The sequence below is a fragment of the Salvelinus alpinus genome, chromosome 21, assembly GCF_045679555.1.
Source record: "Salvelinus alpinus chromosome 21, SLU_Salpinus.1, whole genome shotgun sequence".
Classification (NCBI taxonomy): Eukaryota; Metazoa; Chordata; class Actinopteri; order Salmoniformes; family Salmonidae; genus Salvelinus; species Salvelinus alpinus.
The window spans coordinates 6,998,786-7,287,143 of NC_092106.1; the positions used below are offsets into that span (position 1 = coordinate 6,998,786).

Consider the following 288,358-nt stretch of genomic DNA (forward strand, 5'->3'; position numbering starts at 1 on the left):
TCTCAATTGGGTTGAGGTCGGGAGATTGTGGAGGGCAGGTCATCTGATGCAGCACTCCATCACTCTCCGTCTTGGTCAAATAGCCCTTACACAGCCTGGAGATGTGTGTTGGGTCATTGTCCTGTTGAAAAACAAATGATTGTCCCACTAAGCGCAAACCAGATGGGATGGCGTATCGCTGCAGAATGCTGTGGTAGCCATGGCTGGTTAAGTGTGCCTTGAATTCTAAATAAATCACAGACGTTGTCACCAGTAAAGCACCCCCACACCATTAGTAATGGTTTCTTTGCAGCAAATCGACCATGCAAAGGCCTGATTCACACGGTCTCCTCTGAACAGTTAATGTTGACATGTGTCTGTTACTTGAACCTTGTGAAGCATTTATTTGGGCTGCAATTTCTGAGGCTGGTAACGCTAATGAACTTCTCCTCTGCAGCAGAGGTACCTCTGGGTCTTCCTTTCCTGTGGCGGTCCTCATGAGAGCCAGTTTCATCATAGCGCTTGATGGTTTTTGCGACTGCACTTAAAGAAACTTTCAAAGTTCTTGAAATTTTCCGTATTGACTGACCTTCATGTCTTAATGTATTGATGGACTGTTGTTTCTCTTTGCTTATTTGAGCTGTTCTTGCCATAATATGGACTTGTTTTTTTACCAAATAGGGCCATCTTCTGTATACCACCCCTTCCTTGTCACAACACAACTGATATTTGTTTAACACTTTGTTAGTAAACTATTCCATATGTGTTATTTCATAGCTTTGATGTCTTCACTATTATTCTACAATGTAGAAAATAGTAAAAATATAGAAAAACCCTGGAATGAGCAGGTGTCTCCAAACTTTTGACTGGTACTGTAAATATGTAGCGAGAGAGAGAGACAAAGACAGAGAGAGACACAGAGATAGAGACAGCGAGAGAGAGGGGGGGTTAGATGTGCTGAGCAGCACTCCTCAGTGAAATGCAGGTTGGGGGACTCCAGTGCAGCTGTATAGGGAGCAGTGACCTTGGAGATTGTTACAATGTTTTTCTGCTCTGGGAAATAAGTGTTAAAGATAAGTGTCGGTCGATATGTAATCTACACTTGGGGCGGCACCTAGTGGTTAGAGCGTTGGACTAGTAACCGAAAGGTTGCAAGATCGAATCCTCGCGCTGACAAGGTAAAAATCTGTCGTTCTGCCCCTGAACAAAGGCAGTTAACCCACTGTTCCTAGGCCGTCATTGAAATTAAGAATTTGTTCTTAACTGACTTGCCAAGTTAAACAAAGGTCAAATAAAATAAACACTGTACAATCAATATCTCATCTGTTACTTTGTTTCCATAGATGTACGCAAAACCATTTGCTTTCAGTTATCAGATAGAAGTTAAAGGTTTAGATAGGATATTACAATGTAACTACATTTTATTGTTGGTGTTTTTCTCCTCACAAACAGATACTGTAAGTCGTGTTCCAGTTGGAACGCTACAGGGAACAGGAAGCTGTGGGAAGAATTATTTATGGGCACAGGTGTGTGTTCCATCCTTTGTTTTCTCATTTAATTCTGACAGGTTTCTTTTGCTCTTCCTCTACTCTATTTAATAGTTTATTTTGGGATGTTTTGAAAGATAAGAATATTCTGTTAATCGGTTCAACGTCTGTGTGTGTGTGTGTGTGTGTGTTTGGGTGTGTGTGTGTGTGTGTGTGTGTGTGTGTGTGTGTGTGTGTGTGTGTGTGTGTGTGTGTGTGTGTGTGTGTGTGTGTGTGTGTGTGTGTGTGTGTGTGTGTGTGTGTGTGTGTGTGTGTGTGTGTGTGTGTGTGTGTCAATACGTACGGTGCATTCGGGAAAGTATTCAGACCTCACATTCTTGTTACGTTACAGCCTTATTCTAAAATGTATTGAACTTATTCTAAAACCAAGAATGAGCTCTTTGGTCTGAATGCCAAGCGTCACGTCTGGAGGAAACCTAGCACTGTCCCTACGGTGAAGCATGGTGGTGGCAGCATCATGCTGTGGTAATGTTTTTCAGCGGCAGGGACTGGGAGACTTGTCAGGATCGAGGGAAAGCTGAACGGAGCAAAGTACAGAGAGATCCTTGATGAAAACCTGCTCCAGAGTGATCAGGACCTCAGACTGGGTCGAAGGTCATTGTCCTGAGCACACAGCCAAGACAATGCAGGAGTGGCTTTGGGACAAGTCTCTGAATGTTCTTGAGTGGCCCAGCCAGAGCCCGGACTTGAACCTGATCGAAGATCTCTGGAGAGACCTGAAAATAGCAGTGCAGCGACGCTCCCCTTCCAACCTGACATAGCTTGAGAGGATCTGCAGAGAAGAATGGGAGAAACTCCCCAAATACAGGTGTGCCAAGCTTGTAGTGTCATACAGAAGAAGACTCAAGGCTGTAATCGCTGTGAAAGGTGCTTCAACAAAGTACTGAGTATAGGGTCTGAATACTTATGTAAATGTGATATTTCTGTAATTAAAAAAAAAAACATTTGCAAAAATATCTAAAAACCTGTTTTTGCTTTGTCATTATGGGGTGTTGTGTGTAGATTGATGAGGGAAAAAAACAATTTGATCAATTTTAGAATAAGGCTGTAACGTCACAAAATGTGGAAAAAGTCAAGAGGTCTGAAATACTTTCCGAATTCACTGTAAGTAGGACGCGTAGAGCTACATGTGATGGAAAGAGATTCTATAATAATATGTAGCCTAATAAATGATATCCTGTTGCTCTTACACGGTCAGATGAGAGGCCAGGATGGAAGCTTTACCATACCGTTCAGTGTCCTCAATATGACTTGCAGCCAGAAGTTTAGTAATGTTGTGGAAACATTGTCCAAGCAAAACCCCACATTGTTGCCTGTTGTCAGGCTGCGATTCCTTCCTGCTTTAACGACTTTGTTTTGGCTGTGGATCAGATGTCAAAGATCAGCATCAGCATGCTCTCTGCTGTCAGCTCGCTGCTGTTGTCTAGTTCTATACATTTAACATGAATTACAATGGAAATTGAATCGAACCTACATCATACACTTGGTGTGAGAACATCGTTGTGCGTGTGTGTATGTGCCTTTTGTCTGTTTCCATGGGTGTGTTTGTGAGTTTAATCATTTCCTGATAGCTTGTGTTTATAATGGTGTATTTCACTGCTGGTGGCTGTATAGTGGGAACAGAGTTTTTAATACTCCAGTAGACAGGGAAATGTTATCAATAGCAGGAAGAGAGCTTCCACGAGCTGCCGTCCCACCTCCCACTTCACACACACAAGACACACACAACACGTATGCAGCCTTGTTCTCACTTAAGTACACTACCGGTCAAAAGTTCACTCTCCTACCAAGAAGGAGAGTGATGGGGTGCTGCATCAGATGACCTGTCCTCCACAATCCCCCGACCTCAACCAAACTGAGATGGTTTGGGATGAGTCGGACCGCAGAGGGAAGGAAAAGCAGCCAACAAGTGCTCAGCACATGTGGGAACTACTTCAAGACTGATGGAAAAGCATTCCAGGTGAAGCTGGTTGAGAGATTGTCAAGAGTGTGCAAAGCTGTCATTAAGGCAAAGGGTGGCTATTTGAAGAATCTCAAATATAAAATATATTTGAATTTGTTTAATATTTTTTGGATTACTACATGATTCCATATGTGTTATTTCATAGTTTTGATGTCTTCACTATTATTCTACAATGTTGAAAATAGTACAAATAAAGAAAAACCCTTGAATGAGTAGGTGTTCTAAAACTTTTGACAGGTAGTGTATGTGACATCACTATATCAGGCAAGACTCCACCATTAAATACAATTTGTCCTGCAAAGGATCTTGGGAACCTTGCTTGCCTGGACCACACCTACAGTACAGGAAATGGAGCTATAAGCGTGTGTGTGTGTGTGTGTGTACATGTACGTGTGCATGTGCACGCACATTCGGGTGTAACCATATTTTGTAGTTTAGTATTTTTAACATGGGCCTTCTCCCTTATTCAGCACACCTCTTCACTTACCTGGGCCATGCTCAGTACACTAACATTGTGGAATTTTGCATAGAAACGTCATCAATAGAGATGTAGAACATGGCCCACTTACTTGGGCCATGTTCTACATAATACATTTCTATCTGAATGTTGCTGATAGACATGTCATCAATAGAGATGATGTTATTCTACATGCCAGAGAGGCATGTTTGTTCTACATAATACATTTCTATCTGAATGTTGGCTAACATTGTGTCCTGCTGTCACAGAGATGCTCTATAGTGTATTACTACTTCCACATGGAAAAGGAAATACAGGTAGCTCAGAAGCAAGCCTTGGTCAGGAACACTGTGTTGTACTGCTGTCTTATGCCACGTTCTGGTGAGTACTCATCCCGCAGCAGTTTGAAGAACAGATGAGTTTAATTGTAAACCAGATACTAATTAGAGGAAGTACATAAGAAAATAATAGTTTTGGTTAATTCCTTGTGTTTTATTTTCATTTCATTTTGATTTAATCAGCACGGATAATCATAATAGGTCCACATATTAAATAGAAATGTTAGGTTTTGTAGTTACGTTTGGGCAGTCTGCGTTGCCTTTTCAGGTAGCAGGATTGTGACAAAATCACATGACAAAAACAGAGAATTTCTATGGAAAACAGGACATTCTTATTTCCTATTTCTCAAGTGAAGCCAATTGAATCCTGCTATAGTTACATAACATGTCCACTAGAGGACAGGGCGAGACGACAAAAGTTTGGATGTCGAGCCTCTTGTCACAGAAACTAAACTACCGGAATAGCTAGTATACCCCATGCAGCCTCGTGTTCTGATGATGTCTGTTTGATTGTGTGATGTAACTCAAACTGTCAGCTGACTACATAACCTAATGACGCATTTTATCAGGGGCGCAGCTTTCACTGGTGACATTCTGAAATTGCATTTTTGCCCCCCCCCCCCCAGTTTTATCTTTGGAATGTGATACAAAACGAGGCAACAGTGTGCTTTAGGACCATGCAGATGCCTCCGAGCGATCGGGTAGGCTGTTTGTAGTGTTCATCGAACTGGGCTTTTTTTTATTTTTATGCCCCCCCCCACTTCTAAACCAAATTTGCTTCCATGCATTTTATTAACCAATTTCATGTTATATTTACGTGTGATTGTGGGTGGGGGGGAGGTAAGGACAGCACATGGGTGTGTGTTTGGTAAGTATGTGTGTGAGTGAGTGAGTTTTACGTGTTGTTGTGTACAGAAGGCTTTTAGTGTCGGTGTACTCCCCTAGAGGGGAATCTGCAGCTGTTCATACATTCAGAATCGTTCTCCCGCTCGCTCACTCAATACATTCACATATATTAGATACACAAAACACCATGCAATTACCGGTAGTCCACACATGACCAGGTTCTCAAACGTGCCAACGTGACAGTGGAGGCTGGTGGGAGGAGCTATAGGAGGACGGTCTCGTTGTAATGGCTGGAATGGAAGAATTGGAACGGAATCAAACACATGGAAACCACGTTTGACTCCGTTCCAATGATTCCATTCTAGCCATTACGATGAGCCTGTCCTCCTAGAGCTCCTCCCACCAGCCTCCACTGCTACATGCACACTCACATTTACGCTCACACACTCTCACACACACATGCACACGCCTACATAGGTCACTATTCATTGGTCTAATTTGGGTCTCCTCTTCATCCATTTACAGGCAAACACTGATGCAATTCCTGGAAGATCAATGTTTGCATGGTTACTCAGGGAGTTTTGCAATGTAATGTTTCTGGAAGGCCTTTCTTTTTCTTGGCCATCAAGCGGCTTTTATTTACCCTTATCCTATTGTGATTCATTTTCTTTCTCTCTTTAATGTACAGCTGTGAATTGCAACCTGAGTTCATAGCAGGAGTTTCCTTTCTAGTCAGTGCGGGGGAGAGTTGTTAAGGGATGTTTTACTCTCACCCTCTGACCGAGCGCCCTGTAACACACCTTACACGTTGCCTGACAACTCAAATTGAATTGTTCCGCTGCTCTGTGTTCGCTACATACTTCAGTCTGAGACTGCCGTCGTTTAAGTCGTTTGTGGTGACGTCAAAACGAGGGGTGTTGTACAAAACAAAGTCATCAGCGATTGGATCGTCTCGAACCCCCAGTATCAAAGCCAATGACACATTTTCCAAACGCCACTTTACCCATATATGTTCTGGCCCAACCCATCGGTTTCTGGGACCAATCAGAACTGTTAGAATGTGTTTGTGTTCTAGACATCGCAGAGGAGGGACTCGAATCCATAGTCATTTTGGAGAAGAAGAATTCGTGGGCATGGCGTTTGGCCGAGTTTGGGTAGCCAGGCAACCTTACATGCACACCATATTTTACCTTAGGAACAATGGGCCTAGGAACAATGGGTTAACTGCCTTGTTCAGGGGCAGAACGACATATTTGTACCTTGTCAGCTCGGTAATTCGATCTTGCAACCTTTCAGTTACTAGTCCAACGCTCTAACCACTGGGCTACGCTGCCGCCCCATATACACCATCTCCTTCCAGTTACCCTCCCCTCCCTTCTCTGGCACCATGCAAAGACATTTGTATGCAGGCTTTGGTTCCAATCATTATCACATATGTTATCACATATCACAGACAGGTATGGATGTAACATTACTGTATCATGTCTTGTTACCAGCTTCAGGTCCTTGTTGAATAGCTGTTATGAAGATGACAGTGATGAACTTCAATCCAGGTAGAGAATTTCAATCAGATTGGACGTGTTTTCAAAACACCCCAGAAGGGATTGTTTTGTGTTCTTCTTATTTGGCTGCACCATCTGCACCCTGACACCCTAAATCGAGAGTTTCACTTCAGCAGCACACTCATAAAGGACATTCACTTGTACTGTCACTGTCCTCAGCATCTAACTCTGTGTCCAGTCCCGTCCGTTTATTCATCTGTGGTCAACACACGCACCCTGGATCTATCCGTCTGTCTGTCCGACCGTCCGTCCGTCTGTCTGTCTGCCTGTCCGTCTGTGTGTGCGACACTAATTATTTGCAGATCATCATAGGTGATCTGACACCTGTGCTGTGATGTAACAAATCACATAGCCCAGCTCCATTGCCCATGCAGCAGCCAGGGTTGGGGAGTAACGGATTACATGTAATCCGTTACATGTAAGGGATTACAAAAAACGGTAACTGTAATCCATTACGTTACCAGCAAAAATATTGTAATCAGATTACAGATACTTTTGAGAAACTAGAGGATTTCTTTGAGGATTACTTTCAAATGTCTTTGACACTTCTCGGTTTTCTCAATGACATTCAAATCAGCATTGGGAAAAAAGGCGTTTAAGTTTGTTCCAACTGAGCGAGTCTGACCACAAGTCAGATACCACTATGATGACACACCAAATGTGTTTCATGGATTGCTGGAAAAGAGCAGGAATAGGCTTTTTTAGGCTACAGTCCAAGCTATGTCTTCCAATGGTGTGACTGCTGTCGGCATCCAAAGATTATCCAACTTGAATAAACGTTTGAAGGTAAGGATGACAGCAGTGGTGTAGTCTACGGCCATACGGATGTCACTTATTATTGATATCTACATAGTGCATTGATGTGAACCACACTGCTGCTCTCTCATTTAGCTGTTTGATTGTGGTTGTTGTGGACGGCTGTTCACAAATCTAAATGTGTATTTGAACCCAAAAATGGTTGAATTCAAGAAGTTTAAGCTGCCTATCAATCATTGTTTTTGAAACCAGTGGACAGCCAGTGAAAAATGCGCTCGTGCAACAGCTGCATAATGCGGATCCCAGCCTATGAAATAAAAGTGGGGCTTTTATTGTGCAATCTAATTCATGCACATACAAAAAAAAATGGACACGTTCAAACTCGCAAATATTTGATAGACTTAAAGGGGTAATCTGTAATTGCTACATCCATTTTTGGATTTATACATTATATATATTAATGTAAAGATATAATTTAATTGTATTATTACATGTAGTAGAAAGCGATGGGTTAGAAGAAGCCTACATAACCAACCCATAAAGTAAAATGTAACATCCATATATATCCAGCAATGTAAACTTTAACATTGATTTATCCTGCAATAGATGTCGTTCAATTGGTAACATACATTTTTATCTTCTTCTAATGCCTCTTAAGGGGAAAGTAATCTAAAAGTAACTGAATGAATCAGATTACGTTACTGAGATTGGACAATCCAAAAGTTACATTACTGATTACAATTTTGGACAGGTAACTAGTAACTGTAACGGATTACATTTCGAAAGTAACCTCCCCAACCCTGGCAGCAGCCATAGATGCAGTGTGTCTGTGTCTGATTGATGCAGTGTAAGACTCAAGTCCCGTGCTACAGTAAATCTTCCCTGGAAACGGAACATCTCTCCCCTGAGACTTGATGGGACTTGATGAGTTATGACAGAGACACAGCAAGGCCATGGCCGCAGAGGGAGATTGGAACAGGGGAAAGAGATGTCCAAGCTGTTGTGTTTCAGAGTGTATGATGGGAAAATCAGAGTGTATGATAGGAAATCAGAGTGTATGATAGGAAAATCAGAGTGTATGATGGGAAAATGTCCCCATCGAATGTGTGGAATTTCATTGTGAATTGCCAACTTTTTCAACTCTTTCTTTACAGAGGGAGAGAGGAAGAGGACATATTGTTGTACTTGTATTCTTCTTCTGTTTTGGCTCAGTGAGTTGTGGGTTGACATAATTTCTCTGTTGTTGTGTCTTTCTGTTGATTAGGACCTATGGTCCTGCTCTCGCTCTCTCTCAATTCAATTCAATTGACTTTATTGACATGGCAAGTTCATTATTACTTACATTGTCAAAGTATACATATCGAAAAATATAATATATATATACAAAATATATATATTTATATATAAATAAATGGTGGGACCAACAGCAATAATAATAGTTGTAGTGGACATGGGATTACCATTAACAACTACATTTTTACATTACATTTTAGTCATTTAGCAGACGCTCTTATCCAGAGCGACTTACAGTAGAGTGCATACATTTTATTACATTTTTTACATACTGAGACAAGGATATCCCTACCGGCCAAGAGCAGACGCTCTTATCCAGAGCGACTTACAGTAGAGTGCATACATTTTTATTATTATTATTATTTTTTTTACATACTGAGACAAGGATATCCCTACCGGCCAAACCCTCCCTACCAGCCAAACCCTCCCTAACCCGGACGACGCTATGCCAATTGTGCGTCGCCCCACGGATCTCCCGGTTGCGGCCGGCTGCGACAGAGCCTGGGCGCGAACCCAGAGACTCTGGTGGCGCAGCTAGCACTGCGATGCAGTGCCCTAGACCACTGCGCCATCCGGGAGATCTACAACAACAATATTAATCAGAACAACAATACATTACAGTTTTTCTCAATTGCTAAAACACCATTTCTGAAACCTTGCTCCATTTCCTGAAAACATTAAACACAAAACCTCATCTTCAATCACTATTTACATAACCTCTGACTCCTCTCGCAAAATGAAACATTCGCCTCAAAACAGTTTTACCTGTGTTCAAAATCAAACACGGCTCTCAAATCATAAACAAAGTGATCAAAATGATATACACTCTCAAGCAGTCAGTAAACAATACACCGAAAAATAGAAAACACATTGTTCAAAACATACAATTCTCAGGGAGAAGAAAAAATTGTATCTAAAAAAATATTCATATTTTTCCATCATTGTCTTTTGATGAACGAAAACATGTTCTATCATAGTAGCTCAAAATTGATCAGAAATTACTACTCTGCTTTGCTCTTTGCAATTTTGTTTTTTGTTCTTCCTCCTCCTTGTACCCCTATTTTTACAGTACTGTACCCTGCATCTCACAAACTTGTCCTTTGTCTCTGTGATACTGTAATTCTTGTTCTTTGTTGATATGAACCTGCAACCAGTCAAAATCTATTGAGCAGTCAGTACTGTTAATAAATGGAAAGCACAATGTTCAGGGCCATACAATTTGTCCATTGTACAGTGTACAGCCTACAATGCACTGTACTACAGTATACAATACTAAAAGGGACAAAAATCAAAGGAGTAAACATGTGATCTTCTTGTCTTTGGGCTGGGTCAGGCCAGAGCACTTCGTCGACATCACAAGCAATATTGTCCCTCCTGAGGCAACGAGGGAAGAAGCCTCTTGTGTGCCGTATCCAGCCCTGACATGATTCCTCACCTATATCACCACAGGCTAAATCCATGGCTTGCAGCAGATTTACTCTGGTGTAGGGTTGTCTATCATACACTTTCCATCTCCAAGAGGAGAAAAACTCCTCAATCGGATTCAGGAAAGGCGAGTATGGAGGGAGGTACAAGTTCATAAACTGCCCATTGATGTTAAACCATTCCCTTACCTGAGCAGCTCGGTGGAAACTGACATTGTCCCACACTATCACATAGGTGGGAATGGGATTCTCATTTAGCTCTTGACCCTGCTGCTCTTAAACCTGCTGCTCAAATAAAATATCTCTTAGATTGGCAATAAATCTTAGAAGGTGCTGGGTGTTATATGGTCCGAGTGTAACATGGTGATGTAGAACACCATGGTTGCTGATAGCAGCACAGATTGTGACATTGCCACCTCCGTTGACCAGGGACTTCAACAATGGCCCGCTGTCCAATCATGTTTCGGCCTCTCCTTCTCCTCTTTGTTAGATTGAAGCCTTCTTCATCGACAAAGATGAACTCATGGGGTCTGTCCAAGGATTCCAAGTCAAATATTGTCTGTGTAGAAATACAATATATTGTATGTAGGATTTTGTAAGTCGTACAGAGACAGTGCTATACTGTAGAGTACAATTAGGCTTCTGATTCACATACATTGTATGTACTGAAGAGTAATGTCATTCACATTGTCTACAGTACTAACACATACTATCTTGATTACAGTAAATGTTTCTGAATGTACACTTACTTGCACATACTGAGTTCGCAGTTCTTTCACCCTTGGTGAGTTGCGCTCAAAAGGTACTCTGTATACTTGTTTCATTCGCATCCTGTTACGATGGAGGACACGGTCAATTGTGGAAATGCTCACACTGTCGATTCCCTGGAAGTGTGTGTTGACTTGTATCACTCGTTCCTTGATTTCTCTGAGTCGTTTTGCATTATCTTGAAGGACCATGCCAACTATAACGGCCTCTTGCTCCCGAGTGAATATAGCTGTCCTTCCACCTGCATGTGGCAGCCTTGCAATTCTACAAAAATTTGTTGTGCAGTTACAAAACATATTCATGCAGTACAATACATACAGTGATTAACTTTACAAATGTCTATTGAAACAGCTGCATATAGTGTAGTACAGTAAATTTGCAATTACAAAAATACAGTAGTATACTGTACCTGTTCTCTGAATGTCCTTACTATGGTGGACACAGAAAATCGGCTCAAATTGGGTTGCACTCTAAGTCCTGCTTCCCTCATTGTCAGTCCATGGACAAGAACATGGTCTATAACTGTTGCTCGAATTTCATCAGATATTTCCACTCTCGTCCTCCTCTTCCTCTTCCTCGCCCTCCTCCTCCTCTTCCTCCTCGTCGCCCACCTCGCATACGTCCTCGTCCTCTCACATTGTTTCTTCTATCCATTCTCAGACTTTCTCCTTCCCACCTTCAACAACCTGTTTGCTCTCTGAACTGGCTTATATTGGTTGTGTCGCATCATTTGAAACAGGTTAAATCAATTTTAAGTGGTTGTGTTCAATCAATGACATGTGTTCTCTATTTGTATTTGATTGTTGCCACTTGTGTTTACCAGTATGGATGACATGTGCATTAGAGTGCAGAATGTGTTTTGAGAATGAGAATGTGTTTAGAGATTTGCTGAAAAGTCTAAGTGAGATCTGCAAATTGTGTTTTACCATGTGAAATGGTTTAAGGTATTGACAACAGACTGCATAATTAGCTAAATGAGTCCAGGCAACTGAGAACTTTGTTCAGCCAATGGGTTTTAGTGTTTTAGCAATTGAGAAAAACTGTAAAGCAATGGTAGTAGACCAGTGTCAACATGACTGAGAAGACACATGACCTGGTATGAAAGACAAAACAAAGCAAGATGGGAAATATTATCAACATTACTTTTCACTTTTCACTGGCTGTCCCTCAGGTTGTGGCAGGAGGACACATATTTGGCTGCCAAAACTGCACATTTTGGCTTTTCACCCAATAAATAAATTCATCTTTTATAGTTTCAAATTCTTTGTATTGAATTATAATTTTGGGAAAGAAATATTCTCTTAGGTCTGAGTATTTGTCACAGTGTAATAGGAAATGCAGCTCTGTCTACCTCTCCCCTGGAGCAGAGTGAGCACAGCCTGTCCTCTCTGGGCAGCCAGGTTTGTCTGTGACGACTGGTCTCTATAGCCAGACTGTGCTCACTGAGTCTGTACCTAGTCAATGTTTTCCTCAGTTTTCTATCAGTCACAGTGGTCAGATAGTCTGCCACCATGTACTGTCTGTTTAGAGCCAAATAGCATTGAAGTTTACTTTTATTTTTTGTGGTGTCTTTCCAATAGGTGATATATTTTTATTTTTGTTTTGTGATGATTTGGTTGGGCCAGATTTTCTGAGGGCTGTCCTGAGGCTCTATGGGGTTGGTTTGGGTTGGTGAACTGAGCCTCAGAACCAGCTGGCTGAGGGGACTAATCTCTTGTTTCATCTCTTGACATTGTAGAGCTGTGTGATGGAATGTTTTGGGGTCACTTGTTTTTAGATGGTTGTATAATTTGATGGGTCTTTTTTCTATTCGAATGAGGAGGGCCTATTGGCCCAATTCTGCTCTACATGCGTTATTTGGAGTTTTTCTTTGTACTTGCAATACAGTCTTGCAAAACTCTGCATGCAGTATTTCGATTGGATGTTTGTCCCATTTGGTAAATTCATTATTTGAGAATGGACCCCATACTTCACTGCCATATAGAGCAATTGGTTCTACAACTGATTGAAAATTTTTGAGCCAGATTCTAATTGGAATTTCGATTTTGATGTTCCTTTTAATGGCATAGAATGCTCTTCTTGCTTTGTCTCTCAGCTCATTCACAGCATGTGAAAGCTACCTGTGTTGCTGATATTTAGTCCTAGATATGTGTAGTTTTTGGTGTGTTCTAATAGAACTGTGTCCAAATAGAATTTATATTTGCCATCCTTATTTCCGGACCTTTTTTGGAATATCATTTTATATATATATATTCTTTAGGTTAACGGTCAGAGCCCAGGTCTGTGAAGACGATCTAGGTGCTGCTGTAACCCCTCTTTAGTGGGAGACAGCAGCACCAGGTCATCTGCGTACAGCAGACACTTGATGTCAGTGTTGTGTAGGGTGATACCAGGTGCTGCCGATTCTTCTAATGTTTTTGCCAATTCATTAATGTAAATGTTAAATAGTGTTGGACTTATTGGGCAGCCCTGTTTCACTCCACGCCCCTGAGAGAAGAAGTATGTTTGCTTGTTGCCAATTTTAACCGCACATTTGTTTTTAGTGTACATTGATTTAATAAAATCATATGTTTTCCCTCCAATACCACCTTCTATTAGTTTATAAAAAAGACCTTCGTGCCAAATTGAATCAAATGCTTTCTTGAAATCTACAAAACACGAGTAGATTTTGCCTTTGTTTTGGTTAACTTGTTTATCAATTAGAGTGTGGTGGTTTAAATGTGGTCTGTTGTACGATAATTTTTTAGAAATCCAATCTGGCTTCTGCTCAGGACGTTGTGTTCGTCAAGGAAATGATGTAGTCTGCTATTTATGATACTGCAGAGAATTTTCCCCAAGTTGCTGTTAATGCAAATTCCTGTGTAATTTTTTGTGTCAAATTTGTCTCCATTTTTATAGATTGGTGTGATCAATCCCTGGTTCCAAATATCGGGGAAAATACCTGCAGTAAGGATAATGTTGAAGAGTTTGAGTATAGCCAATTTGAATTTGTGGTATGTATATTTGATCATTTCATTTAAAATACCATCAGCACCACAGGCCTTTTTGGGTTGGAGAGTGCATAGTTTTTCCAATAATTATTCTTCTGTAATTGGGGTATCCACAGGATTCTGATAGTCTTTGACTGCTAATTCAAGGATTTGTCATTTTTCTTGTATATCTTTTTGTTCTGGGCTCTTTGTTATATTGCTGTAGAGGTTTGCAAAGTGATTTCTCCACATATCCCCATTTTGGATAGCCAATTCCTCATGATGAGGTTTGTTTAATTTATTCCAATTCTCCCAGAAGTGGTTTGATTCTATGGATTCCTCAATTCCATCCAGCTGATTTCTAATGTGCTGTTCCTTTTTTGTTCTTAGGGTGTGTTTGTATTGCTTCAGTGTTTCCCCATATTGAAGGCGTATATTTTTGTTGTCTGTGTAAGGGCTGTCTCCCTCCTCATCCTCGGACGAGGAGAGGAGAGAAGGATCATCAGACCAAAATGCAGCATTTGGGAAATAGGCCATATCTTTATTTGAAACGACGATGATGGCAACACGGAAAAACAAAACACTTTCAAAAATACAAAACAAGAAAACGAAGTAGACGAAACCTGAACATGAACTTACATAATTAAACGTAACACTTACGGACAGGAACAGACTACATCGAAACGACACGAACAACCGAACAGTCCCGTATGGTGCAAGACATAACACAGATACGGAAGACAATCACCCACAAACAAACAGTGAGAACACCCTACCTAAATATGACTCTTAATTAGAGGAGAACGCAAAACACCTGCCTCTAATTAAGAGCCATACCAGGCAACCACAACCAACATAGAAACAGATAACATAGACTGCCCACCCAAAACACATGCCCTGACCTAAACACATACAAAAACAACATAAAACAGGTCAGGACCGTTACAGTCTGGTTGTCACGTTCCTGACCTTGTTTTCCTTTTGTATAGTTGTGTTTAGTTGGTCAGGACGTGAGCTGGGTGGGCAGTCTGTGTTGTTTGTTCTATGTTAAGTGTCATTGTTAATTGACTTTGTATGGTTCTCAATCAGAGGCAGGTGTTTGACGTTTCCTCTGATTGAGAACCATATATAGGTAGGTTGTTTCACATTGTTTGTTGTGGGTGGTTGTATTCCGTGTCTGTGTATGTCGCACCACACGGGACTGTTTCGTTTTCGTTTGTGTATATAGTCTGTTCCTGTTCGTGCGTTCTTCGTATATTGTAAGTTCGTTTGTTCAGGTCTGTTGACTTCGTTTATTATTTTGTATTTCTCAAGTGTTCTTCGTGTTTCGTCTTTGTTTAAATAAATCATTATGTATTCATCACCCGCTGCGCCTTGGTCCAATCTCTCACCTAAAGACGACCGTTACAGAACCACCCACCTCAAAAGGACCAAGCAGCGTGTGAAACAGCAACAGGACCCACCTACACAGGATTTCTGGACATGGGAGGACGAATTGGATGGTAAGGGACTTTGGGCTCAACCTGGAGAATATCGCCGCCCTCGTGAAGAGCTGGAGGCAGCGAAAGCCGAGAGGCGGTGGTATGAGGAGGCAGCACGGAGGCGAGGCTGGAAGCCTGTTACTCAAGCCCAAAAATTTCTTGGGGGGGGGGGCTAAAAGGGAGTGTGGCGAAGTCAGGTAGGAGACCTGCGCCTACTCCCTGTACTTACCGTGGAGAGCGAGAGTACGGGCAGACACCGTGTTACGCAGTAGAGCGCATGGTGTCTCCTGTACGTGTGCATAGCCCGGTGCGGTACATACCAGCTCCTCGTATCGGCCGGGCTAGATTGGGCATTGAGCCAGGTGCCATGAAGCCGGCTCAACGCGTCTGGTCTCCAGTGCGTCTCCTCGGGCCGGCGTACATGGCACCAGCCTTACGCATGGTGTCCCCGGTTCGCCTACATGGCCCAGTGCGGGTTATTCCACCTCCCCGCACTGGTCGGGCGACGGGGAGCATTCAACAAGGTAAGGTTGGGCAGGCTCAATGCTCAAGGGAGCCAGTACGCTTGCACGGTCCGGTATTTCCGGCGCTACCTCCCCGCCTCAGCCCAGTACCACCAGTGCTTACACCACGCACCAAGCCTCCTGTGCGTCTCCAGAGCCCTGTTCCTCCTCCATGCACTAGCCCTGTGGTGCGTGTCTCCAGCCCATTCCACCAGTGCCTACACCACGCACCAAGCCTCCTGTGCATCCTGTTGCTGTTTCCCGCACTAGCCTGATGGTGCGTGTCCTTAGCCCGGTACCTCCAGTTCCGGTACCACGCACCAGGCCTACAGTGCGCCTCAGCCGGCCAGAGTCTGCCGTCTGCCCAGTGGCGCCTGAACTGCCCGTCTGCCCAACGCCATCTGAGCTGTCCGTCTGCCAAGCGCCGCCTGCGCTGCCCGTCTACCAAGCACCGTCAGAGCTGACCGTCTGTCCCGAGCCTTCAAAGCTGCCCGTCTGTCCCGAGCCTTCAAAGCCGCCCGTTTGTCCCGAGCCTTCAAAGCCGCCGTCTGTCCCGAGCCTTCAAAGCCGCCCGTCTGTCCCGAGCCGCTAGAGCCGTCCGCCAGACAGGAGCCGCTAGAGCTGTCCGCCAGACAGGAGCCGCCAGAGCCTTCCGCCAGACAGGAGCCGCCAGAGCCTTCCGCCAGACAGGATCAGCCAGAGCCTTCCGCCAGACAGGATCAGCCAGAGCCTTCCGCCAGACAGGATCAGCCAGAGCCTTCCGCCAGACAGGATCAGCGAGAGCCTTCCGCCAGACAGGATCAGCGAGAGCCTTCCGCCAGACAGGATCTGCCAGAGCCTTCCGCCAGTCAGGATCAGCCAGAGCCTTCCACCAGACAGGATCAGCCAGAGCCTTCCGCCAGACAGGATCCGCCAGAGCCGTCCAGCCAGGACCAGCCAGAGCCGTCCAGCCAGGACCAGCCAGAGCCGTCCAGCCAGTACCAGCCAGAGCCGTCAGCGAGCCATGAGCAGCCAGAGCAGTCAGCGAGCCATGAGCAGCCAGAGCCGTCAGCGAGCCATGAGCAGCCAGAGCCGTCAGCGAGCCATGAGCAGCCAGAGCCGTCAGCGAGCCATGAGCAGCCAGAGCCGTCAGCGAGCCATGAGCAGCCAGAGCCGTCAGCGAGCCATGAGCAGCCAGAGCCGTCAGCGAGCCATGAGCAGCCAGAGCCGTCAGCGAGCCATGACCAGCCCGAGCCGTCAGCGAGCCGTGAGCTGCCCGTGCCTTCAGTGAGCCGTGAGCTGCCAGTGCCGTCAGTCCGGAGCTCCCGTCAGCCAGTCCGGAGCTCCCGTCAGCCAGTCCGGAGCTCCCGTCAGCCAGTCCGGAGCTCCCGTCAGCCAGTCCGGAGCTCCCGTCCTTCAGTCCGGAGCTGCCGTCCTTCAGTCCGGAGCTGCCATCCTTCAGTCCGGAGCTGCCGTCCTTCAGTCCGGTGCTGCCCCTTATCCCGGTGTTGCCCCTTATCCCGGTGTTGCCCCTTAATTTAGGTGGGTTTATTTGGAGGGTGGTCATTGGGAGGGGGATACGGAAGCGGGGAGTGACTATGGTGGTGTGGGGACAGCGTCCGGAGCCGGAGCCGCCACCGTGGACAGATGCCCACCCAAACCCTCCCCTTGAGGTTTAGGTTTGCGGCCGGAGTCCGCATCTTGGGGGGGGGGGGGAGGGGGGTAATGTCACGTTCCTGACCTTGTTTTCCTTTTGTATAGTTGTGTTTAGTGGGTCAGGACGTGAGCTGGGTGGGCAGTCTGTGTTGTTTGTTCTATGTTAAGTGTCATTGTTAATTGACCTTGTATGGTTCTCAATCAGAGGCAGGTGTTTGACGTTTCCTCTGATTGAGAACCATATATAGGTAGGTTGTTTCACATTGTTTGTTGTCGGTGGTTGTCTTCTGTGTCTGTGTATGTCGCACCACACGGGACTGTTTCGTTTTCGTTCATGTATGTAGTCTGTTCCTGTTCGTGCGTTCTTCGTATATTGTAAGTTCGTTTGTTCAGGTCTGTTGACTTCGTTTATTATTTTGTATTTCTCAAGTGTTCTTCGTGTTTCGTCTTTGTTTAAATAAATCATTATGTATTCATCACCCGCTCTCTCACCTAAAGACGACCGTTACACTGGTTCTCTGTGTTTTTGATTAGATATATTTCTCAATGACTTTCTTAGATTTTTGCAATCATTATCAAACCATTTTTCATTATCTGTTATTTTTCGTTTGCTCTTATGCTTCTTTAAATTAGCCAAGGAGGCTAATTTGTCAAATATAAAGTTTATGTTCCAAACGGCCAAATTTACACCTTAATTGCTGTAGGAGAATGTTAAGGCTAAAAAGTTGTCCAGGAGAGATTGTATTTTTTGGCTACTAATGGCTTTTTGGTAGATGTCTGTACTGTTTGCACTCCATCTATAGGCCTGTTTAGTACCATGTAATTTATTGGGCCGTGATGCTTCATGGTTGGGTTCTGCTCTTCTCAGATACACTGTGATTTTACTATGGTCTGAGAGAGGTGTTAGTGGGCTGACTGTGAAGGCTCTGAGAGACTCTTGGTTTAGGTCGGTGAGGAAGTAGTCTACAGTGCTGCTGCCAAGGGATAAGCTGTAGGTGTACCTACCAAAAGAGGCCCCTCAGCCTGCTATTGATTATGTACATACCCAGTGTTCGACAGAGCTTCAGGAGCTGTACTCCGTTTATGTTTTTCACTTTGTCATAGTTGTTTCTGTGGGGGTATGTGGGGAGGGAAAGGTTGTTGCTTCCTGGTAGGTGTAGTCTACAGTCCCCATGACTGTTAATAGTGTCTTGTTCTTCTGCTGTTCTAGCATTCAGGTCTCCACAGACCAGTACGTTGCCTTGGGCCTGAAAGTGACTAATCTCCCCCTCTAGAATGGAGAAACTCTCTTCGTTGAAGTAGGGTGAATCTGAGGGGGGAATGTATGTGGCACAGAGGAAGACGTTTTTATCTGTCAAGATAGCCTCCTTGTTGATTTTTAACCAGATAAAGAATTCTCCTGTTTTGATCAATTCGATTGAATTAATTAGTTCAGATTTATACCATATTAGCATTCCCCCTGAGTCTCTGCCCTGTTTGATTCCTTTTAATTTAGTGGATGGTATGATTATCTCCCTATAACCTAGTGGACAGCCAGTGGAAACATCACCTCTGCACCATCAATTTCTTTCAGGAAGTCTGGGTTTCTGCTCTTTAGCCCAAAAGCAGAGGAATCCAATCCTTGTAAATTCCAACATGCTACGTAAAAAGATTTCATAACTTTTTTTTCTTCTTCTTTACCTTCAAAATGAGACAAACACTCACAATCCAACAAGAACTATTAAAATAGGATTTTTCAATTAAAGTCAACTCTTACTTTGCAAATGTGATTTGTTTATCATTTAAGATAGAATTTGTGTCATTCCACTTGGGTGGATGTAGTGTGAGGATGGTGGAGTTCTTGTTCTTGTGCTCATCTTATCTCTCTCTCTCTCGCTCTCGCTCTCGCTCTCGCTCTCGCTCTCTCTCAACCCTTGGTGCTCTGTGGAAGAAAACACTCATTATTTTAGGGTTTGCTCATTCAGAGGTGTATGTTTGCATGCATGTTAGTGTGCTTGTGTCTCGGCGCTTTCAATCTGGATTCAAAGACCGGGATTTAGAGTGATGACTTTGCATTTCTGTCTTTATTGAGGAAATACAGCCCATATGTAAAAAAACTGAGCTTCAAACACAGTCTATGTGGATGCTGCATTCCTGCCATATTGGTACACAATGGATGAAGTGACATTCAGGAACAATATCAGTGGTATAGGTTGTCAATATGCTGAGTATTTTTTTTCATTTTGGGAAAACAGAGAAATGTGTTTTTAAGGTTTTCCAACTATGTAAACAAATGAATTGGCCTTCATTGGATAATAAAATAATACTTGAGTGTACTTGACATCGAAGCATTTACAGTGACTGTTATTAGTACTCTGTTAGTATAAGTGGAGTGTTTCTGTAATCATGCAACACTCTACTTTTGATGCAGGTGGCTAAAGGTGGATTATCACCATCAGTTTAATGGAATAGGATTAGAATGCATGAAGTAGTTGGTGTGTGTGCATCGCGCGTGTGCACGGGTCCGTATAAACACATGCAACCATAAAGATCCTATTAAATCCTCAAAGTTCCAGAACGGGGTGAAAATGGCAGCCATATTGGTGAGGGAGAAATCCAAACCAGTCTATTTGGAGTGAATGGCAGTAGAGACATAATCATAAAAGTAGGCCTAAGACATCTGATACATCAGAAATTGTGTAAAAGCAGTGATGGGAAAAGGAAGTAATTGTCATACTTGAGTAGTATGTAGACATAGTCCCATTTTGCATTTTGCAACATATGATTCAAAACGCCCCATCATAGGATGCAAACAAAATGCATCATACGGGATGATTTCTGTATTTTGAAAGTTACATATCTTGAAAACTGGACTGCTGACGAGCAAAACATTGGAAGACTATGTCAACAATGGACTAATGAAACAAATAACAAAATATATATTTTGGGGTGGAATTTTCCTTAAAAGTATCAAAAGTAAAAGTATAAATCACTTTCTTGTTATTTTAATTGACAGATAGCCAGAGGCACAGTCCAACACTCAGACATAATTTACGCCAGATCAAATGCAGTAAAGATGACCAGAGATGTTCTCTTGATAAGGGTGACAAGTTTCTTGTCCTGCTAAGCATTCAAAATGTAACAAGTACATTTGGGTGTTAGGGAAAATGTATAAAGTAGTATAAAGTACCTTTTTTTTTTTTTAGGAATGTAGTGAAGTAAAGGTTAAGTACAAATACCCCCAAAAAACTACTTGAGTAGTACTTTACAGTTTATACAAGTTTTATAACAGTTTTCTGTTTAAGTAGCCTCTAAAATATATATAAACAGATCATGTCAGTGTTTTTGTTTTCTTGGGAAGCTGTGAGTGCTTCCTAATTCTATGCATGCACCACTGTTTAGTAAGCACTAGTGGGATATGAGTAAGAGCCAGAGTAAGTGCTAGAAGTCACGCATTGGAATTCTGTTCACAGGTAGGCATGGAGAGGAGGCACACAATACACTGGGATTAGTATGAGCTATGGCCTTGAGACGTGCAAATCAGGAAATGTGACGTTTGGCTCTGAATCCTACTTTGATGAACATCCTGCATACGTCAAATAGCTGGAGTGCCTTCTGTTTTCTGTCAAGCAGCAGCAGAGACAATGGCCTTAGACGGGCTTCCCGAGAGGACTATGAAACACTTGGACATCTGGCCCTACCTGGTATTCTAGCCCCTCTCCAACCCCTGACCGAGCGGCATAGGCAAGACGCAATAGATGGTATAAAATACAGTATATACAGTTGAAGTCGGAAGTTTACATACACTTAGGTTGGAGTCATTAAAACTTGTTTTTCAACGACTCCACAAATTTCTTGTAACAAACTATAGTTATGGCAAGTTGGTTAGGACATCTACTTTGTACATGACACAAGTAATTTTTCCAACAATTGTTTACAGACAGATTATTTCACTTATAATTCACTGTATCACAATACCAGTGGGTCAGAAGTTTACATACACTAAGTTGACTGTGCCTTTAAATAGCTTGGAAAATTCCAGAAAATGATGTCATGGCTTTAGAAGCTTCTGATAGGCTAATTGACATCCTTTGAGTCAATTGGAGGTGTAACTGTGCATGTACAGTGGGGAGAACAAGTATTTGATACACTGCCGATGTTGCAGGTTTTCCTACTTACAAAGCATGTAGAGGTCTGTACTTTTTATCATAGGTACACTTCCACTGTGAGAGACGGAATCTAAAACAAAACTCCAGAAAATCACATTGTATGATTTTTAAGTAATTAATTTGCATTTTATTGCATGACATAAGTATTTGATACATCAGAAAAGCAGAACTTAATATTTGGTACAGAAACCTTTGTTTGCAATTACAGAGATCATACGTTTCCTGTAGTTCTTGACCAGGTTTGCACACACTGCAGATGGTCCGATGAAACAAAAATAGAACTGTTTGGCCATAATGACCATCGTTATGTTTGGAGGAAAAAGGGGGAGGCTTGCAAGCCGAAGAACACCCTCCCAACCGTGAAGCACGGGGGTGGCAGCATCATGCTGTGGGGGTGCTTTGCTGCAGGAGGGACTGGTACACCTCACAAAATAGATGGCATCATGAGGAAGGAAAATGATGTGGATATATTGAAGCAACATCTCAAGACATCAGTCAGAAAGTTCAAGGCTCTCTTCTATTATTCTGACATTTCACATTCTTAAAATAAAGTGGTGATCCTACCTAAAACAGGGATTTTTTTACTGGGATTAAATATCAGTAATTGTGAAAAACTGAGTTTAAATGTATTTGGCTAAGGTGTATGTAAACTTTCGACTTCAACTTGAGGTATTAAGGAGGATTCTCTTCTATCCTGTCCTCATTTGAATGTTTGCGTTTTTCTTCTTGAACATGGGCTGCTCCTCTTTCTATTTTTTACCTGTTCATCCACACATAGTCAGTTTTGTCATGTTGTCTGTTGTGTGTGGGGAAAGGGAACATCCATTGGCACTTGAAGTTGTTTTTCTAGATTCCACACATTCCAGAGCACTGGCCAATGCTCATGAATTCAAAGGAACATTGTGCTCACTTTTTAAAGGACTATAAAAACTCATGTGTAATTAAATGTGTCCTTGTATCCACAACAATATCTTCTTGGAGAGAGAGAAGGGCATGGCATGTGTGTGCTGCACGTTCACAACCTTTTCTTCTCTTCCATACTGCTCATGAACCTTATTCTGTAAGATTTAAGTCAGAATGAACCCTCAGCAAACGCATCCATCAATACTGTATATCACCCTGATATAGATGAATATCTTGGGCCTGTAGAAAACATCATGTCAACCATGTCCTTTAAGGTCATGGCTGTAGTTTCCATGGTGACAGGTTTCTATGTCCAGATAATCAGGTGAAAAGTGATTTCTATTCTGAGGCATCGTTTACATTACTTTCTCCCATGGGGTCTATCTGTCTATCTGTTTGATTATAATCAATAGTATGCTTCCTTACTTGTGTGTGTGTGTGTGTGTGTGTGTGTGTGTGTGTGTGTGTGTGTGTGTGTGTGTGTGTGTGTGTGTGTGTGTGTGTGTGTGTGTGTGTGTGTGTGTGTGTGTGTGTGTGTGTGTGTGTGTGTGTGTGTGTGTGTGTGTGTGTGTGTGTATGGATTTGTGTGTGTGTAAATATGTCGGTATGTATGTGTAACGATGCGAAATGGCTAGCTACTTAGCGGTGGTGCGCGCTAATAGTGTTTCAATCGGTGACGTCACTCGCTCTGAGACCTGAAGTAGTTGTTGCAAGGGCCGTGGCTTTTGTGGCGCGATGGGTAACGATGCTTCGTGGGTGACTGTTGTCTGGTTCGAGCCCGGGTCGGGGCGAGGGGACAGACGAAAGCTAAACTGTTAGATATGCGTGTATCACGGCAGAACAGGTTATGTAGCTGTTCTCGCAGGCCAGCGTGTGGCCGACTCCCACACAGGGCCGCTTAGACAGGCTGACCCCTCGTCTGACCCCACGCTGGGCCACTGGTGAGCCCCTCACTCCCAGACCCATCCCTCTCTCCATCCCAGCCCCATCCCTTTCCCTACCTAGATAACCCCATCGCTGAGCTAACACTCCACCCTACACCCCTCTAACTTTCCACCAAAAGAGTTGGAGAGACTGGTACATCTGCATATGGTCTTTCAACCGATTTAACACAAGCAACGACGTCTCCTTCCTCTACCAAAAACCCTACAAGCACTCCACAGACAACTATGCGTCGGCACACACCTTGCATGTATTGACACCTCTCCTCTTTACAGCATCAGCCTTCACACCAGGCCCTGTACAGGTCTGCGTGGACGTGGAGGCGGCGAAAGTTTACAGAGTGAATGTTTACAGAGTTGCTCTGCTCTTGTGCATTAGTACTTCCTGACAACAGTACACATCGAGAAATCAATGCTGTCTTGTACTGTGACATCTTATTAATGTCCAGTCAATGTCCTTTCTGTAAAAATATGCTTTGACTGACCAGTCGGTTCCCAGAGCAGGCTCGCTTTAGGCTCATTTAGAGCTAGTTCCCCGTTCTTGTTCTAGGATTTGGAGGATCATTTTCCAGTCATTTAGTCAGTTGAGTCTGTCTTCTTTTCATTTTGAGCAGAATCCCTTCCTAACCGTGCCTAGTGACAGGATATGAAACAAACTCAGTGGGTTACATGAAGAAATGAGTTCCTCAGCCCTTTATCCCCAGTATTATGGAATGGAGGGAAATGTGACTAAAATGTTAGTCCCAGACCCCCTGCCCACGCTCACACACGCACATGCCCACGCACACTTACTTTGTGATTTGTAGGACCAGACCATCGGAGATGGTGTTCTAAGGTAAAGATGAGATACTGGCTGTGTCCAAATCGACAAGGCAGGACGTCAAAATTGGCATGTTCCAATCTAAAGGTACCTTCAAATGCTACTTTCTTAGGTGCCTTCATTCCGGCAATTTTGAAGACAACATCCCATTTATCCTTCGCCAGAGAGGCTATCCCATAACACAGGAAGGGAAGGAGAGGGGGAGAGAGACACAAGTCCCCGCTTGGGAGAACATTTTCCAGAAGAATAAGGAATAACTTTGTGAAATGGACTGTTCTGGGAACCGACTGGTCAGTCAATGCATATTTTTACAGAACGGGCATAGACTGGACATTAATAACATGTCACAGTACAAGACAGCATTGATTTCTCGATGTGTACTGTTGTACTGTTATGTGTACTGTGTGTACTGTTATAGCAGCCTGGCTCAGCTCCCTCAACATCACCGTGGAGGCATGTGGACCAGAGGGATTGGTGCAGAGAGGTGCTGCCCACCATTATGTTACATAGACATTCATTCATTCACGCAAATGTAGTTTAGGAAAGTTCAATCAGGAAGGCTGGTCTGAACGCTTGTTTAACTTCATCAAGCATCGTAACAATTCAGTCTATTTTTCTTATTATACGGGCATAGAGGGAATTAATACAAACGTGTCATCAGCACAGCGTCTCGTTCTTCTCCTCTTCCTATTAGCCATGTGCGGAATGTCATCCACCTACATATTGACCTTTAGCCTTTAAGCACGGCACGATAATGCTGATTCCGCACGCTGCTTTTTAACCTATGGGCTCACTCTTGCAATTATCCCTTTCCTCTCTCTCAACCAACGGGCGGAAACCTTGGGATGTATTCACACGTCAACGTACTCATGTTCTCTCACTTGCTGTTTTTCAGCAACAGTTTTCGATAACCTTCCACCTCCCCACCACCACCAGCTAGCTATACTACCCTTAGGGCCCGTCATTGGAACTTGTTTTCTAGGCCATACCGTTCAGAAGCTGAGACCTCTAACTTAAACAGATGGATCTTGATGGGGAGTTTTGTATTATGGTAATTAGAGACATCGACTCTTATGGGGCGTAAGGCCCCGTCATTGGAACTCCTTTCCCCCAGCAAAGGGCTTACCAGTCATCAGCATGATTTTTTTGAGTTCCAAAACTTTCTAGAACTATGCAGCATTACTAGTTATTGTTTATCGCCATCTCATGAAAAAAACATTACTTTTGGGATGTCTTTTTAGGCGGAATTCCTACATTTTGCCGTAACGCACAATCACTCAAACAATCTGCATCATGATAACCCAGATATATATATGTGTGTGTTAGATATAAATGATTAGGTCAGCAGAAGATATCTCCTCCCAGTCTTCCATGTGCTCAAATTCTTTCCACCTCGGTGTGTTGCACCTGCTATTAATCAGAATGTGCTGGCTGCTGCCCAAATATTGTACTGTTAGGTGAATATACAAACCTTTTGAACAAAGTTTTTGATTTGTGAGTACTTCATATCCGCACTAGAAAAACGCCTTTTAATAGCAAATATATGTGTTATGAATGGTTTTAAAACTATTTCTGGTGTTTTCACTGTGTTTATAGATTTAACGTTGTCCTACTGATGTAATGGGACAATAAAGACGTTCTGAGTCTCTGTCCCAAAGAGCTCCTTTAATAAACGTAGAACTCCCCTAGAAACCTATATAGCCCACAGGCCTGGGTGCACTCAGTGACACCAACATGTTCTCCATACCAGAGAGGACCTGGTCCCCCCCCTCTACTCTACTTCTATCCTGTTGGTTTAACTGAACTTTTAGTGAATGGAGGGTCTTAGCTAAACCTGTGGATATTTGTACAGCATTTCCTGTTTTGAAGTCAAATAAGTCAGACTATACCCCCAACCAAGTACATGCACAGTAGTAACAGCTCACTGTGTTAAAAGTCGTCGACACATGTATAACAGTAGCACGGCACCAATGTAACAGTTTAACTTTAGTCCGTCTCCTCGCCCCGACCCGGGCGCGAACCAGGGACCCTCTGCACACATCAACAACAGTCACCCACGAAGCATCGTTACCCATCGCTCCACAAAAGCCGCGGCCCTTGCAGAGCAAGGGGAACCACTACTTCAAGGTCTCAGAGCAAGTGACGTCACCGATTGAAAGGCTATTAGCGCGCACCACCGCTAACTAGATAGCCATTTCCCATCCGTTACATATGGCCACAATGCAAAAACAGGGCTGACAACTTTTTAAGAAAGCTTGAAGTGAGATTTGCTATGTGAATTTCATTGCTCCCTGGCACCACCACTAGAGGGGGGACTGGGGGTCCTCCATCAGGAAAATGTTACTGTTTTATAGCTCATTTACTGCAATACTACGTATTTTTTACATGGCTTAGGCCTCTGACCAGGGTGGGATTATTATTGTTTTTAAACCACAAGTCAGGTGTATTCAGGATGCTTGGAACATTACATGAACACTCAGAATTCCACGACTTTGTTAATTTGAGATGTTTTGGGGATTACATTTTATTAAACATATTTTGTAGGTGGTTTGACACTATGTTCAGACAGTAATTGAATGAGATAGGGAGACAGGCAAATGCTAGAAACAGTGGGAAGGTTGGAAGCAGGGATTGATCAAATCAAATCAAATCAAGTTTATTTTATATAGCCCTTCGTACATCAGCTAATATCTCGAAGTGCTGTACAGAAACCCAGCCTAAAACCCCAAACAGCAAGCAATGCAGGTGTAGAAGCACGGCGGCTAGGAAAAACTCCCTAGAAAGGCCAAAACCTAGGAAGAAACCTAGAGAGGAACCAGGCTATGAGGGGTGGCCAGTCCTCTTCTGGATGGAAAGTTGGATGCGACACGTGTCGGGGAGTGTCACCACCACACCAAGGCTCTGCACAGGACATTTTTATATTAATGGTTGATGGCAGTGGGGAACCAAATCATAGATTGCTGTGTCCTTGTCCATAGACTACTTTCAAGGTAAGGACACAAACATTTTTGTATTTTGTGATTTGGGGGAACTACTGTATCTTTTTATAGTAGAACTAATTACTTAAAATCACCTAACCTTCAAGAAAAATCCAATGAATATCAATATTCAGGTGGTGTATGCCTACAAGTTCGTTTGATTTATTAGGATACCCATTAGCCGACGCCAATGGTGACAGCTAGTCCTACTGGGATCCGACATTACAGACAAAAGACTTTACAGTTTACATACATTTAAAGAATGTGTGTGTGTGTGCCTCCATCAGTTAAACATACATGTCAGTACATACACACAACAAGTAGGTCACATGGGGGAGAGGCGTTCTGCCGTGAGGTGTTGTTTTATTTGTTTTTTTAAACAAGGTTTGCTGTTCACTTTTACTATATAAGATGGAAGGGAGTTCCATGCACTCATGGCTCTGTAAAGTACTAGACAATTACTTGAATTTGTTCTGGACCTGGGGACTGTGAAAAGACTCCTGGTGGCATGTCTGGTGGGGTAAGTGTGTGTGTGTGTGTCAGTGCTGTGTGTAAATTGAGTATGGAAACAATTAGTAATTTCCAACACATTAACGTTTTTTTATAAAAACGAGAAGTGACACAGTCAGTCTTTCCTCAACTCTTAGCCAAGAGAGTGTCACGGCATTCATCGGAAGAAGGTGAGGACCAAGGTGCAGCGTGATACGTGTTCATATTATTTATTCGAAACTGAACACTAAATACAAAATAACAAAAGGAATAACCGAAACAGTTCTGACAGGTGATACAAACACTAAACAGAAAATAACCACCCACGACTAAAAGTGGGAAAACAGGCTACCTAAGTATGGTTCTCAATCAGAGACAACGATAGACAGCTGCCTCTGATTGGGAACCATACCAGGCCTTAACATAGAAATACAAAACCTAGACATACAAACATAGAATGCACACCCACATCACACCCTGACCAAACAAAAAATAGAAACATACAAAGCAATCTACGGTCAGGGCGTGACAGAGAGACTGGCCTGCATAGTATTAATATTAGCCCTCTGATTACATGAAGAGCAAGACGTGTGGCTCTGTTCTGGGCCAGCTGCAGCTTAACTAGGTCTTTCTTTGCAGCAATTGACCATGTGACTGGAGAATAATCAAGATAAGATAAAACTAGAGCCTGCAGGACTTGCTTTGTGTTCTGTGGTGTCAAAAAAGCAGAGCATCTCTTTATTATGGACAGACTTCCCCCCCATCTTTACAACCATTGAATCTATATGTTTTGACCATGACAGATTACAATCTAAGGTAACGCCAAGTAATTTAGTCTCAACTTGTGCTACAGCCACACCACTTATTACCAGATTCAGCTGAGGTCTAAAACTCAGGGAATGATTTGTACCAAATACGATGTTTTTAGTTTTATAGATGTTCAGGACCAGTTTATAACTGGCCACCCATTCCAAAACAGACTACACGTCTTTAAGGGTTTCAGTGACTTCATTAGCTGTGGTTGCTGATGTGTATATGGTTGAATCATCAGCATACATGGACACACATGATTTGTTTAATGCCAGGGGCAGGTAAAAATAGAAAAGAAAGATGCCTTGCGGTACACCACATTTGAATATTTTCCATTGGAGAAGCTTCCATTAAAGAAAACCCTCTGAATTATATTAGATAGATAGCTCTGAATTCATGATATGGCAGAGGTTGAAAAGCCATAACACATACAGTACCAGTCAAAAGTTTGGACACACCTAACCATTCAAGGGTTTTTCATTATTTTTACTATTTTCTACATTGTAAAATAATAGTGAAGACATCAAAACTATGAAATAACACATATGGAATCATGTAGTAACCACCATTTTAGATTCTTCAAAGTAGCCACCCTTTGCCTTGATGACAGCTTTGCACACTCTTGGCATTCTCTCAACAAGCTTCACCTGGAATGCTTTTCCAACAGTCTTGAAGGAGTTCCCACATATGCTGAGCACTTGTTGGCTACTTTTCCTTCACTCTGTGGTCCAACTCATCACAAACCGTCTCAATTGGGTTGAGGTCGGGTGATTGTGGATTGTGGAGGCCATGAGTAGGTGGGTCCAAACTTTTTGACTGGTACTGTACGTTTTCTCATCAACAGGTTATGGTCAATAATATCAAAGGCTGCACTGAATCCTAACAGTACAGCTCCCACAATCTGCTTATGATCAATTTCTTTCAAACAATCATCAGTCATTTGTGTCAGTGCAGTACATGTTGAGTGCCCTTCTCTATAAGCATTCTGAAAGTCTGTTAATTTGTTTACAGAGAAATAGCATTGTATTTCATCAAACACCGTTTTTCCCCAACAGGTTGCAAAGAGCTGGCAGCAAAATGATACATCTGTTGTTAGAACCAGTAAAGGCTGGTAGCGGAATGACTTTGGGTTCCCTCCAGGCCTGAGGACAAAGACTTTCTTCTAGACTCAGATTAATGATATGGCAGATACTGTAGGAGTGGCTATAGAGTCAGCTACCATCTTCAGTAACTTTCCATCTTAGTTGTCAATGCCAGGTGTGTCATAATTGATAGATAAAACTCATTTTTCCACCTCTCCCACACTAACTTTACAAAATTCTAACTTACAATGCTTTTCTTTCATTATTTGTTTTTTGATGCACGAGTACAATGGCTGATTGTTCGTCGTTGGCATTTCCTGCCTAAGTTTGCACACTTTGCCAATGAAGTAATCATTAAAATCATTGGCAATATCAAATGGTTTTGTGATTAATAAATCATCTGATTTGATGAAAGATGAATTTGTCTTTCTACCCATAATTTCATTAAATATACTCTCCCCCCCCCAAATTCTCCATTATTCTTTATATCAATGATTTTGGTTTCATAATACAGTTCCTTCTTCTTTTTGCTGAGTTTCGTCACATAATTTCTCAATTTTCAGTAACTCAGCCAGTCAGATGTACAGCCAGACTTATCAGCCTCTCCTATTGCCCCATCTCTTTCAACCATACAGTTTTTCAACTCCTCATCAATTCCATGGAGCCTTAACAGTTCTAACAGTCAGTTTCTTAACAGATGCATGTTTATCAATAATTGGAAGAAGCAATTTCATAAATTAATCAAGTGCAGCATCTGGATGCTCCTTATTGATCACATCTGACCAACAAATATTTTTAACATTATCCACATAAGAGTCACAGCAAAATCTTCTGTGTGATCTCTTATATACTATTTTAGGCCCAGCTTTTGGAACTTTGTCTCTCCTGGAAATAGCCACTATTGTCATCACTGCATCCAATGGGTACGGATACAGCTTTAGATAAAAAGTTCTACAGTATTCATTAAAATGTGATCAATACATGTGGGTGATCTTGTTCCTGTAGCGTTTGTAAACACCCTGGTAGGTCGATTAACCTTTTCACATGTTAGTTCCAAATATCTCTAATGGTCGCCCCCGGATGAGTTTTTCTATGCGGTTGATGTCAGAATGCACTCACTGTTCCAACATGTGATTTTTATTTCCCAGGACAGTTAAACCACGCTGCCCTCAAGCCTGCTAATGATATATTATCTATGTTTCAACTTGTCAATTTCCAATTATTTTCAAACAAGTTTTATTTTCAAACAGTTTGAAATGAGGTGTGTTCCGCCTCCTCGTTAATTCACATCGAAGTAACCCATTTCACTGTTGTGGACAATTTATGTTTGAGGCTTAAATGAGCCAGACAAACTTCTCTCTTCTATAAGAAGCGAGACCAAGCACTTCACCAGTATGTCCCCCAGATCAAGTATGTAGACATTTGCACATCTCCAGTCAGTAAAGAACTTGCACAAACTTTTTCCGCCCTGGCACATTTTCCGGCTGGCACCCGCATTGCCTTCATTGTTGTTTAACTTACTAATAATAACTTTGAATGTGTGCGTTCCTATCAAAATACAGTAAGTGCCTTATTTGCAAAGATAACTTTTCTTTCATTTTGATTTTGGGACAAATAGAAAAGGTGGCACTGACTCGCACATGGGTTGATATTTCAGGATTGTCTTAATGAAGAGTTTGGTATTCAACTAGCCACGTGCGACATGAACTTGCAGTTACAAGCCTGCTAAAGTTAGCGGCAGGCGGACTAGCAATATCTGCCTTAGTACGGGTGAAGAATGTGAAGCTGGCTAGCTTTATAAAAGCTTGAGTTAGATCTAGCTTGCTTCTTAGTATACCACTCGGGTCACCAAACAAGGGCTGTGAAAAACAGGTATGAAGTATCTGACTTTGCCACAGTGCCAATACAAATACCAAATCACAACACGTCCGGTCATGTGGCCTCACCCTGAAAGAGAGGGGAGACAGACACTGGAACTCTGTGCTTTCCAGGGCCAGGTATCACAGCTACACATACACCCCAGAATGTACAAACAAAGTCAGAGGAAAGTGGCTTTACAACAAATAAAGACTTAATTACAGACTTGCTGACTGACTTCGTGGCGGCTGTTTGGGCAGCACAGTGTCTTCATGATGTCAATAAAAGCCAAAGTTAGACAGAGCACATGCATGTCATGAGCACATGACATCTCCAGCTGGGGGAAGAGTGCTGTTATGTATTCAATCTCTAGTTCTCTTCCTTCAATTGTTCAATCTCCTTCACTCTCTCTCTCTCTCTCTCTCTCATTCCTCCTGCTTTTTTTCTTTTTTGGATAATGAGCAAATAGAGGGAGAGAGACATGGAAGAAGAGAAAGGGGGAAACAAGTTGGATGGAGAAAGTAACAGACTGTCATTCTTATTTTTTCCATTTCCATTAGACTATCACATTTCTAACACACACATTTCTGTCTGCTCATTTCTCATGTGAATAATAGAAATGGAAAGAGATTAGTAGGCGTGGGAGTGACAAAAACTGCAGAGGTCCTCTAGGCCATATCATATGACTGTGGAAAGGGAGGTGTGGTGAAGCGGGCGTGTTTTGTCTCAGCCAATCACAAGCCTCCTCCTGTCTCTGGTTAGCTGTGAGCCTAGGGCTGTGCAGGTAGGCAGGCCGATGTTTTCATTGACCCTTCCTCTGGGAAGACAGTGTTCCTGTTTCTACATGCATCGAAGCCTTGGCCTCCTATTCATCTAGCTGTCCTTACGCTTTATGTAATGATTCTGTGGCCCTCCTGAACTCCTGGTTTATGTTTACAGTGACTCTGGCTGCTGAGTGTGCTGTTGTGGAGTGGTGGTGAACTAAATGACCTATTCGCTATCATAGGGAGAGATCTCATTGCAGATGATGTGTGGGGGTCATGAGGTCTTTTTTTACATTTATTTAATTTTTTATTTCTCCTTTATTTAACAAGTTCTCATTTGCAACTGCAACCTGGCCAAGATAAAGCAAAGCAGTTCGACACATACAACAACACAGAGTTACACATGGAATAAACAAACATACAATCAATAATACAGCAGAAAACTCTATAAACAGCATGTGCAAATGAGGTAGGATACGGGAGGTAAGGCAGTAAATAGGCCATGGTGGCGAAGTAATTACAATATAGCAATTAAACACTGGAATGGTAGGGTGTGCAGAAGATGAATGTGCAAGTAGAGATACTGGGGTGCAAAGGAGCAAGATAAATAAATAAATACAGTATGGGTGTGAGGTAGATTGGATGGGCTATTTACAGATGAGCTATGTACAGGTGCAGTTAGTGAGGGAGGTAAGAGTCTCCAGCTTCAGAGATTTTTGCAGTTCGTTCCAGTCATTTGCAGCAGAGAACTGGAAGGAAAGGCGGCCAAAGGAAGAATTTTCTTTGGGGGCGACCAGTGAGATATACCTGCTGGAGCGTGTGCTACGAGTGGGTGCTGCTATGGTGACCAGTGAGCTGAGATAAGGTGGGGCTTTACCTAGCAGAGACTTGTAGATGACCTGGAGCCAGTGGGTTTGGCGACGAGTATGAAGCGAAGGCCAGCCAACGAGAGCATACAGGTCGCAGTGGTGGGTAGTATATGGGGCTTTCATGACAAAACGGATGGCACTGTGATAGACTGCATCCAATTTGTTGAGTAGAGTGTTGGAGGGTATTTTGTAAATGATATCGCCGAAATTGAGGATCGGTAGGATGGTCAGTTTTACGAGGGTATGTTTGGCAGCATCAGTGAAGGATGCTTTGTTGCGAAATAGGAAGCCGATTTCTAGATTTAATTTTCGATTGGAGATGTTCAATGTGAGTCTGGAAGGAGAGTTTACAGTCTAACCAGACACCTAGGTATTTGTAGTTGTCCACATATTCTAAGTCAGAACCGTCCAGAGTAGTGATGCTGGACTGCCGGGCAGGTGCGGGCAGCGGACGGTTCAAGAGCATGCATTTAGTTTTACTTGCATTTAAGAGCAGTTGGAGGCCACGGAAGGAGAGTTGTATGGCATTGAAGCTCATCTGGAGGTTAGTTAACACAGTGTCCAGAGGTATACAGAATGGTGTCGTCTGCTTAGAGGTGGATCAAAGAATCACCAGCAGCGAGAGTGACATCATTGATGCATACAGAGAAGAGAGTCGGCCCGAGAATTGAACCCTGTGGCACCCCATAGAGACTGCCAGAGGTCCAAACAACAGGCCCTCCGATTTGACATACTGAACTCTATCGAAGAAGTAGTTGGTGAACCAAGCGAGGCAATCATTTGAGAAACCAAGGCTGTTGAGTCTGCCAATAAGAATGTTGTGATTGACAGAGTCGAAAGCCTTAGCCAGGTCGATAAATGCGGCTGCACAGTAATGTCTCTTATCGATGGCGGTTATGATATCGTTTAGGACCTTGAGCGTGGCTGAGGTGCACCCATGACCAGCTCTGAAACCAGATTGCATAGCGGAGAAGGTACGGTGAGATTCGAAATGGTCGGTAATCTGTTTGTTAACTTGGCTTTCAAAGACCTGAGAAAGGCAGGGTAGAATAGATATAGGTCTGTAGCAGTTTGGGTCTAGATTGTCTCCCCCTTTGAAGAGGGGGATGACCGCGGCAGCTTTCCAATCTATGGGAATCTCAGACGATACGAAAGAGAGGTTGAACAGGCTAGTAATAGGGGTTGCAACAATTTCGGCAGATCATTTTAGAAAGAGAGGGTCCAGATTGTCTAGACCGGCTGATTTGTAGGGGTCCAGATTTTGCAGCTCTTTCAGAACATCAGCTATCTGGATTTGAGTGAAGGAGAAGTGCGGGAGGTTTGGGCGAGTTGCTGTGGGGAGCGCAGGGCTGTTGGCCGGGGTAGGGGTACCAAGGTGGAAAGCATGGCCAGCCGTAGAAAAATGCTTTTTGAAATTCTCAATTATTGTGGATTTATCGGTAGTGACAGTGTTTCCTAGCCTCAGTGCAGTGGGCAGCTGGGAGAAGGTGCCCTTATTCTCCATGGACTTTACAGTGTCCCAGAACTTTTTTGAGTTAGTACTACAGGATGCAAATTTCTGTTTGAAAAAACTAGCCTTAGCTTTCCTAACTGCCTGTGTATATTGGTTCCTAACTTCCCTTAAAAGTTGCATATCACGGGGGCTATTCGATGCTAATGCAGAACGCCACAGGATGTTTTTGTGCTGGTCAAGGGCAGACAGGTCTGGAGTGAACCACGGGCTATATCTATTCCTGATTCTAAATTTTTTGAATGGAGCATGCTTATTTAAGATGGTGAGGTAGGCACTTTTAAAGAATAACCAGGCATCCTCTACTGACGGGATGAGGTCAATGTCATTCCAGGATACCCCGGCCAGGTCGATTAGAAAGGCCTGTTTGCTGAAGTGTTTTAGGGAGCGTTTGACAGTGATGAGGGGTGGTCGTTTGACCGCAGACCCATTACGGATGCAGGCAATGAGGCAGTGATCGCTGAGATCTTGGTCGAAAACAGCAGAGGTGTATTTGGAGGGCGAGTTAGTTAGGATGATATCTATGAGGGTGCCCGTGTTTACGGATTTGGGGTTGTACCTGGTAGGTTCATTGATAATTTGTGTGAGATTGAGGGCATCAAACTTAGATTGTAGGATGGCCGGGGTGTTAAGCATGTCCCAGTTAAGGTCACCTAGCAGCACGAGCTCAGAAGATAGATGGGGGGCAATCAATTCACATATGGTGTCCAGGGCACAGCTGGGGGCATAGGGTAGTCTATAGCAAGTGGTAACGGTGAGAGACTTGTTTCTGGAAAGGTGAATTTTTAGAAGTAGAAGCTCGAATTGTTTTGGTACATACCTGGATAGTAGGACAGAACTCTGCAGGCTATCTCTGCAGTAGATACAACGCCGCCCCCTTTGGCAGTTCTATCTTGGCGGAAAATATTATAGTTAGGGATGGAAATTTCAGGGGTTTTGGTGGTTTTCCTAAGCAAGGATTCAGACACGGCTAAGACATCCGGGTTGACAGAATGTGCTAAAGCAGTGAATAAAGCTAACTTAGGGAGTAGGCTTCTAATGTTAACATGCATGAAACCAAGGCTTTTACAGTTACAGAAGTCAACAAATGAGAGCACCCGGGGAGTAGGAGTGGAGCTAGGCACTGCAGGGCCTGGATTAACCTCTACATCACCAGAGGAACAGAGCAGGAGTAGGATAAGGGTACGGCTAAAGGCTATAAGAACTGGCCGTCTAGCACGTTCGGAACAGAGAGTAAAAGGAGCAGGTTTCTGGGCACGATAGCATAGAGTCAAGGCATTATGTACAGACAAAGGTACTCTAGCCTTCAGCTAGAGTATGTTAAACTCATAACTGGCACATGTATTGGATATGAAAAAGGAGGGTTTTTCAACTTATCTCAATAACATCTTGCAAGTATAAAACAAATGTGTTTGTTACTTGCACTGCAGTGCTAATCTATCCCTCGGTGCCCCCCATTTGTTGATTCATTTAACCTGTATTCTGCCAGGTAAGCTGTTGGGGACAAACTCTCCTCTACCGTAACAACCTGGAAGTCATCTTCAGTGATTACTTATGCCACTGATGTCATGCAGGGTGAGGGTGATGTAATGCATTACACAGGCAGTTGCAGTTGTTGGGGACATAAATCTCTCTGGGAGTGGAGGCTCCCCCTCAGGCCTCTCCAGTGAACAAGGCCCAGCTGAGAGCCTGCAGGCTGGAATTAATGTTCGGCTTGTATCCCTGACCACAATGCATGCTATGTATGCTGGGAATGTCTGCAGATCAGACACAGCCTAAGGGGGATACCTAGTCAGTTGTACAACTGACTGCCCTCAACTTAAATGTGTCTTCCGCATTTAACCCGACCCGAGGGACAGAAAAGAGGGAAGAAGAGGGTGAGAGAAAGTGCAATATTAGATTTCCTCATCAGATTCTGGGTTTATTGCCAGTGTAAACAGTTTAACTTGGCGTGAAATTTTGAGAGGGGGAAAAGTTTGAGGGGGAAGGGTTGAGAGAGAGAGAGAGATTTAACAGATTCATTGCCAGTGTACAGAGTGCATCTCAGTGTGGCGTATCATTATGTGCATCACAATGCAGAGAAGGGAAAGGCTCAGAGGGTTTGCTGGAGGTTTTGTCTCATGTAGACTGACAGGGGGAAGATCATTGGATCCGATTTGGTTGATTTCGTCACTGTCTTATTGATTGACGTCAGTCGCATTAGGGTCACGTTAATCATCAACACAACATGCAAGCAGATTCACACACATACAAAGAGACGCGCGCGCACACACACACACACACCGGCGTAATGACACGCATGCACATGAGAGAGCATCTATTGACCTGTGTTTTCTGTCTCCTGCCGATGCCACGGTGTGAGAGAGCTGAGGGCCATCTCATAACAGTCACAATGTCAGGGTGTGTTTGAACTGGCCAGGGCCCGGTTTCCCAAAAGCATCTTAAGGTTAAGGTCATCGTTAGAACCATAGGACGCTATGGTTCTGAGATTTAACTTAGCCTTGAGATGCTTTTGGGAAACCGGGCCCTGGCCTGAGTGGCAGAGCATGACCTTTGCTACCTTCCCTACAAACAGACGAGAGAGAGAGACCAAAAGAGAGACAGAGAGACATGACTGTGTGTATCAGCAAGCCTATATAGAGGACATACACAGATGGTGGTAATATACACTGCTTGTGATTGATTGACTGGTTAATTAATTATTATTCTTGGTCCACCATAGCGGGAAAAGGTTTTCCAGCGTTCGAAGCATTGCTGGCAGGGACTGTGGGAAATGCAGCTGAAACAGTAGTTCCAAGTCAACTCCGTGTTTCTCTAGAGAAGATTGTGTCAGAATGTATTTCTTGCATTTCCAGCCGTCTGCCCTAAGCTCTCTAATGCAACAAATTGACGAGCCACTGTCTGATCCATGACCTTGTTTTAACATCTCCACCGAGGACTCTGCAACCTTTGTGGAATAATGGGAAACTCAAAGACGTTAATGCTCTTTGAAATGAACAACCTTGTTTTGTACGTTTTTATTTTCACAAAATTGATGTTTAAGGGTTTTTCAGGGGAAGGCTGCATATGCCGACCCTCAAAAATACATAACCTATGTTTGGCAGCTACTCCAAGAATACTTTACTAAACATTCTCTGTCAGCACTTTCCACCTCACCAAGCTCAAGTTGGTAAAACAAAATGGGCGGTGGGAGGACACAGTGTGTGACACATTAACTCTATGGAGAAGTTGGGATTGCTGAACAATCCATTTGTTTTGTACAATGCTGTTACTCGCTGTTTATGATCTATGCATAGTCACTTCACCCCTACCTACATGTACAAATTACCTCGACTAACCTGTACCCCGCACATTGACTTGGTACCGGTACCCCCTGTATATAGCCTCATTATTGTTATTTTACTTTGTTACTTTTTATTATTTGGTAAATATTTTCTTAACTCTTCTTGAACTGCACTGTTGGCACTGTTGGTTAAGGGCTTGTAAGTAAGCATTTCACAGTAAGGTCTACACTTGTTGTATTTGGCGCATGTGACAAAGTTTGATTTGTTTTGATCCAGTGTTAAAGGTGGAAAAGCTGGATATATAACATGCTCCATAAGGGCTAAAGAGGACATGTAGGCTTATTTTAATCATGCATTTCATTTTCATTCACCACTTGGTTCTCCTGTGTTAAGGTTGTCCCTAGATGATAATCACTACTGTATCTATCCTGAGGGGGAACCAACAACTTTCGACATGCGTATCATCTAGTTCAGACAAGTCTCCCCTGAGACCATGCCTAGGGAAGTCTCCAACTGCGGCTAATGGAAGTAGATGACGATGGCTCGTGCGTTTTTTGTTGTCTCACAGGGGGCAACATTTTCGTAACGCAAAAGCACCATAAACCTCATTCGAAACTGGCATGGTATTTAATTGGTCATGTTCTTCAACAATGTGCGTTGAGAACACGCAACTATCTACGGTCACAACCAAAATGATTGGCACCTTTGATAAAGATGAACAAAAAATATCTATATTTTCCATGTCATCTGACCAAAGCACCGGTTCCAATCCAAGTGCCAATGCCTTTTAGCAAACTCCAGAAGTTTACATTTGTTGGATGACATGAAAATAGAGCTCTTTGGTCTCTACTGATATTTTGCCTCTACTGGTCCTGGGGCCTTTGTTAAGGTCAACGGCATCATGAACTTTACCCAGTACCAGGACACTTTAGACAAATACCTGGTTGCCTCTGCCAGGAGGCTGAAACTTGGCCTCAAGTGGATCTTCCAGCAAGACAATATCCGCAAGCATACATCAAAATCCACAAAGGAATGGTTCATTGACCACAAAATCTAAATTTTGCAATGGCCATCTCAGTCTCTGTGGTTTGAATTGAAGAGGGCAGTCCTTAAGCTCAGGATTTCAAGGGTCTGGAAAAATTCTGTATGGAGGAATGGTCTAAGATCCCTCCCAATGTGTTCTTCAATCTCATAAATCATTTAAGAAAAATACTCAGTGCCATTATAATAGCTTGGGGAGGGTTCCAAGGTATTGAAAACAGGGGTGCCAATCATTTTGAACCCTATTTTCAAACTGGTTTAAGAGAATTTCATATTATTCCGTACATAAATCCAAGGCTCTCCATTTAGTACATGTTACGTTAGGTATGGTTACATGAGACATCTGGTTACTTAAGGCAAAAACAAAAGGAGGGTGGTTGGCCATACAACGCGAACGTCTAGCAACTCAAAGGTTAAAAGTTCATGGCCAACTTTAGCATTTTAGCTAATTAGCAACTTTTCAACTGCTTAATACTTTTTAGCTACTTTCCAACGACTCAGCATTTTAGCCAACCTATCCCCTAACCTTAACACTTTAACCAAACTCCTAAACTTAACCCTAACCTTAACCCTTAACCCTAACCCCTAGCCTAGCTAATGTTAGCGAATCAGCTAACGTTAGCCACCTAGCCGACTGCATGTATTGCTCAGTTTACTAAACTCCACTAACTCTACACCTCATAATGCAAATTGTTGGAGAGAAGTTTCAAATTAAAATCACACTGTGAGATTGTAATGAGGTTTACGTTATGTTTTGCACTTTGCACAATGCTTTTGCATTACATTTCACCCTCTTTGATTACCATCACTACATTCCTCCATAACTCTGACTTAGAATTTGCAGTTTAAATTACTAATAGGCCTCTTCTTCTGTGTTATTGATTTGAATATGTTTGTAAAGGTGATCTTGTATGGATGCCCTCCTAGTCAGTGGTCAGTAGGCTGGGCAGAAAGATGGGAGAGGGCGGGCGGGGTGAGGGAGTCGGGTTACTGAGTGTAAATGTATCAATTGGGGAGGACCCTGGTTGTATTCACATAGGGTTAAATCAAATCAAATCAAATCAAATCAAATTTTATTAGTCACATACACATGGTTAGCAGATGTTAATGCGAGTGTAGCGAAATGCTTGTGCTTCTAGTTCCGACAATGCAGTAATAACCAACAGTAATCTAACCTAACAATTCCACACTACTACCTTACACACACACACAAGTGTAAAGGGATAAAGAATATGTACATAAAGATATATGAATGAGTGGTGGTACAGAACGGCATGGCAGATGCAGTAGATGGTATAGAGTACGGTATATACATATGAGATGAGTACTGTAGGGTATGTAAACATAAGTGGCATAGTTTAAAGTGGCTAGTGGTACATGTATTGCATAAAGATGGCAAGATGCAGTAGATGATATAGAGTACAGTATATATACATATGAGATGGGTAATGTAGGGTATGTAAACATTGTATTAAGTGGCATTGCTTAAAGTGGCTAGTGGTACATTTTTACATAATTTCCATCAATTCCCATTTTTAAAGTGGCTGGAGTTGGGTCAGTATGTTGGCAGCGGCCGCTAAATGTTAGTGGTGGCTGTTTAACAGTCTGATGGCCTTGAGATAGAAGCTGTTTTTCAGTCTCTCGGTCCCTGCTTTGATGCACCTGTACTGACCTCGCCTTCTGGATGATAGCGGGGTGAACAGGCAGTGGCTTGGGTGGTTGTTGTCCTTGATGATCTTTATGGCCTTCCTGTGACATCGGGTGGTGTAGGTGTCCTGGAGGGCAGGTAGTTTGCCCCTGGTGATGCGTTCTGCAGACCTCACTACCCTCTGGAGAGCCTTACGGTTGTGGGCGGAGCAGTTGCCGTACCAGGCGGTGATACAGCCCGACAGGATGCTCTCGATTGTGCATCTGTAGAAGTTTGTGAGTGCTTTTGGTGACAAGCCGAATTTCTTCAGCCTCCTGAGGTTGAAGAGGCGCTGCTGCGCCTTCTTCACAACGCTGTCTGTGTGGGTGGACCAGTTCAGTTTGTCCGTGATGTGTACACCGAGGAACTTAAAACTTTCCACCTTCTCCACTACTGACCCGTCGATGTGGATAGGGGGGTGCTCCCTCTGCTGTTTCCTGAAGTCCACAATCATCTCCTTTGTTTTGTTGACGTTGAGTATGAGGTTATTTTCCTGACACCACACTCCGAGGGCCCTCACCTCCTCCCTGTAGGCCGTCTCGTCGTTGTTGGTGATCAAGCCTACCACTGTAGTGTCATCCGCAAACTTGATGATTGAGTTGGAGGCGTGCATGGCCACGCAGTCGTGGGTGAACAGGGAGTACAGGAGAGGGCTCAGAACGCACCCTTGTGGGGCCCCAGTGTTGAGGATCAGCGGGGTGGAGATGTTGTTACCTACCCTCACCACCTGGGGGCGGCCCGTCAGGAAGTCCAGGACCCAGTTGCACAGGGCGGGGTCGAGACCCAGGGTCTCGAGCTTGATGACGAGTTTGGAGGGTACTATGGTGTTAAATGCTGAGCTGTAATCGATGAACAGCATTCTCACATGGGTATTCCTCTTGTCCAGATGGGTTAGGGCAGTGTGCAGTGTGGTTGCGATTGCGTCGTCTGTGGACCTATTGGGTCGGTAAGCAAATTGGAGTGGGTCTAGGGTGTCCGGTAGGGTGGAGGTGATATGGTCCTTGACTAGTCTCTCAAAGCACTTCATGATGACGGAAGTGAGTGCTACGGGGCGGTAGTCGTTTAGCTCAGTTACCTTAGCTTTCTTGGGAACAGGAACAATGGTGGCCCTCTTGAAGCATGTGGGAACAGCAGACTGGGATAAGGATTGATTGAATATGTCCGTAAACACACCAGCCAGCTGGTCTGCGCATGCTCTGAGGACGCGGCTGGGAATGCCGTCTGGGCCTGCAGCCTTGCGAGGGTTAACACGTTTAAATGTTTTACTCACCTCGGCTGCAGTGAAGGAGAGCCCGCAGGTTTTGGTAGGGGGCCGTGTCAGTGGCACTGTATTGTCCTCAAAGCGGGCAACAAAGTTGTTTAGCCTGTCTGGGAGCAAGACATCCTGGTCCTCGACGGGGCTGGTTTTCTTTTTGTAATCCGTGATTGACTGTAGACCCTGCCACATACCTCTTGTGTCTGAGCTGTTGAATTTCGACTCGATTTTGTCTCTGTACTGAGACTTAGCCTGTTTGATTGCCTTGCGGAGAGAATAGCTACACTGTTTGTATTCGGTCATGCTTCCGGTCACCTTGCCCTGGTTAAAAGCAGTGGTTCGCGCTTTCAGTTTCACGCGAATGCTGCCGTCAATCCACGGTTTCTGGTTTGGGAATGTTTTTATCGTTGCTGTGGGTACGACATCGTCAATGCACTTCCTAATGAACTCGCTCACCGAATCAGCATATTCGTCAATATTGTTGTTGGACGCGATGCGGAACATATTCCAATCCGCGTGATCGAAGCAGTCTTGAAGCGTGGATTCAGATTGGTCGGACCAGCGTTGAACAGACCTGAGCGCGGGAGCTTGTTGTTTGAGTTTTTGTTTGTAGGCTGGAATCAACAAAATGGAGTCGTGGTCAGCTTTTCCGAAAGGGGGGCGGGGGAGGGCCTTATAAGCGTCGCGGAAATTAGTATAACAATGGTCTAGTGTTTTTCCAGCCCTGGTAGCACAATCGATATGCTGATAGAATTTAGGGAGTTTTGTTTTTAGATTAGCCTTGTTAAAATCCCCAGCTACGATGAATGCAGCCTCAGGGTGTGTGGTTTCCAGTTTACAAAGAGTCAGATAAAGTTCGTTCAGGGCCATCGATGTGTCTGCTTGGGGGGGAATGTATACGGCTGTGATTATGATTGACGAGAATTCCCTTGGTAGATAATGCGGTCGACATTTGATTGTGAGGAGTTCTAGATCAGGTGAACAGAACGACTTGAGTTCTTGTGTGTTGTTATGATGATCACACCACTTCTCGTTAATCATAAGGCATACCCCCCCGCCCCTCTTCTTACCGGAAAGATGTTTGTTTCTGTCGGCGCGATGCATGAAGAAACCAGCTGGCTGCACCGACTCCGTTAGCGTCCCTTGAGTTAGCCATGTTTCCGTGAAGCAGAGCACGTTGCAATCCCTGATGTCTCTCTGGAATGCTACCCGTGCTCGGATTTCATCAACCTTATTGTCAAGAGACTGGACATTGGCGAGTAGTATGCTAGGGAGTGGAGCGCGATGTGCCCGTCTCCGAAGCCTGACCACGAGACCGCCACGTTTTCCCCTTTTTCGGCGTCGCACAGGGTCGCCGGCTGGGATCAGATCCATTGTATTGTGTGGAAGGCAAAACACTGGATCCGTTTCGGGAAAGTCATATTCCTGGTAGGAACGATGATGAGTTGACGTTAATCGTATGTTCAGTAGTTCCTCCCGACTGTATGTAATGAAACCTAAGATTACCCGGGGTACCGATGTAAGAAATAACACGTAAAAAAACAAAATACTGCATATTTTCCAAGGAACACGAAGCGAGGCAGCCATCTCTTTTCGGCGCCGGAAGTTCAAGAGATCAGACAGGGTTTAGGGACGTACCTTACACCTATGTGCTGGGAGAATACCAGGGTAATGTGGGAATGGACTACGGGACAGCCCCCGCCCAGTCAGATAGAAATGACTAGCCCTGGCTTCCACCCGCAACCAACCTTGTTGTTTTTTTACTAATATAAATTAGTTTGCATAGGATGTATGGTATTCATAATTTAAATTACCTAAATTATATCAATATCGAGTTCAATGAAACATCATCAAATGCATAATTTTTATGTAATAATATCAAGTTCAACAACGACATAAAGTAACAAAGTTCCTTGAAGTTTATGGGCCAGCAGCATACCACTGCTGTCTTGCCTTTGACGCTAAGCAGGGTTGGTCCTGGTCAATTCCTGGATGGGAGACCAGATGGTGTTTGTATGGTCCCCAAGAAATATCCCAATGCCCCAGGGCAGTGATTGGGGACATTGCTCTGTGAAGGGTGTTTCAGATGGGACGTTAAACAGGTTCCAGACTCTTTGTGGTCACTAAAGATCCCATGGTACTTATTGTAAGAGTAGAGGTGTTAACCCTGGTGTCCTGGCTAAATTCCCAATCTGGCTCTCATACCATCATCCCCAGTTTTCAATTGGCTCATGCCTCTCTCCTGTAAGTATTCCCCAGGTTGTTGCTGTAAAAGAGAATGTGTTCTCAGTCAACTTACCAGGTGAAATATAAAGTTCTTATTTGTCAATAAAAAAAGTTATGTTTGAGGAATTTGCTTCAGGGTGTCCCTGGCAGAACACTCACTATTATATGGGAAGATGTTTTAACATATACTGAACAAAAACATAAACACAACATGTAAACTTTTTCCATTAAAAAAAAGAAGCTTATTTCTCTCAAATGTTGTGCACAAATTTGTTTGCATCCCTGTTAGTGAGCATTTCTCCTTTGCCATGATAATCCATCCACCTGACAGGTGTGGCATATCAAGAAGCTAATTAAACAGCATGATCATTACACAGGTGCACCTTATGCTGGGGAAAATAAAAGGAAGCTGAAAATGTCCTAGATCTTCCATGGCCTGTATACTCACCAGACATGTCACCCATTGAGTATGTATGGGATGCTCTGAATCGACGTGTACGACAGCATGTTCCAGTTCCCGCCCGGAATCCAGCAACTTTGCACAGCCATTGAAGAGGAGTGGGGCAACATTCCACAGGCCACAATCAAGCCTATGTAAACACCTTACTCTGCTCATCTTAATCGGCGTAAGGTCAAAATGGAAGTAAGCATACGCAGATGAAAAAAAATCACCTGGTTTTCTAAGAAATCTTTCAAATTATGAGGACGTAATCGCCTTAATCGGCGGTCCAGCTGTGTATTTGATCTGCACATCTGCTAGTACCAGCCGAGCGAGCCTCTCTCTTTAGCGCGAGTGAAATGAGTTCTGAACAACTGAATGTATGTGTCTTAGAAGTCGTTTTCCCATACAAATTTGCTTACCAAAAAATAACACGGTCGCTGTGGTAGATCGTTTATTTTGATTGCCAATTTTCGGCATTTATCAGAGTGGTTTCAGGTCGTCTTCTTGCAAAGCATGTAAACGTTTTAATCAAACAGCCCATCCAATCTACCTCACCCCCATACTGTATTTATTTATTTATCTTGCTCCTTTGCACCCCAGTATCTCTACTTGCACATTCATCTTCTCCACATTCTACCATTCCAGTGTTTAATTGCTATATTGTAATTACTTCGCCACCGTGGCCTATTTATTGCCTTACCTCCCTTATCCTACCTCATTTGCACATGCTGTTTATAGATTTTTCTACTGTATTATTGATTGTATGTTTGTTCATTCCATGTGTAACTCTGTGTTGTTGTATATGTCGAACTGCTTTGCTCTATCTTGGCCAGGTCGCAGTTGCAAATGAGAACTTGTTCTCAACTAGCCTACCTGGTTAAATAAAGGTGAAATAAAATAAATAAATAAAATATTAATCTGATTACCGGTATACACAATAATCGCATTATCGTGTGCATGTAAACGTACTCTATGATGGACAACAATATTCAATGCTTGTCACTGATTTTCAAGCAGGGTTAGGTCAGGACTGAGACTGCTAGACCGTTCAGGGACACTCAACACCTCTTGGAAAGCCATCCTGGGGTCTTTGGGATTAATAAAACTCAGCTGTAGGGTTCGGTTTTCAGAAGACTATGGCAGGTTTTCCTCTACCTTTTAACCTGTCCTTTGCTCCTTTAATATTCATTTTGATCCTAACATCCCAGCTCCTGCCGGTTACAAGCACACCCAGAACATGATGCTGCCACCACAATACTCATCTTATTCAAGGCACGGTATCCACTTTTCCCCCGGTGTTTATTTAGCAAGCGTGCTAACACATCGTTCCGGACACAAACAAAAACTCTTACAAACAGTGCCTTCAGAAAGTATTCACAGCTCTTGACTTTTTCCACATTTTGTTGTGTTACGAAGTGGGATTAAAATGGATTTAATTGTCATTTCTTTGTCAACGATCTACACAGAATACTCTGTAATGTCAAAGTGGAAGAAAAATCCAAACAGTTGTAAAGAAATCCAAAAATCGAAAACACTAATATATCTTGATTTGATAAGTATTCAACCCCCATGAGTCAATACGTGTTAGAATCACTTTTGGCAGCGATTACAGCTGTGAGTCTTTCTGGGTAAGTCTCTAAGAGCTTTCCACACCTGGATTGTGCAGCATTTGGCCATTATTATTTTCTCTTTTTACTCTGTTAATTTGGTTGTTGATCATTGCTAGACAACCATTTTCAGGTCTTGCCATAATGCCATAGATTTTTAAGCAGATTTAAGTCAAAACTGTAACTCGGCCACTGTCTTCTTTGTAAGCAACTCCAGCGTGGCTTTGGGTTTTAGGTTATTGTCCTGCTGAAAGGTGATTTCATCTCCCTGTGTCCTCACCTGGGATTTGAACTCATAACCTCTTGGTTCACAGCATTCCAATTTTCCTGCTACACCACCATGTCTGTATCAATGACTGATTTGACCTGTACGTCTGTTCCTACACTTTGCACTTCAAAGTAAATCTCAGCTCTGTTAAAAATACACTGAAGAAAACTAGTAAAATGAAAGTCCTGAGCAAGTCCTAAAAAAGGTCCTGAGTGATGTCCTGGGAACGTACAGGGAACTAGACAAAGGTCCCACAGAGAACATTCCCTTTGGACAAAATGGGAACGTCGCTGAATGTCCTCAGGACATCCCCTGTTTGCTGGGATGCTATATTGCATGGAAATGAGACTATTGCTTAGTCTGATCAACTGTAGGCTACAGACAACAGCAGCTGCATAGTCTAGCCTACTATGCTCCCTGTCCCTCTGGCCAGGGTAAACAAAGTGGCAATGTTGTGAATTTATAGCCCATTTGTTTGTGAGAAACTGTGAATGGGATAACATTTGGTTTATATTCAAATTTGGGCGTACTAGGTTACCTAGAATTGTTCAGTCCATAATGATTAACTGGAATGACTCAATAAACACAATAGCTGACAGACTGTGAGTTCATTTTTTATTAGGCCTACAGTTGCATAGGGCAGGACTACAGGATGCAAACCTGCATAAAGCAAGCTCAGCCCTGTGAGTCGTATTGTCCAATCATGTTGCTTTCTCTGTGTCTGTGTTTATGAAACCCCCAAAGTCCTTCTCTAACATATAATTCACATGATCAAGTACTAGTTTGCTGCCGTTTAACAGGGCTTTCATCCAGGAGTTTTTTAAAACCATGTGGGCTGATGAGAAAAACTCTGGTCCCATAGCCCATATTAAACCTTTTTACAACAGATGAATCATGTCATACCATCAGTGGAGGCTGGTGACTTGAAAAATTGAGGAGGATGGGAGACCCACGGAACACACGGAGACCACCAAGTGTGTTTCAAAAATCATCCAAGACTAATTCCTTAAACCTAAAGCATTTAATAAAGACATTTATAGTACAATATTATGGGGGATGGGAATGAGAGGGCTACTTATACCATGTTGGGAAGGGATCACAGCAGTGATTGAATGAGGGTATGAGGCATGAGTTGAGGTGTTCAGAGGCTTGACCAGTGCTGGACAGGATTTTACTGGGAAGACAAAAAACAATAAGACAACACACTACACAGTTAGACAAAAGAGCTAAGAATGAGTTAGTCCAAGCAAGGAGTAAAATCCTTGATGTGTTTGTGTATGTGACTGACTCTACATACAGTAATGAGAGAAAATTGATAAGGGTACTCACAGTGCTTGGAAAGGAAACATCCAATGTGCCAGTGGATGAGCGGGCACATGAGGCGTGGCTTCAGTTCATGTCAGGAGAGAGTTGACAATGGTTGAGGAGTCATCACCTCCTAATCAGGGAACATGAAGGGACTTAGCTGTAAATACAAATAGCAGATACATTCCATTAGAGCGGCGCCATCGTAGGTTTGGACAACGAGTTTCTCTAAGAGCTTAAACTCAGACATCTCAGAATTCACAAAGTTAAACACAGACTGCGCATCTCGCCCACTTGACACATCAAAGCAGCTCAAGAAACATTCCTGAATAAAGCCCTGATCATCCACATACCTGACGATAACTGACAACTGCATGCAGACTGGTGGCACCAGAGGTTCCAGAGTGGTGGGGCAATTTAAACCTCCTAGGGCCTGGAGTTGTTCCTTATATGTTAACCTAACTAGGAAAACTCTGGACCCTATAAGGTATGACAGTGATTAATCAGTTGTAAAAAGGTTTTATGTGGGCTATGATGGGACCAGTTTTCCTAATCAAGTAACATGGTTTAAAATAACTCCTGGCACTGGGGGGGATGAACCCTTTCAAACTGTAGCTACCTTACATTTGTTGACATAAATTATATTTAGATTAGATTAGGAGGGGGATTTCCTCTACCCAGACAAAGAGATAACAACTGATAGACAATGGAACTCACAGGGCTGAGCTTGCTTTATGCATGTTTGCATCATGCAGGCCTATGCAACTGTAGGCCTTGTAAAAAAAATGACTCACATCTGCTATCACTATTATGTTGATTCATTATTTCAAGTTAATAATTTTGGATTCAAAACGTATAGGCAGCCTAGCCAGCCCAATTTTGAATATAATCTAAATTTGATCACGTTCACATTTTCTCCTGACGCACAACTGGACTATAAATACATAACGTTACCAATTAGTTTACCCTGACCAGATGGACAGGGCACATAGGCTGTATGCAGCTGCTCTTAATAGTAGTCTACAGTTGATCAGACAGAAAAATGGTCTCGTTTTCATCCCATACAGCATGTCAGATCTCTGATGTTTAGGTGTGGCCTAGGCTGCTGCAACATTTATGTCATGAGTTTTTGCTTGTGTCTGTCCGGAGTGATTATGTATCACCTTTGTCAAATAAATACTGGAGGAAAGTGCAAAGCCTACTTGAGCGCACGTGAAAAAATGTGCTGTGTCAACCTCTTTAATCTAACTTTTAATGGATGACGCGACGGAAGCTATCAACTCATTCTGAATTGTTTTCGACATCCCAGAAAAGATGTTCAGCATGTAAAGAATCTTAATGTGCAATTACAGGCGGCTTGATGAAAGGCTCTCTGTTAACCAGCTATACTTTTGATACCAGGTGGTGTTGAACGCCCTCACCTTTTCAGCCTTCTTCATGAAACTGATCTCAGGCAGAGGTCGACCCTCGCTTTTAATTCACACCTTTTTCATTTGCCCCAGAGAATGAAAGAGGTTCTTCAACAAAAAGTCCACAACATTTTCGGCAGTGTTGGGACATTCTACCATTCTGGTGGAGAAAAATGCACAATGACGCTGGTAGCTAGCTAGCTACTGAAGTTAGCAAGGCAAATTTAAATAAATTGCACTAACGATACAAAAATAAAGTTCTAAAACCAAGAAAACAATGTATAATATACCTCCTCCGTCTCCTGTAATTTAAAAAAACTAATTTGAATTGAATAATTTCCAAAAATACTCAACTATCACTCTTAATCTCTTCCAACAATGTCACCAGGTTTCTCAACACATACAACCCCCATAATGCTCTGTGGCACAATCCCAATACAACACACAATGTTCATTCTCTGATCCTACATCTATGATTGGATGAACAACATGTCAGTTCATACCGCAAAAGCTTTGATTGGTTGGAGGACGTCCTCCGGAAGTGGTCATAATTACCATGCATGTCTATGAAAGGGGGTGAGGTCTACCGGCCATCTAGGTTTTGTATTGAAGTCAATGTAACTAGAGGAGGATGGACCATGGTGCTAGCCCAGACAGTGCTGTTGAAGTTACTGTCGACCTTCATTGCAAAACAGTGTATTTTAACCAATTATTTGGTGACGTGAATATTTTTTGTATAGTTTTACCTATAGAATTATAACTTTAAGGTTTCACAGTAGGATGGTCCTTTCCTCCCTCGAAAAAAAGTATAATTTAATAAATTTTTCGATTATTATTAATATATAATTTGTACCAATTTTGTGATTACGATCTTGTCTCATCCTTGCAACTCTCCAACAGGCTCGGGAGAGGCGAAGGTCACGTCATGGACCCCCCGCCAAACCACGCTTCTTAACACCTGCTTGCTTAACCCGGAAGCCAGCTGCACCAATGTGTTGTAGGAAACACCATTCAACTGACGACTGAAGTCAGCTTTCAGGCGCCCGGCCTGCCACAAAGAATCACAAGAGCGCGAAGAGCCAAGTAAAGCCCCCCTCCCAGCCAAACCTTCCCCTAACCCAGACGACGCTGGGCCAATTGTGCACCGCCCTATGGGACTCCCGGTCACGGCCAGTTGTGACACAGCCTGGGATCAAACCCCAGGCTGTAGTGAAGCCGCAACACTGCGTTACAGTGCCTTAGACCGCTGCGGCCCTAGGGATATTGATATTGATATTGATCATTTAAAAAAATTATATAAAATAAATTGAATTATTTATATCACAAACTGTATTATCGATATCAAAAATTTGAATTTTTGTAAATAATTTTTTATTATCAATATTAAAAATGTGCTTCTCTATTGAATCCTATGGGGAATTATTTATATAAAAATACCATTATTGATACCACTAGCAATAAACTGAAATTGTTCTCCTGGTTCTCACGTTCTCACATTCCTGCCCATCAGTCAGTGGCATTCTCCTGTAATGATGACTCATGATTGGTAAGAAGTTCCATCCTAACCATGAATCAGCGGTTTTGAGAGAGATGACCCTAGCATTGAATTATGAGCATCTGATGAAGTTGCTCAGGAAATACATTTTAGTGTAGCCCCCATTAGACAAATAAAACGTTCTAATGCTGTGATCAAATATTTTGGGTATCAGTGTATTACAGTGTATTTTGCATATCACTAGGAGTACTCCTGTATCTCTGAATCTGCCTAAATCCTCATAGTATGGCGGATGAAATTCTTCCAGTGTAACAGTGACTCAGCATATTGGTCAACAGCCTCTATTCATGCTCTCTCTCTCTCTCTCTCTCTCTATCTTCCCATCTCTCTTTTGACACACACTCTCTCTACTCTTTCTCTCTCTTTTCATTCTGACATTGACAGTATTTTTTCGTGTGGAATAAAGCTAAGAGCGGGGAGAAAAGGAGTAAAAAAGAATGACGTTTGTCAAAAAATGATTGTTCTCTGTTACGATCTTATTAACCTGAGGCAATTCTAGGCTACCGTACAAGATTGGTAAAATTACAAACTCATCTTCTTCTGTGCTGGCTGACTTTTTTAGAGGACATCCCTCCCCCTTTTTCTCCCTCCTACCTATTTTGTTATTGTACTTTTTACTCATGGTGCCACCGCCAACAGTAACTTCCTCTAGCTTTACAGTCAGTAAAGCCTCTTTGTTTTTATGCCTTCGTCTACTGCAGGCTAGCACCTGGACAGGAAAGGGGCATGGGTTGCTTCCAGACTGGAGGACTAAAAACAGAGGATTGTGTTTCTCACCTACCTCCTTCCTTCTGCTCTGCCAGCCTTTTCCCATACCACCTGAGACCCCAGTCCATTGTGTCAGCCCCATTTTCAGTGGTCACACGACAGGCCTATCTCCTTCCCTGACCAGACTGTTTTGGTTCTGCCAACAATACCACATGCATAACATTACTGCTCATATTTAGACTGGAGATTAAGTCACATTGTACTGTGTGCCAAAGTAACACAACATGAACTCAAGGAAGTCTCAAGGAGCTTGGCTGTGGTCTTTTGCTTTGCAAATAGTTCTCAAATGGCCAAAGCAAGTAAGCTCAAGAGATACAAAGACAGTCATACTCCTTGTCTTATGTCAGAGAGTTTTTTTTAACCTTTATTTAACTAGGCTAGTCAGTTAAGATCAAATTCTTATTTACAATGACGGCCTAGGAACAGTGGGTTAAACTGCCTTGTTCAGGTGCAGAACGACAGCATTTTTACCTTGTCAGCTCTGGGATTTGATCTTGCAAACATTTTGGTTACTAGGCCAACGTTAACCACTAGGCTACCTGCCTCCCCTCAATGCTTTTGTCCAATAGCAGTGAGTTAGACAGGAGGAAGGTGAGTGTGTGTATGCGTGAGTGTGTGTACACGTCTGTGATATTGATCAGACTGAGACAGATAGATCCCCCCCCCATGGGAGAGAATGACCTAAATGATGCCTCAGAATAGAAACCACTTCACCTTATTATCTGAACACAAAACCTGTCACCATGGAAACTACTAACAGCCAGGACCTTAAAGGACAAGGATGTTATGTTTTCCATAGGACCAAGATATCTATATAAGGTTAAAGGGATACTTTAGGATTTTGACAATGAAGCCCTTGATCTACCTTCCCAGAGTCAGATGAATTCGTGGATACCATTGTTATGTCTCTGCGTGCAGTTCAAAGGAAGTTGCTAACTAGCGTTAGCGCAATGAGTGGAAGTCTATGGTAACTGCTGTTGCTGACCAAGCAAATCCAAAATCCAAAAGCCGTTTATGTTCCGTTAGCCTCTATAAGATTGAGCAATTCAAGATTTCTGCGTGTGTATATGTCCACACAGGATGTGTGAGCTTTTCAGTGACAGTTGGTGACATGTAAGGCAATGTGTCAAATCAAATCAAATCAAATCAAATTTTATTAGTCACATACACATGGTTAGCAGATGTTAATGCGAGTGTAGCGAAATGCTTGTGCTTCTAGTTCCGACAATGCAGTAATAACCAACAAGTAATCTAACCTAACAATTCCACAACTACTACCTTATACACACACACAAGTGTAAAGGGATAAAGAATATGTACATAAAGATATATGAATGAGTGGTGGTACAGAACGGCATGGCAAGATGCAGTAGATGGTATAGAGTACGGTATATACATATGAGATGAGTACTGTAGGGTATGTAAACATAAAGTGGCATAGTTTAAAGTGGCTAGTGGTACATGTATTACATAAAGATGGCAAGATGCAGTAGATGATATAGAGTACAGTATATACATATGAGATGGGTAATGTAGGGTATGTAAACATTATATTAAGTGGCATTGTTTAAAGTGGCTAGTGGTACATTTTTACATAATTTCCATCAATTCCCATTTTTAAAGTGGCTGGAGTTGAGTCAGTATGTTGGCAGCGGCCGCTAAATGTTAGTGGTGGCTGTTTAACAGTCTGATGGCCTTGAGATAGAAGCTGTTTTTCAGTCTCTCGGTCCCTGCTTTGATGCACCTGTACTGACCTCGCCTTCTGGATGATAGCGGGGTGAACAGGCAGTGGCTTGGGTGGTTGTTGTCCTTGATGATCTTTATGGCCTTCCTGTGACATCGGGTGGTGTAGGTGTCCTGGAGGGCAGGTAGTTTGCCCCCGGTGATGCGTTCTGCAGACCTCACTACCCTCTGGAGAGCCTTACGGTTGTGGGCGGAGCAGTTGCCGTACCAGGCGGTGATACAGCCCGACAGGATGCTCTCGATTGTGCATCTGTAGAAGTTTGTGAGTGCTTTTGGTGACAAGCCGAATTTCTTCAGCCTCCTGAGGTTGAAGAGGCGCTGCTGCGCCTTCTTCACAACGCTGTCTGTGTGGGTGGACCAATTCAGTTTGTCCGTGATGTGTACACCGAGGAACTTAAAACTTTCCACCTTCTCCACTACTGACCCGTCGATGTGGATAGGGGGGTGCTCCCTCTGCTGTTTCCTGAAGTCCACAATCATTTCCTTTGTTTTGTTGACGTTGAGTGTGAGGTTATTTTCCTGACACCACACTCCGAGGGCCCTCACCTCCTCCCTGTAGGCCGTCTCGTCGTTGTTGGTAATCAAGCCTACCACTGTAGTGTCATCCGCAAACTTGATGATTGAGTTGGAGGCGTGCATGGCCACGCAGTCGTGGGTGAACAGGGAGTACAGGAGAGGGCTCAGAACGCACCCTTGTGGGGCCCCAGTGTTGAGGATCAGCGGGGTGGAGATGTTGTTACCTACCCTCACCACCTGGGGGCGGCCCGTCAGGAAGTCCAGGACCCAGTTGCACAGGGCGGGGTCGAGACCCAGGGTCTCGAGCTTGATGACGAGTTTGGAGGGTACTATGGTGTTAAATGCTGAGCTGTAGTGTGTGTGTATGCATGTGCAGCATGATAATTGTTAATATGGTAGGCGCGCTCATGTATGTGTGTATGATTGTGTGTCTCAGGGGGAGGGCGGTGTGTATGTGTCTGTGTGTGCGAGCGTGTGCATGTGCAGCGTGCGGGGAGGCCAGTGTTGACACAGAGGCGTCAGGGTCAGTGAGGTCGTCTGCATGCAGTTGTGATACGCGCAGGGGGGGGGACGCACAGTGGGTTTGTGTACAGACGCTCCATCCCCGAGTGTGTTTTCATTAGAGGCGCCCTGCTTCACAAAACTCTCACAGCACTTACTCTTCACGCTGCTCTGGCTATCCAACGCACCTCTCTCGCAGAGTCTCACAGAGGAATGCACAATTTCACAGGGACACCACGATTCTTCGAAACATCACTCACCCAGTTGGGGGGTGCAACAAAGACAAAGCCTGAGATAACACAAGCCAGGGCGGAGAGGAGAGCCTCCTACTGCTCTCTCATGGCTGAATTGAAGTTTCTAACTGTTAAAAGGTGCCTTTCCCACCAATGTGTATCCTTGAGAGGTGGGTTCAAAGAGGGCTCTGATTATTTTCTCAGTATAAGCTAACCTGGAGAATAGTGGCACCCCGACAGAGACTGCCTACTATCAGAGACGGTGCACCGTTCTCCCTGACATTGAGATTCTGTCACTTTTTTTACGAATCCAAAAGCATGCCTTTGAAAAGACTATGTGGGGAGATCGGGTCAGGTCTCTCTCTCTCTTTCTCTCTGTATCAGGGATGAGGGAGGGAGAGGGAAGGATAGCACAGATGTAATTTTCAGGGAGGTGCTCTTTTTGAAAGACTGTGATTGGTTATATTCTGCCCCACATTTTCATTGAATATAGGTAGAGAATATGGTGACTCACAGAGTCAATGGTTCAATATGTCCAGATGCCTCCATCTTCCCTCTAACACACAGATCTACTCTGCTTTGGACTCATATCACTTTAATGATGTACTGTACTGTATCTATACCTTGCACTCTCAGCTCCAACCACTTCCTACTGCTTCAAGTCCCCAAGACACGTCTCTGAACTATGGGGGACCCAAGCCTTCATGCTCCCTTGCTCCTCACCCATGGAATGCTCTCCCTGACCATCTGAGAGCTGCTCTATCACTCTGAACTTTTAAAACTGGCCTTATAAGAGTCTAAGTCATTGGGGGAGGGGGTTTCTAAGCTTACATATATATTTTTTTAATATTGTCATACCATGGATCATTTAGCTATTTGATTTTGAATTTTAGGACCCCTTTAGGTATCCCCCAAAAAATTACAAATAAATGATTTGATTAAATATTGAAACTATGAAATAACACATATGGAATCATGTAGTAACCAAAAAAGTGTTCAACAAATCACAATATATTTTATATTTCAGATTCTTCAAAGTAGCCAACCTTTGTCTTGATGACAGCTTTGCACACTCTTGGCATTCTCAACCAGCTTCACCTGGAATGCTTTTACAACAGTCTGTAAAAACTTTCCACATATGCTTGAGCACTTGTTGGCTGCTTTTCCTTCACTCTGCGGTCCAACTCATCCCAAGCCATCTCAATTGGGTTGAGGTCAGGTGATTGTCGAGGCCAGGTCATCTGATGAAGCACTCCAGCACTCTCCTTCTTGGTCAAAAAGCCCTTACACAGCCTGGAGGTGTGTTGGGTCATTGTCCTGTTGAAAAACAAATGACAGTCCCACTAAGCGCAAACCAGATGGGATGGTGTATCGCTGCAGGATGCTGTGGTAGCCATGCTGGTTAAGTGTGCCTTGAATTTGAAATAAATCACAGACAGCGTCACCAGCAAAGCACCCCCACACCATCACACCTCCTCCATGCTTCATGGTGGGAACCACACATGCAGAGATCATCCGTTCACCTACGCTGCGTCTCACAAAGACACGGCTGTTGGATCCAATAATCACAAATTTGGACTCATCGGACCGAAGGACAGATTTCCACCAGTCTAATGTCCATTGCTTATGTTTCTTGGCCCAATCAAGTCTGTTCTTCTTATTGGTGTCCTTTAGTAGTGGTTTCTTTGCAGCAATTCGACTATGAAGGCCTGAATCACGCAGTCTCCTCTGAAAAGTTGATGTTGAGATCTGTCTGTTACTTGAACTCTGTGAAGCATTTATGTGGGCTGCAATTTCTGAGGCTGGTAACTAAGCAGAGGTAACGCTGGGTCTTCCTTTCCTGTGGCCGTCCTCATGAGAGCCAGTTTCATCATGGTCCTTGATGGTTTTTGCGACTGCAGTTGAAGAAACTTTCAAAGTTCTTGAAATTTTCCGTATTGACTGACCTTCACGTCTTAAACTGTCGTTTCTATTTTCTTATTTGAGCTGTTCTTGCCATAATGTGGACTTGGTATTTTACCAAATAGGGCTATCTTCTGAATACCACCCCTACCTTGTCACAACACAACTGATAGGTTCAAATGCATTAAGAAACAAATCAAATTGAGATGCAGACTTGAGAGTCGTCCCAAGCTTCTATAGCCACAAAGTCATAAACCCCACCCATATCTACAATTTCTCATCTTACATTTTTATTTTAAACCTAACCCTGACCTTAAATTAAGCCTGAAAATATATATTTTTTGTATCCAATTTTGACTTTGTGGATGTGGAATCTGAATTTGTGACCTGTGAAATCTGACTTTGTGGCTATAGAAGCTAGTGAAAACCTTGATTGAGGAGAAGCGGCACACAGAAAGGGGCGGGGTCAGCTGTGGGCTGACCCCACCCACCACACATTTTCATTTGTGGAGGCTTTCCAGACAGACAAGTGATGGGCAGTGGGGTTCATATATTGGTCCGTGGGTTCCCCTGGGCATGTTCAGTATAAAAACGTTTTGTAACGTTCAGATATAAATGCCACGAATAGAACTGACATGATTCCTTAGAATCAAAGGCATGTTTGTTCTACAATACATTTACTGCAAAGTTAATAAACAATTTTGTAAGCTTGTCTTGCTGTTCATAAGAAAAAAATGAAATGTCAATCATTTTTCTTTATTGTGGTAACGTTAACGTTAGAGAATGAAGACAATTGTCATGCAATGCCCTCTGAAGCAACATAGATAATTATAACTAATATATTGATTATGTGTAGCGGAGAAAAAACCTGTATGCATATGGATGTGTGAGTGTCTGTGTGTTAGAGACCCCCAGAATGCTCAGATATAAACTCCCATTCACCAGCTCTGCAAGCGTTATAATGTCAAAATACGTTTGTTGATCACCAAATATGGAGTTTCACTGAGCAACTACTGTATTTTAATTTACTCCTTACGGGCCGGTATGTACTTCCAAAAAATATCTAAATAAACATTTACAAGCAAACAAAAGTATGACAATTCGATAGCTACAATCGCTCATTACTGCCACGAACAGGTTGGAAGCCTACAACAGCTCAATACATTGGAGGTGCCGAAGAGGCATTTTTGAAGTACACACCGGCCGTATAACGGGAGTAAATTAAGATAGTTACTGTTGTACTGGTTCAATGGATACATGGCTATGTAGCCAATCTGTGTATGGACCCTAAAACGTTTGGTATGAAAATATTAGTTCAGAACAGTTGTTTTAATTGCTTCCATGGTTAATCATTAATACCCCTAGAAATGGCAGAAAATGACAGAGTGACGGATCAAACTGCAATTGAAAGTCCTGCTTCAGTAGCCTCCTTCACTCATGCTGCCAAACATCCCCTTATTTTAAGAGTTTCTAAAATGGAAAAAACGATTGTAACCATTTCCATGTTTGACCGCTAGGTTTTATTGGTATTACGACACCTCCACTGTGGGGTTCTGAAACACAGCCAGAGGATGGGTATATTACGGCACATAGTTGTTTTGCGGTTCTCGTTTGTTGCTCATGGTTGCCCTACGTATTTGTTGCATGAGATATATAAGGAAACCTATTAGTGCCGCCAGTACAGACATTGGTGAAAAACACAAGGCTCGTCGTCAATGAATTGCGTGGTAAACTATCCTTTGGAGGCTTCTGCTGTGCACGAGTGATGTAGGGATGTCCCATTCCCTATGGTTATTTATCTCTCCCTAGTCCCTAACACTTGTTGCTCCGTTTTTGAAGGACACTCGCCCACCGAGGGACACTTGAAATTCGAGGGGGAGGGCTAAAATGAGTATTGGGATTGAGCCAATGGCCTTGTTCAAGAGCATCAAAACCACTGCAGGTGGGTGCCGACTGACTGATCTACAAATCACTTTGCATCATAAATAATGACTCAATATTATTTGCAGATCAGTCTGTCAGTCACAATTTATCCATGATAAAATGTGGTTTTGAGCCTCTCGAACACGGCCAATGGCTTTCAGTTCTGTAGCCTTCAAGTGAGTGCCTAAGTTAATATTTTATAATTGAAATTAAACTCTTTATGACAATACATTTCATATATCATAAGGACATACTTTGACAGCCTAGTTTTACCCTAACACAGTGGTCTGAATCTCCTGGTTTGCAGGCACATCGGGCAGGTCACATTATGCTGGCTTGCAAAGTGATATGTAATTCCCAACCGTGGTCAGGATATCCAATTTGTTCTACTTGTAATCACCCGCAAGCTGCATTTGGAATGACTGCCAAGGTAAGAGAAATTGATAAATGAGACTAACTAAACCATCTTCACTGGAACAACCATCTCAGTAACGGATTGTATTAGTTTAGAAAAATGTATTTTACGTATCTTTGTGTAGCATAAAATCAATACATTTTCGTGCATACAAAAACACACATTGAAACCAAAAAATCTAAAAATCAACTGGCAATAGAACATGCTGGGAAATATGACAATGACAGGTGGGGTTTTTCAGTGTGTGATGATTGTACCTTCTGTATATTCAAAATATTGGGTACAAAAATGTACCATTATACTAGATTATCTGCACATGTACCCTAAAAGGTACCACACAGTACCATGTTATATTATATGTGTACCTTGAAATGTACATTATGTGTATTTTAATATTTTTGTACCCCTGGGAACAATACTGTACCCTAACCGTAACCTTTTTTTCTGAGCGCGAATGAGAAGTTTAATGGGCTCCTGAGTGGCGCAGCGGTCTAAGGCACGGCATCTCAGCGCAAGAGGTTTCACTGGTCCCTGGTTCAAATCCAGCCTGTATCACATCTGGCCCTGATTTGGAGTCTCATAGGGTGACGCCCAAGTTTGGCCAGGGAAGGCATCATTTTAAATAAGAATTCTGACTTGCCTAGTTAAATAAAGAACATTATATATATATATATATATCACTGAGGCTAATGCAATCCAGCCCTTCTTGTAATTTAGGGCAGTGATAGGCTACCATACAGGATTGAGAAATACTGATCTAGGCCCAGGATGATATCCTAATTTTAGTGTATTTCTAATTGCTAAAATGTAATTCATTCATGTCATTTAAACATGAACATAAAAATATGCATGATTTAACTGCTCATTATGTGTTTACTTATTTGTCCATTTGAAATATTTGAATTGTGCAGTTATGGTTTAGAAAATGTCAAATGATATTGCTCCCGTTATATTAGATTTGTACAATTATTTTGGTATTAGGACAGATGGCCTAGGTAAATGCCTTTTTGATTAGGGATGGTTGGGGGGCGTCACCCACCTGCATGCATGAGCCCGCCCCTGTGTGACGTCCTTACCAACGTGTCTATTTTCGTGGAGAGATAGCGCGGGTCGGGTTATAAATTACGCAAGGAGAGGCACAGCAACACACGGACAACCGGGGTCATTTCGCTAAAATACAAGCCCACTACTACCGCCAACAGCTACACCAACAGATCATATAGTCAAACGAACGTACATTTTCTTCATATAAGTATTTCGTTCCTTTTTTTAAGGTACACTCAGGGCGCACAATGGCAGAAAATATAGACATGGAGGGGAAGGCATCCAACGGAGAAGCGCATCTTGATGAGCCGGTAGCCAACGGACTCCGCCACAAGAAGTGTTCCAACGAGACAACCGTGGAGAAAATCAAGAGGTTAGTCATGGCCAACTTGCTAGTGATTCTCACCGTGGCCGGGGTGATCATCGGGGTGTTCATCGGACTTGGCGTGCGCCACATGGAGCTGAGCAGGACACAGATCCTCTACGTGGGCTTCCCCGGCGAGCTGCTCATCCGGCTGTTGAAAATGATCATCATCCCCCTGGTCGTGTGCAGCCTGGTGTCCGGGGCGGCCAGCATCGACCCCAAAGCCCTGGGCAAGCTGGGCGGCTGGGCGATGATTTTCTTTTTGGTCACCACTTTAATTGCTTCAGCCATCGGGGTGATCATGGCGTTCATCATCTCCCCCGGATCAAACACCGGCTCCAAGCCGATTTTATCGGATGACGGCGGGCTGCCCCAGGCCAAAGAAGTGGTGGACTCCTTCTTGGACCTGATCAGGTGAGATCAGTGGCAGGGGTGGTGACTTAGGCTAAGCTAAAGGGGCAGACAGGCTGATGTGGCATCTAACCATTTGGGGGTAGTTCACTGAAGTGGCAGCGCGCGTGCCTTGTTTTGTTCCCATCCTTTTTGTCACAATGACAAAGTGCTCACACGTGGCAGACCCCTTAGCCAACAGCAAGCTAATGAACCCACTGTTTGAATTTGAGCCGGTCTCCTTTGGATGTTGCCTCATCCCCCAAATTAGGCATACATTCCCATATATGAATTAGAAAACCCGAGCAAAGTAGTCTGGCTGCACTTTTATTGTCTTTAACACTTTACAGTCAGTGCTCTCTTGCTGGGTCAGTACAAATAAGGTCTCTTGAAACTTTGAAGGGGGTACTGTCGGGCCTGCTTTCTGGGATTGTTGGTGACACCCGCCCCATCCAGTTTAATTAAAGGCACAGTTTCCCCAACCGGCCGGGGTTCCCTTTGCTGTGCGCCCAGAAAAGAAGGTCGCATGCCTCGGCCAAGTCCACACACCCGTGCCATCATAGCGAGACCGCTGAGAAGGTATCGGTGTGCTAACGAGCTACAGTAGTTGCTAACTATACTAGCCGCCAGCCAATGAATTCCTCTTGCTGTAACATGGGGGAGTAGTTGCATCAGCTCATGATGCAGCAGGTTTAATCCTCGAAGTTTATTCAGTGTCCAACGACAGATGGATGTTTTGACCTGTCCCCTCTTGTCATTCCAACCCTCGTATCATCAGAAAAGTACAACCTGTTTAGCCTACATACGTGATATTATGTAACACGTGTATGTGCTTAGGACAAATAAAATACACGTATAGGAAACATTTTAACGTTCGTCGTAGTGTGTGTGGGCGGTAGTTCTGAGTAGGTTTTGGGCTGACCGCCTTCTTTCTAGGAATAGACCCATGTATTTCCAAAAATGGGCAGTACATTTCGTTTCAGCCGTGTTTGTTGTCAGACTAGGAACGATATCTTGAACATTCCGTTCTTTCTTGGTTTACCAGACTTCAAATAAAATTGTATCGGTCACATACACGTGTTTAGCAGATGTTATTGCGAGTGTGGCGAAATGCTCTTGCTTCTAGTTCCCGACAGCGCAGCAATATCTAACAATGTTTGGTAGTGAGTGGAAACGCCAAGGGGATGCTTCATATGTATACATCCAGTGACATATCTGTCTCATTGTTCTCGTTGCTTCTACTGCTTTGATGCCCTAAAAGCCTCTCAAGCATATGAGTAAAGTCATTTTGACTGGCCGGGAGAGCATAATCTCTTCTAAATGGTGAGCAAAAGTTGTTAGTGGGGGAATGTGTGCGTGTGTGTCTAGCCACTCCCTTTGCATTTCTATTTATCTAAAAGATGACCTACCTACTTCTACGCGCTCTCACTGAAACGTCACCATGCAGTTGGGATTTAGGAAGGAAGTTGTGAACAGTTTGTCACAAGTCTCATGTTGGCACGTACAGTACTCAAAATATACTCGGAACGTGCCACAGTCAGTGGCAGTCTGCCCGTGAGCCCTTACTACAACAGAACTGATATCATAAAACATACAACTTTTACTGGAACTTGGGTGTTGTAAACCATCTCGGTACACTGCTGTTCCGTAGCATCAGGTTGCGCTACAGAGTTAGCCCCGACAGTGGCTGTTAACAGGAGGTACCCAACTGTCAACTTCCTTTGTGCACGTGTCACAAAATTCCAGCGCCACAGGCACATCATAGGTGAGGGGAGTCATGCTTCCACAAGGAGTTGGCCACTATGTGATCTTTTAGAACCCAAACATCTTGCCAATCATTTAGCCTATCACATGTTATGCAACAATTGGATAATAAAGAATGGCCTATTCTCCAGGGCTCGAACTGAACTAAAGGACCCTGTGTTTCCGGGTAGGATTAGAAACTTGACTAGACCACGCTCAATCTACAGAGAAGTCATTGTTTATGGTGTGCCCTCTCGGCTTTTCACCATTAAAAAGAGCCTCGCTCAGGTTATTTACAATTATTTGGAGGCCCATTCTTCACACAACCTAAATTCGTCCCATGTCTGTTTCTTCGGGTTTATAAAAAGAAGCACATGTGGCGTCTCTAAATTGACGCCATGCAGTCAGTCTCGAGACTCCTTGAGATGTAGTCTAGTATGGATTGATGCCAGTTTCCACAAGCGGCTTCCTTCTTGTAAAACAATTCGCTAGCAAGGCAGATTTACTATTTTGCTCTATCTGGCAGAGGAAGGCAGCCAAAAACACCACCCCATACTCAACCTTTAAATCATTTATGAATAACACAATCTTTTTTTGTCAGTCAGTTGCTCTGTTCCTCCCGGTCAGCATTATGGGTGACCTCTAAACCTCAAAATTCATTGTGATGGTGAGAGTGGGAGGCTACTTTCCAAAGTCCTTCTCAGCCTTCAGCTAGTCCAGACCCCTAGGTCCCAGTCCAGGAAAAAATCCTAAATACACTTCAAACTGTTAAACTCAGATTACACAGGTGGGGGTAATTGGGTAATGCATATGCTTTAGTTTATAATCCTTCTAATTCCTTCACCTATAGCTGTCGTTATGACTTAGTAACTCGCTCTTTGCATAATACGATCTACAAGTTGCAACAGGGTGGTCTCTCCTTCCAAATCCAACACATAAGGAATCCACTCGTTTCTAAAACATTGTGCTTTTATTTTTATGTTTTCATTCGGATTAGTCTTTCTTGGATGCATGTGGCTCTCGGCAGGGAATCAATGAGAAAGGTTGTCAGTCTCGGGAGGACACACACAGACACACAGAAAGGCCACAAAGGATGATGGTTAATTGTGCAGCTTGCGTGACTTCTGTGGCTCATTATAGCGACCACTCTCTGTTGGGGTTCCGTTTTTGTCAACGGCAGCGGCCGGCCTGAAGAGCAGTTCACGGCGGAAACGAGGAGCCCTTTAAAGTATGCACGCTCACACACTGTATTTCACTCCCTCCTCTCTCTCTCTCTCTCGCTCCTCCGTTCTCTCGCATACATACTAACACAATATCACAAATGTTTGTGGCAGGTTCTTGTAGTTCTCGTAGTTACAAATGAACTCAATAACTTACCGGCTTAAATGAAGGTCATAAACCAACTGAAGTGGGATACGGCATCACATTTCCCGACCAGGTACGATGAACCCTCCCTCCCCTTCACATCCTGGTACACTTTGCTGCTTATCTCACAAGAGGTTGCTGGCACCTTAATTGCGAGGATGGGCTGGTGGTAATGGCTGGAGCGGAATCAGTGGAATGGGATGCCCTTGGATCCGTTCCAGCCATTATTATGAGCCGTCCTCCCCTCAGCAGCCTCCACTGCTGGTCTCCATCTGGCTTTCATCCGTTTCGCTTTCCCATCTGTCAGTTCAACGCTTCGTTCACAGGTGCCCCTATGCAGGCAGTGTTGTATCACTTATTCGTTTACTGATCAAGGTTTGATGTGCCAGTAACTCATTTACGTGGAATGACTGGTAGTGTCGGTCTTCAGTTGAAAGGATATGCCCTTTGCTCTTACTGACCTACCTGCAAGTCATTGTCTGTCCCGTTCTTGACTTATTAGTCTAACCCTGAGACTAAACACACCGACAAAAATACAGGACAATGGGCCGTAGCTGTAATACGGAGACGGCATTTAAGAGCTAGAGAGAAGGGCGGTGCTACTATTCACTCGATTTGAATGGGAGGCAAGTCAGTTAAAAAGCCTCGGGACAAAATAATTGGTCTGCAGGAACAAAGAAAGGCGGAGGTAAAGTATCAGTTGTTGCATCAGCCCCCCTCCCTGCCCCCCCTCCTGTAACATGCCTCTACAGTTCTCTCTCTCTCTATGGCATTTGGTTCACCTACCTGAGTAGTATTTCAGGAGTGTCCAAGACAGAGAAGGTGTGTGTTATTATAATTTTTTTATACCTTAACTGACTTGCCTAGTTAAATACAAATTCTTATTTACAATGACGGCCTATCCCGGCCAAACCCGGACGGCACTGGGCCGATTGTGCGCCACACTACGGGACTCCTAATCACGGCCGGATGTGATGCAGCCTGGATTCGAACCAGGGACTGCAGTGACGCCTCTTGCTCTGAGTTGCAGTGCCTGAGACCGCCGCGCCTCTCGGGAGGTCTTTACTATCTGCATCAGTTAGCTGCGTACAGCCAGGAGGAACCCACGGTTTCTCATTGGTTTGACCGGGGAGAGCACGCCAACAATGCTGAAATCCCCCCCCAGTAGGGTGTAAACACAACACACCCAGCACCACTCTTCACATGTACCCAGAAGATCAGGCAGGCTGTGTTGTGTGTATTTATGCTGTTATACCAGCCCCTTCGCTCATTACAAAAAACACCACGGTTATGTAAATACAGTACCAACCTGCTATTACACTAGCGTGTACACAGCATTGATGGCAAAATGTCAACTGCACATTTTTACAGTAATATGACAAACGGAGGCGTACGCACAGCTGGACGCACGCGCACACCGCATGCCATAACTGGACCCTGACAGAGATACGGTTTAATATGAGCGCCGTTGCACATTCAAAGTAGTTTGTCTTGGGTGTTTGGGCATAGATCCGGCTGCCACACGGAACGTTTGTGTTTTGTTTGAGGGTGTTTCTGTACTTGTCAGGATGGGTGTATTAGGCCTACGCCTGCAGCCCTGTTAGCTTTCTCTTTCTCTGTCTCTCTGGTTTCTCTGGTTTATTCCAACCATCACCCAATGTTCCAGCGTCTAGCCGCGTTAATTTAGCTTTAATGGCCGTGGTGGCATTGGGTTGTCATGACACGGCCTACCAGGAAGTACTAAAAGGAAATGGGGGGGGGGGGGTAGGTGGGGTCAGCCGGGTATTAAATCTAAACGGAGATATGTGGCCAGCGTCCAGCGAGTTTCGGGCAGGCAGACGGTTGTGCTGTTCCGGAGCGTCCGTTGAAATTTGACACCCACGTTAACGTCACTGCTTCCTGTTTCTGTGGGACCTTCACTCCCTGCCAGAGCAAGATTTTTTTACATGTAACCTTTATTTAACTAGGCAAGTCATTTCCGTTCCCCTTCTTTTTTTTTTACCGAGTCCTGCGACAGCCATGGAAATGGAGTGTTTTGAATTGACAGGGTTTGTTAGACTGATAGACTGATAGAGGTCACCTTCCTAGAAATGTGGTTTAAGGGCAACTTCTACCTAAACTCATTCTACCCTCGGTCACATGGTTGCGACCATTTAATCCCACAATGCATTGTTTCCTGTCCCGCCTGTATTCAGGTCAGAAAGAGCTGCAGGATAAAAACATGAAAGAAGTTCATCCCTTATTAATCTAAATCCATATGGACGTTGACTGAGAGTGACATGTGGGGGGGGGTGACTTAAGTGCCCTGAGGACAGTTGGCATATATGTGGCTTTAAGGGGTGGCGGCGGGTGTGGTACTGTAACTCCACTGGGGTGTGTCTGTGCTGTATTGTAGAGCAGTAATCTGCCCACCTCTCTCGGTGAGGTCTGGGCATGAAATCCCAGCCGCAGCAGTTTTGGGGGCAGTCGGCGGATTAAAATTCGTCCCGCTATTTCCACATGACAGAACTCGTGGTTGGCTCCCTCGTGAGGCGTCGGTGCCCAAGGGTATAGGCGCCGAGTTAGCATAAAGGGATCCTGGAAAGATAGCTTAGAAGTTAGAACAAGGAGTTCAGTTAGTGGTTGTATCCCGTGGGTTGTTACCTTTAGTCACAGACCTAGGATCAGTTTACCCTTCCCAAATTCCATTTTTGTAATGATAGAGATAAATACCCATTGATTTTTGAAGAATTTAATTTAGAAATGCCTATTAAGCTTAGTTCAACTGTTGTACCCCACCAGAACTCAAAATATAAGTATATTTTATTCCAATGTTTGTAAACAGCGTGAATGTAAACATACACTGAATAGCATCAAAGAATGGTTAAAGCTATGTGAACGGTCCGTTCCTGCATCCATAGCTGCGTATGCTTTTGAGTGGTTACATTTCTTTGGCCTCATCCCCAAAGCTTTTTAGACAAAACAGCGGCACGTAGAATGCTTAGTTACGGTTTCAATTAAGGATTCTCGTTTTAACCATTAAAGGGGGAAACTCCAAACTGACCGTAGATGAATGTCTCGTGGCGACTTTTACCTCTTGTAGAACACCGACGGGTCCCTGGCTCTCCGTATACTGTTACTCACCAGAAAACAAAGTCAAGCCAATACATTTTAGCCCTGGCTGTCACACACCTACACTAGCACCTGTGTCCCTCAGAGATGAAGTGACTGAATGTTTCCCTTCCTGTAACCCCCCCCCCCCCATTCTGGTTTCGAGCTGGGGTTTCTGATCATCATTAGGGTCACTGTCAGCACAGCTGGTGCCTTTGTAGTGTACTGAATGTGTCTCTTGTTCTCGCTTCCAGAAACATCTTCCCCTCCAACTTGGTGTCTGCTGCCTTTCAGTCTGTGAGTGTCCTCTTGTACTGCACATACAATAGAACGAGAGAAACCGAGACTTAAAGGAATAATCCACTCAAACTATTTTGTGATCCCCCCCTCATTAGTCCGCTGTTGATACAATCCCAATTGTGTTTGCATGTCTGCAATCACATTTTCAAGATACAGGGTTTTCAAAAAGCAGATTGTAATTTGCCCCGTGATGCAAAACACGTCATCATGATGATGTGGCAAGTTACAATTGGCTGTTTGAAAGTCAAATATCTTGAAAACTTGATTGCTGACATGCAAAACATATCAAGGCTTTTTATTTGAAATCCACATAATTAGTTAGTTAAACAGAACATGTCTTGCATCAGTGTACTAATGCAATATTTCCCTCTGTCTGCAGTACGCTACCAGTTACAAGTTTGTGACCAAGAATAGCTCTAATGGCTTGCCCAGCATCACAGTTGAGAAGGTGCGTTGACTTAAATGCCGAAATTAGTTTGAAATCTATATAAGATGTCACATTTGACTTTCTAATATCTATGGCTGTTGACAGTTTGAACATGTCTAAAATGCATCACTCACGCTGACCTGAGTTATTGTGTGTGTTGAGTGGCTAATGTGTGTGTGTGTGTGTGCCTAGGTTCCCTTTGGCACGGACCAGGACGGTATGAACATCCTAGGACTGGTGGTGTTTGCCATAGTGTTTGGTATAGCCCTGAGGAAGCTGGGAGAGGAGGGAGAGATCCTCATCAAGTTCTTCAACTCCTTCAACGAGGCCACCATGGTGCTGGTGTCCTGGATCATGTGGTAAGGGAACCGTTTGCCCAGCAGCACTGTAGGGAACAGATCTGGGTGCGAGAGAGGATACGCGGATTATGTGTATGTGACTTTTGCCACCCCGCGTTTGTTCTCTGTCACACGTCAACTCGTGATTGTACTAATAATATGGTATTTAAATAGTGTTTTTCAAGGACCTTAAGTCACTAATTGTTGTATTTGTACTTGCTTGTGGTAATATTGATGCATATTTGTTTTTAAAAATTGTATTTGTACTTTGGACCGCGTCCTTACAAATTCACAATGGTAACCCTCCTCTCCCTCTCTCCAGGTATGCCCCCCTTGGAATCATGTTCTTGGTAGCAGGGAAGATCGTGGAGATGGAGGATGTGGGCACGCTGTTTGCCAGCCTGGGCAAGTACATCGCCTGCTGTATCGTCGGCCACGCCATCCACGGCCTGCTGGTCCTGCCGGGCATCTACTTTATCATCACCCGCAAGAACCCCTACACCTTCCTGTGGGGCATCTTCACTGCTCTGGCCACAGGCTTTGGGACCAGCTCCAGGTACGGTTGTAGTCACTAGATCACCATACTAGAAAGGATTAATTACTCTTTTACCAAGGTTGCTCTGTACCGTACCAAAAATGCTCAACTCCATTACTATGCAGTTAAAATACAATTATTCAAGTGATATGTAACAACATGTTACCAAAAGTGTTACAGAGAAAAGAAACATTAGTAAATACGCCAGAACAGAAATTAGCCCTCTCACACACACACACACACACACACACACACACACACACACACACACACTCATGCTCGCTCTCTCTCTCAGCTCTGCCACCCTGCCCCTGATGATGAAGTGCGTGGAGGAGAACAACGGCGTGTCGAAGCACATCAGTCGTTTCATCCTGCCCATCGGGGCCACCGTGAACATGGACGGTGCAGCTCTCTTCCAGTGTGTGGCGGCCGTCTTCATCGCTCAGCTCAACAACATCCCGCTCAACTTCATCCAAGTCTTCACCATCCTGTGAGTCCCGCTCTCTCTAGTCAGTTTGATTCGGTTCAGTTTGATTCTAAGGGGCAGTTGTGTTGGGTAAAGCGGAGCAAATTCAGATGTAGTAGCTATATACAGTTGAAGTCGGAAGTTTACATACACTTAGGTTGGAGTCATTAAAATTCGTTTTTCAACCACTCCACAAATGTCTTGTTAACAAACTAAAGTTTTGGCAAGTTGGTTAGGATATCTACTTTGTGCATGACACAAGTAATTTTTCCAGCAATTGTTTACAGACAGATTATTTCACTTATAATTCACTGTGTCACAATTCCAGTGGGTCAGAAATTTACATACACTAAGTTGCCTTTAAACAGCTTGGGAAATTCCAGAAAATGATGTCATGGCTGATAGGCTAATTGACATCATTTGAGTTAATTGGAGGTGTTCCTGTGGATATATTTCAAGGCCTACCTTCAAACTCAGTGCCTCTTTGCTTAACATCATGGGAAAATCTAAAGAAATCAGCCAAGACCTCAGAAAAAAAAATTGTAGACCCCCGTCGTCTGGTTCATCCTTGGGAGCAATTTCCAAACGCCTGAAGGTACCACGTTCATCTGTACAAACAGTAGTACGCAAGTATAAACACCATGGGACCACGCAGCCGTCATACCGCTCAGGAAGGAGACACGTTCTCTCTCCTTTTTTTTATTGAAGCAACTTTGGCACAAAAAGTGCAAAGCAATCCCAGAACAACAGCAAAGGACCATGTGAAGATGCTTGAGGAAACCGGTACAAAAGTATCTATATTCACAGTAAAACGAGTGCTATATCGACATAACCTGAAAGGCCGCTCAGCAAGGAAGAAGCCACTGCTTCAAAACCGTCATAAAAAAGCCAGACTACGGTTTGCAAATGCACATGGGTACAAAGATCGTACTTTTTAGAGAAATGTCCTCTGGTCTGATGAAACAAAAATAGAACTGTTTGGCCATAATGACCATCGTTATGTTTGGAGGATAAAGGGGGAGGCTTGCAAGCCGAAGAACACCATCCCAACCGGGAAGCACGGGGGTGGCAGCATCATGTTGTGGGGGTGCTTTGCTGCAGGAGGGACTGGTGCACTTCACAAAATAGATGGCATCACGAGGAGGAAAATTATGTGGATATATTGAAGCAACATCTCAAGACATCAGTCAAGAAGTTAAAGCTTGGTCGCAAATGGGTCTTCCAAATGGACAATGACCCCAAGCGTACAAAATGGCTTAAGGACAACAAAGTCCAGGTATTGGAGTGGCCATCACAAACCCTGATCTCAATCCTATAGAAAATTTGTGGGCAGAACTGAAAAAGCATGTGTGAGTAAGGAGGCCTACAAACCTGACTAAGTTACACCAGCTCTGTCAGGAGGAATGGGCCAAAATTCAACCAACTTATTCTGGGAAGCTTGTGGAAGGCTACCCAAAACATTTGACCCATGTTAAACAATTTAAAGGCAATGCTACCAAATACACTCAATTAGTATGTAAACTTCTGACCCACTGGGAATGTGATGAAAGAAATAAAAACTGAAATGGATCATTCTCTCTACTATTATTCTGACATTTCACATTCTTAAAATAAAGTGGTGATCCTAACTGACCTAAGACAGGGAATTTTTTTACTAGGATTAAATGTCAGGAATTGTGAAGAACTGAGTTTAAATGTATTTGGCTAAGGTGTATGTAAACTTCCGACTTCAACTGTACAAGCATACAAAACAGACTTGTATAAAGCTTGGGTCAAACTTGCTAGGCTTATTAGGAAACGCTGTGCTCTTGAGTGGCTAATTCTCTGTATGTCCCGCCCCCTCTGTCAGAGTGACAGCCACCGCGTCCAGTGTGGGAGCAGCAGGGATCCCCGCGGGGGGCGTGCTGACGCTGGCCATCATCCTGGAGGCAGTGGGACTGCCCACCAGCGACATCTCCCTCATCCTCGCCGTCGACTGGCTCGTGTGAGTACCTCGCGTTTACTGCAGTTCTATTGGAACAGCTCCTCCATCATAAGGCCTCTATAATGCTGTCATATACATGTCATAACACCCGCGACCGTTTGTCTGCTTCATACACTTGACACAGCATTGACATGACATAATAATACATATGTTGACCACACCGGGTTTGAATAGTTTAACCGTAATCGGACTATTGTTTCAGTGACCGTACCTGCACCATTCTGAACGTGGAGGGCGACGCCTACGGAGCCGGGCTACTGCAGTGGTACGTGGACCGCTCTGACAAGCCCTGGGAGGGGCCGGAGCTAAGCGAGGTGAAGACGGTGGAGGGCACGCCCGCCGTGCCGGAGCACTCGCCCCTCATCGAGGAGAAGGAGAGCAGGGGTGCGGGCGACGAGATGGCGGCTCGCGGCTCTGGGAAAGAGTCGGTCATGTAGATGGTTCGCTGCCGGGCCTTTTTAGACTTCCATTTAAAGACGACTCCTCTCCTTGTGTCTTCTCTCTTTCTAAGCGAGACTGAGAGATCCGGGTGGGGTGGGGGTGGGGGGGGGGGGGGGTGTAAAGGAGCGCGTGAGCAGAGGCTGTTCAGATTTGAAAGTGACAGTGTTTTTTAAGGACTCTAGATTGGAATCCTTTGAATGCTGATTTCGTTCAGAAGAGCTGGCCCTGACTTCCTTTCTCTTGTAAATATTTATAACAGTAACCAGCCTTGAAAAGGCAAATATCTCCATGTTTTCTATATCATAGCCGCATGTACAGTTTGTTTCTCTGTGTGTGAAGTAGACTGCACAAATTCTCACTGTACTCTGTGAGAGTAGATGATGAAAATTCCAAAGTTATCACACAAGATCCTCTGTACTGTATGATGTACCAAATTAAGTTCAATCCTAAATTATGTTCCGCTGCTGGAAAAGGGACTTTTCTCACACAAGAACTGTGGCTCTGCTCAATGCTTCTAATCTGTAGCTTTTAAAAAATCCCAAACAGTGTCATTTCAGTCAGTTAGTCAGTCTGGGGCTGGCGTCCATGCCAAGCACAAGAGGGTTTGCACAGTCCAAATGTTCTCACAATGGTTTTACAATGTTAAACGAATGTGTGAGAGGTGTTGCAATAGAGCGCCGATTAAATTACTAGAGGGGAAATATCATTGCTCCAGAATGGGACAAAATGGCAGCCATTTTGGTCAGGGAGAAATCCAAAAACAGTCATTGGAATGAATGGCAGTAGAGGCATAGGTGATGCATTTCCTGCTTTTACTTAAGCAGGGGGGAAGTAAGGTATGTGATGCATCATCAATTGTGCTATAGAAATACTGATTTGAGCTCGTGTATGGCTGTGGATTGACTGCATTGTTTGAATAGGAATGTTGGCATATTAGCAGTTAATTTGAAAAAATGTATAGAATCATTCCTCAAACTGTCTGGCTAGCTAGCTAATACACACATGGAGTGCAGATCAATTATTTTTGTTTTACACTATATTTTAACAGCACTGGCAAACCATGAAGGCAAATAGTGTAAAAAATGATGTAATTCTATTTGTCTCCATGGCAAAGGTGTATCTTTTAAAGCAAGGGTTATTGACTGTAGGCCGTTTATCAATTTGTGTTTATTTCATTGCTTTTTTAATGACCTCTTTTTTTTATATGTATTTCTTGAATCAGATATACTTCAAAGCAGACGAGGCCAGTGGCTGAGTAGGAACGTACTCGTCAGCCTCTTTTTGGGTCAGTTCTACTGTTTTAAGTTGTCTCCAAACTGGCTTCCCTTCATCAAGTGAAGAATGTACCTTACCCAAATCATGAACACGCCTTTTTTTATTTTTTTTATTTGTAGACTTATTAACGTTATTTGAAAGTTTATTTTTGCTAGTTATTTGATGTTTTAATAATTTGTTGGGAATAGCTTTTTATACTCAATGTTTATCATTCTGCACAGAGCCGCCTGAAAACCTTTGGCGAGACAGCATTTTTATTTTATTTAACTAGACAAGTCAGTCCCCATGGGACTCCCGATCACGGCCGGGATCAAACCCGGGTCTGTAGTGACACCTCTAGCACTGCAATGCAGTGTCTTAGTCTGGTGCGCCACTTGGTTCCTTTGCCCCAGTACTATTACCACTTTCAAAGCAGCAGCACCTACGGGCCTGTTACCTGCGTTCCAGTTCAACACTTACCTGCTCTGTCAGTCTACCATTGTAAACTGTTTTCCTGAGCAAAAATAAGCGACTATAGATCTACTCGCTGAGCTTATTTATTTTAGGGAAAGTGATTTACAACGGTAAACCTTCAATAGTGAACATACTAGCAATATGCTGGCTACTGGTGATAGTCTGCAAAAAGAAAGTAACAAAAATACACTTTTTAGCATTCATCTTGGCTATCTTACTGTACTAGCCAGGTTGATTAAGCAATAAGGCCCGAGGGGGTGTGGTATATGGCCAATATACCACGGCTAAGGGCTGTTCTTAAGCACAACGCGGAGTGCCTGAATACAGCCCTTAGCCGTGGTATGTTGGCAATATACCACAAACCCCAGAGATGCCTTATTGCTATTATGAACTGGTTACCAACGTAATTAGAGCAGTAAAAATAAATGTTTTGTCATGACCGTGGTATACGGTCCGATATACCACGTCTGTCAGCCAATCAGCATTCAGGGCTCGAACCACCCAGTTTATAAAATCTCTTTTGGAACACAATTGTCTTAAAGAGACAACGTCCTATTTTGAGATGTAAAACAAATATTCTCAATGACGTACTTTAGAGAAAATAAAGGAATGCAATTAATACAATGCGGTTCTAAAGAATAAAGTAATGGCTTGCATTGCAAAATGATATTAAACAGATTTTTTTTATACAAATAATAACCAATAGCCTATTAATAGCTGCATGTAGAGAGAAAGCGTACCTATGGGCTCTGCATGACCCCAATGCATTTGTTCTTTAAGGGCCAGTCCGGCCGACTGGCCTAGTCGGGCCGGTGAGATAAAAGCTAATAGGCTGTCATTGTAAATAAGAATTGGTTCTTAATTAACTGACTTGCCTAGTTAAATAAAGGTTCAATATCATGTTGGACCCTGCCATAGCCTATGAATAGAACCCAGACCATGACCCGGTTCATGAGATTAGGAAAAACTCCAGGCACCAGAAAAGACACCTATGAATTATTTTGCTACACTACTTTTTTACAGGGTATTTGGAGTGCCGTGTGTGTGTGTACGGATGTATGTGTGGTGATGGCGGATGTGTAGTCAGTCACCGTGGTTACATGATGACATAGTTGCTAGAGCTGTAGAGAACCACGGTTTTGCTCTGAAATGACTCCATTATTTCTAGAAATAAAATACGTTTTTTATTAATATTCACGTGTTGACTTTGCATCTTATTTCATATTTCTAAATAATATATAATAATACTATAATCTATGCCATTTAGCAGGCGCTTTTATCCAAAGCGCCTTAAGGTCATGCGTGTATTCTTTTTACAGCCCCGGGAATCAAACCCATTATCATGGCGTTACAAACATTTACATTTTACATTTAAGTCATTTAGCAGACGCTCTTATCCAGAGCGACTTACAAGTTGGTGCATTCACCTTATGATGTCCAGTGGAACAACCACTTTACAATAGTGCATCTAACTCTAAGGGGGGGGGGGTTAGAAGGATGACGTACTACAAACGCCATGCTATACCAACGGAGCTACAGAAGACCTAATGGTAATGGCTGTGTACGTAAATATTACAAAGGTTGATGTATTAGGAACACCTTCCTAATGTTGAGTTGTCGGGGCATGGACTCTACAACGTGTCCAAAGCATTTTCCAAGGGATGCGGGCCCATGTTGATGCTTCACACAGTTGTGTCAAGTTGGCTTATGTCTCAAACTCAAACCGGTGTGTCTGGCATCTACTATCACACCCCGTTCAAAAGCACTTCACCCTCTGAATGGCACACATACGCAATCCATGTCTCCGTTGTCTCAAAGCTTAAAAATCCTTATTTAACCTGTCTCCTCCCCTTCACCTACACTGATTGAAATGGATTTCAGTTATATCAATAAGGGATCATAGCTTTCACCTGGATTCACCTGGTCAGTCGAGGGCATTTTGTACACTCCGTGTATACACTAGGACACATTGTGACTAGGCCCTCCGGACAAGACAAGTTTGTCAGGTTGTAGTTAATGGCGATGCCCATGAATGAACATAGCACCAGGTAGTCTGTGTAATATGTCCTGCCTCCATGAGGTGTTGACGGAGAGACATGTGCTTCTATTCATTCTAATGGAACATCAGACATGCCCCTGGCTATCGCCTTATCTCTGCTCGCTGGTCACCATAGCAGCACCCACCCGTAGCACGCGCTCCAGCAGGTATATCTCACTTGTCACCCCCAAAGCCAATTCCTCCTTTGGCCGCCTCTCCTTCCAGTTCTCTGGAGCCGGTTGACTGGAACGAACTACAAAAATCTCAAACTGGAAACACTTATCTCCCTCACTAGCTTTAAGCACCAGCTGTCAGAGCAGCTCACTGCACCTGTACATAGCCCATCTATAAAGAGCCCAAACAACTACCTCTTCCCCTACTGTATTTATTTATTTTGCTCCTTTGCCCCCCAGTATTTCTACTTTGCACACTCATCTACTGTCAAATCTACCATTTCAGTGTTTTAATTGCTATATTGTATTTACTTTGCCACCATGGCCTATTTATTGCCTTTACATCCCTTATCTCACCTCATTTGCTCACATTGTATATAGACTTATTTTTCTACTGTATTATTGACTGTATGTTTGTTTTACTCCATGTGTAACTCTGTGTTGTTATATGTGTCGAACTGCTTTGCTTTATCTTGGCCAGGTCGCAGTTGTAAATGAGAACTTGTTCTCAACTTGCCTACCTGGTGAAATAAATAAATAAATATATAGACCTTTCCCAACACACACACAATGCAGTCACCAACATTACAATATTACATCGCCTACCTGGGTTGTGGACACAGTACACAGTACACACACACAAGTTGGGAAAGTGCCCAACTTATTGATCCCACACTAAAAGGTGTTGAGAGGGTTCATATCTTTTGAGGTTCAGTGTTATATGGACCCGTTAGTGGAAGAAAAGCTGGCATTAGGTTCTACAACTGGGGACATTTAGGGTAAATCTTTCTATATTGACATTCCTAGGTCTCCTATTAGCCCTACTCATTGTTGTTCTGTTAGCAATGTAACTTTACACCCCTACCAATTGAATTCAGCCAGTGGTTCAACTTTACATGCAGAGGGGAAAGCACGGAGGGAAGTATTTTATGTATTTTATGTAATTTAGTTCGATGTATTTTGTCTGGGGGATTTTGCAGCTAGTGACTTTACCACGGCAATATTCACAAGTTACCCATTCAATGTCCGTCCACTACATGCCGTCTCTCATTGAGGTGGTAAGACGTGGCCAAGGAAGCGGTGCAAATGTTAAGGCTCTTCTGCCACCTGCTGGTGAAACAGGTGTGGACATCATTTTCCGGGACATAAATGACCAGGTATTTAGAATTTCTTACTAAATACCTGGTCATTTATGTACCGGAAAATTATGTCCACACCTGTTTCACCCCCCAAAAACATCCTTCTATTTTTGTCAAAACCCAAAGACAGCTTTCAGCCCTCCTGGTAAATTAATTTCTTAAAATATTCCCGAAACACTGGAATGTATACAACGTTGTCTCATCAAATCCACAAACCTCAAATGACGAAACACAAATAACAGTAGTGTTATAATTATTTTTCTCTTCTTCAGTACATGAAATGGAGTGACACACATTGACAGCAAGAGTTCTTTTGTGCATTTTCCCCCACTTGTAAAACGATAGTTCAAGCGCAAACAAGTGGCACCTACAGTGGGGAGAACAAGTATTTGATACACTGCCGATTTTGCAGGTTTTCCTACTTACAAAGCATGTAGAGGTCTGTAATTTTTATCATAGGTACACTTCAACTATGAGAGACGGAATCTAAAACAAAAATCCAGAAAATCACATTGTATGATTTTTAAGTAATTAATTTGCATTTTATTGCATGACATAAGTATTTGATACATCAGAAAAGCAGAACTTAATATTTGGTACAGAAACCTTTGTTTGCAATTACAGAGATCATACGTTTCCTGTAGTTCTTGACTAGGTTTGCACACACTGCAGCAGGGATTTTGGCCCACTCCTCCCTACAGATCTTCTCCAGATCCTTCAGGTTTCGGGGCTGTCGCTGGGCAATACGGACTTTCAGCTCCCTCCAAAGATTTTCTATTGGGTTCAGGTCTGGAGACTGGCTAGGCCACTCCAGGACCTTGAGATGCTTCTTACGGAGCCACTCCTTAGTTGCCATGGCTGTGTGCTTCGTGTCGTTGTCATGCTGGAAGACCCAGCCACGACCCATCTTCAATGCTCTTACTGAGGGAAGGAGGTTGTTGGCCAAGATCTCGCGATACATGGCCCCATCCATCCTCCCCTCAATACGGTGCAGTCGTCCTGTCCCCTTTGCAGAAAAGCATCCCCAAAGAATGATGTTTCCACCTCCATGCTTCACGGTTGGGATGGTGTTCTTGGGGTTGTACTCATACTTCTTCTTCCTCCAAACACGGCGAGTGGAGTTAGACCAAAAAGCTCTATTTTTGTCTCATCAGACCACATGACCTTCTCCCATTCCTCCTCTGGATCATCCAGATGGTCATTGGCAAACTTCAGACAGGCCTGGACATGCACTGGGTTAAGCAGGGGGACCTTGCGTGCGCTGCAGGATTTTAATCCATGACGGCGTAGTGTGTTACTAATGGTTTTCTTTGAGACTGTGGTCCCAGCTCTCTTCAGGTCATTGACCAGGTCCTGCCGTGTAGTTCTGTGCTGATCCCTCACCTTCCTCATGATCATTGATGCCCCACGAGGTGAAATCTTGCATGGAGCCCCAGACCGAGGGTGATTGACCGTCATCTTGAACTTCTTCCATTTTCTAATAATTGCGCCAACAGTTGTTTCCTTCTCACCAAGCTGCTTGCCTATTGTCCTGTAGCCCATCCCAGCCTTGTGCAGGTCTACAATTTTATCCCTGATGTCCTTACACAGCTCTCTGGTCTTGGCCATTGTGGAGAGGTTGGAATCTGTTTGATTGTGTGTGGACAGGTGTCTTTTATACAGGTAACGAGTTCAAACAGGTGCAGTTAATACAGGTAATGAGTGGAGAACAGGAGGGCTTCTTAAAGAAAAACTAACAGGTCTGTGAGAGCCGGAATTCTTACTGGTTGGTAGGTGATCAAATACTTATGTCATGCAATAAAATGCAAATTAATTATTTAAAAATCATACAATGTGATTTTCTGGATTTTTGTTTTAGATTCCGTCTCTCACAGTTGAAGTGTACCTATGATAAAAATTACAGACCTCTACATGCTTTGTAAGTAGGAAAACCTGCAAAATCGGCAGTGTATCAAATACTTGTTCTCCCCACTGTATCAGTCTTTCACTCGCAATTCAGATGACTTTATACATTCCAGTCAAGGCAGGACACAAATGTGACAGCAACACTCAACAGATGACACACACATTTAATTTAGTATATTGGATAGTTCCGTTTTTTATAATTCATACCTGGGATTTGAATGCACGTGAATGGACTGATGGAGCTTTCATCATGACATGAATATCCAAGTCAGAGTTGAAGAGAAAGCTCCTCATTTTACCACTGGGAAATGGACAGCCAAAATCGTCATGCTGATGGAACATGCCAAGGCCTACCCAGTGGCATCAGTTGACAGTTCAAAAGGTCATACATGTTGTACCCTGAACATGAAGTAAACAAATTGCAAATAAGAAAGTGAATCAGTGCAACAAATCCACACATATATTTCATGGAGTACATCTTTAGCTTTAGGACAGAATTGACCAACACAGGTATATTCCTAATATCAATAATAACACAGCTATCAACACTGATTGTGTCAGATATTGCTTAACAGCAGCTGATATTGTGGTGTATATGCCGTTGGATATCTGGTAGCACTTTGATGATCACCTGATAATTACTAGAAAACTGTGGTAATAACAACTAATACTTTATGGTACTACATCAAAGATTTCAAAACAATTCATAACCACCTTGTACCCAATGGTGCCCAAAAAATCTTGAAAATAAATATATAATTTCTGTGTAATTACCATTTTACCATAGAATTTCTTACTAAATACCTGGTCATTTATGTACCGGAAAATGATGTGCAACAGAATACCGTTTTGAATGTATAAATAGTCTGTCTCTATACTTAACTTATAGCTTATACAGAATAATGGACCTCTGCAAGGAGTCTTCAGTTGACCTGTCATGTAGATCAGCAGCAGTCCCCTTGTGCTCCATAAAGTGCTGATCTAGGATCGGTTTTGCCTTTTTCGATCATAAAGAATAAGATTACATGGATGACGGGGACCTGATCCTAGATCAGCACTCCTACTCTGAGACGCTTTATGAATACAGGCTCTGTTCTACAGTCTCGGTAGTAGTGACAGACACATTCTGACAGAGGTCAGTCAGTCACGCATCATGACGTAACATGCAGTCCGTTGCTTCACCCATGATGAGGATATCGTGTTAAAGACAGATAATAAAGGCAGGCAGTAAATACAATAAAACTTGTGTCATTGCATCAGTGTGGCTGTAGTGTCTGTTCTCTCTTAATAACCACTTCCCTTCAGGGAGTTTTAATTGATCAGTGCATTTGGCATCCTTATTGACAGTTATTCCCAAAGGATACCCACTTGTGACCCAATCACGGATTGCTACCAATATGTTTTGGGTTGTGGCTAGAATCGTTTTGTCCTTTTGGTGGGCCACATGAAAACTGCAAAGGTCCCAGCCACACCCCTCCCTCACAGCCGGCTCCTGTCCAGCCTCTTCTTGGCAGGGTTGGGGTACTGGGGGTTCTCGATGACCCCCTCCCCGAACTTGAGCTCCAGGAAGGCGCGGTGGTTGTTCGGGCTGTAGGCGGTGACGCCGGCGAACGGCATTGGCACCAGCGGCTGCAGGAAGTGCTCGGGGAACTCCACATCCTGCTTGTGCTCCATCCACGTGTCTTTGGTCATGACGCCGTTCCGCGGGTAGAAGGGCCACAGGTCCACGTGGAGGTGGTTAGCCTCGCTGTATTGCACCCTATAGAAGTCCCCCTCCACTGCCCGCTCCCACACATAGCCGTTAGCGTCCACCAGAGAACCAGAGTCCAGGTTCTTCAGGTAGTCACAGTTGGGCACGTCCTCCAGGTAGATGCCCAGGTCCACGTCATAGTCCCAGGGGATGATGTCCTGGTGGCGGGCCGCCCCCAGCAGGGAGCCTCCTTCCAGCCAGTAGCGCACCCCGGAGCTCTCCAGAATGTTGATCACATACTTGGTGGTCTCACGTAGTGCGCGGAGGCAGCATGGAGGGGTCCAGCGATCCAGGTACAGGTACTCAGGGGTGTCGTCTCGGACCGTACCGAAGCAACGCTCCGTCTCCTTCCCACAGCCGTGCCACTGCTCCTTCCCATCAGCCAGTAGGAGACGCTTCAGCCCAAAGTTCCTCATCAGCCGGCTAGTGGCCTCCTTCAGATGGCTGTCTGCCTTCCACTGGTTGTGGGCTGAGCTGAAGAGAGGCCGGTGGCTGGCGGAGAAGCAGGGGCTCTCCAGGAGCTTGACCTTCCAGCCATGCAGGGAGGTCTGGATGAAGAGCGAAGGCAGCAGGGGCCTCCCCAGTGGGACAGACAGGTTGAAGAGGTCCTCGGAGCGGATGAGGACCACCGCGTCCCCCTGAAGGGCTGTACACACGCTACCACTGCTCCCAGACGCCGCTGGGGTGTAGGTGGCTGTCCACTCTCTCAGACTGACCCGCAGGTGCAGGCACTGGACGGCCGAGCGTGCCAACACGGGGGCCGCCACCAGCCTCACGGGCCCCCCACCTTCCCCCTCCAGCTCCCGGATCAGCCTCTCCACAGCCCGGCCCTGCTCCAGCTCCACCCCGTCAGGCACCAGCAGCACAAACTCGGTCTGGACGTGGAACTCTGGCCGGTGGGCCTGTGGAGGCTGCTCGGGGCTGGGGGAGAGCACCAGGAGACGGGCCCCCTCGGGGAGAGACAGAGGGGGATAGGGCGGGGTGTCAGACACAGCCAAGAAGGGCAGCTCAGGTCTCTGGTGCAGGAAGGAGCGTGCCACATCACCGACGTAGTTCTCAAAGTCCTCAAACTCCCGTAGGAGGACAGTCACACGGGGGCCACGACTGTTCCCCTCTCCCCCGACACCTCCAGGGCCAACCATCCCCCCGCCAAGCCCCACCAGGCTCCCCATGCCGCCCCCCAGCCCGGACGCAGGTAAAGCAGCCTTCCTGGAGCCCCTTCCTGGGTCCCGGCGTTTCTCCATCATCTGCTGCTGGGCTCGGGACACATAGTAGAGGATGAGCAGGTTCAGAACGATGGCTCCAGTCAGAAGGCCCTGGCAGAAACTCACCCGCATGGCACCTCTTGCTGCGCTCGTCTGGCTCAGGGAAAGGAAAAGGTATAGGATGGAGCTCTCTATTCAGAAAGCCTGTCCATAAACATCAGGACCCCATCAGTAAAGAGCTACAGCCTATGTGCGTTGGAATAATAATGGCCAGCTGCTGGAATAGCTGAAATACACAGAAGACACCACAGGGATTTAAAACGTGATTTTAAAATGAGTCCTAAAAAAAAGCACTTCAGATGGCTGTGATAGGCTTTAGAGGCTGTAGTCTAGTTTATTACATTATATTCAAACGTCAAGGGACTAGGTGCAGTGTGTCTCCCATACATGGACTGGATTGCCCTAGTTCTCTTCAGCCAATACTTTGACCTAGATTGTATTCTTGACTATCAATTACAGCCAAATGAGCTACAGAGATCCTTCAAATTGATGCTCCATTTGAGTATAGGCCTATGCTCTCTTCTAGAATAGGTACCGTAGGCTATCAAGTATTGCTACAGCAGTAATAGTGCCTAGAATTGTCTGCATAAGGCAAAATACTTTTTTATTCTGTCATTTAATGCTGTCAGTAGACTACACCAATGCTGCATGGCTTCTATGCAACCATGGAACCAATGCAACCACGACCATTCTCAAAAAATGATTTTATCATGATAAATAACCACAGAATCATTTAATTTACATCATTTCATAAAGGCCACACCATGACCCCTCTAAAAGCTTCATATGCAGAACTCAATCGGTCTTCAAATGTGAATCATGTTCTCCCCGTTATTTAGCCTAACATTCCCCAAATCGTTAGAATAAGACAGAGCATACAAACCATAACGCACGTACATCGAATTCGCTCTCTGTGTGCAGAGGTGGCTGAGCTAAGCACAACATGGAGACACCACCAGTTCAATAGCTCTTATTTACAGTGTAAAATACTAATATTAAACTGACAAATTAACTCAAATAGTGTTCATATACTGAGACATTTAGATTAATTTCAATACCGCGGTCTGTAACATTGTACCCTTGCTTTGCTGTTTCTGGAAATTATCACAGGAAGCTCGCGTGAGATCACAATATGGCAGGAACGACGTCCCTGGTTACCACTCATGGGAAAAACGATTCCCTTCGAAGCTGTAGTAGATTTGCTCTTAGCTCATTTTTTGGCACCCTTTCTCCATGAGTTATTGCAGTTGCTCTTTAGAGAGAGGAAGAAAGAAGGGTCGAGTGCTAGTGCTGGGTTTGTGAGGGTTGGGTTATTATTATTATCGCTGCTTGTTTCCACCTCCTTGTCCTGGCGAAAGCGAGAGCGCTAAAATGGAGGCGGAAAGATCCGGCGGAGTAGCAGGGGGAACGAACCAGAACTCTGGAGGCAGCGGTGTGGGGCGCAATCCGAACGGGCCGAAATCGGTACTCGGGCAGGCGACAACAGAAGCGGCCGCCGCGGCATCAGTAGCCGGGGCGATGGCTGGATCGTCGCAGCCTCGGGAACCGCAAGACTGCGACGCAGGCCTATCGCTTCCTGGGATCTTGCACTTTATCCAGTTCGAATGGGGACGCTTCCAGGCCGAGAAATATCGCTGGGAAGCCGAGAGAGACGAACTCAGGGTAATTACAATGTTATTATTTAGCTATAGCTATGTAGACTAGTTATGACTATAGTAGCTTGCTACGATTTGGGAAAAAGCTAGCCTAGCATTGCCATTATTCAGATCCCACAGAAATCACGACCGTTCCTCAATAGTTTCACTAATCGGACAGAATACTGTCCACATAATCACACATATTTTCATCCTGTGCTCCAGGTTGTTAGCTAGAGTAACTTCAAACAATGTTGCTATGTTTGCGTCAGTTCAAAAGCGTTGATGTGGTTTAGACGCACGCGTTATTCTGGGATCAAAGCAAACCCAATATTTGGGGATTCCAGAAAATGATGTCACCTTTCTTGACTAATCCAAAACACTGGATTGTGAATTTACTTAATGTCTTGCATCACTCACAGGACTTTAAATTGTTCGTGTGTGTTAATTGCAGTGTTACATTGAGGCGCAGTCAATGTCATTCACCCGCTGATCCCAACGCAGCCAGACATATAATCGACATTGTCTATATATAGCGGATCACACAGGTGGAGGTGTCAATCGGCTATAGTCGAGCTGCTCCAACGGTAATTAACTTGGTTAGAATTAACGCCAGACGGTTGGCCTCCGCTGTTTCTGAACCCCTTTGACGGTTTCTATTTTTCTCCGTGCGAGATTACGGTGGGTCACGTGACTCACCGTCAATTACAACAGGGATTCAGTAATGCCAATGCGTTTGTAAATCCCGGAGCCACGCACAAAAAAAAAGACAGATGACGTAATGTGGTCCTTTTCCGCCGTTTACACACATTAACATTTTCACTCATGCCTGCCTGGGGAGTGCAAAGCCTGTTTTTTCCCCATTGCTTTCCCCGTATGTGGCCTTGTGTCAGCAGTATGAACAACAGTATGAATGAACATGAGCTGCTGAAATAGGACTTTGCTTGATTATTTACAGTAGCCTAAAGGCCCGTGTAGAAAAAGAATGCCATTCCACTGCTGTCAGTGTATTTCACTATCCTTCTCACTCTACCCTATAGGCTATAGCCTAGATATAAACAGGAACTTTATATATTATGGATGAACCACAACAAACAGGCCGTGTTGATTTTATAGCAGCGTGCGGATGGATGTCGGAAGTATGTCACCGCCACCACTAGTCTCTTACTGGGAAGAATTTCTATGCGTGAACATGTGTGTGAAGGCGGGAATGTTTGTGTGTGCATGCGTGAACTCGAGTGTGTGTGTGTGTGTATGCGTGTGTGTGTGTGTGTGTGTGTGGTGTGGTCTGGTTTTCTCAGGCCGAATTAGCTGGGAGAACTTGGGACGGGACAGAGCGAGAGGAGCGGTTGAGTGCCCTGTTCAAACAGTAGCCCAGCAGTTTACATAAGAGGACCCACGTGACTGCTAAACTAGGGAAAGCCCAGTGGCACAAACACACACACACAGAAGGCAATGCCTGGTGTCTTTTCTCTGCCATCCCTCTTGAGCCGAGGATGCGCCAGGGGTAGGCATGCTCTGAGACCAAGTGTGCAGGACACACACTTGTCCATTATCACTCGCATGTGCTCTCTCATCTCCCACAAACACATGTATGTACAGTTGAAGTCAGAAGTTTACATACACCTTAGCCAAATACATTTAAAACTCAGTTTTTCACAATTCCTGACATTTAATCCCATGAAAAATTCCCTGTCTTAGGTCAGTTAGGATCACCACTTTATTTTAAGAATGTGAAATGTGAGAATAATAGTAGAGAGAATGATTTCTTTCAGCTTTTATTTCTTTCATCATATTCCCAGTGGGTCAGAAGTTTACATACACTCAATTAGTATTTGGTAGCATTGCCTTACACTTGTTTAACTTGGGTCAAACGTATTGGGTAGCCTTCCACAAGCTTCCCACAATAAGTTGGTTGAATTTTGGCCCATTCCTCCTGACAGAGCTGGTGTAACTGAGTCAGGTTTGTAGGCCTCCTTGCTCGCACACGCTTTTTCAGATCTGCCCACAAATTATGGAAATTGCTCCCAAGGATGAACCAGACTTGTGGAGGTCTTGGCTGATTTTATTTTGATTTTCCCATGATGTAAAGCAAAGAGGCACTGAGTTTGAAGGTAGGCCTGGAAATACATCCACAGGTACACCTCCAATTGACTCAAATTATGTCAATTAGCCTAACAGAAGCTTCTAAAGCCATGACATCATTTTCTGGAATTTTCCAAGCTGTTTAAAGGGACAGTCAACTCAGTGTATGTAAACTTCTGACCAACTGGAATTGTGATACAGTGAATTATAAGTGAAATAATCTGTCTGTAAACAATTGTTGGAAAATTACTTGTGTCATGCACAAAGTAGATGTCCTAACCGACTTGCCAAAACTATAGTTTGTTAACAAGACATTCTCCAACCTAAGCGTATGTAAACTTCCGACTTCAACTGTATGTATGTAGGCCTAAATTGTCTCCATACACACAGAACACACAACACCATACAGAATATAGCCTACAGTTTCCTCTGGGCTGCTGCTCTGTCTCAAACCAAAAGTTGTTGATTGATGACTGCCCGGTGCGTGGAAAACATTATTGGCCTTCCCTCCCGTGTGTGTGTGTGTGTGTGTGTGTGTGTGTGTGTGTGTGTGTGTGTGTGTGTGTGTGTCAATGTGACATTGACAGTGTGTGTATGGTGTGCCAGTGGTATGTTTTTTAGGGCTGAATCAGGTCGTTAAACGGGAACACTTGTGGCACTCTGTCTCCTGTGACAGCCAGCCAGGCAGGCTGTGGCGGGGCCAGGCCGAGCAGTTGGCTGGGGCAGGTGTAACCTAACGTAGCAGGCGTTTCTTTCTGGTCCTGACGAGAGATTAGTTCTCTTCTGCACCGTTCAACCAATCAAGTGGAGTGTCGCCTTGTTAACGTCCAAAAGTGGAAGTCGCGTCACAGGCTATTCTTTCCATTTCCCCTGAAAACCGGATGCATCCGTTTATATACGCACCCAGCGTAGGGTGGACCAGGTGTGACGTCCCCAGAGCAGAGCCACAGGGCCATGTGACTACAGCCAGCAGGCCAGGCCAGGGGACAGACAGGTGGCACTGCAGAGGGCACCGCTCTGGGCCCTGTTAGTCATCACTGATCTCACATGACAGGGGATTGGACTAAGCTATGTGGTGGCAGCCCTGGCGTAATCCTATCCAGTCAGGTAAGATCAGTGATTCCTTCAAGAACGAGAGGATGAGGGATACTACTATAAAACCCGTAAGCCTCTCACCTCTGTTAGGCTACACCAGGCCCGTAGAACTGCAGAAGGGTTCCAAATCAAGCAGTCATTTCTCTACTGAATATCTGAATATACTCCTGCTGAGTCTGTAGAGAAACGAGAAGAGTGTTTCTGCTCTTGTCCTACTTAATTATGGTAATACAGTTGGTGCTGATCAAAGACCTACAGCGCTCCTAGTTGGATAATAAACGTCAGATTACTGTAGATTTAAACTTTGCGATCACAATTGTGGCACAGTTACTACTTGCCATAAATAGAAGGACAGAGCGCTTTGTAGCCATTGCCACTCAAGATCAGTGGCACTCCGACTAGTGGTGACCAAGATGACATCACTTCCTGCTGGGGCATGTTAAGTAGGGGGCCCGTAATGCCCTTCTCTTAGCTCTAATGAAAAGACCAGTGCTCTAATGCGTGGCACACGTATGTACAGTACTGTGCTTCACTCGCCCCCACTTCTGGGCTCTTACTGTACGTCCCCCCACTGACTCTCTCTCTCTCTCTCTCTCTTTCTCTCACACTCCAATTGCCCTCTCTTTCTCACACTCATACGCACGTAAAGACACACATGCACACAAGCTGACATTTTTTGCAGACCTTAAGCGCGCTCCCACACACACACACATGCGCACGCACGGTACACACACACTCCAGCTCTCTGTCCCTGAAAAGTCCTCTGCTCTACTTGTCGGCTGATGCGTCTCCGAGGGATGGAGGATGGCAGAGAGGGTATAGGAGAGGGAGAGCTGCCCTTGACCCTGTCCAGAGGCAGGGTGGGTGGGACTGACTGAACTCCTCAGCAGGCCACACAGAGATGGCAAATACAGGAAGCATACAGGAAGCATACAGGAAGCATACAGGAAGTGCTTTTACTTAGAAAGGTAGTTCTTTAGCCTGTCTTTGTGCTAAGACCGGTGTTGGTTTATGTGCCAGTGTTCAACAGGCATGTTTATAACATAGTTGATGCCATTTTAATTACAGTTCACAGCTGTTTCTTTTGGTTGAGGTTTCAACTTAATTTGTCCCAGAGGGCAATTGGTTTTGCAGCAAAGAATAACGTGAAACATACATACAATGCTACTGAATCAGCCATGGATTGGCAGCCGTCAATATAAACATAACATTGCTAATGATGAACATGAGCAGCAGCAATAGTATAAAGTAAGGCCTACATAGAAGGTAAGTGAAGTGCGCTGTGCACATTCTCAGAAGCATCACGTCGACATCATCAAAATACCGTATTCCCTGTGTTCAAAAGGCCAATGGCCGTAGGGGTAAAGGGTAAAGGAGTGCTCGTACCTGTTTTAGTCTTAACAGTTGGGGAATCTACACCAGGGGCCAGAGGGTAGGACATGGCGCTCCTGTTGTAGGGGGTGGGCACTGTCAGACAGGATGTGTCTGTTGTACAGGTCAGTCCGCTGGACTTCCATGACCTCACTGCCCACATTCACTCTTCTAGCTAGTGCATTCTATGCTTTCGACACCAAGGTTACCATACCAACGGATCAAAGAAATCGAGTCTTCAGGGTCCCCGTCGACCTGGAACTTTGCCAGGTGTCGCTGGCCCTTCTTTACCCTTCTTCCACAACTTGTCAGTGTTCCACTCGGAAGCTCGATTCATCATCAATCACGGTCCCAAGATACTTAGAATTGGCTACAGTGTCTACCACCTGGCCCTGAAGGATAGTGTTATGAGAGGTAGGGGTCAATACACATATCTTTGGTTTTTGTCACATTCGGTTGTAAGAAAGCACTGTGGCAACAATGTACAAGGTCCTTCACAACAGGACCGTGGTTAGTTTCATCGGCATGAAGCAGACTGACCATTGCTGAGTCATCCGCAAACTTCAGGATGTGTTGGTGCTCGCACTGGCTACGACGTCAGTGTACAGGATATAGAGGAGGGGCGAGGACACACCCCTGGGTGAGGCTATTGATGATGCCGGGCACCCGTTCATCCTCACCCTCTGGGTTCTGTTAGTAAGAAAATCAAGGATCCAGCCCACTATATTCGAGTCTACACCAAATTGATTAGTGAGTTTGTTCATAGACCCTGTGAGATACTTTTGGTCATGTAGTGTATGTGGACACCTGCTTGTCGAACATCTCATTCCAAAATCATGGGCATTAATATGGAGTTGGTCCCTCCCTTTGCTGCTATAACAGCCTCCACTCTTTTGGGGAGGTTTTCCACTAGATGTTGGAACATTGCTGTGGGGACTTGCTTCCATTCAGCCACGAGCATTAGTGAGGTCGGGCACTGATGCTGGGCGATGGTTAGTCCTGGCTCACAGTCGGCTTTCCAGTTCATCTCCAAAGGTGTTCGATGGGGTTGAGGTCAGGGCTCTGTGCAGACCTGTCAAGTTCGTCCACACCGATCTCAACAAACCCTTTCTGTATGGACCATGCTGCCAGATGGATCTCGCTGACAAATTCATCACTCCAGAGAACGCGTTTCCACCGCTCCAGAGTCCAATGGCTGCGAGCTTTCCACCACTCCAGCTGACGTTTGGGGTTGCGCATGGTGATCTCATGCTTGTGTGCGGCTGCTCGGCCATGGAAACCCATTTCATGAAGCTCCCGACGAACAGTTTGGAACTCGGGTAGTGAATGTTGCAACCGAGGCCAGACGATTTTTACGCGCTGCGTGGTTCAGCACTCGGCGGTCCCTTTCTTTGAGCTTGTGTGGCCTACCACTTTGTGGCTGAGCCGTTGTTGCTCCTAGACACTTCCACTTCACAAAAACAGCACTTACAGTTGACCGGGGGCAGCTCTAGCAGGGCAGTAATTTAAAGAACTGACTTGTTGGAAAGGTGGCATCCTATGACGGTGTCACGTTGAAAGTCACTGAGCTCTTCAGTAAGGCCATTCTACTGACAATGTTTGTCTATGGAGGTTGCATGGCGGTGCACTCAATTGTTATACACCCGTCAGCCGCGGGTGTGGCTGAAATAGCCGAAATAGCTGAAATAGCCAAATCCACTAATTTGAAGGGGTGTCCACATACTTTTGTGTATATATATAGTGTATATGCTTGGAACATTTCATGATGTGTGGTTGATCACAGAACACTGATCTGTAGGGCAGCCCTCTCAGAGTGAACTAAATCCCCTACAGTAGACTCCTTTACTCCAGCTCTTCCAGGAAGGAAGGAAAGGTGCATGTCTGAAGCAAGTGGACGTGGACGTGATGCTCATGGATCCTGATGACATGCTCCTGTGTGTACACTGTAACACAAAACACACACACACACACACACGGCAAATAAAGCCATGTCAGATTGCAGTGGGCCAGTGGAGACAGAAGCCAGGAATGTAAGGAATAGTATTGGGAGAGATCACTGATGCTTATCTGAGATGGGAGGGACATTCCAAAGAAGTAAGTGTGTGTGTGTGTGTAAAGAAAAATGCGTTAGAATGACAGGTCGCAGCTCGCCCCTGTCGGGGAGGGAACAGAACCATGTGAGAACCCCATCCACTTAACGACGACGTCGATCCATTCCACAACGCCCCCCCTCTGTGTCCCAGTGCTCTGCTCTCCTGGCTGCACCCAACCACAGTGCATCTACCTGGTAGCTTCCCTCTCTACCTGGCGTGGCTGCTCCCCTGCTACCCCAGACAACTCTGAGCATGGTGCCCTTCAGGTATTTTAGTACCTGGAGTCTGTAGGTATGGCTGGAGCTGCTGCTAAAACCAGACGGACACTTCTAGCTGAAGCGCACAGGAGATGCTGTGTTCTCAGAATAGCCAGTGTAACAGATATAGCGTGTCCCAGTAGACTAAGTGATGAGCCATCAGCAGAGGTAGTTTTTGCAGTAGCGCAGTGTCATTATTTTGTTTTCATGAGTGCGGTTTGTGTGTCTCGGCTGTATGATCTTGCCGGCATCGCGCAGACCTGATGAGACAGCGTTTTTTTTTTTAGGCTGTTCTACTTTTCTGGGGCTCTGTGTGTTAGCGAGTGTGTGTGTGTGTGTGTGTGTTTTGCGGTCTCAGAAGAGCAATGGGACCACGCGCGCACGAACACACGCAACACACACACACGCACTCCTCTCCTCACGATTGTTTCCCCTCCAGATGTCTGGCTCGGGTTTGCTGGTCAGGAGAAGTTCTAAATACAGAACGCAGCTCCCTCCACAACCCACTACTTAGCCTGGGACTTGTAAGGAACGTCGGTTTGCGAAACCAAACAGCGAGTATTTCTGCACTGTACATGGCATTTGTTTAGTGGGTCCAAACAAACTTCGCTTAAAATAACTGGGAAATGGTATACTCAATTCAGTTGCGTTGATTGGTAACAGATAATGTTATGTGTGTTGTGTGTGTGCATGTCCTTGACGTGTGTGTGTGTGTGTGTGTGTGTGTGTGTGTGTTCACAGGCTCAGGTGACATTCCTCCAGGGTGAGAGGAAGGGGCAGGAGAACATGAAGCAGGACCTGGTCAGGCGGATCAAGATGCTGGAGTACGCCCTTAAACAGGAGAGGTCAGACACACGCACACGCACGCACACACGCACACACACACGCAGAGTGTAAGGCTTGGGTAACACTGCCATCTTGTGGTTCTTCCTCTCTCTGCAGGTCCAAACACCAGAAGCTGAAGACAGGCAGTGACCAGAGCCCAGGGGAGAAGAAACCAGAGGCAGAACAAGGTAGACCTTATGTAGACTCTACGTATGCTCTACGTATGCTCTAGGCCAGGGGTGTCAAACTCATTTTGCCCCAGGGGCCGCGTTCTGTCTTCAACGAGGTCCGGAGGGCGTCCACATTTTCGAGAAATGTTTCCTTTACCCTTCATTTTCGATGCTCTCTGACTTTCTAGCGTTCACTATGGTAATTATTAGTGAGCCGGACACAGTCAAGATACTGTATGAATGTATGTCCATGATCATTTCTACACTCGGTTTTAGTCATTTTAAAGTATATTGAGTTCGTTCCCCCGTCCCCCTGAATTTTTAAAATAAAAAACACACAAAAAACGACAACATTTATAATCTATTTTTTAGTCAAAATACCCGCGGGCCGGATTGGACCCTCTCGGATCCGGGACACGTGCCGTATGTTTGACAGCCCTTCTGTGGACTATCAGAAGACATTCCACTTTTCCATGTAAATCTGTCACGGCATCCCTCTGTGTCAGCTCACTATATCTGATACCAGACTTGGGTTTTTCACTGTGGAGAATGTTGCATCAGTGATTGGTTCACTATGTAGCCTAGATAAAGCAGAACTAGTAACTTCCCCATGCTTTTGTTTCCACATCTGTCCCATTTAACTGTGTCTGTGTGTGGGTGGGTGGGGGGTGCACCGAGCTTTGAGGGCTGCTCTGGTGTTTGCTTCTGTTACAACAAAGCTTCCTCCTCTGATTGACTCTTCGTCTATCCCACAGTGCCCAATGGGCCAGCAGAATCTGAATCTGAGCCAGCCAATCAGATGTCCTGGAAGGAGGGCCGTCAGCTACTGCGCAAGTAAGGCTTCCTCCCCATAGCGAGAGTAAGACTTCCTCCCCATAGCGAGAGTAAGGCTTCCTCCCCATAGCGAGAGTAAGGCTTCCTCCCCATAGCGAGAGTAAGGCTTCCTCCCCATAGCGAGAGTAAGGCTTCCTCCCCATAGCGAGAGTAAGGCTTCCTCCCCATAGCGAGAGTAAGGCTTCCTCCCCATAGCGAGAGTAAGGCTTCCTCCCCATAGCGAGAGTAAGACTTCCTCCCCATAGCGAGAGTAAGGCTTCCTCCCCATAGCGAGAGTAAGGCTTCCTCCCCATAGCGAGAGTAAGGCTTCCTCCCCATAGCGAGAGTAAGGCTTCCTCCCCATAGCGAGAGTAAAGCTTCCTCCCCATAGCGAGAGTAAGGCTTCCTCCCCATAGCGAGAGTAAAGCTTCCTCCCCATAGCGAGAGTAAGGCTTCCTCCCCATAGCGAGAGTAAAGCTTCCTCCCCATAGCGAGAGTAAGGCTTCCTCCCCATAGCGAGAGTAAGGCTTCCTCCCCATAGCGAGAGTAAGGCTTCCTCCCCATAGCGAGAGTAAGGCTTCCTCCCCATAGCGAGAGAGCAGCACTGTTCTCAACACTTTAAACAAACTGTTGAGTCTGAATGAAGAGGCTAATCGTGTGTGTGTGGCCATGGTTTGCGTGTGTGTGTGTGTTCGGTGTGTGTGTGTAGGTACCTGGAGGAGGTGGGCTACTCGGACACCATCCTGGACATGCGTTCGAAGCGTGTGCGCTCCCTGCTGGGTCGTACCAGCCCCGAGGCTAACGGCGCCCCGGCCAGCAGCGAGCAGCAGCCCGCCCCGGACCCCGAGCCCCTGGCAGGGGGGGAGTCACTCCTCATCAGACAGATAGAGGAACAGATCAAGAGGTGAGACCCCTATACACACACACACACCACCACACACACACACACACACACACACACACACACACCCCTGTCCTCGGTGTAGGGTGCTGTGGACAGTGATGATGGAAGCTTGTCTCCGCGGTAGTCATGCCGTTGATGAGTACTATGTCTGTGATGGTGTATTGCATGTTTTTGTCAAATCTCTATAACTGTCAGTAATGTTGTTACTGTTGTAGGTTGCATCTGATGTGTGTGTGTGTGTGTGTGTGTGTGTGTCGGTAGGAACGCGGCGGGGAAGGATGGTTCTAAGGAGCGTCTGGGCGGTTCCGTGCTGGATAAGATCCCCTTCCTACACGGCTGCCAGGATGATGATGAGGATGACAGTGATGAGGAAGATGACTTCCAGGGCATGGGCACGGACCATATAGACGGGCAGCGCAACAAGAACAAGAAGCCGCGCGTTAAGGTCCGATCACGTCAACACGGCAAAGTGTGTGTGTGTGTGTGTGTATTAAAGCCCTCTCTCTCTCTGTGTGTGTGTAGATGGGGACTGAGCCCATGACCACAGACCTGGACCCTGATGATGAGGAGGATGAAGACGACTCTGAGGATGCCCTGAGCGAGTTTGACTTCCTGGGATCAGGGGAGGAGGGGGAGGGGGCGGGAGAGGCCCGTATCTCAGGGGACGGCCGGGAGTTAGGTACGCCATCGTCATAGCAACCACCTCAACCACACCTGTCTGTCTCTTCGTCTGTCTAGCTTTCTGTCTGTCTCTTTCTATTTGTCAGTCCCTCTCTCCCTTCATCCCGATCTCTCTCTTTCTAGGGAGTCACATGTTCTGTACTCTCACCTCTACTGCCAATAAACCATTGCCTATGGTGAACCATTGTCTGTGTGTCTCACTATTACATGTGTTGTGTTTGGTGGGTGCCTTTGTCAACCACGTGTCTCTCTCTCTCTCTATCTGGAGCAAAGTGTTCTGTTAGCATTAAGCATGCTGTTTGGTGTCTGTCTACCCTATCTCTACATCCACCTCTCGGCCTGTCTCTCGGTCCGTGTCTCTTGGTCTCTTTCTATTTCTCTGATCACTCATCGTCTCTCCTTCTGTATGCGTGGTCATGTGTTCTCTCGGCCTTCACGTCTCTCTCTGTCTTTCTGTCTGCACTCTCTCTCTCTCTCTCGTTCTCTCGCTCTCTCTGCATGACTGTGTGTGTGTGTGTGTCTCTCTCTCTCGCTCTCTCTGCATGACTGTGTGTGTTGTGTGTGTCCCTCTCTCTCTCTCTCTCTCTCTCTCTCGCTCTCTCTCTGCATGACTGTGTGTGTTGTGTGTGTGTGTGTGTGTGTCTTTCTCTCTCTCTCTCCCTCTCTCTCTGCATGACTGTGTGTGTTGTGTCTCTCTCCACTGGCCTGGTTCAGAGAAGCGCAGGAACAAGTTACAGGGCATGATGTCGGACTTCCCCCCCAAACCCTCCCCGCCCCCCTCTGTGTCGGGACAGTCTCGCTCCGGGGAAGGTAAGACAACACCCGCCCCCAAAACTCTCCCTGTCTTGCTGTACCAAATGTTCTACACTGTTCTGTATTGTTTCATGTTTTGCGTGGAACCCCAGGAAGAGAAGCTGCTGCTTTCGCAACAGCTAATGGAGATCCTAAAAAAAAACACAGAATACCAAAGCAGCTAAATTGCTTCTCTCTCTCTCATCTAAAAGGGATACTGCTTTGAAGAGGTAATTGTTTTAGTATTGAATAAAGGAAGGGATGTTTTTGATAAGATGGTTGGTTAATGAAGCTGTTCTTCCTCCGCTCCTTAAGGTGGCGCTCTGGGTTTTTCCTCTGACGTCTTCATCCTGGACGCCGTCGGGGGCGGAGACATGAACCTGGGAGAGCTGGCTGACCTCACCGTCGCCAACGACAACGACCTCACCGTGGATGTGAATACTTGAACACACACACACAACAGGGGGGGACTGAGGGGACTGAGAGAAGAAATTGCAGTTTTAAACATGGCTTAAGCCGTGTTCTTATGCTATCTGAGTGACTCAAACAATATAACAAAATCAATGGGGGACCCATGCAATTACAGTCTCCCTGACCGTCTAGTTTTCATTTTGGTGGTTGTTAGTTTTATAAATATATAGCTCCATTATCTTTTTTACGTACTTGATATCTGTTTTTCGTCGTTTAAGTTTACCCCCCCCCCCCAAAAAAAATAGGTGGCAACAATTTAGCAGTGTCGGCCCGCTGCTGCTAAATGAATACACTCACAAACACTCTGACACCTGTGTGCGTGCAGCTGCAGGACAACCGGGAGGAGTTCAAGAGGACGTGGAACCCTCGCTTCACGCTGCGTAGCCATTTTGATGCCATCCGAGCGTTGACCTTCCACCCCAGCCAGGCCGTTCTAGTCACAGCCTCCGAGGACGGAACCCTGAAGCTGTGGAACCTCAACAAGGCCATACACTCCAAGAAGTAAGAGCCTAAGGAAGAGCACGACCATAACACGCCAATATCAGGGCCTGCATTCAGAAAGTGTATCATAAAGTCGTCATGCTGATCTAGGATCAGGTCCCTCCTGTCCATGTAATCTCATTAATTGTTATTTAAAGGGGAAAAAACAGATCCCAGATCAAGCACTCACTGCTACTCTGAGATGCTTTATGAATACAGGCCCAGGAGTGGGAAAGAAACTGAATGCGGTCTGGTAGTTTGCTATAACACTGTGTTGTAATTTGTAAATGGATTTTGGTCTTTGCCTCCAACAGAAATGCAGCGCTGGACGTTGAACCCATCTACACCTTCAGAGCCCACAGGTGATCTCAGACCACTCGCGCGCGCACCCACGCGTGAACGCACGCAAACACGTTTGTTGCAACTATCACGTGTTCTGGCGTGTTTCTGGGTATAATAGCTACTCTTTGTGTGATTGTGTGTGCGTACAGTGGTGCAGTTCTGTCTCTGGCAATGGGAGAGGACGGAGATTCGTGCTACAGCGGGGGTCTGGATGGAACCGTGCGCTGCTGGAAGATCCCTGACATCAACGTGGATCCCTACGACAACTACGGTCAGCCCCTGACCCCTGTCTGACCCCTCTATCACCTTTCACCTCCGGTCAACCAGTCAGAACTGGCCAGGTTAACCCCAGCTAACGTATTCAGCTCTGAGTCAGTGGATTGCACATGATCATCTCCATGAAAACAGATTGACTGAAATTAGGGCTGTGACGGCCATGGAATTTTTGGAGGGAGGTTATTGGTCAACCAAATGACCGCGGTCACCGGTCGTTGCTTAGGCCAGGGGTTTTCAAACTTTTCTTGCCCAGGGAACCCCGCCCAGGCAAACCGGTGACCCAAGGACCCCCGTATTAAAGGGATAGTTCGAGATTTTGGCAATGAATCCGTGAATCCACGTACTTCCCCAGAGTTGTATGAACGGGAACAGCTAGCATGCTAACTGTTCCTGTAGACATCGTCATTGAGCTAACGCTAGTTACCATTGGCTCGTGAAACTGTCTAAGAGACATACAAATGGTATCCACAATGGTATTCTGTTATTATTTTACACATAAAAGAATCCCCCCCCAAAAGAAAATCACGGACCCCCTAGAGGGGCCGCGGACCCCAATTTGAAAAGCCCTTGCCTAGGCAACCGAAGACTCGTTTGCTACAACACCTTGCTTGTTTCAGCAAGGAGCAACACCGTTTCATCCCGTTGTAGTTTCCATTTGTGTGTGTGTTCTCTTTGTTGTGTAGACCCGGGCATAGAGAGCAGTGTGTTGTTGGGTCATGAGGACTCAGTGTGGAGTCTGACGTACTCTGCCACCCACCGTCGCCTGGCGTCCTGCTCTGCAGACGGGACCGTTCGCATCTGGGACCCACAGAACTCTGCCCCCTGTCTCTCCGTCTTCAACAAGGAGAAAGGTGAGCGTGTGTTTCTGTGTGTGTGTGTGTGTGTGTTATATCTCAACTCTCTCATCCCCCCCCCCCTCAGAACACGGAACGCCCACCTCGGTGGCCTTTGTGAACTCTGACCCCGACCAGGCAGTGGTGTCATTCGACGGCGGCGAGACGCTGCTGTACGACCTCAATACAGAGCAGAGCATCATGGTCCTGGACACCGGGACTAAGGACGGTGAGTCCTAGGGCCTGTTCTAATACTGTCAGAATGTTTCCTGTGGCCTGGTTGGGCTAGGGGTAATGCCGCAGCCTCTGGCACACGTGTACGGGGTTGGCTAGGGGTGTAATGGTTAACCGGTACCTATTGCTGTTTTAGGGTCACGGTTCGATTACATTTCGCTACAGCGGGAAAATGAAATGCAATTCATAATGTTTAGCATTCACAATTTTTCTTGGCATTGTCTGCTGTGAGAGGATTTTTATGTTGGGCCTCTCAAGTTTACACTCTGATGCTGCGTTTGTAACCATGTGGGAGGTGGGAATTTACCAGTTCCCACAGAGGTTATAGATACCAGTTGGATGCATTCATGTTTTATTTTACTAGGCAAGTCAGTTAAGAACAAATTCTTATTTTCAATGACGGTCTAGTGGGTTAACTGCCTTGTTCAGGGGCAGAATGACAGATTTGTGCCTTGTCAGCTCGGGGATTCGAACTTGCGACCTTTCGGTTACTAGCCCAATGCTCTAACCGCTAGGCTACCCTGCCGCCCCAGGAAACTAGTGGCCAACAAGCTGCGCAAACCATAAACTAAAAGTACAGCTATCATGCTTTTAAACAAATTATAGAGTAAAAAAACGAAAACAATTATAGATAGCTTTTTATATCTTATTTTGTTGTTGCATTTCAGTGCCGAAAATGCTGTTATGGAGGCCATTTCCTTAGATGATGTCAGAGGTTAACATGTGGGAGAAGTGGGTGCTCAGAATGATAGACGAGTTTCCCACTAGTAATTACCAGTTGGAGGGCCGTTCAAGTGGATTTTTCCCAGTGGTATGTGGTAAATACCCACTTCCCACATGGTCACGAATGCACCATGACATTGCCTCCATCAGTGCCAGATACGCACTTGTGACTCTCATAAAGGGGCGTGTCTGTAGGACATCTCCCACTCCGGGGTAATGTGATGGACTGTCACTTAAGCAAGCGCAACACAGGATGCATTGGCCAATTCATTGAAAACTTCGGCTTTGGCTTGCTTATGTAGAGCGGGGTACTAGCTGTTTGCTGAAATGGATGCAAGAGGGAAGTTCGTAGCGTGGCTCGAGCCCCTTCACGAGGTGCTGAAACACCCCATTCTCAACCACCGAGAATGGACGCATATCCACGGCTATGTACCAGAGACTGTAAAGAATATAAACATAGCCTACCTATCGCTCTTGTATTTTCTTTGGCCCGGGTCAGAATCAGCTGCCAAGGGCTGCTTGAATGCAGAGGGGAGACGATGTTGTGTTTTTTTTTTAACGTTTCTGTCTTGCTCCGGAATACTGGGGCGATGTCGGCGTAAATGTGTCAACATATTTGAGGTGTTGGCAGCTGCGTAGGCAGTTCTCGTTGCACGTGGCGACATACTGTTAACGTTTTATCCACAACTCTCTGTCCATCGCCGTTGTAATCTACTGGGAAACCAACATTTTCCCAGACTGGAGATTTGAACAACGATGGGAGTATATTCACAAAATGACAGTTTTAAAATGTGCCAATTAAGATGAGAATTTTGATTAGAATGCGCAAAAAATGGCCTCTAGTTGTTTTAACGGAATGAGCTAAATTGTTTTACTCTTTACGCATAGGCCTACAATGCAGCATCGGCATAGCCTATAGGACGGGTGTATTTATTTAGTAAATATGTATTTTTTATGTATTCATCTGAGGTACCTGAACGGTTCGGTACGAATATGTGTACCCTTACACCCCTAGTCGGCATAAGTTCAAATCAGGCATACTGACCCATCTTTCGCCACTCTCATCCTCTCCCTGTTCAATAAAATCTGAAAATACCTTTATATATATATATATATATATATATATATATATATATTGAAAAAATGCATCCATCTGTGCCTCCCTGCCATGAGAGGAGCCAGGAGGAGCTCCCTCTACTGATCTGTATGTGTCTGTGAGCTGATGTGTGAGCTGATCTGTGTGTGTGTCGCCCCCTGCAGGCAGTGAGCTGATTAACTGTGTGGTCAGCCACCCCTCAGAGCCCATCTCCATCACCGCACACGAGAATCACACTATCCGCTATCTCGACAACAAGACAGGTCAGCCTCTGTCCCCTGCTGAATCCTACCTCTATGTAACTACGCCAGAATTAGGCCTCGTGTTTGATCTGTTTTATCTGGGTCGAACTAGCCCGTAGCTCCAAAACATGCTTTTACCATTTCATTTAATTCAAGTCAATGTAACGCCCACCTGCGTGTGTTACCAGGTAAAGTGATCCACTCCATGGTGGCACACCTGGATGCTGTCACCTGTCTGACCACGGACCCCAAAGGCACTTACCTCATCTCTGGCAGTGAGTACCAGTAATCCAGTGTTTCTTTAAGGGCTGCAATGTTTCGATTTTTGCCCTAGCACCACACACCTGATTCCGCTAATCAAAGGTTTGATGATGAGTTGATTAGTCGCCGAATCATGTGTGTAGTGTAGTGTAGTGCTAGGGCAAAAAAAAAAGAAGTGCACCCCTTTGAGTCCCCAGGACCATGATTAGGACACACTGCTTCTAGCCTCACCACGTGATTCCGCTGTACTCTAACTGTGCTCTCCGCTTCCCCCTGCAGGCCATGACTGTTCGGTGCGTCTGTGGATGCTGGACAACAGGACGTGTGTGCAGGAGATCACGGCCCACAGGAAGAAGCACGACGAGGCCATTCACGACGTGGCCTTCCACTCCTCGCAGCCCTTCATCGCCTCGGCCGGCGCCGACGCACTCGCCAAGATCTTCGTCTGAGAGGAGGCACAGACAGGGACAACATCATCCTCACTGGTACAGAGTGAGAGAGAGAGAGTTGTGCTTTATCTTACAATCTGTTAGTTGAGTTTCTTTACAGTTTCTACTTATATGAACTTGTCCCTTCTTTTCATTACAGCCCGACTAACACAACTTGGCCAGAGGAGAGTGATGACTACAATGGACAAACCTCACACACAATTCCACATTCAGTTACACACGTACACATCCAGTGACATACACACACAAAACTGTTGTCCTGCACCCCACTGGCTGGGTCATCGCCACAGGACACTATTACCCACGGTTCTCTCGCTGATCCCATGATGCCTCAGTAAACTTGTTGCAATACTAACCATACTGTTTTTCTAACGACTAAATCGGACCGCTCGGTTTATTAGGTCCGTTTACTACACTACGATACTCTCATTCATTTCTACTTGTTACAGTCCACTGATGGTTATTATAAGACCGTGTGTGTTGACTTTGATCACTACGCATGCTGATGCAGCCCCTGCTATGACGAGTGACGCGGCGCGCACACGGGTTCGCTTTCCGTTTTAAACTTGTTTTTTAAGAGATAAGGAGCGTCGCTCACCAGTTGCTAACACGCGTAAGTACCTGACTACAGTAGAGTCCAGTACCCACCCGTTGATGGCAGTAGCATTTGTCTGCTGCACCACAGTGTGGGGGAACAATGCATTTCATTCCAAAGACTTCTGAGGGTTTTGGTTTTTGTGTGTTTCGGAGACGCCTCCTAACCGGTGTTGGACAAACGGCTTTAATATCAGCCTCATCGCCAAGATACTAAGTCTGAGTGTTTGTGTGTCCAGTATTGTATGGTCATCCATTTCAGTAGAAAGGTGTGTTTTGTGTGCGTGTTGCACTTGTTTAATCTTGGTGCTAAGACCTCATCAGTCCGAGTCTGAATCAGGGACCTGTTATCATTCAAGGTGTGTGTGTGTGTGTGTGTGTGTGGGGGTCCTGTTTGTCTCTCACTGGGATATTTGTCATCAACAGTAGCATGACATAGCTTGTATCATCACTCTCCAGCCATGCCAACTGTTTGTGTTGAGATACTGTATGGGTGATTTGTATCTCATAGGAAACTAACACGCTATGCTAAGCAGACACTTTTCTACTGGTTTCTTTTTATATAGTGTGTGTGTGTGTGTGAAGTTTTGTCATTTCATCGGTACAGCTGGTTTGTGAAAGAGTGTGTGGAGATGACGGGAGTCATTTAATGTTGATGCCGCAGTAGAGTCCTCTGACTGAAACGGTGGACATTGCCAGAAAGTGGCATCCTGTATTCTCTCTCTGTTCGTTAAGTCGGCATCAAGTCAGAATGGTCCTTGGAAACAATCTAAATAATCCAATGAAATGACTGTTGTTGATTAGGTTTCTGTTTCTTGTGCGGGGGGGTTGCACTGAATTACCCAGAGTGCTCATATTGGGAAACTGGCCTCTCGCCCGTGTCAATGGAGCCAGGAGGAGAAATTTGCCACCGGGATATGGGAACAAAAGCCACATAAAGAGCCCTTCCTCCCTCTTTCCCCTTTGGAGAGGAAAGAAGAACAAACACTACCTGAACCCCCGAGCCCCTTTACATTGGCCTCCGACAAAGACTGAATTTAGACAGGGTGACTGTGCACTAAGCGATCACTTTGTGCTTGGATTATTGTGGAGCTGTTTTTCCTGGAAGGGGTAACAAGGTCGGACAAAGAGCGGAGCCTTGGACGTCCGCTATAGACTGACATATAGGTCAGAGATCAGGGGTGATGTCGCTGGGTAGCCGGCCTCCTGGCTCCTTCAAGTTTATTTTTGAACTTTCCGGGGTGGAACATAGGCAGGGGGGAGCCCTCTGGCTGTGGAAACATGGTTCCACCAGGCCAGGGCAGCGCATGGCAGTAAAGATTGAATGGTCCAGTAGCACCATGTCAATCAGTAACTGGCCACGAGCTGACCCCAAACCTACGAATCAACCCCTAGCACATACGCCAGAGGGAGGGGGTAGAACTCGTCCCAAACCACTGACACCAGATCAGGTATTTTTTCATCCCCTTAATGGTTAAAGTCAGCATTGGGGTTAGGGTAATCTAATTCTAGATCTGTGGTTAAGGTCAACTTTAACCAAGAGCGCCTACATGCAACAGGGTCACTACAGGGGTCAGAGAATCAAAGGTTGCTGGTAAAAATGACTGAGGTGTCAACGTTTCTCTCCACTTCACGACCTTATGGGAAACCACTCTCTCTGGTCAGACAGGTTTCTGTGGGTTTGGTTTAGTTCATGTCAGCTTCATGTGTTTGCTTTTACATGATGGTTTCAGATGTATTGAAGTCAATGAGGCAGAGAGAATGCCTAAGTGCTACTTACTGTAGCACACTGTGTGCTGTAAGGCTTTGTTGTTGAGAGGATAACTATAGTACGCAGTTGTCAATCACCCAGCAGATGGTATCACCCACCTCTTGGAAGTACGGTGGACATTTTTTTGTGTAATAGTGCATCCACTCCCACCAACGTTATAGCTTCCGTACGAAGTGCATTCTAGTGACACGCTAACTAACGGTTGGCTATAGGCTGCACTACATCAGCTGCACTAGACGCCAAGACTAGACCAAGAGGTTACCTGGAGCCCGTATGTGTCTTAGCGTGGTTGTGGAGACCATGGCCCAGTTTCCCAAAAGCGTCTTAAAGAGCGACTGCCCCTAAAAAAATAAAAGCAACTTATCGTTTTGAAAATAGCCTATGTAGCATCGGTGTGAGTCAGAAGCATTTATTCCACTGTCAAAATTGACTACAACGTGTAAATAGGATAATTTTGGTCATAAAGTCAGTCTCGTCCAAAACGGAGATTTGCGAGATAGGAAAAAAATTGTATTTCACGGAATGAAAGGTACCATAACAGTTTTCCATAGGTTGGGTTTATTTGAATCCTTCCCACAGTTGGCTGCACCCAAGTAATCATCAATTCTGAGTGCAGCTGCACATGACCCAATGTAATGTTCATGATCAATTTGGTTTGACTTTGGATATCCCTATGGGGCTAGTTAGGGACCATCAGTACATTACACAATGTACATGGGGCAATATTTTAAATGCTCAAAAAAACTATACAATGCAGAAAACCAACTATAAATCATATAGCAATATTGAAAGCAATGAATGAGACAACTAAAAGATGTGCAACATGAAAATATTGTCCCATTTACATTGTGTAATTTATTGACGTCCCAAACGATCCCCAGAGATAAGCTATCCAAAGTTAAACTAACTTTGCCACGGTCGCATACCAGCTATCTGGAGCTAATTGGCGAAACGATTTGGCTAACTCTTCCCTCCTGCGAACACGCACAAGAGACGCTCACATCAAACCACACCCCGAAACCAACTCGCGGTTTGAATTCAGTGCTGGCTGCCAGCATTTACTAATGAACCGAATCTAAAACGAGGACAAATCAGGAAGTGCATTGCATATGTTCATCGTTAGAATCTTCATAGGAGCGTCGTTAAATCGCCAAGCTGTTTCCCAAACCCATTACTAAAGTTGCATTTGAAAACGACTGCCTCAGAACAGCGAAGTGTGTCGTTAGATGCTTTTTTAAAAACACATCCTGGTCACTTTAAACACAGAACAGAAGAAATCAGCTAAACCGAATTCGAGATGTTTATCTGTCTCACTGTGAACGCAGATAACTTCAGACCGAAGTTGACTGCTGCATATACAAAGTTGCCAATGGCTTTTGAGTTCTTTGCGATTGTTGTAAACAAGCGAAGGATACAAATGTGCACCAAATGAAAACCGAGTTGACTGCATTAAAAGATAAATACTGAAAATAGGTTTATAAAGGCTACATACATAGGCCTGTTTATTTAAATCATTTTGAAATCAATTTCATGTTCAATCAATTGAGTTCTATTTAGCTGGCTAGTCTACTGTCTGCAATTTCTGCCTCAATATATTTCATGTGTAATGTGCGCAATGATATGTCGAATCTGTGATTTGTGCATTATTATTGGTTAAGCATTAGAATAAACCACCTCAATATTTGCAGCCATCAGGTGATCATCTCTCTAGGAGCTGACCGGTTGTCAGTATTGTGAAATAATTATGTTAAGGTAAGATATGAATAGAGAAAGCAGACTTTCTTTGTATCCTATAGGTATCGACACATGCTCCAACGACCCACTTGGCGAACGTTCTTTCTGCGTGGTGTTTTGGGAAACGCATGTTACATCTTCGGCCGTTGTAGGAACGATGCATTGTTTAAAATACTTGTGCGCCTAAATTCCATCGTTATCGGGAAACCAAGCCCTGAAGTGTCTCACTGGTATTTTTCCTCCCTTCACGTAAATATTAAGACTGCATGAGTGTGTTGGACGAACTCTGCACTCCGTGTCTGTGTGTCAGTCAGAGTCCACATGTACGTCTACAGCATTGAGCTATAGACTGGTCCTGATACGCTCAAATATGTCCGTCTTCTGAGAACAGACAAATCAATGTGAAAATATCAAAAAAGCGAGAGGAAAATAGATATGACTGTAAATGATGGAAGACTAGAGCAACCATTATCTGATTTACATGTCCATTCTCATTTTTTATTTGTTGCTTTTTCCCCTTTGATTATAATTATTATCTAAGTGTAACAGTACTCTTCTTGCGTTGTGTACAATCAATCCTCGACACGAACTCCAAAGTGTAGCACCAGTCATGGAGATTTATTCTGGTAGGAACAGCACAAAATTGCACGTCATGCAATGCACGGCTCACCATCCAAACTCTGCACTCACGCACGCTGGTTTGGTGCTTGTTCACTGGGGCATGTAGTTACCAAAATAATACAATTACAATATAATATCTTTAACAATGTACCTGGTAGGAACAGCACAAAATTGCACGTCATGCAATGCACGGCTCACCATCCAAACTCTGCACTCACGCACTGTACAAAATATATGAACCCCCCCCACCAGACACAGTAAGTTGCTAGCTAGTACTGGCGGGAATTCTTTACAACAAAATGCACAACCAATATTCTCCAAAAAACACTGCATCTTATGTGTGATGTTCGAATAACATTTACAAACCGGTTGATATAAATTGTACATTTAAATCATCACTTGGGAGTATAAAAATCACTTTTGAGTACAGTGCTTTGCAACCAACAACTTACCGCTGGTTTGGTGCTTGTTCACTGGGACGATTCTAACTGAAACATCCTCCCTCGTAAGCAAGCTACGCAAACCAGCCAATAAGATGCCATGTTGAGTAGGTGAAGGCAAGACAAAACTAAAGACCCATTGGCTTAACAATAAAGTGGCAAGGGGAATCACCAATATAACCCTGTTACATAAGAATACTGTAGTGTCATCAGTGAAATCTTTCTTCTTTGCTAGGCTTAGAACTTGCTTGTGATTGATAATGACAATGTATACCTTGTAAAAAACTAAACGGTTAACAAATCAGAAAAAGAAAAAAAACCATCAAAAAGTGATCAGTCCGAGGCCAAGGTAAAGGACTCTTGTTTCTTTGTGTTTTTATTTTTTAAATAGCAACTTATCACTGTGTGATATTTTGTACATCATATTAAGCTGTATTCAAACAATTTCCTCTAACTACAAGGGATAAGAGACCTGCTTTTTATTGAGTTTGTTTTATTATATATATTTTTGGAACTGCATTCTAGCTCGTATCAAATGACAGATTTTCCTTCTCTTTACTTTGCGGGTCTCGTGTTGTGTCATTAAAGAAGAAAAACACAAACAATTCTAATAAAATAACGATTTTGTACAGTGAATTGAGAGCAGTGTTGTCATTCATTGTATCATGACAACTGTAATTGATTACTGTATTACTACATATTAATTATCAACTTAATGATACATGGTTTCTTAATTTATGTTATTTTTAAATTTTATTTATCTAAATTATATATATATTTTTAACCCCTTTTTCAATTACGATCTTGTCTCATCGCTGCAACTCCCCAACGGGCTCTGGAGATGCGAAGGTCGAGTCATGCGTCCTTCGAAACATGACCCGCCAAACCGTGCTCCTTAAAACCCGCTCGCCAGCTGCACCAATGTGTCAGAGGAAACACTGTTCAACTGACGACCGAAGTCAGCCTGCAGGCGCCTGTCCAGAACAGGAATGCCTGAAGTACCCGTCTTCTAACCCAGTCATCACCAATTCTGCAACTAGACAGGTTTCACAGGTCTCTAGGAAAAGATACAACAGGACCCACAACAAGCAAGTGACCAAGGGATTGTTAACGAACAAGCCACATTAACATGACAATCTTGACAGCCACCTGCTACCCATGCTCTGGAGAAGACGACCCACAAATATCAAGCTCACAGCACCCCTTCCTGAAGACTAGCAAGGCCGGTCTTATTAGTTATGTGATGAAGATCAAAACAGACCTTGGATCTGCCCAGTGTTATGATTACGTCAGAGACTCTGAGGGATACATTTCCCTCTAGTGGTCCTTAAAGGAGGTACAAGTCAGCAGCACCATCGATAAGAATGCGCTTCTTACAGTAGGTTCATTGCGGCCACTTCTCTCTTTTAAATTAGCATCATCTATGGCTAACTACCTATATTGAAATAATCGTTTTTTTCATAGTAAGCAATTATACGTTGAACAGATATTAAACAAAGAGTACCTACCACAAGTTATAAACTGAGTGAACTACCAAAAGTCATTACTACAGCTCTTTTCTACTTCACTGAGTAGAATGGTAGTTGCACTTTAGGTGTGGTCCTACATTCAAATCAGAGAGAGACCTCCATGTCATTGGCACTGCCAAGAGGGTGAGGAGAGAGAACAAAAAGCAAAGCCACAGAGAAGAGAGTGATAGTGTTTTAGAGGGAGAGAGATACATATTTGTGTGCAGTTCCCCTCAGGCTCGAGTAAGAAGAGCCCAGCTGTTAGAGAAGGAGTAAACAAGACAAATTACTGCAACATAAAACATAGAGGGTGGAAAAAGAGCATGCTAGCATGGGAGAAGACCGGGGAGTGGGAGGGACTGACATGGGCTTATCCAGAGCTCTCCTCCACCCATTGGCCCGAGAGTTGTGTCAGTCATATCACTTCCTCCTTGGCTGTGGCAAGTTCAGAAAGGAGGGAACAGGAGGGAGGGGGAGAGGGAGGTACTCTCACACAGCTCTCTCGGTCTTGCTTTTCTACAGAAAAATAGTTAACTCGGCTGAAACTGAAACAGGACAAGACTTGTTAAAGAAAAGCCCCATCGGGCTGTGTCTCTCCTTCATTCTCTCAGTTTCCTGCTCAAGGAAGCCATTTTGTACAGGCTGAAGTCTAGGACAATAAACTTTTTTCCCTTTCTTTCTCCTTCCTCAGTGTTTCCTGTGAAAATTGAGACTTTCTCATCAGCAGAACAACTTCTTCACCAGAGAAGGAGGAGCGGTGGGAGAGGAAGGGTAGGAGGGGAGAAGTTTCTCTCAGTCTGTCTCTCACGCTTGCCTTGCCGGGATAATGACAGAAGAAGTGTGAGTGCAGATGACAAAAATCAAGAGGGAGAGGTAGAAAGAAAGAAGCAGTGCTTCCTGGATAGGGATCTCCCCTTGACGCCTCTGGGAGAAGGGGTGGTCACAGGACAGAGACTCCCTGTAGCGGTGTGTATTTGTTTGTGGATCAGCGTGTAGCGAGGGATGGCCAACGCCAGCCCCTGTATGTCGTCGGGACCCCTATCCCAGGTCTTCTTCCACACAGGGGGCCCCTCTCCCCCAGGCTCTGTGGTGATGCAGCAGGGGACCCCCATGGCCGTGCCTCCCACCCCTACTCACGGCGGTCTCCCCCCTGTGGACCTGGGGGCTGGGCTGGGCCCTGGGGGGGTTGCCAATTCCTACGTGCCCCCCACCCCAGCTGGGGTCTCCTTCATCATCCAGATTGGGCTGACAAGAGAGTCAGTGCTGCTGCCCCAGACCGCTGACCTTGCCTACGTCAAACAGGTCGCCTGCTCCATTGTCGACATCAAGGTGAGAACACAAGCAGTGTGTGTGTGTGTGTGTGTAGCCTGGCCTCAGAGCCATACGAAACATACTTGACGTATTTCTGAGCATCTCCAAGATGTATGGTCTAACTACTTTAGACAGAAACAAAAGTAGGGAGGTTGATCAGGGAGGATGGGTGGGCGTAATCTGCGACCGTGTAGCAATCCAAATGTTGCTTGTTTGAGTCGCGATGTGTCACATATTTAAGTACAGAAGGATACGAATTGCTCTGAGACCATGTCGGTGTGTGTGTGAGATTTACCTACAGAATAATATATTTGCCCTGAATTGGTGTGTGTGTGAATGTGTGTGTGTTTATCTGTTTATTAATCGCTGATGATTAATAAAGTGCTAGTGCTATCTTTATCCAGCTGTCTCTGACATCTCACAGCTAATGGTGATGAATTTTGGCAGTGAATGTCTCTCTCTCTCTCTCTCTCTCTCTCTCTCTCTCACACACACACACACACACACACACACACACACACACACACACACACACACACACACACACACACACACACACACACACACACACACACACACACACACACACACACACACACACACTGGGTACATCCAAGTGCCATGAAGTGACGTATAGATGTACATGATTTTTGTCTCGACGTGAGTTCATGTTCATGTAACGAACAGTTTATGACATACAGGCCAACACAGTTACATCACTGTAACAGACGATGAGCTAATAATGTTACAAAACCAGGACTCCTACAAGGCCACTCTAATTACTACACGTACCCCTGCTACCTTCCATAATCTACATTCATAGTCCAATGTATGAAACGCATTTAAAACCGCTGATAATGTTTCATTTGATTTGGCTGTGCTCAGAGTGGCACCAATCTGTGTGCATCAAATGGAAAGTAAAAACAATTACTGAGTAATCCGCCATAGTGTTTTACCATACAGCCAGGTTTTACCTGGGCCATGCATATACAGTACAGGGAAGAAGGCGGCCATTTTCATAATCCTCAAGTCAGTGTCTGGCATGAGAGGCGTTGGTTTTTCTCAGCCAATTACACTCTGAGATGGTTAGATTACCAGATTTCCAAAGCCAGTCGCTGGAGGCTGGCCAACGGCAGCTTGAACAATTTGCAACTGGTAACTTTTCCAGGAAATGCTGCTTTCCCTAATCTGTTATTGTTTTGCGGAACAAAAGCATCCCCACGTCTGCCCTTCATATCCATGTGACAGTTTCAGAAGTCCCTGTCAACTGTAGATGTTATGCCAGGACTCTCCTTTTCTCCCTCCAGAATACTCTGCTGTGCTCATCAAGTTTCACGTTTTACAGTGAAATGCCTTTGTTGCGAAGCTCTGAACCCAATAATGCAGTCTTCAATATCAACGTAGTGCTACAAATAAATAGAACAAAAACACGCGGAAAACTAAGAAATAAGAAGAACACTAGAAGGTAAGAAGCTATACACAGGGTCAGATCCAATAACATATTTACAAAGTGCAGGGAAACCGAAGTGATGGAGGTAGATATGTATAGGGGTAAGGTGACTAGGTATCAGGATGTATGAAAAACAGAGTAGCAGCAGCGTAAAGGAAGATTGTATTGGAGTGTGTGTGTGCTTGTGTGTCGAGTCAGTATAAATGTGTGTGCATGTTATGTGTGTGTTGGAGTGTCAGTGTGCGTGAGTGTGTAGAGTCCTGTGTGTAGCAGTCTTATTGCTTGTGGATAGAAGCTGTTCAGGTGTCTGTTGGTGTCAGACTTGATGCACCGGTGCCGCTTGCCGCGCGGAAGCAGTGAGGACAGTCGATGGGTTGGGTGGCTGGAGTCTTTAACGATTTTCCGGGACTTTGTTTCACACCGCTTGATAACGAGGTCCTAGAAGGCAGGGAGCTCGGCCCCAGTGATGTACTGGGCTGTCCACACCACCCTCTGTAGCGCCATACGACCGAGAGCGGTGCTATTGCCATACCAGGCAGGGATGCAGCCAGTCAAGATGCTCTCAATGGTGCAGCTGTATAATTTTTTGAGGATTGGAGGGCCCAAATGCTAAACTTTTTCAACCTCCTGAGGGGGAAGAGGCACTGTTGTGCCTTCTTCACGACTGTGCGTGAAGGCACAACAGTTTCCTGTAGTCCACGATCAGCTCCTTGGTCTTACTGACATTGAGGGAGAGGTTGTTGTCCTGGCGCCACACTGCCAGGTCACAGACTCCCTCCCTATACGCTGTATCATTGTTGCCGGTGATCAGGCCTACCACCGTCGTGTCGTCAGCAAACTTGATGATGGTGTCGGAGTCGTTCGTGGCCACACGGTCGTGGGTGAACAGGGAGCACAGGAGGCGACTAAGCGCACACCCCTGTGGGGCCCCTGTATTGAGAGTCAGTGTGGAGTAGGTGATGGTCGGCCCGTCAGGAAGTCCAGGATCCAGTTGCAGAGGGAGGTGTTCAGTCCCAGGATCTTAAGCTTGGTGACGCGCTTGGAGGGGACAACGGTGTTGAACGCTGAGCTGTGGTCAATGAACAGCGTTCTCACACAGGTATTCCTCTGATCCAGGTGGGCGAGGGCAGTGTGGAGTGCAGTTGAGATTGCGTCGTCTATGGATCTGTTGGGGCGGTATGCAAATTGGAGTGGGTCACTTGCATGGCACTTGAAACGCCAGGGTTGTAGGTTCGATTCCTACGGAGGACCAGTACGGACAAATATGAAAATGGATGCACTCACTACTGTAAGTCACAGTGGACAAGAGCGTTTGCTCAATGACTAAAACGTCAATGTGAAAATGTCTAGTGTGTCTAGGACGATGGAGTTGATGTGTGCCGTAACCAGCCTTTCAGAGCACGTCGTGAATTCAGATTGAAGTGCTACAGGGCGGTAGTCATTGCGGCATGACGCCTTAGAGTTCTTGCGGACAGGAATGATGGTGGTCATCTTAAAACATGTTCGGATTACAGACTGGGACGAGGAGAGGTCGAAAATGACCGTGAATATGCCTGCCAGCTGATCTGCGCCTGCTCCCTGGAATACCGTCCGTCCCCGCGGTCTTGTGAGTGTTGACCTGATTAGAGACCTTACACCTGATTCCAGTTAGTTATGGCAGGAGTGCTGGGAGATAGATTGCTCGTGTGGGGAACTCCTTGCACTTCTTTGACACGATAACAGTCGTCGGGCTATGTTCATAACTTGGGACCGTCATGACTTTCTGCGCTAACGGTGAAACCACTGGTGCTGTTAGTCAACTCGGAGCAGATACCTCTACCAGGCACCGGGCAGACCAACAATAGAGGACCAGTCGAGAACAAAATAGGAACGGCCCACTCGTGCCATGTCGTGTCATACCTGGATCCTGGCCTATTGAGATGTGCCTTTTGTTAAGTAAAGCTGGTGATACATTTGGTTCAAAGGAGACTGGAGGGCCACTTTAATGAACACCAGCACCAGAAAACCAGTCAGTCAGTCCCCCCTGCCTTTACACATGGATGGCATGACAGGGGCTTTGTATTTAGAGGGATTTCAGGTTTGGCAGTGTGTGTTTGTGCGTGCATGGCATGCATGTGTGAGGCCTGCTGTGTGTGTGTGTGTGTGTGTGTGTGTGCGTGTGTGTGTTTGTGTGTGTGTGGGAGTGCGTGCGTGCGTGCGTGCGTATCAGGAGTAGGGGTGTTTTGCCACGGTTCCATCATTCCCTTCGGCTCTCCTCTCCCGTCCGTCTCAATCAGAAATGTTGAGTCACCAGCCACGGCCAGGCCAGGCTGCTCTCTCTCTCTGTTTATTCAACAGCCAGCCAGCCTCGCTGTGTTCCACTGACACGTTTTTCCATTAACTTCAGAGCCTACAATATGTAGGAAGACACTCTCTTTCCCTGCCCCCAGCCCCTGCTCCTAGTGGCATAAGATCAAACAAGACCTTAATACTAGTGCTGTGTATGTCTGTTCAACTCTGAAACAGCAGAACACTTGACGGTTTATTCAGTGATTTGTGGACAGGCATCATTCCATTCCCTCCTCCTACCCTCATCTTCTCTCCTTCCTTCATTCTCCTCTTCTCAATGCTGTTGTTCTCTCTTCTCCTCCCGTCCTCCCTTCCTCTCCCCCATCCTCACCTCTCTCCCCTATCTGCTCCTCTCTTCCCCTGTCCTTCCCTCTCTTCTTCTCATCTGTTCTTCCCTCCTCCTCCTCCTCTCCCTTCCTCCCCACTCCTCCTCTCCTCATCACTCTCCCTGCTAACGGTAGCCCATTGTCTGAGGGATAAAGAGGAGGAAATGAGGCCTGTTTCCTCTTTGGAGTCCACTCCGTCCGGGGGCGATCCACGTCCTCTTCCTCCTCATCCTTCCACCTCCATCCCCTCCCGTCGTCCTCCACGTATTCCCCCCTCTCTGGGGTTGGTGGGAGACGAGGTAGGGTAGGGGGAATTTGGTGCTAACCGTTGGGCAGATCTCTCTCATTGTTTCCGGACAATTGAGGTCTATTGAGCCTCCACTCCCAGTGTGTTGCTGAGTTTCATACGGTAACTCTGACACATAGAGACCACCCCCGCTTCCCGTTGGTCAGATGCTAATACGGACTTCCTGTAAAGCCACAGGATCAAACGTTAAGTCCCCATAAGACCATGGCTGGAAGGCCAACCTACGGGACAATCTACAGTAGATATGTGTGTCGGGGATGTTGCACTGCATGCTAGAGACGTTTTAATGTCGCAAACAAGCACCGGTTGACAAGTGGGAATTTGTGTCTCGTCGTAGAGCCATTCAGTACCATGTGGCTGTGAGCTTCATATCTGCCAATCAAGTCTCACTCTGCCAAGGGGTGTGTCTATTCAAGCTGATCCTTACCTCCCACACCAATAACCTGTTTACTAATTGGACTTGTAATGAACGGTGCGTGTGTGCGTGCGTGAGACTGCGGAGGGCCGACCTGTCGAGGCGTGACTGTGTCATTTGAAGCGTTGTAGTGTCGCCATAGTTTCCTCACGTCAGGTGATTGTTGTAACAGGATTGTACTAACTGATGCCTGAACGTTGCACAGATCCTTGGCACTGAGGTTGGTATGGTTTTTCTCTAAGAAAACACGAGCAAACCAACCCTTCGTTGGTTTCCCGCAGACGGAGAGAAGATACTCTCACATGCTCTCACAACCAACGTTTGATTTCTACTGTAAGTCAACCTTGTTTGCTTGAAATCTAGGTCTAAAAATTGAGCATGGCGATGCCCCCGTGTGCAAAGCGAGGTGTATATTTAGTGTAGGTGTCTGTGATTCTCAGTCTAGCATACAACACGTGGCCACCCTCACTACTCCCTTATAGGCACTCTAGAGTGGCATCTGTAGTGAACGAGTCTCACGGAGTGATAGAGAGGAATGGAGAGACCAAGAGAGAAGAAGAAAGAGTTTAAAATGTTTTTAAAAATACATTTAAGGGGAAAAGCGAGAGAAAGACAGAGAGCGATAAAGACAGAGAGCAATTGAAATGTGGAACTGTACACAGGAAGCGATTTGGACAGGTGGGCCATATCCCCTCAAACACACACACACACACACACACACACACACACACACACACACACACACACACACACACACACACACACACACACACACACACACACACACACACACACACACACACACACACACACACACACACACACACACACAGCTGCAACTGAAAGTCCCTGGCCATTGTCTCCACCTCCGTTCTGGAATGGGCAGTTTCTTTATCTGCCTCCCTGGAGGAGCTGGGCCTGGGAATGTGATCATACACACACACTATCTCCTGTTTACCTCTGTCTCTCTTTTACACACACACACGCCCACGTGTGCGCACGCATGTAAGCACACATAGACACCCAGTGGTGGTACCCAATTGTCATACTTGAGTGAAAGTAGAGATACCGTTAATATAAAATGACTAAAGTTAAAGTGAAAGTACCCAGTAAAATACTACTTGAGTAAAAGTCTAAAAGTATTTGCTTTTAAATGTACTTCAAGTATCAAAAGTAAAAGTAGAAATAGTTTCAAATTCCTTATATTAAGCAAACCAGACTGCACAACTTTCATGTTTTTCATTATTACGGATAGCCAGGGTCACACTCCAAACCTCTGTCACGTATACTCCCTCTCCGGCCTCTAGGTCATCAGCCTGCTTATTATCCCGCACACCTGTCACCATCGTCTCGCGCCTCATGACACTCACCTGGACTCCATCACCTCCTTGATCACCTTCCCTATATCTGTCCCTTGGTTCTTTCCTCAGGTGTTATTCACTCTGTTTCATGTCGGTGCGTTGTTTGTGTTTCTTGTTTTGTGTTATGTTTTCATTTATTTATTCAATTATTCACTCCCTGAACTTGCTTCCTGACTCCCAGCGCACACGTTACAACCTCAGACATAATTTACAAACGAACCATTTGTGTTTATTGAGTCCTCCAGATCAGAGGCAGTAGGGATGACCAGGGATGTTCTCTTGATAAGTGTGTGAATTTGACTATTTTCCTGTCCTGCTAAGTATTCAAAATGTAAGGAGTACCTTTGGGTGTCAGGGAAAATGTATGGAGTAAAAAGTACATTATTTCCTTTAGGAATGTAGTGAAGTGAAAGTAAAAGTAGTCACAAATGTATATAGTAAAGTACAGATTTTGTTCTGTTCTGACTGGAGATGCGCAAATGCCTGCATATTTGATCTGGGTAAACACTGGCGAAGTGCAATGGGCTCCTGTTGAAGAGAGAAGTTTGTCCACTCAGTAAAGCCTCAAACATAAATTGTCCACAACAATGAAATGGGCTATTTCTTTTTATTTGCATTTCAAAAATGTTTTACCCCCTTTTTCTCCCCAATTTCAATCTAGTCTCATCGCTGCAACTCAATGCAAATAGTCTGAGTAGCCATTTGATTAGATGTTAAGTAGTCTTATGACTTGGGAGTAGAAGTGGTTTAGAAGCCTCTTTCTTGGACCTAGACTTATCAGACCAATTCGCTAAACCCAGGCAGGTGCACAGCTCAGTGAGTCAGGAACGCATTAGCGTGTTCAGCACAATGGTCTGAGACCGCCACACCTTTACCACACCACAGCTTTATGAAGTCACACACAACCAGCAGGCTTCTAGAGGAAATGGTGTCCCATATTGAAACGACAGCTTCCGCCATTGATCCACACAGCGCTCCCTTACCCAAACCCCGTACTCTTCCCTCTTCCCCACTCGGTTCATTTGCATCATAGCAGAGCAGCTCAGAGCAGCTTTGCATGAACGTACAGTGTTTCCTAGCGGGCCTTAACAGGTGGCGTATTCCTCCGTTTGGCTATTCAAAACACTGCTAATGACATGTCCACATATCAATTAGAGGAGGGGGAGAGAGGGAGAGAGGGTGACAGAGAGAGAGATATAAAGGGGTATTGACCGAGATTGAGATTTAGAAAGAGGGAGAGAGAGAAAGAGAGCGAGAGAGGAAAAGGACATTTACAGAGATTGAGAAATAGGGAGAGCGAGAGAGAGGGAGAGAGATGGGAAGCAAGGTTCAGGCCATACGCTGCTAGAATCAAGGGGAATGCTGTGGTTTTTGTACCTAGCTTGAAGCCAGAGTTGAGCAATCGTTCTTTTAAACGCAATGAAAGTGGACTTGATCATTTCTGAAAATGTCAAGGCCCGTCACTCAGTTAGTCTAGGTAGTAACGACCGTGTCAGTGTTTTTCTACAGAAGGCGTCAAAGGCTGTACAGTAGGTCCATACTTACTGTTACTCTAGAGCCCTGCATTCCAGATCACCCCGAGACATTATGATACTAATCCAATGATTTAGCTCTGCTAAAAAACAGTTTTGTACCATAATCCAATTTGAGGCAGCAGCAGCAGCAGAAGCATTCGGTGGCATGTTGCTATGCAAAACCCTCCCAGCTGGTCCGGCAGGCAGGCAAGCAAGCAGGCAGGAAAATTCCTCACATTTCCAGGGCAGCAGACGGAACACACAGGGCTCTTTGAGAGCAGGGAGAGAGCTCTGTGGATCAAGGGCAGACAGACATGTGCACTTCTATCTCTTCAGACAACAACACTCACTGGCGTAAATGCCACGAATCCCTAACCCAGTTGGTATACATTCAAACCTGAGGAAGGGGTTCCTAAAGGTGGACTATTCCGAAATGTCTCTGCCATTTCCTGGTTGCTAAAGTTCAAATTTTCGGTTGGTGACAAAACAAGCAAGTGTCGGTTAGAGAATCGCTGTACCATTTAAACCACTGTGAAATATGCAAAAGGATGTGGACACCCGCTCGTCGAACATCTCATTCCAAAATCACGGGCATTGTTATGGAGTTGGTCCCCCCCTTTGCTGCTATAACAGCCTCCACTCTTCTGGGAAGGCTTTCCACTAGATGTTGTAACATTGCTGCGGGGACTTGCTTCCATTCAGCCACAAGAGCATTAGTGCGGTCGGGCACTGATGTTGGGCGATTAGGCCTGGCTCGCAGTCGTCGTTCCAATTCATTCCAAAGGTGTTCGGTGGGGTTGAGGTCAGGGCTCTGTGCAGGCCAGTCAAGTTCTTCAACGCCGATCTCGACAAACCATTTCTGTATGGACTTCGCTTTGTGCACGGGGGCATTGTCATGCTGAAACAGGAAAGGGCCTTCCACAAAGTTGGAAGCACAGAATCGTCTAGAATGTCATTGTATGCTGTAGCGTTAAGATTTCCCTTCACTGGAACTAAGGGGCCTAGCCCGAACCATGAAAAACAGCCCCAGACTGTTATTCCTCCTCCACCAATCTTTACAGTTGGCACTATGCATTGGGGCAGCTAGCGTTCTCCTGGCATCCACCAAGTAAAAGACGCAAAAACAAAAAGCATAGAAATAGCACACATAGAACAGATCTACCGCTTCTTAGACTTGCTTTCAATGAGAATGACAGATCTGTAACTCACATTTATGTTCAGGTGAATTTGGTCAGATCGTCCAATATTGCAGCTTTAACTTAGATACCGTTTCTTTTGGAGTTGCTGCCCTGGATGATGTTCTTTGGTGCTTTCCAGGAAAAGCAGAGTATGCCCTGGAGGGTCTGGGGCGGCCTTTTTCTGTGAGGTCACAGATGGCAGCCGTGGTTACCAGGCACGGCAGCAGATACTCAGAGGGTTACGTGTGTGTCTGTGCTGGTCCTCGACGTGTGTCGGAGGCCTACGTAGGCACGCACGCACGCACGCACGCACGCACGCACGCACGCACGCACGCACGCACACACACACACACACACACACACACACACACACACACACACACACACACACACTCTACCGCACTCGGGGAACCTGAGGTTAGAGAAGCATTTAGTAAATACACAAACACCGAGGCTGGCGCTGCTGTGACTTTCATAAAAGAGGAAGGAGAGACATAGACGTCGGCGGGGATGGGTGGATGATAAGTTAGAAGAAACGGGCGACGAAAAGGAAACGGGGAAGATTATGATAGATAGATTATATGAGAGAAAGATATAGGTGTGTCAACGCTCTTGGGTCTCGTGCTCTGGGCTCACAGTGAAAAGCTGTTCAACCGTGGCTAATTACTTCGAGTATGTGAGCTGACAAACGTGATTTATCCCAACGAGAGGTTTCACTATTCTATTGGTTTTCTAACATGCTACTTTGATTTCATTAGAGCCGTTGTGTGTGGTTTGAGTAAGAAAGGTTCAGTACTTTTGTGAAGCATCACAGCGCAGTCAAAAAATATATGTCAAATAGAAATCCAATATGGATGGTGTTTTGAGATCGATGAGAGGGGTTGAAGGGTGCTGAAGGGTGGGACTAATAACAAGATAACACATGTAAAATGGATATAGGTTCAGAACGTTTGTGAAACAGCACAGTTAAAAAAATATATGCCAAAGAGAAATAAAACTGGATGGACTTCAGAAATAGAGGAAGGCCGGGACTAAAAACAAACAAAAGATAACTATTGTAAAATATAGTGTGTCTGTAAAATGTATACAGTATGTATAAGCTGGAAGTAGAAGCCTAAGAGTTGTTGTCCATTAGTTTACTCCAATTAGGTTAGGGGAAAACAATAAAGGAAAATATATTTTAAAAAGATATGTGTGTATATACAATATAAATCTATATATTTACAAAAAATATATGGGGGATTGGAAATGATGCAGACAATTACATTGATGGAAGCTACAATCTATCTGCAGTATTAAAGCTGATCTACCACCTAAAAAACACACAAAAAAACACAGGAAGTACAGAAACCTTAAAGATCAATTCTACAGAAGTCTGTATGTAGTTTCATATCCACATTATAATCCAACATGAAGCAATACCAAAATGGTCGCCATATGACAAGAAGGGTTTAGTGTAAGAGTTAGGGTTGGTGTATTAGTAATGGGCCGTGTTAAGGTAAGCCTGACGACAATGGGTCAGTGTGAGAGCTGGCTGGGTGGGGTCGCCCTGGTCCCCCTGGGGCTGTTTTGGGACTGAGCCTGAGAGGGAGAGAGGCTGGCTGGGGGAAGGGATGGGGGGTGGGAGGGCAGGAGAGGAGCTAGGCTACCGTGCTACCTCAAGTAGGTAAACAAATGACATAAGGGCTGAGGAGAGGACTCTGGCAGTGGGAAGACACGAGTGGAGAGAAAATGGGAGAGAGAGGCGGGAAGGTTAGGGAGAGAGAAAGAGATGAAGTCAGAATGAAATGATTTGTTTCCAGTATTATGCTGGGAACATCACTAGAAGGGAACACTGATGTCCCTTGTAAAAATGTCTAGACTAACTCTTTGTAGAGTGGAGTTTGTTGAGAGCGGGGCGCTCACATTAGTCATGTGACTGGAGCTGCAGCACTAGCCTGCATCTCTCTCTCTATCTTGTTCTCTCTCCACCCTCTCTCTCCACTCTGTCACTCACTCACTCAATCTTGTTCTCTCTCTACCCTCTCTCTCCACTCACTCACTCACTCACTCACTCACTCACTCACTCACTCACTCACTCACTCACTCACTCACTCACTCACTCACTCACTCACTCACTCAATCTTGTTCTCTCTCTACCCTCTCTCTCCACTCACTCACTCACTCACTCACTCACTCACTCACTCACTCACTCACTCACTCACTCACTCACTCACTCACTCACTCACTCACTCACTCACTCACTCACTCACTCACTCACTCACTCACTCACTCACTCACTCACTCACTCACTCTTGTTCTCTCTCCTCTCTCTCTCTTTCTCTCTTGTTCTCTCTCCTCTCTCTCTCTTGTTCTCTCTCTCTCTCTTGTTCTCTCTCACCCACTCACTCAATCTTGTTCTCACCCACTCACTCAATCTTGTTCTCTCACTCTCTCACACTCTCTCTCTCTCTCACTCTCTCACACTATCTCTCTATCTCACACTCTTTCTCTCTCACTCTCTCACTCTCTCACTCTCTCACTCTCTCACACACACTCTCTCACACTCTCTCTCTCTCTCGCGCTCTCTCTCTCACACACTCTCTCTCTCACTCTCTCTCTCTCTATCACACTCTCTCTCTCTCACACACTCTCACACTCACTCTCTCTCTCACTCACTCACTCACTCACTCACTCACTCACTCTTTCTCTCTCTCTATTAAGCAGTGAATACCCCTCCATCCTGACCTGAGAATGGGAATGAGGGATAAAAACCAGAACGGGTTATGGGAGGAGGGGAGGAACAAAAGCAGAGGGAGGAGAGAGAGCCTACATAAAGGAAAAGGGAATGACTCACAGCCCAGTAATGTGTCCATTGTGGTTCCCAGTGTGGATGGGGAGGGATGTGTGTGTGTGTGACCGACCATGCACTCCCAGCACGCATTGGGAATGTTCAGCAAACACATGTTGTGCAGTGTTCCTTTGTGATCTCTCTGGAGAGTCCCATCTATAACACCCAGCCTGCTGAGTGGAGGGGGGATGGAGGGAGGAGGCGTTTGTAGGGAAAAGAAGAGGGGTTATTTCTATCTTTACATTTTGCCCATCTTAATCTCCTCCTCATCCATCTCTTTTCCTGCTCTACAGATGTTGGATCTTCATTTGATCCCCCTGTTGTTGCACAGCAGGAAATGTAAACTTGTAGTGCATTCAAGGTTTAAAAAGGCTTCCAAAGTTTGTACTTTCCACTTAAAAATGTCAGACTTGACTTGACCTAACTAAAAATGTATCAACCCCTACAAAAATGTCCATTAATTATAATCCACACAATGATTCACATTTCCTGTTGCTGCAGGATTCTTTTCCTGCTGTGAGAAACTGGTCAAATGAAGATCCTACATCTGTATGCTTCGTACACCTGTTCCTCTCTCATATCCCTGACTCCTTTTCTTTCTCTCTTTTTCTTTCAGGTCTTGCTCTCCATCACCCTCTTTTCCTCTCCCCCCTTTTCTTGTGAATAAAGAAAGCTGTGCTCAGTTCTGAGTGTGTAGAGCGAGGCCCAGGGGATCCGGGCCAGGTTCCTATCGGCTTACCTGGCCAGGCAGAGGGAGAGGCAGGCCCACAAAAGCCCAGTCCAGTGCAGCCGAGCGCAGCTCCTTTATCCCCACGTCCCCCCGCCCCAGTCTGGACACGGCTCTCATATTACCTCCCCGCTCCCCCAGAGCAGAATGAGACGCTTTGTCGCCGAGCCCCCACCCGAGACCAGCCCTCTCTAACACAACGATTCCCACCAAACAAACTTAAATGCATGTGTACCCACACATGGAAATGAACACAGCCCTTGCTTAGAGCGTATAAGCTATCCCTCTTACGCATAATCCTCCCGTTTCATAAGAGACACCTCACAGGACTGGGCTGCTCGTTTCTGTGTACTATACTAGCTAGGTGTGGATTGTACAGGGTGTGTGTGTGTGTGTGTGTGTGTGTGTGTGTGTGTGGTGTGTGTCTGTGTGTAAAATATGCCAGATGTTGTTGTGGGGGGTGGCCAGAGGGAGGAGCTCATTTTGGAAGTGGGTTGCCTTTTCAGCTCTTACACGGAGCAGACCTTTGCCGACAATTGACCGTGTTACACCTTAGTAGCTTTGGTTATCAGCGCACGCCCGTGGTGTTGCTATTCGGGAGTCTCAGCCATGTACTTAATTAAGGTTGACAGTATGTGGCCTTCAGATTGCAGGCCTGAATAAGCAGCTAGCGAGACAATGCTCTGTGTCAGCCTTGCTGTGTGGAGAAGGTACTGTCTGTATCCACAAGTGTCCAGATATCCATGTCCTTTGAAATGGTAGAATCCTTCTCAACTGTAAAGTGATTTTTGGATTCAAATAAAGCATTTCAAATGTGTCTGTGTGTGTGCACGGTTGTGTGTGTGTGTGTGTGCACGCTTGTGTGTGTGTGTGTGTAGAGGATATTGGTCGAGTTATTACTATAAATGATGAATTTATCTTGTTATAAATCGGGGCACCAGTCCGTTATTGGACAAAAATGGTCTTTCAAGAAGACCTGACCCATGATTTATCTTAACAATTGCACAATATGACCAAAATGTGAACAATAGTAAAAATGGGTTTATCTGAAGGTATATCTGAGGAGCCTAATATCAGATACATGAATTCGTACCGTTTTCTAGAGTGCTTCGTATCAGAGAAACACACAACAGCAGGTAAAATACAACAGTTTGAATAATAAAAAGAGTAAGATTGAAGGATGATAATGGCAGATGATACAGGGGGAAAAAAGGTGAATTCAACAGGTGGTTTACCAGCAAATCGTTAAGAGGATAATACTGTCAGTTTGCATAGAGCAACATTTACGTACTCAAGACTATACTTAATTAACAGGTCAAGCAGGTGCATACCGCGAAAGAGTCTGTCAATTGTAAATGGAGGAAGCAACTTAAAAGGGCAAGTAGTGGTTCGGTTATAATGTTAAAGTTATGCAGTTATTTAACGTTAACCTGAAGAGCTACATATTACACTTCATGCCAATGCTGGGGAGAGAAAGGGAAATTTGCTGTATAGTTACACTCAATTGATGGAATGGGGGTCTTTGGTCAGATGACAGTGCGGCCGCACTATCTGACGTTAACCCTCAACCCGTTAACCTAACTCCTAACTTAACCTCAAACCCCTAGCCTAGCTAACATTAGCATTAGCCACCTAGCTAACGCTAGCGACAACAGATTGGAATTTGTAAAATATCATACATTTAGCAAATTTGTAATATATCATACGATTGTAATTCGTAACATACGGTATCATACAAAATGGATGATGGATGTCCACAAATGAATACATATCATACTAATTGTAGTGTCTCGGATTTATGGTAACTATAACTTATGGAGAGAGAGGGTGGAGAGAGAACAAGATTGAGTGAGTGAGTGAGTGAGTGAGTGACAGAGTGGAGTCCAGGTTGGATATGTTGGTCCATTGTTGAATGAGTAGGCCTGTTTTCTTAGGCTTGCCACTTTCTGTGGTCAAGAGGAAGCATCTGGATCTGGACTTTATTCCCTTGTTGTATACTAGAGAAAAAATGATTCCAGCTTGGGCTCTTCTGGTTTGTTTAGAATATGTCATATAGCCCTGGATCCAGATAGCAGGCTGATTGGGGCCATATCCTGGCCCTGCTGGTCAAGATTGGCACTATTGGTACTAGATGTGGGCATATCTGTATTTGCGCTCGTGTGTGTGTATCTGTGTTGTCACGCTGGTGTGTGTGTCATCAGTGTTTCCACTCCTCTCCCTCTCCTGTCCTGCTGGTTTACAGAGCGTGTTCTGGTATGCAGCAGCCACGTCAGGAATGTAAACCTGTGTGTCTTTCCATGCCCTACTCTCCATGACGAAGTTCAGACAGAGCACCGCCTCATACCTCCTTCCACCGCCAACCACGAGTCAGCGAAAAAAAGGCGCGTTCACTGAACAAGAACACATAAATAGCATTCCTCTCTGTTTGAGTCAGGTTATTGAGTAGACTAAATTAGCTGCATTAGCTAATTAAGTGAAAGGTAAACAAATCAAATGAAATATAGTTAGCTCTCTCTGCTGCTTCTCCTTCATTTTGGAACAAATTAATTTGCTCAAAACTGTTAAACTATTGCCTTTCTCTCTCTTTGAGTCAAGTACGTACCACACATTACGCAACGCAGTGCTAGCTAGCTGTAGCTTATGCTTTCAGTACTAGATTCATCCTCTGATCCTTTGATTGGGTGGACAACATGTCAGTTCATGCTGCAAGAGCTCTGATATGTTGGAAGACGTCCTCCAGACGTCCTTGTCATAATTACTGTGTAAGTCTATGGAAGGGGGTGAGAACCACGAGCCTCCTAGGTTTTGTACTGAAGTCAATGTACCCAGAGGAGGACGGAAGCTAGCTGTCCTCTGGCTACACCATGGCGCTACCCTATGCTGTTGATGCTACTGTAGACCTTCATTGCAAAATAGTGTATTTTTAATCAGTTATTTGGTGACGTGAATATATTTAGTATAGTTTTATCTTAAAATTATAACTAATGTTTCACAATTTGTATTTTTATGAAATTCACTGAGTAGGATGGTCCTTTCCTTCCTCGGAGGAGGAGCCTCCACTGCATTACACAGCACTATGCCTATAGCCATGTAGAGGGCAAACGTTAAAATCAGAGGTTTAATATTACTAGAACTTTACGATAAGCTAGTAGTGAATAATTTTGTATCCTACACATGTAGTCTCTGTTGCTCAACTCCAGGGTTTCTCTCTGAAACTTGGGCCAACAGTCAGGCTTTTAGGAGGCCCGAGCCTGTTTCTTCCTCTGTGTGTGTGTGTGTGTGTGTGTGTGTGTGTGTGTGTGTGTGTGTGTGTGTGTGTGTGTGTGTGTGTGTGTGTGTGTGTGTGTGTGTGTGTGTGTGTGTGTGTGTGTGTGTGTGTGTGTGTGTGTGTGTGTGTGTGTGTGTGGGGGGGGGGGGGGGGGGCTGAAAGTGAGGACGCAGGGGAATACTGCACTCAGGCCTGTGACACAAACAGGAAGACTACAGTACACTCTTCTAGCGAACGATCTGACTTCCTGTCTTCCAGAGAGCATTGGGCCTTGTGTCTAGGTGTAGTTAGTAGGTTTGGATGTCAGCGATTCTGCAGTCCTCTCCCAGTTTGCAACAACCTCTCACTCTCACACTTCCGCATCGAATTTATGGCATTAACAATAGGCATTATTCCTACAACCACCCTCCTCTCTGTTTTTCATTAACTGTTGAAATCGGAAGTTTACATACACTTAGGTTGGAGTCATTAAAACTCATTTTTCAACCACTCCACAAATTTATTTTCAAAAAGCTATAGTTTTGGCAAGTCGGTTAGGACATCTACTTTGTGCATGACACAAGTAATTTTCCCAACAATTGTTTACAGACAGATTATTTCACTTATCATTCACTGTATCACAATTCCAGTGGGTCAGAAGTTTACATACACTAAGTTGACTGTGCGTTTTAAACAGCTTGGAAAATTCCAGAAAATTGTGTTATGTCTTTAGAAGCTTCTGATAGGCTAATTGATATAATTTGAGTCAATTGGATGTGTACCTGTGGATGTATTTCAAGGCCTACCTTCAAACTCAGTGCCTCTTTGCTTTGACAAAATCAAAAGAAATCAGCCAAGACCTCCACAAGTCTGGTTCATCCTTGGGAGCAATTTCCAAACGCCTGAAGGTACCACGTTCATCTGTACAAACAATAGTACGCAAGTATAAACACCATGGGACCACGCAGCCGTCATACCGCTCAGGAAGGAGACGCATTCTGTCCCCTAGAGATGAACGTACTTTGGTGCGAAAAGTGCAAATCAATCCCAGAACAACAGCAAAGGACCTTGTGAAGATGCTGGAGGAAACAGGTACAAAAGTATCTATATCCACAGTAAAACGAGTCCTATATCAACACAACCTGAAAGGCCGCTCAGCAATGAAGAAGCCACTGCTCCAAAACCGCCATAAAAAAGCCAGACTACGGTTTGCAACTGCACACGGGGACAAAGATCGTACTTTTTGGAGAAATGTCTTCTGGTCTGATGAAACAAAAATATAACTGTTTGGCCATAATGACCATCGTTATGTTTGGAGGAAAAAGGGGGATGCTTGCAAGCCGAAGAACACCATCCCAACCATGAAGCACGGGGGTAGGAGGGACTGGTGCACTTCACAAAATAGATGGCATCATGAGGCAGGAAAATTATGTGGATATATTGAAGCAACATCTCAAGACATCAGTCAGGAAGTTCAAGCTTGGTCGCAAATGGGTCTTCCAAATGGACAATGACCCCAAGCATACTTCCAAAGTTGTGGCAAAATGGATTAAGGACAACAAAGTGCAGGTATTGGGGTGGCCATCACAAGCCCTGATCTCAATCCTATAGAAAATTTGTGGGCAGAACTGAAAAAGTGTGTGGGAGCAAGGAGGCTTACAAACCTGATTCAGTTACACCAGCTCTGTCAGGAGGAATGGGCCAAAATTCACCCAACTTATTGTGGGAAGCTTGTGGAAGGCTACCCGAAACGTTTGACCCAAGTTAAACAATTGTAAGGCAATGCTACCAAATACTAATTGAGTGTATGTAAACTTCTGACCCACTGTGAATGTGATGAAAGAAATAAAAGCTGAAATAAATCATTCTCTCTACTATTATTCTGACAGTTCACATTCTTAAAATAAAAGTGGTGATCCTAACTGACCTAAGACAGGGAATTTTTACTAGGATTAAATGTCAGAAATTGTGAAAAACTGAGTTTAAATGTATTTGGCTAAGGTGTATGTAAACTTCCGACTTCAACTGTATCTATCATTCTCTCTCTCTATAAACTCTGACGTCACTGGCCTGTGCTGTCACTCTTACCCTGCTGGTGCTGATTCGGGGGCAAAGGGAGGACAGGAATAGAAGACATTCCTGTCGTCTGCTTCATCCCTCCGTCACAGTGACCTCACGGGGTTAAGAATAGCCCATGCCCCGCTAACCCAAAGTGAGAAAGGAGAAATTCCAGCGACGAGCCAAGCTGTTGTCAGGTGCTAATGAGGCTGCACGCTGACGTCTTTTACACCCCGGTCGCCGCGGCAACGCCTCATTAAACACCTGTCCCTGTTTCAGTGGCAGCATGGTTCTCTTTCATGTCCTCTGTTAGGCCCCGTTCTAAACATGTCCCTGAACAGGGAGGGTCCCAACTTCCCACAGGCCTTTCCCACTATGGAGGACTTTACACTTTCCCTGTCTGGAGATACTCCCACTCCCAGGGATGGGGTTTGGCATTGGTGCTGTATACTGTACAGTGTGTTCAGCTGGAAAACGAGACATGGCTGTCTAAACAATGGCTGTTGTTTGAGGAGGGTGTCTGTTCCTCTTACCTTTAGAAGAAAAGGAGGACAAACCTATCGTGAGAACTCTTCTGTTTCTGACTCTGTCGTAAAAGCCATGTATGGTAATTGAAATATTGTACTGGGGCGCCTGTTCACAACACAAGGCGTGAGTTATGTTATTGATAAAAGCGACTTTTTGGATAGTTTTATAGTATTTAGGTAGAGGGAGGATAAAAGCGTTCTTTCTGTGTCTCTGCTATCATAGATTATGTGTGAAAATGTCATCACTTTGGCGATCTAATGGCTGTCAGAATGGCTGGAGGGGTACACGGTACATAGTGGATGGATCTTACACAGGGAACAATCCGTCATTGTTCTGGTGGCCCATCTGAATTTCTGCCTGGCTTTTTACATGACAATCTTTGAGTGAGCATCTGTGGCTGAGTTCTTATGTCCGGTGATGAAACACTTCCCCCTGTGTAATTTGCTGCTGTCGCCACTTCTCCGCCGCGCTCAAACACTTCTCCTCTCTCTGTGAGGTCACATAACCCTGTCCTCCTCTCTCTGTGAGGTCATAGACACAATCCCCCTTTCTCTGTGAGGTCATAGACACAGCTCCCCTCTCTCTCTCTTTTCTTTCTTTTTTTTTGGGGGGGGGGGGTATGGCATCAATTGCAAAACAGTATTTCTGATTGTCTGATTGTCTCACCATCACATACTTTTAATGTGGGACTATATGACAGTCAATTGCAAATTAGACTGACATAATGTCTCTTATCTCACCACCACTAATGTGATGGGTGTGCTTGATACATGTCACGGTGGAGCTTCTCAGAGTCAGGGGGCGTGGTCAACAGTGTGCACCTCATCTCCTACGTCACATCCATCCTGGATCAAAATGTGGTTTTATGGTGCTTTCAAGACAACTGGGGAATCTGAAAAATACGAGGTCAATTCATGACGTCAGTGATCTTCAGGTCGGAAAGTCGGAGCTCTAGAAAGAGGCCCGAGTCCCCGAGATGGAATTCCTAGTTGGAAAATAAAATTAAAATTAAATATTTTTAGACTGAAAGTTGACCGCAAGCAGCCCAAACAGATATAATATTTGCAGTAGCAGTACATGGGTAAAATCGCAGAGGAAACCAAGTACCCCCCCCCCCCGAAAGCCATATTACAACCTATGTGTTGCAATAATCACGTTGTTTGCTCTATAACCTGTTAGTTCATATGCCTTGTGACTGTAATATATAGACCTAAAGGCAAAGACAATAAATTCAGCCACGCCTTTGTTTTATCACAAAACCGGATAGCAACCTCTGTCCAGTGAAGTTCACAAAGCATAGTGCATGTACAGTAACAGACAGTTACATGACCTACAGCACGGTCAAGCAAGTTCATGTTTCCAACATTTTCGGACGATTAAACAACTATTGATTTAGAACCACAGAGAGTTACCGCAAGTCGCAAAGAAAACAGGAGCTGTCTCAACTATTCCAGCACCATTTCAACTTCAACATCATCAAATCACCTCTGCTTAGTCTAATACAGTGACAACTAATAGATACCAAAAACAATTTAGTCCAATCAACGTAAGCTAAATATGATGTGGCTGTCCATAGTTCTGATTTCTGTGCTTGTGCGTGTGTGTGAATGTGTGTGTGTGAGTGTGTGTGTGTGTGTGTGTGTGTGTGTGTGTGTGTATGCATGCGCGTTCGAGCAAGTAGAAAACATGTTAACAATGCCATACTTGTTTGAACCAGACAGCATCAGATAGATGGCCAACATGTAGAGAGACAGGGGGCGCTGTTTTGCTCGCTCAGATGCTTTCTCCTGCGAGATACAATCATCCTCTTGCGAATTGAAGGAAAATTCTGAAACACAGAGAGACGAAAGTTAAATGTATATATTATTTGATTACATTTGGGGACATTGCCCTGCGTAGGGTGCCGTCTTTCGAATGGGACATTAAAACGGGATTCCTGACTCTCTGTGCTCATTCAAAATCCCATGGCACTTATTGTAAGAGTAGGGGTGTTCACCCATGTGTCATGGCTAAATTTCCATCATGGTCACCTAATCATCCCAATCATTCCTAATTGGCATACAGTGCATTCGTAAAGTATTCGGACCCCTTCCCCTTTTCCACATTTTGTTACGTTACAGCCTTATTCTAAAATGTATTAAATAAATAAAAATCCTCATTGATCTTCACAATATACCCCATAATGACAAAGTAAAAACAAGTTTTTCGAAATTTTTGCAAATGTATTACAAATAAAAAAATGAAATACCTTATTTACGTAAGTATTCAGACTCTTTGCTATCAGACTCGAAATTGAGCTCAGGTGCATCCTGTTTCCATTGATCATCCTTGAGATGTTTCTACAACTTGATTGGAGTCCACCTGTGGTAAATTAAATTGATTGGACATGATTTGGAAAAGCACACACCTGTCTATATAAGGTCCCATAGTTGACAGTGCATGTCAGAGTAAAAACCAAGCCATGAGGTCGAAGGAATTGGCCGTAGAGCTCTGAGACAGGATTGTGTCGAGGCACAGATCTGGGGAAGGTTACCAAAAAATGTCTGCAGCATTGAAGGTCCCCAAGAACACAGTGGCCTCCATTCTTAAATGGAAGAAGTTTGGAACCACCAGGAATCTTCCTAGATCCGGCCGCCCGGCCAAACTGAGCAATCGGGGGAGAAGGGCCTTGGTCAGGGAGGTGACCAAGAGCCCGATGGTCACTCTGACAGAGCTCCAGAGCTCCTCTGTATGTCTCTCTATTATGCGTGGGAATACTTTGGAACAGATTTCCAAAATTAAAACCACTTGGAGCTGATTTCATGGTGTTTTTAAAGTATTTTATGTCCAAAAAAGAAAATTCTGTAAAAAAATAATAATAATAATTTTCTTAGAAAACTTGGAGGGCCAAATGAAACCACCTGCGAGCCAAATTCGGGCCACCAGTTGGGGAACCATGCCAAAGACAGTCCCTCTCTCTCTTGCTTTCTCTCTGTCTGTGATGTCATCGACAAAGTCCCTCTCTATCTGTCTGTGAGGTCATAAACACAGTTGCTCTTTCTGTGAAGTCATAAACACAGACCTTTCTGTTGGTGTGAGGCCATGGTGTAAGCACTGTAGAATGCTATGAATGCTCTAAATGAGAGTTTTTCCTCGGAGAGGTCACCATAAAAACACTCACATGTCTGATCCCTCTCAGGGATACCACTTTAATAATGTCGGGGGGGTTGGGGTTTTGCCTCGCATCATGTTGTTGTTTCCTGTTACGGCTTTGTGTTTTACTGAGTGAACCCACATGAAAAAATACTACAGTTTACTATAGAATACTACAGTACTTTCTATAGAATTCTGTAGTAAACTGTAGTATACTGTAGAATACTATACTATATACTGTAGTATCCCTCGATTGTGTACTACTTACTAAAGAATGTTGTAGTATATTGTAGAATACTATAAAAAATGCTAAAATAGTATCCATAAAAAAAACACTGGAGTAAATACTACAGTAATGTCCCCAAAAACGCTACACTTTTTAAAACTGTAGTAAATACTACAGTATTTAATTTGAGTATACCCTGTGCAGTCCCCTCCCCCATGTCCCGATTATTGCCACCCATATGTGAGAAACCTACAGTACATGCCAAGTATAGACAATATACTGTGTTAGGTTATAGGAAAGAGAAGAAGCTCTGGAAAATATTCCCTTTTAACATTTCTCCAGTAGGTTTCCTCAAGGAGAAAGCCTCCACTTCTATGTCAAAGATAATAAAACAGAAACACTATAGTAAATACATGCCTCATTTCCCTGTTGTTTTCCAACACAATTTCATCCTATCCTATTATACCATATGATCACATGGCAGTGATATGTCTGGTCAATCCAAGACAGGAGCTAAAGTGAAACGATTTAGGGTTTGATTAAATCCGTAGCACGTTGTAGCTAAATTTACATTTAAATGTAAATGTTCCCGCATTAGCGGAGTTTGCATTCACTGTAAAAACTGCACATTCGGCTCAATCGGAAATTACCTTTTCATTTCAATCGAGCGATAACACGGATTGAATCTAATCAAACCCTTAGCCTCAAAAGAGAAGAGAAAGAGAAAGAGATGGAGAGAAAATTTGTCAGAAGCCAGGCCAGAATCAGGACAAAGAGCTCTCTGCCAGAGGCTACTGAATCCAGGCTGGATCCCAACAGATGACCAGGAGGTCAGGTGATAGCACTGTTAAAAGAAACAATGAAGAAACAAACAAACAAACAGATCGAGAGCAGCGATGTGGAGCGGGCTGCTTATGAAGCATGACGTAATTTTGTCTGAATAGAATATATTGTTCTCTTAGCTCCCATTTCAAAATCAAAGAGACTTCTCCATGACACCCATCCTATTCATTTGTTTGTACAGTGTGTGTGTGTGTGTGTGTGTGTGTGTGTGTGTGTGTGTGTGTGTGTGTGTGTGTGTGTGTGTGTGTGTGTGTGTGTGTGTGTGTGTGTGTGTGTGTGTGTGTGTGTGTGTGTGTGTGTGTGTGTGTGTGTGTGTGTGTGTGTGTGTGTGTGTGTGTGTGTGTGTACCCTTGACTTCACTATGTTTGTTTTGAGTGCTGACGTTTTTATATTTTTGATGTGTGTTTATTTTCATTACTCGTGTTTGGACAATCTACCCTCTGCCCAAGATAAAGATTCTAAACTCAGCAAAAATAGAAACGTCCTCTCACTGTCAACTACGTTTATTTTCAGCAAACTTAACATGTGTAAATATTTGTATGAACATAACAAGATTCAACAACTGAGACACAAACTGAACAAGTTCCACAGACTTGTGACTGACAGAAATTGAAAAAAAAAAGTAACAGTCAGTAGCTGGTGTGGCCACCAGCTGCATTAAGTACTGCAGTGCATCTCCTCCTCATGGACTGCACCAGATTTGCCAGTTCTTGCTGTGAGATGTTACCCCACTCTTCCACCAAGGTACCTGCGTGTGTGTGTGTGTGTGTGTGTGTGTGTGTGTGTGTGTGTGTGTGTGTGTGTGTGTGTGTGTGTGTGTGTGTGTGTGTGTGTGTGTGTGTACCCTTGACTTCACTATGTTTGTTTTGAGTGCTGACGTTTTTATATTTTTGATGTGTGTTTATTTTCATTACTCGTGTTTGGACAATCTACCCTCTGCCCAAGATAAAGATTCTAAACTCAGCAAAAATAGAAACGTCCTCTCACTGTCAACTACGTTTATTTTCAGCAAACTTAACATGTGTAAATATTTGTATGAACATAACAAGATTCAACAACTGAGACACAAACTGAACAAGTTCCACAGACTTGTGACTGACAGAAATTGAAAAAAAAAAGTAACAGTCAGTAGCTGGTGTGGCCACCAGCTGCATTAAGTACTGCAGTGCATCTCCTCCTCATGGACTGCACCAGATTTGCCAGTTCTTGCTGTGAGATGTTACCCCACTCTTCCACCAAGGTACCTGCAAGTTCCAGGACATTTCTGGGGGGAATGGCCTTCACCCTCCGATCCAACAGGTCCCAGACGTGCTCAATGGGATTGAGATCCGGGCTCTTTGTTGGCCATGGCAGAACACTGACATTCCTGTCTTGCAGGAAATCATGCACAGAACGAGCAGTATGGCTGGCGGCATTGTCATGCTGGAGGGTCATGTCAGGATGAGCCTGCAGGAAGGGTACTACATGAGGGAGGAGTATGTCTTCCCTGTAATGCACAGCGTTGAGATTGCCTGCAATGACAACAAGCTCAGTCCGATTATGCCGTGACACACCGCCCCAGACAATGACAGACCCTCCACCTCCAAATCGATCCCGCTCCAGAGTACAGGCCTCGGTGTAATGCTAATTCCTTTGACGATAAACGCAAATCCGACCATCACTCCTGGTGAGACAAAACCACAACTTGTCAGTGAAGACTTTGTCAGTCCTGTCTGGTCCAGCGACGGTGGGTTTGTGCCCATAGGCGACGTTGTTGCCGGTGATGTCTGGTGAGGACCTGCCTTACAACAGGCCTACAAGCCCTCAGTCCAGCCTCTCTCAGCCTATTGCGGACAGTCTGAGCACTGATGGAGGGATTGTGCGTTCCTGGTGTAACTTGGGCAGTTGTTGTTGCCATCCTGTACCTGTCCCGCAGGTGTGATGTTCGGGTGTACTGATCCTGTGCAGGTGTTGTTACATGTGGTCTGCCACTGCGAGGACGATCAGCTGTCCGCTCTGTCTCCCTGTAGCGCTGTCTTAGGCATCTCACTGTACGGACATTGTAATTTATTGCCCTGGCCACATCTGCAGTCCTCATGCCTCCTTGCAGCATGCCTAAGGTACATTCACGCAGATGAGCAGGGACCCTGGGCATCTTTCTTTTATTGTTTTTCAGAGTCAGTAGAATGGCCTCTTTAGTGTCCTAAGTTTTCATAACTGTGACCTTAATTGCCGTCTGTAAGCTGTTAGTGTCTTAACGACCGTTCCACAGGTGCATGTTCCTTAATTGTTTATGGTTCATTGAACAAGCATGGGAAACAGTCTTTAAACCCTTTACAATGAAGATCTGTGAAGTTATTTGGATTTTTACGAATTATCTTTGAAAGACAGGGTCCTGAAAAAGGGCCGTTTTTGTTTTGTTGCTGAGTTTAGTTGTTATTGACAGCGTCAACATGGTGGACACTTGGAGAAAGGGACAGTGTGCCGTCTGTAGGACATTTTCTGATGAGGTCTGGCTGCTATAGGGACTGCTATAGGGTCATCTCTCTCCCTTCTACTCTTTGTGTGACTGAAAACATAGTCCAGTCAGTGAGAATAGAATGAGAGAGAATAGATCCTGTACAATTGATTTAGTTGATCTCACTTGATCACTTGATCTCCCTCCCCTCAGTCACAGCAACATGACTTCCGTCGGCTAATTGAGGGAAATGAACCCGCCTCGCTGGTGGACACATTTCTCCCCATGTTTGTTGGACTTCTGAACGGCGGGGCAGGAAGAGGTCAGACGGCTGGAGATGACACACGTGGCAATGGCATCGTTGCGTATTAGCAACAACCTGAGGTACTCCGTGGAGATTGACTGGGGTCCGAATGAGCGGTTAGAAAGATTCTTCAATTCCTGTCATCCTGACGGGTTGGAGGCATGTCTGGTGTTTTACCTTGGGCCGGGCAACTCTTCCTCTGAGCACTCTGGGTCGCTCATTCTGAAGCAGTGGGTGATGGGGATGGAAAGAGCAGGGAGGAGAGAGAGAGAGAGAGGAGGCAGAATTGAGAGAGTGGAGGAACCAGGAAAGAGGGGAGGAGAGAGAGAGAGTAGGGCAGGAGAAAGTAGGAAGGGGGAGGAAAAGCAAAGGAGGAATATGGCAGGATAGAGAGGAGGGCCTCCATAATTGATCAGTCAGTCATAATGAAGGCATTGGCCCGAGGAGGAGCAGACGGGAAACCTGATCCTTGGCAACACAAAGACGCCGGCTAGAGACGCAGCCCTGTCTCCAGGCAAACGACCTAACTCAATCTGCCAACAGATATGATCGCACCCGCTCCCATTGTCTGAATACATACTGCACAAACACGCCTGTGCAAATAAATACTCACATAGCCTACATGCATTTAGATATAGACTGCTTAGAAGCTCAGTACACTATGCTGCCCATACGCTATGCCAACCCAGATACTGGGAAAGAGAGAATGTCTTGTTACCCACACCACAAGTCGCTCCACTTAAAAGTAGAAGAGCAAGGCCAATGAAAAGGGAGGTTTGGTTATGTCATCTGGCCGAGGTGTCAGCCTGTTAATGCATTAAACAATACTACATCGTTGCCTAGGTTAAGTTTGGCCCAACCAAATTGGCTAAAGACGCTGGCAGTCAGGCTAATAATATTATTATCATCGGCATCGAGGCCAGGAGACTAGCAGCGCTACGGTGTGAGGAGGAGGCAGTGTTGAGAGCATTGGAAGCTGCCCAACGCCTAGGTTTGCCTCAGAAGCACGGTAATTGCCCTAGGACGCCTAGCAGGGCGCTTCGTGTGGATCGACTGGGGCCTGTCTTCGGGTGGGAAGGCAGTGGTTGCGGAGTCGTGTCTGCAGCAGCAACACGGCAGGGTGTGGTGTACTGGGATAGTGTGACAGTGTGTTGTGATTAGGGCCCACCACTGTGGTTTGGGAAGATGGACGTTATAACATTGAGTAGGTCTGTGGTGACAGCGTTCTGGTCTGGCCCTATAGCAGGTCTGGGTGTGATGTTGACTAACAGAGTTGGAAGGTTAGTGTGGGAGCAGTAATGATGGGGGGTCCTTTGTGGTTCTGGGTATTGGGACCGGTCTGGAGTGGGTCTCACTGTCTGTGTTGTTGACTCCTGCTCAGTAGCAGTAGTAGCATGACCCAGCTGGGTGTGGTGGGCTAACAGTGTTGTGTTGTTTGGCAGGGAGACGAGCGAAGCTCTTGGCCTCCCTCAGATGTGATGTTATTGATTCCCCACTGGGAGAAAGAAAGAGGGTGTGTTTGGTGAGCAGCAGAGACGGAAACAGAGGGATTGTGGGAGTGTGTAGTGTTGTTTTTACAGCTTGTTCTTTTGTTGTTATATATGTAGACATTTTACATACGTGGCATTATAAGTATTTTTCTCTCCATTGCATGAATAAAGTCATCTGTCATCAGGGCAAAGGGTGGCTACTTTGAAGAATCTCAAACATAAAATATATTTTGATTTGTTTAACACTTTTTTTTCCGTTACTCCATGATTCCATATGTGTCATTTCATAGTTTTGATGTCTTCACTATTATTCTACAATGTAGAAAATAAAGAAAAACCCCTTGAATGAGTAGGTGTGTCCAAACTTTGACTGCTACTGTATGTATTTATATTGCTGTTGATTGGTTGACTATGGCTTTCCAAATCTCCCAACAGTGCTATTTATTGGGTTCATTTGAGCTAAATGTGATTTTTTTCAGCCATTCCTGAACCTGTGACCAAAAACAAGCTACATACTGTAGGGGCAATACCAGAATAAGTGATCTAATAATTCTGCCTCTTCGTAGCAAAATCTGCAGAGCTCAGATCGTTGTGTGCCCCATATACATAACGTCTGTTTGTGGCAAGAAATGTGTATAATCATTTAAATTGGAAAAAACTTCAGTTCTGAATCAAACGTTGTTATGCGTATCAGTTCGTAAACCATGTGGCATGAAACCATGTGGCATGGAATCCTTTCATCCACCCATCCTCGTCTTCCTGCTCCCCTCCTCGGCAATCCAACTATTTTGCAACCGCTGTCAACATTTTGGTCCTCCCCCCAACAAATAGTTGCTAATTCTGGTCTTTGATAACGGGGAAAAAAACAAGTTCCCTATCTTCTCCCCCTTCCGCTTCCCTCTTCCTGTTAGTGTGTAGGGTCTGGCCAGATGGGCTGTAGGGTGGAATAATGGGAACAACCAGGGCGGAAAAACAACAGGAGAGGGAGAGAGAAGGAGAGAGACAGATGCTGAATACCAAACCAGTGCCTTCCCCTCTCTCTCCAGCCCTCCATTTGCACGTTTATACGTGTTTTTAAGGGCGCCATATGCACAAGTGTCCCAAAACTGAGGGAGTGAAATTGATCGAGGGTGTACAGTAGGGGCTAGGCTGCGAAGTGCTAACCCCAACACACACCGTGATATGTTTGGAGTTTACGCAATTTCATGCTAAATAATGGAGAGGCGTGCGTGATTATACGCCACGTGCATTTGTTTGCGTCTGGCTGTCGAGGCGTGACACGTAACACACGAAACACCTCCCAAATGAAACGTTTAATGGTTACTGAGGTCAATACGGTATATTGTAAAACGACAGGGAGAATTGTCCTTTTGAATTTCACGCTCGTGTCATCATGTGGAATGTGGAATTGCATCATTCGAGTCACGAGTGCTTCCAGAAGTGGATGGGTTTCTTTGATATTCTTCTCGCCAGTCTGGAAGTCGACAACGGATGGCCTTCCGGGTGAGGTGGTAGGGGGCGAGCGAGAGATCGGGCCCGCTTTCTCTTGACCAGCTCCAGTGCTCTAATGTTACAGTATGTACGTTCCAGCATGCAGGCCTTCTCTCCTAGTAAACGAGTAACGCTATCCCATAACCCCATCATCCCTTTGACACGCCGAGTAAATAAGCTGAACGTACCTGTGCCACGCCCCATATGGGAGAGGTCACCACCTCGCTGTTCTAGATGACCCAGAGACACCAAGTCCTTTACTAACATTACCAGCATGCTGCATTTTATGCCACCATCAAGCAATCCTATTTCATAGGCCCATATACTGTGCGTGCCAACTGTTTTATACATGACCCTGGGGATTCTTGTGGTGCTGGATGAAGTGGTCATGTCCCAGCTCTGTTGACCCGTGCCCTGTAACATGTATAGTGCTGCTGACCTGAAGCAGACTATATTAACTATTCAGGAGCACAGGGCTGTCCATACAAACCACTAGCCTCGCTTAGGTGGCATTGACTGACGCATTCATAACTGCCAGGGCACTTTTGGAAGTCGTGTGTGTGTGCGTGTGTGTGTGTGTGTGTGTGTGTGTGTGTGAGAGAGACAGGGGTATAGTGTTACCCCTGTGGCTTTTTCGATGTGTTCTGTCTGTTACATACAGAGCACCCCTGCCCATCCTCGTATGATATGGAGTTGTCTATTATCTATCCTGTTGCCTGGTCACTTTACCCCTAGCTCTATGTACAGTACATAGCTACCACAATGACCTCGTACCCCTGCGCATCGACTCGGTTCTGGTACTCTCTGTATATAGCATGTTCATTTTTTACTCGTTATTGTTATTCGTTATTCCCTGTGTATTTATTCCTCGTGTCACTTTTTCTATATATATAAAAAAAATCTTTATCTGTGGAAAAAGTAAGCATTTCACTGTTAGTCTACACCTGTTGTTTACGAAGCATGTGACAAATAAAATTAGATTTGATTGTTGCTTCTCAGTTCTGTTGCTCGGGGAAGGGTTATCCTAACACTGTCCCCCAGTCAGCTGTGAATTTGATTTGACAGCTGGTCACTGAGGAACTTTCATTTTGCACCATTTTGAATGTGTCTTTTTTCGAAACTCTCTGTCAATACATTTTAACCGCTTGATATCTGAAATATTATTTTGGATTACATACAGTGGGGTCTGAAATGATTGACATGGCCTTAAGACACGCTAACCTCTCGCCGTTACCAATGACAAGAGAGGTTAGCGTGTCCTAGAGGTGTGATCTGTGACCCTCTGAAACGTTCTCACTCATCGTTGTTCCCGATTCATTCAGGATTGTCCGTAACTATTGTAGTATCCACATGAATGTAAAGTGTATAGAAACATATTCTATTCTTATTTACACTGAAGGTGACTCCAAAATGACACAGTGCATTATTCACCATTTAAATTCTATTGGGCACAAAGTCATTTGAAAACATTAGTCATACGATATAGCACATTATTTTAATTATTTATTTAATATAGTCATTATTGCTCATCTTTATCAAGGGTGTCAATTATGTTGGAGCCCACTGTATGTGTGTATGTGTTTGCCATGTGACCAGCATGGTTTCCTCAGAATAGTGAGTGTGTGTGAGAGCCACACACACAACAGGAAACGGTTAATTACCCCCCTTCCCCCTAACTCACCACCCAGTTGCCAGGTGTGTATGTGCGTGTCTGCCCCCCCCCCCCCCCCCCCCCCCTCTTCTCTTTGTGCCATCCTTAACGCTTCACTAAGTGAGTAGAGTTTTCCACTGGGGCACACCTGCAGCCTGTCACTATGCAAAAAAAATCTGTTTTGTCAGCATTTATTTAACAACTTGGGTGTGACACCATGTAGCAATTCCATAGACTCCACATGATATGTCTCTTCTCACTCTCATATGCGTTAAGATGGTACATCAGTGTCTCCAAGATTACCTTGGTTTAAGAGATGGTGAAATTATTAAAAAAAATATATGAATGAGGTATTAATCTATTCTTTCTGTCTGTCTGTCTGTTGTAGTTCCCAGAGTGTGGCTTCTATGGCATCTATGACAAGATCCTGCTATTTAAACATGACACAGGCACCAACAACATCCTGCAGCTGGTCAAGGCTACCCAGGACATCCAGGAGGGAGACCTGGTGGAGGTGGTACTCTCTGGTGGGTAGCAGTCTCTCATCCACTTCTGCTCTCTTTTCATCCACCCGTCCTCTTCTCCCTTACTCATCCTTTCATCCGCCCATCCCCTTCTCCCTTACTCATCCACCCATCCCCTTCTCCCTTACTCATCCTTTCATCCACCCATCCTCGTCTTCCTGCTCCCCTCCTCTTTTTTTTCTCTCTGATCCTCTCGTCCTCTTATTCCTCCGAACCCTCTCCGTCTCAACTCCAAAATGCTGAAGAATAAAACATATTCACAGACAGTATATCATTGCTAATGTGTTTGACAGGTTGATACCCAGGTTGATGCCCAGCCTGACTGTTGTGTTCTCTGTGTGTCGTCTGTCTGCAGCTGCGGCCACCTTTGAGGATTTCCAGATCCGGCCTCATGCCCTGAACGTCCACTCGTACCGTGCCCCGGCCTTCTGTGACCACTGTGGAGAGATGCTGTTTGGATTGGTCAGACAGGGCCTCAAATGTGACGGTATGAGAGACACAGAGAGAGAGGGGGGGGGGGGGGGGGAGTGGCTGTTCTGCCTGCCTGATAAGAACTCTGTCTGAAGAAGGACATGGGTTTATATTTACGTTAGGCGACTTACGCATTCAGCTCAAGATAGCTAGGTGGGAAAACCACATCTCAGTATTTTTTCTCAAATACAGTGGCTATCAGCAAAGTCATTTCCCCTTTGTATGTGAGCTCATCTCCCCACCTCCTCCCCCTTCCTTTCTCTCACTCACGCTGCCTCTCTCTCTCTCTCTATATATATATCCGTCTCTCCCCTCTTTCTCTCTCTCTCTATACACATCCGTCTCTCCCTTCTTTCTCTTTCTCTCTCTCTCTCTCTCTCTCTCTCTCTCTCTCTCTCTCTCTCTCTCTCTCTCTCTGCCCCCCCCCCCCCCCCCCGGCAGGCTGTGGACTGAACTATCACAAGCGCTGTGCCTTCAGCATCCCCAACAACTGCAGCGGCGCGCGCAAGCGACGTCTGTCCACCACGTCTCTGACCAGTAGCCAGTCGCTGCGTCTGTCCACCAGCGAGTCCCTGAGCAGCGTGGGGACCAGCTCAGTCAGCACCTGCATGGAGGAGGCCAGCCTGATCCGCCCTCACACCACCCAGACGCTCCCGAACTCCACCTGTACCGCGTCAGCATCCCTGGGCCTGTCCACCAGCGCCTCCATCACTAGACCCATGGTCCGCGCTAACACTCAGATGGTGAGCCAACGCTCACATTCCATTTCAATTCAATATATGCAGGAAGTCATGTGACTCAGGAACATTTGAGTGATGTCTGTTCACCCCCCCCCCCCCTGAATTGACTGTGTTGGAATGGGATTGACCTGAAACTTGGCTCTGTGCGGTAGTTATGGAAAGCCAACGCTCTGATTTACATAGGTAGAAATACCATTGATAGATCCGTATAATTCTAGTTTCTTGGTCTCCTCGCGTCCCCTTCCAGCCGCGGACCCCCAGCGAGGCGCGGCGGTTCTACACGGGCCGTCCGGTGCACCTGGACAAGATCCTGATGAGCAAAGTGAAGGTGCCGCACACGTTCGCCGTGCACTCCTACACGCGCCCCACCGTGTGCCAGTACTGCAAGAGACTGCTCCGGGGCCTCTTCAGACAAGGACTGCAATGCAAAGGTTAGTGCGGGACGAATGGTCATTGTGGGGACCCCCAGGGGTTTATCAAGAGGGGGATAACGTATTTGGAGTGCATACCGGAGGAAGATAAACTGTCTAACAATGCCGTTGATTGTTCGCGTTGTGTCGTAGACTGCAAGTTCAACTGCCACAAGCGCTGTGCGTACAAGGTCCCCAACGACTGCCTGGGGGAGACCATAGGAGGTAAAGCACGTCTTTGTTGTGTCACGTTGTGTCATGTTTTACCCGGGTTGTGTCATGTTGTGTCATGTTGTGCCATGAATTTGTCCAGCCGCACTTGAGACGCCGTTGTCTACAGCAGGGATGGGCGACTTTGGTGGGGGGTGGGGGCCACAAAAAAAATTACGCTCGTCATGAGGGGCTGCAGTGGCTTGTGGGTCTGCGTACCCACATCCATAGCCCCCAATATTATATATAATATTAGTACTTATATGGAGCACTAATATTATATAGTACTTACTTTGCACATTTTATTTATTTTATCAGACAACACAAGTGGTAAGTACTGCCTACTTACATACTGGTATAGTGGGGCTTTGTAATGGAAAGGGGTGTTATGCTATTTTCTCTGTCTATTCTCTAGATCTATTTGTAGTCATGTGTGGCTGGCTCTGTCCTCCTCTCTCCTCCAGACATGTTGAGTCCCAGTGTGGACCACGAGGTGCCTATGGACTACAATAGTAAGTATGCCGACTCAGACAAGTCTTCTCTGATGGACGATTCAGACGAGGCCTGCAGCATCCCTGGTTCTTTCTCCCCCGAGAGCAGCCAGGATGGGGTCAGCGGGGACCAGAGGTGAACACGTACGCACACGCACAATAACACACGCATCACACCCACCTACCACCTAACACTGTCCCTCTGTTCCTCAGCGCTAACATCCCGTTGATGAGGGTGGTTCAGTCTATGAGGCAGACCACCCGTCGCTCCAGCACGTCCATCAAAGAGGGCTGGGTGGTGCACTACAGCAACAAGGACACACTGGTAATACTACTGACTGACTGACTGACTGACTGACTGACTGACTGACTGACTGACTGACTGACTGACTGACTGACTGACTGACTGACTGACAATGTGAGACATTTTCTCTACCACACCAGATTCTATTCTCTCTCTCTCTCTTTTTTAAACTTTCAGATACATTTTCTCTACCACACCAGATTCTATTCTCTCTCTTCTCTCTCTCTCTCTCTCTCTCTCTCTCTCCCTCTCTCTCTCTCTCTCTCTCTCTCTCTCTCTCTTTTTTAAAAACTTTCAGATACATTTTCTCTACCACACCAGATTCTATTCTCTCTCTCTCTCCCTCTCTCTCTCTCTCTCTCTCTCTCTCTCTCTCTCTCTCTCTCTCTCTCTCTCTCTCTCTCTCTCTCTCTCTCTCTCTCTCTCTCTCTCTCTCTCTCTCTCTCTCTCTCTCTCTCTCTCTCTCTCTCTCTCTCTCTCTCTCTCTCTCTCTCTCTCTCTCTCTCTCTCTCTCTCTCTCTCTCTCTCTCTCTCTCTCTCTCTCTCTCTCTCTCTCTCTCTCTCTCTCTCTCTCTCTCAAATTCAAATTCAAGCTGCTTTATTGGCATGAAAAACATTGTGTCAATATTGCCAAAGCAACAATGTATACAATATACATTGTAATACAATTAAAACAATGACAAATAATAATATAGAATGGCAGTAAATAATAATACAAAATTAAATATAAAAATAGTAACAATAAAATGGTAACAGTCAATAGTCGAATGTTATGTATGGTGTAATGCACCACTACCACCACCACCATCATTAAACTGCTATCATTACCATTACCACCCATACCATTACTATTTGGAATGATAAACAACAATAATAATACTAATAACAATAACAGTAAAAACAATAACAGTCATAATAAGTAAGTTACTGCTTACTATGCAGATGTTATTATTCAGTGTCCCTCAGGCTATGGCAGGCAAATATATATTTGGCTGCAAGAGGAGCCATTGCTCCTTCGCCCATGAGTATTTTTAGTTTTTCCTCTGGGTTTAATAAGTTAAAATTTGGAATAAATGTAGTCATTTCTGTGAATAATGAATCTCTTGGTGGGGAATATTTATCACAGTAAAGGAGAAAGTGCATCTCTGTTTCTACCTCCCCTGTCGTGCAGTGACCACATACACGCTCCTCTTTGGGTAGCCATGTCTTTTTATGTCTGCCGGTTTCTATTGCCAATCGGTGGTCACTCAGCCTGTACTTGGTAAGGATCTGTCTCTGCTTCGAATCTCTGACAGAGTAGAGATATTCAGCCAATTCATATTCTCTGTTTAGGGTCAGATAGCAATTTAGTCGGCTTTGGGATTTGGTTTCGTTTTTCCAATGTTGTATATATGAGTCCTTTGATTGGTTCATGATTTTGTTTATTGGAATTCTTTCTTTTGAAGCAGTGCTGGTGTCAGCTTGGTTGGTTAGGTCCAACACCAGCTGACTGAGAGGGCTCGTTTCTGGGCTCAGCTCTTGGGTTTGAAGTGCTTTAAATTGCAGACTCGAATTTGGACTTGAATTTAGATGTAGCCAAAATTTTAATGATCTTTTCTGTATTTTCATTATTACTGGAAAGCGGCCCAATTCTGCCCTACATGCATTAGTTGGTGTATTTCTCTGGACTTGTAGGATTTTCCGACAGAATTCTGAATGTAGGGTTTCAATTGGATGTTTGTCCCACATTTTAAAGTCCAGTTTATTGAGTGGCCCCCAAACCTCACTTCCGTAAAGAGCTATTGGTAGGATTACACTGTCAAATATTTTGGTCCAAATTCTAATTGGGATGTTGATTTTGAATAATTTCATTTTTATTGCATACAATGCTCTGCGGGCTTTTTCTTTGAGTGCATTCACTGCCATATTAAAGTTTCCCGATGCAGATATGGTCAGACCAAGGTAGGTGTAATTTTTTGTGTGTTCAATGATGGTGTTGTTCAGGGTGAATTTATATTTGTGTTTCTGACATCTGTTTTGTTTTTGGAAAATCATGATTTTAGTTTTTGGGAAATTTACTGCCAGGGCCCAATTATGGCAATATTGCTCTAGAATATTAATGTTCTGTTGAAGACCTTCTTTGGTTGGTGATAGAAGTACCAAGTCATCAGCATATAGCAGGTATTTCACCTCTGTGTCAAATAGTGTGAGTCCTGGGGCTGGAGAATGGTCCAACATGTCTGCTAATTCATTGATATAAATGTTGAAAAGATTTGGACTCAAACTACAGCCTTGTCTCACACCTCGACATTGTGAAAAGAATTCTGTTCTTTGGTTTTTGATTTTTATTGCACACTTGTTTTCTGTGTACATACATTTTATTAAGTCATACACCTTACCACCAAGCCCACTTTGTAGAATTTTGTAGAAAAGCCCTTCGTGCCAAATAGAATCAAATGCTTTTTTAAAGTCAATAAAGCAAGCAAAGATTTTGCCCTCTTTTTTTTGGTGGACGTGTTTATTAATTAGTGTGTGTAAGGTGTATATATGGTCAGTAGTGCGATGGTTAGGGAGAAAGCCAATTTGACATTTAGTTATTACATTTTTTTCTTGAAGAAAGGTTTGGATTCTTGAATTCAAAATGCTACAGAAAACCTTTCCCAAGTTACTGTTTACACAAATTCCCCTGTAATTATTGGGGTCTGATTTGTCTCCACTTTTGTGGATAGGGGAGATGAGCCCCTGGTTCCAGACATCAGGGAAGCAGCCAGAAGTTAAAACCATGTTGAACAATTTAAGCACAGCATTTTGCAACTCAGGTGTGCTGTTTTTCAGCATTTCATTTCTGATGTTGTCTAGACCACAAGCCTTCTTTGATTTAATAGATTTGAGCTTTTCATTTAGTTCTTGTTGGGTTATTGGGTAATCTAATGGATTTTGGTTATTTTTAATGACTGATTCAAGGATGTTCAATTTTTCTTTAATTTCTAATTGGTTCTGTTTTAAGTCTTTTTGTGGGATGTTTTTGTATAGATTATCAAAATAAGTTTTCCAAATTCCTACATCTTGTATGGCTAATTCTTGTGGCTTTGTTGTGCTTAAATTGTTCCACATGTCCCAGAACTGATTTTGGTCAATTGCGTTTTCAATTTCATCAAGTGTCTTGTTGGTATAATTCAGTTTCTTGCGTTTCAGTGTATGTTTATACTGTTTCAGAGTTTCAAAGTATTCATATCGTAGCTCTGGGTTGTTTTGCTGCTTATGTTTTTTGTTTGACATTTGTCTTAGGTGTTTTCTAATTGTTTTACATTCATTATCAAACCATTTGTCAGAAACATTTTGTTTTTTGTTTCTGATGTTGCATTTCTTTGGTTTTCTCAAATTTGCTTTCGATGCTGCTTTTTGGAATATGCAGTTGATGTTTAGAGTAGCCGAATTGACACCATCTTTATTGTTTTGGTATTGTGAGTTATTGAAAAACTGTATAGAGTTCATCATTTCTTTTGAGTTCAATGTTTCAATGAATCTCTCTGCACTGTTTGGAGCCCATCTGTATGATTGGTTTATGTTGAATAGTTTATTGGGCAGTTTTTTTGAATGAATATTGCCGGTTAATTTCTTCAAGAACACGTTGATCTGACTGTGATCTGACAATGGTGTCTGTGGTCTGACAGTGAATGCACTAATGGAGGAGGGGTCAATGTCCGTGATGGCATAATCGACTACACTTGTCCCAAGAGCTGAGCAGTAAGTAAACTGACCTAAAGAGTCCCCTCTGATTCTACCATTAAGCATGTACAGGCCTAAGGCTCGACAGAGATGCACTAACTCCTTCCCATTTTTGTTCAGTATTTGGTCAGGACTGTTTCTATTATTTATAATAGGGCTGCTGTACAAGGAGGGGTGACCAAATATGTGGTGGTTACCTCCCGCATCAGTGTAGTCAGGCTCAGAACCTGTTCTTGCATTGAAATCTCCACAAAGAAGCACTTTACCCTCTGCCTGAAATGTAATGATTTCTGTATGGAGATTGTCAAAAAACTGATCATCATAATATGGTGAATCTGAAGGAGGAGCATAAGCTGCACATATGTACACATCATTGTCACAATAGATTGTACCTTTGTTAAGTTTTAGCCAAATGTGACTGGTACCTTTTTTCATTTCATTCAGTGCCAAGTCCTGCTTATGCCAAATGATGATTCCACCTGAGTCTCGGCCCCGTTTAACATTTTTATGTTTGATTGATGGTAGTAAGCTTTCTCTATACCCTGAGGGACACTGAGTATCTATGTCTCCACGACACCATGTTTCCAGTAGGATTATGATGTCCTGTCCCTGGATGTTTTTAATAAATTCTGGATTTGTTGTTTTATAACCAAAATGTGAAGAGTAAAGTCCCTGGATATTCCAAGAGCTGATAGTTAATGATCTCATTTATAATAAGTGATATTCACTGGTTTGAGTAAAGTACATTGAAAACAATACAAAATAATATATATATATATATATATACATATACATACATATACATATACATACACACACACACACACACACACACACACACACACACACACACACACACATACATACATACATACATACATACATACATACATACATACATACACCATTATATATAAATATTATTATTATACCGGTGCCAATAAAAAATTAAGAATAGTTGTAAACAAATGAATAAGAATGGAATAAGACTGCATAAAAAATAAGTACAATGCAATCTGCAACCCTGTGTGTGTGTGTGTGCGCGTGCGTGTGTGTGCGTGCCCGTCTAGCCCAGTAGTCTGCATATTAGTTGCAGTAGTTGGCGCACCTCTCCTATCTCTGATTGTTCTAGGTGTCTTTTGCCAGAGGTTACCTCAGCATATGTAGGCTGATGATCTGAATGATACATGGTGTGGACTGCATCATGTGGTGTACTTCTCTGAAGGACAGTGTTCTGTCTGACCCTGGAGTAGTGGTCAGAGCTGTGTTGTGATGGGCCAGGTCCAGTAGAGATGTGTTGTGACGGGCCAGGTCCAGTAGAGCTGTGTTGTGATGGGCCAGGTCTAGTAGAGATGTGTTGTGATGGGCCAGGTCTAGTAGAGATGTGTTGTGATGGGCCTGGTCCAGTAGAGCTGTGTTCTGATGGGCCTGGTCCAGTAGAGCTGTGTTGTGATGGGCCTGGTCCAGTAGAGCTGTGTTGTGATGGGCCTGGTCTAGTAGAGCTGTGTTGTGAAGGCCCTGGTCTAGTAGAGCTGTGTTGTGATGGGCCGGGTCTAGTCGTGCTGTCCTGAGACGGGTCTGGTCTCGTAAATCTGTGTTGTGATGGGCCTGGTCTAGTAGAGCTGTGTTGTGATGGGCCTGGTCTAGTAGAGCTGTGTTGTGTTGGGCCTGGTCTAGTCGTGTTGTCCTGATGCGGGTCTGGTCTCGTAAATCTGTGTTGTGATGGGCCTGGTCTAGTAGAGCTGTGTTGTGAAGGCCCTGGTCTCGTAAATCTGTGTTGTGTTGGGCCTGGTCTAGTAGAGCTGTGCTGTAATAAGCCGTGTCTGGCTCTTTTCTCCTGGGGATGGTGGAGGTACTGTTGTTTCAGAAGGTGGGGCGGGGGACCTCTGTTGCTGGGGTGATGGGTGTGTGGGTCCCTGCCAAGTGTTGCATCTTTTAGGTCCTTGGCAAAGGTTCTGACACTGTCCTGATCAAGATGTACATCATCGTATAAGTGTTGACATGTCAGAGTGGGGTGGTGAGCCGTTCTGACGTTGAGTAGTGAGGCACAGTCCACAGTGATCTGTTGATTTATTTTGTCGATCAACTGTCCTGGGAAGTCTTTTCTTGGTAGGAGGGTGGACACAACTATATTGGTTGTTGGGAACACAGCCTGTGCCCGTTCTGCCACTCTTCTCACTGCCCCAGATACATCTTCACCTTTGGCATGAAGGTCGTTTGTGCCAGTGTGGATGATGATGTTGTCGAGGGTGTCAATCCTGGTCTGACTGAGTAGCTGCATTGCACTGTCAGTTGTAGGACACCAGAACTTATACACCTGGTGTCTAGGGAATAATCTTTCCTGGACTAAGAACTTCCCATTTGAATCAATAAGGATTGCAGTTGTGGGTGACTGTCTGGCTGGAGCAGACTGGGAGGATGGTATTCTGACCTTGGCTGGAGCACACTGTGTTGGAGCAGACTGAGAGGCTGGTTGGCTGACCTGGGCTGGAGCAGACTGAGAGGCTGGTTGGCTGACCTGGGCTGGAGCAGACTGAGAGGCTGGTAGGTTGACTTGTGCTGGAGCACACTGTGCTGGAGCAGACTGGGAGGATGGTATTCTGACCTTGGCTGGAGCACACTGTGTTGGAGCAGACTGAGAGGCAGACTGAGAGGCTGGTAGGTTGACCTGGGCTGGAGCACACTGTGCTGGAGCAGACTGGGAGACTGGTATTCTGACCTGTGCTGGAGCAGACTGGGAGACTGGTATTCTGACCTGTGCTGGAGCAGACTGAGAGGCTGGTTGGCTGACCTGGGCTGGAGCAGACTGGTAGGCTGGTGCAGTGTCATCAGGCTGTGTGGTGGAGGCCATGCTGGTCTCGGGTTCTGCTTGTGTTATGCCAAGCTGGTGGACATGTTCTCCAGATGCAGAGGACATAATGACTCGCTGCTGGTTGAGGAGGTCAATGTACCTCTCTCTCTGCTCTAGCTGCTTTCTTGTTGTGCTCAAATGGTCTCTGAGGTCATCATTTGTCTGACTCAGTTTGTCCATTCTGCTTTCTAGTTTAGCAATAGATGCTCTGCTCTCCTCCTTGAACTGTTTCATCTCTTCTTTAAGTTTCTGGACAGTGTCCTCCTCTTGAAGCATGTTCTCTCGGAGTTCTATGACCTCTGCTTCAACTAGAGAGAGGGTGTTGTGGAAACGTTGCATAGCAGGTGTTCTTGGTGTTGTAGGCATGTCCTTGGCTCTGTCTGCTGCAGGTGAGGTAGGTAGAGGGACACTGAGGGCTTCTTGCTGGGTCACAGAGACCGCTGGGGCCTGCTTTTCACCGTCATCTCCCTCCTTGACTTTTTCCTCAGTTTCTGAGATGATTTCAGCTTCTGCTTTTAGGGTAGTAAACCTATTCTCAAAAGCCTGGAGGCTTGAATCATTGCCTTGTATCAATACAGTTCCATTATTATATACGTTTACTGTTTGATATGTGTTGCTATGGTCAGCTTCTTCAAAAATGCTGATCTGACATCCTTTGCTGATGCCTCTCTTTTTTGAAAAAGGGAAATGGTTGCAAATAACCCTTTTCCATATGTGCCCTCGTTTGGTATTAAAAATTAAATTTGCTCTTGTTTTGCAACTGGTAAGATCTGCAAACAGGCATTCATGGTTCTGTCCCATCAACAAACCTTTGAAACTTTTCTTAGCTTTCTCTGTTTTGATGTCTGGTGGTCTCTCTCTCTCTCTCTCTCTCTCTTCTCTCTCTCTCTCTCTCTCTCTCTCTCTCTCTCTCTCTCTCTCTCTCTCTCTCTCTCTCTCTCTCTCTCTCTCTCTCTCTCTCTCTCTCTCTCTCTCTCTCTCTCTCTCTCTCTCTCTCTCTCTCTCTCTCTCTCTCTCTCTCTCTCTCTCTCTCTCTCTCTCTCTCTCTCTCTCTCTCTCTCTCTCTCTCTCTCTCTCTCTCTCTCTCTCTCTCTCTCTCTCTCTCTCTCTCTCTCTCTCTCTCTCTCTCTCTCTCTCAACTTTCAGATACATTTTCTCTACCACACCAGATGCTACATTTTTTTCTACTTCTTTTCTAAAACTTTCATGTTTTATTTTTTATTCTACTCTATTTTAAGGGTACCTAATTAACATTTGTATATATTTCCTTACACATCCTGTTTTGTGTGCTTCTTCTTTTACCAGGTACTGCTGGAATGTCTACCAATGGCTAGCCAATTAAACTCAACGATGGAATTGTGCGGCGACTAGTGTGGGTGGACTGGAGCTCCGACTTCACATAAAAGGACGTTTTTATCAAAAAATGACTGATTTCAGCTCCCAAGGAATAGCCCGCAATTACACACGACATAGTTCTGTGTAATCGGGGGCTATTCTTTGGCTGCTAAAATCAGTCGTTTACATTTTTTTTTTAACTAAAAAAAACTTTTTATGTGACGTCAGAGCTCCAGTCCGCCCACACTAGTCGCCGCTCAACGCCATCGTAAAGCGCGGAGTTGGGTTTAGTCAGTTAGCCAATCGCATGTCCATCTTGTTGTGACAAATCACACTGGTCACTCAAAAAAAGACTAATAGTGCTCACTTTAGATTAGGGACTGCAAAAAGACTTAACTAATGATTAGTAAATGGTTAATACATGTAATAATACATGTTGTAGTAATGATTAATACATGTAAAGGCCTTATAAAGGGTTTATTAAGTACCCTTACAATAGTGTCACCACTCTTTCTTTCTGACTTATTTTCTAAAACTTTCAGAGAAGCTTTCTCCTCCACCTTTGTTCTTCACGACATTGGCACACTGTTTATCATTCTCCTCCACCTCTCCAATCCTCCGTCTCTTCTTCACAATGTTTTCTGTCTGAGTTTCTCTTACCTCTATAACTTTGACCTCCCCTCGCCGTTAATGCTCTCCCTTTCTCATCTGTGTGAAAGTGTGTTTGTGTATCTCCCGGCTGAGTGTGATAGATGGTGTGTACCTGCTCCCTGCCGCACTAAAGCACTCGAGAGACGTGTGTTGAATTCACATCCGCAGTCTCTTTTTTTCTTCTTCTCTCTCTCCTTCCTCTTGGAAAGTGTCGCTGTTTACCTGAACTCAGACCCGAGACACTTTCTGCCTTCTCAAAGCCAACCTGTCCTGCTTTTTTAACACTGTTACTGTCTCCTTTCTCCTTCTCTCTTCCTACCGTTCCCTTTCGTTTTTCCCTCTCCTCCGCTCCTCAGCTGGCCCGCATCATCCTTCTCCTTGTCCGCTCTTCCTGGACCACAGCTTAACCTTTGACCCCCTCAGTGAACCTTGGTTGACCCCTGAACCCTTTACCCCCCCCCTGTCCCCTCCTACTCCTCCGGCACCCCCACAGAGAAAGCGGCACTACTGGCGTCTGGACTGCAAGTGCATCATCTTGTTCCAGAACAACACCACCAACAAGTACTATAAGGTATTGTATTCTCCAGCTCCACTCAACTAGATTAGCAAACCAATACACTTCACAGGTACTATATGAGTCGGGTCTCAGTCAATCAATCAGTCAACTTTGTTTTACAGAGCCCTTTTTTCATCGGTAGTGGTCACAAAGTGCTTATGCAGATACCCAGCCTAAAACCCTGACGAGAAAGCAACACAGATGTAGACGCTCTCACATACATTGACCTGGTTATTTCAATCCCCTTATATACAGTGCCTAGTGAAAGTCTACAAACCCCTTGCGGAGTTTTCACATTTTTCTGCTTTAAAAATGTCATCTAAAAAGGGATTGAATGAAACGTTTAAAAATCCTATTGATCTACACAACCTATTCCACATTTTCAAAGTAAAAAAACAACAACATAAAATGTAAAAAAAATGTCTCGATTGCGCTTGTCTTCACATGATTGATTGCGTACGTCCCCTGGCCTCACGTCCTTCCCCCTGTCCTGTAGGAGATCCCTCTGTCTGAGATTCTGGAGGTGCGCCCCGCAGGTGACTTCACCCTGGTTCCTCCGGGCACTAGCCCCCACTGCTTCGAGCTTGTCATGGGCACCATGCGCTACTTCGTAGGGGAGGACCCCAACGTCCACGTCCCCGCCCTGCCCCCCACCACCCTCCAGGCCTTCCCCCCCACACCCCCCTCCCCCAGCAACGTGGTGCCCAATAGCGGCGTGGGGCGGGAGGTGGCCAAGGCATGGGAGGGCGCCATTCGCCAGGCCCTCATGCCAGTCATCTTCCAGGATGCACCGCCGGTAGAGGGACACACTCCTCACAGTAAGAGATAATATAACCTTACAATAATAACATGTTCATTTAGCGACACTTTCATTCCCAAGTGTCTTAGTTCTAACGTTAGCCATCTGAAGAACAGAATCATGAGGTCTGGATCTGATCTCAGTCCTGCTCTTAGTCTGGTGGGGGGGGGGGGCTAGTGTGGGAGATTTACAGTGAAAGGCTTCTGAGTGGTATGCAGTCCATCGAGGAACTCAGAAGCTTGTTTTCAGAGCTCTTTGCGTGTGTGCGCACGCACACACACACACACACACACACACACACACACACACACACACACACACACACACACACACACTTACACACGCGATCTCTCTGTAGTGACCCCACATAAGCTCAGGTGGAAGTCCTGTATATGTTAGTGTGGATGGTTAGCATTTTTGACTTTGATCCGCAGGACAGGCTTCAGTCAGCGTCTCAGTGTCCAACAGTGTGATCCAGGAGAACGTGGTGAGTCGTCTCTTGACACGCGGTCGTAATACACGATTGTACATTATACCCGTTCACAATCATTACCCAGGACTTTGTGGTGATGATGATGGTGATGATGATGCTTTTTTAAAATCAATTTCTCCTCCAGGACATTGGTATGGTGTACCAGATATTTGCAGATGAAATCCTCGGTTCTGGCCAGTTTGGAGTGGTGTATGGGGGTGAGTGTCCCTAATCGTCTACAACTTCTACGACTCTGTTTTGAGTCGTTGAATCTCAGTTAATCAGACTCCTGTAATTTCCTCTCTTCCTCTCTTCTACCCCCCTGCCACCAGGGAAGCACAGGAAGACGGGGCGCGACGTGGCGGTGAAGGTGATTGACAAGCTGCGCTTCCCCACCAAGCAGGAGAGCCAGCTGAGGAACGAGGTGGCCATACTGCAGGTGACCACCAGGGGGAGACGCAGATACACATTTTCAACGGGTCTCCCACTACAAGTCTAGTTCATCAGCTAATTGTGGCTGGTGACTTACTGCCGCCACACAAGTGTTGCATCCCAAACGGCACAGTATTTTTACCCTGGTAAAAAGTAGTGCAATATGTAGGGAATGGGGTGCCATTTGGCATTCAAACCTCGAATACACTACATGCTATCAGCAACAAAAGAGGGATCAAATTAATATCCAACATCTGTACAGGCCACGAGGGTCCATTTTTACATCATGGGGTCGTCATGCCAACTGCATTCAATTACATTGGCAGGTTTTGCAGCATCGTTATCATCTCTATGGGGTGTAGTTAGATAAAGGTCAAATGACAAGTAAACACTGCCTTCACACTATACTCTAACTAGCTGATACTCATTCTAAATCTCCCGCACTCTTCCATCCCCCTCCGCTCTACCTCTCTGTTTCTTTCTCTCCCTCCCTGTGTGTCACTTCCCCCTCTTCTTCTGCCCGTTCTCTCTCTTCTTCTCTGCCTCTCTCACTGTCTCTCGCTCCTTTTCCCACTTTGCTCACGCTTTCCCTCTCTCGCTCAACCCCCCCCCCCCCCCTCTCTCCCTCTTCCTCCTCCCCCTCCCTCTCGCCATCTCCCAGAGTCTACGTCACCTGGGCATAGTGAACCTGGAGTGTATGTTTGATACTCCAGAGAAGGTGTTTGTGGTGATGGAGAAGCTCCATGGAGACATGTTGGAGATGATCCTGTCCAGTGAGAAAGGCAGGCTCCCAGAGAGGCTCACCAAGTTCCTCATCACACAGGTCAGTGTGTGTGTGTGTGTGTGTGTGTGTGTGTGCTCCCATATGGGGGAAAAATACATTTAAAATGCATTTTTAATAATCTTTTTAGGATACATGTGAAATATTTACAATTGGACAAATACATTAATGTATTTGTCCAATTCAAATGTTCCACGAAATGAGTGCCTTTTGATAAGTTAAGTAACAATTATGCACTAATATTGAATTTGTAAATGCCTGTTATATGAAATGAAGTCCCCTGAAAATTGAAGATTTTAACCCCCCGAAATTCTCCAGGTTTTCACCGTCATTAGCTAGGTTTCCATCCAATTGGCGACAGATTTTCATACGAATATTTCAAAAATCTGCATAAAGAAAATATGTGCATTTTCCCACCGGTGGTTCCAACAAACTGACTTGTTGCGGATAAAAATCAGTGTGTGATGACGTAGTTCAAACAAAATTATATTTTTTTCTTGTTCTAAATGAAAATCTAAAGTTCAATGTGTTTCCATCGCATTTTTAACTCTACAGAAAGTTTTGTCACAAAAACGCTGTTGTGACAAAACAAATGTGCCTACTCTGGTCTTGGTACACACGCTCAATAGCCAACAGCTCCCAGATACATTGCGGGTAGGCTGTGCAGGTAGGCTAGTCTACACGATGAGATTATTATGGATAAGAGCGAGGCTATTTTTATTTGTCAAACAGTAGTCAAGCATCGATCATCATGTCACCAGAATAAGACCCTGGATATTTATTGGAAAGGAGCGTCAAGCTCATCACCGAGCACTTTCACCACCCTGTGAAGTTCATCGTAACTTATTTCATCTGTAGTCTAGTAAACTGCATGGTTACCCCAGTCGTAGTGGGAGGATCACACACCATATCATTGTGTGACTTCGATATGATGGTTATTATATCAGTATTTAAGCATAGAGGGGTTTCCACCGCCATTTATCGCATAATTCATTTTACAGACACAAAAAGATCCCACCATGTTGAAAAAACAATTTATCTGTCGGCATTTATAAAATTGTAACAAACAAATGATCTGTCGCCATTTATAAAATTGTACCAAAACTTCCTGTTTCCATTGCAGCTGTCGTGATGTTTAAAAAAAAAAAAACGGTATGACTTTAATCGCATGACAACTGTGGATGGAAACGTGTTTTTTGTAAAGCCTTAGTTATTGTGTTATTATTTATGAATATTATTCTTTATTTAATGTGATTAATGATTCGTCTACATATGTCCCTCCTTTTAAGGTCTACCCCGTTACGGGAACCAAACTGGTTTTAATATGATGAAACTATTCCTTTTTAAAATATTTATTTTAAAAGAAACATTCAACATCTAATAGTCAAATCATAGAATAATAGCAGCTGATCTGGTTCTACTCTGTCCATTTTCTGCTGTTTTGTGGTGAAAAACTGAGCGGGTCGAGCATAACACGTAAACCTTGTTACCCATACATAGACAGGCTAGAAATGTTTGAACAATTACATATTTTTTACTCTTGCATTTACGGTAATTGCCCCTCCCTGTTGCACATAACAAGCTTCCATTCCCCTTGTCTCCTGGTCACAAGGGGATTCATGGCTGATTTAACTCGTAATTACCAGTTGTAGTGCGTTCAAGGGATTTTCCCCAGATGTGGTAAATCCCTACTCCCCCCTTGGTTACAAACGCACCGCGAATAGTTGGCCTAAATTCAGTTTATGTGACAAAACAAGAAGTATAGTGTAGAGAATCATTGTACCATCTAAACCGCTGTGAAATATATTTTCCATAACCAAAAATATAGTATTTAAGGTCTACCCCGTTACGGGAACCAAACTGGTTTTAATATGATGAAACTATTCCTTTTTTAAATATTTATTTTAAAAGAAACATTCAACATCTAATAGTCAAATCATAGAATAATAGCAGCTGATCTGGTTCTACTTTGTCCATTTTCTGCTGTTTTGTGGTGAAAAACTGAGCGGGTCGAGCATAACACGTAAACCTTGTTACCCATACATAGACAGGCTAGAAATGTTTGAACAATTACATATTTTGTCCATTTTCTGCTGTTTTGTGGTGAAAAACTGAGCGGGTCGAGCATAACACGTAAACCTTGTTTTTTGTCCATAATAATCTCATTATGTAGGCAATACACCGAGTATACCAAACATTAAGAACACCTGCTCTTTCCACGAGATAGACTGACCAGGTGAACCCAGGTGAAAGCTATGATCACTTGTTAAACCCACTTCTATCAGTTTAGATGAAGGGGAGGAGACAGGTTAAAGAAGGATTTTTGAGCCTTGAGACAACTGAGACGGATTGTGTATGTGTGCCATTCAGAGGGTGAATGGGCAAGACAAAATATTTAAGTGCCTTTGAACGGGGTATGGTAGCAGGTGCCAGGCGCACCGGTTTGTGTGGAGAAATGCAATGCTGCTGGGTTTTTCACGCTCATATTTGTGCTCGTTGTTGAGTGATCCCTGCAGCGTACTATCGCAAATATGTGATTGGAACAGGAGCAACAGAACGTATGATGCAGAAAACGTTTCTAAACAATGTTTTGTACTGATGGAAAATTAAGTTCTTCACAACTCTATTCCTCAATTTCATATTTCATTGTAAAAGATAAATGCGAACTTCATCGTAAAAGATAAATGCGAACTTCATCATCCAAGCATCACACAGAACACATCCACAGCCAAATTCATTCCATAAACCAGTCTAAATAACAAGTTGCGCTGACAACAAAAAAAACAGAACACAAGTTAGCGACCTAACAGCTAGACTTGTTTACAATGTACCACATCTCTGGCCAGCACACGGGAGAAATGTGATGTTGTTTAGAAAAGAGATTACGTGTGAGCTAACAGCGGATAAATTATTTACGATGGCAGCCATGTTTGTTTATGTTTGACAAGCGAAAACTCCCTAATCCCAGAATGCATTCACTATAAAACACAAAGTCAAAGATGGCCGTGCCCATTGCCCGAATAAGATCAACTTAGTTTGGCCACTTTGGCGACTCAATATTAGGAAGGTGTTCCTAATGTTTGATAGACTCAGTGTACGTGTTCTCTAGCCAACACCAGATAGCGCTGCATATAGCGCTCACTCAACACCAGAGACGACACACTCGTTATATAAGGCAACATTTTTGTGAGAAAACCTTCAGTAGAGTTGAAAATGTGATGGAAACCCATCTAACTTGTATTTTCTTCCTTGTATTTTTTATTCAGTACATGGGAATTTAACCACAAAATGTATTTTTTATGTGCACCGCGTCACCACAGACACCCTTTTATCTGCAACAAAGTCAATTTGATGGAAACACATTGGTGGGAAAATGCCGATTTTAGAATATTCACATTCAAATGTGTGCCAATTGGATGGAAACCCTACTACTGATCAATACGCAACGAGTCATTTAAAAAATTAGTGACCAGTTTAGCCACGCTGTAGAGTAGATGTCACAGCCATGCATTTCTGGAATATAGTCAGGCATTACATGCATTTAAGCAACGATTCAAATTTGAAATACATTTGAAATATACATATATATAAAAAATGATTTGATACTGTTTTGGATACAGTAAAAAAAAAAATTGAGCCGCAATGTTCATATTCGCTCGAGGGTTTGCTGGTTACCGTTTCGTGCTGGTTACCGTTTCGTGTTGCTTACTCCACAGATCACTCACTATGGAACACATACGTTCTAGGTGTATGTTTTTTTCGGGGGTGTATTCTCCCTCTCTGTGAGTTTTAGTTTCTTGTTACAACCCAGTAAGTCAAAGCCAAATCCGGGTTTGTTTGTGTGTGTAGATTCTGGCAGCTCTGAGGAACCTGCACTTTAAGAACATTGTCCATTGTGATCTGAAGCCTGAGAATGTCCTGCTGGCCTCTGCCGAGCCCTTCCCCCAGGTACACACACCTGTCATCACACACACCTGTCATCACACTATCACACACAGCATGACTCTACACATCCAAGCTAATGTAGACAGCCCTTTACTCCATGTAATGCACCTTAATGCGTATTATACAAATTCTCTCTCTCTCTCTCTCTCTCTCTCTCTCTCTCTCTCTCTCTCTCTCTCTCTCTCTCTCTCTCTCTCTCTCTCTCTCTCTCTCTCTCTCTCTCTCTCTCTCTCTCTCTCTCTCTCTCTCTCTCTCCACCCCCAGGTGAAGCTTTGTGACTTTGGCTTTGCCCGTATCATTGGTGAGAAGTCGTTCAGGCGTTCGGTGGTGGGCACCCCGGCCTACCTGGCCCCAGAGGTGCTCCTCAACCAGGGCTATAACCGTTCCCTGGACATGTGGTCTGTAGGAGTCATCATGTACGTCAGCCTCAGTGGCACCTTCCCCTTCAACGAGGACGAGGACATCAACGACCAGATCCACAACGCTGCCTTCATGTACCCACCCAACCCCTGGAAACAGATCTCACCTGATGGTAAGACACACACACTTGCACTCATGCATGGCAAGTGTCTTGTGCATGGGTAAGTATATCCAAATATACAGATTATTATGGCATACACATACTGTTCTCACCTGTGTGCCTGTGTTTCTCTTCAGCCACTGACCTGATCAACAACCTGCTCCAGGTGAAGATGAGGAAACGCTACAGCGTGGACAAGAGCCTCAGTCACTCCTATCTACAGGTACGCTAGTCAACAGAAGCATGGCGGCTATACAGAAGTCCATTACCTACAGTGGAGACACAAGAGACACAAGGCCCCCTAACTTACTTATTTCTCATGTTTCACCCCATCCTCAAACCTCTTGTCTCATCCACTTCCCTCCTTCTATGCTCTTATCTTCTTACATTTACATTTACATTTAAGTCATTTAGCAGACGCTCTTATCCAGAGCGACTTACAAATTTCCCCCTCATCCCTATCCTCCCTCCCTCCCTTCCTCCCTCCTCTCCAGGACTACCAGACGTGGTTGGATCTGAGGGAGCTGGAGACCAAGCTGGGTGAGCGCTACATCACCCATGAGAGCGACGACTGCCGCTGGCAGATGTTTGCCCGCGAGCACACGCTCCCCTACCCGGCCCACCTGGTTCCCCCTCTGCCTGCGCCTGGCTCCGACGATGAGGCCGGGGAGGACGCAGACATGCAGGGGCTCACCGAGAGGGTCAGCATACTCTGAGAACCTGGAGAACCAGCAGAACCAGGACCCACGAGGGCCCAAGGGACTCAAGACTGACCCAGGGAAGAGGAGGGGAGTGTGGGGAGCGAGTGGAGAGACAGAGGGGCTGGCTGGATGGATGGATGGAGGTCTGGAGAGTGGGGAGGGTGAGGCTGGGAGGTTTAGCTGTAGAACAGCGCCTTCTATAGACATGATCCCGCCCCTGTCCATCTACTAATGGTGACCCACTCCCGCCCAAGCCTGTCCAATCTCCAGACCCCATCTCCAGACCCCATCCTTGACCACTTTGAGTTTAACAGACTGCTCTTCTGTATCCCACAAGGACATACTGTATCCAGTGGTCAGGGGATGTGTAGAATATCGTTGCTGCAGTGTGCTCATTCAGTCTAAACTGCAGTATGGCAAAGGTCCGTTTGGATGAGAGAGAGAGAGAGATGGGGATGGAGAGAGACAGACAGACAAAACATTAAGGACTCGATCGATCCACTTATGCATAACGTATACCCACCCATAAACAAATCCTTATGAACCGTTCCTTTTTATTTTCATTGAATGTGATGAGTGGAATCGCCCTGCATGTGCTGTTTGCTGCAGACCAGTCATTTAGTGCCTGTGAGTGGTAGATAAAAGGCTTATAACTGTAGGCAGCAGACCAGTGCTTGTGGGGTGTCATGGTCTCAGAGGAAATCTGCAGTTCAAATGACAGCAAAGAAAACAAAGCCAGAAATGGATGTAGTAATCGAAGATTACCCCTTTAAAACTGCCGTCTGATACAGTGGCTTACGAAAGTATTCACCCCCTTGGCATTTTTCCTATTTTGTTGCCTTACAACCTGGAATCTTACAACCTGGGGGGGTTATATCATTTGATTTACACAACATGCCTACCACTTTGAAGATGCAAAATAATTTTTTTTGTGAAACAAGAAATAAGACATAAAAACAGAACTTGAGCGTGCGTAACTATTCACCCCTCTAAAGTCAATACTTGATAGTGCCACCTTTTTCAGCAATTACAGCTGCAAGTCTCTTGGAGTATGTCTCTATAAGCTTGGCACATCTAGCCGCTGGGATTTTTGCCCATTCTTCAAGGCAAAACTGCTCCAGCTCCTTCAAGTTGGATGGGTTCCGCTGGTGTACAGCAATCTTTAAGTTACACCACAGATTCTCAATTGGATTGAGGTCTGGGCTTTAACTAGGCCATTCCAAGACATTTAAATGTTCCCCTTAAACCACTTGAGCGTTGCTTTAGCAGTATGCTTAGGGTCATTGTCCTGCTGGAAGGTGAACCTCTGTCCCAGTCTCAAATCTCTGGAAGACTGAAACAGGTTTCAGAATTTCCCTGTATTTAGCGCCATCCATCATTACTTCAATTCTGACCAGTTTCCCAGTCCCTGCTGATGAAAAACATCCGCGCAGCATGATGCTGCCACCACCATGCTTCACTGTGGGGATGGTGTTCTCGGGGTGATGAGGTGTTGGGTTTGCGCCAGACATAGCGCTTTCCTTGATGGTCAAAAAGCTCAATTTTAGTCTCATTTGACCAGAGTACCTTCTCCCATACGCCTTTTGGCGAACACCAAACATGTTTGCTTATTTTTTTCTTTAAGCAATGGCTTTTTTTCTGGCCACTCTTCCGTAAAGCCCAGCTCTGTGGAGTGTACGGCTTAAAGTGGTCCTATGGACAGATACTCCAATCTCCACTGTGGAGCTTTGCAGCTCCTTCAGAGTTATCTTTGGTCTCTTTGTTGCTTCTGATTAATACCCTCCTTGCCTGGTCTGTGAGTTTTTGTGGGTGGCCCTCTCTTGGCAGGTTTTTTGTGGTGCCATATTCTTTCCATTTTTTAATAATGGATTTAATGGTGCTCCGTGGGACGTTCAAAGTTTCTGATATTTTTTTACAACCCAACCCTGATCTGTACTTCTCCACAACTTTGTCCCTGACCTGTTTGGAGAGCTCCTTGGTCTTCATGGTGCCGCTTGCTTGGTGGTGCCCCTTGCTTAGTGGTGTTGCAGACTCTGGGGCCTTTCAGAACAGGTGTATATATACTGAGATCATGTAACAGATCATGTGACACTTAGATTGCACACAGGTGGACTTTATTTAACTAATTATGTGACTTCTGAAGGTAATTGGTTGCACCAGATCTTATTTAGGGGCTTCGTAGCAAAGGGGGTGAATACGTATGCACACACAGCTTTTCTGTTTTTTGACTTCACCAATTTGGACTATTTTGTGTATGTCCATTACATGAAATCCAAATAAAAATCTATTTCAATTACAGGTTGTAATGCAACAAAATAGGAAAAACCCACTGTACTGTCCTGATTGGTGCAATGCCATTATTGATGATGAATTATTAGGGAAGACTAGAGACTGCTCATCATCGGAAGTGCTAATTCACAAGCCATGGTGGTTCGAGGGGGTCCTAGACCTGTAGACATACACTGTTATAATGAAGGCAATGTGGCCGTTTTCTGAATAGTTTGTCATGGACACCATTGAACACCAATGGACAGTGAGGAAAATGCTATTGCTCTTCGAGTTACAGTAGAAAGACAACAAACGGCCTATCTCTGGAGTCAACGTTAAAGTGTGGGAGGAGGGCTTACTGACTATGAACCTAGCATGTCAACACGTTGCATGTCCATGTGAAGTAGATTTGTCTAGAAGAAAAGCATAGTTATGAAGGACTAATTATGTACACGTATAACCATGTCTTTATGTAGTGTACTCGATGTATGCTTGGAGAATGTAAACCTATTGAAGATCCCAGCATTTATATGCAACACCAGTACAAACCTTGACATACCATTTTTCATCTGTGTCATTTATTCATATCACTCATATCTATATCCAATTGCGTCCTAGCACGTACCTTTTCGTCACATGCATCAGTAGTGCTCATCAGACATTATCTGCTCAGAGTTTCCATCACCCTGCAACATATACAGTATGTGGATTGAATGACAGATTGAGAGAGAGAAATACAGAGAGAGAGAGAGCGTCGACAATGCTTAATAATCAACAGCTTACGAGATTTTCCTCGTAAGATGTTTTCTCCCCTTCTGATTGACAGGCCAATATCTGCCTACTTAATACATCTTCATCCCATTTGGGGGTCATGCTTCCAAGGCCTTTTCACAGCCTGTCAATCAGCCCTCCTAGACAACGAGTGTAAATGCCATACTACATATGGACAGATGGGAGAGACCTGGGGCTTCAGATAGACATGGCTTCCAACCCCCTTCCATTCAATTCTCACGGTTTAGAAGGGGGTGGTGCGAAACTCATTCCACGCTGGGCCGAGTGTCTGTTGATTCTTGTTATTTTCTTTCAATTTGTGTTCACTTTAGACCCAGACAACCAGGTGGGGATTTCCTAACTAATCAGTGACCTTAATTGATCAATCATGTACAACGGAGGAGAGAAAACGGCAGACACTCGTCCCTCCATGAAATGAGTTTGACACCGGTGCCTCTTGTCAGGATACAAAGCCAGCTTTTTGCATTATTCTACACAGGCGTATTATGAGAGCCTTGTGGCCAGCTGTGAAGGAAAGTACCTGCTATATATATGCCATTTAGCAGATGCTTATTTCACATTTGCATATGGTGGACCCAGCAGGAATTGAAACCACGACTCTTGACGCCCCCATGCTCTACCGACTTAGTTGCACAGGACCAAACTGAATGGTGAGAGTTCTCCACTAGCCTGCTGGGTCTGACAGAGGGACAAACTTCTACAGATGCACAATCGAGAGCATCCTGTCGGGCTGTATCACCGCCTGGTACGGCAACTGCTCCGCCCACAACCGTAAGGCTCTCCAGAGGGTAGTGAGGTCTGCAGAACGCATCACCAGGGGCAAACTACCTGCCCTCCAGGACACCTACACCACCCGATGTCACAGGAAGGCCATAAAGATCATCAAGGACAACAACCACCCAAGCCACTGCCTGTTCACCCCGCTATCATCCAGAAGGCGAGGTCAGTACAGGTGCATCAAAGCAGGGACCGAGAGACTGAAAAACAGCTTCTATCTCAAGGCCATCAGACTGTTAAACAGCCACCACTAACATTTAGCGGCCGCTGCCAACATACTGACTCAACTCCAGCCACTTTAAAAATGGGAATTGATGGAAATTATGTAAAAATGTACCACTAGCCACTTTAAGCAATGCCACTTAATACAATGTTTACATACCCTACATTACCCATCTCATATGTATATATACTGTACTCTATATCATCTACTGCATCTTGCCATCTTTATGCAATACACGTACCACTAGCCACTTTAAACTATGCCACTTTATGTTTACATACCCTACAGTACTCATCTCATATGTATATACCGTACTCTATACCATCTACTGCATCTGCCATGCCGTTCTGTACCACCACTCATCCATATATCTTTATGTACATATTCTTTATCCCTTACACTTGTGTGTGTGTGTAAGGTAGTAGTGTGGAATTGTTAGGTTAGATTACTGTTGGTTATTACTGCATTGTCGGAACTAGAAGCACAAGCATTTCGCTACACTCGCATTAACATCTGCTAACCATGTGTATGTGACTAATAAAATTTGATTTGATTTGATTTGATTTGATTTGTTACTCCTACTGGTTGGTAAGTGGCCATCTCACACAGCAGGTTAAAATGACATCATACTCTGAACTTATTGGTGGCAGCAATAAACCCATCAAACATGACTTCAAATACTTCGGTATTTGTTATTTAAATGTGTATTTTCTGTGTATTTGAGTATTTTCAAATAATCAACTACTTCTATTGGAAGTATGTGAAAGATCTGTTAAATAATTTCCTATGAAAAGCCTACTATTTGAAAGTGTATTTGAATACTTATTTCAAATCCTATTTTCAAAGACCAGGGTTAAATGAATGGGAGTGTATTTGAGCGAGGGTATTTGAGTATTTTCAAATACTTTCCAAGTGATTTTCCAAATACATTCCAATATTCACCTGTCTTTTCAATAAAAACAATATATAAATAAACCAAAATGTCTTTGAAAGTCATTTAAAAACACAAAATAGTATTTTAACCCAGGTATGAAACCCATACTTGTTAAATGATGCGACGCGATCCAGAAAGATGGTTCCTTCACAGTCAAGTTATGGAAAGGGGTTATTTCAATGATAGGACTCTGCCTAGACCTTTAGCTGCCATGGCAACAGACAATAGGCCTACAGTATACATTTTAGACTAGTTCAGTTTTTGTCTCGGTACAACGCCAAACATGGTCACGAGTTAGGAGTCATCACACGCACGCACACAGACACACGGAAACACACACAGACACACCTACACAAACTATTTTATTTGAAAAAGCACAGTGCTGGATGTCATTGTGACATTCAACCATGGAACAACAAATATAACCAAACTGAGATGAAAATGAAATAAATATTAATGTTAGTGAAAGGAAAATATAGGGGGCTGAAGTTCCACTTAATGCATAAAGGCCATTCTATTGATTTGCAGTGGCTTCCTCTTGCCGGGAATATTCTAGTCCGGCTCTTTGAAGTAATCCCTCTCATATATACTGTATCTCAGAAACAGACCAGGCCAGCGCTCACCTCTGTGCATCCATGCATCTTATCCTGCAGAGTTTATAATAATGGGCTGATATATCCCTGTTTTGATCCAAGGAACGTACAGCCATATTGATTGAAGACATCACAGCAAATGTTAAATGTGTTGTTGACAACTAATTTGGCAAAGCAAGGGGAACTTATAATGGAAAGACATCAGCTTAAGTTACTGTACTAAGCACAAATAATGTGTAAGAATAAATGACCTGTCCATTACCATATTTTTCCAGCTCAAACAAAATATGGACACAACATATAGTATAACATGGATACATACACGTGACAAGTTGTTTTGCTCTATAATACCAACTACACTTTTCAAAAGATAAATAGTGTCACGCTGGAGGTTAAATGCATCATGATTCATCAACCATTTATCTGCAAAAAATAAATACAGATAAAAAAAAAAAAAAATGTGAGAGTGAGATGAACAAACTGCGTAAAGAAATGTGAAGCTGAAGTATGTGTAATCATAGCAGAGCTATCTGTCCTCCAAGCTGAGGGCTTGTTTACCATACAGCCGTGATTGGACAGCTGCAGTCATCAGAAAAACAGTCCCTGGTAAGCTAACACAGGACTCGACTTGGCACCAGCTGCTCTGCGGACTGTCAGCCAGGGTGATGTGGCTAGAATCATAAGTAGCATGATGGTGCCATGGTGAATTCTGTGCCCCTATGTGTATCTGTGACCAGTAGCTGTTTCCAGGCACTAAAAAGGTTATGTGTTAGATTTAGAGAAGATTATAAACATGGGCAAGTTCACTTTTTTAAACATACAGGGAAATTAGATGGCCATTAGACTAGTGGTGATGGATGTCACGTGTCAGTGATTGGTCTATTCAGTCTTAAATGTCTTCAAACAGAAAACACACAATGCCCTGTTATCAACCTAGATTACACGGTAGAGACATCCTGTCCAAGATCATATTTTGCACAACTTCCTGAATTTGCTGCAGATGTAATTGGCAAAGTTAACACTATTGGTAACTGTAGAGCAGGGATTCTTGAAAGTTGGGACAATTCTTGTCCGGCAGGGAACAGTTGACATTTTTGTATTTGGTTACATTATTTCACCTTAAACATATAGGGGGATTTTTGTTATATTGTTAATTTCCATGTCGACTTTATACCCAGAAATGCCCTTGTCCGGAGAAAATTATCCTACTTTCAAACTCTCCAAAAAAGTGTTGTGGCTAGTCAACTTTCAGTGGATACCCTTCCTAAAACCCCACGTTTCATTTTGGTTGTTGTCAGTGACTCTTTGTTAGTTTCCCCTTTTGTATGGGCGACATTTTTCTGTCAGCTTCATTAAATAGTACCATCAAAACACCAGTCTCAACGTCAACCGTGAAGAGGCGACTCCGAGATGCTGGCCTTCTAGGCAGAGTTCCTCTGTCCAGTGTCTGTGATCTTTAATCCATCTTAATCTTTTCTTCTTATTGGCCAGTCTGAGATATGGCTTCTTCTTTGCAACTTTGCCTAGAAGGTCAGCGTCCCGGAGTCGCCTCTTCACTGTTGACGTTGAGACTGGTGTTTTGCGGGTACTATTTCATGAAGCTGCCAGTTAAGGACTTGTGAGGCGTCTGTTTCTCAAACTAGACACTCTAATGTACTTGCCCTCTTGCTCAGTTGTGCACTGGGGCCTCCCACTCCTCTTTCTATGCTGGTTAGGGCCCGTCTGCGCTGTTCTGTGAAGGGAGTAGTACACAGCATTGTACGAGATTTTCAGCGTTGTACGAGATTTTCTTGGCAATTTCTCGCATGGAATAGCCTTCATTTCTCAGAACAAGGATAGACTGAGGAGTTTCAGAAGAAAGGTCTTTGTTTCTGGCCATTTTGAGCCTGTAATCGAACCCACAAATGCTGATGCTCCAGATACTCAACTAGTCAAAAGAAGGTAAGTTTTATTGCTTCTTTAATCAGGACAACAGTTTTCAGCTGTGCTAACATAATTGCAAAATGGGTTTCTAATGATCAATTAGCCTTTAAAATTATAAACTTGGATTAGCTAACACAACGTGCCATTGGAACACAGGAGTGATGGTTGCTGATAATGTGCCTCTGCACGCCTATGTAGATATTCCATTCAAAATCAGCCGTTTCCAGCTACAATAGTCATTTACAACATTAACAATGTCTACACAGTATTTCTGATCAATTTGATGTTATTTCAAAGGACAAAAAAATGTGCTTTTCTTTCAAAAACAAGGATATTTCTAAGTGACCCCAAACTTTTGAACGGTAGTGTAGCTCTCTCTCGTCCCGTCTATCAAGAATCCCTGAGATATCAGTTTCTCCTCTGGGCTACAATGTATTAAGAGCTCTATTCAATCAGATTCGCTTTCGCTGACAATCGCATAGCGTTGTTTTGGCGGCGTCAGAGGTGGAACTATAGTAGAGATGTCAAACCTACAAGTGGCTCCTAAAGCAGACATTGCCATTGGCTGCACAGAATCACATGAACAGAAATCCCATGCAGCCTTGTAAACAAGTTAAAGCACTGGAATGTGAGATGTAATCTACACCTCCATTAAGATGAACGAAACCCTCATTATTTAGTTGAATGATTTTTCAATTTGAGAGTTATTATTTCTATATAGCCTACACTTACTCCTTCTGAACTTCTAATATGAGTGAGGCAGGTGTGGCTTCATGAAAATGATGCAAGAGCAGCTGCTCACGGAATTGAGTGCTCCAACGCAATTCCACCTCCTACACAGCCAAAATATGCCCTATGTGGGTGTCTGCAATCACACGTTAACACGTCATCTGATTGAATCTAGGCCTTAGTAATACATTCACATCGTATTTATAATATCTCAAAACATCAAAAGGCATGGATGGACATATACACTCACAGCTGTGCACTCAGAGCAGAGTAAGACTGTCACCAATATTTTTCAAGACATCTCTATCCAAATGAAATGTTCCTAGTTGCTAAGTACATATGACCTTAATGCTAACTGTTACAGAATGTTACAGGAGACAGGCATCACCATAACTACTGTATGATGCAGTGCAGAGTTTTGGCAGACACAGGCAGCAGGAACTAACTGAATTCAGGGAGGAGAGCAGAGGTGGGGCAAGGAGACATGTTGTCCGCAGAAAAATGTCAATTGAAATATTTCTCTCTCTCTCTCTCTCTCTCTCTCATATGACATACCTGAGGGGGCATAACTAGTATTGTGTTACAGCCCTAATAACACAAGATACAAAAATGTATCTGAAATGTAGCCGTGGACATCAACAAGCGTCATTTAACAGAACAACACAACTGGGTTGCCAGAAGGATATGTGCCCCACTAGGACATGTGTATCCGAAATGCAGCTGTAGATGCAGTAGGCCCACACATAATTTGTGGCTTAAAAAAAAATATATATTATTTATCTAGGCAAGTCAGTTAAGAACAAATTGTTATTTACAATGACGGCCTAAGAACAGTGGGTTAACTTCCTTTCTCGGTGATTCAATCTAGCAACCTTTCGGTTGATGGCCCAACTCTCTTACCACTAGGCTACCAACACGCACAGATCAATCAGCTCGACAGAACGAGCACCACTAGTTTCTAAAAGATTCTTACAGGCTTCATAGCTTAAACTTGAATCGTTAGAAGTATAGGCTATATTTCTGTTGAATTTGAGACACTTTGCAATGAGCGTAACCAAGCCCCCACTTCTTCAGGTGCACAATATTTTCTGTGTGGGAGAGTTTCAGGAAAGCAAACGCAATCAAAGTAAGTGTTACGTCCGTCGTTAAATGAAGACCAAGGTGCAGCGTGGTAGGCGTACATTTTCTTTAATTTAAATGTTCCACCAAAAAACAATAAACAACTCAATGAACGAAAAGCTTAGGAGTGCAACCCATGCAACAAACAAAAACAAGATCCCACAACAGAAGGTGGGAAAAAGGGCTGCCTAAGTATGATCCCAATCAGAGACAACGATAGACAGCTGCCTCTGATTGGGAACCACACTCGGCCAAAAACAAAGAAATAGAAAACATAGAATGCCCACCCAAATCACACCCTGACCTAACCAAATAGAGAAATAAAACGTCTCTCTAAGGCCAGGGCGTGATAGTAAGTGCATGTTCTACAGTCATAGCTGATGTAAAATGTTCTACAGTCATAGCTGATGTAAAATGTTCTACAGTCATAGCTGATGTAAAATGTTCTACAGTCATAGCTGATGTAAAATGTTCTACAGTCATAGCTGATGTAAAATGTTCTACAGTCATAGCTGATGTAAAATGTTCTACAGTCATAGCTGATGTAAAATGTTCTACAGTCATAGCTGATGTAAAATGTTCTACAGTCATAGCTGATGTAAAATGTTCTACAGTCATAGCTGATGTAAAATGTTCTACAGTCATAGCTGATGTAAAATGTTCTACAGTCATAGCTGATGTAAAATGTTTTACAGTCATAGCTGATGTAAAATGTTCTACAGTCATAGCTGATGTAAAATGTTCTACAGTCATAGCTGATGTAAAATGTTCTACAGTCATAGCTGATGTAAAATGTTCTACAGTCATAGCTGATGTAAAATGTTCTACATTCATAGCTGATGTAAAATGTTCTACAGTCATAGCTGATGTAAAATGTTCTACAGTCATAGCTGATCTAAAATGTTCTACAGTCATAGCTGATGTAAAATGTTCTACAGTCATAGCTGATGTAAAATGTTCTACAGTCATAGCTGATGTAAAATGTTCTACAGTCATAGCTGATGTAAAATGTTCTACATTCATAGCTGATCTAAAATGTCCTACAGTCATAGCTGATGTAAAATGATCTACATGGCAGTATCTAATTTGAATCTGCCGTGAATAAGAGTAAATTCACATTCTGAGCGCAACACACACACACACACACACACACACACACACACACACACACACACACACACACACACACACACACACACACACACACACACACACACACACACACACACACACACACACACACACACACACACACACACACACACGGCATAGCAAGAGAGCAGGGAGAGGTGAGAAAGTAGGCTGTATTGTTATCATAGGCTATTGTAAAAGTGGTCAATACTATCAGACAATAACTGTAATGCAAATGAATAAGAACTGAGTGAAAGTGGAGTCTATCTGAAATGCAGCCATATACACAACAACTGTCTTGTCATTTTGCACACAAGAAAGCACCAGACATCGAAGAGAAGCCCCACGAAGACTGGTAGCCCAAGATGCGCTCATTAAAAACAGCACACACTGTAAACATCCTTCAGGACTGTGGACAGAAGGCTACAGGCAGTCAGCTCGATGAAAGGATAATGTTAGATGTGCTGGCAGCGTCACCTCCGAGCACAACCAATAGGCCACATTGGTCATTGTCCCTATACCCGTCAAATAATGCAAAACTGTGTATCTATCAATAGCAATTAGACCCGCAAAAGCAAGGAGTGACATTATGAATCACAGATAAATCTAAAAGATGAATTGAAGTAAAAAGCAAAGGGCTAAACTATACATTACATAAAAAAATGAGCCTAACAACAAGGCGGTTTACATGAGGGAAAACCAACGAATGAATCATTCAGGCACGGTAGCCAGGGCCATAAAGGTTGTAGCTTACCATTTAGACGAGTTGCAGCCTCCTCCATGCTGTGTTGAACCTCATGAGAAATGTCAGATTCCATCCTCCTTCCTGCCGAAATGTACTTGTCAGCTCCCGTTCATATGCCAGCTGGACCGGCTAGGCTTTTCATTGATGTAACATGCTGCGTCTGTGTTCACTGAGTAAGCCCTTAAGAGTGGAGAAGGAATTTTCACACATTGCTGTAGATGTCCCAAATGTTAATCCAAACCCATGTTTCAGTGCCAACAGCACAGTCTGCATTGCTGACAAAGGCCCGCCGGTGTATCTTTAAGACCACTGATTGGGGTCCATTTGTTGTTGCTGGCTGTGGTGGCGACTTCGTTTCGCAAGAACCAGTAAACTGGTTCAGTTTTGGTTAGATCCAACAAGTCCTCAGGAGCTAGTTACTAGTGGCTGGGGTAATGGAGGTGCAGGTGCTTGTTGTGATGTTACCCTCGTGGTGTTGGTGCTAGGCCCTGGCTCTCCTCAATCTTGTTGGTCAGCAGGCAGCGTGGGGGATGGGCGGGTATTACATTTGCTGCTAGGCTCCTCATTCTCGGCGGTAGGCCTAGCGGGCTGCTCGGTGAGCTTGGCATCGCACTCGAACATGGTGGACCTCCGTTTCTTTTTGCTTTTGGCAGGTGCCTAGCCATTTTCGGATATCCACGCTGATTAGCCAGCTGTAAATATTCAGCTCACCGCTTCCTGAACTTAACGAAGCTAGTAGCTACTAGCTAGCCTATTATTAGCTGTAGCTGTCTGGAAAAGTGAACAACTTTTTTCTCTCTCTTTGAGAGAAAAGAACGGTTAATTTGATCCCGACCTGGGTGGGATCCAATTAGATTCCTAAATGAAGGGGATGAAGACGGTATCTTATGACATTGCATGGCTAGGTGCCCAATCACAATGCATTTGGGGATTTTAAGTACAAAATATTTCATTATTACATCCCCCCCCTCCCTCCCCCTCCTCAGATCATGAAAGCGCACCCGGCATAGCCTCTGACCCGGTCTGCGCTACGGGCAGGCCCAACAACGCTACATTGGCAAAACCAGGCATTGTAATTAATATACCATTCATTACGTTTATGGGGAAACAAACAGTGGGGGCACAAATTCTGTCTGGTGACTCCATACCATGCCCGGCTTTGCCACCCCGTAGAGGGGGCTCTGTCTCTCTCACTTCATCTCTCCATCTCCCTGTTGAGCACAACACATCCTCACTTCAGGACAGATTTTCCTTTTCTCTCCAACTCCAACTTCTAATCTCTGAAACGTATCACCACTGACATTTATATCTGCTCATTTACCCACATACAGTGCATTCGGAAAGTAAGCAGACCTCTTGACTTTTTCCACATTTTGTTACGTTACAGACTTATTCTAAAATGGATGAAAAAAAATCCCTCTTCAATCTAACACACAAGACCCAATAATGACAAAGCAAAAACAGGTTTTTAGAAAAGTTCGTTATTACAAATAAAAACTGAAATATCACAGTATTCAGATCCATTACTCAGTACTTTGTTGAAGCACCTTTGGCAGCGCTTACAGCCTCAAATCTTCTTGGGTATGACACTACAAGCTTGACACACCTGTATTTGGGGAGTTTCTCCCATTCTTCTGTGCAGATCCTTTCAAGTCCTGTCAGGTTGGATGGGGAGCGTTGCTGCACAGCTACTTTCAGGTCTCTCCAGAGATGTTCGATTGTGTTCAAGTACGGGCTCTGGCTGGGCCACTCAAGGACATTCAGAGACTTGTCCTGAAGACACTCCTGTGTTGTCTTGTCTGTGTGCTTAGGGTCGTTGTACTGTTGGAAGGTGAACGTTCTCTGGAGCAGGTTTTCATCTAGGATCTCTCTGTACTTTGTTCCGTTCATCTTTCCCTCAATCCTGACTAGTCTCCCAGTCCCTGCCACTAAAAAACATCGCCACAGCATGATGCTGCCACCACCATGCTTCACCGTAGGGATGGTGCCAGGTTTCCTCCAGATGTGACACTTGGCATTAAGGCCAAAGAGTTCAATCTTTGTTTCATCAAACCAGAGAATCTTGTTTGTCATGGTCTGAGAGTTCTTTAGGTGCCTTTTTGCAAACTCCAAGCGAGTGGTCTTCTACCATAAAGGCCTGATTGGTGGAGTTCTGCAGAGATGGTTGTCGTTCTGGATGGTTCTCTCATCTCCACAGAGGAACTCTGAAGCCCTGTCAGAGTAAACATCGAGTTCTTGGTCACCCCTCTGACCAAGGCCCTTCTCCCCCGATTGCTCGGTTTGGCCGGGTGGCCAGCTCTAGGAAGAGTGTTGGTGGTTCCAAACTTCTTCCATTTAAGAATGATCACTGTGTTCTTGGGGACCTTCAAAGCTGCAGACATTTTTTGGTACCCTTCCCCAGATCTGTGCTTCAATACAATCCTGTCTCGGAGCTCTACGGACAATTCCTTCGACCTCATGGCTTGGTTTTTACTCTGACATGCACTGTCAACTGTGGGACCTTATATAGACTGGTGTGTTCTTTTCCAAATCATGTCCAATCAATTAGATTTACCACAAGTGGACTCCAATCAAGTTGTAGAAACATCTCAAGGATGATGAATGGAAACAGGATGCACCTGATCTCAATTCAGAGTCTGATAGCAAAACGGTTTGAATACTTATGTAAATAAGGTATCCCTGTTTTTTTATTTTTAATACATTTGCAAAAATGTCCAAAAACCCATTTTCGTGTTATTATTATGGGACATTGTTAAATAAAAATAAAACAATTATGTGTAGATTGATGAGCAAAACAATTAATCTAATACATTTTAGAATAAGGCTGTAATGTAACGAAATGTGGAAAATGGAAGGGGTCTGAATACTTTCCAAATGCACTGTCCCTTCATACATTCCTGTACTGTACATCTCCCTGCAGCAACGTTCATTTAGAAAAAATCATTTTGTCACAGCTGTGACTCATTGAACCTCTCATGCATGTTGAGAAAGTATTACAAAACAAAATTCAAAGACTGAATGATAAATGTTTACACGGAGTGTAGGGCGAGTGGGTTTATACAGGATATTCACTTCCCATTCCCAGATAAACGTTGACTGTGATACACATATCTCCCTCCAGTATTAATCGGCAGATGCTGTCCAAGTCACGTGATCCCCAGATGTGGTTCACCTCTAGTACAGAGATGACGTTCGGGACGACCTGACCCGTGTTGAATCATTTCGGCATTTTCACTGACGTTTTCAGTCCGGTTGACGTGTTGTATTGGACCTCTACGTCACAGGAAAAGCCCACTAGACAGATCTGAAGATCGGTATCTTCCATTGTATTATTGACTCACAACGCCTGCATGTCTGCAGTGTCTGCTGCTGCTGTTAGCTCTCTTTGTCTCTTGTTAGTTTCTTTGTGGTCCCCCGTGGAGGAAACTACCATTGTGGTCAGCCTGACTGCCAGTCAAGTTGAACGTTTCAGTTTGAACGATATACATCTAGAGATGCCAGGGAGGTAGTGTGTGACAGGGGCTCTAGCTGAGTCTCTATCCTCCCCCACCCCCGCCCTAAAGTCATTACTTTTAAGATGGACGTGTATGCTGAAGAAAACTCCCACCCCCCTGCCCTAAACATCCCTCTTCTCTTCCCCTCTCGTGTCTGACTTATTCTCTCTCCGTCTCTCTCGTGCATGGCTGTCTGTCTGACTTCTTGACTTCAGTGAGTGGACTGACTGCTAATGGTTGGCGTTTCCCCATCGCGGAGGACGTGTACTGGGTTGAAAACATCAGCCTGTCGGTTGTCTTCTCTCAACAGAGTGTTTCTAACTGGAGTGGTCGCAGCTTTCTTACGGTCATCATGTGGGACTCTAATGGTCTGGCAGTACCTCAAATGTTCTGAAGCCTCCCCTCAGGCTGACTGAATGGAAATCTCCTGTGCATGAGGGTTACGGAAGGAGACAGAAGTTCTTGACCCACTTTGGAGAACCATTGTCGACAACAAGCTAAGTCCCACAACTGACAGGTGAGGACTTCTAAAACGGTGTTCAGGACTCAGAAGTGATTAAAAGTGCAGCTGAATGAATGATAAAGCTTTTGTCAACATTTTCCTCTCTGACGGAGTTAAGACGTGCACTAAAAGTTAGTGCACAGAGTATCACTGTATGTTTTAGAAGATAAGACATACAAATAGTCTCTCAAGTTGATCGGAGAGTCCTTTAGGTCTCAGTTCAAATCACCTCACAGATGCAGGTGCGCGCTTTTTAAATATTCTACCTAAAGAATGCGCTGACAAGTTTAATTTTTAATTCGGTCCTAAAAGAACTCCCTTCCCCCCAACACGCCCTTTTCCCTGTTGCTCTGGCCCCAGGATGACAGTGGTAAAAAGAATGATGACTAGCCTGTAGCAGTGTGTCAGCCTTACTAAATGATTAGACTAAAGAGGTCTGGGAATGTAGCCAGTGACTGGTTCAATGATGGAAGACATGCTAATTGCTCTCACAGGTGCTTAAAGGGCGAGACAGAGGGTGGATTCTGAGAACTGTGGAAATGTGGAGGAGAACAGTCTTCCGATTGAGAAAGAAGAGGACATTTTGCTAAAGATGTGAACGAGTTATGCGTTGAGACCGTTGGGACACGAGACTGACTGTAACCTGGGAGAGCTTACTTTTAGCTGTCACTGGACGTCTGAGAGTTGACGCCTGTGTGTTTGGCTAAGAGAACGTTAGCATACTGCTGGATAGATGTAATTAAGTGAAATCCACATTAGAAACGTCTTTAGAGGGCTAGGAAGGATGGCTTCAGTGGGTAGATATTACATGTAGTGTCAGTCAAATGTACTCTTCTAGGTGCTAAGCAAGGTCCGTTTGGCGTTTTAAGAGAACACGGACAATACAAGGAGGGAAGCACACCCACAATCTCAGGGAGTTATCCAAGATGGCGTTTAAATCTGACATGTAGCAGACAGAGACTCCTGTGGGAGAGAACGCACGGCAGGTAGCATGTATAGTTGCAGACTCATGTATAGTTGCCCGCTAGACTAATATTCACAAAGCGTTTATTAATGAGACAGGTCAGATAGCTTTTTTTTTTTTTAAGTGCATTCTCCAGGTCAAACTTGAGATATAACCAAAGCTTGCCTGAGAAAGTAGACCTCCGGTGTTCTTCAGTAATGTACCGGAATGTAGGAGTTTGGACGGGCATTCTGCAAGCCTTTCTTTTCTAAAGAAAGAGGAAATGTAATTGTGGTCGAGCGCAGGGTATCCACAATATAGCACAAGAACACACGCACAGCTGTCACAGTGTGACAGTATCATGCACTATGTGTCCGCAATATGAATGTATTTTACGAGTCAATGGAACGTCAGCGATCCTTGTTGCATACGAGAGGAATACCAGAGTTACTCGCACCTCAAGCTGTTGGCAAAATGTTCAACAACGCAATGATTATCCCACCAATGTCTCTGAAACTAAAAGATGTTTACAGATCCCACAGTGATTACTGTCGGGCCAAATGGTCTGACTAGTCAGTGCTCTAGTACAGGGTTTCCCAAACTCGGTCCTGGGGCCCCCTCTTGGGTCCCCCCCCCCCCCCCCCTAGCACTACACAGCTGACTCAACTAATCAAAGCTTGATGATGAGTTGATTATTTGAATTAGCTGTGTAGTGGTGGGGCAAAAAACAAAACGTGCCCCCAGGTGGGGCCCAGGACCAAGTTTGGGAAACCCTGTACTAGTACAGTAGATTACACCAGCATAGCAGAATGTTCTGATTATTGATTTACACAAGTTGTCTTTCAGGTCTGTAGTCTTTCAGCAAACCAAAATACAGTTCACAGGTTGCCCTATTCATGAGGGTTTGGACTACCGTGGTAAAAATGAAAACATCACATAGTCAATGCTCAGTCTTAGCGGGTACATAATGAACGACTAATCTCACCTCATGGACCACTGGTCAGGTAGGCTCTTTTATTTTGCATGCTATGTCTCAGTCATCCACATGGTGAGAACTTAGATTAATGACACATCTGTGGGTCACCCATAGAATTACCTTTTAGTATCAATACCACGAGGATTAAACCAGGGAATAGGATTGAGTGCTTCATCAGGCTAGATAAACATACTAATTCTATACTGTAGAGTACCTTTCCATCACATGACATTTCATGCCAATTTAGTGAGACTGCCAACTTCCGTAACACATGCAGTGCTACATACACCCATAGGCCTACCCACACCCACAAATGCACACCAACACACCCATACTTACACGTGTACACGCTTAGAAAAAAGGGCTCCAAAAGGGTTCTTTGGCTATCCCAATAGGAGAACCCTTTTTGGTTCCAGGTAGAACCCCTTTGGGATCCATGTAGAACCCTCTGTGGAAAGGGTTCTACATGGACCCCTAAAGGTGGTTCTAGCTAGAACTAAAAGTGTTCTACCTGGAACCAAAAAGGGTTCTCCAAAGGGTCCTCCTATGAGGCCAGCCGAACAACTCTTTTATGTTCTAGATAGCACCATTTCCCCCCATGCGTTTAGGATCTTAATTTGATCACCCTGTAACAGTATAACTTTTTTGAAATGCAGGAAATGCACAACTTGTAGTGTATTTGAGGTTTAAGACGGCTTCTGAAGTTCGGAATTTCCACTTTCAAATTTCAGACTTGATTTTCTCTCAAGAAAAATGTATCAACCCCTACAAAAATGCCCATGAATTAAAATCCGCATTATAAGTCACATTTTCTGTTCCTGCAGGAATATTTTCAAATTAAGATCATACATCTGTACATTGCCTGGCACCCGCTCACACAACACACACACACACACACACACACACACACACACACACACACACACACACACACACACACACACACACACACACACACACACACACACACACACACACACACACACACACACACACACACACACTCTGCTCTACTTCCAAATGGCATCTAAATTCGTGAGGCTGGATGAGAAATCAAACTTCCTCCCGGTCATCCACTTATACCATTAAGGGTCTTCTGTTTCTGCACACTGACAACAACAAAGCCTGAGTGGGAGGTGGACGGAACATAGCAACATCATCTAATCAGCCTCATAAATAAAAAACTGATTTCCTGTCTTATCTTTCATAACTAATTCTTTCGCCAATTTGAGCTCGAACCAAACTACTCCTCAATACCAATCAACACCTTTTAGTGCAATCAACAGCAAAATAAATTACACTTTGTATTACTCCACCAGAGACCTGAAAAGGTAATTATGTGATTGTGCTACTAATAATCCAAAAACATGTTGGTGTAGGTGGTATTGAAAGGAACATAGATATCCATCACATTGTTGCTACCATGTTTCCCAGAGTCTAATTGGGATTTAGATTTTAATGATGATGTCTGTTTCATGTGATAGTCAGACTTGCCTGTCTATTTCCGGAGCAAGCTAGGACAGAAACTTAGATCTGATTATCAGTGTGCAGTACCAGTCCGAATGTCATCACCAAGTTACAGCCGCAGGACAGATTTCTTCCTGCTAGTATCACAGCAACCCATATGAACTCTATAGAACTACAGTATGTCCGTCCTTACATTAGAGTAAAGGATTTAAACACGTATTAAACCTACGAACTGTCCTGCTGTCAGTCTTGTTGCCTCCAAATATCTAGTTCATCCAATCACGGAGTCTGGCTCATCGGACGTCACAATGAAGTGCAAATGCTCTCCCACTAATCACAAACTGTGCTGTAGCAGATCGTCAGCCAGTTTGAAATCATGCAGAGCAATATCCATGGCAAATTTAGATGCAATTACTGAACAGCGGCATTAACATAAGGTAATATAAACCGTTAGGAGGTGGGAGCCAATATTTCCATGACACATTTTTGTCCAATCATAAGGTCCTGAACCCCATGACAGTAACTGCTATCATACACTGAGGGGGTCAGAAAAGATGAGTCACAAAACCTGAAATTGGTGAAACTTTTCACACGAAAGGGTTAAAAGTGGGGAGATGCTGTAGTTTCATAGACAATTTGGAGTTAGCGAGTTGCACTGAAATAAGGCTGAAACCGATATTTTTCTATTTTTAATTTCACCTTTATTTAACCAGGTAGGCCAGTTGAGAAAAAGTTGTAATTTACAACTGCGACCTGGCCAAGATAAAGCAAAGCAGTGCAACACAAACAACACAGAGTTACACATGGAATAAACAAACGTACAGTCAATAACACAATAGCAGAGTCTATATACAGTGTGTGCAAATGAAGTAAGATTAGGGAGGTAAGGCAATAAATAGGCCATAGTGGCGAAATAATTACAATTGAACAATTAAACACTGGAGTGATAGATGTGCAGAAGATGAATGTGCAAGTACAGATACTGGGGTGCAAAGGAGCAAAAAAATTAATAATAACAATATGGGGATGAGGTAGTTGGGTGGGCTATTTACAGATGGGCTATGTACAGGTGCAATGATCTGTAAGCTGCTCTGACAGCTGGTGCTTAAAGTTAGTGAGGGAGATATGAATCTCGATATGAATCTAATTTTTGCAATTCGTTCCAGTCATTGGCAGCAGCGAACTGGAAGGAAAGGCGGCCAAAGTAGGTGTTGGCTTTGGGGGTGACCAGTGAAATATACCTGCTGGAGTGCGTGCTATGGGTGGGTGCTGCTATGGTGACCAGTGAGCTGAGATAAGGCGGGGCTTTACCTAGCAAAGACTTATAGATGACCTGGAGCCAGTGGGTTTGGCGACGAATATGAAGCGAGGGCCAGCCAACGAGAGCATACAGGTCGCAGTGGTGGGTAGAATATGGGGCTTTGGTGACAAAACGGATGGCACTGTGATAGACTGCATCCAATTTGCTGAGTAGAGTTTTGGAGGCTATTTTGTAAATGACATTGCTGAAGTCAAGGATCGGTAGGATAGTCAGTTTTACGAGGGTATGTTTGGCAGCATGAGTGAAGGATGCTTTATTGCGAAATAGGCAGCTGATTCTAGATTTAATTTATTTTGGATTGGATATAATGTGAGTCTGGAAGGAGAGTTTACAGTCTAACCAGACACCTAGGTATTTATAGTTGTCCACATATTCTAAGTCAGAACCGTCCAGAGTAATGATGCTAGATGGGCGGGTGGGTGCGGGCAGTGATCGGTTGAATAGCATGCATTTAGTTTTACATGCATTTAAGAGCAGTTGGAGGCCACAGAAGGAGTGTTGTATGGCATTGAAGCTCATCTGGAGGTTTGTTAACAGTGTCCAAAGAAGGGCCAGAGGTATACAGAATGGTGTCGTCTGCGTAGAGGTGGATCAGAGAATCACCAGCAGCAAGAGCGGCATCATTGATGTATACAGACAAAAGAGTCTGCCCGAGAATTGAACCCCGTGGCACCCCCATAGAGACTGCCAGAGGTACGGACAACAGGCCCTCCGATTAGGATAGATAAAGGATAGGATAGATAAAGGTCTGTAACAGTTTGGGTCTAGAGTGTCTCCCCCTTTGAATAGGGGGATGACTGCGGCAGCTTTCCAATCTTTGGGGATCTCAGACGATACGAAAGAGAGGTTGAACAGGCTGGTAATAGGGGTTGCAACAATTTCGGCTGCTAATTTTAGAAGGAGAGGGCCCAGATTGTCTAGCCCAGCTGATTTGTAGGGGTCCAGATTTTGCAGCTCTTTCAGAACCACAGCTATCTGGATTTGGGTGAAGGAGAAATGGGGGAGGCTTGGGCAAGTTGCTGTGGGGGCTGCAGAGCTGTTGACCGGGTTAGGGGTAGCCAGGTGGAAAGCATGGCCAGCCGTAGAAAAATTATTATTGAAATGATCGATTATCGTAGATTTATCAGTGATGACAGTGTTTCTTAGCCTCAGTGCAGTAGGCAGCTGGGAGGAGGTGCTCTTATTCTCCATGGACTTTACAGTGTCCCAGAACTTTTTGGAGTTTGTGCTACAGGATGCAAATTTCTGTTTGAAAAAGCTAGCTTTTGCTTTCCTAACTGCCTGTGTATATTGGTTCCTAACTTCCCTGAAAAGTTGCATATCGCGGGGGCTGTTCGATGCTAATGCAGTACGCCATAGGAGGTTTTTGTGCTGGTCAAGGGCAGTCAAGTCTGGAGTGAACCAAGGGCTATATCTGTTCTTAGTTCTACATTTTTTGAATGGGGCATGCTTATTTAAGATGGTGAGGAAAGCACTTTTAAAGAATAACCAGGCATCCTCTACTGACGGAATGAGGTCAATATCCTTCCAGGATACCCAGGCCAGGTCGATTAGAAAGGCCTGCTCGCTGAAGTGTTTTAGGGAGCGTTTGACAGTGATGAGGGGTGGTCGTTTGACCGCGGACCCATTAGGGACGCAGGCAATGAGAAAAGTATGATGAGCTGGATACTGGATGAGTTCAACTGTGTTCAATGGATATGTTATACAGTATTGTGGGTTTATTTTTGTGTGTCTCTATGGTACACTTTATAGGCTCTATTGAATCTGTAAAGCTGAAGCGTTACAGATTCCGCAAAATCCATTTTAAGGTCATTTCCATATGACCCGATATATGCGGCGTTTACCTTGAATGCATCTCCGCTAAACCTTTCTATATTTTACCCAGATTTTAGCAGAGATGCAGAAAATAATCAAACACCAGTCAGGAGGTATGCTTAGATATGTAGAAAAATACTTTGTTTAAATGTAATCTGTCACCTTATGATAATACGTCATTGTGTATTAATTATGATGCCATGATATATGCCTGTATTGATGACGTGTGTTATCATTCCATGTACTGTGTGGTAATTTGGATGTAAAATCCTAGGCATGTTAGTGCAGTATATTGACATATGTGATTTACAACAGTCAGAATGACAACCTCATTAAAATTGAACAAGTCAAGAGGTACGCTTAGAAACTCATCCCTATGGGTCTCCCAATCACAGCCGGATGTGATGTAGCCTGGATCTCGAACCAGGTACTGCAGTGATGCTTCTTGCTCTGAGATGTAGTGTCTTAGACCACTGCGCCACTCGGGAGCCCCTTTAAATTCCAATCACGCTGTAAAGTTGAACTTCCGCGACGTGGATTGAATAGAGCCCTATGTGAGTAACTTTCTGATAAATTAGACGGTAGAAAGTTCAAGTAAAGAGAGACTAGTCTGTCTCATTCATGAGCCATGGCCTTGTAAAAGTGACTAATATGACTTTCTGGATTAAAGAAAGGGGGGAAAATGCATAGATGTGATAATCAAGCTTTTCTGATCAGGGTTCATACATCACAAGCCATTGTAACTGTATTTTATTTTGCACAAATTACATACAAAATATACTTGTTTGTCTTTTCAGGAACTACTCCAGTTTGGACCTGAACACAGATGGAGAAACCGATGAATAAAACAAACTTTACTTGCGTGACAATCTCTCAAAGCCCTATCAGTGACTTCCTGATGGGCATCTACATCCTGGCCTTTATCCTGGGCTTGGCCTTTAACCTCTTGACCCTTTGCCCCATCGTCCAGCAGGTCCGCAGCCAGAACGTCCTTGGGGTATTCCTGCTCAACCTGTCCCTGTCTGACATACTCTATATCCTCACCATGCCTCTCTGGATCAACTACTACCACCGGGACCACCACTGGAGCCTGGGCAGCCTCTCCTGCAGCGTGGCCGGCTTCTTCTACTACTCCAACATGTACCTTAGCATCTACCTGCTGTGCTGCATCTCTGTGGACCGCTGCCTGGCCGTCACCTACCCCCTGAGGACCAAGGCCTTCCGCAGCATACGCTACGCCTGGGTGCTGTGTCTGGTTGTGTGCGTGGCTGTCATGTCCGCACACGGCCTGGTGCTGTTCAAGGACAACCTGCAGGACACCCACGACGACAAGGACCGCTGCTACGAGACCTACCCCATGCCGCAGCCCGTGGCCCTGTTCAACCTGCTGCGGGTGGGCATCGGCTTCCTGCTGCCCTTGCTGGTGCTGGGGCTCTGTTACTGGAGGATCCTGGGCCAGGTGAAGCAGAGCGAGGGGCTGGGGGAGCAGGTTAAGAGGAAGGTACGGCTGCTCTCCTTCGGGGTGATGGGGATCTTCTCTGTGTGCTTCGCCCCCTACCATCTCCTCCTGCTGACCCGTTCCCTGGCCTACTACTATATGGAAGAACAGAGGTACTGTGAGTTTGAGGAGATCATGCACTTCCCCTTCTCGTGCACGCTGGCCCTGTCCAGCCTGAACAGTGTGGTGGACCCAGTGCTGTATGTGCTGGTCAGTAACGGGGTGAGGGAGGACATGAGACTGTGCTGCTGTGGGAACAGAAAGAGTCAAAGGGAGAGAGACAGTTCCGTCATCGCAGTAACATGGAAGACACATACAAGCATGATCTGATTACATACAGTGTTTGTGTTCAGGGTTGGGTAGGTTACTTTCTAAATGTAATCAGTTACAGTTACTAGTTACCTGTCTAAAATTGTAATCAGTAACGTAACTTTTGAATTACCCAAACTCACTTTCTGTTACTTTTGGATTACTTTCCCTTTAAGAGGCATTGGAAGAAGACAAAAAGGATCCATCAAACGCATTTGGTGTGTCATCGTAGTGATTCCTGACTCGCTCAGGTGGAACAAACTGATGCTTTTTCAATACTGAATTGAATACCATTGAGAAAACAACATCCTTTCTGAGTTTAAAAGTGATCTAAGAAGTAATCATCTAGTTTTTCAAAAGTATCTGTAATCTGATTACAATATTCTTGCTGGTAACGTAATTGATTACAGTTACAGTTTTTTTGGTAATCAGATTACATGTAACTGTGAGCGTGTCTGTTGTATTTATGCCCTTCATCTATTGCAGTAAATCCCTTCCGTGCACATTGTCAAAAGGACAGCATGTTTGTCTGTGTGACTTCAATAACATGTTCTTTCATATCAACCCACTTTCATGGACAATCAGTCAATCAGGTTGTCCTTAAAATGTTCAAAGAAAAGGACTGTAGCCTTTGTGTAGTTTTTCTAATATCCTGCTTGGTGATGAGGATGGATGTTCATTCATATGCATCATGTTCTTTTAATTGGACCTTTCTATTAAAGCCTGTCCTCATTGGTATGGAAAATCCTTTCAAAGGCTGTCTGTTCTGGCTTTATGTTACAGGGTCGTTCCGCTTGAAGGGCCCTTGTATCTCTTCAGGTCTGTCACAGGTTTTTATTGATATATGCTTGGTTTACAAATGAACCTTTATATTCTAATTTGCCTGTTTTGTGGACCGACAAATGAGAACATTGTTCAATTTCATATTTATCCTAAACAAAATCTATGTAGTAAACAATGCTGGTGTTGAAATCCCAGAAAACACAGTACTGGCCATTGAAGACATGTTGACAATGTTCATCCAATAAACAAAAAAGGAAGCTACCCAGATTTGCATATGTTTTTCTTACGTTTACACGTATAATTCCATTATGGGTCAAATCAGTTCCTCTCTCAGTCCCTCAAGGTAAAATATAAAAAGAGAACAAAAATACAGCACAGGAAAATAATGTACTTCCTCATCAACTGAGTCAGTACATCTTTTTAACTCATGTTCTGAACATGAGAGATCCCTATAGGCCCCCGCTTTAATGAAGGAGTGGGATGTGGCTGTGGGGATGGGACATAGTCCCTCTGTCCCCAGGTTGGCAGTAGGGTAGGGTATTTGTAGGGCTCATGGTTCCCATCCTAGTGGTGGTCCCTACGGTCCTTACGGTCTGGATAAGAGCGCTCTGGTGCTGATGAGGAAAGCTGAACAGAAAACTCTGGAGACGCTGTGGCTCACGGAGAGCACGGCTCCAATCCGCCTCACTGACAGCAAACATACTACAAAATACAGCAAACGGAGCCGCAATTAAAACGGACACGCAGTCCATAATCTACAGCTGGTAACACAGATGGCCCCACACGCCAATAATTAAAACGGCGATGTCATATCTCTGTTGCTGCAGTTACAGAGAGGGATGGGCGTTTTCTTTGGAGCTTGTGTTGCGAGTCCCACACATGGTTGTCTCTCTCTGATAATCCTTCTGTGTGTGAAGGGATGACTTGAGTGGTGTTTAAATGCGAGGGACAAAGAGAGCTAGGCGGAAGGGAGAGATATAGAGAGATACTGGAAAAGGGAGAGAGAAAATAGAGAGGGGGGGATAGGGGAAGACAGGAAGGAAAAAGAGAGAAAGGACAGAGACTGGGAGGGAAAGAAAACCAGAGAAACAGGATGAGAGAGAAGGTAAAAGTCGAGAAAGCGAGAGAGAAAGTGTGAGGAAAGATTGAGACATTTACCATCTGATATCCATCTTCTGTCAGATAAACAAAACATAAAAAGATTCCACTCCTGGTCCTGGAGAAGCTGAAACCTTGGATACTTTCTCTTGACTGCTTCTCCTTCCTTCCTTCTTTACCCCCCACCCTCCCCCCACATAACCGTGCCTCTGAGCTTACAACGACCTTTTTCCCCCAGAGGAACGTCGACATCATCTGGCAGCTGCTCGACTCCTTTTATGATACATCACAAGAATACACATTCCTCCACTGACTGAGGATGATTAGCCGCAAAGCCACGTAGAGGTCACCAATCGCCATACTGCAATGCCTTTGTAATCAACCTGTCTAACCAGAAGCATTGAGTATTTCACGACTTATTGATGAGCAACGTGATATCATCCACTGCCTTCAAACTGTTTATTTGAATATCGCTGCCAATCAAGGTCATTTCAGTCCTGCTTGATTACTTGGAGGAACGCCATCATAAACTAATATCAGTAGGTCTCATGAGGCAAATCCAATAACCAGTGGTGAGAAGGAAAGTTTATAATGAAATCATTTACTCCAAACCAATATAACAGTGTTTGCATGAATGCCGTTGAGAGGGTCCTAATTTATTAGAGGTGAAGTTTGTTCTATCTGCTCAGCGCTGATAAGAGCTGAGAAGAGAAGATCTTTAACTAAATCTGACAGGAACGGTCAGGTTCCAGACACAGTCCAGACTCCATTGATTTTGGAACACAATCGGGCCACCACATTCTTTGTCCACCAAACGGAGGGTTCAATTATCACTTCTCAGTGGCAATCCTTTTTGTGACCTTCTCAGCTCTGACAGTGGAGTAAGTTAAAGAGGGACAGTGTTGGAATTGTAGGTTCTCTCGCTATGTGTGGAATGGTGTTGATTGATTCCCATCATAGCATGCTGCTCGTCAATAAAGCTCCCACGGTGCCCGTTGATACGGTAGCGGCCTGAGTGGTTGGCATTTTACTGGTGGGAACAGTAGGCTTTGATGTGAATGCTTGCTCTGATTCTGAGCTGCTCACGGGGACTAAACTCTTGAAATGAGACACAGATTTATCTGTCATATTGAATTGGTTTCATGAGGGCTGGGGACAGCCTGTTTACAGAAGGAAACACCCCTCTCCTGGAGATAAGGTACTTTCACAGAGCAAAAAATGTAATTTCCAGTGTAATTTCCTCTCTTTACTTCACTGAATCACTATTGGTCTGTCTCAGTGCCAGAGCTTTGTTGGACATGATGCCAAGGAAAGATATGCAGACTGTGTTAGTTTTGGAGACTGTGAACATTCTGCAGAAATAGAACTAACTCAAGATAGCAAACTAGGTCCTATTTCTCAAAAAGCCGCGGGTGTGTTCCGTTTGCTTACTCTGTTTGTGAAGCTGTGTCCGGGAAACAACTAATAAATTATGTATGATCCATTAGTGAGTTTCGTTTGCAAACACAACATGTCGTTCTAGGATCTTTATAAATGAAGCCCCACCATTGAAAACCAATCTCGTCTGTCTAAGGGTCCTTGATATTTCTCACCAAATTATGGAACAATATTAGATGACTTAACCCCTTATTTCTACGCGTAACGTTTGTGAAAGCAATGTGCTAAGTTATGTATCAACTGTAGCAAAATCATGTTATTTTCTAGTCAATGAACGCAGCTCTCTAGCACCCAGGCACAAATGGCCGAGGTGAATGGCGTTTTGAACATGTGACAGAGGGTAAAATTATAAAAAATAAATGCATATGTGACTTTACCCCACAGATGCAGACCTTATCTCGTTTACCCAGAAGTAAAATTATCGAAAGTTTGTCACGTCCTCTTCTACTTCTGGGGAAACTCCATTAACAATTGTGATGACCTTTTTGCAAATGAAGGAAGTGAAGTCTCCTCCCTAGAAAACTGAAACTTTAGGCCAAAGCCCTCCCTTCCGCTAATTTCACCGGTGTTTATCATGGCCAAAAAAAGAAAATGTTTGTTCTCATGAATTTTTATGACATAGACAATTTTGACTTCGGGCTTGAAAATCACTGCACACGGGCTTGAAAATCACTGCACCGTTACATAAAATCAATGATGAAAACCAGGAACTACTGCTGCTCGTAATCACATAATTCTACATGAGCCCTGACAGATTTGCGCCGTTTCATCTGTCCACGAGAGATTAATCCAGCTGACGCTTGTATATGATCATGCTACATAAAATGGCTGTATGTATAGAAAACACTTGACCAATGAGCAGTTTGTAAACAATACCAAAGGATCGGCACTCTGTGGAACAAACAGTTATGATTCTCTCCTTGATATGCATGTTTTGTGTGACCGTGTATGCTAGGAGACACCATCGAAGACGCTCGTCCCCTTACGTCTACCCAAGTCTCTTCATGTCAACTACGGCTTGCATACACACTTGTATACACACAGTCGATCATGTTCGTTGGAGGATCTTAGCAGCGCTCTCTGAAGACTAACCGCTGTCCCATTCACTCCACACAGATCTGTGTAAAAAATAGGGTTGCAAAATTCCAAGAAATTTCAATAAATTCCCTGGGGTTTTTTCCCCTCGGAAATCCCGATTGGAGGGCTCCCGGAATCGGGTGAAAATAAGCAGGAAATCTGGAATTTCGCACCCTAGTAAAAACACTGAAATCGTATTGCTACACTATAGGAAGAAAGCACAACAAAGCCATTTGCTTTCAAAGACGAACGTGGAAAACCTTCGCTCTCCCTGTGGCTGAAGAACACCAAGGTCTTAGAGTGTGTGTTGGTACTATCAATGACAAGCGCCCTTAAAACATGAGTATATTGTACCCGACAGCAATCCTGCGAGACACAACTAAGCACTAAGCTTCCAGAGGAGTAGACAAGAGAAAACAGAAATCGCAAAAGATAAGTACTTCAGATCCAAGTTAAAAGCGAATCTATTGTACCTCAATGCCACGTCTTCCATTACTGCCAAATGTGATATGGAGCAGCTACAATGAACATACCAGTGACAACTGACAGATTCCCTGCCACGCCACTCTCACAGTTGGTTCCAATCAATGTGCAATTATTACTGATCACACAGAGTGTTGTGCGTTATAGGGAACACTTGTAGCGTTTTCAACATTGACAAGTCGGAGTATACAGTCGGCGCAAACTGAAACTGAGGTCTGTAGTTGGTGAAACTGCCATCGTCATTTCATCAACAAAACAAAGACGCTGGGGTGAACAGTGGCGTTCTTTCCCCTTCTACGGATTCCAGCTTCAAGGGCTCTGTTCAATCCGTACCGCCGAAGATCCACTTCATAACAGGATCGACAGTTAATGTCAAAAGGCAACGTTCCCATGGTAGCAGAAACTGCATTCGCGGTAAACGCTGCATGTGTCACTTTTTAACACGGATCTTCCGCAATGCTTTTGGCGATACCAATTGAATACAGCCCTAAAGATAGAATCATGAGGCATTTATAAGTTACATACGTCCAGGAATCATGGGGTATATTATTAATGTATGAGTCCAAAAATTAATGTCGCAACTAAGGATTCAAGCTATAAAGACAGTTTTGTTGACAACCAAAAATGGATGTTGATTTTACATTACATCAGGTTTTTGCCCGGGCATTTGTGGTTGTTGGTTGTAATCGATATTTGTTGTAGCTGTCTATTTACCACCCCAAACCGATGCTGGCACTAAGACCACTCTCAACTAGCTCTACAGGGCCATAAGCAAACAAGAAAATGTTAATCTAGAGGTGGCACTCCTAGTGGCAGGTGAATTTAATTCTACCAGCATGTCACATGTGCAACTATAGGCGAAAAAAACTCTAGATCAACTTTACTCCACACACAGAAACACACACAAAGCTCTCCCTCGCCCTCCGTTTGGCAAATCTGACCATAACTCTATTTTCCTGATTCTTGCTTACAACCGAAAACTTTTTGGGACTATGCGTCTGATTTCAAATAACCAACTCATCATCAAGCTTTGATTATTTGAAGCAGCTGTGTAGTGCTAGGGAAAAAAACAAAACGTGCACCCAGGGGGGGACCCCAGGACCGAGTTTGGGCAGCCTACCAATCATTGTTTTTGCGACCTGTAGACAGCCAGTGAAAAATGCACTCTCGTAACAGCTGCATAGTGCGGATCCCAGCCTATGGAATAAAAGTTTGAGGGAGTTCCTACCTTCTTTAATCCTCTGTGGTATTGCGTTCCATACGGTCAAAAACAAGTTTCATTTAAGAAGACCACGAGTGGGGCTTTTATTGCTCAATCTAATTTGTGCTGATTAAAAAAGAACTAAAACCCATAGGCCTAATGGACACATGTTGAAACTTGTGCACATTTGATAGACTTAAAGAGGCAATCTGTAGTTGCTACTGTACATGCATTTGTGGACTTATAAATTAATGTTATATATACCCTTGATTGTTGAAGAATAGAACTTAGAAATGCCTCATGAGCTTAGTTCAACTGTCACGCCCCATGAACACCCAAAATGTAAAGCTTGTTTTTCTCCAATGTCCAATATGGCTGCCATAATACCATTTGATGGTCAAATCTTGTGTCAATATACATTTTACTGATGAGAGGCACTTCTTTCAGAATTGTGTACAACACTCATGCCCATAAAGACTGTTTTGGTGAAAATACATTTTATTCTGAATCCAATATGGCCAACGTAATTACGCTCAAACACTTTCGCCTGCATATAAATTGCCCTGGTTTATTTTTTGCATTGTGGTATTTTGTCTTTAAAAAAGGTTTCATACGGCTTTCGGTATAACTAGGACTATGAGTGCCACTGCCTTGCCTGAAATTGTGTTTGAATAGCTGAAGCCAACTAGCTTTTTGATGTGCTCCTCATTTCTCACGACACGAGCACGTAGTAGTGTAACCAATTTACAGGAAAGCAGCCTGCAACCACAACAGTCAGCCACTCTAGCAGCGCATATGTACAGCTCTAACATCTCCCCTATTTCCCCCCAGTGAAACTAAGTGTGCAAGATTAATTCAAAGTCTTATGAGGTGACCAGGACATGAGTGTGTCCAAAAAAGGGGGAAGATACAAACTATCCAGTAGTGGTTGTAGTTCTGGGGCCTGGCCGGGTTGCACAGCTAACTGGTCATTCTGGGATAGCTACAGAGACCAGGGCTGTATCCTTCCTGTATGACTGGCAGGGCACTGTGTGGTGATCCGTTTTCGGTTCTACAAAAGTTGCCGCAGCCACTCAGCAGATGCAGCTTGCATGCCAACGAGACCCATCAGCCTGACTGGTGCTGGGGATACTGCAGTAGCGGAATGGTTCGTTGTCTGGTTGTCTGTGGAAGGGCTGTCACAAACAGACCTGCCCTTAGATATTTCCAACACCTAATTGACCTGTGGTTGTAGTTTATTTACATTTTAATGTTGAATGTGGTCCTGCAGGTCACGTCATACATATTCCTATATTCCTTTGGAAGTCGGGTTGGATGATTATTTGGCCGATATTTACTGCGGGTAGTTGGCTATAATTACGGTCTGGGGCAGGCCCAGCAGGAGACGAGGAGAGTGACAGAACCTGTGAGGGTGACTCAGGTTGCCTAGAGACCACTTAGAGTGTAGGTCATAGACCATGCATTGGTTATGAGGGACGTGAGCACATCTCCACACACATACTGTATACATTTGAAGAAAATCCTTGAGCTTTTTATGGGAAGTACAGGGGTTGCAGAGGTGGTGGAACTGGTCACGCATGGTGCACAAAGACCACTATGACACAGTCAATCCCCAGCCACCATACACAATCACATACAGCGTGTTTGTTTGTTTGACCATCCTAAGGGGCCTCTTGTTTGCCTAGATGGTATTACGTCCTTATAGGGATGAACAGTTTCCCCGACCAATGCATGAGTCGCCAGAGCATGAGAGATCATTCTTCACATGCAAGTCCAGTTCAGGTGCCCCATGGTGGCAATGGGGTTATGGTATGGGCAGGCATAAGCTACGACCAACGAACACAATTGCATTTTATTGCTGGTAATTTGAACGCACAGAGATACCGTGACCAGATCCTGAGCCCCATTGTCGTGCCATTCATCCGCCGACATCACCTCATGTTTCAGCATGATAATCGCAAGGATCGGTAAACAATTCCTGAAAGCAGAAAATGTCCTAGTTCTTCCATGCCTGCGTACTCACCAGCAGTTTCACCAATTGAGCATGTTTGGGATGCTCTGTTCCAGTTCGCACCAATATCCAGCAACTTCGCACAGCGATTGAAGAGGAGTGGGACAACATTCCACAGGCCACAATCAACAGCCTGATCAGCTCTATGCGAAGGAGATGTGTTGCGCTGCATAAGTCAGATGGTGTCCACAACAGATACTGTTTTTTTGATCCATGCCCTTTTCTTTAAGGTATCTGGGACCACCAGAGGCATATCTGTATTCCCAGTCATGGGAAATCCATAGAACTGTAACTTTGCATGTTGCGTTTATATTTTTGCTCAGTATAAAATCCAGAGGAACCTTGTGACTGAAAAGAAGTGACTGTTTTCACTCACTGTCTCAGCTCACTTGTTTCCCTTAGAGCTGATTAGATTACAATAGCCACAACATTAAAAAAACATGCAACTGCATGTATTTTTGTCAGGCAGGACCATACAGCACTGAACAAATTTGACTTGGAAAATAGTCTATTATTCAGCGACTAAAAAGTAAAGCTTACATTCATTATAAATATTCATAGTTGATATTTTAGCCTATTGTATCTCTTTGTTAACAGGTTTATTTATGTGTGTAGGGTTTTAGCAATATCAGAGCTTGTATAATTGGGTTACATGAGTTTATGTGGCCCACAACCCCTCCCTCCAACTAGGGATTATTCTGCACTGTTTGAGTTTAGGTGGTGTGTCACAATATTTATTAATTTAACCACTTTTGCAGTAAAATATTTTTTCACCACCATCCATTTCATAAATGGGAGACATTAGAGATGTGAAGAAAACATGTTTGTGTTTTGTACTACCTCGGTTAGGGGTATCTCAAAAAACGAACGCCCTTTTTGAGGATTGGCCGCTAGCCTAATATTCATGTAATGCTGTTTGTATAAAAAAATCTTCAATTACAGCTCAATTTGAGAACATTTGGAATTTGCGATTAATCACAGCAAATCCTGCAGTTAACTTGATTACATAGTTTTTTTTATCATTTGACAGCCCTAATTGCAATGCATGTCAATGTTATATAGGTAATGTGACTCACTCCCTCCCTACATGCCACACACACACACACACGGTACTTGTCTGGGGAGCCAGTGCCAGCTCGAGAGAGGAGATAGAGCGAGATCTGTCTCTAGGGTTCATCCATAGACTAAACACTTATCTCTTTAAGGCCATGGGCTGAAACTGCTGCTGTTGTGTGTTGAGCCCTGCTGGGATTGGGGAAGACAGGCTATATCCAGGCTTTCTAATCCCATTACTGTCATGGCTGCCAGATAGGATAAATGAAACCAATTAGCATGCACACACATTTAACATCATGACATTACTGGTCCGTCTAACTGCTCTGCCCTTTGTTTAGAGTCGCCTCCTGTGGCACTTGTCACTGGTACTGGTCTAAATAGCTACATCATTTCGCTATTGGTGGATGTGCATGTGTGTATTTAAGTGTTTTTCTTTGTTTGTCTGTGTGTGTGTGTGAAAATGTGACGTGTGAAATAGACGAAAAGAGAATTGAGTCATTTTTTTTTCTTCACAAGACCGATTTTGCAGTCTTTTTAATGTGCAAATAAACAGGATCAGGGGCGTGCTTCATGAACCGATTATTTTCGGAGGATGGAGGAGGGGGGGGGGGTAAATTTGAGAATGTAGCATTTTTCTAACACCTGAAACAGCTTTTTCCTACAATATATCCATATTCATTATGCCTAAGTCTATGTAAAAAAATATGTATATTTTTCTGCGTAAGTTATCTAAGCATACCTCTTCATTTGTTCAATTGTCATTTTAATGAGGGAGTCATTCTGACTGTTGTAAATCACACCTCAATATACTGCACAAACATGCCTAGGATTTTACATCCAAATTACCACACAGTACATGGAATGATAACACACATCATCAATACAGGCATATATCATGGCATCATAATTAATACACATATAACATATCATAAAGTGACAGATTACATTTAAACAAAGTATTTTTCTACATATCTAGAGCATACCTCCTGACTGGTGTTTTAAAAAAAAAAATAATTCTGCTAAAATCTGGGTAAAATCTAGAAATTAATGTGAATGTTGTTCTGTACATTTACCAATTGGTTGCTTTTCTAAAGTCTAGCAACCTTGCCAGCAGGCATGCCAGCTAAGATAGTTAGACAAGCTACTCCAACTTGATTGATAGCTTTTGGTAGAGGTTTGGAGATTCAGAACATATCTAGCCAACTTCATAAAATTGCTAGGTGGCCAGTATTACAGAGGAAACAAAACATTTTGCTTTATTTATTCATCAAGAAGGAATCAATAGGCTACATGGCTTGATCAAACTCCTTTACAGACATTACCTCCTGCGAGTCCTAGCCATCACTGGCCGTTAAAATCAAATCAACTGCTGTGTGTGTGTCACGACACTCTCCTCCTCCACTGACGATACTGTCTGCACGCACTAGAGCCCTCACACTCAAATCTGGACCTCGAAGCCAGTTCCACTTCTTGTTTTCAGGGACTGATTTAGACCTGGGAAACCAGGTGGGTGCAGTTACTTATCAGGTAGAACAAAAAAACAGTAGGCTCTGGACCTCATAGGGTAAGAGTTGAATACCGCTGCTCTAGAGTACAGTATCTAGCGTCCTGCCTATCTATACTCTGTGATGCAACAGGAAAGGAACCATTTGCTAGGGGCTCCCGAGTGGCGCAGCAGCCTAAGGCACTGCATCTCAGTGCTTGAGGAGTCACTACAGACACCCTGGTTCAATTCCAGGCTGCATCACAACTGGCCGTGATTGGGAGTCCCATAAGGGAACACACAATTGGCCCAGCGTCGTCTGGGTTTGGCCGGTGTAGGCCGTCATTGTAAATGAGAATTTGTTCTTAACTGACTTGCCTAGTTAAATAAAAAAATTATCTCCACAGAATAAGGGGGTACACTTTGCCTGGTCCAGTCATTGTGCCCCCACTGCAAAATATAGCTGACAGATTTTTTATTATGATCAAATGTGGGCTTAAAAATTTAAGTTCAGTAATTCATGCAACATCTGAAAAATAAATCAACAGGAAAAATCGAATGGGGTACGTGCCCTTGTGCCCCCTATGGGCATGTGCCCCTGAACAGCATACAGGAAACCAAGCTGATGCCAACAAAGAGGTAGGGTAGAACAGGTACCTCTTCAGAGAAGGAACAGAAACAATGTGTGTGCAACAGGGATGTGTGAAACTGCAGGCATGCATTAGCAGGAGAATTTGTTTCAAATGTGTGTATGTATGACTGCCAACCTACATGAACCGTTTGTTTAAAGGAGTTTCCTTCGAAACCCCTGAGACTTTTCCATTATATTTAGCAGATTGGGAAAAACACATTTTGCTCACACATAACAGCAGCATTCAGTTTGGATTAAATCTGGTTGTACACAAACATCCATAAATATCACAATTAAAGTCATTCCGACCCAGTGTTCTTGTTGGAATGACGCTATGGGTGGTTTGCTAGAGTGAGTCAGTGACAGCGTGCTCAGAGGCCTTGTGAACGGTAGCTACAATAACCCGAGCTAACTAAGCCATCCTAACACCTCCAATAAACTGTCAAAATGAAACTAGGGTCTCAACCACCACCCTAAGACAGGCATGGACACTGCTGCCCAACCCTGTTAGAAACACACACCTCCTCCTCGGAAACACACTTGTCATCACGACACACTGGGAAATCAGATGGTAGGAACGTCGTAACGACACAATTTTTTTGGGGGGGAGGAGAAATTCACTTTGAAAACATTCTAACCTTTTTAACAGAGCATAACACCCAAGTCACAGACACCACCTGAGAGGGCCTCTGGGAATGAATCCATTTGATTTGGCTCAAAGCCAATGTCTCTGGGTTCAGCAAGTGGTGAAACAATGACAAAAAAAGTCCTTTGTGTTCTAGCTGCTCTACCCAGCATCAGATAAGGAACTAATCCAATTGTGAGGTACATTTGGCAGACTGGGTGCTGTTCCTGTCAGTTAATATGGCAGCCATATTGTCACTGTTGGTAACTGAACAGATGAAACGTCGCTTTGGGTTAATTGCGTTCCAGGGAGACTGCAGAGAACAACTGCAGGGATCAACACCTGTTCAAAGATACTCCAACACACCTACAGTAACTAGCACTGGGCTGGGCTGGGCCGTATGGCCCAGGCGAAAAGAAAGAGAAGGAGGGGGGGAGACAGATAGGGACAGGGGGGCAGAGAAAAAGAGAGAGGAATCAAAATAAAACTATAGCTACATACATTGAAATAAATCGGGAAAGAGAGATTAAAAAGAGGGAGAGAAAGTATGAAAGATTTCAAAATCAGGCAAAAGCATAGTGGAATGACGGAACAACAGAAAAGAGCGAGCTGTCTTTGCAGACTGTTTTTGCCCTGCCGTCCTCCTCCGTTTAGTGTGTAATCCATTTGGAGAGTGAGGAGTTCAGAGAAGGGTCATCTCCCCCTCTGCCGCTGCCAGACCTGCATCCCAGCCCACGGTCGTGACAGTGTTTACACTCTCTGCCTCGCAATAGCTGGGAGACCTGCTCATCGTCTTTGGCAGTAGGGCTTATGTAGTGACACCCAAGGCAAATAGAACGAACGATCCAGAGGGTTGACGGTCTCCAGAGCAGTCTAAAACCTCTGTCACACTGTCTCTCCTCATTCTCCCCCTCCTCCCTGCTCCTACAGCGGGTGTCTGGCTGGACACCCGCTGGACACCCGCTTCTATGAGATATATGTAATGACCTTTGACCCCTACCTATAAACCATACTGTGGTTCCTGATGTTTTCAGAGGGTGCTGTCGTTGGTGGGGTCGGACTCAGAACCGACGGCTCCTGGGGTCTCTTTGGCGGGGGCGGAGACCTCAGAGAGCAGGCTGAGGCAGGTGGCCGGGTTCCGGGAGGTGGAGCGGGAGAGGAGCTGGCCCCCTGGGGGCCCCTGGCGGCAGTAAGGGCACAGGTAGCCCTTGAGGTGCAGCCAGACCTTACTGTGCAGGGAGGCGTAGATGAAGGGGTTGTAGCAGGCGGAGCTCATGGCCACCAGGTGGCAGCACACCTGCAGCACATTGACATAGCGCTTGTCCACGATGTGGTAGTCTGGGTCCAGGTCCAGCAGCAGGTTCAGCACCTGTAGGGAGGGAGGAGGAATACACACAGTCAGTGGGTCGCATACATTAGCATTACATTTTATTACATTGGGATTACATTAGGATTACATTGGGATTATGCACAGCCTAGGTGATGTAACTGCCCCTAAAATGCTCTTTCATCATATTTTCTCAAAGAAATCTGCTTAATTATATAAAAATGTCAACAATGTCAGGAAAGTTAACGGGCTATCAGGAAAGTGCAGTGGGCTATCATTGTGAGTGCATTGTACCTGTGCCTGTGTGTGTGTGCGCGCATCGGTGTGTTCTCACCTGCAGGGGCAGCCAGCAGAGGGCAAAGGCAAGCACAGACGCCACCAGGAGAGAGAAGGTTTTCCTCCTCCTCTGGCTCCAGCGCTGCTGGCAGTGTGAGGGCTCTCCGGGCAGCGTGTGGCGTCTCAGGTGCACTGTGATGGCACAGTAGGACACACTGACTGACAGCAGAGGGATCATGTAGGAGGCTACCAGGATACAGCAGGAGTAGAGCAGCCTGAGCTGGCCTGAGCTCGGCCAGAACTCCTCACACACCACCAGCTCCACCCCGCGCGGCCTCAGGTCAAGGTAACGCGTGTGGAGGGAGGGAGGGGCAGCCAGGGCCAGAGACAACCCCCACACACCCAGAGCCACCGCGCCACAGCCCCCTACAGAGATCCTCCTCCTCACTGGGTGGGCCACCACCACGTAGCGGTCCACAGCGATGGCCGTGAGGGACAGCACCGAGGCGAAGACGGTGGCGGCCTGCAGCAGCGGCACCAGGTGGCAGAGAGGGCGTCCGAAGGCCCAGCCGCGGCTGTCGAAAGCGTACGAGGCAGTTAGAGGGACACAGGTCAGACACATCAGCAGGTCGCCGGCCGCCAAGTTACCGATGAAGAAGTTGGTGGCATTGTGGAGCTTCTTGTCAGCCAAGATACAGGCCAGCAGGATGGAGTTGCCTATGCCGGCCACGGCCACCAGAAGGCAGTAGAGGGGCAGGAAGAGGGGCTTGAAGCGCAGCAGCAGCTGCATGCCAGAGAACACATCCAGGGGGTTGTTGCTGTGGTTCAGGGAGGGGCCTCCAGTAGTGTTGGCCCCACTCAGGACCTCCTCCAGGATGGGATCCATCTCAGTACACTGCTCCCCTACAGCACAGCATAGGGAGTCACTACATTGTGGCAGTTAGGAAACACTGGAGGAAGGACCATCATTTACAGCATGATAGAGCAAAGAATATAGTTGAACCAATATCGAAGTTCATAACCTTGACCCTCAGCAGCCCCGTCTCCCTTAGCTGCTAACTTAATATATACCAAAGATTATAGATGTACTGACAAGATACATGTCTCTCGTTGTCCACAAAGTGGCATGGCGGGCTGTCTAGCTCCTGCCTATCCTTTCTTTGATTGGTGGATACATCTCATTATTGTAATCCTTTTTTGAATATTTAAATGAGGGTTGTTGACGTCAAACGCTTGTATTCATTGGAGAGATGCTATGCTACTAGTCTCATGCCATGAAAATGCATAGCCATCTCGAGACAACTCAGATAAAAAAGTGTTTCTTCTCAAAGTTACCGGGATGTCACGTGTCCTAATTACATCAGCACACTTGTAACAGCTTAAGCATTACGAAACTTCTATTCGATCAAATAAACCTCACGTGGCAAAAAAGCCATTCATTTTTCTGTTTACCAAATTCGACACGATCTCATTGACCTCGAAACAAAAACTCAATCCTTGGTGGGCGAAACAATGAGAACACGTCACCTCCGCCGAGTTGAGCCTCTCTCTTTCGCTATGTATGTACTAACTAGAATTTCATTTTGGGGGGGGGGGGGGCGGGATGAGGGCGTCTGTGCAAACGTCATGTCTTTCCTGTCCAGTCTCTTTAATACCTGACCGCCCACTTTACTGGCTACACTCACTTTACTCACTTGGTCTATGCGCCAGCGCCTCAGATATGCATCCCCTGTAATGCTGTTGCCATGCACCTGATGGAGCTCTTCCAGTCTCATTTCTGAGCCTTGATGAGAGCTGAAACCCCTCTGATTGCAAAACAGGGGAGCTCTACATCTCATCCAGAACCCAACCGTGTCACGCCTGCACTGACGCATGTGGTGTGCGATTAATCAGATGGCTTTAACAATTAAAATGTGTTTTTTTTTCAAGTTCATGTGGGCGACTATCATTATTTATTCGATTCGGAAAATGAGATTATTAGTGGCCTCAAATCACAGCCTACTTTGAGGAATTTGATGACTGCCCATTATCAAATATGCTTCAGCCAAGAAATACAGATGGGTAGACTGACATACAGAGAAAAATAGATGAAGATTCACTCTGAATATGGTAAAGCAACAGGTGGTGAGGAAGAAGGAGGGATTGAATATGTTGCCCAAGTCATTGCGCTGTGACATGACAAACAACTGTACGTAATGAAATGCATTTGTGAATGGTGTGTTCATGGCATAATGTCTAGAGCCTACAGTACATTTGATTGGGTCTTCGTAGGCTGCATATGAACTTGTCCAAGCGGAGAGAGACATCGAGATGAAAGTCAGTCCTATACTCTGAGTGGTATTGCAGTCTAGTATTGGCTGGTATTTCAACTGTGAAAGGACCAGGCTCCCCATTTACTTTGAAGTGAGCTTAAAACGTATGGCAACGGATAATCAAAATGCTCCTGAAACACATTGGTCCGTCATGATAGCAGGGCAACAGATTCAAAGTCATTATGGCACACTATTTGATGTAGTACACTGAAGGATCAGGCAGACTACAAAAAACACACAAGAAAAAGACTGGCTAATGCAAAACTAATCAGAATAATAGTACATCTGTGATTGAACAAATAACACGTGATTACAAATTCTTATATCGGATACCGTTTGAACCATTAACAATTTAAAAAAATAATCCATCAAACTAGCAATATACTTTTTATACTAGCAATATATACATTTTTTTTGAGGGGGGCTAAGTAATAGAATTTCAAATTTCACAATACATTTTCAAATGTTCATATTTTCTGTATTCCACAATAAAACATGCAACATTGATTTAAACTGCAATTATGTGCATTCTGTGTGTTTGTATATATAGCTGTGCAGTGTGTAGTAGTGTGCATGGCGTGTGTAAGATAAGAGAGAAGCCTACTTGTACTGTGCCTTGCTTTTCCTGAGAGGCAGTACGCGTCTCTCCTCTCTGTCACGTCTCTTCACTTCTGTGACTGTCTCTCTTCTCTTCCCTCTTTCCCTGTGCTGTGAGCATGCCCCCTCTCTCTCTCTCTCTGAGCCCAGCCAGTGCTTGTACCACAGACGCTCATATAGACTTAGAGAGCGAGAACACTTTCCCCTCAGAGCATATAGAAGTGATTGAAAAGAGAGATTGTGTGGTGTCCCCACACTACCCTCCCTTCTCCATCTGCCTTTCGCTCTCCCTCCAGAGATGTCAATCACACACACTGTATGAATTTCTACATTATTTCCCCTCCTAAAACTTGTTGTTAACCTCCTTCCATAAGTGCACAATGCAACACATATGGTTCTCTCTCTTATGCACTCAGACACAAATCCAAACCGGCATAACATTATATGCTAATATTATATGAACAAGTCTGCAATTCAATTTCTCTGTAGGCTATCCCTCCATCCCTTCCTGCCTCACACGCACACACAGGAGGTTGGTGGCATCTTAATTGGGGAGGATGGGCTCGTGGCAATGGCTAGAGCGGAATATGCGGGAACGGTATCAAAGACATGGTTTCCAGGTGTTTGATACATTCCCTTCGTGCCGTTCCGGCCATTATTATGAGCCGTCCTCCCCTCAGCAGCCTCCTGTGACACAGTCATTTAAAAAAAAAAATCTATGTACAAATTGTAAGGGCTCTGACACATCAACAGCGTTTTCTGGCTGAGAGTACACACACCTCTGAATGTAATTTGCGAACTGAGTGAGCACCGATTTTACATGTAGAATCGCACCAAAAAAAATCAGCAGACGTCTACAACGGGGTGGTCCCTAAAACACAGCCCGCTGAACAAAACGCCAGATGAATGCTAGATCCACATTTGGTGCGATGTGTGCGAACCCTAAGGCAACCAATTGCAATAGGATTGGGAGTTTGCTCAACAAGATTAAGATATTCAAAAGGTTTATTATTAATACTATGAATTTGGCATCTTTCTATTGGGCTAATGTTAGTTTAATCATCAGATGTAAGTGATATATTTTCAAAACTCAAAGTACACAACTCAAAACTGATAACACTTGTAATGTCCCCCATCTTGTGTTCTGAACCTTTGATTGTGAATTGGTGTTTCACACATCTTTCACCCTGGAGTCATTCATGAAAAATCTTAGTTGTTTTCCGTGAAATACCATGAGAACATTTTGTTTAGACACCAATACATCAGATAATGATAGGCTCACCATTTAATCTAATAGCAAAAAACTGATACACGTTTCAAAACTGTTCTTTTTGAAGTGCTTGTTAGAAACAATGGATAGTATTCAGGTTTTCCATACAGTATTTGACAAAAACTTGAAATGGATTGCTTTAGGGTTGTAAAATTCCAGCAACTTTCAATAAATTCTTGTTTTTTCCAGAAATCCTGGTTGGAAGATTCCCGGAATCAGAAGGGAAAAAGGAGGTATTCCAGAATCCTCCAACAAGGATTTATGGAAACCAGGGAATTTATTGAAAGTACTTGGGGCAACCCTACGTTGTATCAATTTATCAGCTTACAGTGTATTCACAAGTGTAAGGACCAGAAATTGAAATGGGTTTAGCATATTTGAGGAAATTGAAGGATGCGAGAATGGACCAGATGAAGCCAAGGGCTGCAGATGAAGGATCCAGGGAAGTTGATTCTTATAGGGCACATGTGTCAAACTCATTCCATGGAGGGCCAAGTGTCTACCGGGTTTTGCTCGTCTGTTGTACTTGATTGAGCAATTAAGGTCACTGATTAGTTAGGAACTCCCCTCACCTGGGTGTCTAGGTCTTAATTGGACACAAATTGAAAGGAAAAAAAATAAATTATTCAGCATACACTCAGCCCTCCATGGAATGAGTTTGATACCTCTGCTGTAGGGTTTGGCTCGGAGTTACAGGTAGACATCACTGTCAGGCAGAGGCAGTTAGGCTGCTGTGGTGACGGCAACCCCCAGAAGATCCTTGAAGGAACCAAAGTAAAAGGAAATTACATTTTTTTTTGGGGGGGGGGGGGGGGGGGGGGTTGCAACACAAAACAGTGAGGAAGAATGACTGGTCGGGTTTAAATAGGGTGGAAGTGGTGGAAGTGGTGATTAAGAAGAGTGAGAACAGGTGTGGAGGCTGATTAGCAGTTATCAGCTGGAGATTGTTTGAAGAGTTACGTTCAAGGCAACTAGTTAAGTGTTGCTAACAGTAGGAGGCTGATTGGCAATGGTTAGCAGCTGGTGCTTGTTGAGATGCTAGGGAGCTGCGTTCAAGGCAACTAGTTAAGGGTTTCATTGAAGTCTGGTCCTTGCTCCTGAATTTTTGTTCATCCTTAAAATTCCACCCAAAAACTATATTTTGGTATTTGTTTCATTATTCTATTGACATCAGTGGTGTAAAGTACTTAAGTAAAAATACTTTAAAGTACTACATAAGTAGTTTTTTTGGGGTATCCATACTTTTGTTATATTTGTTAACTTTTACTTTACTACATTCCTAAAGAAAATTTACTTTTTACGCCATACATTTTTCCTGACACCCAAAAGTACTCGTTATATTTTGAATACTTAGCAGGACAGGGAAATGGTCTCAGTCACACACGTATCAAGAGAACATCCCTGGTCATCCCTACAGCCTCTGATCTGGCGGACTCACTAAACAAATGCTTAGTTTATAAACTATGTCTGAGTGTTGGAGTGTGCCCCTGGCTATCCATAAATAAAAAACTAAATGCTGCTGTCTGGTTTGCTTAATATAAGGAATTTGAAGTGATTTATATACTTAAGTATATTTTAGAAATTACATTTACCTTTTGATACTTAAGTATATTTAAAACCCAAATATTTTTTGACTTTTACTCAAGTAGTATTTTACTGGTTGACTTTCACCCATTTTCTATTAAGGGACCTTTACTTTTACTCAAGTATGACATTTGGGTACTTTTCCCACCACTTGTTGATATAGTCCCAAAATGTGTTGCTTGTCACTTTCAAAATACAGAAGTCCCTGTATGATGATCATACGATGCAAAACGCGTCATACGGCGTTGATTTCTGTATTTTGAAAGTTACATATCTTGAAAACTTGATTGCTGACAAGCTATGTCAACAATGGACTAATGAAACAAATACCAAACTCTTGTTTTTGGGTGGAGTTTTCCCTTCAACACCCTTTAATGAAATTCAGATGAGTAGAATATATTCTTATACAACCCAAGTATTTCAGCAGTACAATACACTATCAATCCAAATGGAGTCGTTCCACTTTGTTCCATTGAAGCACACTGGTTGATGGAGAATGATGTGTTATGGGATTTTTGTGTTTAATGACTAAAATATGTATACATTTGACTTAGATGTTACTGTATGAATGAAACTTATTATAATCGTAATTCTGAGTGTAATATGTTCCTTATTAGAACGAATGGAGTTATCTTCAGACAGGCTGGAATGCTGTGTTCCTTACAGGACATTCTGTCTCTACCCAGGGAGGGGAAAGACCTTGAGTTGGTTGTAGATAGTTGAACAGGTGGCAGACAGTAATGAGAACTCGAACTGTATTGCCATTGTATCCGAGAGGAGGTTGGACATTAAAACCTATGACATCATATTTATTATATAACCTGATGTAAATTGTACTATGATTCAGTACTCTCGAGAATAAACGCAATTGACTGATTGATTTTAAGACTGGTATCTGTCCATTTTATGCAAATAATTATCTTACAAATTCTTATTTATGGGCAGAGTGTTTTAATTGAATTGGTTAATAAACAGGAATCGAAATTCCTTTAACATTATGATGTATAGTAGTATTTACAGCCACATAGGATTTTGTTTTACCTTCCAAAATAAATTGATATCAAATTGATACATGTATAAAGTAAAAATATAGAAATTCAGTTTTCAGCAGTTATCAAACTATACGTAGAGCATCATTGTAAAGAAGAATTTGTTCCTAACTGACTTGCCTAGTTAAACAAAACGTTAAATATAAATACATGAATAAATACATTAACTAGGCACTACATAGTGATAGTTAATTGTATTTTTAACAAATGACAAGAAAATCATGTGTGAATTTCCTTGTACTCAGTCAATTGAAAATGTGCTTGGAGTTTTGAAACATGAGCCATTTTGAAGATCTGTTTAGGTTTTTGTTCATAGAAAATGTACCACAAACATTTGAAAATTGCACCCAAGTGATTGAACAAAAACGAACTTAATGTTAGTCATATAGATAGGAGGCCAAATTCATGATATTAATCAAACCTTTACCGTTGGATATCTTTTATATGAAGGATGGTTGGTTGATTTCATCTTCAAGTTGATAATTCATATTTTGAATTCACATCTCCATCTCAATCAAAGTCTATGACTAAAATCAAATTAATTTGAAGTGCATTTAAAGTTCAAAGGCACTTAAATCGTTTGTCTTGTCGATTCACCCGCCGAATGTTGGCACACATGCACAATCCATGTCTCAATGCTTAAAAATCCTTCTCTGACCTGTCTCCTCCCCTTCATCTACTCTGATTGAAGTGAATTTAACAAGTGACATCAATAAGGGATCATAGCTTTCACCTGGATTCACCTGGTCAGTCTATGTCATGGAAAGAGCAGGTGATCAAATCAAATCAAATTTTATTTGTCACATGCACCGAGTACAACAGGTGTAGACCTTACCGTGAAATGCTTACTTACAAGCCCTTAACCAACAATGCAGTTTAAGAAATAGAAAAAATTTACTAAATAAACTAAAGTTAAAATAAAAATAAAAAGTAACACAATAAAATAACAATAATGTCAAGTCAAGGTCTTTTGTACATGTAGGTGGAGGTGAGGTGACTATGCATAGATAATAAGCGAGTGGCAGCAGTGTAAAAACAAAGGGGGGGGGGTCAATGTAATTAGTCCGGATGGCCATTTGATTAATTGTTCAGCAGTCTTATGGCTTGGGGGTAGAAGCTGTTAAGGAGCCTTTTGGAAGTAGAGTTGGCTCTCCGGTACCGCTTGCCTTGCGGTAGCAGAGAGAACTTCTTAATGTTTTGTACACTCAGTGTATATAATGAATAACATATAGAAAAGGCAATATCCAAAGGTAAAAGTGTATTATTAATATCATGAATTTGGCATCCCATTATTGGGCTAACGGTAACTACCTCTAAACTTCCAAAGATCCAATCAACCATGGATGAATGAAAGTATACCTTCACATTGGAATGATGGTATCCTTTGGGTAAATCAGCTGTCAATGTAGCCAACATAAACCCAACCTCGCTCCGAATTTACTTTCACAAACAGCTTGTGTAAGAAAAGCAAGAGGATTTACTTTAAACTATTCAATGTTATTTACAGTAGGTAGTCTATGCGAATGAGTACGGAAGCTGATAAAATCTCTAAATGTGTTGACATGATAGCTCGGCTGAAACGAACACAGCTCGTTTCCAAAGCTAAGCATGGATGGTAGACTCGTTCTCACACAAGTGCATTACCCCTCACATACCAGTAGGAGTCACTGTTCAGGCAGGAATCCTTGGACAGTGGCTTTACATTTTATTTCAATATACCTCTTTATTTATGTTGACGGCCTGACGTTGATTCAAACATACCATTTTACTATCAACATTGAAACAAGGTCAAATAAAATGTCTAATCAACTATGAAATTCAACATTTCAACCATCCAATATACAAATTATATTGAATGAAAAGGAATTGTATCATTTCTACGTGGAATTTTCAACACAATTTCAACGTATACATAGTTCTGATGATTATGTTGAAATAAGATTGATGTAACAACCTGTTAGTCAGGTTAAGTTGTTGTTGAATGTTTGAGTTGAATGTTTTAATGTTTACAAAGCTGGTTGAAATGAGATGAAAACAGAATTTAAAGAATTTAAGCTTTCAGCCAATATAAGACACTTATATGTACCTAAATGTTTAAAATCCATAATATTTATGATTATTTATTTGAATTGCGCGCCCTCCAGTTTCACCGGACGTTGTCCTGTTAGCGGGACATCGATCCTTAACCAACAATGCAGTTCAAGAAAGAGTTAAGAAAATACCAAATAAACTAAAGTAAAAAATTATAAAAAGTAACAGAATAAAATATCAATAATGGGCTATATATAGCGGGTGCCGTGTCAATATGGGGCAATGTGTGTAGACCAGTGAGAAAAAATCTCTATTTAATCCATTTGAAATTCAGGCTGTAACACAACAACATTTGGAAAAAGTCAAGGGGTAAACATACGTTTCTGAAGGCAATGTATATACAATAGGCTACGGTATAGGCAACAAACAAACATTTGCTTTCCAAACAACTTTTTCCAGCGATTGTATTTTGAAATTGTATTTCTGTGGCTGCAACGCCACTACAACAGCCTACTCGGAGCGCGGAGAGAGAGTGTGGTTTGGAGGATGGATGAGAAGTTTCAGATAACTGCAGTGAGTCTATTTAAATATGAGTGTGTTATATAGGGACATAATACTAAAACTTAGTTTCAACTGAGGGGGCAATGCCCCCTTTTGCCCCATTGTAGAGCCGGGCCCGATTCAGGTACACTGGCTGTACAAAACACTTTCCCCTTTTAACTACACTTTTATGGCCTGGCACATTTACTCCCTGGGTCAATTACTGTATGTGAAAAAGGGAAATGTGAAATTGTGTGATGTCAGAACTGTTTGCAAATAATAACCCCCAAGTTATCTTCTGAAATAGATTCGCAGAACATTCAGTAAAATGGTGTGAAGAATTTGTCATGGATGAACATATAAACGCTTATAAACGCAACAATATGAAAGATTTGGTGATGAATGGCACGACAATGGGCCTCAGGATCTCTTCACGGTATCTCTGTGCATTCAAATTGCCATCGATAAAGGGAAAGGGGGGATACCTAGTCAGTTGCACAACTGAATGCATTCAACTGAAATGTGTCTTCCGCATTTAACCCAACCCATCTAAATCAGAGAGGTGCGGGGGGCTGCCTTAATCGACATCCACTTCATCGGCGACCGGGGAACAGCGTAGCCTAGTGGTTAGAGCGTTGGACTAGTAACCGAAAGGTTGCAAGATCGAATCCCCGAGCTGACAAGGTACAAATCTGTCGTTCTGCCCCTGAACAACGCAGTTAACCCACTGTTCCTAGGCCGTCATTGAAAATAAGAATTTGTTCTTAACTGACTTGCCTAGTAAAATAAAGGTAAAATTAAATTAAAATAAAATGCAATTGTGTTCGTTGTCCGTAGCTTATGCCTTTCCATACCATAACCCCACTGTCACCATGGAGCACTTTGTTCACAACATTGACATCAGAAAAATACTCACCCACATGATGCCACCCACATCTGCCATCTGCCCGCTAGAATTGAAACTGGGATTCATCCATAAAGGGCACACTTCTCCAGCGTGCCAGTGCCCATCATGTCTCTGTGTGTGTGTGCTGACTGTGACAGGGTCAACTGCAGGGCAGAGCGGGTCAGACCACAGCAGGTGTCCAGAAGGAACACAACAGATCAGGACGGAAAAAGGTCCCAGTCCGACAAGCTTCTTTCGTAATTCAGACCTTAACAAGAGCGACACAAATACCAAAGAGATTGAGCAGTCCCACCTCACCGTCTCCTGTTTTGGCTCTTAGAGAAGATACACTTGTGCCCAAAAGAATGTGCCCTGTAGGTGATTTATGAGCAAATTTTGGTCTCGATTCAATCAGATCCGCTTTAGCGGACATCCGCATAATGGTTATTTTGGCGTGTCGGAGGTGGAAATGTGTTAGAGCTATGAAATCCACAAGCGGACATTGCCATTGGCTGCACGGAGACACGCAGCATTGTTTACAAGTTTGAAGACTGGAATGTGATGCAATCTACACCTCGATTAGGATCATAGAAACGTCATTATTTCCTTGAATGATTTTCAGTTTTAGCATCATTATTTCTAAAACAGGCTCCATTTTCTCGTGAACTTCTAACGCGAGTGGGACAGGTGTGGCTTCATGACAATGATCACACAAGAGCAGCTGCTTGCCGATTTTGACAGCTCCAACGCAATTACACCTCTGACAACACCAGAACATCAGCTATGCCGGTGTCGGCTGTCGCCGGTTAACACTTGATCGGATTTAATCCACGTGTTATTACCATCAAAGCTACAGTTGCAGGGGTACACATAGCAAATGCATACCGTACACAGTATACCCGTTTTCTAGTGTTATTTTTGGAGCACTAGTGCATAAGGGATTTTGTTTGCTGTCAAAATAAACGTTTTAAACATAGAAGTTATGCTTTGGCTTGTTGTGGAAAGAGTTTTAGAGTGAAAATTGCAATAACTTCTTTACAGCCCACCAATGTCAACATTGACAGAGTAAACACATAGTAAAAAAAACATCGTTTTTAAGCTTCAAATGTGATTGTGTTCCCGTCTCCTTGATGATGCCCGAAGATACAGCCTGCTATAATGGCTATGATTATGCGGGTGAATTGGGGAGATTTGAAAGGTTAATTGCGAGCGTGTCTGTCTTGGTAAATGTCTTAGCCTGGGTTGTGTTAATGGCATTGGCCCGGGGCCATGCCCATAGTCAAACACAATCAAAACAGATCACTTTAACCCTGGCTTTACCCCAGGAACAGTTACTAGCACCATCTCAGGTCTGACCCCTGAATAGTCATGACCCCTGAGCCCATTGGAACATCTAGTTTCAGTATAAAGAAGTCCTCCCTGACAGAATGGTATATAAAAACACGAGGAACGGAATGAAGGGTGCAATGGAACCTGTTTTGAGTTTTAACCCTCAAACTATCATATTCACCCAAGAGGCATATTTTTTATCATAGGTTTCTTCAATTCTTCATGACGTTGTCAACAAACTTGCATCAAACGCGCTTACGTGTTGTGGAAATAGACCCACTGAGCTGTTTAATTTCTGCTTCTACGTCATATTGCTGAGTCTACCTTTAAAAATTCGGGAAAACTAAATGATACTTTAATCAAAATTACGGTAAATTAGCTTTCTAGTACTAATGTGGATTGTACTCTGGAAAAAAGCAGAATTGTGAATTCTTAGATACTACTGCATTGTTGTAGCATTTCGCTACATCCGCAATAACATCTGCTAAATACGTGTATGTGACCAATAACATTTGATATTATATAAAGGAAACATTGATTGAGAGGTGAGGTGCTGTTTTAGTGTGTGGTCGGGGAAGAAGAAATAAACAAAGAGAGAGAGTGGTTAAAAGTAAAGGATGTAAAGGTCACCTGCCTTCACCCCTCCGTCATCACTCGCTCTCTGGGTGGAATGTTGGGTTGTTGTTTGAGGGATGGAAAAAGGGTAGGAAAGTGATGAGTAAGATAAAGGGGAAGAGGGTCAAACAGAGACAGAGAAAGTGACGATGATGGAGAGAGAGAAAGAAAGAGCACGACACATCACCCTGTCATCATGTCATTCGATGGTGCCAAACCCCTCATCTACACTTATAGAGAACAGACAGACACACTCTAGCTAACCTCCCACATACAACCCAATATATCTCTCAGGTTCAAATAGGCTGGTTTCACTACATTTGTGCATAGAGTGTGAAGTGAAATATAATACCATTTGAAATTAAATTAAATAGCCTGCATTCCAATAGAAACTGGTTATTGCTTCCATATGTCTAAGTTACTGGGATAGGGGGCAGCATTTTCACTTTTGGATGAATTGGTGCCCAAATTGAACGGCCTCCTACTCTGTCCCAGATGATAGTATATGCATATTACTATTGGATAGAAAACACTCGGAAGTTTCTACAACTGTTTGAATTATGTCTGTGAGTATAACAGAACTCATATGGCAGGCAAACTTCCAAACAGGAAGTGAGAATTCTGAGAAGGGTCGATGTGAAAGTCATCGCCTATTCAATTCCCTGTAATATATGGATCTGTTTGCACTTCCTACGCCTTCCACTAGATGTCAACAGTCAGTAGAACGTGCAATGAAGCCTCTAGTGTGATGTGGGACCAGTTGGGAGGGGAATGAGTCAGTGGTCTGGCAGAATGCTAGTTCCTAGTCACGCGCGCTAGTCATGGAATGGCAATGTGTGCCATTACTTATACAGACATGAAGAAATGCTCCGGTTGGAACGTTATTGGATATATATGATAACAACATCCTGAAGATTGATTCTCTACTAAGTTTGACCAGTTTATTCGACTTGTAATATAACTTTTTGAAGTTTTCGTCCGAGTTCGCCTGGACCGGCGCCAGCGTTTGTACATGTGAACAACACATGCTAGCAAAAGTTGCTAATTCGACATAAGTAATGGACATTATCGAACAAAACAACGATTTATTGTGGAACTAGGATTCCTGGCACTGCATTTTGATGAAAGATCATCAAAGGTAAGGGAATATTTATGATGTAATTTCGTATTTCTGTTCACTCCAACATGGCGGAGAAATGTTGCTTTTTCCTAAAGTTTAAAAAAAATCTGACACAGCGGTTGCATTAAGAACCAGTGTATCTTTAATTATATGTAAAACATGTATCTTTCATCAAAGTTTATGATGAGTATTTCTGTTATTTGACGTGGCTCTCTGTAATTACTCCGGATATTTTGGAGGCATTTCTGAAAATGGCGCCAATGTAAACCGAGATTTGTGGATATAAATATGCACATTATCGAACAAAACATAAATGTATTGTGTAACATGATGTCCTATGAGTGTCATCTGATGAAGATTATCAAAGGTTAGTGATTCATTTGATCTCTATTTCTGCTTTTGTGTGACTATCTTTGGCTGGGAAAAATGGCTGTGTGTTTTTTGGATTTGGTGGTGATCTAACATAAATATATGTTGTGTTTTCGCTGTAAAACATTTTTAAAAAATCGGACACGATGGGTAGATTAACAAGATGTTTATCTTTCATTTGCTGTATTGAACTTGTTAATATGTGAAAGTTACATATTTCTAAAATATTTTTGAATTTCGCGTGCTGCCTTTTCAGCGGAATGTTGGGGGGGTTCCGCTAGCGGAACGCGTGTCCTAGAAAGGTTAAACTGTAGTAATACTTTCCTGTCATCTCTCCCATTCCTCTTGTAGAGTATTGTATTATAACCTGTCAAACCACTATTGTGCTCACTGTCACAGACAGGAAAGGCTAATCAAATCATTGAATGTAATTTATGTTCGGCTAATTGAAAACAGTCTACCCTGTTTCATCTCCCTACATATTTACCTTTCCAGGACTCTCTCTCTCACCTCTCTCTCCCCTCTTTCTGGTCATTAACTTACCCGGGCTATTAATACTCCAGATTATGAAAATGACTTGTCCTGTCTTTGTCCTGCCATTAACTGACTAATTCATATGCATAATGGGAAGTCTGAATATTCTGTAGGGCCAGAAGGATCGATTCATGAAGGATATACAGACAGAGAGGAGAGAGAGTCATTCTATTAGTTGATTCAAATAAATGAGACCTCACTACCATTGAACAGTTTGAATGTCATCATTTTGATGACATTCATAGTGTAATTAAAAAAAAATCTGAGGTGGTCAGGGATGGAGCTGTTTGTTTATCTTTGTCGTAGTCTCCACTTGGATTTGCCTCTTGACTGAAGATACGCCTGTCTGACTGCCACAGTTCCCTGCAATCTTCACACACAAAGACGGTGAGAAATATGTAATCAGTATCCCGCAGTGCTCTCAGTTCCATTTGACGTGTGTGTGTGTGTATCTGTGCTGTCACGCTTGTGTGTGTGTCAACATATAACTTGTCGTGGGTGCGTGTGTGTGTGTGTGTGTGTGTGAGAAGGTGATTGGACCTCTTACCTGTATATCAGGGGTGAATCTCTCTAACAGCAGCTGGTCGTCATGGAGTCTTAACTTACCATCCTGACAGGTAATAGGCCTACTCCCACAGGTCCAGCAATCTACAGTGCCTTCGGAAGTATTCAGACCCGTTGACTTTTTCCACATTTTCTTACGTTACAGCCTTATTCTAAAATTGATTATTATTTTTTTCTTCCCCTCATCAATCTACACACAATACCCCATAATGACAAAGCAAAAACAATTTTTTTGAATTCTTTGTAAATGTATTAAAAAGAAAAAACTGAAAAAAGGAGATGATTGTGGACTTCAGGAAACAGCAGAGGGAGCACCCCCCTATCCACATCGACAGGACAGTAGTGGAGAGGGTAGTAAGTTTTAAGTTCCTCGGTGTACACATCACGGACAAACTGAATTGGTCCACCCACACAGACAGCGTTGTGAAGAAGGCGCAGCAGCGCCTCTTCAACCTCAGGAGGCTGAAGAAATTTGGCTTGTCACCAAAAGCACTCACAAACTTCTACAGATGCACAATCGGGAGCATCCTGTCGGGCTGTATCACCGCCTGGTACGGCAACTGCTCCGCCCACAACCGTAAGGCTCTCCAGAGGGTAGTGAGGTCTGCACAACGCATCACCGGGGGCAAACTACCTGCCCTCCAGGACACCTACACCACCCGATGTCACAGGAAGGCCAAAAAGATCATCAAGGACAACAACCACCCGAGCCACTGCCTGTTCACCCCGCTATCATCCAGAAGGCGAGGTCAGTACAGGTGCATCAAAGCAGGGACCGAGAGACTGAAAAACAGCTTCTATCTCAAGGCCATCAGACTGTTAAACAGCCACCACTAACATTTAGTGGCCGCTGCCAACATACTGACTCAACTCCAGCCACTTTAATAATGGGAATTGATGGAAATGTATGTAAAAATGTATCACTAGCCACTTTAAACAATGCCACTTAATATAATGTTTACATACCCTACATTACTCATCTCATATGTATATGTATATACTGTACTCTATATCATCTACTGCATCTTGCCATCTTTATGTAATATACATGTATCACTAGCCACTTTAAACTATGCCACTTTATGTTTATATACCCTACATTACCCATCTCATATGTATATACTGTACTCTATACCATCTACTGCATCTTGCCTATGCCGTTCTGTACCATCACTCATTCATATATCTTTATGTACATATTCTTTATCCCTTTACACTTGTGTGTATAAGGTAGTAGTTGTGGAATTGTTAGGTTAGATTACTCGTTGGTTATTACTGCATTGTCGGAACTAGAAGCACAAGCATTTCGCTACACTCGCATTAACATCTGCTAACCATGTGTATGTGACAAATACATTTTTTGATTTGATTTGATTTAATCCTTAACTCATTACTCTGTTAAAGCACCTTTGGCACAACTGTATTTGGAGAGTTTCTTCCATTCTTCTCTGCAGATCCTCTCAAGCTCTGTCAGGTTGGATGGGGAGCGTCACTGTACAGCTATTTTCAGATCTGTCCACAGATGTTTGATTAGGTTCAAGTCCGGGCTCTGGCTGGGCCACTCAAAGAAATATAGAGTCTTGTCCCGAAGCCACTCCTGCCTTGTATTGGCTGTGTGCTTAGGGTCGCTGTCTTGTTAGAAAGTGAACCTTCGCCCTCAGTCTGAGGTCCTGAGCGCTCTGGAGCAGGTTTTCATGAAGGATCTTTACTTTGCTCTGTTCATCTTACCCTCGATCCTGACTAGTCTCCCAGTTCCTGCCGCTGAAAAAACATCCCCACAGCATGATGCTTCCACCACCATGCTTCATTGGGGCGGCAGTTAGCCTAGTGGTTAGAGCATTGGGCCAGTAACTGAACGGTTGCTGGCACGAATCCCCGAGCTGACAAGGTAAGAATCTGTCGTTCTGCTACTGAACAAGGCAGCTAACCCACTGTTCCCCGGTAGGCCGTCATTGTAAATAATAATTTGTTCTTAACTGACTTGCCTAGTTAAAGAAATTGTAGGGATGGTGTGAGATTTCCTCCAGAGATGACGCTTGGCATTCAGGACAAAGAGTTCAATCTGTCATTAGACCAGAAAATCTTGTTTGTCATGGTCTGAGTCCTTCAGGTGCCTTTTGGCAAACTCCAAGCGGGCTGTCATATGCCTTTTACTGAGGAGTGGCTTCCATCTGGCCACTACCATAAAGGCCTGATTGGTGGAGTGCTGCAGAGATGGTTGTCCTTCTGGAAGGTTCTCGCATCTCAAAAGAGAAACTCTGGAGCTCTGTCTGAGTGACCATCGGGTTCTAGGTCACCTCCCTGACCAAGGCCCTTCTCCCCCGATTGCTCAGTTTGGCCGGGTGGCTAGCGTTAGGAAGAGTCTTGGTGGTTCCAAACGTCTTCCATTTAAGAATGATGGAGGCCACTGTGTTATTGGGTACCTTCAATGCTGCAGAAATGTTTTGTACCCTTCCCCAGATCTGTGCCTTGACATAATCCTGTCTCGGAGCTCTACGGACAATTCCTTCGACCTCATGGCTTGGTTTTTGCTCTGACATGCACTCTCAACTGTGGGACCTTATATGGACAGGTGTGTGACTTTCGAAATCATATCCAATCAATTTAATTTACCACAGGTGGACTCCAATCAAGCTGTAGAAACCTGTCAAGGATGATCAATGGAAACAGGATGCACCTGAGCTCAATTTCGAGTCTAATAGCAAAGGGTCTGAATACTTATGTAAATAAGGTATGTTTCTTTTTTAATTTTAATACATTTGCTAAAATTCCTAAAAACCTGTTTTCGCTTTGTCATTATGAGGTATTGTGTGTAGAGGTAAATGTTTAATTTAATCCACTTTAGAATACGGCTGTACCGTAACAAAATGTGGGAAAATTCAACAGGTCTGAATACTTTCCGAATGCGCTGTATACTCGCCATCCCATTGGTCCTGGGAGTCTATAGGATACTCGCCATCCCATTGGTCCTGGGAGTCTATAGGATACTCGCCATCCCATTGGTCCTGGGAGTCTATAGGATACTCGCCATCCCATTGGTCCTGGGAGTCTATAGGATACTCACCATCCCATTGGTCCTGGGAGTCTATAGGATACTCACCATCCCATTGGTCCTGGGAGTCTATAGGATACTCACCATCCCATTGGTCCTGGGAGTCTATAGGATACTCACCATCCCATTGGTCCTGGGAGTCTATAGGATACTCACCATCCCATTGGTCCTGGGAGTCTATAGGATACTCACCATCCCATTGGTCCTGGGAGTCTATAGGATACTCACCATCCCATTGGTCCTGGGAGTCTATAGGATACTCACCATCCCATTGGTCCTGGGAGTCTATAGGATACTCACCATCCCATTGGTCCTGGGAGTCTATAGGATACTCACCATCCCATTGGTCCTGGGAGTCTATAGGATACTCACCATCCCATTGGTCCTGGGAGTCTATGGGATACTCACCATCCCATTGGTCCTGGGAGTCTATAGGATACTCACCATCCCATTGGTCCTGGGAGTCTATAGGATACTCACCATCCCATTGGTCCTGGGAGTCTATAGGATACTCACCATCCCATTGGTCCTGGGAGTCTGTAGGATACTCACCATCCCATTGGTCCTGGGAGTCTATAGGACACTCACCATCCCATTGGTCCTGGGAGTCTATAGGATACTCACCATCCCATTGGTCCTGGGAGTCAATAGTCACCATCCTATTGGTCCTGGGAATATGTACTTACCATTCCATTGGTCCTGGGAGTATATGATTTTGGACCTGGCATAATATTCTCCTCAATCATACTGCCTGGCATTCTATTAACATGTTTTATATTCATGGGGGAGAGGCTGCAAATAAGACATTAGAAGCTCAATTCTGACATTCAACAGTTATAGGAAATATTAAAAAAATATATAAATACCAGCTCAAGCATGTGAGTCCTTGTGTCATCCAGTAGATGGTGGACCAGCCCAGGAGTCTGCTATACGAGGATACCTTCCTCCTGGCTAGGAGTCGGAGATCCAACACAGGAGTCAGAGATCCAACACAGGAGTCAGAGATCCAACACAGTCAGAGATCCAACACAGGAGTCAGAGATCCAACACAGTCGGAGATACAACACAGGAGTCAGAGATCCAACACAGTCAGAGATCCAACACAGTCGGAGATCCAACACAGGAGTCAGAGATCCAACACAGTCAGAGATCCAACACAGTCATTGACATCTCCATGGTTTCCCTACTTTGGATTCTTCGGTCCTGGACTATGTGGGAGTCCAGTTCAGACAGTTGTTTCCCTGGTTATGTCCTCCATCTGATCTGAAAGTGTGTTTGAGATCGGAAGTCTTCTTTCTTTCCCACTTTTCCCCCCCACTTTCCCACTCCCTTCTCTTGGGAAGGACTTACTCTGGGAAATGTCATAGATACGTCATCGGAGGGCTCACTGCAAGTCAAGGAAGGGACGGCAGTCATTTCAATTGGAACGTGGCACTGGAGTTCGGACTTCCTTCTGAGCCAGTCTCACCCTGGCTAGAGGCATGTCTCTCTGCTAATGTTTCTTTCCCCACTTTAGATAGTCCTGGAGAACGGGGGAGGGGGGGTACAGTGGAGCTCAGCCAGTCTCACCCTGGCTAGAGGCATGTCTCTCTGCTAATGTTTCTTTCCCCACTTTAGATAGTCCTGGAGAACGGGGGAGGGGGGGTACAGTGGAGCTCAGCCAGTCTAGTACAGGAATTGATTGAGAGATGTGACCTTTGACCTTGACACTTACACATATAACTAGACCAAGTAAAGCAGCTAAAGTGGTGTATTAGCTATTAGACTGACCTGTGATGGTACGGCTCAGCTCTTGAAGTGTCCCTTCTCCGATCATACCATGGGTGGGAGCCCCTGAGGCTTCTGGTCTGGAAAGACCCAAACATCATTAGAGAGCTACAGTATACTGTAGTAGGGTGTGTAGGGCGGGGATCATCAACTACATTCAGCCGCTGGCCAATTCTTTCTTGAGCGGATGGTCAGGGGGCTGGAACATAATTACAAATCATTTGTATACTGAACAAAAATATAAAAACGCAACACGCAACAATTTCAATGATTTTACTGAGTTACAGTTCATATAGAGGATAGGCCCTAATCTATGGATTTTACATAACGAGGCAGGGGAGCAGCCATTGGTGGGCCTGTGAGGGCATATGCCCACCCACTTGGGAGATTAGCCCACCCACTGTGGAGCAAGGCCCAGCCAATCAGAATGAGTTTTTCCCCACACAAGGGCTTTATTACAGACTGAAATACGCCTCAGTTTTATCAGCTGTCCGGGTGGCTGGCCTTAGACAATCCCGCAGGTGAAGAAGCCAGATGTGGAGGTCCTGGGCTGGTGTGGTTACATGTGGTCTGCGGTTGTGAGGCTGGTTGGACGTACTGCCAAATTCTCTAAAACAACGTTGCAGGTGGCTTATGGTAGAGAAATTAACATTCAATTCTCTGGCAACAGTTCTGGTGGACATTCCTATGCTCCCTTAACTTGAGACATGACATTGTGTTGCATGACAAAACTGCACATTATAGGGTTGCCTTTTATTGTCCCCAGCACAAGGTGCACTTGTTTAATGATCATGCTGTTTAATCAGCTTCTTGATATGCCACAACTGTCAGGTGGATTGATTATATTGGCAAAGAAGAAATGCTCACTAACAGGGATGTAAACAAAATTAAAGAAATACAATTTTTGTGCCTATGGAACATTTCTGGGATCTTTTATTTCAGCTCATGAAACATGGGACCAACACTTTACATGTTGCGTTTATATTTTTGTTCAGTATAGATGGCAAATTGACTGCAAAAAGGCCTAACAGACATAACATTTTATTACTGCCAATGGCATCAATACCAGGAACGGGAGGGTCCTGGATGCCTGGGAAGTGGTTGCCTCACACTTCCCTGCCTTGCTCTTCCCCTTGGGGGGCAGTGCTTTCCCGCAAGGGAGGAAGGTGAGCATGCGGGAGGAGGGGGGCCTCCAGAGGCGTGGGGTAGGCTCCAGTCGTGAAGTGGCCATCTCCAGCAGCTTCAGAGGCCGGGCAGAGCGAGGAATCTTGGGGATCCCGCGGGGCCTACCCTGGGTGGGCGGGTGTGGAGGTCCAGGCTCCTGGGTGGCCGGTCATGGCTTTCATCAGAGCCCTGGGAAGCCCTGCGAGTCCCACGGGGCCTGCCCTGGGTAGGCGAGCGAGGCTCCAGATTGGCAGCCACGAGGACAGAGAGGGTATATAGAGGCCTCGGGGGCGACCGGTCAGACTGCTCAGGGGAGCTGTCTTCCAAAGAGCTCTGGGTCACCATAGCAGGAGAAAGGGGAAGAAGAGTTCTTCCTCGTCCTGGAAGTTGAGTGGGAATGTCAATTAAAGGTCATCAATTAACTAATTGATCAGCCATATCAGGGATGTGCGTATCCAGTCAGAGGGGGCCTGACTGGTGTCGCATGGATTCCCAGCCCTAGATAACACACCATATTAAACTAATTGTATTATAAACTGAATAGCATGATTAGTTGATTATTGGAGTCAGATGTGTGTCAGCTAATACTGGGGCCAAAGTGTGTCACCAATCAGGCCCTTAAGGACTGGAGTTGCCCATCTCTGACCTACATGTAGGCTATTATTATCACTGTCTATGATTAGTACAATTACAAATTCAGACATGTTTGATATAGCTAATATATTTAGAAGTTGAACACTTTCATATGGAGCACCTGCGGACACAGAACACCGACTTTGAGCGCAGCCTGGCCGTGGTGGGAACCTTGCAACACAGGGGTCTTAGTTGTCCCTCTAAACGTAGACTGGGAATGTGGTTACGCTGTCCATATCTCTTGGTCCTGGCTCAGCTGGTAGAGAATGGCACCTGCAACAATGTATACACTCACCACTGCAAGTCGGTCTGGATAACAGCGTCTGCTAAATGACTCAACATGTCAAAAGAACGTAAATGTCATAGAGAAATGAATCCATATCTAGAATGTCGCCGTCTTACCCAGAGACGGTGGAGGGGGTGATAGAAGGGGGAGTGAGGGAGATGGGATAACGAGGAGACGGAGGGGGGACGTGTGTGAAGTTCATTCCAGTGGGCCAAGTGTCTGTGGGTTTTCGCTCCTCCCTTGTACTTGATTGATGATTAGTAAAGAACTCCCCTCACCTGGTTGTCTAGGTCTTAATTGAAAGGAAAAAAACCAAAACACCGCAGACACTTCGCCCTCCGTGGAATGAGTTTGCGTTCCCTTCCTCTACACCAGGGGTGTCAATCTCTCTCTCCAGTGCTTCATTTGTCAATGGAGAGGTGCCGGAACAAAAATTGAACGCGAGAGGGGGGTGAGCCGGGGAGTTCTGCAGTACCGGAACACTTGAGAAACAAAAAGCACCTTTATAATAAAGGTAGAACAGAAAACCAGCAGGCTCCGGACCTCGTAGGTTACGAGTTGAGTACCCCTGGCCTAGACTTAGGTGTGAGGAGACATATTTTAGGCTACAATATGCTTTCCAGTTTTACTGACTCCCCCAATGATGCGCAGCTCACTCGCTGGTGATTGCCAATGCACTCATGCCAAAAGCCTCTCTCTCTTGTTTAACTTGGTAAAACAATATTTGGAAGTTGTTTAAATATTTTGGTAGTCTACAGCATAGAGTCTTCTCTTTTCAGCAGGAGCCATTTGCTTTCCAATCTGTGTTTTCCCTCGATTGTATTTTGAAATATTGTGAAAGGCCTGTTTTGTCTACATGCGGTTGTTTCAGGTAGTCTAGAGGATAAGAGTGTTGGGCCTGTACCCCAAAGGTCGCTGGTTCATATCCCCGAGCCAACTAGGTGAAAAATAGGTTGATGTACCCTAGAGCAAGGCACTTAACCCAAATTTCTCATGTAAGTCACTCTGGATAAGAGCGTATGACAAAAATATATATTTTTAAATCCTAAAGCATAGGGTAGGCTACAAGTCAACAGTGTTTGATAGGCCATAGATAACGCCAAATAGCCCTCAAACAGTCTCTAACAACGGACATTGGCACATTAGGCATACATAAAATCAATGGATATTCTAAAGCTGGTGTTATCAATGTTAAACCTTATAATAAACCGTATAATATTATGTGCGTACAGTGGGCTGTGTCAAGCAGAGAACAGATATCCAGAGAGCTGTCAACATACGTCGTCAATAATTGTTCTATGCTGCCCTCATGTGGTAGGCCTAATTTGTTCCACTAGAAAACCACCGGAATTTGTACAGTAGCTTTTCCATTTTTCAATGAAAACCCATAGTCCTGATTTAACATTTGGCATAAGCCATACTCTATCAGTCCATCTAGAATAATAGTGCTTAAAAAACATACTCAGGTGCTTTAGAGCCGAGGCATTATCAGTGTGAATTGTATTTGAAATATTTCTAATTGAATAAGGACGATATTTAAACAAGTAAATGTTCAGCATTCAACATGAATTTCAAGTAATTTCTTTATTGGCCCATCCACCACAACAAAATGTGTCTGGATTTCACCATTGAGGCTTCTATCAAATGTAAGAGCTTTAAATAGGTATATCATACACTGTAATGGGAGGAAACATGGTATAGTTATGCTTCTTCAAAAGTGGATAAAAATGCCCTTTGAAAGACATTGAGATTTCCCCACTCTAGAGAGCTCTTCTTTGTTTACGCCGATTCAGCATCGTTCCCACTCTCTTAAGACTTATCCCCACCCCACCCACACATGTAAGCACATGAGTCAGCATGGCATTGTCCTCTCTACTTAAAAGGTAGACTCTGTGATATGACGTAGGTGCAGAAACTATACAGCATAGGGGTCAATTTCCTCAACAACGAAGTGCGTTGAAGTGCGAGGCTCAACTTCTCCACTATTTTGGTGCCCTAGCATTCGGAAATTATTCAGACCATTTCCCCTTTTCCACATTTTGTTACGTTACAGCCTTCTTCTAAAATGGATGAAGAATAAACATCTTCATCAATCTACACGCAATACCCCGCTATGACAGAGCGAAAACAGGTTTTTAGAAATACCTTATTTACATAAGTATTCAGACCTTTTGCTGAGACTCGACCTTGAGCACTGGTGCATCCTGTTTCCATTCATCATCCTTGAGATCTTTCTACAACTTGATTGGAGTCCACTTGTGGTAAATTCAATTGATTGGATATGATTTGGAAAGGAACACACCTGTCTATATAAGGTCTCACAGTTGACAGTGCACGTCAGAGAAAAAAACCAAGCCATGATGGCAAAGGAATTGTCCGCAGAGCTCCAAGACAGGATTGTGTTGAGGAATAGATCTGGGGAAGGGTACCAAAGTTCCCCAAGAACACAGTGGCCTCCATCAGTGGGACACCTGTCGACAACATCCGGAGAAATTGGAGGGCGCGCAATTCAAATAAATATTCGTAATATTAAACATTTCTGAACATACAAGTATCTTATATCGTTTAAAGCTTAAATTCTTGTTAATCTTGTCCGATTTACAATAGGCTTTACAGCGAAAGCATACCATGCGATTGTTTGAGGACGGCACCCCACATCAACAGATTTTTCAACCAGCACAGGCTTCATAAAATCACAAATCACGATTAAATAAATAACTTACTTTTGAAAATCTTACTCTGTTTGCAATCAAGGGTCCCAGCTACCACATGAATGGTCGGTTTGTGAGATAAAATCCTTCTTTATATCCCAAAAAGTCTCTTTAGCTCCATCGATTTCAGTAATCCAATCGTTCAACATGCAGACAAAGGAATCCAAAAAGCTACCACTAAACTTTGTTCAAACAAGTCAAACTACATTTCTATGTAATCCTCAGGTATCGTAAAATGTAAATAAACTATAATATTTAATACGGAAAGAAGTATGTTCAATAGAAAGTAAAATTAGCAGGCGCACCGACAGACTGATTTTCCACTGTGACTCTTTGTACCAAAACTCAAAATTCTTCCTCGTTTTGGAAGAAACAAGCCTGAAACATTGAACAAAGACTGTTGACATCTAGTGGAAGCCACAGCAATTGCAACCTGAGAGCTAGAATTGCATAGGACCCTTAGCTTTCCATTATAAGAGCCTGGGACCTCAAAAAGAAATGTCCAGTTGGTTTTTCTTTGGATTTTCGCCTACCATATCAAATTGTGTTATAGTCTCATACATTATTTTATAATTTCTACAAACTTCAAAGTGTTTTCTATCCAATGCTACCAATTATATGCATATCCTGGCTTCTGGATAACAGGCAGTTTACTTTGGGCAGGTCAGTCAGGCGGAAATTCAGGAAAATAGACCCTAGCCCTAAGAATGATGTACTGTCATTTTCTCCTTCTATTTGAGCTGCTCTTGCCATAATATGGACCCTATTTTGTCACAACACAACTGATTGTCTCCTTAAGAAGGAAAGAAATTCCACAAATGTACTTTTAACGAGGCACACCTGTTAATTAAAATGCATTTCAGGTGACTACCTCATGAAGCTGGTTGAGAGAATGCCAAGAGTGTGCAAAGCTGTCATCAAGGCTTAGGGTGGCTACTTTGAAGAATCTCAATTATAAAATATATTTTGATTTGTTTAACACTTTTTTGGTTACTTCATATCTTATTTCATAGTTTTGATGTCTTCACTATTATTTTACAATGTAGAAAATAGTACAAATAAAGAAAAACCCTTGAATGAGTAGGTGTGTCCAAACTTTTGACTGGTACTGTACGTAAATGTAAAATGTTCATTTGCCCAAAAAAATTAAAACCTGTTTTTGCTTTGTCATTTTGGGGTATTGTTTGTAGATAGATGAGGGAAAAAAACGATTTAATTAATTGTAGAATATGGTTATAATGTAACAAAATGTGGAAAAAGTCAAAGGTTCTGAATATTTTCAGAATGCAATGTATATAAAAACAAAATATGTTTAAAACCTATCAAATATGCTTCTTTAAAGGCTCCTACACAAGTACATCATTTTATTGTCATGTTATCTCTATTTAATCATGCAAAATAATGAAATGTACGTTACCCTCCTCTTACACCATGCGCTCACGTCGCTCTGCTTCGCTCACGTCGCTCTGCTTCCTGAAAGAAGGTCCCTCCCCCAATTGATACATCATACCAATTTCTGTGCTTCATTGGATTGAGGTACAGAAGTTGTCGGGGGCAAAAGGGCTTTCTATTGCCTGAGGGTAATGATGTGCAGTAGAGGGTTATTCATTTTGTAGACAAACTAGATAACCAAATATTACCCAATTATCCACGTTGAAATTAAGTGGCGTGCCCAGTGGGCAGTAACCCCTGTTGTTATTTCTAAGCTAAATCTGGTCACAAATCCCTGGATACTGCGTCGTATATGCCCTGGCTGCTGCTCACCTGTAGCATTACATCTGACCCCAGGCAGGCTGGCCTGCAGTGGCATCTGCTAGACCAGGAGGTCCAACCAACAACCACGCTATGAATGTAAATGGGCCTATATGACTTAACCTATTGCCTTTCTTACCTATGATATATGATGTTTTGCCACCTGGGTTGGCCAGAGAGTCTAGAGTTTCCCTGACTGTCAAGGAGGTGAGGGCACACCTGAGGGATGAACGTTGTGCGTAGAGGAAAAGATTACCGCCTCTCTATTTCTGTACTGCAAAGCTATTTATTGGTCTTAGGCTGCCGTGGCAGAGAATGTGTGGGTACCTGTGATTTTGTGTGTGTGTGTGTGCGCATACAGAGCAGTGTGTTTGTGTTTTCCATCCACTTCCCACGAAGCATCCTACTGCGCACTCCACTGTGTATTTGGATCTATCAGTGTACAGGATCTCTCTTCCACGGCTGGAATGAGGACATAAGGGAAGCAATATCACAGCGGCCTATCCCAGGCATCAAGGAATAGTTGTCACGATGATAGTTACCATGTTAACAGCTATGTACATGGTGGTCAGAGTAGTAGAAAAGGTAAGGCCATGTCTATTGATAACAGCTGGTCCGACTTGTGGAGTTAGATATGGATTTTGGAGGTCATTCAATCTGTATATTTGACTTTGTGCCACTTTATTGCACACGTGATAGGCTTTGGTAAGCTCTAAATAACATCATCGAATGTCATAATGAAATGCACTAAGGAGTTGTCCATGTATGTAATATCTTTGGATGCTACATTTAGTTTAGTTTATCAGGCTTACCATTAGCCTTTGGTATGTCAATATGTACGGTGGGGTGTATGGAATGCTATTTGATTAGCTTTTTTTTAATGTGAGCGTGAATATCTTAGATAGCTTTGTCCACAGTGAGTGTTTTTAATTAGAAAATATTGAGGATGTTGTCCTGATTAGTGGTCGGTATGCGTGAAAAGGAAAGTGAACGGAGGGTCAATACTCAACTTGATCTCGTAGTTTCACTTCGGGATTTGACGCAATTGGATGAACACACACACGCGCCGATTTAAGGGGCTTTAATTCTCTCACACACAGTCAGGGTTTATGGACACTCTCTTTCACACACACACACACACACACACACACACACACACACACACACACACACACACACACACACACACACACACACACACACACACACACACACACACACACACACACACACACACACACACACACACACACACACACACACACACACACACACGACAAGAGTGTTCCACTGGCATTTAGGTAAACAGGAAGCTCAGGAACACACACACCCACGCAAATGTAATCCTTTCCATGTCTATCCCAGATAGGAGTGCTACTTGCACGCAGTGATCCTCCGTTGCCTTTCATGGTGCCCCAGGCTCTGCCCTGGCAGGTGCACCACGTGTCCCAAAAAAGGAGGAGCAGCGCAACAGCTGAGGTCAGTCCCTCAAACATTCCCATCCTCCAGCACCACACCCGTAACACCACCTCAACACCTCATCCTCTCACCTCACCCATCCCTAAGTAACATATCTCCAACGTGTCACTGGCAGCAGGTTTGTGGAATAACGTGAACAACTCAAGGAAACCACATAGATTTCAAGCCGTTTCAGATACCCCTTTGTTTAATATTTTGTGCTGAGGTGACTGCTGTGGAGGAGGAGTCATGTTCTCGCCCACTGCATGTCCTTGACTTAGTTAACGTTGACTGAGGACCTTGACTCAACATCCAGCCAGCAGGTAGTCATGTGTTCCAGCAGCAGTGACGGCTCAGGCTGGGATTAAGAGTAGGATGTGGGGGATGGCAGCAGTGTACAAGAAAGCCCGTAGAGAGAGGAGGAAGATAGAATGGCCTATCTGAGAACTATTCCACGAGAAACAATGGAATCTGAAGAGAAAGTTACGTGGGCGCAGTCAATAACTTTTGGTCTTACAATAACAAGGCATCGCAGCCTTTGCTTTTGAAAAGCCTGATCTGAAATTACTTTAAAATAGTTGCTATTAGACATGATGTAGGCCCCAGCTCCACAGAGAAAACAGACAGGCAGGCAGACAGACAGGCAGGCCAAACCCAGCCTTCACCTCCTCCAGAAGGCGGTACCTGTAATCCCTATTGAGGGGATTTGTGTCTGTGGACATTACCCAGACCGGAGATCAGAGAGGTAGTGTGTGTGGTTCTGCTAAAGGTCAAGGCCCACAGTTGTGTAGCTGTGTGATCTCTGGTGGAAGGGATAGCAATCAGCTGATTTAACTAACTTAACAAATGTACAGGGGAAGGGCGGTATATGGTCTAGGGGTATCTAACAGTGCTCAGTATAGTTTCCCTAGACATTTATTAAGAATAAGTTCGTGAAAATCTCATGAAATCATTATGTTTGAGGTGCCTACTTTTTTGTTAGTCTGCCATACTCATCAGATGCGACAGGGGGCGCCAAAGTCAATCTGACACAGAGAGACCAAAGCATACCGACAGAGTGATGTAGTGCATAACTCAGCCTTTTCAATGCCGTTGTGATGATAGAATTACACAATGACCAGCTAATTAAACAACACGTTTGGATCCAACAACGCACGGCGTGTTCACTGTCTCCGGGCCGCCATTATTGTAGTGCTGAAGGCCACAAGGCCGTATACCACCCTGCATACCACTGCTGGCTTGCGTCTGAAGCTAAGCAGGGTTGGTCCTGGTCAGTCCCTGGATGGGAGACCAGGTGCTGCTGGAAGTGGTGTTGGAGGGACAGTAGGAGGCACTCTTTCCTCTGGTCTAAACAAAGATCCCAATGCCCCAGGGCAGTGATTGGGGACACTGCTCTGTGTAGGGTGCCGTCTTTCGGATGGGACGTTAAACGGGTGTCCTGACTCTCTGAGGTCATTAAAGATCCTATGGCACTTATCGTAAGAGTAGGGGTGTTAACCCCGGTGTCCTGGCTAAATTCCCAATCTGGCCCTCAACCATCACGGTCACCTAATAATCCCCAGTTTACAATTGGCTCATTCATCCCCCTCCTCTCCCCTGTAACTATTCCCCAGGTCGTTGCTGCAAATGAGAACGTGTTCTCAGTCAACTTACCTGGTAAAATAACGGTAAAATAAATAAATAAATAAACAAGCATCAATTACCAACATTTCCAGAATTGGCTACTGAAACCCCACTGCAAAATGACATTCGCTACATGACCTTAACTATGGGGACACATAGCTGCCTGTCTGCGAGTTGGGATGTCTTGGAATGGCATGTGAAGAATGACACAGTCATGTCCAAACATTCCACCTCTGATGTTTAACACTGAGCAAACAGGAGATGGACAATCAGGCATGCAGTAGCCAGGCAACTCCTGTGTGTGTGTGTGTGTGTGTGTGTGTGTGTGTGTGTGTGTGTGTGTGTGTGTGTGTGTGTGTGTGTGCGTGCATGCACATGTGTGTGTAAGTGAGAGGGATACATTCTGCAGTTGCTACAATCCATTTTTTTTTTACGTCTAAATTATAATGTAACCATTGATTCTGGAAGAGTATAACCTATAAATGGGTCATGAGCTTTGTTCAACTGCCGTACCCCATCAGAACCTAAAAACAGTTGTTCTTTTTTCCCCTGCAGATTGCCCCTTTAACGATTTTCCCCCCTGCAATGCTTCTGATTGTAGCTGCTTGGGCCGTTCACACTGTACTCTTCTTTACAGTGCGCCGGCCAGACGAGGAACAGCGTAGGAGTGTTCAGAAAGAGTGAGTCTGAGACCAAACAATGTTGAAAAGAGTGAAATGCGCACACCTAGAAAACATTTCCCAGATGCTGAATCCAAGAGGGAAAAAAATGTAGATCTATTTTTTAATTGGCACATTGGTATGCTGCTCCCACGGTGTTGAACAAAGGTATGACTAGGTCTTCCTCATTACAACCCAGAAACGGGTCCGAGACATCCTTTTCTCTCTAAAACACTTCGGGTGCAGCATACGAGTGTGTGGATTCATATTTTTCTTATCTATGACACTCAGTTCACGGCAATATATCTATAGTAACGAAGTATAATCACCTACCCACATAGAGGCTTGCTGAAAGGCTACATCACTTCATAGCCCCTAACGTTAAAGACCACTTGTGCCTTACTACTTATGTACTTGCCACGTTGTTACACACAGTAAATTCGGACATCTTCCCCAATGCAACGCTGGCTGTTGCTGTTGCCACTTTGACTGTGCCCTGTTTCCTGACGCGCAATCGGAAAGACTCCGAGTCCAGCAACGGGTGTGCAGCGGCGCCCCTCAGCCCCACTCTGCCCGTGGAGAAAGCTGCCGCCACAATTCAGAACCAGTTCAGGAAGTACCAGCAGAAGAAGAAGACCTAGTAGAACCGCACCACCGGACCTCTGCACGACAGACAGACGGACACAAATACACAAACAGACAGACAGACAGAGTCCTCTCTACAATGTAAAGAGCAGAGGCCCAAACATGTAATCTAACTCCATTAGCCATCTTTCATAGCATGTATACCAAAGGAAATAGTATAGATGGACTTTATATGAAGGACCAGTCAAAAGTTTGGACACACCTACTCATTCAAGGGTTTTTCTTTATTTTTTACTACTTCCTACATTGTAGAATAAGAGTGAAGACATCAACACTTTGAAATAACACATATGGAATCATGTACTAACCAAAAAAAGTGTTAAACAAATCAAAATATATTTTTGCCTTGATGACCTTGATGACCTTGCCTTGATTTGCACACTTGGCATTCTCTCAACCAGCTTCACCTGGAATGCTTTTCCAACAATCTTGAAGGAGTTCCAACATTTGCCGAGCACTTGTTGGCTGGATTTCCTTCACTCTGCGGTCCAACCCATCTCAAATGGGTTGAGGTCGGGTGATTGTGGAGACCATGTCATCTGATGCAGCACTCCATCACTCTCCTTCTTGGTCAAATAGCCCTTACACAGCCTGGAGGTGTGTTGGGTCATTGTCCTGTTGAAAAACAAATTACAGTCCCACTAAGCACAAACCAGATGAGATGGCGTATCGTTGCAGAATGCTGTGGTAGTCATGCTGGTTAAGTGTGCCTTGAATTCTAAATAAATCACTGACAGTTTCACCAGCAAAGCACCCCCACACCATCACACCTCCTCCTCCATGCTTCACGGTCAGAACCACACATGCGGAGATCATCCGTTCACCTGCTCTGCGTCTCACAAAGTCACGGCAGTTGGAACCAAAAATCTCTAATTTGGACTCATCAGACCAAAGGACAGATTTCTACCAGTCTAATGTCCATTGCTTGTGTTATCTTATCACAAGCAAGTCTCTTCTTTTCATTGGTGTCCTTTAGCAGTGGTTTCTTTGCAGCAATTCAACCATGAAGGGCTGATTCACGCAGTCTCCTCTGACCAGTTGATGTTGAGATCTGTCTGTTGCTTGAACTCATTTATTTGGGCTGCAATTTCTGAGGCTGGTAACTCTAATGAACTTATCCTCTGCAGCAGAGGTAACTCTGGGTCTTCCTTCCCTGTGGCGGTCCTCATGAGAGCCAGTTTCACCATAGCAGGTCATGATTTTTGCGACTGCACTTGAAGAAACTTTCCAAGTTCTTGAAATGTTCCTTATTGACTGACCTTCATGTCTTCAAGTAATGATGGACTGTCGTTTCTCTTTCCTTATTTGAGCTGTTACCAAATAGGGCTATCTTCTACATTCCACCCCTACCTTGTCACAACACAACTGATTTGCTCAAACGCATTAAGGAAAGAAACTCCACATTAACTTTTGACAAGGCACACCTGTTAATTAAAATGATTTCCAGGTGACTACCTCATGAAGCTGGTGAGAGAATGCCAAGGGTGTCCGAAGCTGTCATCAGGGTTGGCTACTTTGAAAAACCTCAAATATAGTGTAGCGTTGAACACTTTTTTGGTTACTACATGATTCCATATGTGTTATTTCATAGTTTTGATGTCTTCACTATTATTCTACAATGTAAAACATAGTAAAAAATAAAGAAACTCTCGAATTAGTACACGTGTCCAAATTTTGACTGGTACTGTATGTCGAACATTGTACAGACACATACATTCAATCACTGATTTAACTGACAAAATATTACACACTTCCTGTGTTATACTATGTGACAAAAAAATGTATGTATACATGAATAATGGGTCCTTTACATGCTTATCGACATATTTGTATTTGTGAAGATATTTATGTTCGGCAGGTAGCCTAGTGGTTAGAGTGTTGGGCAAGTAACCGAAAGGTTGCTAGATCGAATCCCCGAGCTGACAAGGTAACATTCTGTCGTTCTGCCCCTGTTCCTAGGCCACTGTTCCTAGGCCGTCATTGTAAAAAAGAATTTGTTCTTAACTGACTTGCCTAGTTAAATAAAGGTAAAATAAAATGTGCAAGAGTATGTTTGTGTGTGTGTGTGTGTGTGTGTGTGTCTGCGAGCATGTGAGAGCATGCACATTGTACAGTATGCATTACAGTCATTTCAAATAGATGGATTGTAAATGTAAAACATATTCACCCAACACACTCCATTAAACTCCTCTGTAATCCTGGATTGGTTTTCTTTTTGTTGTTACCTCGTGTCGAAGTAAGGGATTGCTCTAATTTCACATTTGTGTTATTCCTACTGTATAATCAATCATTCTTGTGAGGTTTTCAATGAGACTTGCTCGTTTTAGTTTCAAAACGTTTTCCATTGCAAAACATTTTGCCACGGTCTGTACAAATAAATACACCCCCTAATCCAGCATAAAGGAAAGGATGGAAAAAGGAAGACATGACTCATAGAAAGATAGCTTTATTGCACAAGGTGTTGGAGTACTCTTTTTCTGGTTTTGTTTGTTTTCATAGAAAAAAAAACGGTAGAGTTAAACAAGCAATTGCAAATTGAAGCAACTTTTCCATAAAAGTTTAGGAATGTTTTCTTCCCCTCACCCCCTTCTCGTGTTTGTTTCTCCATTTTATAACCAGCAAAATATTCAGAGCATGCAATGCCGTTTTTCCTCAACAGAAATAAAAAATAAAAATACTACAAAAAAGAAAATCAATACAAAGCAATCAATGGCCCCCAAAAATGAACTCAACAAAACCTCTTGAAAAAGAGGAACCAATTGTGAAAGCCGTATGTGGTCCACTCTGGATTTTTTTGTTTGTTGTTGCCCCATTCAAAACTCTAATTGTAAGCAGTGTTGCTATAATTCTATAGTTTTCTTTAACCCTCTCCTGTTTCAAGTTATAACTTTAATCAAAGTTTACATTGTGCCCTGGTTTCATCTGGAGATGTTGAAAATAGTACGTATTTATACAAAACACTTTGCTATGTACAAGAGTCTTTAATCGTGGGGTAGCAAATGCTGTTTTGGCAGGAGGTGCAGGGAGGGGATAATCTGAGACCCCCTTTAGACCTGGTATTAACATGTGTCCTGGGAATGGATCTTTGGTCACATCCGATCAAATTGGGCTGGAGTAGACATTTTGGAACAAATCTGATCACAGGGCACATGTTATTACCAGGTGTAAATGATGGTCTGATTAGTCAAATAGGTGGGGCAAAGGTTACGGTAGGTTGGGGAGGGAGTTTGATTCCTGACCCCGCCCAATATGCACACAGCTTTTCCTGTGATTGGTTGGAGCTAGGGAGTCCCTGATTTCAATTGGCTAGACAGGCCTGCCCCTTCACGTGACACCACTGTGCGTCTCAAACCGCTTCAAGATAATTGCATAACCAAGGAAGCCAAAGCAAAATAAACAGTACCATAATAATATCAACAGGAAAGAAAAGATTCTTCTCTCTGCAAACGCTCCATGTCCTGTTCACTGTCTGCAACAGGCAGGGAGGAGCGTGAGTGTTCTCAGTTATAACAGTTATATGTATGTCCGGAATAGGAGTACTGTGCAGGGACATAATGACAACGGTAAGACACAGAGGTCACTATGTCCTGTCTTCACTAAGTTCAGTCATGAGACGTCATGGAGGTTGTCAATAGAACACACCTTCGGAAGGTGCAATACAACAGGTTCCATTTGGTTCCACCCGTTGCACTCTCTTAACACCTGAAGTAGGGTCATACTTCTAAGTTGGCCTTAGATTTGGGGACGTAGACAATCAGAAGGTGGGTTGGTGCCTTGGCATTGCCCACCACAGTTACCTGAATCCCCATGTGCCAGGGTTAGTTGTGCCAGGGTTAGTTGTGCCAGGGTTAGTTGTGCCAGGGTTAGTTGTGCCAGGGTTAGGCTCTGAGCTGAAATCAACAGTGGATGTTGCCTCAGCTAGGTGACTCAGTGCTGGAGCTGCTACGCACGAACTCTCCACTACAAGTACTTATAAACGCTTAGAGGTTCCCTGAAATCTTCCTTTCTCCTGTTACTGATGCCCCTCCCCCTTTCCACAGGTACAATTAAAAGAGGGTTGTGCTGACGGCGATGAACACACTTTACCTCACCGACCACAAAAACCATTCTGATCACAAAACCACAGCAGTGTGTATTCTCCACCACAGTGGACCACAGGGGCAACTCCAAACCAAATCAACCACAGGTCGGATGTTATTAGACACAGTAACCACACTGGCTGCCATTGGGTTCACAGACCACAAGTCATTCTGACCATTACAAAATGCTAATCGACCGCATTAGTCCGCAACGGACCTCACTGGCTAAGGTACTACCCATCATTAACTACTTAGACACTTTGCATCCTGAATGGCATGTTTGGTGTAGTTGTGCTCCTGCACTGTAGCTACCTATGTACCTGGCACAGGGGCAAACGCCCATGAGGCCATGGCATCAATGTTCACATCCCCAAACTCGGCCTCAGATACTGTAGCTCGCTCTCTATTTCATCTCTCTATATCTTTCTTGGTTGTGCTAGCCGTTTCCCGTTCTTCGGCCCACTTTCTCCTCTTCCTTCATCTTCCTCCTAACCTACGGCTTCTTCCGTTGAGCGATTGTCTCACTTTTTATATATTTTTTAATTACGATGACTTTATATCTCTCTGCTTTATTCAATAGTTATATATTTGCTATATATTTAGATATAAATATATATGTACATATCTTTGACAATAAATATTGTATATATATTTTTTTATATATTGTGAGAGCCCTGATTTGAAATGTTCCATTGCAAATATTGTGAGCAATTATTTATTTTTTTGGGGACGTTTCTTTGTCATGGTGCTTTGGGTGTATAATGAATAATATAAATAAAAACAGAAACGTCAACAGAACCCGACAATACGTTTAAATACATTTTAGTGGGATGGGGGGGGGCCTTAGACAACATATTTATTCTTGAGACCCCTTCATTTCATAAGAATAACTCATGTTCACCTGCCATCTCTTTCATCCTTCCCTAAACACTTACACAACTCTTTCCTCGCTGCATTATCACGTTTGTATATTCTCCTCTGTTTCAATCTGAAACTTGTTCATCCATCCATCTTCTTGTCCGTTTCATCTTTTATCAGTCAGTCTTTCTGTTGTCCATTTGTCAGTCAGTCCCAACTATTGTCATAAATGTCTGTCTGCCTAGCAGAGTGTGCTAGAAGGTCACAGTGAGACTGTATGGATGGGGTGGGGTATGGGGGTGTGGAAGGGTTACAGGGGTTTGGGTAGACCGAGGGGTAGTATGAAGGAATGGGGGTGTCTGGCACCAAGCGCAAATTAACGAGAGAACAAAGAGTCTTCTTCCTGCTTCAGGGGGACGGAGAGAACGAGAGAGAGGACCCAGAGGAGGGGTGGCACCTCTAATGCACGGCAAATCAACTCATTGTCTCCAAGGCGATGCTGCCAGTGTCAATCACACAGGCCAACCAAAGTCCAGAAGGGAGAGACCGACATGTGACGTCATACAGTGTGACATCATTGTCCCCAAAACACTGTTCAGTAGCAGATGGACAGGGGGTTTTCAACTCACGCCTCCGCCAAGGAGTCAGCATACAGATTGATTAGAAAGGTCCACTGCAGGTGTGTGCCAGCCACATGTATACATATTTACACATATACACGCACACACGCAGGCTCGTGAAGGTTCTGTGAATCCATTCTACCCTCTTTTAATGCACATGAGTATATATATTCCAAAAAAGAAAAAAAAAAGTTCAGATACATCTTTCGTGTGAAGACGATTCCAGTTGTCCCCCCCCGCTCCGTTTCCTGGTGTCCTATAAAAGAGTCATCAACACTCTATACCGTGTCATGAATTACGTGAAAAAAAATCACCCAAAGACTCCTCCAACGTCGTCGTTGAAACCACAGTCTGTTACCTGTTTGTGTGAGTCCGTACCAGGATGGCTTTGGAGGGCCAGAGACAGACACCAAGGTTGTTGCTTTATGCATAAGCACTTTCCGTGGCAATGCGCTGCTGTACGAACTCTGAACTCTCTGTTCAGAGACGTGAAAAGGAACACGTAAAACAGCCTAAAACATCTAGACAGATTTATGTGAAACTCTAAATATATTGTTTTTTTTTCTTCCGTTTACCATTCTGAATTCAAGACAAGAAGTGCACATGGAAAGTATTTTGTGCATAAGTTCTGATGTGTCTTAACAGATAATGAGAGAGAAAGAGAGAGAGAAAAAAAGTTTGAACAAACAAATATTACAATTATGTTGCGTTTGGCAAGTTATTTCCAGGGAAGGTAAAATAAAAATAGATAGAGAGAGGAAGAGAACGAGACAGAGAGAAACAGAGAGAGAGGAAGAGAACGAGACAGAGAGAAACAGAGAGAGAGGAAGAGAACGAGACAGAGAGAAACAGAGAGAGAGGAAGAGAACGAGACAGAGAGAAACAGAGAGAGAGGAAGAGAACGAGACAGAGAGAAACAGAAAGAGAGGAAGAGAACGAGACAGAGAGAAACAGAGAGAGAGAAAAGGACAGACAGAGAAAACACAAACTGGCAGAAAGAAGACGAACTCCTGTGCTATAAAAACCCCAATCTGGCCCCTGCCTGGCGGCCCCTTTGGCCTGACAGTGCAGGCGCCAGCTGTGTGTACGTGTGTCTGTGTGGCCCCTAACCCTTCCCAAGGCTCCAACATCTACACCAGTTGCTCCAGCTACACCAATGTATAAGATTTGGAGTAGGCTCCGCCAGCCGCCTGCTTCTGTCTCTCTAGTCTGCCCAGGCCTGACGAGCTGCTCTCCAGCAGAGAGTCTCTGGAGTCTCCCCCCGTGGCTCCCCCGCTGGCCGAGGCGGTAGCGGCAGCAGCAGCGCTCTGAGCAGAGGAAGAGGAGGAACCAGGCATGGTGAGAGTCCTCTGAGACAGGGAGGTGGTGCTGGAACCACCAGACGGCCCTCCAGTCGCCCCTCCTACACCACTACCACTACCACCCCCTGATGCTCCCCCTGAGCCGCTGAGGCCGGTCAGGCCAGCGTGGCCCACAGTCAGAGCCTGCTGCTGCTTGGAGGAGTCCAGAGTCATGTGGCGGCCCTGGGTGTGGTACGCCCGCTGGGCCAGGCTGCAGATGGAGGCCTCGCGGGGCGGCACCACCGGGCACGGGTCACGCAGCTCCGACTGCTTCCGGAAGAAAGGGTCTGTCTTCATGTAGAGGGGAAGGTTACAGTAGTCACCTGGGATGAGGGGAATGAAAGAGAGGATTTGACAAGCATCTTTATCAGGCACATTTGTTATATGTCAGAGTACCGGTATGTGTCTAAAGTACAACAATCAACCCTGCTCACCCTAACCATGCTTAGAGGCCTTTACATTACACCGACCTATAGGATCATTCTAATCAAGGGCAGGTCTCATACTCACTTTTGCCAGTCCACTCGCTCTTGTTGGCGCGGTGGGGGATGGGCACGGCCACGTTGGTAGGTCTGCCGCGGTCGTAGTCCTGCGGTTTGGGCGGCGAGGCGGTGAAGCGACACAGGCCCGTCTCGGACGGCGTGCTCATGGAGGTCATGCTGTCGGCGTTGTCGTTGGTGCCCGTGGTCATCTGGTCTGAGGAACTGTCGGAGATGAAGCACTCGGTGATCTCAAACTTGGCGTGCTGCAGGTGCTCCTCGAGCTTGGCGTGCTCGTAGGCCCGCGCCAGCTCCTCATAGGTGGAGGACGCACTCTCTGTGGACACCATGCTGTTACGCCCCTTATCTGATGACAAAGAGAGGGAGAGAGAGAGGGAGACAGAGGGCGAGAGGGAGAGCGGGAGAGAGCGACAGAGAGAGCGAGCGAGAGGGAGAGCGAGGGAGAGGGAGGCAAAGGGCGAGCGAGAGCGGGAGAGCGCGACAGAGACAGAGAGAGCAACAGAGACAGAACGAGAGCGAGAGAGCGACAGAGAGAGAGAGAGAGAGAGAAAGAGAGTTGGTGTTGTACATGAAATGCGCCAATCTTACACCATCTCCTTGCACTACAGTGTGTGTGTATGTAGCCTATGTTTTGGGTGGCTCACTTGTGTCCTTCGCATATGTCTGTATGTATGTCTGTATGTATGTATGTGTCAATACTGTGTGTGTGTGTGTGTGTGTGTATATATCATGAGTGTGTGTGTTACAAGAGAGTGTGTGTGTATATCATGAGTGTGTGTGCGTGTGCAAGATATGCCAGGCTCACCCGTGTCCTGTGAGAGGCTGGCGCTGTAGCTGTCGCTCTCGGTGACGGTGATGCCATGCTGGGAGCCCACGGTGCGCCAGTCGGAGGTGAGAGTACGGGCGGGCGTGGACGACTGGCACTTGGTCAGGGTCCACTGGCTGGAGTAGCGGTTCCTCGTACTGTGGGCCGACTTCACGCTCTTCCTCGACACCGGGTCTACCGGGGGCGAGAGGGAGGGAGGAGATGGAAGAGAGGAGGAGGCGGGAGGAAGGTAGGAGAGGTAGAGGAGGAGAGGAGTGGTGGGAGGAAGGGAGGAAGGAGGAGAGGTGGGAGGAAGGACGGGGGAGAGGGAGGAAGGAGGTGGGAGAAAGGGAGGAGAACACAAGAGTCAGCAAGTTGAAGGCAATGATGAAAGGAATGGACAAGTTAGAACAGAACTCTATGATGTAGGGCAGTTAGGGCTCTCCACTTACTGGTCCCTGGTCTGATGTCGGACATGTCAATCAGAGGGCCGGTGTTCTGGATGAGGGCGGGGTGATGCACAGACACGCCCGTACAGAAGCTCTGTGGATTCACGTTCTGGCTGAACTCTGTGTCCGTCACTGGGATGGTGGCTTTGTCTTCACCTAGCAGAGGGATTGACAGAAGCAACGATTATTCACGACTGATGATTCATACTCATTCATGAACTCAAATTTGCATTATAGTGTAGGTCGGAAATAGTAATAACATCCGTATCAGGTAGGCACTCATCAAAACACAGCAACACACACACACCGATCTGTTTGATGCCCTCCTTGTCCTCGATGAGCAGCTGGACTCTGGGGATATCGATGTGGAGTCGGGGGCCCTGGGGGGGCCCCTTCACAGGGGTGTCAAAGCTCCGGTTATTCTTACTGCTCCAGGGACACAAGGCACACACACACACACACACACACAGAGCGTAAATCCCCTTTTTCAGAAATAGGATTTATCTATCCGTCTTTTAAGACATTTACTGTATCGAGAGGAATTGTAACCAATCTTTTCTACAATGTTAATTTCAGTGTGTTGTATGAATGTTTCCTTTGTAAACAGAGGAACAGCAGAGATAAGCTATATTACCTGATCAGCATCTCAGCCAGGCTTTTGGCATCTAGAGGGAACGTAAAAGAGTAGGGCTTCAGTTATATGGAACACAATTAAGTCAGATCTTCCTTACGCTCTCTCCAAAATGTCCTCCCTCTCGCTCACCCCTCAGTCTCTTCTCCACACCTCTCCTTCGTTCTCTCACCCCAGATCCAGCTTTCTTCTCACCCCTCTTTCGCTCCCTCCCTTCCTCAACCTCATAGCTCTTCTCCACACCTCTCTCTTCCTCACGCCCTTTCCCTCCCTCACCTCTCAGTCGCTTCAGTCTCTTCTCTTTGCGTTTCTTGCGGATGATGAAGAGCAGGGCGACGACCAGAGTGACCAGGATGACGGGGCAGCCGATGGAGAAGAGCTTCTTGACGTCGTCGCCCTCCGGCCGCGCTGACTTGATGGGAGGGATGGTACCTGCTTAGAAAATATATCAGGTTATATGGCAAGGATATATGGCATTATATCAGGTTTTAAATACAGTACCAGTCAAAAGTTTGGACACACCTACTCACAATTATTATTATTTTTAGTAATTTCTACATTGTAGAATAACAGTGAAGACATCAAAACTATGAAATAACACATATGGAATCATGTAGTAACCCAAAGTGTTAAACAAATCAAAATGTATTTTATATTTGAGATTCTTCAAAGTAGCCACCCTTTGCCTTGATGACAGCTTTGCACACTCTTGGCATTCTCCGACTCAGAGTCCGCGACACTAACCACTGGACCACACAGGCCAGAGCAATTAAACCAGCTTGTACTCACTGCCGTCGTAGTCCAGCGTGGCGAACTGAGAGCTCTGGTTCCCGCAGCCGGCGCTGTTACAAGCCTTCATCTTCAGCTCGTACCAGGTGGCCTCGCGGAGCTCAGCCAGGAACACGTCGGCCGTGGCGTTGGTGCGCACGCTCTGCCACGCCCAGTTGCCCTTAGGTCTGAACTCCAGCAGCACGGCCGTGATGGGGCAGCCACCGCTCGCCCAGCCCTGCAGGTTGAGCCGGGCGTGGGTAGAGTTGACGTGGGTGAACACCGGCTGTTCCTTATTGAACTGGGGCTCTGGAAGAGGGGCAGGAAGGTGTTGGTTCTCACTTAACAGTTTTTAACAATGTCTTCAAATATTGTGATATGGTAAGTGGGATTGAATTCTATGAATCTACCTGTCTACCTCATTACCCCTCTCACAGCCATAAACGTTACCCCTCTCACAGCCATAACCATTACCCCTCTCACAGCCATAACCATTACCCCTCTCACAGCCATAACCATTACCCCTCTCACAGCCATAACCATTACCCCTCTCACAGCCATAACCATTACCCCTCTCACAGCCATAACCATTACCCATCTCACAGCTATAAACCCTCTCACAGCCATAACCATTACCCCTCTCACAGCCATAACCATTACCCCTCTCACAGCCATAACCATTACCCCTCTCACAGCCATAACCATTACCCCTCTCACAGCCATAACCATTACCCCTCTCACAGCCATAACCATTACCCCTCTCACAGCCATAACCATTACCCCTCTCACAGCTATAACCATTACCCCTCTCACAGCCATAACCATTACCCCTCTCACAGCCATAACCATTACCCCTCTCACAGCCATAACCATTACCCCTCTCACAGCTATAACCATTACCCCTCTCACAACCATAACCATTACCCCTCTCACAGCCATAACCATTACCCCTCTCACAGCCATAACCATTACCCCTCTCACAGCCATAACCATTACCCCTCTCACAGCCATAACCATTACCCCTCTCACAACCATAACCATTACCCCTCTCACAACCATAACCATTACCCCTCTCACAGCCATAACCATTACCCCTCTCACAGCCATAACCATTACCCCTCTCACAGCCATAACCATCACCCCTCTCACAGCCATAACCATTACCCCTCTCACAGCTATAACCATCTACTTTAGCTCCTCCCTCTCTGCCCCTCCTCGCCTCTCCTGTCGACTAAACCCTCCCATGTCCCTGTATCCCCCGATCCATCCTCTCCCTCTCCCCCTACCCCTCACCTCGTCCGTGGGTCTTAGCCTCGATGATTTCACTGATGCGTCCCGCTCCCACGCTGTTCTTGGCGGCCAGTTTGACCTTGTACCAGGTGCCACAGCGTAGGTTGTCCAGCTTGAAGGACCTCTCACTGGAACTGATGAACACATCCCTCCACCCCTCCATGTTGTCCACCGAGTACTGCAGCACGAAACCTGGGGAACACACACACACACACACACACACACACACACACACGCACGCCATGATAAGTGCACATTTTTCTTATTTTCAGATGTTTTTTTTTAACCTTCTGATAAAATAGATAAAATTTGACAAAAATACATTACATGTAAACACTTGAACATTTAAACGCGCCAGATACCCAAATATTTGTACAATATCTAGCTGGTTCATTCAGCCAGGTTCAGATGTCATTGTGTCAGTACCGCTGGATAACACCAGAGGGGGATGGCGCGTCATACATCTCCTCCACTACCACAGATCCAGATGGATAAGGCTGCATTTATGACATGTTCTATGCCGCCATTACTTTCCCAGAAGCCCCCAGCTGGGTTTGGGAGGGCGCTGACCGGGCATATATGCGAATGAGAACACAATACGGCATCTGCAGTCATAATCAGCTGCCTTGGATTTATAGTCTGTTTATAACTCTCTCTTAGCTCTGTTCCCTTCTCTTGTGCTCTCGCTCTCTCTCTCTCCCTCCATCTCTGTCTGTCTGTCTTTCTCTCTCTCTGGCAGATGGCACAACAAAGGGTGGCATGCCAGATGGATTGACCTGTGTAGAAAGCCTACTGGCTTTTTAAGTGTGCTTTTAGAGGTATTACTACTTTCCCAGACAAACAGTGGATAAAGCCAACCAGTCTCTCTCTCCCTACCACCCCCAACTGAATGCATTCAACTGAAATGTGTCTTCCACATTTAACCCCACCCCTCTGAATCAGAGAGGTGCGGAGGTGCGGGGGGCTGCCGTAATCGACATCCACGTCTTCAGCGCCCGGGGAACTGAGGAGTCTATGTCTACACTGTCATCAGTGGATCACATGGCACAGGGTGCCAGGATTAGTCGTAGACTCCTATGAACATGGTAGCTACTGTCAGTCCCACAGACCACCTTACGGACAGCGACACACCAGACACGGGACATACAGACAGACATCCGGAGGGACAGACACACTTACAGAGAGAGATACACTAATACAAACACAGGCAAAGTGAATCAAAGACTGCCTGTTGAAAAGGTGTGTATACTGGGCTCTATCTTATGGCTGCTGTTAAGCCAATGCAATTGTCAAAACGCACACGCTGGTTTGCAATTTCGACCTGTTCAATCCGGCATTCTATTTTCAAACCTAAGCGCAAGGATTGGTAATTTACCAGAGCCCACTGAACAAATATGCACACTGCAAATTGCACGAAAAAGTGAACACACACACACACACACCGCATGGTAGTCAGATAGTCAATGAGACAGCTCCCCTAACCGGGAACCAAAACGGACAGCACGTCAATAAACAGATAGCACGGTACGCAAGCGAACAAAGCTTGCTTGCGCCGAGATGGGCAACTGTTGCTCTATCACTCGTTACTGTGGCCTATGCTATTTAATAAACTATAGTATCAATCGACAATGGACTAGGATGATAAAATCCGCCGCCCCCAGACGATTTGGAGTTGGATGGCAATGCAAAAGACCATCAGTAACCTACAGAACATGAGACAAACGCACGCACTATTATTGCCACTGAGTGGACAAGCCCTTGGCACGCCTACACCTTGTTCATTCATCCAAACCCAGCCCTTTCGCTCCACCGCCAGCTATTGCGCTCATAATAACGTCTGTGAAAATTACAAAAGTATTACTGACTCCCCTGGACCTAAAGCGCTAGTGTCAACAGTTAGGTTTGTTAAAATAGAGCCCACTGAACTAATACGCACACTGAACACACACACACACACACACATCACGGTAGTCAGATAATCAACGAGACAGCTCCTTAACTAGGAACCAAAACAGTGGACCACCAGTCAATAAACAGATAGCACGGTATGCAAACTAACAAAGAGACAGAACGGAGAGATGGACAGAGGGCAAGCAGAGAGAGAGAGAGAGACAGAGGATGAATGGAAAGACTAAATGAGAGAGAGAGGAGAAGGACGGGGCACGTGGGACTGAATGATAGATATAGGGATGGAAAGAAAGAGAAGTGCACAGAGGCTTTGGGCGAATCGCTGGAGAGAGGAGTGAGCTACATAAAACATATCAAAAAAGAAAGCAAATGTAAACACATGCTCCCTCAGAGCAAGACTGGTAAATACCTCTGATGGCGGATCCTCCGTTGTCCCCGGGGATCCAGGCCAGGGTGATAGAGGTGGAGGAGGTGGTGGAGACAGTCAGACGGGGCTGGTCTGGAGGAACTACGGGGGGACAGACACACATGGTCAGAGTACTACATCACAACTGGTCGACCAATAAAAAAGAGGGTGATTCCAGTGCGCTGGGGCTCACCTTGCACCAGCAGGTTGACAATGATGGTGTCAAAGCCCAGCGTGTTGGTGGCCGTGCACGTGTAGTACCCAGAATCCTCAGCTTTCACCGAGCGCAGGACCAGTGTGCCATTGGCCATGATGAGCCTCTGACCGTCCAGAGTCACCGGGATGGCCGTGTCCTCACTGAGATAGAGGGAGGGAGGGAGGGAGAGAAAGAGAGAGAGAGAGAGAGAGCGAGAAAGAGAGAGGTAGAGAGAGAGAGCGAGAAAGAGAGAGGTAGAGAGAGAGAGCGAGGGAACGCTGACGTAAACACTGATTTAACACTGGTCCAGTGGATGGTGGAGTTGGGGATCCAGAGATGGAGGGAGGTAGTTACGGTGGTAGTGTGTCGGGGTAGACTGACAGAGAGGAGGGGCTGAGGAGGTTAGGGTCTCACCTGTCTTTGGTCCATTTGATGGTGGGGGTGGGTTCGCCCACGGAGCTGCAGGGTAGCCTCACCTCCTTCATCCAGGGAGTGGTCACTGTACCTCCGAACGATAGGATCTTAGCTGGGGCTGAGGGAGGGAGTGACACAAGTTGACAAAGAGTTGCTTTGAGAGGTAATAGGTCTGTTTTTCAAATTTTACTCAACAGTATGCTAATTCTTCATGAACTTTTTTCCATTTCCTGTATTTTCATTGAATCAAACAAGGCGTACACTGTACAGTTTGAGGGAACAGGATCTCACACATTTCAGTGACAAAGGAAAGACGACATAAAAGAGGGAACATATCTAAATGAATGAATATGACTGACGGTTCCTTCAGCAAGGGCCTGTTTTCATTCACATGGAACCTTTTGGTGTTTGCATGTCTCATGTACGCACACGTCTCTCTCTCTCTCACTGTATTCTGCACTCTTGACGTCTTAATGCCAGTGCCCTTGTGCTGTGGCTGAATGCAGTATTGAGTGGGCCAGCCTGGAGCATACAGCCTTTTACTACTGTTGCTTATCAGCTGGCACAGAGAGACACCGTCACACACACACACACACGAGAAAGAGACTGGCTCTGTCACAGGAAGGGAGAGAAAAGGAGCGTGTACGTACCGAGAGTGCACTCTCTTACTCATTCGCTCTCCCTCTCTTCAATCCAAAGGCTATTGATTCAACTGCCCTCTTCATTTGCCCAGTCTGCCCCTCTACTGCTCTGTGTATTAACCAGGTCCGCCCCCGTCATCTCTCCCCGTCCCTCCCTCCCTCCCCTCCTCCCCCATCCAGGGCAGGCCAGCTCATCTGACCAGTGCCCTGTAGGTCTTCATATCCTCATTAAGAACACCGGCCTCTGTCAAACAACCTGCTCTCTATCAAATCAGGAGAGGATGGACAGGAGTTATAGAAAGAGGAGAGAGGAAAAAGTGGGAGAGAGAGATAGAGAAGAGAGGGAGAGAGCGAGAAAGGGGAGAGGGAGAGATAAATAGAGAGAGGAGAGGGAGAGAAAAAAAGTAATCGAGGAGCGAGAGAAATCATGAAAAAGAGAGAGAGAGAAAGGGAAGAGGGGCAGGGACAAATCTGTGACGGAGGGATTGACGGAGGGGATTCTAAAAGCCAGAGGTTAACCAACCCTGTAACCCCTTAAAGCCTTCCCCGTGCCCCCTTCCCCCGTCCCCCTGTGGAGGGCTCACCCTTCCCAGCAGGCTCCACAGTGACCTTGTCGCTGATGTTCCCCCGTCCGGCGGTGGTGACGGCGGCGGCCCAGATGAGGTACTGCTGTCCGCGGTTCAGGTGGGTGACCCGGTAGAACAGCAGCTCGGGGTTGGCCTCGTACTCACTGGGGGCCTAGGGGAGAAAACATCACACTGTCCACTCCGGCGCTGATCTAGAATCTGTTTTACCTTTAAGACCACAATGAACAAGATTATATGGACAGGTCCTAGATCAGCACTCCTACTCTGAGATGGGCTCCAGACGCTATAAGAACAATGATGGAAAAGAGCAGACGCTCTGAGCTACGCAATCAGGACAAGACAGCTACTACTACCGATAGACGCAGAGAGCTTCAGGTTGCCTCTGAAAAGCAGCACAGAAAACGTGTTTCCCGGAACTTTTTCTCTGTTACAGTCAAAATGCTAGAGTGTGTATATGAGTGTAGAGTTGATGCGGAGGAGGGATGGGAGACAGATGGGTGAGGGGAGAGAGCATGGGGAGCACACAGGCCCCCCCTGAGAGCGAGAAGGTCGAGAAAGTGAGGAGGAGACCGTGGGGAGTGCAGACGGTTAGATGAGAGCGAGGGAGGGAGACAACGGAGGACAGAACAATCAGTCAGCCAGAGATATCATGAACAATCAGACGGTCTAATGAGGGCTATCTACTGCAGGCAACAGCAGAGGAGAGCACAAGGACTCTCACACACACACACACACACACACACACACACACACACACACACACACACACACACACACACACACACACACACACACACACACACACACACACACACACACACACACACACACACACACACACACACACACACACACACAGACTATTACACACAGCGGCTGATACACACAAACATGCATTACACACACACACACTGTGGCAGATATGACCTGGGGATGGATGCCAGGGCTCTGTGTAATTGCGGTGTGTTTAAGCCAGCCGTGTGTCTGCTGTCTAGACACATCCTCATCACTGTCAATACATACACACACCCACACCCATTCACCACGCCCATCAAACACCCCCCAGGTGCCCCAGCACCCAGGAAGAGCACCGCCTTCCCCTCCCATCAAGTGAGTCTGTGGCCCTCCAGCAGCTCAGCCTGTCACTGTGCTGCTCATCTCTACTCAGACTAGAGAGCGAGAGAGAGAAGAGCATATCTCCATACTCATACAGTATCACTATCAAACTGTTGTTGTGCAGAAAGGTTTATTCTGGGCACATTTATTCACGTGTTCATGTTGTTTTTCCACTGTTTCTCAACTGAACGCAGGCCTGTAGGGATCTACTGGGGTGGCTGGGTTCATCACAGCTTTCTTCTCTTCCCTCTGTTCCCCCTCTTTCTCCCTCCCCCCTCCCTGTCTCCCCTGCCTCCCTTCCCTCTCCTTCTAGTGTGCTCTCTCGTACCTCTCTTTCCTTATCTTCCTAGAGGATGGATGGATGGTGGGAGGGGAGGGGAGGAGTGTCAGAGTGTGTAACGGATATTAAAATATTCCTCCGGCGTGGAGATAGCGCTAATCCGGGGAGCGATAGAGGGAGATAATGAAAAGAGGAACAAAAGTACTCCCCGCGCGGCGTGTCTGACCCACCCTCCCCTCATCCCTCTCTCCAGTCGCACTCATTTACATAGTAATCATCCCTCACTCTGCGTGGGGGCCAGGAGAGAGAGAGAGAGGGAGAGAAGAGGAGTAGAGTGAGCATGTGTATGTCTGGAATGGGGTACATTCATTTGGTGTAAAGGTACACATAATATCTGTGTGTGTTCGGTTATGTGTGTGTGTGTGTGTGTGTGTGTGTGTGTGTGTGTGTGTCTGTGAATTTGCTGGAAGAGGTGTTTTATGCATGCATTTCAGAACTTGCTGTATAGCTGTAAAAGAGAGAGAGAGAGAGTGTGCGTGTGAGTGTGCGTGTGCGTCTTTGCTGTCAGCTTGTTTCCTGCACTCGTTGATGAACAGATGAGGTTGTCCTGGCAACGTGATGAGACGCAGATATGCAAATGAAGCAGAAGGGTGAAGTTACACGCACACACACTGCGGTATGAGGACAGCTTATTTCACACTCATCCTGCTGATACTGCAGCATCAGACCACATGCATGCACGCACATGCACACACACACGCACACACACACACACGGATAGACACGGAAATACTTGTAGACAAACAAACACAAACACATTCAGAGGAGAGTGTATTATAATTTGTGTCAAGAGACCCTCCAAGTGAGTAAGATGGACAAAACCCAATGATGGACAAAACCCCCATTCAACCCCTCTCCCAACTCACCGGTTGGCCTGATCCGGGGCTAGAGCAGTAGATGGTGTACTTGCGGATGATTCCATTGGGCTTGTGCGGGGGTAGCCAGGAAACCACCACACTGCTGGTGGATGAGGGCACAGCTTTGATGCCAGCCGGAGGGCCAGGGTCTGAGTCACAGAGAGAGAGAGAGAAGGAGAGAGAGACCGTTACAGAGAGGAAAGGAAATGGGAAGAGACAAAGGATTGATGTCAAATGGACATCAACATAAAGAGCAATACTGTAACTGCTTGCTCCTTCACGGTGTGATGTGGAATATTCAGCATGTTGTAAAACACTCAATTTGTCAGGGCATGGACTCTACAAGGGGTCGAAAGTGTGCTTCCCACAGTTGTCTCAAGTTGGCTGGACCATTCTTGATACACATGGGAAACTGTTGAGAGTGAAAAACCCAGCAGTATTTCAGTTCTTGACACACTTAAACCGGTGCGCCTTGCACCTACTACCATATCCCGTTCAAAAGGTACTTAAATATTTTGTCTTGCCCATTCACCCTCAGAAAGGCACACATACACAATCCATGTCTCAGTTGTCTCAAGGCTTAAAAATCATTGTTTAACCCGTCTCCTCCCCTTCCTCTACACTGATTGAAGTGGATTTAACAAGTGACATCAATAAGTGATCATGTCTTTCACCTGAATTCACCTGGTCAATCTGTCATGGAAAGAGAAGGTCTTAGGGAAGTTTTACAGTTAGCAGGCTTTTTGCAGCTTTGCTGGTCTCAGCTTGTAATTTTAAGAGGCTCACAAGACTAACAGAGACAGAGAGACAGAGACAGGAGAGACGAGAGAGACAGACAGAGACAGACAGAGACAGACAGAGAGCGAGACAGAGACAGAGACAAGAGAGACAGAGACAGACAGAGACAGACAGAGAGAGAGACAGAGAGAGAGACAGAGAGAGAGACAGAGAGAGAGACAGAGAGACAGAGAGAGAGCGAGAGAGAGAGAGAGATACAGAGAGAGAGAGACAGAGAGAGAGTGAGGCGTTTGCACAATTCTACTCCAATCACTACTCCATATGCTGGAGACAGACCCAGGTGCAGAGCTAGGGAGAGCGAGACGAATGAAAAGAGGGAGAAGAGAGAGAATTCTCTTGGACGTATGTGAAGAGGGTGCCCCTGGACACACTGTCAACCCACATCAGACGTAGAGGAACACACACACACACACACAGACACACACACAAAGCCAGTCTGAAGAACACATACACAGAGACAGTCACAGAGAGAATACAGAGGGTAAGAGAAAGACAGAGAACAGAGAGGGAGAGAGAGAGAGAGGAATGGAAGAAAGACCTCCTCTGAAATAAGACTTCTGAGAATCTCTCCTCTCCTCCGTCCCTCCTTCCCTCTGTTTCCAAACCCCGGCCCCCACCCCTGCTTTGCCCCAGGGAGGAGAGGATGTAATCCACAGCCCACCAGTGTAAGCACAAAATTAATTATCTCTAAGCCACAAATAATTAATCTCTCTCCTTGTGCTGGGTGCTGAGCTGGACACACACATGTGGATGTATACACACACACACACACACACACACACACACACACACACACACACACACACACACACACACACACACACACACACACACACACACACACACACACACACCCTTATGCCCTCCAAACACACACCCTTTGGCTTCTTAGTTCTCATTAGTACTAGTAATAGCACATCACAGCACAAAGAGGCATTAATCAGCAACCTCAGCTTCCTAAACCCGACATCAGCCCCCTGTCATCCATCCATCCCCCTCACACCCCACAAACTAACCCCAGCCCAGCCCCCTGTCATCCATCCATCCCCGTCACACCCCACAAACTAACCCCAGCCCAGCCCCCTGTCATCCATCCACCCCCCTCACACCCCACAAACTAACCCCAGCCCAGCCCCCTGTCATCCATCCATCCCCCTCACACCCCACAAACTAACCCCAGCCCAGCCCCCTGTCATCCATCCACACCTCTCAAACTAACCCCAGCCCAGCCCCCTGTCATCCATCCACCCCCCTCACACTAACCCCAGCCCAGCCCCCTGTCATCCATCCATCCCCCTCACACCCCACAAACTAACCCCAGCCCAGCCCCCTGTCATCCATCCACACCTCTCAAACTAACCCCAGCCCAGCCCCCTGTCATCCATCCACCCCCCTCACACTAACCCCAGCCCAGCCCCCTGTCATCCATCCATCCCCCTCACACCCCACAAACTAACCCCAGCCCCCTGTCATCCATCCATCCATCTACCCCCTCACACCCCACAAACTAACCCCAGCCCCCTGCCATCCATCCACCCCCTCACACCCCACAAACTAACCCCAGCCCAGCGTCCTGTCATCCATCCATCCATCCTGCCCCTCACACCCCACACACTGACCCCAGCCCCCTGCCATCCACCCCCCCACACACTAACTCCAGCCCCCTGCCATCCACCCCCCCCCCCCCCACACACTAACCCCGGGTTCCCACACCTTATCTAGCATTAGGCCACACCCTCAAAACATGTTTTGTGTATGCATTCCTCTGAAAATGTTTGTGTGTGTGTGTGTGTGTACTCACGGTCCTCGCGGGTCTGGATGTACAGCACGTTGCTCCTGACCCCGTCCCCAGCCTGCGTGTAGGCCAGCACCTGCACACTGTAGTTAGTGAACTTCTCCAGCGCTCTCAGCTCCACCTGCTCACGAGTTGTCGTGATGTTCTGCATCTCGCCCCATTCTGACAGAGACAGAGGGATGGAGAGAGACGGAGGGATAGAGGGTAGCAGAGTGAAGAGTGTGTAGAGTTAGACAAAAGGACAAGGGGAAGAAGAGAGGACGAGCGGGGAAGGAGTTGGAAAATGAGGAAAGGATATGATCAGTCCTCAGGGCGAGTTTCCCAAACAGAAAACCACAAAAGCACAAAGATACAGACGGATAACTGGACACAGCATACGGCCCTTATACCGTATCGCTGCACGAGGAGTAGCTTTGAGGAGGTTCAGGTTTGTACTATGATCAGCTAGTTTAGGGGTCCGTTGGCATCTGCTTGGAACATGTGTAGTAAGAGCGGCAGGCTGATGGTTGGGGTTGGTTTCAAGGATTCACAAAATACACGTTTTATTTCGCCAGAAAAAAAAAGGAAGACCAGAAAATAAGGTCTGGTACATAAACCAGGTTAGGTAGCAGTCAGAGGTCAGGGCTGAGGGTTGAAAGGTTAAAGGTCAAACTCTGAGGTTGACTCAGGGCGGAGGGCTCAGAGGTCAGAGGCGTAGAAGTGATAGTTACTCTGCTCGTGGCCCTGTGCCCGTGCGTGCGGGTACGAAAGGCCCCCACAGCACCCACCTCCGTCGGGGAAGAGGGACCAGAAGACCACACGGTAACCCTTCAGCACGCCGTGCAGTGTCAGACGCGGGGGCTCCGCCCAGGTGATTACTGCCTCGTCGGATGTCACCGAGATGGCCCGCACGGTCTGGGGCGGCTGGCTGGGCACTGGGAAAAGGGGAGGGAGGGGAGGGGGGGGGGGAGATTATGATCAGGACCCATCATTATACTACACGTTGAACACAACAGCTAGCGACGATTTCCCGGACACCAAGTAGTAAACCAACACATGTAAAAACACAACCCAAACCCTAAATATCTAACATCAGATGAGTGATGACTCGAAATAAATTAAAGACACATCTGTCCTCTCTGATGTGAAGATGTTGGCGTAAAAAGGGTCCTCTGTCTCACTTCTCCCAGGTGCCCCTTCTATCTATCAGCTGCCATTGGCTCACTGACCAACGGGCTTTCACTGGGTGAATAACACCACCATTGAGGATGAACAGATCTGGACTTGTGAGAGAAAGAGAGGAACAGGATGATTGGATGAAGGCTGACTGAATGGAGAGAGAGAGAGAGAGAGAGAGAAAAAGAGGGAGAGAAATGAAAGAGGTGGAGTTGGCTTGCAACGATAAGGAAGCCGCAGCTGGTGTGGCGAGAGAGGGAGATGTGGAGGACGAAATGGGGGAGGAAGGGAGAGGGAGGGAGAGGGGAGAAGAGAAAATGAGGGGCTTGTGTTATTAGGTCTGAGGGTCCTTCTCCGCTCACAACCCCAGTGGACTCAACTCCAACAGCCATTAAGACGTTAACGTTCCAGGCCTGACACGATCATAACCTGCTCCTTACCACTCGCAACGATCCAGACCTGACACCATCACAACCTACTACTATCAATTCACCTTGAATACAACACAAAGGAGGAGGGAGGAGCGAGGGAAGGGCGGAGGAATCACGAGAGACAGGGAGGCGAGAGAAAAACTGGGAGAGGAATAAGGAAGAACCAGGAAAACATCAAAACAGGCAAGAAGGGAGGGAAGTATGGTGAGACTAGAGTGAAAGAGTGGGGGGGGGGGGGGGGAGATGTGAGGCAGCTTGTGAGGGAGTAGAGGCAGAGAGACAAATGAAAGGTGGTTTTTTTTGGAGCGAGAGAGAGAGCGGGGAGGAGGAGAGGAGGGAACGCGGGCATAGGAGGAGAGGAAGAGGAAAAAGATGAAAAGAGGGAGCAGGGAGACAATGCGTTCAGCTGTGGATAATTACGGCAGGAAGCAAACAGAAAGAGAGAGACAAGCTAATTAGAATTATTTTTAGTATGCTTGTTGTTATCACTATTATCATAATGGCCATCAATATCACTGTCACCACGGAGACAGCCACTGGGAAAAGCAATGCTCTGGACCAACAGGGCTTCAGCCAACTGTGTGTGTGTGTGTGTGTTCTTGTGCGTGTGTGTATTCATAGAGTGTGATTTCATATTTCATAGCAAGAGAAAAACATCAAGAGAGGGAGGAGGAATACACAGGAGAGTGTTGGAGAGACACCCCGGTAGAGATCACCCAGACACAGAGAGAGAGAGAGAGAGAGGAGGAATACACAGGAGAGTGTTGGAGAGACACCCCGGTAGAGATCACCCAGACACAGAGAGAGAGAGAGAGAGAGGAGGAATACACAGGAGAGTGTTGGAGAGACACCCCGGTAGAGATCACCCAGACACAGAGAGAGAGAGAGAGAGAGAGAGAGGAGGAATACACAGGAGAGTGTTGGAGAGACACCCCGGTAGAGATCACCCAGACAGACAGAGAGACAGAGAGAGAGAGAGGAGGAATACACAGGAGAGTGTTGGAGAGACACCCCGGTAGAGATCACCCAGACAGACAGAGAGAGAGAGAGGGGAGGAATACACAGGAGAGTGTTGGAGAGACACCCCGGTAGAGATCCCCCAGACAGAGAGAGAGACAGAGAGAGGGGAGGAATACACAGGAGAGTGTTGGAGAGACACCCCGGTAGAGATCACCCAGACAGAGAGAGAGAGAGAGAGAGAGAGAGGAGGAATACACAGGAGAGTGTTGGAGAGACACCCCGGTAGAGATCACCCAGACAGACAGAGAGAGAGAGAGAGAGAGAGAGAGGAATACACAGGAGAGTGTTGGAGAGACACCCCGGTAGAGATCACCCAGACAGACAGAAACAGAGAGAGGAGGAATACACAGGAGAGTGTTGGAGAGACACCCCGGTAGAGATCACCCAGACACAGAGAGAGACAGAGACAGAGAGAGGAGGAATACACAGGTGAGTGTTGGAGAGACACCCCGGTAGAGATCACCCAGACAGAGAGAGAGAGAGAGAGAGAGAGAGAGAGAGAGAGAGGAATACACAGGAGAGTGTTGGAGAGACACCCCGGTAGAGATCACCCAGACAGACAGAGACAGAGAGAGGAGGAATACACAGGAGAGTGTTGGAGAGACACCCCGGTAGAGATCACCCAGACACAGAGAGAGACAGAGAGAGAGAGGAGGAATACACAGGAGAGTGTTGGAGAGACACCCCGGTAGAGATCACCCAGACACAGAGAGAGAGAGAGAGAGAGAGAGGAGGAATACACAGGAGAGTGTTGGAGAGACACCCCGGTAGAGATCACCCAGACACAGAGAGAGAGAGAGAGAGAGAGAGGAGGAATACACAGGAGAGTGTTGGAGAGACACCCCGGTAGAGATCACCCAGACAGAGAGAGAGAGAGAGAGAGAGAGAGGAGGAATACACAGGAGAGTGTTGGAGAGACACCCCGGTAGAGATCACCCAGACAGACAGAGAGAGAGAGAGAGAGGAGGAATACACAGGAGAGTGTTGGAGAGACACCCCGGTAGAGATCACCCAGACAGAGAGAGAGAGAGAGAGAGAGAGAGAGAGGAATACACAGGAGAGTGTTGGAGAGACACCCCGGTAGAGATCACCCAGACACAGAGAGAGAGAGAGAGAGGAATACACAGGAGAGTGTTGGAGAGACACCCCGGTAGAGATCACCCAGACAGAGAGAGAGAGAGAGAGAGAGAGGAGGAATACACAGGAGAGTGTTGGAGAGACACCCCGGTAGAGATCACCCAGACAGAGAGAGAGACAGAGAGAGAGAGAGGAGGAATACACAGGAGAGTGTTGGAGAGACACCCCGGTAGAGATCACCCAGACAGAGCGAGAGACAGAGAGAGAGAGAGGAGGAATACACAGGAGAGTGTTGGAGAGACACCCAGGTAGAGATCACCCAGACAGAGAGAGAGACAGAGAGAGAGAGAGGAAGAATACACAGGAGAGTGTTGGAGAGACACCCCGGTAGAGATCACCCAGACAGAGAGAGAGACAGAGAGAGAGAGAGGAGGAATACACAGGAGAGTGTTGGAGAGACACCCCGGTAGAGATCACCCAGACAGAGAGAGAGACAGAGAGAGAGAGAGGAATAATACACAGGAGAGTGTTGGAGAGACACCCCGGTAGAGATCACCCAGACACAGAGAGAGACAGAGAGAGAGAGGAGGAATACACAGGAGAGTGTTGGAGAGACACCCCGGTAGAGATCACCCAGACACAGAGAGAGACAGAGAGAGAGAGAGGAGGAATACACAGGAGAGTGTTGGAGAGACACCCCGGTAGAGATCACCCAGACACAGAGAGAGACAGAGAGAGAGAGAGGAGGAATACACAGGAGAGTGTTGGAGAGACACCCCGGTAGAGATCACCCAGACACAGAGAGAGACAGAGAGAGAGAGGAGGAATACACAGGAGAGTGTTGGAGAGACACCCCGGTAGAGATCACCCAGACACAGAGAGAGACAGAGAGAGAGAGAGGAGGAATACACAGGAGAGTGTTGGAGAGACACCCCGGTAGAGATCACCCAGACACAGAGAGAGACAGAGAGAGAGAGAGAGGAGGAATACACAGGAGAGTGTTGGAGAGACACCCCGGTAGAGATCACCCAGACACAGAGAGAGACAGAGAGAGAGAGAGGAGGAATACACAGGAGTGTTGGAGAGACACCCCGGTAGAGATCACCCAGACACAGAGAGAGACAGAGAGAGAGAGAGGAGGAATACACAGGAGAGTGTTGGAGAGACACCCCGGTAGAGATCACCCAGACAGAGAGAGAGAGAGAGAGGAGGAATACACAGGAGAGTGTTGGAGAGACACCCCGGTAGAGATCACCCAGACACAGAGAGAGACAGAGAGAGAGAGAGGAGGAATACACAGGAGAGTGTTGGAGAGACACCCCGGTAGAGATCACCCAGACAGAGAGAGAGAGAGAGAGAGAGAGAGAGAGAGGAGGAATACACAGGAGAGTGTTGGAGAGACACCCCGGTAGAGATCACCCAGACAGACAGAGAGAGAGAGAGAGAGGAATACACAGGAGAGTGTTGGAGAGACACCCCGGTAGAGATCACCCAGACAGAGAGAGAGACAGAGAGAGAGAGAGGAGGAATACACAGGAGAGTGTTGGAGAGACACTCCGGTAGAGATCAGACAGACAGACAGACAGAGAGAGACAGAGAGAGAGAGAGAGAGAGAGAGAGAGAGAGAGAGAGAGAGAGAGAGAGAGAGAGAGAGAGAGAGGAGGAATATACAGGAGAGTGTTGGAGAGACACCCCGGTAGAGATCACCCAGACAGAGAGAGAGAGAGGAGGAATACACAGGAGAGTGTGGGAGAGACACCCCGGTAGAGATCACCCAGACAGAGAGAGAGACCAAAGTTCTCAATTGGTACAAAATATATAGAGTAGTGACACACTACAATTACTTAGGTTTAAAAATAAGCTCAACTGGACACCTTGATGATGCAGTGAATGAACTGAGAAAGCACGCAGGCATTTTAGGCTATTAAAAAACAAATTCAAATTTAAATACCTATTAAAATTGGGCTAAAACTAATTGAATGTGTCATTGAACCAATTGCACTTTATGGCAGCGAGGTGTGGGGTCAACTTGCAAAACAAGATTTCACCAAATGGGACAAACACCCCATTGAAACCCTGCATGCAGTGTTCTGTAAGATTCTCCGACATGTCCAGAGGAAAACTACAAACAGGAGAGGAATACACAGGAGAGTGTTGGAGAGACGCCCCGCTAGAGATCACCCAGACACAGAGAGAGAGAGGGATGGGGGGAGAGAGAGCGGGCAAACACAAGTATGTCCTGTGACTGTACCTCAAACCCAAATGTTTTCCTGGCCCACCTCGGACTTGAAAAGCCTCTATGACCAGGTCCACCTATACAAGGCAGCAGTGCCCACCTTCACCCGGACTCTACATCGCGCTCAGACGCAGCCCCAACACTTCACACAGGAGCAACAGATCAATAGACACCCCGTCCAGACCAGCAAGATACTCTCCCAGACCTGCGGGACCCCCCCCCCCCCCCCCGGACCTACACATAGAGGACCCACGCCGAGAGGACCTACATCCAGACCACAACACCACCAGCCGCATACACACCCCCACCCCAACCAATCAACACCCCCCCCAAGTCAACCATTCCCACACCCCGTTTCGGCCCCCTCAGATCAGACCTATGCCCCTCCTGCCCACCCAATCCCCACAAAGAGGGCCTCAACATGGAAGTCACACATACGCCCAGGCCGTGAGCGTGCAAACAGGCCCAACCCCCACTCTTACACTAGCCCAAGCCAATGGCATGTACCAGATGCTCAGCAGGCTCTGCTCACACTTACTGGCCTGAGGCCAAACCACACAACATTGGTCACTTTATGGAACACAAAGCCTTCACTATCTCATCCTGGAATATCCAAGGCCTGAGGTCATCTGCCTTTGGCCTAAAGAGCAGGAACCTAGACTTCATCAAAGAAATCAGAAATACAGACATTGTCATCCTACAAGCAATCTGGTATAGAGGAGACGGACCCACTGGTTGCCCTCTTTGTTACAGAGAGCTGGCAGTCAAATCCACCAAACTACCAGGTGTGAAACAGGGAAGGGACTCAGGGGGTATGCAAATTTGGTATAGAGCAGACCGAACTCACTCCATTAAATTAATCAAAACAGGAACATTTTACATTTGGCTAGAAATTCAAAAGGAAATTATCTTAACAGAGAAAAATGTCCTCCTGTGTGCTACCTATACCCCCCCCCCCCCCACTAGAATCCCCATACTTTAATGAAGACAGCTTCTCTATCCTGGAGGGGTAAATCAATCATTTCAAGGCCCAGGGACATGTACTAGTCTGTGGCGACCTAAATGCCAGAACCGGACAAGAACCTGACACCCTCAGCACGCTGGGGGACAAACACCTGCCTGGAGGTGACAACATTCCCTCCCCAATATGCCCCCTAGGCACAACTATGACAACATAACCAACATAAATGGGTCACAACTCCTACAGCTCTGCCGCACGCTGGGTATGTACATAGTCGGTGGTAGGCTTTGAGGGGACTCCTATGGTAGGTACACCTATAGCTCATCTCTTGGCAGTAGTACTGTATACTACTTTATCACTGACCTCAACACAGAGTCTCTCAGAGTGTTCAGTCAGCCCACTGACACCCCTATCAGATCACAGCAAAATCACAGTCTACTTGAACAGAGCAATACTCAATCATGAAGCATCAAAGCCAACGGAACTGAGTGATATTAAGAAATGCTATAGATGGAAGGAATGTAGTGTGGAAACCTACCAAAAACAATTATGCAACAACAAATTCAATCCATTTTAGACAACTTCCTGGACAAAACGTTCCACTGTAAGGGTGAAGATTTAAACCTGGCAGTAGAAAATCTTCACAGTATATTTGACCTCTCAGCTTCCCTATCAAATCTAAAAATCTCAAATAGAAAACCGAAGAAAACGAACAACAATGACAAATGTTTTGATGAAGAATGCAAAAAAATCGAAGAAAGAAATTGAGAAACCTGTCCAACCAAAACTATAGAGACCCGTAAAACCTGAGTCTACGCCTTCACTATGGTGAATCACGAAAACGATACAGAAATACACTACGGAAAAAGAAGGAACAGCACGTCAGAAATCAGCTCAATGTAATTGAAGAATCCATAGACTAACCACTTCTGGGAAAACAACACAAAGAATTATCTATCCAAAATGGAAATGTATGGGTAAACCACTTCTCCAATATTTTTGGCCCTCTAACAAAGAACAAACAGCAAAAATATATACATGATCAAATAGAAATCCTAGAATCAACTATTAAAGACTACTAGAACCCACTGGATTCTCCAATTACCTGGAATGAACTACAGACTAAATAAAAACCCTCCAACCCAAAAAGACCTCTGGTGTTGATGGTATCTTCAATGAAATGTTCTAATATACAGACAACAAATTCCAATTGTCTATACTAAAACTGTTACATTATCATTAGCTCTTGCATTTCCCCTCAATATTTGTAACCAAAGGCATGATCACTCTAATCCACAAAAGTGGAGACAAATTTGATTTAATAACTACCGTGGGATATGTGTCAACAGCAACCTTGGGAAAATCCTCTGCATTATCATTAACAGCAGACTTGTACATTTCCTCAGTGAAAACAATGTACTGAGCAAATGTCAAATTGGCTTTTTACCAAATTATCGTACGACAGACCACGTATTCACCCTGCATACCCTAATTGACAAACAAACAAACCAAAACAAAGGCAAAGTCTTCTCATGCTTTGTTGATTTCAAGAAAGCTTTCGACTCAATTTGGCATTAGGGTCTGCTATACAAATTGATGGAAAGTGGTGTTGGGGGAAAAATATATGATATTATAAAATCCATGTACACAAACAACAAGTGTGCGGTTAAAATAAGCAAAAAACACACACATTTCTTCCCACTGGCCGTGGGGTGAGACAGGGATGCAGCTTAAGCCCCACCCTCTTCAACATATATATCAACGAATTGGCAAGGGCACTAGAAAAGTCTGCAGCACCCGGCCTCACCCTACTAGAATCTGAAGTCAAATGTCTACTGATGATCTGGTGCTTCTGTCACCAACCAAGGAGGGCCTACAGCAGCACCCATATCTTCTGCACAGATTCTGACAGACCTGGGCCCTGACAGTAAATCTAAGACCAAAATAATGGTGTTCCAAAAAAAGTCCAGTTGCTAGGACCACAAATACAAATTCCATCTAGACACCGTTGCCCTAGAGCACACAAAAAACTATACATACCTTGGCCTAAACATCAGCGCCACAGGTAACTTCCACAAAGCTGTGAACGATCTGAGAGACAAGGCAAGAAAGGCATTCTATGCCATCAAAAGGAACATAAAATTTGACATACCAATTAGGATCTGGCTAAAAATACTTGAATCAGTTATAGAACCAATTGCCCTTTATGGTTGTGAGGTCTGGGGTATACTCACCAACCAAGAATTCACAAAATGGGACAAACACCAAATTGAGACTCAGCATGCAGAATGATGCGAAAATATCCTCCGTGTACAACACCAAATAATTCATGCAGAGCAGAATTAGGCCGATACCCGCTAATTATCAAAATCCAGAAAACAGCCGTTAAATTCTACAACCACCTAGAAGGAAGCGATTCCCAAACCTTCCATATCAAAAGCCATCACCTACAGAGAGATGAACCTGGAGAAGAGTCCCCTAAGCAAGCTGGTCCTGGGGCTCTGTACACAAACAGACCCCACAGAGCCACAGAACAGCAACACAATTAGACCCAATCAAATCATGAGAAAACAAAAAGAGAATTACTTGACACATTGGAAAGAATTTACAAAAAAAACATTTGGCTCTAAACAGAGAGTACACAGTGGCAGAATACCTGACCACTGTAACTGACCCAAACTTAAAGGAAAGCTTTGACTATGTACAGAGTCAGTGAGCATAGCCTTGTTATTGAGAAAGGCCGCTATAGCATGTCTTCTCTTGAGAGTCAGGTCTGCCTATGTGCACAATGCCCACAAAACGAGGTGGAAACTGAGCTGCACTTCCTAACCTCCTACCAAATGTATGACCATATTAGAGACACATATTTCCCTCAGATTACACAGATCCACAAAGAATTCAAAAACAAACCCGATTTTGATAAACTCTCATATTTATTGGGTGAAATACCACAGTGTGCCATCACAGCAGCAAGATTTGTGACCTGTTGCCACAAGAAAAGGTTGACCAGTGAAGAACAAACACCATTGTAAATACAACCCATATTTATGTTTATTTATGTTCCCCTTTGTACATCATTACAACACTGTATATATACATACTATGACATTTGTTAATGTCTTTATTCTTTTGGAACTTCTGTGGGTGTAATGTTTACTGTTCATTTTTATTGTTTATTATCTACTTCACTTGCTTTTGCATTGTTAACATATGTTTCCCATGCCAATAAAGCCCCTTGAATTGAACTGAATTGAGAGAGAGAGAGGTCAGAGACGAAGTAACAAGGGAGAAAAAATAAATTGATCGCAAAGGAGAAAGAATCATTTGGGAATGTTCAAGATGAGGTGAGGAGGGTGACAAAGGTAGAGGGATCAGGTATATTTGGCCCTCTTAAGTCTGACTAGTATGAACCGTGTAAGAACTGGTCATTTGGACTATTTTTACTCAAACATGTCTACATTAGGGCTCCTGCTAAGAAAACACATTAGAACACCAATCAAGGATTGTGTGTGTGTGTGTGTATGTTGGTTCCATTCCCCCTACCATCTTCCAGTGTGGTAGCGTTGATCTCAGAGCTGGACGGGCCTGTGCCGGCCCTGTTGAAGGCCTGGACCACCACTCCATACTGGGCAAACTTCTTCAGGTTGTCCAGGGTGTACACCTCACTGTCCCCTGTAGCCTTCATCTCCACGATACTGTACTGGCCGTTACTGCCAGGCCCGTTCTCACGGTAACCAATCTGGTAACCCCGGATCACCCCGTTCTGAAGCTCCTGCCTGGGGGCCTAGAGGGAGAGAGGGAGAAGAGAGGGATGAGAGAATGAAAGAGGACAGATATGTGATTCTGTGGCGAGAACAGATATGTGATTCTAGGTTTTAATTTCAGACTGGTCCACGACCTGTAAAGAGCATCTCATGTCATATTGCTATGATGTTTGTAATAGTCTTGAATCTTGAATCTACAGGTGGTTTTACCTTCCAGGTGACGCGGATGCTCTGTGAGGTCATAGGCCGGAGGAAAACCTCCATAGGAGGACCATCGGGCTCTGGCGGGAGGAAACGAGAGATAGTCAATCTTTTTCAGTGCAGTCAAAGGTCATCTTATCGATATTCGTTTGTGCGTGTTTGTGTGTGTGCTTGTACAGTGCCTTCGGAAAGTATTCAAACCCCTTGACTTCTCCCACATTTTGTTAGCTTCTTCCATCTCCACAGAGGATTTCTAGAGCTCGGTCAGAGTGACCATCGGGTTCTTGGTCACCTCCCTGACCAAGGCCCTTTTCCCCCGATTGCTCAGTTTGGCCGGGCGGCCAGCTCTAGGAAGAGTCTTGGTGGTTCCAAACTTCTTCCATTTAAGAATGAGGCCACTGTGTTTTTGGGGACCTTCAATGCTGCAGACATTGTTTGGTACCCTTCCCCAGATCTGTGCCTCGACGCAATCCTGTTTCATAGCTCTACAGACAATTCCTTCAACCTCATTGCTTGGTTTTTGCTCTCATAGGTGTGTGCCTTTCCAAATGAAGTTGTAGAAACATCACAAGGATGATCAATGGAAACAGGATGCACCTGAGCTCAATTTCGTGTCTCATAGCAAAGGGTCTGAATACTTATGTAAATTAGGTATTTCTGTTTTTTATTCTTAATAAACTGGCAAAATGATCTAAAAACCTGTTTTAACTTTGTCCTTATGGGGTATTGTGTGTAGATTGCTGAGGGTTTTATTTAATAGATTTTAGAATACGGTTGTAACGTAACAAAATGTGGAAAAAGTCAAAGGGTCTGAATACTTTCTGAAGGCACTGTGTGTGTGTGGTTGTGTTAGACTCACGTGCTTCCTCTGTGCTGATGGTGAGCTCCTTGCTGGCTTGACTGTGTCCGATCTTGTTGTAGGAGAACATGCGGATGCTGTAGACTTGGGCAGGGTGCAGATCCACGATGTTGGCCTGGTTATTGGTGGGAGAGATCTTACGGGTGGCATGCTTCAACTCCCATGGATCTGCGTGTGTTTATGAGTGTGTGTGTGTGTGTGTGTGTGTGTGTGTGTGTGTGTGTGAGAGAAGATACATTAGAGAGAAGATACATTAGTCGGTTATAGTTATGTTCTCAGTACCGACTAATAGTCAATCCCCAGTTGAACCCCCGCTGTCCCCTGGCATACCGGTCTTGTTCTTGTACTCAATGTCGTAGCTGGTGATGATGCTGTTGCCGTCAAATCTCTGGGTCCAGCGCAGGTTCATACTCCGATCCTTCACCTCCCTCACCTCCAACTCTGGAGGGTCTGGGGGCTCTGTGAGAGAAAGCGGGAGAGAGAGAAAGAAAGAAAGAAAGAAAGGAGAAAGATGTAAGGTAGAACCCTTTTTAGTTCCAGGTAGAACCCTTTTTAGTTCCATGTAGAAAGGGTTCTAAATGGAACCAAATATGGTTCTACCTGGAACCCAATAGGGTTCTCCAATGGGGACAGCCGAACAACCCTTTTAAGTTCCAGATAGCACATTTGATTTTAAGAGTGTAGAGGGAATAGAACATTAGCATAGTGTGAAAGAAAGCAATCCTGTACTGATTTTTGCTCTCTCCCGATTCATGTCACAGTAAGCAGGTAGTTGTCTATTCACTAGGCACCAAACGGAAGAAAACAGACTGAAACAGGGATGATTACCTGAACTAGCATTTTCCATTGCAAAACGCTTTGCTACGGTGTGCGCTAATGAATGTGACCCGAGCATTTCCATCTGGGTGATTGTCTGACCCACTGACCTTGCACAGTGAGCTGGATGAGTCCCCGTCCCTCTCCATATGAGTTGATGGCATGGCAGGAGAAGAAGACCGAGTCACCACGTTCTGCTGGCTTCAGCTACACACACAGACAGAGACAGAGACAGAGACAGAGAGAGAGAGACTACGTAAAGACACTTCCATACACATCTCATCTGATCTCAGATCCTCAATTTGGTGTATCTGATGTCCTAACCCTCTAAATGGTGTGTGTGTGTTATCTGTGTGTCTGTTTCTGTGTCTGACTGTATGTTTGTGTGTGTGTGTGTGTGTGTGTGTGTGTATATGTCTACAGTATACAGTGGGGAGAACAAGTATTTGATACACTGACAATTTTGCAGGTTTTCCTACTTACAAAGCATGTAGAGGTCTGTAATTTTTATCATAGGTACACTTCAACTGTGAGAGAAGGAATCTAAAACAAAAATCCAGAAAATCACATTGTATGATTTTTAAGTAATTAATTTGCATTTTATTGCATGACATAAGTATTTGATACATCAGAAAAGCAGAACTGAATATTTGGTACAGAAACCTTTGTTTGCAATTACAGAGATCATACGTTTCCTGTAGTTCTTGACCAGGTTTGCACACACTGCAGCAGGGATTTTGGCCCACTCCTCCATACAGACCTTCTCCAGATCCTTCAGGTTTACGGGGCTGTTGCTGGGCAATACGGACTTTCGGCTCCCTCCAAAGATTTTCTATTGGGTTCAGGTCTGGAGACTGGCTAGGCCACTCCAGGACCTTGAGATGCTTCTTACGGAGCCACTCCTTAGTTGCCCTGGCTGTGTGTTTCGGGTCGTTGTCATGCTGGAAGACCCAGCCACGACCCATCTTCAATGCTCTTACTGAGGGAAGGAGGTTGTTGGTCAAGATCTCGCGATACATGGCCCCATCCATCCTCCCCTCAATACGGTGCAGTCGTCCTGTCCCCTTTGCAGAAAAGCATCCCCAAAGAATGATGTTTCCACCTCCATGCTTCACGGTTGGGATGGTGTTCTTGGGGTTGTACTCATCCTTCTATTCCTCCAAACACGGCGAGTGGAGTTTAGAGCAAAAAGCTCTATTTTTGTCTCATCAGACCACATGACCTTCTCCCATTCCTCCTCTGGATCATCCAGATGGTCATTGGCAAACTTCAGACGGGCCTGGACATGCGCTGGCTTGAGCAGGGGGACCTTGCGTGCGCTGCAGGATTTTAATCCATGACGGCGTAGTGTGTTACTAATGGTTTTCTTTGAGACTGTGGTCCCAGCTCTCTTCAGGTCATTGACCAGGTCCTGCCGTGTAGTTCTGGGCTGATCCCTCACATTCCTCATGATCATTGATGCCCCACGAGGTGAGATCTTGCATGGAGCCCCAGACCGAGGGTGATTGACCGTCATCTTGAACTTCTTCCATTTTCTAATAATTGTGCCAACAGTTGTTGCCTTCTCACCAAGCTGCTTGGCTATTGTCCTGTAGCCCATCCCAGCCTTGTACAGGTCTACAATTTATCCCTGATGTCCTTACACAGCTCTCTGGTCTTGGCCATTGTGGAGAGGTTGGAGTCTGTTTGATTGAGTGTGTGGACAGGTGTCTTTTATACAGGTAACGAGTTCAAACAGGTGCAGTTAATACAGGTAATGAGTGGAGAACAGGAGGGCTTCTTAAAGAAAAACTAACAGGTCTGTGAGAGCCGGAATTCTTACTGGTTGGTAGGTGATCAAATACTTATGTCATGCAATAAAATGCAAATTAATTACTTAAAAATCATACAATGTGATTTTCTGGATTTTTGTTTTAGATTCCGTCTCTCACAGTTGAAGTGTACCTATGATAAAAATGACAGACCTCTACATGCTTTGTAAGTAGGAAAACCTGCAAAATCGGCAGTGTATCAAATACTTGTTCTCCCCACTGTATGTGTGTGACTCACCTTCAGCGTAGACAATACTTCATCACTCTTCTCATTGGGGCTGGTGGTGATGGCGTAGCGAGGGTTACGGTCGGGGTCGATGACCGTGTCACCACGCTCCCAACGGATGATGATAGGCCATTCCCCCCTCGCTGTGCAGTTCAGCTCCTTAATCTGTCCCTTAATGGCCATGGTGGTGTTAGGGTGTGACGTGATCATTGCTGGGACTGGAGAGAGAACGATGCAGGGAAGAATGAAGGTGGGAAGGATGGCGGGAGTGACAAGGGAAATAATGGGACAGAGTCCGATAGGGAAATACAGGCAGAGTTTTTCGTTATACATGCGTTTCCACCAAAATATAAGAATCAACTTTCGCACGAAGATCATTTTAAAGGAGGGATGAAATTAATGATTTAGCCTTGGTTTTAATCCTCCTCATTAGGAAATGCAGCTGAGAATGAGATTGAAACAGTGTAACCAAGTCTTGTGTCTGGATTTAGCCTTGGCTAGCAAGCTAGCCAACTTCTTTGGCCAGTGTGTCACCATTGGCCTCAGCTGGCCAGTGTGTCACCATTGGTTTGACTTTGGATAGCCTATCTGTGGGGCTAGTTAGGGACTGTCAATATATTCCACAATGTAAATGGGACAATATTTTCATGTTGCACACCTTTTAGTCTTCTCATTAATTTAAAGATTTCAATGTTTGTATATGAATGTCTACTATATATCATTGGTTTGAGGTTAAGTCATTGCAATTTGGAGCTATTGAACATTTAAAATATTGTTCCATGTACATTGTGTAATTTACTGATGATCCCTAACTAGCCCCATAGGGATATCCAAAGTCAAACCAAATTTACCATGAGCATTATGATTGAGTCACTTGCAGCTGTGCTCCGAATTGATGATTACTTAGGTGTTGCCAGCTGTGGGTATGTGGGCAGGGTTGAAATAAACCCAACCCAAGGAAAACTGCTACACACCCTTCATTTTGTGACACATTTTTTAAATTATCTTGTAAATCTCAGTTTTGGACGGGACTAACTTTTTGACCAAATGTATCCTATTTACACTTAATAGTCGATTTTGACAATGGAATAAATGTTTCTTACTCATAATCATAATAAGTCACATTACCTAATGGTTACATTTTTGATAATTTATTAAAAAATAATAATAATAATTAAGCGCCAAAAATCTGGTGTTTCTATGTCAAACAGTTGTGTTATATTTCAGTCTTCTGTGATGTACACTACCGTTCAAAAGTTTGGGTTCACTTAGAAATGTCCTTGTTTTCCATGAAAACATACATGAAATGAGTTGCAAATTGAATAAGAAATATAGTCAAGACGTTGACAAGGTTATAAATAAATATTTTTAATTTAAATAATAATTGTGTCCATCTTTGCTTTCGTCAAAGAATCCTCCATTTGCAGCAATTACAGCCTTGCAGTCCTTTGGCATTCTAGTTGTCAAATTGTTGAGGTAATGTGAAGAGATTTCACCCCCATGCTTCCTGAAGCACGTCCCACAATTTGGATTGGCTTGATGGGCACTTCTTACTGCTCCCACAACATCTCAATAGGGTTGAGATCCGGTGACTGTGCTGGCCCTTCCATTATAGACAGAATACCAGCTGACTGCTTCTTCCGTAAATAGTTCTTGCATAGTTTGGAGCTGTGCTTTGGGTCATTGTCCTGTTGTGGGAGGAAATTGGCTCCAATTAAGCACCATCCACAGAGTATGGCATGGCGTAGCAAAATGGAGTGATAGCCTTCCTTCTTCAAGATCCCTTTTACCCTGTACAAATCTCCCACTTTACCACCACCAAAGCACCTCAGACCACCACATTGCCTCCACCATGGTTGACAGATGGCGTCAAGCACTCCTCCAGCATCTTTTCATTTTTTCTGCATCTCACGAATGTTCTTCTTTGTGATCCGAACACCTCAAACTTAGATTCGTCTGTCCATAACACTTTTTTCCAATCTTCCTTTGTCCAGTGTCTGTGTTCTTTTGCCCATCTTAATCTTTCCTTTTTATTGGCCAGTCTGAGATAGGGCTTTTTCTTTGCAACTCTGCCTAGAAGGCCAGCATCCCGGAGTCGCCTCTTCACTGTTGACGTTGAGACTGGTGTTTTGTGGGTACTATTTAATGAAGCTGCCAGTTGAGGACTTGTGAGGCATCTGTTTCTCAAACTAGACACTCTAATATACTTGCCCTCTTGCTCAGTTGTGCACTGGGGCCTCCCACTCCTCTTTCTATTCTGGTTAGCGCCAGTTTGTGCTGTTCTGTGAAGGGAGTAGTACACAGCGTTGTACGAGATCTTCAGTTTCTTGGCCATTTCTTGCATGGAATAGCCTTCATTTCCCCGAACAAGAATATACTGACGAGTTTCAGAAGAAAGGTCTTTGTTTCTGGCCATTGTGATCCTGTAATCAAGCCCACAAATGCTGATGCACCAGATACTCAACTAGTCTAAAGAAGACCAGTTTCAATCAGAACAACAGTTTTTAGCTGTGCTAACATAATTACAAAAGGGTTTTCTAATGATCAATTAGCCTTTTAAAATGATAAACTTGGATTAGCTAACACAACGTGCCATTGGAACACAGGAGTGATGGTTGCTGATAATGGGCCTCTGTACGCCTATGTAGATATTCCATAAAAAATCTGCCGTTTCCGGCTACAATAGTCATTTACAACATGAACCATGTCTACACTGTATTTCGGATCAATTTGATGTTATTTTAATGGACAAAAAAATTTGCTTTTCTTTCAAAAACAAGGACCTTTCTAAGTGACCCCAAACTTTTCAACGGTAGGGTATATAAAGGGTAATATTGGGATGTAACCTCTGTGTGACCCTGATTTAGCCCACTGCAGTAAAAGGTTAAGTCCATTAGGCAATGGAGGAACAATTATCTTAGTGCCTAAGATAATTATGCTTTGGGAAACTCATCTCTGTATGATAAAGTAGCATCACAGTAAAGTAGAACTATAGTCAATGATAAGAACTAGAGTGCCAGTCAAAGGTTTGGACACACCTACTCATTCAAGGGTTTCTCTTTATTTTTACCATTTAGAATAATAGTGAAGACATTCAAAACTATGAAATAACACATATGGAATCATGTAGTAACCAAAAAAAGTGTTAAACAAATCTAAATATATTTTATATTTGAGATTCTTCAAAGTAGCCTACTTTTGCCTTGATGACAGCTTTGCACACTCTTGGCATTCTCTCAACCAGTTTCATGAGGTAGTCAATTAACATGTGTGCCTTGTTAAAAGTTAATTTGTGGAAATTCTTTCCTTCTTAAAACCTCACTAGGGTATTTGGGATGCTAGCCTCCCACCTGGCCAACATCCAGTGAAATTGCAGAGCGCCAAATTCAAATACAGAAATACTCATTATAAAAATTCTGAAAACATACAAGTATTTTACATAGGTTTAAAGATTAACTTCTTGTGAATCCAAAAACCGTGTCAGATTTCAAAAAGGCTTCACGGCAAAAGCATACAAATCATTACAAACAGTAACCAGCCAAGTAGAAGAGTTACACAAGTCAGAAATAGATAAAATGAATCACTTACCTTTGATGATCTTCATATGATTGCACTCAGAAGACATTAATTTACTCAATAAATGTTTGTTTTGTTCGATAAAGTCTCTCTTTATATCCAAAAACCTCTGTTTTGCTCGCGCGTTTTCTTCAGTAATCCACAGGCTCAAACGCAGTCACAACAGGCAGACAAAAAATCCAAATTGTATCCTTAAAGTTCATAGAAACATGTCAAACAATGTTAATATTCAATCCTCAGGTTGTTTTTAGCCTAAATAATCGATAATATCTAAACCGGACAATAACATCGTCAATATAAAAGGTAAACAAGAAAGGCACTCTCTCGGTTGTGCGCATGAAAAAGCTCTGTGACACTGCAGGGTCCACTCATTCAGACTGCTCTTACTCCCTCATTTTTCAGAATACAAGCCTGAAACAATTTCTAAAGACTGTTGACATCTAGTGGAAGGCATAGGAACTGCAATTTGAGTCCTAAGTCAATGGATGCTGTAATGGCATTGAATAGAAAACTACAAACAAAAAAAACTACTTCCTGGATGGATTTTTCTCAGATTTTTGCCTGCCAAATCAGTTCTGTTATACTCACAGACACTATTTTGACAGTTTTGGAAACTTTAGAATGTTTTCTATCCAAATCTACCAATTATATGCATATCCTATCTTCTGGGCTTGAGTAGCAGGCAGTTTAATTTGGGCACGCTTTTCATCCAAAATTCCGAATGCTGGCCCCTACTCTAGAGAACTTTTAATGTGTTTTAGCCAATCAGTTGTGTTGTGACAAGGTAGGGGGGTATACAAAAGATAGACCTATTTGGTAAAAGACCAAGTCCATCTTACGGAAAATTTCAAGAACTTTGAAAGTTCCTTCAAGTGCAGTCGCAAAAACCATAAGGCGCTATGATAAAACTGGCTATCATGAGGACCGCCACAGGAAAGGAAGACCCAGAGTTACCTCTGCTGCAGAGGATAGGTTCATTGGAGTTACCAGCCTAAGAAATTTCATCCCAATTAAATGCTTCACAGAGTTCAAGTAACAGACACATCTCAACATTAACTGTTCAGAGAAGACTGCATGAATCAGGCCTTCATGGTTTAATTGCTGCTAAGAAACCACCACTAAAGGACTCCACTAAGAAGAAGAGACTTGCTTGGGCCAAGAAACACGAGCAGTGGACATTAGACCGGTGGAAATCGGTCCTTTGGTCTGATGAGTCCAACCGCTGTGTCATTGTGAGACGCAGAGTAGGTGAACGGATGATCTCTGCATGTGTGGTTTCCACTGTGAAGCATGGAGGAGGAGGTGTGATAGTTTGGGGGTGCTTTGCTGGTGTGACACTGTCAGTGATTTATTTCGAATTCAAGGCACACTTAACCAGCATGGCTACCACAGCATTGTGCAGTGATACACCATCCTATCTGGTTTTGGGCTTAGTGAGCTCATTTTGGGCTCATTTGTTTTTAACAAGACAATGACCCAAAACACACCTCCAGGCTGTGTAAGGGCTATTTGATCAAGAAGGAAAATGATGGAGTGTTGCATCAGATGACCTGGCCTCCACAATTACCCAATCTCAACCCAATTGAGATTGTTTGGGATGAGTTGGACCACAGAGTGAAGGAAAAGCAGCCAACAAGTGCTCAGCATATGTGAGAACTCCTTCAAGACTATTGGAAAAATATTCCTTGTGAAGCTGGTTGAGAGAATGCCAAGAGTGTGCAAAGCTGTCATCAAGGTAAAGGGTGGCTACTTTGAAGAATCTATTTAGATTTGTTTAACACTTTTTTGGTTACTTCATGATGTGTTATTTCATAGTTTTTATGGTCTTCACTATTATTCTACAATGTAGAACATAGTAAAAATAAAGACCCTGGAATGAGTAGGTGTGTACAAACTTTTGATGGGTACTGTTCATGCCTTCCTCTCTCATACTCAGTTTAGTGGGAACTGTGTGAATAAGCACCAGGAAGGATGTTCACTCTACCTATCCCTCTCTCCTCCTCTTCAATCACTCACATACCATCCTCTTCAGCTCCTCCCTTACTCCTCACACACACAATCGATCTCCGCTGTTTTGTTTCCATCATTTATTCATCCCTCCCTGCCTCCTTTCCTCCCTCCGCCGAGCAAAACGGACAGAATTGAGGGAGGCAGGAGGAGAGGAACGGTTCAATCAACAGCACTAACACCGCCTCAGAGAGAGAGAGAGACGGAGACCGAGAGAGAGAGAGAGACGGAGACCGAGAGAGAGAGAGAGAAAGAGAGAGAGGGAGAGAGAGAGGGAGAGCCAGAGAGAGAGAGAGAGAGAGAGAGAGAGAGAGAGAGAGAGAGAGGGAGAGCCGGAGACAGAGAGAGAGAGAGAGAGAGAGAGAGAGAGAGAGAGAGAGAGAGAGAGAGAGAGAGAGAGAGAGAGAGAGAGAGAGAGAGAGAGAGAGAGAGAGAGAGAGAGACGGAGACCGAGAGAGAGAGAGAGAGAGAGAGAGAGAGAGAGAGAGAGAGAGAGAGAGAGAGAGAGAGAGAGAGAGAGAGAGAGAGAGAGAGAGAGAGAGAGAGAGAGAGAGAGAGAGACACAGTGAGAGTGACACCTACACAGCAAGTGAGCGAAGCAGAGGAGAGAGCTAGAGCAGAAACGAGTGAGAGCAAGATACAGTAAGGTAGAGAGTGAGTGAGAAACATCTCAGCTCTCTGTCAAGTTGCTGCAGGAGGACAGTCTGCTATTTAAAGCTAGATGCAGGTCAGAGGCTTCAGAGGCAAACATACATGATAAGAGCACTTTATCAACACCACGAGCGTTTCGCTACACCCGCAACAGCATCCGCTAAACATGTGTGTGTGACCAATACAATTTGATTTGATTTGATGAGCACAAAGGTGTGTGTGTGTGTGTGTGTGTGTTTAGATGCTGATGTAACTGAAAGCCAGTGCAGGGTCGACAGATTGATTGCAGATCATGATGAAAGACAAAGTGTTTTTTGAAGACTGATCCCTAGAGTCATAAAATCCATCTCTCTCTCCTGTTCTGTGTTGTATCATCAGTATATTCATGGTCACTCTCTCTCTCTCTCTCTCTCTCTCTCTCTCTCTCTCTCTCTCTCTCTCTTTGTCAGTATAGCTAACTATGGTAGTGCTATCAGAGTCGCCTCATTGCTTTGACACACTGAGTGACTCATGAGAGAGAGAGAGAACACAAGAGGGAAACTGATACTCGAGGCTGACTGGAGTGTTCCAGCCCTCACTGAAGCCATCTTATGGTGGTTCTGTGTGGCTCAGCTGGTAGACACACTGACTGTTGTAAATCACTTTGGATAAACGTGTCTGCTAAATGGTATAGGACATCTGAACGGTTTGAGGCTGATATCAAACACGGCGAGATACACAGTAACGGCGAACGCTGTAAATCAACGGGTGAGGATGGGTACCTTTGGCGTGCTTCTACATGACTGGGGGGGGTATCCGTGGGATACAAATAGCAAAGCCATGATCTCTATACCAGGAAGGTATGTTAAACCAGAGGAGTAACAATCCTTATTTTTATCAACTCCTATCAGCTAGTTTTCTCCATTTTCTTTGATTATGTTCCTCACTGTGTGTGGTTAGGTTGCAGTCAGACTCACTCTTGACCACGCTTTTGCCGATGTCAGAGCTCACTCGGTGTGCGTGGGGTTGAGAGCATGTGGTTATGGTGTGTTTTTTTTGGATTGTCACATAGAGCCGATAGGTGCAGTGAAATATGTTGTTCTACAGGGTCAGCCATAGTAGTACAGCGACTGAGGGTTAAATGCTTTCCTCAAGGTGACAATTACAGATTTTTCAACTTGTCGTCTCGGGTATTGGAACTAACGGCCTTTCGTTTACTGGCCCAACGCTCGAACCACTAGGCTAACTTTCGCCCTGGTGTGTGGTTGAGAATGTGTACTTGTGGTCCGGGTTGCGGGTCAGACTCACTCTTGACGGTCAGGACCATGCTCTTGCTGATGTCGGAGCCCACCCCGTTGGAGGCCTGACAGAGGTAGTAGCCCCGGTCCTCCTCCAGGACGTGACGAATCAGCAGGGAGCCGTTCCCCATGATCTGGATCCGACCGGTCAGAGGCACTGGGTGGTACTGCTGGGGGTTCCCTGTACCTAGCAAGGGGGGGAATTTCACTGATGATTGCAGTATGGTTATCAAGATCATAGTCCACTATATTATAATCAGCTGGTAGACGCACTGACTGTTGTAAAATCACTTTGGATCAACGTGTCTGCTAAATGGTATAGGACATCTGAACGGTTTGAGGCTGACATCAAACACGGCTAGATACACAGTAACGGCGAACGCTGTAAATCGACGGGTGAGGATGGGTACCTTTGGCGTGCTTCCACATGACTTTGGGAGGGGGGTATCCGTCCACGGAGCAGTTGAGGACCCCCGCCTTGCCGTAGATCCCATCCTGGTTATTGGGCTGGACCACAAACTGAGGAGGCACTGTAGGGAGGGGAGGGAGAAGATTAAACTAGGAGCCTGACGGTATGTCTGTCTGTCTGTCTGTCTGTCTGTCTGTCTGTCTGTCTGTCTGTCTGTCTGTCAACCGGCCCTGTCTCACCTGTGACAGTGAGCTGCCTCTCAGAGCTGACGGTGGGTCTGTCTGTCTGTCTGTCTGTCTGTCTGTCTGTCTGTCTGTCTGTCTGTCTGTCTGTCTGTCTGTCTGTCTGTCAACCGGCCCTGTCTCACCTGTGACAGTGAGCTGCCTCTCAGAGCTGACGGTGGGTCTGTCTGTCTGTCTGTCTGTCTGTCTGTCTGTCTGTCTGTCTGTCTGTCTGTCTGTCTGTCTGTCTGTCTGTCTGTCTGTCAACCGGCCCTGTCTCACCTGTGACAGTGAGCTGCCTCTCAGAGCTGACGGTGGGTCTGTCTGTCTGTCTGTCTGTCTGTCTGTCTGTCTGTCTGTCAACCGGCCCTGTCTCACCTGTGACAGTGAGCTGCCTCTCAGAGCTGACGGTGGCGGCGTCGTTGCTAGCGATGCAGGTGTAGTTGCCGTTGTGCTTGAGCGACACCTTGCCGATCTGCAGCGAGCTCATGTACTCCTTGGTCTCGATGTTGACGCCCGACGAGGCCACGATCTCCTGGCCGTCCTTACGCCAGGTGATGTGGATGGGCATGTCGCCAGACGACACCACGCAGGCGATGTACATGAGCTTCCCAATGGAGGTGGGGGGGAAGTCAAAGGGTTGGATCAGAGGGGGCACTGAGAGACGGTAAACGGGAGGGAGAGAGAGATAGAATAAGAGGAGAAAGGAAGCATGAGGAGGAGGGAAAGGGTCAAAAAGGGAAAGACAGAGAGGGAGGAAAGCAGATACATACGTGTGTGTGAGAGAGAGAGAGAGCGAGAGAGAGATGGATGGCTGGATGGGTGGGTAGTTCATATTGAGTGATTCAGACTGGGTGGTGGGCTGGTTAGTAGTTTATGGTGAGTGACCTTCCCTGTGATCTCCAGTCAGTCTAATCCTGGAACCCAGCGTCTCCCCGGCCCCCCAACTCTCTCCTCTCCAGCCCATAATAGCTGCTCTAATTAGAGCCCAATCGGCAGAGGGAAGAATGGCGTTGCCATGGTGACCACAGTAGGAGTGGGGGGCAAGGAATGGGGCGGGTGGGGGGGGGGGGGGGCGTAGAGCTGAGACATCTGGGGGATTTAATTTGGGCCTCGTTAAAATTAATCTAATTAAATCAGAGAAATGACGAGACGCACACACACACACCAGATGACACACCCTTCCATCTTCCTATGGCAAGCACACATTCAACCTCATCAACACACTATAAAACAGGCAACACACAAGCTGTACAGTCTTGACCCTGTGCTCTGACACACACACACACACACACACACACACACACACACACACACACACACACACACACACACACACACACACACACACACACACACACACACACACACACACACACACACACACACACCCATATATATCCGCACAATAGCACTCTTGCTTTGTGTAATTGCTGAGTGGTTGAGAGGCTGTAGTAGGCCACTCCGGCCCTTAATCAGAGGTTATTAGAGGTGACGCGTGCGCTCTCGCTCTTTCACGATCTCACTTGCTCTTTCTCCCACAAATTCATTCAAACACAAAACTAACTCACTCACAAGCATACTCAAATACACACACACACTCAGTGACGTGCACCCAACCCCCCCTTCTCCCAATACACGGCATCCAGTAACACAGACAGCCACAAGCATACTGAACACACAAATAAACTACAACCCCACCACACTTCCTGTAGAGTAAGTGACCTCTGACCTTTGACTTGGACGTAGACGGTCTGACTGATGAAGATCTGTGGTTGGATGAGCACGCTGCAGAGGTACGCCCCCTCGTCCAAGACCTTCTGGACGTCACTGAGCTTCAGAGTACCGTTCTCATACACCACCTAAGATCAAGATTAGGATTAAGATTAGGTTTAAGATGAACATTAGACTTAATATTAAGATTCCCTGACCATGGGAATACCAGCACTTTAACAGTTTACATTTATACAGGGTCTGCATCACAAATGGCACCCAATTCCTGATATAGTACACTATAGGAAAAAATCCAACTAACGACAACATTCACCTCAGCATCATGCTACATGTACAAATACATTGTCATATCTCAGATACAACGTGTCTGTGTCCCAAACTGCACTCTATTCCCTTCATAGTGCTTTTTAACCAGAGCGTCCATAGGTCTCTGGTCAAAAAGCACTATGAAGGGAATAGAGTGCAGTTTGGGGACACAGACACGTTGTATCTGAGATATGACAATTTATTTGGGATTGTTGATTGTTGTCGTTAGTTGGGTTTTTTCTTGTTACTCTTGTTTGCGTTTGTGTACAAAATTGAGAAAATCGTGGAGAAAAAAAATGAGCCCACCTGACGATGGTTGTCGGGCAGCAGAAGCCCCTCCTTGTACCACTTGATTGAGTAGTAGGGATAGCCAATCACACGGCAGTTTATAAAGGTGTTCCTCCCAGCCACCGCCGTGATGTTACGCATATCCCTGATCCTGGGAGAACCTGAGAGAGAGAGAGAGAGAGAGGAGAGAGAGAGAGAGAGAGAAAAGAGAGACAGAGAGAGAGAGAGAGAGAGAGACAGAGAGACGACAGAGAGAGAGAGAGCGAGAGAGAGAGAGAGAGAGAGAGAGAGAGAGAGAGAGAGAGAGAGAGAGAGAAGAGAAAGAAACAGAGAGATGAGAGAGAGAGAGAGAGAGAGAGGGAAAAAGAGAGAGAGAGGTAGAGAAGAGAAGAGAGGAGAGAGATATGGGGTAGTCAGAGGGTAGTGAAGAGAAGGAGGGGGGAAAGAGGGAGATCATCAGATGAGGTTGTGGAGAAAAGGGAAGGAGGGAAAGAGGAGGGGAGGAAAGGAGGGAGGGAGGATCGGGTGTATGGATGGATAGGGGGTTAGAATGCCCTGTCCCATTTCAATCAAATCTGTTTGTGTGTGTGTCTGTGCGTGCATGTGCATGTAACTGTACGCGTGTCTATTTCCTGTGTTATGGTGAGAGTACGAACATAATCATTGTAATACATTTCTGTTGCAATATCCTGACTATCTTTGCGCATCCTACTGTAGGTGATTTGAGCTTCTAGATTCATCACAAATTCTAGTCTCCTCATATACGTCTGTGCTAGACGGCTTGAATACACCACAAGTTTTGCATTTCCTGCCGTGCAGGAAAATTTCTCAGCAACAAAAGAGTGATCAAATTAAGATCCTACATCTGTATCAACACAGGTCGAGTCCCGAATGGCAGTCTATAGGCTCTGGTCAAAAGTAGCACATTGTATAGGGAATAGGGTGCCAGTTGGATGCATCCACAGTCAGTTTGAGGATGGCGGGTGGGGAGAATGGAAGAGGAAACACAATGCACGATGAGTATGTTACCATGGGCAACAGGGCTGGAGGACCCAGAGAGGACCAATGGTGAGAGACGATGGGGACAGAGAGACGGAGGGATGACAGACAGGAGAGAAAGTGAGGTGTGATGCGTTCATCGGGAGAGCGCCGGGTTTATTTAGTACGAGTACACTCTCTCTCTCCCTCTCCCTCTCCCTCTCCCTCTCTCTCCCTCTCTCTCTCTCTCTCTCTCTCTCTCTCTCTCTCTCTCTCTCTCTCTCTCTCTCTCTCTCTCTCTCTCTCTCTCTCTCTCTCTCTCTCTCTCTCTCTCTCTCTCTCTCTCTCTCTCTCTCTCTCTCTCTCTCTCTCTCTCTCTCTCTCTCTCTCTCTCTTTCTTTCTCTCTAATTCTCCCGCTCTCTGTCTCTCTCAGTGTGCGTTGGTCTTTGAAGTCACAGCGCTGACAAGTCGACCGCAGATGTATTATTCACCAGCTCTGTCACACTGCTCCTTTCTCAGACACCGTCTCACACACCGTCTCTTACACACTGTCTCACACACCGTCTCTTACACACTGTCTCACACACCGTCTCTCACACACTCTCACTCACACATGGATTGAAATGTAATGTCAGTGTGTGTTTGGGTGTCTGTGTGAAAGTGCAGTTTGGTGGTTGTTATTGCAATTGTGGAGTGTAAGTGTGTGTATATGCATGTGGGGGGGGGGAGTACTTTTGTTTTAGTGTAAGTTACTGCGGTTGAGTGTATCATCTGTCAGTGTGTATCAGTGTGTATGTGGATCGGAATGAGTGTCTGCTACTGCAAGCAGAGCGTGTGTTACTGCTGGGTTTGAGAGTCCCTGGCAACCACTCATTCTCACTCCAATGTAGCATTCTGGCATGTCTCCTTAGAGCAGACACACGTGTCATAACTGAGCGTCTTGCTGAAAGAGATGGGGAGAGAGAGGAGGAGGAAATGGAGAGAGAGGATGGAGAGGTGGAGAGGGATAAAGCTCTGGCCGTCAGTGCCACTCTTCCCTGTCGTCCCCGACGATCACCGCGGTGACAGTGACATCACCAGGCCTGTCGTCAGTGCTCCCCATCACCCCTCTGACACATGCTCAGATGAGACTTGGCTCTCTTCTCCTCTTCTCACTCTCTTCTCTCCTCCGTTCTCCCTCTGATACGGCTCTGGCCATCAGTGCCACTCCTCCTCCCTGTTGTCCCCGGCGATCACCGCGGTGACAGTGACATCACCAGGCCTGTCGTCAGTGCTCCCCGTCACCTCTCTGACACAAGCTCAGATGAGACTTGGCTCTCTTCTCCTCTTCTCACTCTCTCCTCTCCTCCGTTCTCCCTCTGTTCCTCACCATCTGTCTCTACCTCTCCACTTCCTCCTCTCTGCGTACCTCTCTCTGTTTCTGCATCTCTCTCTCTCTCTATGCCCTACTATCCTCCATCTACTCCCTCCATCTCACACTCTTTGTAACCCCCCTATCTTTCAGTCTTCACGACTCTCTCTCCCCCTCTCCCTCTCTCTCTCTCTCTCTGTATTTCAGACTGTGGCTGCCATGGTCGTCCCTCTGTCTCTTTCTTTCTGGAGGAATACCCTGTTCACTCTCCTGGCTTTGACACTCAAACTGTGTGTGTGTGTGTCTGTGTGTGTGTGTGTGTGTGTAATAGAGAGAGTGTGAGAAAGCGACTAGAGAGAGGGGAGGGACAGAGCGAGACAGTGACAGACTGGCAAGAGTAGAAAAACAACAGATATTTGGAAAGAACAAATGAAGGCATGGGGACAAACAAGTAGCACACACACACACGCACGCACGCACGCACGCACGCACGCACGCACGCACGCACGCACGCACGCACGCACGCACGCACGCACGCACGCACGCACGCACACACACACACACACACACACACACACACACACACACACACACACACACACACACACAGAGAGAAAGCAAGGGAGAAGGAATGTAGAGTAGGCGAGGAGAAGAGGGGAGAGGAAAGGAGGGGTCAAGGTAAGGGGGTTTGGGAGGGCGGGTATTAGAACCCTATGGCTGATATTGAAAAGTAGACAGGCACCTCTTACGTTTATGCGCGCTTGGTACTCGGCGCTACCGGCCGAGTTGCGTGCGGCGCAGCGATACACCCCTCCGTCGCGGATCTCCGGGCTGCTGACGTTGACGTGGGACACGGTGGAGCCGTCCGACAGCGTGTACTGGCTGGCCCTCACCCGAGACGGATCCCTGGCCACAGCCTCATCATCCAGAGTCCAGGTGATGGTGGGGGGAGGGGCACCTTTGGCAGCGCACATGAGGGAGAAGGGTTCCCCCGGGACCACCACTCGCTCACTGAAGGAGGACACGATACGGGGCGTACCATCTGAGGAAGAAGGGATGGAGAGGGGGGAGAGGTTAGAGGCTAGGTATTGGGTCATTTCTGATGCACGAACACGTGCGCGCGCACACACACACACACGCACACACACAGCCTATCCCTCACACTTCTCACCCTATGAGGTCTAGTTCTTGTAGATGGCAAAACACTGATAGGCACACACACACACACACACACACACACACACACACACACACACACACACACACACACACACACACACACACACACACACACACACACACACACACACACACACACAACCCCAACCCACCCCTTTAACTCACACGCACATTCCTTACCCTCCAGCAGTATGATGGAGAAGTCCTGTGCGGTCTGGCCCTTGCGGGTGGCGAAGCACTGGTAGGCTCCCGAATGTCTCTTCTGGGCAGCGGAGATGAACAGGGTCTCGTTGTGGGCCCCCTGGATGGAGAAGTGCTGGTCGGAGAGGACGGGTTCTGTGTTGCGGTACCAGGACAGGGTGAAGTGGGGAGAACCCTGCACGGCACACGACAGGATCACCGTGCTGCTGATGCCCGTCTTCAGGTTCTTAGGAGATAGAGTCACTCTCAACGGCTCTTTGGAGAGAAGGGGAGAGGGAGAGGGAGAGAGAAAGGGAAGGAGGGAAGGAGAGGGAGAGAGGGGAGAGGGAGAGAGAGGGGAACGGATGGAGGGAGGTAGAGAGAGAGAGAAAGGGAGGGAGGTAGAGAGAGAGAGAGAAAGGGAGGGAGGGAGGTAGAGAGAGAGAGAAAGGGAGGGAGGGAGAGAGAGAGAGAGAGAAAGGGAGGTAGAGAGAGAGAGAAAGGGAAGGAGGGAAGGAGAGGGAGAGAGGGGAGAGGGAGAGAGAGGGGAACGGATGGAGGGAGGGAGGTAGAGAGAGAGAGAGAAAGGGAAGGAGGGAAGGAGAGGGAGAGAGGGGAGAGGGAGAGAGAGAGAGAAAGGGAAGGAGGGAAGGAGAGGGAGAGAGGGGAGAGGGAGAGAAGGGAGAGAGAGAGAAAGGGAAGGAGGGAAGGAGAGGGAGAGAGGGGAGAGGGAGAGAGGGGAGAGAGAGAGAAAGGGAAGGAGGGAGGGAGAGAGAGAGAAAGGGAAGGAGGGAAAAGGCGGTATAATTAAAAAAAAGTTAAATTATGTAACTTCAGTTAGTAAATAAGTTAATGAAGTATTTTTCCTCCCAAAAAATGTAAGGGCAGATCACCTTATTCAAGGGACCGTCACTTCAAATATATTTTATAAGTACAGTGCAATGTTCTGGTACAAAATGGCTGCCGTTTGTTCATAACCAGGTGAGTGCTGCAGTACAGTACAGAGGAGGCTGGTAGGATGCGCTATAAGAGGACGGGCTCATTGTAATGACTGGAATGGAATAAACGGAACGGTACCAAACAAGCACACGGAAACAACATCTTTGACTCCCTTCCAATTGATTCTATTACAGCCATTCCAATGAGCCCGTCCTCCTACAGCTCCTCCCACCAGCCTCCTCTGGTACAGTACACACTGGCAGTGGAGTCGGGGTACACCGGGGTACGCCTAGAGATGTGGTGGAAACCAACTACACTGCATAGAAATAAACGCTCCCTCGACTGGACTATGTAGCCAAGGTAGCTAGAAGGAGAGGGCGGTACAGGTACCCTCTGCAGAGAGGTGGAGAGAAGATCTCTTCAGCTCTCTTCTCTCAAAACGGTTCAAAATCATAGAGCTTGGGTGTGTACGGGGTCCACTTTTACTTGCCTGAGCGTAATGTGCATGTGCAGTATGTGCCTGTGAATATGAGACACCCAGAGAAACTGAGACGGAGAGACAGAGAGGGAGCGAAAATGTCAATGAGCAATAAGGCAGCTGGTGTTATGTGCTGGGGACTACTGTGTGTGTGTGTGTGTGTGTGTGTGTGTGTGTGTGTGTGTGTGTGTGTGTGTGTGTGTGTGTGTGTGTGTGTGTGTGTGTGTGTGTGTGTGTGTGTGTGTGTGTGTGTGTGTGTGTGTGTGTGTGTGTGTGTGTGTGTGTGTGTGTGTGTGTGTGTGTGAGTGTCCCACCTCCCCTGCCCTGTCAGGTAGGGTTTGTGTGAGTTCACCATGATGTGCCCTACGGCCAAACGGACCAACTTCCACTACCCTTACCCCCCATTCTCACTCATCCTCACCACTCTCTCCCTCCTTCCCTCCCTCTCTCTCCTCAACATCACCATCCCATTTGTGTCTCTGTCTAGTCTCCCCAGATCTTTCGTCCCCCAAACAATACCCCCTCCTCCTCCCCTCTCCTCCTCCTCCCCTCTCCTCCTCCTCCCCTCTCCTCTTCCTCCCCTCTCCTCCTCCTCCCCTCTCCTCAGCTCCCAGTGACACACAGGGGAAGCTGCGCCTTCGGAACGCCCAGTGTTCCCTCCTGTCACCATGGCCACGCTCGGCATGGGTTCCGAGAGGACCGAAACGGAGCGGGCAGGAGGGGAGCGAGGTGTCCCTGGAGATCAGGATCAAACTCATCCCAGAGAGGGGTTGTGGCGAGGTGACAGGGGGCAAGGACACAGCCAACAGAGCTTAAACGATCCCCTCATCTCTTCCTCTCCTCCCGATCAATCCCTCTCTCTCCTTGTTTAAACACCTCTGCCGGGAGAGGGTGATGAGGCGTTCGGTCATGCGGGAGGAACGCAAATGCTGAATGTGCAACAATTTTCTATGGTTGAGAGAAGGTGGTGTCTCCATTCTATGTGTAAATGTGGTTGTATTCAGTCACGGGACGGAGCTACAGGATGATAGTGCTGGTGTATTACAATCTAGTCCCAGATGGCCAGGACAGAACATCATCATAGTATATTTCTCTGGGGTCCGATAGCACCAAACCTACACATGAGGCTTCTGCTAATACTGGATACATCTACGTAGTCCAAGGCACCAAACCGACCAATGAAAAGTCAGCCAAAACACATCCCAATAACGTGTCCACCAAATATCAAAAAAGCGATTTTAAAATGTCAAACGTTTTACGATGACCGTGATATGTGGTTGACCTTACCTAACTACTTTAAGATGAATGCACTAACTTTAAGTCGCTCCGGATGAGAACATTTGCTAAACGACTAAAACGTCAAATGTAAATATGAATTAATATTCCAAGTGACCTGTGCATTAGGCCACTATGTGCATAGCGACACATCTACAGGCCTTCGTTCCAAACAACAAACTGTTCCTGTAACTTGGGGTGAACTAACCAAGGAACAGTACAGGGACATGTGACTTGTGACTCACCGATGACGTTGAGATGACCGGTCACCTCTTTAGAGCCGAAGCTGTTGGTGACCTCGCAGATGTAGTTGCCGCTGTCGCCCAGACGCAGGTCGCTGACCGTCAGGCCCGTGAGACGGCGCGTCCAGCGGGAGTCGGCGGGCAACGGGCGTCCGTCCTTCAGCCAGCGGATGGTGGGGTTGGGATACCCCGAGGCGATGCAGGGCAGCTCCACATTACGCCCCACCTGGACCTCCCCGGACTGGAAACTGTCCAACACTGAGGGGGTGGACTCCGTAGGGTCTGGGGGGAGGGGAGCGGGGTTCGAAATACTGATATTGATCATGCTGCTATTGACTCCAAAGAATATACTGTGAAGATATATTCAAGGAAAGGAAACAAAGATAGCAATAACCCATGTACTGCAAGACAATCTTGCACCAAAAGACAAAAAAGCACTTACCCACACACACCCACACACACCCACACACACCCACACACACCCACACACACACACACCAGTGGCGGTCGGTGTCGTTTAAGAGGGAGGACGATTTGAAGAAAAAATTTATGAGCGTGGCCTTATTTCTATGACAGCATATTAGATGACTGTCATTCATATTCCATTCACCCAGCTCAATGTAACATCGATAGGTTTAGGCTACTACATGATACTAACATGTTCTCTATACCCATCATGAGGTTGCTACAACCTAGCCTATGAATGAAAGTTTACAACATAGAGACACATGAGACACATGGACAGACAGGGACACATTCAATACCGCCTTGCGCACTCTTGCCTGCATCTAGTTGATCTAGGGTGTAATTATTTGTCCAACAGTTGCAACCGGGAGTTTCTATTGGACAAATTCAGGTATGTTTATCCCCATTTCGTTCCGTTTGCTTCCGTTTAAGAAAGGTTTTCAACAGAATCGGCGGAATGAATACACCCCTGATCACAAGTAAACACGGTTCACTTTCATAGCAGCCACGTTGTATTCCTTCTCGCATCTATGCGCTCTCCTCCTCTCATTTTTTCCCTTCGCATGTTGACTTCAATGCACAACACATCAGCTGTATGTGACCAGGCAAAAAAAAATACTACACACTGCCTACATATTTTTTGCCATATTAGCTAAAGTAACGTCATTCCCAACATAGCTAATAGAACTAACGCATTTGTCAACTCGCTACAATCATGCAGTAAGGTTACAGTGTACAGCCAATAAGCAGTTTAGCACTTACACCGGTGGGCACAAGTGGCAATACATTTCTAAAACCAAAAGCTTACCTTGACTTGGAAGAGTTCCAGTGTTGTGTTTGATAGTCATAGCAAGCTAGCTAACATAGCATCCCTCTGTTAGAGCAGGGTGTTTGAGTAGGTTAAACTAGCTAGCTGCATTTGCTAGCTAAGTCAGTGAAATTATCTCTCTCTCTTGCTTCTCCTTCATTTTGGAAGAAATTAATTGGTTCAAAACTTTCTCTCTCTTTGAGTCAACTACTCATCACATTTTATGCACTGCAGTGCTAGCTAGCTGTAGCTTATGCCTTCAGTACTAGATTCATTCTCTGATCCTTTAATTGGGTGGATAACATGTCAGTTCATGCTGCAAGAGCTCTGATAGGTTGGAGGACGTCCTCCGGGAAGTTGCCATAATTACTGTGTAAGTCTATGGAAGGGGGTGAGAACCATGATCCTCCTAGGTTTTATCAATGTAGAGGAGGACGGAAGCTAGCTGTCCTCTGGCTACGCCATGGTGCTACCCTACAGAGTGCTGTTGAGGCTACTACAGACCTTCGTTGCAAATTATTTGGTGACATGATTATATTTAGTATAGTTTTATCTAAAAATCTCTCTCTCTCTCTCTCTCTCTCTCTCTCTCTCTCTCTCTCTCTCTCTCTCTCTCTCTCTCTCTCTCTCTCTCTCTCTCACCCATAACAGAGAGCCTGGCTCCATTGCTCTGGCGAGTTTCGCCACTGTATTTGTGCTTGGTGATGCAGCGGTAGGTGGACAGGGCATCTTCCTTCTGGACCTCTGATATGTACAGGGCCCCGAACGACGTCAGGAAGAAACGGTTCCCTGTAGACGAGAAGAGGAGGAGAGGAAAATGTCAGTTCATATGTCCAAAACACAAACACTGTCATGTCAACCCACCACAAGCCAGTCCCAGATTGATTGATTGACTGATTGGTTCATTGTTTGGCCAGCACTAGGGCTGTTACGGTGACCGTATTACCGCCACACCGGCGGTCACGAGTCATGACTGCTGTCAAATTCCACGTGACCGTTTACGTCACGGTAAATAGGCTTCTCCAAGCTCTGATGCTCCTGCTGGTCATTAGTAGCCTACCAAACTTGGCTGCCTGGTACTCAGCACTCTAATGTCCCTCTAATCACTCTGACATCAATGCAAATGTATTTGAAAATCTAATCAAACACTTCATGAGAGCCCATGAGCTCATGTTGCGCAACATTTCTATAGGGTATGCAATTGCGTTGAGAACACAGAGTGATGGCTACTAATAAAAAGAGGAGGATCCCATAAGCGTACTATTGGCTAGGCCTACTATATTTATTTCACAACTGTCCTAATATTAAGCACATTGCTTCTCTTTACAATAGGAGTATGGCCTTCGCTTTTTTAGTGCGTAGATGACATGTCTTTTTTCCCCCTGACCCTGGTTCGAGACAGGTACATGATACTGGTCCATTGTAAATCAAAACAAGGCTCCACACCTCATGTAGCCTCGCCCATAAGACTATATGTTTTGATAAGGTTTGTATCACAACTAAAGTGGCCAAATAACTTCTTAAAATGAGTTCGCTTCACAACGGGTGTAGAGCTTAACTGGAATACATATGTGTACATTTTGGGGAAGATCATTTTCACCATTACTTGTTTCTTTAGACCTGTCTGAAATAAATAACGGATTTATTGTGAAGGTGTAGGCTATATTCCATGGATTTATTCGACTTTTTAATATGTAGATGTTCCAAGGGTCTGTGGCTTGTAGGCTATGAGCGGAAGCCTGGAGATGCTCAATGTGTTTATGTTAATTAACGGTCAATTACCGTGAGACCGGCAGTTATTTGCTTGACAATCACCGGCTGACAACATTTCATGACCACCACAGCCCTAGCTTGCACAATTAAACCCAACATTGTAGAGTTCACACACACACACGCACGGACACACACGGACACACACACACACACGGACACACACACACACACACACACACACACACACACACACACACACACACACACACACACACACACACACACACACACACACACACACACACACACACACACACACACACACACACACACACACACACACACACACACACACACACACACACACACACACACACAGGAGCTTTTAAGAGAGCAGCTATCAAATGCTGTCCATCTAATGATTTATGCTTTTAAAATACAGAGAGAGAGTACATTAAGGCAAAAGAGAGGTAAGAGATTGAGAGAGTGAGAGAGAGAGAGAGGTTATGTGTTAATATTTCAGGGGTTGTGTTATTGTAACAGTATATTAGTGTCATGTTCATTTCACATCAGTGAGTGCCTTAGCCTGCCCCTGATTTATCCTCTTGTCGATAAGGCCCGGATCCAACATGAAGCCCACAGACACACAGAGTGGATTTCACTGTTCATCCCTTTTACACTCTTCTGTTAACGTTCATTTGTCTGTTCTCTCTGGCTCGGGTTGAGACAGGCTGTATTATTCCACTCTCTGTGAGTTTTGGGGATTGTTATATAAGTGCTATGAATGTGTGTGTGTGTGTGTGTGTGTGTTTTAGAGTGTATCAAGGGTATTTTCCGATTGGTTCTTGTTTGTTAACCACTGTGTCCACAAGGGCTATGGAAATGTTGACATCTAGTAAATAAATGCAGGGAAATGTTTTATTTGAGTGTATACTACTCACCTCACACACTAGCTCTGAGGGGAGGTGTCTATAGCTATTGGTCAGCGTCTGGCCAGGCACAGTAACCCTAATACATGCAAAGACTTGAGGTTTATTTCTGATATTTTTAATAGTAGACTCATCTTCATTTTTGGTGTCCGTGAGTTTATAAAGGAGTGTGTGTGTGTGTGTGTGTGTGTGTGTGTGTGTGTGTGTGTGTGTCTGTGTGTGTGTGTGTGTGTGTGTGTGTGTGTGTGTATGTGTGTATGTGTGATTGTATGTGTTTGTGAATGATAGGGAATGTGTGTGAGTGTGTGAGAGAGTATCAATGAATACAAACGCGTGTATGTGTGTGTGTGTGTGTGTGTGTGTGTGTGTGTGTGTGTGTGTGTGTGTGTGTGTGTGTGTGTGTGTGTGTGTGTGTGTGTGTGTGTGTGTGTGTTGGCAACGGCAGTGTGAGGGATGGCGATCGATGCACTTTATGGCTCCACAGCTCCATCCAAAGGAGATTTATTAAAGCAGAGACGACAGGGCTGGCTCCCTGCCACACACACACGCTCGCACACACTCATGCACATACGCACACACGCGCGCGCGCACACACACACACACACATACACACACACACACACACACACACACACACACACACACACACACACACACACACACACACACACACACACACACACATACACGTACACACACACACACTCCATCACTCTAACAAGACTCAGATGGCAACGGGAGTGCCTGTTCCTTCCTGCCTTCAAAACTGACAACAACATCATATCAGCATTCACACAACATTCTCACAGCGTTCAACTATCTCATAGATGCTGGTTTATATGTTCCAGTCACACACACACACACACACACACACACACACACACACACACACACACACACACACACACACACACACACACACACACACACACACACACACACACACACACACACACACACACACACACACACACACACACACACAGTACACCGTTTTCTACTATGAGTGTTCATTAAAAATGGTTTAATATGTATTCACCTGTGTGTATCCTTTTGTACTACTGTAGCAGTGTGTGTGTGTGTGTGTGCGTGTGTGTGTGTGTGTGTGCGTGCGTGCGTGCGTGTGTGGGTGGCTAACTGTTGTCGTGCTGAGTGCTAGGCCGTGAAGGCTGTAATTGCGGGCCTGCCCTTCTGTTCCAACCTGGGTATTAAGTCTTACAGGATAATGTGCACTTGGTGAGTTTAACCCCCTACAACACCCTCACCACCCTGTCACAACACTCTGACACAGACAGGAAGTGCATCTGAAATGGCACCCTATTCCCTATATAGTGCCCTACTTTTTGACTAAGGACCACAGGGGTCTGATCAAAACAAGTGAACTATGTAGCGAACAGAGAGACATTTCAGATGCAGCCAGCGAGAGAAAGAGCGCCTTACAGAATAGGAGGGAAAGACGGCAGAAAGGAGAGAGGACAGAGACAGAAGGGATAGAAGAAAGGGGTGAGGGGAGGGCCAAGGATTGAGGGTTGAGTAAAGAGGAAGAGGAAGAGAGAGAGCTGAGCAAAAGGATGCACAGAAAGGGGGAAGGGCTCAGAGGGGAGTGGACAAGAACAATTCTCTTCAATCTAACTGATGAGGAGCGGATTGTTTCTCCGCCTCCTTCGCCTCCCCCCAGACAGTACATTATGGCTCCGCCTCCCCCCAGACAGTACATTATGGCTCCGCCTCCCCCCAGACAGTACATTATGGCTCCGCCTCCCCCCAGACAGTACATTATGGCTCCGCCTCCCCCCAGACAGTACATTATGGCTCCGCCTCCCCCCAGACAGTACATTATGGCTCCGCCTCCCCCCAGACAGTACATTATGGCTCCGCCTCCCCCCAGACAGTACATTATGGCTCCGCCTCCCCCCAAACAATACATTATGGCTCCTTTGGTAGTGGAGTGTTCCTACTGATGATGGCTAAGGCCACTGACAGAGAATCCTTCAGAGCTTCCCATGGATCTGTCTCTTCATCCCTCCCTCCCTCCCTCCCTCCCTCCCTCCCTCCCTCCCTCCCTCCCTCCCTCCCTCCCTCCCTCCCTCCCTCGTTCTCCCCTCGCCCTCTGTCTCTCCGTCCGTCTCTTTCTCCACCTGCCTCCCTGCTACCACTCACTCTCGTTCTCCCTTCTCCCTCCGCCCGTCCCTACGTCCCTACGTCCCTCAGCTTATTCAGTGTGGTTAGTGACCACGGCGGCAGATGGAGGGAAATATTCATCACTAAATCGCTGTTTTCACTCTTCCCTCCACTGCTCCCCCCCCCCCCTCTGTTTCAAATTGAAAATACTTTATTGGCATGGAAAGTGTTGCCAAATACTTTACCAAAGCAAACGCATAGACACATATCAAATCAATGATGACTCAGACAGATAATAATAGGACAAATAATGATAAACGATGAGTAAATAACAATTAGCAGCAAGAAATGAACGAGGACAATAATGAAGTAGAGACAGATACAGGTAGTAATGTTATTGCTCTGGTTGGTCTCTCTCTCTCTCCCAATTCAAATTGCTTTATTGGCATGAAATAGGATTTGTAGATATTGCCAAAGCAGTACAGTGGTACGGCCTTTCAGTAAATAAGTACAATGCAAGGAGGTGAATGAAATCAGTAGTAGTAATAATAGCACATATAATCATGTGTACAGGTACAACACTATTGCTGTCATACTGTGCAATCTTCGGTCGATAAACTTACGATTATAAAAAGAAAGAGAATTAATGGGTAATAAATTAACAACAAGATGTACTTTATGTCAGCTATATGGAATGTAAATACTTCAGCGAATTAATGGCAATGAAATGTCCCTCAGCCTATGGCAATCATATGCATATCTGGCAGTAATATTAGTGGTTTCTCCCTCACCCAGAATAACTCCCAGCTTTATGTCATTAGTAAATGCCCAGAAGTTAGGAATTGATTGAGATATTTTCTTGAAAAAATATTCTCTTATTTGGGAGTATTTCTCACAGTAGAGGAAAAAGTGGATCTCTGTCTCTACCTCCCATGTGGTGCAGTGACCACATAGACACTCCTCTTTGGGTCGCCATGTCTTTTTGTGTCTCCCTTTTTCTGCAGCCAGTTGGTGGTCGCTGAGCCTGTATTTGGTCAGGATCTGTCTCTGTTTTGTATCTCTGACAGGGTAGAGATTATCCCTCCCTCCCTCCCTCGTCCCTTGCTCCCTCCCTCCCTCTCCCCCCCATCTCCCTTTTTCTAGGGGCATTTGGTACTGACACACCTGCCATTAGGAAGACTGGCTGGGCCTGGATGGAGAGAGTCAGTGGAGGAGAGAAAGGGCTGACCCCACAGGAAGGAGGGCAGATGGAGATTGATGGAGGGAGAGCGAGAGGGAGAGGGAGAAAGAGGAAAGAGGGATGGGGGGCCTTAGGCATATGCATCACACATGTGCACAAACGATTCACTTCTCTCCTCGTATGCAAGCCTTTCCTTTTGGGAGCGCAGATCAATTCTTGTCTAGTCTGTCTCCGCCTCTAGGAGTTTGTGTGCCTGTGTGTGTCTCTGCCTGTGTGTGTGTATGTGGGTGTGCATAGTGATCTACCCCACTATGGAAAAAGCTCAAAATCCCCCTCTGCCCCACATCATCCCTCACTCCGTCTCTCCTTCCTTCCCTCTCCTCCCTCCTTCTGTTTCAGAAGGACCTGTAAGTAATGGAGTGTGTTTGGTTGCTCAGCCTGGGGCAGGATGTTAAGTCGAGAGCAGAATAAAGCTGCTGTTGAATTTGTGAGTGTGTGTGTGCGTGCGTGTGTAGGCCCAAACTTCCACGCTAAAGGGTCACAAACCACACACACGCGCGTGCGCGCGCACACACACACACATATTTTGAGCCCCGAGCATTTCTGCGTCTCCGTACGTTTTGAATGTGTAAGCAAACCCCATCATCTTTGAGACACGGTTGCAAGAGGGGAGGGAGGAGGGGAGACAAGACAAGGCGAGGCTAAAAATAACCTAATCTCTATGGCTGCCATTTTCAACGAATCGTCTCCAAGTAACATACGGGGAAGAAAAGCGCGAGAGAAAAAAAGAAGAAGAAAAACAACAGCAGAAGAAGAAAAGCATATGTTAACGCAAGGGTGCCCACCGCCAGGGGGGGTTTGGTGGACGGGCTAGTAACAACAGATCAACAAACAACAAGAACCACAGCAGAGAAGAAGTAACAAGACACCGAGGAAGAGAAACGAAGTGAGACGCACATAGATTGGTAGAGCATGGAAAAAATAGACGAAGGGACAGATAAAGACACGTTGAGAGAGAGGGAGAGAGATAGGGAAATTGGTTAGGCAGGAGGGGAGGGTTTTGTTCTTAGATCACATGCAAATGACTCTGCCGCCGTCGCCGCAATGCTAACTAGGAGTGTTTCAAACTGTTGGGCCCATTACTTATTAATGCTCTGCGCCCCCCCCCACCCCCCCTCTCCCCTCTTTCGCCAGTCTACGTCTATCTCTCTCTCGCTGGCTGTTGCTAGGGCCTGTGCGCTCACGTGACGACGGCTGGGTAAGGGGCACTGCAGTGGCACACAGTGACCCGTGTGTGTGTGCGTGTGTGTGTCTCTGTGTGTGTGTGTGTGTGTGTGTGTGTGTGTGTGTGTGTGTGTGTGTGTGTGTGTGTGTGTGTGTGTGTGTGTGTGTGTGTGTGTGTGTGTGTGTGTGTGTGTGTGTGTGTGTGTGCGTGTGCGTGCGTGTGTGTGTGTGTGTGTGCGTGTGTGTTTGAGGAAGGCCCCTTTGTTAACGGATGAACAGAATCGGCATTTTAGGTGGTGTTAAACGAGTGAAGGAAGAATGAACAGAGAACGAGACCGAGAGAAAGAGAGAGAGTTCTGGGATCGACACAGAGTACCGGGCTGGGCCATGGACTAGCTCTCACACAGATAATCATCAGCTAGCTGGGCGACAATGAATCTCTTTCCTCAACCCCTGTCCCCATATACACCACAGCACACACTGACTGGAACACCAAACAGTATTAACTCCAAGGCTCCCCATCTCACACACCAAAGGCATCCTCACATGAGCTTTCACACAAACCATCAGGCTCCCAACAGAGTGGGCGAGGGATCAACATTACCAACGGCACAGTGACATTGCTTACATACACTCAACATAGAATCCAACATTCCTAGGTAAAGTGTCAGCCCAACTGTTTCAGTTCACCTATAGGCTAATATATCGAAGACTAGTAGAACACACTTGTCCTGTATGTCTCTGTCTCTGTCTCTCTCTCTCTCTCAATTCAATTTCAATTTAAGGTCTTTGTTGGCATGGGAAACGCATGTTAACATTGCCAAAGCAAGTGAAGTAGATAATAAAACAAAAGTGAAATACACAATACAAATGAACTGTAAACATCACACTCACAAAAGTTCCAAAAGAATAATGAAATTTCAAATGTCATATTACGTGCAAATACGTAGTTAAAGTACAAAAGGGGAAATAAACAAACATAAATATGGGTTGTATTTACAGCGGTGTTTGTTCTTCACTGGTGTTTCTTGTGGCAACAGGTCACACATCTTGCTGCTGTGATGGCACACTGAGGTATTTCACCCAATGGATAGTTCATCAAAATTGGATTTGTTTTCGAATTCTTTGTGTATCTGTGTAATATGTGTGTCTCTAATATGGTCATACATTTGGCAGGAGGTTAGGAAGCGCAGCTCAGTTTCCACCTCATTTTGTGGGCAGTGTGCATATAGCCTGTCTTCTCTTGAGAGCCTGGTCTGCTTACAGCGGCCTTTCTCAATAGCAAGGCTATACTCACTGAGTCTGTACATAGTCAAATCATTTATATATTTTTTTATTTAACTAGGTAAGTCAGTTAAGAACAAATTCTTATTTACAATGACAGCCTACACCAGCCAAACCCAAACGACGCTGGGACAATTGTGCGCCGCCCTATGGGACTCCCAATCACAGCCGGTTGTGATACAGCCTGGATTTGAACCAGGGTGTCTGTAGTGATACCTCAAGCACTGAGATGCAGTGCCTTATACCGCTGTGCCACCCGAATAGTCAAAGCTTTCCTTAAGTTTGGGTCAGTCACAGTGGTCAGGTATTCTGTCACTGTGTACTCTCTGTTTACTGCCATATAACATTCTAGTTCGTTCAGTGTTTTTGTTAATTCTTTCCAATGTGTCAAGTAACTATCTTTTTGTTTTCTCATGATTTGGTTGGGTCAAATTGTGTTGCTGTACTGGGGCTCTGTGGGGTCTGTTTGTGTTTGTGAACAGAGCCCCAGGACCAGCTTGCTTAGGGGGGCTCTTCTTCAGGTTCATCTCTTTGTAGGTGATTGCTTTGTTATGAGGTTTGGGAATCGCTTCCTTTTAGGTGGTTGTAGAATTTAACTGCTATTTTCTGGATTTTGATCATTAGCGGGTATCGGACTAATTCTGCTCTGCAAGCGTTATTTGGTGTTTTACATTGAACACAGCGGATATTTTTGCATAATTCTGGATGCAGATCCTCAATTTGGTGTTTGTCGCATTTTGTGAATTCTTGGTTGGTGAGCGAACCCCAGACCTCACAACCATAAAGGGAAATGGGTTCTATAATTGATTCAAGTATTTTTTGCCAGATCCTAATTGGTATGTTGAATTTTATGTTCCTTTTGATGGCATAGAAGGCCCTTCTTGCCTTGTCTCAGCTTGTTCACAGCTTTGTGGAAGTTGCCTGTGGCGCTGATGTTTAGGCATTTATAGTTTTTGTATTTGTGGTCCTGACAACTGGACCTTTTTTGGAACACCATTATTTTTGTCTTACTAAGATATACTGTCAGGGCCCAGGTCTGACAGAATCTGTGCAGGTGATGGATCTAGGTGCTGCTGTAGGCCCTCCTTGTTTTGGGAGAGAAGCACCAGATCATCAGCAAACAGTAGACATTTGACTTCAGATTCTGTTGTAGTGCCCTCACCAATTCGTTGATATATAAATATATATATATATGTTGAAGAGGGTGGGGGCTTAAGCTGCATCCCTGTCTCACCCCACGGCCCTGTGGAAAGAAATTTGTGCTTTTTGCCTATTTTAACCGCACACTTGTAGTTTGTGTCCATGGATTTTCTCCCAACACCCCTTTCTATCAATTTGTATAGCAGAGCCTCATGCCAAATTGAGTCGAAAGCTTTTTTGAAATCAACAAAGCATGAGAAGACTTTGCCTTTGTTTTGTTTGTTTGTCAGAGTTAGGGTGTGCAGGGTGAATACGTGGTCTGTCGTATGGTAATTTGGTAAAAAGACAATTTAACATTTGCTCAGCATATTTTTTTCACTGAGGAAATGTACAAGTCTGCTGTTAATGATAAAGCAGAGGATTTTCCCAAGGTTGCTGTTGATGCATATCCCACGGTAGTTATTGGTGTCAAATTTGTCTCCACATTTGTGGATTGGGGTGTTCCAAATATTGGGGAAAATGACAGAGCCAAGGATGATGTTAAAGAGTTTAAGTATAGCCAATTTTAATTTCTGATCTGTATATTTTATAATTTCATTGAGGATACATCAACACCACAGGCCTTTTTGGGGTTCAAGGGTTCGCATTTTGTTCTGTAGTTCAGTGTCCAGTGGGTTCTGGTAGTCTTTAATAGTTGATTCAAAGATTTGTATTTGATCATGTATATGTTTTAGCTGTTTGTT

The 288,358-nt window shown here is 44.8% G+C and overlaps 7 protein-coding genes and 1 long non-coding RNA gene across 15 annotated transcripts in view; 4 read left to right on the plus strand and 4 right to left on the minus strand.

The window, feature by feature from the left end:
* Nucleotides 1-47,100: 47,100 nt before the first annotated feature.
* LOC139547711 (uncharacterized) lies at nucleotides 47,101-49,376 on the minus strand. The gene is made up of 3 exons (XR_011669590.1): nucleotides 49,229-49,376; nucleotides 47,832-47,967; nucleotides 47,101-47,676 (listed from the first exon to the last, which is right to left on the minus strand). It is a non-coding gene; the product is annotated as an uncharacterized lncRNA (long non-coding RNA).
* A 10,512-nt stretch (nucleotides 49,377-59,888) lies between these two features.
* Nucleotides 59,889-74,180, plus strand: LOC139547712 (neutral amino acid transporter B(0)-like). Its single transcript, XM_071356716.1, has 8 exons — nucleotides 59,889-60,594; nucleotides 67,023-67,065; nucleotides 67,448-67,516; nucleotides 67,688-67,854; nucleotides 68,156-68,389; nucleotides 68,664-68,858; nucleotides 70,684-70,818; nucleotides 71,021-74,180. Exons 1-8 carry the CDS (start codon nucleotides 60,065-60,067, stop codon nucleotides 71,253-71,255), a joined length of 1,608 nt encoding a protein of 535 aa, XP_071212817.1. The 5' UTR covers nucleotides 59,889-60,064; the 3' UTR covers nucleotides 71,256-74,180.
* Nucleotides 74,181-78,390: 4,210 nt separating this feature from the next.
* Nucleotides 78,391-82,431, minus strand: LOC139547715 (ribitol 5-phosphate transferase FKRP-like). 3 transcript variants are annotated; one of them, XM_071356721.1, is made up of 2 exons: nucleotides 82,316-82,431; nucleotides 78,391-81,483 (listed from the first exon to the last, which is right to left on the minus strand). In XM_071356721.1, exon 2 carries the CDS (start codon nucleotides 81,327-81,329, stop codon nucleotides 79,722-79,724), a length of 1,608 nt encoding a protein of 535 aa, XP_071212822.1. In that variant the 5' UTR covers nucleotides 81,330-81,483; nucleotides 82,316-82,431; the 3' UTR covers nucleotides 78,391-79,721. The 3 variants fall into 3 exon arrangements, with proteins under 3 accessions (XP_071212822.1, XP_071212821.1, XP_071212820.1); XM_071356720.1 differs by lacking the exon at nucleotides 82,316-82,431 and adding an exon at nucleotides 82,155-82,280; XM_071356719.1 differs by lacking the exon at nucleotides 82,316-82,431 and adding an exon at nucleotides 82,141-82,273.
* Nucleotides 82,432-82,628: 197 nt separating this feature from the next.
* On the plus strand, nucleotides 82,629-105,180 carry LOC139547714 (striatin-4-like). Its single transcript, XM_071356718.1, has 18 exons — nucleotides 82,629-82,919; nucleotides 90,534-90,637; nucleotides 90,735-90,805; nucleotides 91,543-91,621; nucleotides 92,310-92,504; nucleotides 92,766-92,949; nucleotides 93,027-93,183; nucleotides 93,900-93,995; nucleotides 94,293-94,411; nucleotides 94,774-94,949; nucleotides 95,243-95,290; nucleotides 95,420-95,541; nucleotides 96,230-96,397; nucleotides 96,468-96,608; nucleotides 98,597-98,695; nucleotides 98,863-98,949; nucleotides 99,215-99,420; nucleotides 99,524-105,180. The coding sequence occupies exons 1-17, from the start codon at nucleotides 82,629-82,631 to the stop codon at nucleotides 99,382-99,384; spliced, it is 2,307 nt and encodes a 768-aa protein (XP_071212819.1). The 3' UTR covers nucleotides 99,385-99,420; nucleotides 99,524-105,180.
* Nucleotides 105,181-105,182: 2 nt separating this feature from the next.
* LOC139547713 (serine/threonine-protein kinase D2-like) lies at nucleotides 105,183-161,725 on the plus strand. Its single transcript, XM_071356717.1, has 18 exons — nucleotides 105,183-107,381; nucleotides 137,595-137,733; nucleotides 138,086-138,217; nucleotides 138,643-138,944; nucleotides 139,189-139,372; nucleotides 139,505-139,576; nucleotides 140,026-140,188; nucleotides 140,266-140,377; nucleotides 149,395-149,472; nucleotides 149,954-150,275; nucleotides 150,691-150,743; nucleotides 150,874-150,946; nucleotides 151,061-151,167; nucleotides 151,822-151,983; nucleotides 155,791-155,889; nucleotides 156,151-156,418; nucleotides 156,544-156,629; nucleotides 156,901-161,725. Exons 1-18 carry the CDS (start codon nucleotides 107,055-107,057, stop codon nucleotides 157,120-157,122), a joined length of 2,901 nt encoding a protein of 966 aa, XP_071212818.1. The 5' UTR covers nucleotides 105,183-107,054; the 3' UTR covers nucleotides 157,123-161,725.
* Nucleotides 161,726-161,736: 11 nt separating this feature from the next.
* Nucleotides 161,737-181,716, plus strand: LOC139547717 (G-protein coupled receptor 4-like). Of its 2 annotated transcripts, none has more exons than XM_071356723.1 (2): nucleotides 161,737-161,755; nucleotides 179,657-181,716. In XM_071356723.1, exon 2 carries the CDS (start codon nucleotides 179,686-179,688, stop codon nucleotides 180,685-180,687), a length of 1,002 nt encoding a protein of 333 aa, XP_071212824.1. In that variant the 5' UTR covers nucleotides 161,737-161,755; nucleotides 179,657-179,685; the 3' UTR covers nucleotides 180,688-181,716. The 2 variants fall into 2 exon arrangements, with proteins under 2 accessions (XP_071212824.1, XP_071212823.1); XM_071356722.1 differs by lacking the exon at nucleotides 161,737-161,755 and adding an exon at nucleotides 171,939-172,352.
* An 8,602-nt stretch (nucleotides 181,717-190,318) lies between these two features.
* On the minus strand, nucleotides 190,319-197,323 carry LOC139547718 (prolactin-releasing peptide receptor-like). The gene is made up of 3 exons (XM_071356724.1): nucleotides 197,071-197,323; nucleotides 194,213-195,057; nucleotides 190,319-193,920 (listed from the first exon to the last, which is right to left on the minus strand). The coding sequence occupies exons 2-3, from the start codon at nucleotides 195,038-195,040 to the stop codon at nucleotides 193,582-193,584; spliced, it is 1,167 nt and encodes a 388-aa protein (XP_071212825.1). The 5' UTR covers nucleotides 195,041-195,057; nucleotides 197,071-197,323; the 3' UTR covers nucleotides 190,319-193,581.
* Nucleotides 197,324-227,134: 29,811 nt separating this feature from the next.
* Nucleotides 227,135-288,358, minus strand: part of LOC139547720 (cell adhesion molecule DSCAML1-like) — a 160,805-nt gene continuing 99,581 nt past the window's right edge. Inside the window, exons 4-34 of one of the 5 annotated variants that reach the window (XM_071356737.1) lie at nucleotides 278,667-278,813; nucleotides 276,755-277,033; nucleotides 273,818-274,093; nucleotides 273,201-273,500; nucleotides 270,147-270,289; nucleotides 269,533-269,662; nucleotides 268,179-268,457; nucleotides 267,581-267,700; nucleotides 267,181-267,357; nucleotides 259,672-259,877; nucleotides 257,733-257,829; nucleotides 257,137-257,265; nucleotides 256,807-256,974; nucleotides 255,957-256,027; nucleotides 255,526-255,766; nucleotides 245,870-246,016; nucleotides 245,109-245,264; nucleotides 242,519-242,658; nucleotides 240,194-240,347; nucleotides 238,969-239,086; nucleotides 238,552-238,715; nucleotides 238,362-238,460; nucleotides 236,048-236,236; nucleotides 234,776-235,063; nucleotides 234,263-234,418; nucleotides 233,990-234,020; nucleotides 233,663-233,781; nucleotides 233,359-233,511; nucleotides 232,907-233,101; nucleotides 232,112-232,447; nucleotides 227,135-231,924 (exon numbers count right to left, since the gene is read on the minus strand). In XM_071356737.1, coding sequence (XP_071212838.1) covers nucleotides 231,410-231,924; nucleotides 232,112-232,447; nucleotides 232,907-233,101; nucleotides 233,359-233,511; nucleotides 233,663-233,781; nucleotides 233,990-234,020; nucleotides 234,263-234,418; nucleotides 234,776-235,063; nucleotides 236,048-236,236; nucleotides 238,362-238,460; nucleotides 238,552-238,715; nucleotides 238,969-239,086; nucleotides 240,194-240,347; nucleotides 242,519-242,658; nucleotides 245,109-245,264; nucleotides 245,870-246,016; nucleotides 255,526-255,766; nucleotides 255,957-256,027; nucleotides 256,807-256,974; nucleotides 257,137-257,265; nucleotides 257,733-257,829; nucleotides 259,672-259,877; nucleotides 267,181-267,357; nucleotides 267,581-267,700; nucleotides 268,179-268,457; nucleotides 269,533-269,662; nucleotides 270,147-270,289; nucleotides 273,201-273,500; nucleotides 273,818-274,093; nucleotides 276,755-277,033; nucleotides 278,667-278,813 — 5,723 coding nt within the window. In that variant the 3' untranslated portion in view covers nucleotides 227,135-231,409. Of the gene's footprint in view, nucleotides 231,925-232,111; nucleotides 232,448-232,906; nucleotides 233,102-233,358; nucleotides 233,512-233,662; nucleotides 233,785-233,989; nucleotides 234,021-234,262; nucleotides 234,422-234,775; nucleotides 235,064-236,047; nucleotides 236,237-238,361; nucleotides 238,461-238,551; nucleotides 238,716-238,968; nucleotides 239,087-240,193; nucleotides 240,348-242,518; nucleotides 242,659-245,108; nucleotides 245,265-245,869; nucleotides 246,017-255,525; nucleotides 255,767-255,956; nucleotides 256,028-256,806; nucleotides 256,975-257,136; nucleotides 257,266-257,732; nucleotides 257,830-259,671; nucleotides 259,878-267,180; nucleotides 267,358-267,580; nucleotides 267,701-268,178; nucleotides 268,458-269,532; nucleotides 269,663-270,146; nucleotides 270,290-273,200; nucleotides 273,501-273,817; nucleotides 274,094-276,754; nucleotides 277,034-278,666; nucleotides 278,814-288,358 lie in introns of those variants that run through there. The other 4 variants (XM_071356735.1, XM_071356736.1, XM_071356734.1 and 1 more) reach the window with 4 other exon arrangements.

Bases quoted from the DNA above. Each gene is read 5' to 3' on its own strand.
- LOC139547715 (XM_071356721.1), bottom strand. From the start codon at position 81,329: ATGCGGGTGAGTTTCTGCCAGGGCCTTCTGACTGGAGCCATCGTTCTG.
- LOC139547712 (XM_071356716.1), top strand. From the start codon at position 60,065: ATGGCAGAAAATATAGACATGGAGGGGAAGGCATCCAACGGAGAAGCG. The intron at 67,517-67,687 runs GTGCGTTGACTT...GTGTGTGCCTAG, and splicing joins CCAGCATCACAGTTGAGAAG to GTTCCCTTTGGCACGGACCA. The intron at 68,390-68,663 runs GTACGGTTGTAG...TCTCTCTCTCAG, and splicing joins GGCTTTGGGACCAGCTCCAG to CTCTGCCACCCTGCCCCTGA.
- LOC139547713 (XM_071356717.1), top strand. From the start codon at position 107,055: ATGGCCAACGCCAGCCCCTGTATGTCGTCGGGACCCCTATCCCAGGTC. The intron at 149,473-149,953 runs GTATTGTATTCT...CCTGTCCTGTAG, and splicing joins CCACCAACAAGTACTATAAG to GAGATCCCTCTGTCTGAGAT. The intron at 151,168-151,821 runs GTGACCACCAGG...GCCATCTCCCAG, and splicing joins ACGAGGTGGCCATACTGCAG to AGTCTACGTCACCTGGGCAT.
- LOC139547717 (XM_071356723.1), top strand. From the start codon at position 179,686: ATGGAGAAACCGATGAATAAAACAAACTTTACTTGCGTGACAATCTCT.
- LOC139547714 (XM_071356718.1), top strand. From the start codon at position 82,629: ATGGAGGCGGAAAGATCCGGCGGAGTAGCAGGGGGAACGAACCAGAAC. The intron at 95,291-95,419 runs GTGATCTCAGAC...GTGTGCGTACAG, and splicing joins TACACCTTCAGAGCCCACAG to TGGTGCAGTTCTGTCTCTGG. The intron at 96,398-96,467 runs GTGAGCGTGTGT...CCCCCCCCTCAG, and splicing joins CGTCTTCAACAAGGAGAAAG to AACACGGAACGCCCACCTCG.
- LOC139547718 (XM_071356724.1), bottom strand. From the start codon at position 195,040: ATGGATCCCATCCTGGAGGAGGTCCTGAGTGGGGCCAACACTACTGGA. The intron at 193,921-194,212 runs GTGAGAACACAC...CCCTCCCTACAG, and splicing joins TCTGCTGGCTGCCCCTGCAG to GTGCTGAACCTGCTGCTGGA.